This window comes from Magallana gigas, chromosome 10, assembly GCF_963853765.1.
Source record: "Magallana gigas chromosome 10, xbMagGiga1.1, whole genome shotgun sequence".
Taxonomy (NCBI): domain Eukaryota; kingdom Metazoa; phylum Mollusca; class Bivalvia; order Ostreida; family Ostreidae; genus Magallana; species Magallana gigas.
This window is the reverse complement of record NC_088862.1, coordinates 3,128,147-3,362,617: the sequence shown is the minus strand read 5'-3', so window position 1 is coordinate 3,362,617 and position 234,471 is coordinate 3,128,147. Positions and strand designations below refer to the sequence as shown.

The following is a 234,471-nucleotide window of genomic DNA, read 5'->3' as shown; positions in this document are numbered from 1 at the left end:
CTGAGCTGAAAGCTCAAGTGAGCTATTCTGATCACATTTTGTCCGTCGTCCGTCTGTCCGTCCGTCTGTCTGTCCGTCTGTAAACTTTTCACATTTTGAACTTCTTCTCTAAAACCACTTAACCAAATCCAACCAAATTTGGTTCAAAGCATTCTTATGGAAAGGTGAATATAAATTGCAGAAATGAAAGAAAAAATTTCATTGAAAGCGGAGAAAACCTCAAAACTGTAAAAAAGGGGGACGCATTTTAAAAAATCTTCATCTCAAGAACTACTGAGGCAAATTCAACGTGATTTAGCATGAATGATCCTTATGGGAAGGAAAATATAAATTGCAAAAATTATTGGCTAATTCTGTTTCAAATCTGAGTTATTACGAAAATAATAAGAAAGAAAAGGCGTGTTTCAAGCAATTTATAGCATTGATTTATGAGTCTTGGTAAAAAGGGGTAGGCATGACCGGGCCAGGGCAAAACAAAAGATTGACAGTTATTAATCTGCCAATCTCATTAAAATTTCAAGATATTTACTGACCAGTATATTTGTATTCGCTGTAAATATTGCTGCAAAATAATGCGTAATTTGAATTGACGATTGCCGATCTGCCCCGGCTTTTATTTTGCCCCGGCCCGGGTTTGCTTACCCATTTTACCAAGACTCGTATTCCATAATTCTAAAACGAGGTTCTTTGTTTAAAGCAGCCATGACACTATATGATAAAGGGGGCGATCTGACAATGATAAATTTGTTTATTGTGCAACAGTTCGTGTACGAAGGGAATCTTTGAAACATGCAAAATACATTGGTGCCGATTTTGTGAAGTAAATTGAGGCTAAATATTTCAATGCGTTGACAGTTTTCACACATGACGTTGGTGTTACATGTTGCTTGTTCTGATTGCTAGCGCTCTCGAGCGCTAGCAACTACGTTAGTATTTTTCACTGGAATACGCATGCTCGACTCCATAGTAGGGGATTCTGGGACTACTACTGTAGATAAACTGTACCATTTGAATTTCGTTTTATCATCTTCACATAAAGTTTTTTGTTTATTGTAAATGACAAAAAGTAACAGTATCTTAGGTATTATAATGCAAAGTAATTCTAAATATATTATAATAAATAGCTAGTTTTATCTTAAATTTCCGGCAGGCTCGGAAAACAACCTCGGATATATGATTTCCGAGCATACCGGAAAGGCCCGAGAAGATACGATTGTTATAAAACAGCACCAATGGTTCTTGAAAATTTTCACCTTGAAATTGAAATTACAGTAGATACATAATGATTAAGGCACAGTCAATGAGTTATGCCATTGCCGATGTGAAGCCCACTCTAGATTCAGAACCCCACTCCAGCCCGGCACAATTCTAATACACCACTGTGCCTTCCTATTGTTAACAGGTTAAAATAGATTCAGAAATTTAAACTTATGTTTTAGAAATCTGCTTCTAAGTTTTATGATTGCTACAGCGCTAGCTCACCAAACTTTTTTAAAAGATAAGCTTGTTTTCTTTTCGTTTTCATTTATGCTTTGCGTTAACCTGGGAACTGTCGCTTGTATTTCCTGATTTTTAAGTATCAAATCAAACACACACTTCGGTAAATCAAACAGTTTACTGTTTACCAAATTAAGCAACATCTGATGTATTATTAGAAAGAAGTAAAATGCAATTCAATCAGGCTATCGGTAATTCGGTATCATCTTTTGCGTAATGGTATAATAATGCAATATGTTTTGTTGAGATGCTCGGCATTTTTCGAGTTTATTCAGTTTAAATAGAGTTTAATATCGCTGACGGAAATATGTAGGTATATACATGTATATGATTCATTTTGAAAAATAAATTGTGTTCTTTATTTGTTATAGTGCATGTTTCTTGTGTTTAATTGTTTACAATTTCTATTTAGGTAGCAAGGGACAGTTTCGAATAAAGTACCCGTCAATATTTTTGTAAAATTGAGAGTTGCTGTACTTGAAGGCTTATGAGTGTTGCTAAAATTCATGAAATTATTTTTAATGATTATCATTAGTTAGAGGGGGGTCTGTTGTTGAAATTGATATGCAATATGTAGGCCCCTTATGTTAGGTACATGAGAATCAGAAGTAAAATGCAAAACATGCGGCTATGACTGTTGTGCTGACTTTGCACAGTGAAATTGCAAGTTACAGACGGGAGGTAAAATAACACGAAAAGTAGGTGGATGGGACATTGTAAACTATACACCGGTAAGTTTCTGACATGTGATAGTGCAACATGCACGCGGTACGGAAGGTCAACCCTCTGCAGGGAATTAGCTGGGGGAGGTCTAAAAAGCTGAAAAATCATGAAAAATGAGCAAAATATGAAAGGGTCAAAATCTCATAAAAACCAGTATGTAGAGAATTTTACAGGTTTTGACTAATAATTTTCTTCAGAAATTGGTGATTGGCCTTATAAAGAGTGAATTAAAGGTATTTGTGCTGAATGGGAACTGAGGAAATTCTAGTTACAGAGTTCCGAAGACATGCATCCCTTGGCTACAATGAATTGTATCAAAAAAACTGTCCCCTGCCACCTTACTTACCATATTACAGTGTTAAGCTTCGAATTATAAGTAAGATACAGAGATTTGCTCACAATTCTATGTTTGTACACAGATCTGAGGCCATTCATTTTTTTCCCATTTTAAATGCCGAATAGGAAATACCGAGTTAAAAATCTTAAACTGAATGTTATAAACTCATGTGAACAAATATGACTCGAACCTAGCAAAATTTTGAGCTCATCTTGCTTATAATTCTACAATTGACGCTGAAATTTTGGTTGATCATTAGAAATTCTATATGAATTAGAGTATGTTAAATACTTGTACAGAAAAAAAAATTAAAGAATGATATGCTGTATATAACTACTCTCTGGGGCCCCCTCTTTATACAATGAATATTATAATGTGAAATGTGAGTAAATAAAAAAGACATCGTTAAAACAGTTTCCATAGTTCTGACACATTTCTGTTGCGGGGATAAAAGAATCATCGCTATTCCTAAGAAAATATTACAGCGGAAAATTATCCTGGTTTGTAGCCATTTGTTATTTTTGAATAAAAATGAAAATAATAGGTGGGCCATAGTAAATTAGAGTGATGTGCCTGTCAATACGGTAACATTGATTTTTATTAACCGGGTTTTCCAACGGAAAAATCCGGTTATTAAAATGGTACAAAATGGCGGGCGGGCGGGCGGCTGCCAAAAGGGTACCCTCATTGTACGGACAACTCCTCCTACAATTCTCAAAATAGGAAGTTGTTCTTTTGCAGATCAATTGTACATATTTCAGAAATGTGCATATTGCTAGGATTTTGATTTCTGATTATTTATGAAAAAAATACTAGCTTTTGAACTTAGTCATTGTTTGGAAAAAATATTGCATATAGGGTACCCTCATTGTACGGATAACTCCTCCTACAGTTCTCAAGATAGGAAGTTGTTCTTTTGCAGATCAATTGTACATATATCAGAGGTGTGCATATTGCTAGGATTTTTATAACTGATAATTGATGAAAAAAATACCAGCTTTTGAATTTAGTCATTTTTTGGCAAAATATTGCATATAAGGTACTCCACTCGATACGGGTTGACATGGATTATGGATACAGTTCACATTAAAGAAAACCCGGTTTGCTGTCACATTGACAGTTTTTCACTTGTAGCTCTTTAACATGTCACGTGACAACATTTTTCATTCCAGTATTCATCAATCAAATGTGAGTAAAGTTATAAAAGTCACGAGTTTACGCGAGGTAAACAACAATCATTTAATTATAGTGGAGAAGACAAATTAAATTTTTGAATATTTTTAATTTGAGAAATTGAGCGCATTGAGGTGCAATTTTCTTCTTCACATATATACATGTAGGATTTTTTTGATAAAATACAATAACTATTATATTTAAAAAAAAATACAATAACTAGTAAGTAGTAGATGAAAAAAAATGTACCTATATGCTCTCATATATTTTGATCGCTTTACAAAGTCGGGGGGGGGGGGCAGAACGAAAATACAGGGAATTAGAAGTTATATAACAGTGTACCCCTACCAAATATTTAGTTCTATATATTGCGTAGGATTTTCTTATTCTGTGTAAAAACAGTATTTCATGAATGTACAATGTCAAAGATTACGTGTATACAAAAATAAGTGTAAAATTGGAATACTTTACAATATTTATTTTTTTGTTATTCTACCGTATGGAACAATATCCTCTGAACGCCCGTTGTTGCTCAGGTGAGCGATGTGGCCCCATGGGCCTCTTGTTGTCATTGGTATACTGCAGTAATGAAATTGAATTATAGAATAAGGAATTATTCGTTCAGTGTTTAAGGTGATAATTTTGGTTGGGTCATGATCTTATGGCTTTTTTGGCCGCGATCGAAACTATAACCTTACAAACTTCAAAAAATGATTCATAATTACTCAATACCGATCATTTTCGATTAAATATTAGAATATTAATTATGCAAACCCCCTTGTACGTTAAGAATGCTTTATTTGAATTTATTTGACTGTATAGTATAAACTCGATTTTTAGTGTTATCACAGACAAAGACACTGAAAAATGTTATTGCAACATAATAATTATCTTTTTAATAGATTATTTTATCCTATGACGTTATTTCTCCACCGCTGAAAGTGAAAGTATGAAAATCAACAAATAAAATAATCACATCTCTTTATATATTTATCAAATATTCTTTTATGCTTAAATACGCAGTGATTAAAAACTTCTTACTCGTAGCATACGACTGAGATTCGTATCTCAGATAAACGTGTTCTCTAAATACCCGAACTCGTGATTTAGCCGATAATCAGTCGATAAATGGTCCAGAACCAGTATAAATAAATATGTTCATATAAATACCTCTATAAATAATGTGACCTACCCACCATTTTTGTTGTCCTGATCAATAGTCTGCATCGTTGACGTCTGTTGTGTTGTTCTACCATAAGGATCGCCATATGATGGGTCGTCCATTGCTAGCGGCAGACGACAACTGGATAAACACTTTGTATCAACAAAATCACTGCAGTTGACAAGTGATACAATAAAAGAATAGTTCTGTCATAAATATCTTTTGTTTTGAGCTTCAATTCGCCACTTGAGAAAATCCAAATAACAATGGCTGAGCGATTTCAAAATATTTAAATCCAATTTATACTTTGCCTGTCAACCAATATTTATAGAATTAGTATCTGCATTCCAATGAATATCGAGAAGTCGAGTTATCGGTCGTTGTTAAAGGGACCTACACGCGATGTGATATCAATTTTTAAAGTTTTTTTAAAATAACGTTTATATAGTTACATAATTTGAATAAATTACTTGTATATTTTGAGTAATTGACCAAAACATTTAGGAGCGATATACAGAGAAACGAACATAATGCTCGAGTCTTGTTAATTTTATCAAATGAGTAAAAAAAATGTCTTGTGTCAAACAAAATATATTGATCAAACGTGTTCATATGTAATGTTATCAAGAAAAAAAAATTAAAGATACGCGTACGGTTACTATATTAATATTATACAACGTACAAGTAAACAGTAACAAGTCTACAAAATAATTCTAAACTCTGTATGTTGTTGTAACTCGATAATTGCTATTTAAGGTGGCTCTATACACCCACAGTTTATTCCAAATCTCAATAGAAGACCACAAAAAATTTACTTATCAAATATTAAAATGATAATAGGGATACTATAGGTATTTTTAAAGAATTTTTAAATGTTTTTTCGTGTTATTGTAAAATATTTTTTAAAAAGACAGCTATTAACAAATTGAGAGAAATTTGTTTGTCATATAATGGATATTTCCTTCGGACACATAAAAAAATTTATTACACTTCTTTACATTCAAAAATGTTATTATTGCAATTTTTTTAGTATTTCCTCAAAACATAATTTTTCATCTTTTCTTACTCTGTTGACAAATCATCCGAAAAAGTTGCTTGATGTTATAAGAAAATGTATTTTAATAAATGTGACGTAAAAAATTGAATGAAAACCATTGCAAATAAACACAAAAAATATTTTAAATTTTATTTGGTATGAAAGTTCCTCAGGTAAGGGTTATCGTTCCTAAGTCCCAAGGCCCAAACACCTTGGGGACTTTTCATTTCTTAGTTGAAGAAAATTTCCTAAATATAATGTTGGAATGGTAAATATATACATATTTCATTATAGACTTTGCCCTGTATAAGTGAATATATTCGCTTTAATGCAAAACTAAGTCAAATAAATAAAGGGGAACATTCACTAGGCTAATAGGATTTATGTATCCCAATCTGAGAGAAATTCAAAGCAACCCTCTCATCCCCGTTAGGTATCGATATTAATGTGCATTAAAGTATATTATAATTGAAATATCTTCACCGGTTTAGAATTTTCTTTCACGGTATTAAATCAAAAAATACGTTTTAGAAATTTTTGGAAAGTAAAAAAGTCACTGTTCTCAGCGGGAATCGAACTCATGATCTACTGGTTTGTAGTGATCCCACAAACCCACTGCGCTACGGTGAAACATATTTATGATGGTAAAGAAACTCTAAAAAATTAAACTTGATTTTATTGTTTATTTCGATAAATAATACCACACAACGTGAAGGTGTCACATACCACATCACTTGTAAGTAATGAATTTTCGAATTATCAAATTAAATCTATTCATTTAACAAATTTTTCAAAAGAGCGGTTCCCATACAATTCGCCTCAGTTTAAATCAGCCAGTACCGGAATTGCATGCTTCCAGATTTACTTTTTTGCGTACTGCGTCATCAAAAAGTGGTGTATAGAGCCACCTTAGCATACTATTTCTGGGTGTCAGTATTTACGACCGCCAGTGTATGTTGTTTTCACATGTGGCGTGTGTTTGTTTGTAACGCTAGATTTCAGAAGAAATCGTTTTGCAGTCCAACCGTAATGTGGTATATGGTTTATTCGTTTTCAGTGCCTCTCCTGCTCACCGTTATCACTATAGGATTTCATGTTATTTTATCGCCTTCTCATCTATCTGGACTTGGGGGATACGCTTGCTTCACACTTGACAGAGATACTCAACTGTTCGCTTTTATTATTCCTATAACTGTTATTTGTTTTATAAATTTCATTTTATCTCAGTAACTTTTTATAAAATCCATGATGCCCCGACAATGGAAACGGCTAATTCCCATTGTAGAAACGATCTCTTCATCTACTTCAAATTGTTTCTGTTGACAGGAACAGCGTGGCTGCTTCAGGTTATCGACGGTCTGTTTGCCTTGTCTCCATTTTCCTATCTTGTAACAATATTTAATGCTCTTCAGGGTTTGTACATCATGATTTCTTTCGTCTTGAACGATCGCGTGAAAAATATGTTTCGTGAACTTGGGATGAATGAGAGGTTTAGATTCCTGCATGTTACTTTTAAGTCTTCACACACTACGGGAAGTACACAACTCACACAGAGAATCACTGCTTCCTCAAACCATGAAAGCCACGTATAAATTTACGTACAGTACCGATTAGACCCAACCAAACAGAAAGTAAGTCCCAACTAAGCCCTGGGTTTACTTTCTGGGTTCACTTTGGGTTTACTCTTGGTTAACTAGAGTGGACCAAGACTTAACGCAATAGAAAACCCAGAATGGACACAGAGGGTCAACCCCGATCAGTTAACCTCTGAAAGCAGACACTACATGCGTAATCTCAATATACAAAGGGCAGGAATAACAGGCAGTTGGGCTGTAAGATAAAAGATGGGTCTGCTACAAACCTCAGTGTATACAGTTGACCCAAAAAGCAATTCCCCAGTAAACCCAAAGTAAACCCTAAGTAAATCTAACCTTGTGTTGACCCGAATTTTCAAAAAAAACCAGACCCAGAGTAAACCAAAGTAAACCCCAAAAGTAAACCCAGAGTTAAGATGAGGTTTATTAGGTATAAGGTTGGGTCTAATAGGTACTGAATAGAATAGATCGGAAAAGATTTGAAGTTCCCGATACCTTACTTCTTACAAGTGCTTTTTTCGATTTTGATTGGAATTTATTGCATCAAGACTTAATTTCTGAATTTGATGAAACAACAATAATGTCAGTTACATTATTAATATCATTATGTTTTTCTTTTTCTCGTTATCTCTCTCCACCCTTTTCATAGAGCATATAACTCCAAAGTGAAAATCGATTAAAGTATTTTTTTTTTGGCCCTTACCAAAACTCACATGTGTTTCAATTTCACTTTCTGTATTCTATGTCCTCAAATTGATCATACTAGTACGTATAGCTACACGACGCACAATATTTTTGCTTTGTTTTGTTTTCTTTTACTTGAATGCAATGAGTTCGAATCACTCTAAGAAATCTATAATCCATTGTTATCAGAATTCAATTCATTATTTTTATCAAACGTATTGCATATAAGATTTGTAAAATACTGTCAAAAACATGTATTATGAACAGTGATTCCGATTTAGCTTAAAATGTTCACATGCGTGTATGTACTATACAGTAAATGATTTATTTATCATCTTCGAGTAATCGAGTATTTAATCGCATTTATTTACATAGGGCTTATTTTTTCTTAATCTCAGAGTCGGAAACTCGTAAACAAAACACGTGCACAAGAAGGATATTAATCTATGTTATAACTATCAATTGCAAAAAATATATATATAGGAAAATAGTGATTCTGGAAATTGTCCCTATTTCCGTCCAGAAAGGAACCATCTGAATTGCAAGGCAAGGGAATAGGTTTGAAAAAAGAGTGCCCCTAATGATCTGTAATGGAGTCATTTGACCTTACATTACCACTACCGATAGTCTTTTTTAAAACGATTTAATCCCCGAAACAAAAAAAGCATGTTTTTGATTTGTTGGCACCAGTATGAAGAAAAACCATTTTAATGTTTTAAGATTTCCAATTTAAGGTTTTATTCACAAGTGGTTTGTCAGGTTAATGTGTAATAGGGTTTATAAATGACAAAATTATTTATTATAATTTGTAACATCTGTAATATATTATGTTTCAGTCTTTTCATTTTGTGATTGGAAAATAATTAGTTTACTCTGAACTACGGAAAGTTGCATTCACATATGTTAGTAATTTCATCTTGACATCTCCCTTCCCTGAATCTTGGTATCTATGTCATTATTTTTTAATTATTGTCAAATGAACGGCCAGATCTGAGAAATAAGTTTCTTTGCTGAATTCATTACAGGATAAAGAGGGCACATATTTTATCTATAATCATTTTATATTACATCATTTCAATTGTGCAATGTATTGTGACAATAAAATGTCGCTGCACTTGAAACAGAACGAAATACAATGAGTTTTGATTAATGTCAAATTGGATTAAACTTTTCAGTAGATTTAGAGGAAATACTTGATTTGTTTTAAAGTTTTTAGTAACAGACAATGAAAACCATAAAAAAAATAAGGATATATAAAGCTTTGAAAGTGATGGATCAGGATAGCGTCACTCCCAATGGTCGGGTCCTTGTTGCTAAAACAATAACATTTTTGAAGGTTGCAGTTTCCATTACTTATTGTTGATTTTTTAAAAATTAATACATATAAATGTTAGTGAAAAATAATTTATATTAAATCAATCAATATCTGGCAAATACTCCAAGGTGTTTTCCTATCCCTGTTTCCCTTTTATCTGTTTTTTGTTAACAAAAATCATTCATCACATGATGTTTTCATTGTTTCTTTGATATTTTCTATAAGTATATGATGTAAAATGTAAAAATCATAACATGGCAATGGTCATGTAATAATATATATTATAGCATAATGTTATAATACTAACAATATAATTTAATACAACATCGTATCATATCATATTATACAATATCATAAGATACAATAATATATTATATAAAACAGTATCATATTATATACAATATCGAAACATATTATACAGTATTATAAATTGGAAGATTTGTCTATCAAAGGGGCACCTGATCTAAAAACTTTTACCTGGTCAAAACCTATATGTACATCTTTATAATGGGAAATATTTATATTTTTTCTCCATTCGGAACACACTCTAAATACCTCGCACAATATTTCAACGTTATCATCCGGGTCCGTTGCAATTAAAAATAATCCCCGTACACATCACATTTTCAGCCTTATTTAAGGTGGCTCTATACACCACTTTTTGATGACGCAGTACGCAAAAAAGTAAATCTGGAAGCATGCAATTCCGGTACTGGCTGATTTAAACTAAGGCGAATTGTATGGGAACCGCTCTTTTGAAAAATTTGTTAAATAAATAGATTTAATTTGATAATTCGAAAATTCATTACTTACAAGTGATGTGGTATGTGACACCTTCACGTTGTGTGGTATTATTTATCGAAATAAACAATAAAATCAAGTTTAATTTTTTAGAGTTTCTTTACCATCATAAATATGTTTCACCGTAGCGCAGTGGGTTTGTGGGATCACTACAAACCAGTAGATCATGAGTTCGATTCCCGCTGAGAACAGTGACTTTTTTACTTTCCAAAAATTTCTAAAACGTATTTTTTGATTTAATACCGTGAAAGAAAATTCTAAACCGGTGAAGATATTTCAATTATAATATACTTTAATGCACATTAATATCGATACCTAACGGGGATGAGAGGGTTGCTTTGAATTTCTCTCAGATTGGGATACATAAATCCTATTAGCCTAGTGAATGTTCCCCTTTATTTATTTGACTTAGTTTTGCATTAAAGCGAATATATTCACTTATACAGGGCAAAGTCTATAATGAAATATGTATATATTTACCATTCCAACATTATATTTAGGAAATTTTCTTCAACTAAGAAATGAAAAGTCCCCAAGGTGTTTGGGCCTTGGGACTTAGGAACGATAACCCTTACCTGAGGAACTTTCATACCAAATAAAATTTAAAATATTTTTTGTGTTTATTTGCAATGGTTTTCATTCAATTTTTTACGTCACATTTATTAAAATACATTTTCTTATAACATCAAGCAACTTTTTCAGATGATTTGTCAACAGAGTAAGAAAAGATGAAAAATTATGTTTTGAGGAAATACTAAAAAAATTGCAATAATAACATTTTTGAATGTAAAGAAGTGTAATAAATTTTTTTATGTGTCCGAAGGAAATATCCATTATATGACAAACAAATTTCTCTCAATTTGTTAATAGCTGTCTTTTTAAAAAAATATTTTACAATAACACGAAAAAACATTAAAAAATTCTTTAAAAATACCTATAGTATCCCTATTATCATTTTAATATTTGATAAGTAAATTTTTTGTGGTCTTCTATTGAGATTTGGAATAAACTGTGGGTGTATAGAGCCACCTTAAAATGCCCACTCCTACACACACCACGGTATTCACAGTAAAACAATCTTTCAACAGTGAGAAAAGTTGAGCAAAGAACAGGGATCCTACGAAACACATCAAATTCTGTCCCGGAATGGTTCGTAATTTTTCAAGAACGCAGTACACAATGAATGTAATACACAGAGCAATCAAAGAGATACATGTAGAAAAGATTGATACAACTTGGAGAGCAAGTGGAAACTTTGTTCGTTTTGATTGTCTTTCAAGGTTTGTTAACGCCATAACACTAGAGGAGAGATCACTAGCACAAATGTGGAGAGTATTGTTGACCCCCCGAAAAAATTCATTGTGATAAAATGTTCGATTCAGGTATTTGACAAACGCTTGCAAGCCGTCCGAAGAAATCGTATATTTATCGGGATCAATCAACACTTGTGGACAGAACAGCAATTTCGTTATATCCGTGCCGGGATCGATTCTATCATAAGAGGAAGAGCGATGTACCAGGAGACCATTACAGAATGGAGTCGAGTACATTTCAGTCTTAGAAATTGGAAGGAACCAAGCATGAATACTTTTATGAATGTTTATTGATATGTTTCCCCACGACCGAGTTTTCGAAGTCGCATTGAATAGGGAGTGTTCGATCATATCGGAATCCAAAAATTTAGAACCAGATTTTCTGCGGAGGTATATCCTTAGGAATGCTTCAATCGAAAGAGGGTTAAGTTTGGATACTTCAATCATCCTCTCACATGTCCTGTTAACTCGATGGTAGTATTTGAAATCAAGAATTTCCAAATCTGAATCATTGGAGAGATCTTCTATAACAATCGATTTTATATTTTGAATGACATAATATTTATTAATCTCCATTATGATCTCTGAATAAATGACCGCCTGAAATGCAACATTATAGGTATTTGATTCATAGGATAGTTTCAAATTCGCTTTTCACTCCATCTGAATATACTTGTATGATATAAACAAATCGTCTGCTTTGCAAGTCGAAAATAATTCCATTGTTTGAAAAGTTCCGCTAAGTTGAACAATAACCGCAAATCGTTTGAGCAAAGTTTACGATACAATTAGTGAAACGATTGTATACGTGCATGTTTGGAAATCGAGGGGGTAATCTGAAGTTTACGATCAACGAATTTTAAGTGAAACGGTCGTCAGGTTTTTTTCAGCGTTGCCTTACGGCTTGTTTTGTACATTGCAGTGGTGTTTTAAGGTAAAATTGATGAAACCTTATATGTTTGGCTCACAAGTGATCACAAGATATATCGACAAAAAATATAGATTCAAGGCTACATGGAGGCAATTGCTTTAGTTAACTAAAAACAGCTGATTTTGAAAACCCGTTCGTGATTGTTTGATGGGAGTTTTCTACACTATGTGCAAAAAATTATGCTACATCAATGGCTCGGGAATAACTTACTGGACATTTGTACTAAAGATTTTTTTTTATTATAGTAATTTTCTTTTTATATTTGCAAATGGCAATATTTCCCCCATAATAAAATTATGTATAGCAAATAAAAGTTTTGTTTGATATTTTTTTAAATATTACATTCATGATTAATTGAATAAACACATTACTGTGAATTTCATGCTCGCATCCATATCATTCCGCTAATCGTTCAAATCATTTTGTTTTCGGGTTTTCTTTTGCAGATCTTTACAAAGAGGCTTAATTTTATAAAATTTAAAAATGTAGTTATGAAAATATAATTGTGTAAAACAATGTAAAACAGTATTTAATGACTAGTCTTGAATTTAATCATTAATGTAAACTGGTGTAGAATTCAAATTTTGTTTAACGTATTTAAATAATTAAGAAGTAGTTAATTTCCCAAGAGAACATTAGAATGCAGATCTAAGTATGTCTTTTCATTATTTTCGATATGCACGAATTTGTGAACATTTTTATAAAAAAGGTTATAAATTATTTATCAAATTGTAAAAATGTTTTAAACATCCTTTCCATTTTATTAGAATAATTGCATGATTTGATCATCAGTTAGTCACATGTTCCCCTTAATGCTGACTTGCATTATAGATTCAAGGCCACCTGCCAATTTCCAGTCTTCAGCAATTGTTTTCTTGATTGTACAAACCAACGTTTTTGCAATTATGTAGATATATAACAAATGAAATATATTTCGTTTGGTTTGACCACATTTTTATTTCATTTTTCATTTACACATTGCTAAATGAATAAAAAAAAATAATTACATCAATAGTATTTCAAATTTCAGTGTACAAATGTGTCCACCAATTCTCTATCTTAATATCTCTATAAAAAATTACGTTTGCTTTTTAATAATTGTCAAATGTTTTTGGTTTAACATTAAAATATCATCCTACTTGTCAAATTACTACTAGATATTCTTGGTGGCTCAATGTACCTGGATTTAGTGAGTACTGCATACTAACAAATTGACATTTTGAACAAATTTTTTAAACATGTTTTGGTCAAAAATATTATTATGATATTTGGAAACTCTTAATTGATAAAGTGTGATAATAATATACTTTTATCCACTTTGACAGTAATTAATTTCACTACACTCTGCTTAGTTAGAATAATCTCGGAACAGGCCTTCACCACAGCCGGTTAAGATGCCTCCCATGTACCCGTAATGTCGCAAAAAAATGCAGAATCGCTCCGTAACGATTTTGGAGAAAATTAATGAGGCTGCATTGAAAATAACAGTCAAAGTATCATCTAAAAATTCAATTCATTTTAATGAAGAATTCAACACTTTTTCACCAAAGTTTTTACTCGCTTCGAATTTACACACGATGTTGACATTCGGAACTCTCGGGATATTTCATATTAAATGCACTGAGTTAGAGTTCTATCCGGTATTCCTTTGATGAACAGAATATAAGACAAAATTTACACGTACTTGTAATATCGTTTCTGAGTTTATCCATGCAAATGTGATATTGTGGAAACTTAAACTAAACAGCCTTCCGTGATTTAGCGTGAATGTATTGCGCATGTGCAAGATTGTAAAATCCAAAAAATCCAGATGATTTCCGGATTTTTTAAAGGAATTTTCGTTGATTATTAATTGGCGAAGCTTGATTGAGAAAAAATAAAAACAAATGGGTAATCTTCAAGTACCAACGATTTTTTAACTTTATGACACAAAAGACAAAACTCTTCCGATTTCTCGGTATTAAAGCCCAAAAATACGAGTCTATTATTTTAATATAGTAGTATAGATGGTGATTTATAATGTGTCGTATTGTTCTTGACGTGGAACAAAGATTTTTAAGAATAGGCTCTGTAAACTATGATTTCATCAAATCTTCACTGATTTTTATTCATTATGCAGGTTCGTGTAATGTGAAAAAGCCTGTTTAATTTATCAATATAATGCATCGAATAAAACATTTTAAATTCATTCTCTTTCAAACTTCTTTTCAAATTTATAGACATATCCTTCTTATTTTTAATTCTTCAATAAATACATGTATTCAAACCTGCTGGACGGAATTACTGTGCTTACATAAGTTTGTACTGGAATATGAATAACTATTTAATGTTGAGACACATTAGCAAGTTTTTAACAATCAAACTGCTGATGTATGGGGTAATTTATTCAGAAACACCCTGATCAGTCAATCAGCGGTCTGCGTGCGACGATCTGAGGGGCATCTGTCTAAAAATTATTTTAATATAAAATGAATTACATCGCCGTCTTTTATGTTCTGTTTTACTTTGCAAAGCTATATACCTTCACTGGCGATCATATTTGTGGTAAGCATACGTTTGTTTTTCATTTTGTATCTTTGGGTTATATTTCATGTTTCATTATTCACTAAAATGTCCGAAACAATACAGCTTTAGCAAACTCTACTATCAAGTTACAATGGTTAGAAATAAATTTTAATTTTTTTTTCGACTCATGATTTACAAGCATAGCATAAACGTTTTTCCTTTAGGACAATTGGATTACAATATCTACCTGTTTCAATAAATAGCGAATGTGCACTTATTCTTAATCTTGTTATCTGGGATCTTTCATACCTTTTCGATGGAAATTTTAGGTAATCTTGCAATTTAGACTCGGTATTTTACTGTAGAAATAAAGTGTTCCTGAGATGGAAGAAAATATTTTGTTAAGATCATACCAATAAAACTTAAACCTCAAAACGTCATTGGAAAAAACTCTAAATGTCAAGTTTCGTTTTTGTTAAAGATAAAAAATCTTGCTTTGCCATTAAGTTTAACTCTTTTTGAAAGCTAACTCTTTGTCTTCTTGAAAGCTGACAATAAGGGTGTATTATTAAATGTGGTATTTCATACCATATTTCTAGGTCGGATATAGTATTGAAAAATGTTTCCATCACATGAAGCTTTAAGTGGATTAGAACCTAGTTTAACATTGAATGCTAAATGCGATGCTTTTCAATGTAAACCTATAATATTTTTGAAAATATGATTTGAATTTTTTTTTCAAATGGAAGATATTCTGAGAATGTTATTTTTTCATGACACAATGTGGACTAATAAGATCAATGCAAAAATGTTGTTTATCTCACCATTTTTCATCGTCATGCAAGGTGTTCTACCTTTATTCAATGTTTAGTTGAACCAATGCTGATTGTACAGTGGATGGTGCCAGATTATTAAAATGAAGCAGAACGATCGGGAAACTGTTCATAAACAATGCAAAAAGTTTCAAGTAAAAGCTCTTTTACATTTTGTTTACGAGCAATTTACGATCATAAAAACCTATTGATAGGCAATGAAAAGATAAAATGATTAAAGTGAAAACCTTTACACAATTGACTCACCAGCACTTTACAATACTCTACGATCAAAATGGTTTAGCTTTGCACCAGCTGTCTCATTCATTGCACAATGTCTTGCATTGGTTGCTAGCGTTTTAGTCGTCGCATTAAGTCTCCTAAAATATTGAATGTGCACCCCAATCAGACGCGACCAAATGCAATACAAATTACCGCAATGCAACGCACAAACATTCTTCCGATCGTATAACAACGTTTTTGTTATCGCAATAGGAATGTAGGATTTATAATGGGGATGCATGATTTATTAGATTCAAATTACTATGATCTGCCTTCAATATATAGACTAGTCAAATTTTCTTACTACATAAGCAAATGTTTGTATTTTACTGTTCGTAATTCTAATCATTTTGACAATGACAATCAACATAGAATAAAGATCGAATAAGAAAGCTTTTTATTAGAAATTAAATCAGAATTTATTTCAGGGCTTTATGAAAAAATCAAAAAGGTACAGGTACTGTACCATGAGATATAAAATTCACAACTTTAATACCTCCTGTGTTCCTCGTTCGCACTAATAAGAGCCTCTCCTAGAGATGCTCTATTGAGCGTGCACGACGGTAAAACAATATATGTCTTCTTGAAAGCAAAGTTTGAATTATAATTCTAATAACTTTTTGTAAAAAATGATAAATTTGCATAACAATATCTTTTTTAAATTTTAAAAATCCCACTCCTATGATACTATTTAATTTACTAAGATGAAAATAAATTTGGTCTTTCTCCACGAAATCAATGTGAACAAATTTTTTCACAATCTAAACACGAATGGTGATAGCTTCAATTAAGAATAAAATAAATATTGATTTAAAGTTTTGTCAATAAAGATAAAAGCGATTTAAGCACTATAAAGTTTTATTTTCATTTCTTTGAGCATAGCATGCAAAAATGAATAATATCCACAACCAACCCCCGAAAGAAGATAATAAGGAAGGCCGAAAGAGAAATTCATTGTAAGTCATTGCTTTCAAAGATATGTTTATATGCTAATATGATAAAAGTTTGTAATAAATACGTTATTTCCAAACCAACCTACCTTTTCATGTTTTAAAGGATACCATTAACCAATGAACATACAATTTAATTTATTTGATATCTGTCTGTTATTACATTGTAATTATTATTTAACCAAATCTTACATATTGCACTGAAAAATTGTGAAAAAAATTTCAGATTCAAATTATTTATATTTTTCTTATTTGAATAATGAAAAAGACAAATGATAGAAGGCAAAAAATACAAGAATTTATTTCATTGTTAGGTGTGAAAGCTGTTTATCAATTCGCTTTCATCTAACTTTGTTTAAAAGAGAAAATCAGTTAACGTTCATCAAGTAGAAGACTACAAATTGAAAAAAATGGAATGAACAGAAAGTAAATACTTCATAGCTTTAATAATTCATTTGCAATCAAAAAAGATAACCTGTATTTTTCTATCTATATTAAAAAGGACTAGAATTTTTGTGCATCGAATCAGCACTTTCTTTTCTTCCATTGTTTTCTTTCTTTATAATTCACTGAGCAGAATGAATTCACCGGAAGAAATAATTGAATGGATACTTCGACAAATAGAAGAAAACAGAGAAAAAAATGCCACACGTATGTCAGAGATAGAGAACAGAGAGAAACGAATACGTTTTATCTACGAATTCATTAATCAGAAGATGTTGGTAAGTATTATGTTATATTTATGCGGTCGTTACTATAGTTATTTATGCATATTCATTTCAAAATTGTGGTAAATTGAAGAATGTAAACTGTGCTTCATAAAAAATTATTTTAAAAAAGAGAGATTTAATTCTTGAGATAAAAATATTTTTGTTGTATTGTTAACAAAAATAAAATTATACACTATTTGGACTGTCATTAAAACTATTCATACATGTTTAAGTGTGTTGTGATTAATCAAGAGTTCAGAAACATTTTTTAACAAATTGCAATTAGGTATTCATTCAGTAAATTCTTTATTGTAAAGAATGGGTCAACGACATAAAATGCCTTCAGAATGATCTAAGTATCAAAACAATTTAAAACGTTGAGTAGTTTTAACCCCATTCCCCTTTTGATAGTGAACATGAACATGCATAAATATCCGTTTGTTTCATATATTTAACATTTGCAAAACTCTTTAGTTCGCTGTTCTGTTTAAAAAAAAAACTAAAATAGTATTTTCTAAAAGTAATGGCAATGCATTTCTTTAACGATCTCATGGTAATGTAATTCATTACCTCAAGAAAATTAGATAATTATGCAAATGGTAATTAATGCCGAAATTCATGAAGTAATGATAATATTATGCATTACTTTAAATGCAATTTGCTCAAGAGCCTACAACCCAATTTTACTCTTCATTCTATGCAATTTTTGATCAATAAACTACTAAACACTTTACAGGAATGAGATAGATGATTAAGACTTTTTTCAATTTTAAAAAATTATTTTATTACTTTAGGATTTAGAAGACAACATCGAAGACATTATTAATGATCTCTACTACGCAGAACAGGAACGCTATTAATCATCTTTAATCCAGCTTATTTCAGTTTTAACATCAAGATTTAAAATATTACGGGCTGACTGACTTCCACAGTTTAGTTATCTTTAACTGTTAAATAGTTTCTTGTTTCTTCGTTGTATTACAATCTTTCTTTTAATGTTAGAAAAAAAATATTGAGGTTGAATAAAATTTTAAGATTGATAATCAAATGCATTTTGACCGTCTGATCGTTCATGTGGTTCAATATTGTCTGTTCATATGTAAACTTTGCATTGAATGTATCACTTGATTAAATATTGATGGTGGATCTCAAAGAAGACATAACATTATCTATGTTTAAATCGAATGAGCCAAATACCTGAATTACATGCGTTTTATCCTTTACATTTTTAAATAACTTTTCTAAGTATGCCTAGTTAATTTGAAAAATAAGGATTCATCTTAGAGCATTATGAGGTGATCAAATAATATTCAAAGAAAGATGACATATTTATATAATTTTTGCAATACGATTAAATATAAAAATAGGTATTGATAAAATGTATTTGACATTACCAAATCGATTCGTAGTGTTATCACAGACCAGGGCACTGGAAAATGTAAATATCTTAAAATGTAGCTAAATATAAATGTTATGGATATCAGGAGTTGTTTAATGTTTGTACTGCGTCGGTGATTCATTTGCATTGTGTCGGTTCAATCAAGATTCCTGGCCATTTTAATTGCCTTAACATAAGTAACATTGAGTGCAATTCAGAAAAGCGTGCATAATTATTTATCAATAAAACGCATTCAGCTTTTGGAGTATGGTTTTTTTTCATCTTAGGTATTGACAAAACATATTTTCCTTTCCTTTTCTGGTAATGAATACTTTACATTTTATATTTGAAAAACTGATGATTGTTATGGCGCATGAAAAAATGTCTATTCACTTTACGCCAATGTGCCAAAGATAATAATAATTGTCTTTATTGTCTTAAAAATGTCTTCGGAAAGTAAAAACAACTCTTGAAATACCTCATATCTGAGGACTTTTTAATTATGATAATGTATCAGATAGATTTAAATCCTTTTGTCGAGATGTGGTGAAAACGAACAGTGGTCAAAATCAAAAGTCCAAAGGAAAAGTACAAAATAGAAGCAGGACAAACACAAACCTTTAAAAAAAACTTAGAGGTAGGATCAGGTGACAAGTAGAGAGCATCCTCTGCTGACAAGTCACATCCGCCGTGTCTCCTTGTCATCAACGGGAAAATCTGTGGACACCCGCCATGTGCTCTTTAGCGATATATATTGCCGAATAAAAATAGAGTCGACTGTATTCAGTTTCATTTAAACTTTGAGTTGGGAATTTTTAAATTGAACGTCGTAATTTTCAGTGCGCTTTATTTTCTGTGTTTTCAGAACGATTCATCATTGCATATCAAAGCAAAAATTATTCTCATTAACGTGATATTTAAATGTATTTTTTCAAACACAGATTCCCGTTGGATCAAATCTTATTTGATCATAAACTAGCATTCAATAGGCGGGGGCACAAGCGCCTTGGCAAGTTCTGGCATTAAGCTTCCGACCAGCTAAGGGCGATCCGCTCTAAAGACAGTGTCATGCATGGCTGTACATGATGTCATTCCTTTGTTACAGCAGTCTACAATTCAATGGCAGTGATTTAAGTACGATAAATGCCAAAAACAGTTCTGTATGGAAAAAATATCAGTTTTAACGTGCCTCGAAACTGTCTGAAATGTTTTTCATACAAAACTGTTTTGGGTATATATGCATTACATATCAGTGATCAAATATCGAATTGTGTCAAGAAGAGACAGTTACAATAAAAACAAAGCGGTACAATTTGTATACGTTTGTATTTTGTTTATGCCATTATCTGCACCGCGTTGATAAACATGAATTTTTTAAAAGACATTTGTCTGAAAATGAAAAACTACTCGGAATACATGTTCATGTATCATTTATAAAAATTTTAAAATCAAAGCTGAAAACTTCTACTTTGACAATAGAAATTCCGAATTGAAAATATCAACTTTAAAGAAAATCGTAGACGAAAGTTTGAATTTCCAACATTAAAGTTAGACATTCTAACTTGAAAATTGGAAAATAACATGTGTACATATATACATAAAACATCATTTTAAGTATTGTTAGATGTTATGTTATATATCATGTTAGAATAACTTCCTACGTTAGTTACATAATACCTTACATTTTGATTTAAGATGAAAGTCATCGCCAATTTGTTAATATTACATTAGTTACAATAACGTGTTGTTCATAAAATGCTTCTGACTACATCTCGATCTCTTTTATCAAGAGATTTGACTTTGGGCAGTTCGTGACAAACTCCGTTCAGTAAAGTCGGGGTATACTCACGGTTAATATTAAAGTCAGTATTGATGAAAAAGTTTTTGGGCCAATTTTTTTCTTTGATACGTCGATCAGTAGAAATATTATTATCTTCATTTATTATCATTTAATAAAACATTTTCAAAACATAGAATGTGAAGTGTCATTGATCAAAAATGTAAATAACTTAAATGAAGCGGCGCGTATGAATACAAAACAACAAAATCAACAATATTCAAAATGGATGCACCTTCAGCTGATGCAGAGCTATTAAGCTGAATTTAACGGATTAAACACAAATAGCGAGTTAAAATCTGAACTGGGTGGATTAAAAACGAAAGGAAAATACGTGCAATATCTTGTGATGTTGTTCAATTTGCTGAAAGATCGTTAAATTTGGTTTTTTTATTAGATCGCTATATAATGCAACTGGGCATATCCATGTAAGTAGAGGCGATCGTGGTCGAAATGTCGACAAAGAATAGTCTGTATAAGTTACTTTTGTGAACGTTGTGGTAACTAGATAGCCTGTGATGAACTTAAAAAGATATCTGCCGCTCGGAATGCGCCGATGGAGTTGATGCACTACTCATACAGAAGCTTTGCTTTACGATGCTTATTCTGATGACCGATCATGTATATGTGTAAATTTAAAACTCATCGTTACCAAATTTGAACACCAGTGTTACCGTAAAAATGAATAGGCCAATATGTTCGTTATAATTATTCCTGGAAAAAGAACAGCCAGCCTCGCAGTAAATGTTGATTGATCTCAAGCAGACGAAATCGTGAGAAGACCCTTAATTTCTATTTTGGAATTTAATAAAATGTATTGTTTATATTTAAAGGTGAAACTTTTAATTTTTCATACCTATATATTTGTATTTGGTTTGCTGACAATTAAACAGACACAACTTTACACTTTGTTGACAGTGTTTGTTTTGGAAATTCCCGTTCTATAAAAAGTGTTTAATAACAGATGAAAAAAGTAAATCCGGTCAAAATTTTACTGATGCAGGTATCAAAGAAATTTTCGACCAGTCAGAAGCACCGATATCTCATCAAACGAATTAATATTAAATGATACAAAATTCCAACCTTTTTTCACTAAAAATGACATATGAAAAAATGTCACACTGTAATCATGTAAATCAAAGTGTTTCCTCAATTGTTGACAGTCAGTCTTGTCAGTCATTCATTCGTTAAAAATTTTTCTCAAGCAATGTGGGTTGATTCTCATGACAAAATATTTGGTTCACTTTCTTTGTAAAATCAAAATATGGAAATGTTATTCATGATTTGTAAGATATGCTGTTGATTGCATTTTAAAAGACTCTAAAGCTATCCTTTTTTAAGAACTTTGAAAGAGGCTTCTCCGAACTAATTTTACAGGATGTTTTCAAAGTATGTTTCAACAGATACTACTATATACAGTGGCTACAATATAGAACTCTACATAGAATTCTTCCTGTAAAATCGTATCTAAAAAAGATAAAAATAGTTGATAATGATACATGTTCTTTTTGTAATTATGAAGTTGAAACTATTAAACATATTTTCATATCCTGTTCCTTTGCTTTAGATTTATGGAGTAGTTTAAGTATGCATATACATGTATATCATGCTGTTTCAAAAAGAGTTGGCTTTAATGAGAATAACATATTATTTGGAAAGACTCCTCCTTCAAATTCTAACTTAGTCATCAACACTTTGATCCTCTATACAAAACAATATATTTTTTCAATGTCTGTACAACAAAAAAGTTCCAATATTTGCAGGTCTTCTATGTCACTTAGACATTAGATACAAAATTGAAAAATGTGTTGCTATCAGAAACTCTTCTTATGATTAACATAATGATACTAGATGGTTTGAATGGAAAAGCTTTATTCATTTCAGCAAAATTGTATCAACTTGAATAGTTTTCTAGATTTATAAGATCATGACTTGTATGTATGCGTGTATGAATGTGTTATATGTATTATAAATTGAAAAACTGTATATTAAAAAAAAAAATTACAATTTACAATGCAGGTGGTTTTCAGCAATTTGCATGTTTTTTAATGAAGAGAGCAGATATCTTTAAACAAACTATGTATCAGGTAACACTACAAGATGTTCGGCGGGGAAAGAAGGGGGTAAAGGGGACGCTCCTTATTTATTTTATAGATTACACGGTATATTCTGCTGTCTTCGGACTTAGGTTAATAACAAGGCCGAGTGCAGTTCAAGAAGCTTAAGGGAAATTTTTATTTTCGTAGGTGCAAAATATACCCTTCTTCTTGTGTTTTTATTCTTAATTAACATGATCAATAACGTTTATGGTCTAAAAATTAATTGTTATATACGAGAATACCGCTTATGACTGCATTGTTTTTCAGAAAAAAAAAGTTTTGAAAGGGCATAAAAAAGAAACATTTCAACTTCTGTGATTATACTAATGAATTATATATAGAATGCATACAGTCTCTTTCAAACACTTTGTATTGATGTTACTTTAAATACAGATATAGATCTTTTTTTCTTATCAAATATTTTAAAGGTGTAAATTACGAACAAAGATTCATTAAATCAATTATGACGTCATAATGGTTCCAGAACAAATATTCAAGAAGACTCTATTATACTGGATAGGGTAAAAACCTCATCTTTAACGTGGACGGATATAATTATGAGATTTAGTAGATTTGTGGTGTTCGAATGAGATTGATTTTTTAAAACTTTTATCTCATCCATTTTTCTCTTGAAATGGTATCATAATTGTAGTATGAATTTTAAAAACGAGGACAATATTGCTCATGCACAAAAAATATGCTGCCTTGTAGTCTTAAGTGAGAAATTCGTAAACGATGTTATAACTGAGTTCAGATGAGTTGATGTACATCAGTTTTTTTTATACTTATTAATTTGACGTCAATTAATTTTATTTTTGTTATAATTTACATTTTTATGGCAAAACTTAGTCAGGTTCATGTATTTTCCGATTCTCGAAGCGATATAACTATAACTAAGCATAACCTGTCAACAGGGATCAATTCCCGTACCCCCTCCCCCCTACACACACAGGTGATTGTGGTGTAAACACGCCTCTTTGTACATCTACCAAGAATGTGTGCAATATATCAAGTTCCGGTTCGGCCCTTTAACTTGCCTCACCTGGCTAAAAGCAAAAGCTGAGGATTTCACCCCAAAGTAGACTCCCCAAATGGTAGATTACACAGAGTTTTGAACTGACACGAAAAAAAAATTCGCATTAGTGGTAATTACCTAGTTCCGCAGCCCCTGACCCAGATTGTGACGCTGAAAATTTTCCATAATCCCAAACCCATGATGGATACAAAGGAATAAATATACAGCTGAGATAAAAAAAAAATTACAAAAATGTTGTATTGGTGCATCGTTAGCTCGAACCCTTTACCTGTAAAATATGTAGAAAGTTCTCCGTGGAACCACTGTTGAATAACTGATCGAAATATCAGCACTAAGACTCATTACATTTGTCTCTATTTAAGGCAGATTTATGGTACGTAGAAATTATATGTATGGTTCCCAAGTAACTTGCTTGTAATACAACATCTATAATTAATAAAATATTACCGAACACAAACTTTTGCCTGTAATATTTGAAAAACCAATACTACACATTCATGAAATAAAAACTTCATTGTTACCGAAAAATATCTGATTCACATTGAGTATTTACACATCCGAAATGAACACCATTTACAATGAAAACACATGGATATCCCCCACTTCCTACCTTACGCACAAACAGTTCAAACTCCAGTAAGTACGTTAAAGTCGCATGATTGCAATTTGTGTTTGCTAAACAAGATTCAAACAGTTTGAATAAAGTTCTGCCTACAAACATTCTCCATTTCAATTTAAAACACAAGTCACTGAAATATAGATGGTATCTGTCCTGCTGGTTTATTTTTGCAGATTAACTAAGAATCAATTTCACTTAACGGCTTGTTATTATGCAAAATGCAAATCAATTTTATGGTCTCAAAACACTTGACTGAGAACAAACATGCCCGACTTGTCTCTCCTGCACTGAAATCAAAAGGTCAATAAAAGGTTGAAAATTTTCTGTATGAATTAATTATTGTTTTGCTTCTTAATAACATCTATATATATTTGCCAATTCAGAGAAATTTGTTATTAAATCAATTAATGACTTTTTAAATAAAGAAAAAAATATTTAATAAGCACGTTTAAATTAAGTACTTGTATAATACTGATAATAACTGAAATGATACTCAAAAGCAAGTTTAGTATCATTAATTGATAAATAAATAAGCTATTAAAACAGACTTTTGTTTTTTCTATAGTAAGGATCGCTGTATAATGGGTGCTCCATTGTCAGTGGCAGACGACAACTGGATCCTTCTTGTACCTTTTTGTATTGATTACCTGAGTCACAGCAGTTGACAATCGGTACAATATAAAATAACACATTCCTTATTTTTTCAAGGAAATTATGTTAATATTTTCATGTGTTCAAAAGAATAAAATAAAATTTAGGCAAACAACCGTGCTACGCGAGACCTTCGGTAGTTGCAATTATATCTCTGGTTGTAAATAATTGGAAAAGTACATGTATCGGATTATAGACAGAAAACTGAAAATAAAATTAAAAGAGAAAAAAGTACTGTTCTGTTACGTTTGGTTTTTTTTTACAGGTTATTAATGTAACCGGAAGTAGTTTAAAAGTGTTCTATTATATCTTTTACGGGTATTTAGTGTAACCGGATATAGTCTTAAACGAAATCAAAACCGCATGGCTTGTGCAGCTAGTTTTCATCTTTGGCTTATAAATAGAGGCCCACAGGGTAAATACATTTGTGAATTACTATTTGGTGAATTTATCTTTGAATATCTTAAAACCAAAACTTTCTAGTACGAATGTGTTTTTGTGAATGTATAAGTAAACATTTGTGTTTTGTTTTTCTCTAGAATTTACTCTGTCATTCGACAGTGATGCTGCGTTAATAAAATTTACAGACAAAGCATAGTCTTTTTCTTTCGCTGGGGACAGCACAAGTACTAAAAAGCGTCCATTAAGAGTTTCTGTGTATCACTTAAAATCAAGAAATGCAACGGAAATCAATATGCTTTTTGTAAAGCCAGAAACCGATACAGGCCCTATAGGTCAATTCAGGTGATCCTTTAGGAGTGGATCCAAAGGTTATGAAAACAATACTCGAGTCTTCTAAATATTAACAAATAATGTTAAGGAAAGAAATTACGATCGCTGTGTATCATATGATGAATTAAATATTGCATAGATGACACAATACAATATCGTATCATGATCCTGTATGATAGTATACAAATATATTGTATTATGATATTGTATGATATTAAACACACTGATATTGTATTATATGATACATTTACAAAACAAATAATTTTAAACTCTGTTCGATTCTTTGCTTGTAACTTGATATTTGCTATCTAACTTTTCATAAAGCATTAGATTTACCAATATAAACTATTATATACATTCAAAATAAAAAAAAATGGAAGGTTAAAGCTCAAATTGTGTCTAGGTCCTTTTAAGGAATGTTACATCAGCATTTTATTTTACTGCTCGTTAAAGTATCTTTTATGAAACTTTATTTCGTTGTTCAAAAACGAATTTCACGATTGTTTGTGCATTTTTGAGGAGACAGGGGAATATCTGTTTTAGTTGCTATTAACACAATGTAGAAATTAAAATTTGATGTGAATAAATGCATGGCATTGATATACATTAAGTCATATCAAAGAATGTCAAATAGGTGTTTTGTTTTTATTACATAAAATATCATTAAAATATATTATATTCATATGTTTTTAAACTATTGATGTTTGCCTTATCGTCACTTTTGTCGCTACCTCATTGCCTTGATATGCTAAAAATTAAGCATTCAAAACGTCTATCCTTACTGTGTCACTTTTTGAGGTCCTACCAAAAAATAGTTGAAATGACTAAGTTTCTCTTTTCAGATAATGACTGTGAAATTAAAAGATGATAAAACTTAAAATAAAGTACTAAACTTTATATTGCTACTGCTTCCACAATGACTTTGCTCAAATATTTCGATAATTATGCAAAACTTTCGTGTTGCAGTTACATTCATTAACTAGAATCAAAAAAGGCCAGTTTTTTCTGTTTTAAAATATTTCCTTAATTGCTTCAGGTTTCAATAAACGACCAAAAAAGGTCTATTGGGGATCTACATTGTAAATGACATGAAGCGTAGTCAGGTAAAAATATTGAAAATTGCGCCCGTCCCGAGAATTTTCGAATGGTTAAAAGATGTCAGAATCAATCAATCCAGTTTAAGGTTCTTTAATTTCTGTGTTATTCTTCGGTTATAAAAAATGGAAAGTGCGAAAGGCAGACATTCTAGAGTAATTGCCATTTATTAATCAAATATTAATCGTTTTTACTGACATTTGTGTGTATTTATTTGAAACATCAAAAAATAATTACGGAAACAGTAAATTTGGTAAAACGAAAGTATTGGTTTAGCAGCAAAAATAACCCTACAAAAGGGAGTGAGTATTACCCTGATCCTTAACCGTTTCATAGTTGCCATTATTTGTATCTTAACACTTTAATACCGATCAAATAGTTTCTTTAAATCTATAAAACTGTCCATTCAAAGAAGGTGTTGCAGTTCCTATGCTAATTTTTCCTAAAGGAGTTGCAGATAAAATAGAAAAAATAAAAGTTAAAGATTTCGATGTAAATCTTTTTTCATGCAACGTTGTACATAAAGCAGTGTAGAATGTTATTTGGAAAGTTAGTACTAACTTATTTAAGACCATGAAATAAATTTGAAAATGGTTACACAGACAAATGTGGCAGAATGCACGCTATATAAAAGGGGAATCCTCATCATTGTGGAAAAAATGCCTCCTTGAAACAAAATTAATTTAATCTTAACGTTTATAGTAAGACAATTTCTTGAAAACTGCCATTTCCGATTTTTGTTTCAAAGAGGCATATTTTTAAAAAACCTGACTTTTGGAAAAAATCATTAATACCTTTGAAATCTAAAAACGATGTATTTAATTTCCCCTCGGTAATTGATGTCTAGAGTAGTCGAGTGGTTACGCAGTTAGAATAAGTTAAAACCCTGTCTTACATTTTTGACTGGGTTCGAATCCAGAAAAAGTTGGATTTTTTTAATTTTAATTTTATTTCTTTTAATCGCATGGAAAGGTAATGTATAGATATAATTTAAGAATGTCTGAATAAAATTATTTAAACCCTTGTTAATGTAATATTTTGCATGTCTGCTTTTTTTTTCAACATTACTGTGTGGGGTCCTCTTTATAAACTTGAAAAATATTTTCTTCTGAACAAGAGATTTCAAAACAATGTACTTAGTATGCATCAATGTAGAAAGTTGATTTTTCACCCTTTTTATGAAATAAACGGGTATGTTGATTTCAAAGATACATGTACAGGTTGTTAAAAGCAAACAAAATCATTTGAGAAAGTATGAATCGGTGATGAAACAATAGGTTACTGCAAATATGTACGGAAACATTTGTACTTTTTGACTAAACTTAGCGTTTATTTAGATACTATAGAAACATAGAATGATTATAATTACAACTCTGACGGTTTTAAAGAGCCAGAATCAGATTTATTCATGTATCTCAAGAATGATATTTTAAACAAGCCGGACAGTAGATATCAAATTGAGATATGTTATAACATTCAAATATACAGAAATCATGTATAATTATAGTTATCTTTCTAACTGTAACCAAATACATGTACTAGTATTTGGTGGCTGCCGTGTGTGATAGAATTGCACGTAAAATGTTTGTTTATTTTGCCTCATACGGAACATACCCGCTATGTAAATATAGTCGTCTACGTAATGTGTCTATAGTTAGATGTGGCTCTCAAGCGATACGGATATTTAAAGGTCTTTTCTACGTTAGGGAATAGTCCCACTGTTTTGCAACACCTTCTTTGCTTTAATCGATGCTGATTAAATTCATTTTGTTTCAAGTGCAGCTTAATTTGTTTTATTGCCACATATATTGTAAAATGAAATCAAATATCAAGCTCTAGTTTTACTTCAATAAATGGAGCTAATAACTCCAATCTTAATACAATCATAATGCTGAAGCAGTTTACACGTTCGCTAAATGAATACATACAAAATATCAGCCGTAAAGCAATTCATTACATGTCTAAACGGTTTAAACCCAGTTTATATGAGTTTGAATAAGGCAGCTTTTATATTATCTTCTTAAATCAAATTTTACCTATAGAAAATGAATGATAATATAAGAAGTCAAAACTTTGTATATAAAATAAAATGATTAAAGATAATATCTTTGCTCTCTTTATCCACGTATGAATTATACTTTTAACATAGATAAATAATTTTCCTTATTGAAATTTTTTATGTATTTCATGCGAGTGATCGACTTTGAGATTAATAAAAAAAAAGAAGCTCTTTTTTTAAAAACTAAAACCGAATTGATTACTCGAAGATGATAAATAAATAATTTACTGTTTAGGACATACATACATAAACGTGAACCTTTATAGCCAAAGCGGAATCACGATTCATAATACATATATATATATATATATATATATATATATATATATATATATATATATATATATATATATATATATATATATATATATATGTCTTGAAAAGTATTTCACAAGTATGATATACAATACAATTAAAACAATATTGAGTTGAATTCCTACAACAATGGAATATGGAGAAATAGAACTCATTGCATTTTTAAGGACATGCAAAAGAAAATAAAAGAAAGAAAATATGTTGTGCGTCGTGTAGCTGGTCATATCATTTACTAAGGTAGATTTGAGGGCAAAGGATACACGAAGTGAAATTGACACAGATGTTATGTTTGGTAAGGGCCAAACAAAAAAGACTTTAATTTTGACTTTGAGGTTTTATACTCTAAGAAAAGGGTGGAGAGAGAGAGAGAGAGAGAGAGAGAGAGAGAGAGAGAGAGAGAGAGAGAAGTAACGAGAAAAAGAAAAACATAATGATAAATAATGATGTAGCTGGAGAAATTGGTGCTTTATCAAATTCAGAAATAAAGTCTTGATGCAGTAAATTCCAATCGAAATCAAACCAAAAAAGAATAAAAGGACTTAACGTATGAATTGAGGTATCGGGAAGTTCAAACCTTTCTTGGGGCCAAGAATCCCTATTTCTATACAGAACCGATCAGACCCAAGCTAATACCAAAGTAAACCTCAACTACACCCTGGGTTTACTTTTGGATTTACTTGGGTTTACCCTGGGTCTGTTTTTTGAAAATGTGGGTCCACTCGGGGTTTACTTTGGGTTTACTCGGGAATTGCTTTTAAGGTCAACTGTACACACTGAGTTGTGAAGCAGACCCATCTTTTATCTTACCACCCTACTGCCTGTAATTCCTGCCCTGTGTATATTCAGATTACACATGTATTGTCTGCTTTCAAAGGTATACTGATCGGGGTTGACCCTCTGTGTCCATTCTGGGTTTTCTATAGCATTAAGTCTTGGTCCTCTCTAGTTAACCAAGAGTAAACCCAAAGTGAACCCAGAAAGTTAACCCAGGGCTTAGTTGGGACTTACTTTCTGTTTGGTTGGGTCTAATAATCGGTACTGTACGAAATTTATACGTGGCTTTCATGGTTTGAGGAAGCAGTGATTCTCTGTGTGAGTTGTGTACTTCCCGTAGTGTGTGAAGACTTAAAAGTAACATGCAGGAATCTAAACCTCTCATTCATCCCAAGTTCACGAAACATATTTTTCACGCGATCGTTCAAGACAAAAGAAATCATGATGTACAAACCCTGAAGAGCATTAAATATTGTTACAAGATAGGAAAATGGAGACAAGGCAAACAGACCGTCGATAACCTGTAGCAACCACGCTGTTCCTGTCAAAAGAAACAATTTGAAGTAAATGAAGAGATCGTTTCTACAATGGGAATTAGCCGTTTCCATTGTCGGGGCATCATGGATTTTATAAAAAGTAACTGAGAATAAAATGAAATTTACGAAACAAATAACAGTTATAGGAATAATAAAAGCGAACAGTTGAGTATCTCTGTCAAGTGTGAAGCAAGCGTATCCCCCAAAACCAGATAGACGAGAAGGCGATAAAATAACATGACATCCTATAGTGATAACGGTGAGAAGGAGAGGCACTGAAAACGAATATATCATATACCACACTACGGTTTGAGTGCAAAACGATTTGTTCTGAAATCTGGCGTTACAAACAAACACACGACACATGTGAAAACAACATACACTGGCGGTCGTAAATACCGACACCCAGAAATAGTATGTTAAAATGCCCACTCCTTCACACACCACGGTATTCACAGTAAAAAAGTCTTTCAATAGTGAGAAAAGTTGAGCAAAGAATAGGGATCCTACGAAACACATCAAATTCTGCCCCGGAATGGATCGCAATTTTTCAAGAACGCAGTACACAATGAATGTAATACACAGAGCAATCAAAGAGATACATGTAGAAAAGATTGATATAACTTGAAGAGCAAGTGGAAACTCTGATCGTTTTGATTGTCTTTCAAGGGTTGTTAACGCCATAACACCAGAGGAGAGATCACTAGCACAAATGTGGAGAGTATTGTTGACCCCCCGAAAAAATTCATTGTGATAAAACGTTCGATTCAGGTATTTGACAAACGCTTGCAAGCCGTCCGAAGAAATCGTATATTTATCGGGATTAAGCAACACTTTTGGACAGAACAGCAATTCCGTTATATCCGTGCCGGGATCGCTTCTATCATAAGAGGAAAAGCGATATTCCAGGAGACCATTACAGAATGGAGTCGAGTACATTTCAGTCTTAGAAATTGGAAGGAACCAAGCATGAATACTTTTATGAATGTTTATTGATATGTTTCCCCAGGACCGAGTTTTCGAAGTCGCATTGAATAGGGAGTGTTCGATCATATCGGAATCCAAAAATTTAGAACCAGATTTTCTGCGGAAGTATATCCTTACGAATGCTTCAATCGAAAGAGGGTTAAGTTTGGATACTTCGATCATCCTCTCACATGTCCTGTTAACTCGATGGTAGTATTTAAAATCAAGAATTTCCAAATCTGAATCATTGGAGAGATCTTCTATAACAATCGATTTTATCTTTTGAATGACATCATATTTGTAAATCTCCATTATGATCTCTGAATAAATGACCGCCTGAAATGCAACATTATAGGTTTTTGATTTGTAGGATGAAATCATTGTTTTGCAAGTTCCATTCACTAGAGTTTTCCTTGGATTGCAGACAAGCTTTCTACATTCGTCCTACAAAAAAAAGCAAATTGGAATGAAAACTATAGAATATTTTAATATTCAAATTGGTGATATGTGAAATAATAACCTTTATGTCACATGCTCAAACCGTTTTGACGGTTGCAGTTAGAGGAATCATTCTCAAAGGCAAAATAAGGATAAAGGAACTTTGGAAAACCAAAAAAGAGCATGTGACAACAAAACTTTACAAGCAAAGTAATTGAAATAATGGAAATACAGCGCAGAATCAATAGCTTACGATATCAATTCTTATTATTCGAATTTGTCGATTTCAATTTCCAAGAAAAAGCAGTCTACATTTCTCGTAAGGTAACAAAATTTATATCAGGGATCAACATTTTTGATGTACTTTTGTTTAAAACATTATGTTAACCTTAAATTTCTAAACAGTTTTCAATTAAAAGAGGGAAAATTCATTAATTAAACTGCTCAAAATCTTACCTGATCAAAGACTTCATCATTTGAGCACTTTTCATCATTGTTGTTTTTAACTGTTTCCTCTGAGTAATCAAACAGTGAAAATATTGAACGGTATCCCCGACTAACGTAGATATTGTCGCTTACAGATGTTTTATATTGATAACAGACTGAACAGTATAGACTTCGTCCACCCCAACCATCACAACTGTCTGGGATATAATCATCAGAGCTTGGGACAAGATTGAAAGTACACTGCCGTGATAACCCATGATTGATAACTGATTCAAGGCTTTCTTCATTCTTAAAGTTAAATATTACAGGACATATCATGGAGAATGTCCATGGGACAATTAATTTCCTGGGAGTGTTCGGAAAAACACATAGTAAACAAAAGTAATTTTTGTAAGTCAATAATGATTGAATATCAGTCAAAGGTATAAAACTAAGATAGTTTTCCTCATCGTCCGACTCGCAGAGACGTTTTATGAGTTCGTTGTTGTAGCTATCTTGACATTTACTGATCATAAAGTAGTGATTATCTGAAGATGATGTACGCGGAATTGTTGAATTGACACAACCCCATGTTTTCAAAAGTCTTTTAGTCCATGCCTCATCAGGGTCGTTGCAGCAACTGTTTGTTTGATTGCAATCTGCTTTACAGGAGCATGACTGCTGTAATCCATTATCTCCTGCAGCATAGACATTTTCTCTCTCTCTACACCATTTATTTCTGTTGTTCCAGTTGATAAATTTCACATTTATTTGATCTTGTGACCTTTGCTGCATTTCAATACTTTCACTCAAAGTGGAATTCAACGAAAAATTAAAAGAACGTATGGAATATTTAGACAAATACACAAGTTTTGAAACGTTATTGATATCAGTCAAAGTATGAAATTTGTTGTAAACCTGAATAGTCAGATCAACGTCTGCATACTTGAAGTCACCTTCATCAGTTTTAGGTAAATTGCAATCTTCGCAAAATTTATTCTTGTATGGATAAGTCAGTAAATCCACGCTTTTATTAAGACATCCGTTTGCGATTCTTTCTTCTATATATTTCAGTTTTCCTGTAACATTGCAAGTTGAGATTGGCGGGTCGAATGATTCTTCCTGAATATTACACAATAAACAAAACGGATTCTTAAACGCGCCAATGGGCAGGTTGGTCGATTTACACGCTTCTTCCATGTGTTCATCGAAATCTGACACAGTTCCTGTTGCATTGCATTCGGCGATCAGATGGACATTTTTGTCACATATTCTTGGAAGAATTTCTTTTAATTCTTCAGTTGGTTCGTACGTTATGTTACACTGCAAGGTATTGAGTGATTTCCAAAGGTCATCAACACTGGAAAAGGACATTTTTTCAACATTACAATCTGTCTGAATTAGCCACGGGACAATGGAAAGGTCCTTGCTACACCTTGCACATTTGACGTTGCTGTACGTTATGTTGGTGGCTGTAGAAGTTACTGGGTATCGCCTTAAGACATTCTCATCAGTGTTTGTCTCTTGACATCGTCTTACTAAATTTTCATCAGCATCTTGTGGACAATCATTTTTCATGAAGTACTCTACCACATCGTGTCCTTTATCTGGTTTAAATGAAGTTTGTACACACGTGTTCGATGCAAAATCGGGACAACAGTCTCCGTGTATTCGACATATATCCTCACAGCTACACACAGGGCAGCTTATGTTGATTCGTCCGCTTTCTTCATAGCCTGGTGTTGTTAACAAGTCTTCATTACAGATTGAATCCCGACCACATAGATATACATACTGGTTCATTATATGCTTCAAATTAATATTCAGGTCAACGGCGGTAGTTATTTTAAGGAGAGTAAACAGACCCAGTAATGTAGAGATAGAAGGCGACAATCGGCCATTGTAGTCTGAAAAAGTTAACACAAATTACACAGAAGTTTGCAGGAAGTTAGAGTGAATATCTTAAAATCTGAACAACATAAGTTAATTGTACTTCTTTGTACATGTATTTTAATTAGCTGTATGTAGATGGTGAATACATTAACATTACCAGAATCGGTTACACGGTAAACATCGAAAAGGAACGTTCTTTACCCTGCGATTCACTATTTATACGAATTTATAGGTTCCATAATTAAAAATGATTAAATTTGGCCAAGATATTGCGCAGCTATTGAAGTTCTTTTAAGAAATCAAAACATAAAATGTAAAATGAACATATTTTAGACACGTGTTAGAATCGTAATATATGCGAGATTGACAGTTGCCCTGTGGGGGAATAGGTCACATACGGCCATGACAAATTTCTAATCGGTGATTAATGTTCCATAATTCATATTGATAACAAAATTTATGTCTGTAAACCAATTTTCCACATAATCAAAATGAAAGCCAAATAGATTAGCTTACTAGATTGTAAAAATTTGCTTAATTAAAGAAGACTTTAGTTTTATATATAATATTTCCACATATTCAAATTTCGATGTACCTTTTGTTCTTGCTTAATTGCTTTTGAGTTGTTGAAAATGCTGATTTTTAAGCTTGATTGCTTTGTTTAAATTCGACTTTTACTTATTTCATAGCTAGTTATTTGATAAAGGTTTATTGCTAATAATGCATGTTTTATAAAACAGTAAATGAAATTTTTATTAACCCGACAAAAGGAAATTAAAAAAAAAGTAACTAGAAACTCAAAAACAATATTAACCTGAAATACTTTGATAAACATAAATAAACAAATACTCACGCATGATAAATCGTTTCTGGTGTCGTTGGTAGCTGGACACTTAGGAAATGATTACTGAGACCTCACTAGTAAAAAGACTAAATCATTGTACTATATGTAGGATCAACCCCGATAAAGAATGAACTAATTAATATAATGCACACGGCACTATTTACTTCCACAAATGTTGTCATCCTGAGAGTTCGATAACGTGTCCCCGACATTAAAATACTCATTAAGCATTTTACGCTGCTTAAGTTTTGTCGAGAAATTGCATGCAAAGGGTTAATTTTTACCCTGATTTAACATTTGCTAATTTGAAAATCGTTTGAAAGATAATGACACCATGCACGTATCCGCACCAATCCATGCGCTTTTTTTCTTTTGAAATGCAAAGTTAAGCTTAATCATGCATCCACTTGCGCTACTTGTTGAGAAGAGAGATGAAGAACTGGTTACTGAAAATAACGGGGTTGTGGTGTGTGTAAATGTACAGGAGCTTGTCTACAAATAAAGTGTAGGCATCATGTGACTTAAAATGTTACATTATACATGTGCCTTTTTGTATCAAAGTTTGTATTAAAAGCCTTAAATCAGCAAATTCATGGTTTTTTATTTTGATTTCCGACGATGACCTTTACTTTATCACAACATATAATCACTCGCTAACTAGAATATTCCAGATACATTACACATGTGCCCTTTGTATCAAAGTTTGTAAAAAAAGCATTCATGGCATTTTATTCTCATTTTCGACGATGACCCTTACATATGTACGTTATCACAAAATATAATCCCTCGCTAACTAGAAAGTTCCAGTTCCCTACCATTTCAGTAGATATTACTGTTATATTCCTATTTGAATGTTCGTATTTCGATATTAAGGGAAATTTAAAACCAGCTTTAATTGCGGTATTTAGTCTGAATCACCGTCATAAATGAATGTGATCATTTGGCAGCTGCGACAGTGGCAGAACAGCTTCACATGAAAGGTAATATAAATCTAATTACACTGTTATTAAATTATTGCAGTGTATATGCGAATTAGGAATACAATACCTCCAGGGACATTTACTCCGGTCGCGGTTTAATAATTCTGAGCACTTTGGCAACGCACAATGAAAAAGTTACGCATTTTGAGAATTTTAGGAGAGATATCCAAGGTATTAGTACATGTAACTCAATCTGGAGGAGGCTCGGCCTATATCCATAAATTACCCATCAAATCTATATTAAATTTTTTTACACCCGATTATTTTTTTATCTTAGCTGAGAACCATCTTTTTTTTAAACCATGAAATCAAAAAGTCAAATAAATTTGTTATGTACAACAGATAAATGCAACAACTTTTAAACCTATATAAATTTAAAGGATTGTTTTTTGCTGATTGCTTAAAACAATATTAAATATTCAAATGTTTTAGCAGAAAATCTTCATTTTTCAATAATCTTTATTTACCTTTATGCAGAGTTATTCTTCTCAAGGAGATTAATGCAGTCTAAAAATGGCTCGAACCATCCAGAGCCCATGCTGATGGCGATGAGGTACCCCCTCCTCTCCAATGGTATACTGGGGACTAGTCTCTCTATCACCCGGGTCAGCATACTTCATATACCTACATGTACATGTACTAGGAGGTCCAATGCTATGTTAGAGTTCACGGTTCCAATAATGCCGTGAGCAATGTCGTTTAATTAAATATAGTCCCAGTCTGAGAGATGCATGACAATAAATGCAGCATTGGTTATTCCGTAGCCCTCGGTGGCAAATGGTTTGGGTCGGGGTCAGGGATGTCGTAATTTGCGAATTTCCTTTTTTTTTTATTGTAAAGATTTTGTTTGATGAGCCTTCCCCACCCACTTTAAAATCGATGCTACGTGCCTTGTATTCGCCAGGTGGACCCCTGTAGGAGATGTCGAGGTACGAAAATGATGATGAAAGGGATGCTCTTGTTTTAACGTTAACCAGTGGAATGATGAAAATAATGCGGTGAACGATTCCTTTGGGTGTTTTGTGTTTCGGTTTGCGTCTTAGCGAGTTGGTTTTTCTTTCCTTCAATGTTGCTACCCTCATCATGTTCTGGATTATATTAATAACTTGTTGAAATAAGTACGTCTAGCTATGGAGTACATTAACAACTGCAGCAGAGTTACTATTGCTGCACATCGCAAAATATTATTTCGACGCAATTACTTGCAGTAGACACACGCATCTGCATCTCTCTCTCTCTCTCTCTCTCTCTCTCTCTCTCTCTCTGTAATGGTTAAATGCTCTTTATATATTGTCTTGTTTCTCCAGTGGGCTTCCGTACCTGCGGTTACAATAGGCAATAAAAATGCACAAGACGTTTTGTTAAGACAACGGCGCGACAGACGAGGAATAGACGATCTTATTGCTCAACAGGTTTGCTTTCTACGCAATTCTTTCAAAACAAGGGGGATATAGTCTTGCAGAAAAATTAGACCAGTATTATTTTTGCAGATTATTTATTTATTATATCTTATTCATATTTATTGTTTTATCTTATTTCGTTGATAATACGCATGTTTTGTTACATCATGAATTGAGAGATAAATTGATGACGTGCCCCCGAGGCTTATTTTTTGACATCGTGACAATTAATAATAGTAAACAAAAAGAATTCTGTCTTTGCAAATGAATGTATTTGATTGGTATTTGTTTTCTTCCTTGCGCACTATAAGGACTAAAAGGACCATCAAATTGAACTTATTAAAATCAATGAAGTCCACACATTTACGCATTTTAATTAATCTCCACCATTTTATTTTTCTTATGATATGTAAATGATATGTTAATGCAACACTAAATTTGGAACCGGTCGAGTGGTATTAATAATTCCTAAACACAGGGTCGTAAACATGCATTCATTTTTAATTACAAAATTTAAAAAGTAGATAGATAGATAGATAGATAGATAGATAGATAGATAGATAGATAGATAGATAGATAGATAGATAGATAGATAGATAGATAGACTTCGAAAGCATGATTTAATGAAATCTGATTTCTTCTTCTTCAGCCAGACTGCTTTTAATGGCTTCAAGATACAGCCTAGGAGGGTCACTCCTGATTATAGCCTGTATCCTACCAGCATTGATCCTAGGATGTCCAAAACAATGCGTCTGTAGAGGTAACAATGTCAAATGTCCCGCGGCAGTTCATTTTCCTGAATCGTTTCCAACAAATACTGAAAAAATTGTTTTTGATGAGTACACTGTGACAGAACTACCCCCGAAAGCTTTCGAAAACCTTCCTAATTTGACCACGCTGTCATTTAGTCGCTGCAATTTCGGACAAATCAGTGCATGCGCAATACCAAGTAATCATAAAAATTTGAAAACAATTTTGTTCGATCTGACTGTGATTGGTGAAATCAAGCAAGGGGCTTTTACACATCTTAGTCCGGTGTCCATCACGTTCAGAAAGTCGACCATAACAACAATGAAAAGTTACGCGTTTTGGAATATCAAGACAAAGCTACAACTCACTTTCACGGACACAACAGTGCACAAAATGGAACCATTTGCGTTTAACAATGTTACTTCTGACCTGGGTATAAAATATGAAAATGGTCGGCTGAAACATCTAAGAAGTGCTGCGTTTGCCGATACTCAATTCAACACTGTTGAGTTCAAACAAGTCGCTTTTGATAATTTGGAGTGCAATGTCTATCCGAGACTAGGTCTCACCAAATCGCTGATCATTTCTGGATGTCAATTTCAGTGCACTTGCGATATTGTGTACATGAAAAATATATATGCCTCTGAGGTAGGGCTAAAGGATTTGGTTGAAACGGGGACATGTACCGGCCCAGAGGCGCTACAAGGCGCGAGCGTCAAAGACGTCCTGGATAATGATAAAATACAAAACTGTCCCGCGAGCAAACAGGTGCCCGACAACTGTCAACCTATCCAAGAAATCCCGGAACACGTTTGTACAGACAGAATCATAATGGGGGATGAAGAATCAAACGGATCGGGATCGAAGTCCAACACAAATAAAAAGGGTGGAAACGCTGCTGAATGTAGAAGGTCGTCCTGGACACTGTTCTCATTAGTCAGCATCATCCTTCTGGTTTTATAAATACAAACGACGCGAATTCTTCAATTTGTCCTGTAGATTAATATAATTAGGTAAAATATTTTTTAGATCGAGTGGTATCGATACACATGTATACACATGTATTATCAAATTAGCTGAATGCAGTTCTGTAGCTCCCGGTCAGGAATCGAAAAAATTGAATGGACGACCTGGTCGAGTTTTTTATAAACCGGGAGCTATAGACTTCCAACTGTTATCAAATATTTTTAAAAACATATTAAAGTCTTGGAGCTAAAATACTGCAAAAAGTAAGCCGATTTATGAAAAGCTCGGCATTTGTGCTGCATGTTAGCTTGATTATAAAAGATGTGTATATACATACATAATTTAATGTAAAACTACAGCCTCGTGTCTTCACAAAATATAGTCTGGACCAAACAAAAACTTGAAAACTGCTATTCCATCAGCCCTCAACAAAAGAGATTTTCAAAGAGTTGGTACGTTCAAAGTATTACATGAACTCATCAGACATATGTAATCTATATGCAATGTTTCACAAATAAATTTTAAGTTTATTCTATATGTGTATTTTGTCTGTTTCTTTTATGGTGGTTTAATGATGCTGGGTACACGTTGTCAACAAATCATCCATCAGATCCATGTCAGCTGTAGATTTGTACACATGCTTTTTTGCCATAGACTAATACTTAGTCAAGTAAAAATCAAAGCATTTTGACTTTGAAATTTGAACATTTTCCCATGTCTTATACAGAACTCTTTGTGTAAAGGAGGTAAATATAGCCTAATAATGGCCACCGCCATCCAGCTCAAATTAAGCTTTGCAAAAGCCTGGCTGTATGCAGAAATGTACATGGTTACTTTTAAATAGCACAACTGCACAGAAATAAATGTAGATAGTTGTCTCATCAAAAAATCATTAGTGAATTTAAAGTATTTCAAAACAGAATTAAACTACAATAATCCGGCCGTCAGTACTTTCATTACTTTAATTTCATTGTCAGAGTTGTTATAAAGTTATTAGTTACAAACCCTACCGATAAATGCATGCGGCGAAATACATCCTTAGTCACTCAGTTAAACATGTAGGAATTGCGCTTAAGGGAAGACCCACAGAAGCACTGTAAAGCATGTCCGCATGGGTTTACGATTCGCTCGATTCTCTCACATACACCCATGTACCAATTTCATGTACCGTCTCCATAATAACACAGTAGAGCGGAGCAGTTTACAAATACAATGTACTTGACTTTGGAAGATGCATGCTCCCATTCAAAAAGGAGACTACAAAAAACCTTACCTTTACTTACTAGCGAAGATGGCTTACCCGTGGTGCTGGAAACAAAATTCAGCTGATGCCAAAAAAAAAATGTAAAAAAAAAAAAAGTACCATACTCACACGTGCTTCCGTATCTAGTTTATATTTTTAGTTTAAACAATATTTATTGATATTTTACAATAGCAGGTACATGTATTTGACATAAAGTACAATAAGATCATACAAATCCCTCTCTTAGATAAAAAAATATATGAGAAGTGCAAATTACATGTATGTATGATGGAATAAAGAATCAGAAAGCTTATATAAAAGAGGACAAAAGAGGTATCTCAACGCATGCACCACTAACCACCTGAATAAATAAGAGACCGTTGAACATTAAGGTGGAATAAAACATCATCACAAAATGGCTGACATCTGATCGAAACGAAATTTCGTTTTATAGAGAGAATTTTATTGAAGGCAACACGTAACTTACTACACAGCCAAATGGATAAAAGTGTCCGGCTTGTGATCTGTACATCCCGAATTCGAATCCTGCAGGGACTTTTGTTGTTACTTACCTAAGTGTTCATTTTTTATCCTTAAAATGCAAAATTTTTCGCTTTTATTTCACATATGTACATTTTATCTATCATTATATCTTTCAAAATCAAATAATTAACTATTAGTTTGAGTGACTTTTTCAGGGCGTGGTGTTCCATGCACCTTAATTTATATCATACTATACATCGTTCAGGATAGAATTAGAGTTATCATTCTTTAGGCTTACAATGCTATATTTTCACAGTAAAGGAGAAACTTGATAATAATAAACAGCCCGCTTAAATTAACTATTTACAAACTGTAAATGGTATTGCATTACATGTATATATTTGTATTTAACATCATTTATACTGTTTCAAAAAACCTTTGTATTAATTTTTCACAATATGACAGGGGGTATAAATTTCTAAACAATTGTGGAGCAATTGATGTGTGTGTGTGGGGGGGGGGGGGGTGTTTAGTCAACCATTCTTTATCCACTTACCACGCATAGAATATAGTTTTTTAAAAATAAACAACGACCTGGCCCCTCGATCAACTTCTTCGAAAGTCAGTAAGAGAAAATTAGAAAGTACAGTCATACTCTGTTACACAGTCATATAAATATAGATCCTATATTTTAAGATAAAAGACAGATTATTTCTCTATATGTAACGTTATCAATAAAGTATCATGCATATAAAAACATAAACAATGGATATAAAGCGTGAGTTGGCCTTGGATTTTTATTTTCAATAAAGGAGGAAAGGTACAAACGCCCCAAATACAATGTACCTGTGAATGTATCTACATGTATCTAATAATATTTACTGTGGTTTATAATCAAAACCACAGTAAACCAATATATAATATATGATATTTAATATTTAATATATATTAAGGTGGCATGGGACACATCCAGATCTTGTGACGTATTGGTATTTCCTATCGAAATGAAACATTTAAGTCAAGCAGAATTTTATCTTTTATTTTCTTTCCCAAAAGTGTTACCTAACAGCGTAGCACAATGGGTTTTAAACGTAAACTACGAATCTGTAAGTCGTATGTTCGAATCCTGCATGGGCTTATATATTTTTTACCTCTTCAAAAATTGTAATGCACATTTTTGTACAAATATTGTAAAATTTGAAAATTCTAAACCGGTGAAAGTATTCTGATTATAACATGTCCTGTATATCCACATTAATATGGACAGGTGTCGGTGTCCCATGCCAGCAATCTCAAGGTTAAGCAGAACCAGTTTTTGTGACGTAAAATAAGCAAAGATTTAAAGAGGGGGGTTAGAATTTTCGAATGCCATTAAAAAAATCTAACAATTTTATTCATTTTCTGTCTGATGAAAAATACCTGAAGTTTTTTTTAAAGAGAAGTTGTGGCCCTACAATTTTGGACCAATGCATGTAAAATAAATCGTTAGAGAAGTGTATGTAGTTAATATATTGTACATTTTGTATATTTGGTACTTACAACCACCCAGTAACTGGTAGAAAAATGGTATAAAACACAAATAGTAGACACGGTATACATTTTTTCTGATTGAGACCGACAATTTGTAGAGCAGAACGGACCAGATACTCTTGACTTCCGTTGGGTTCCGATGCTTAATTTTCCATTGATAACTTTACTTTGTTTATTAAAGACTAGTTTAAATTTTCCTGAGGAGAAGGGGTGGGCGGAACTCTTGACCTCCCGACCGTCTAGACTCAACCTAAGTTTGGTAAAAAGTCATATTGTTTGTTTATTTTGCTTGTCAATGTTTGGGTAGGTCCCTTCTCAATGACCATTGCTAAACGCGCCTGTATTACATGTAATAATGTATACATGTGTATACCCCCCCTTCCCTCGTAATATCACACACTTAATAGGCCTATTGCATTTCAGTACAAATTCCTCGTACATTTAACAAGAATGATTCAGTAATTTTGAACACCTGTTGAGAAAAACAAAGACCTCAAGGACACAGAGTCTACGAGTCCGTCACATGACTATTTACAGTCGGGGCGAAATGCTCTGGAGTCGATCACTGATAGAACCGTATATATCAAGCAGTCATCAGTTGTCACTGATGTGTTGTGATCGATGTTCTCTCCTTTTCGCTGTTTTTTTGGAGAACCGGACAAATCTGCCTAGAAGAACAGAAGACTGGCTACCTATGTTCTGAGCGACCAATGTGCACCTGAATATTATCCAGGTACATGTAAAAGCTGTCACCTGTTTACCTGTCACCTGTTTACCTGGTGTTTTTTTTTCATTTGGATTTTTTTTAGCTGTAACAGGTGAAAAGATACAGGTACGTTATCACTGTTATATAATATAAGTATCTGAATTTAAGTGAATAGGTTCTATTGACAAAAAATTGGTGATTTTTTAAAAGGATAACTTGCGAATGTTTTTGTTTTTTGTTTTTTTTTTTTGGGGGGGGGGGTGAAAATTGTGATTAACTTACAAATTTAATTGATCTGTATGAATAGGGTTTATCACTGTTTTTATATAATAGATAACATTTATGCAGAATAAAAGTTAATGTAAAGAGAAATTAAAATAATCGGGGATTATAATTTTAAAGTGTCTGTGTGTTGACATAAATATTTTACTGATGTTATTTGCACAATTTAAAGTTCAACACATTTAAATTGACATTACCACATAAATGTTATTAATTTACTGAAAATTTAAACTGTGAATTGTAGGGTTACAATTTATTTACCTAAAATTATTATATAAATACTGATGTAATTTCATTTTTGATTTGATTGACAGTTCCAGTTAAAAAATATTGAAATGACAAATATATAATTACGGTTAATGTAAAATCACTTACATGTGCGGATCCAGAATTTTTTTTCTAGAGGAGTCCATTTAATTGGATAAGTTGAACTTTTAAGGGGGGTCTGGACCTCTGCCCCCCCCCCCCCCCCAGTTTGTGGATGAATAAGCATTAGAAAAATAAACATACATGTATGTTAAACATTATGGAAAATAATATTGAACACCTGGGCATCATTATGTGCCACAATATTCAATATCCAATGACAGTTGATATATAACCGTGTCCTGAAATCATGCCAAATGTTATTAACCTGTAAGCTGTTGACTAAAAAAAGACCTTCAAAGAGAGAGAGAGAGAGAGAGAGAGAGAGAGAGAGAGAGAGGATTGGAGGTCCCTATGGGCTTCATAGGAATCTGTCGGCTGACTCTCACAAAATCAATACCCTGCAACACGCTACAGGCCTCCATCTTTTTATGATTTGGTTTGGATCTATATGCTGTGATGAGACGCTAGCTGTGTTTCATTCACAGCACCATAGTCCCAATTATTGTTCTCAGAAACTGCCATATGTTCACATTTTGTGGTCCATACTACAGCGGGTTCTGATATATTCATTAATTGTTTTCCCTGGGCTTGTATATATTGGAAGAGCAGATGGGAGGTATGTCTTAATTATACATTTTGACATGTTAAAAAATCTCCTGTGACTATTTTATAGGCCTAAGCTATTTTCTTGAATTCATTGATTATGCAGGCAGGAAGCTAACTAGATTTAATATACAATAAACTCATTATTGACGTGGACACTTGATAGTTGTGTTAGCTAGCTTCTAGTACATCACCCAATATTTGTGCTTTTTGCTCTCTTTTTTTCACTGTCATTTTTCTGCTGTGAAATTGATTAAATGCTGATATTGATCTCTTTTAAGGTAAAGGGTGATAAGTGAAATTGTATCGTTACTTTAATATAATGATTGTCGTTTTTCCTTGAATATCAATAATGCATTTGATGCCATTGAAATTATTGCTTTTTTCATGTTAGCTATTCACATTTCATTATTTTTAAATGGGGGGGGGGGGGGGGGGTTAAAGAGGGTGGGGACAGATGAGAGAGAGAGAGAGAGAGAGAAAGAGAGAGAGAGAGAGAGAGAGAGAGGGGGGGGGGTTGGTCAGATGGATGGACAGACATACAGATGGAGAGAGAGAAAGCAATGGAGAGATCAAGAGAGAAAGATAAGCCATTTAAAGTTTCGAATTTTCAGTTATAAACTATATGACATGCAAGAACTGCGTGCCTCATCAGGTGTTGATATTTAACTATTTGTATAGTTAGATGTACTGATTAATTTAGTTTACTATAATGTTTGAAAAGGTTTTGTGATTAGAAAATTAATAATTTATAATCTTATTTCATTGTTTTGATAATGAGCTGGCATTTACCTGGGGTATTTGATTCATCAGATTTAATTTTTCTGTCCTTTCATTCCAGTATGACCCTACAGAAATCAGAAATCTAAGGAAAAATATAAAATAAATAGACCAGAGAACAGGAGAGCTTGCTGATCAAAATGGAAGAAAACAGCTCTGGTGCGGGAACCCAAAAGGGAGAGAACTCTTTCATACTGGGAAGAAGTCAGGTAGACATGACCTTCAAGTTTCTGCACTTGATATTATTCAAGTTTAAAATGGGCAGGCAGTCTGCTATATACTCATGATAATATATAATTTTCAAATTTAGGGGAAAACTATTTTCCCACAATTGTGAATATCCAGCCCTGATTACTGTTTTATCTGCTGCTGTTGTAGCCTTGCCTATAAGGCTGTCTTAAGTTAATTCTGCGTTTAACGTAACATGTTCGCTTAGGTTTTGGAGAAATTTGGTTTTGAAAAAAACAAACAAACCCCTATTTTAATTTGATCAGTTCAATTATACTAAAATACTGCAATCTGTAGAAATTCGAAATGTTTAGAGCACATTATGGCCTATAGATCAGATAGTCAATAGGATTTTTAGGGAAGACAACTATTAAAGAAGTAGCCTACATGTAGCTTGAATACTCACTGCATTTGTTTTATTGTAAATAAAATAGCATTGAAATGACGTTAAATGTATGGAATTAACTTTGTGCGACCTAAAATGCAGATTCGTTTTACATGTAACATTGCTTCCAACTGTGTTATTATATCCATTGGTAGATATGTCCCATGATAAAAAATAAATAATTCTTTTGTCAATTACAATAATTACATGTAATAATGCTTTAATGCAAAGAGCTGTCAATTTTTTTTTACACTAATTTCTTAAACCTCAGACTTCAAATGATCGATCCATGGAAATGTAAACGATATTTTTTAAAAGAAAAATTATTTATTCCGCAAAGCATTATTGATAATTTAAGATAGCCAGACTAATACTGGTCTGATGTGTTTTAGCAGACGTTAATGGTGTGTAAAACTGTTTGAGTGCAGGAAACACTAACTTAAGATGATGTAACGGGGATTGTTATTGATTGGTGGGGGCGTATATACACAGTCGGCCATTAATCACCCGATCCTTTGTCATTGATTGGACCTAATGAAGCCTAATCATCGATGCTCTAAGATAATTTCAAAGTTTTCTTTTGTTTGCTGTTAGGTTTTAGAAAAAGTTGAATATTTTTTGGGGGGCTTATTTATAGTTATTCTTGTTTTACTGAAGTAAATCAATCAATTCAGTATACAAATGTATATATAAATTTACATGTATCATGTGTATCTTTAATGGACTTAAATGTTTGCCTTGAATGCCATATTTATTTTTTTTTGTCAAATGAAAGGTACAAAAATTTACTATCTAAAGCAATCCCAGCATCCATTGAAAGTTTAGTGGTTTAATTATTTTATTTAACATGCGTCCTACAGTGGATGACTGATGTTACATGGACATATATAGTGGCTATAGTCATCTTGTCCATGTAAATATAGATCAGGAAATGTCATCTCTCTTAACACATACGGTCGGCCTGTATCAGCTGTAATAAATCTACAGTTACAATTAAATCCTTCACATAACTCATGTTATGTGCAGCAGATTTGCAATTCAATTTTATGGATATCTTGAACATCTTATTCTTTATGCTTGGAGAAATTATCGATCTTTGTTAGATCTGAAACCAGAATACATTCTATAGTGTCATGTGCTCTGAGTGTCTTAGACATTTGTGATCTTTACCCGTATTATTTGTAATGTCGCAGGCAGATAATTCTACCCAGAATTCACTGGGAGGAGCTGAAACGGTCAGTCAGGTTGGTATCGGTAGTTTGCGGTGAACTACAAAATGCTAATGCTGGTAGTGTTTTCAATAGTTTGTTAGAAACATAGCTCGCTTAAGGGTACTGCAGATTCCTATAATTAAATGTAAGGAATATTTGTGTAAAATTGTGAGAAGTACACCTTGCAAATTTTTGAATATTGCTTTTATTTTTTTGACAGTTAATTGCAATCATTATAAAATTAAGAGAAATGATTGGTGCTTGCAATGTTATGTTTGCCATGTACATTATACAACTTGGTCTTCCATATATCACATAACATTTACATTTTCCAGTGTATTTGCCTGTGATAACACTACGTATCGTTTTTGTACTATATAACGCATAATACAAAGACACCAAATTGAGGAGCCAGCAGCGTTTGCTTATTTATATTTAAAAACTTAATCGTGCGATGGCTGAAAATTATATAAATATAAGTAATAAGGAATCATTCTTTGAATATTATGAGGTGATAATTTCGGTCAGGGCGTGATCAAATCTATCATAAAGCCCTATTGGATTTGATTCACGCCCCGACTGAAATTATCACCTCATAATACACAAAGAATGATTTCTTATTCCTTATTTAGTTCGAATTCTAAATCTAGTTGATGAGCAGCTATATATAGCTAGAATCCTGCTTAATATGTATAATGAAATTGCTGCTAGGCAGGTGAACACTATATTTGAATGATTAATTACTAACATAAAAGAGAATTTTCTGCAGGTTTTCTTTGTTTAATGTATGAATGGATTTCTTTTGTTATAGTAAAAATACAACTACCAACCACACATGAGTAACCTTGACATGACGTAGATTAAAACCTAATGTGATACTTTTGCTGACCAACTTGTATAAGTACCCCATTGAGCTATGAAATACATAAAGCTATGAAAACACTACTAGTAATTTTTAATATACTGTAAACACTGGCTGGTAAATGGTGTGCATGGGCCTCTTCATCCTGGACTTGAATTCTTTTTTAGTTTTATAGTGAATAAGTGTTAAGGACCCTAACATTAAGAGAGCTTGATAGTTGTAGCAATTTTAGACAATATTTATCTCCTTGAGATGAAGAGCCCTTAATGAAGATCTATTGTAAAATATTCAAAGTGTATGAGCCGGTCCTATGGTATCGCGGTAGTTATATCATTTAGTCGAAAAATCTATCAATACGGAAATATTTCCAGAAACAAATGTTATTGTGAGTTTCCTCTATTTTATACCTCAGTGATGTTCAGTGTGCCTTTGTTTACTAATAATGTCTAAAAAAAATCCTGACGTCAAATGTCAATGGCTACTATTCGTAAACAGAAATACTGCGATATCATAGAACCTGCGATATGATAGGAAACAAGTATAAACGTTGGATTTTTTTTTATAACTAAAGAAAAATGTATGGATAAAGACCAAAATTATTGTACAGGCAAACTTCAGTATCTTGAACTAGATGGGACTGTTTAAAAACGTCGAGATATCCAAGTATTTGAGATATCGAGGGTAGAAAAGTTAAAAAATACGTGGCTGGGACTTACAAATCACTTTGACATATCCATTGTAATAGATGAGCCTCCAGCCTTCTTGGCCTACTATAGATAATAAAGTCTCCATAAAGATAACAATTTTTAATTGACATTCATATGGTGATTTTGTTCTTAATGTGTTCTCTTGAGTTCTGTCTTATACCTCTTGTTGGGTGCATGAGTTATTTTATTTTTATTGGCCGGGGCCTTTATGTTTGTTATAATTTGGTGATATTGATAAGTTCTTTTTGATCATGTGACAAGCAGATCAGGAACACTTAGAGGGATTTACGGTGGTATGGGACACTTCAAATAAACAATTAAATCCAAGTGTATAATTATATAAGTAGTTTCTTTCCCAATTTTGTCACCTATCTGTCAACTAACAGAGTAGCGCAGTGGTTTAGAGGGTATACTACTATGTAAGTCATGAGTTCGAATCCCGCTGGGGTTTTTTACAAATTTTATCTCTCCAAATATTTTTAAAAGCTATTATTTGGTTAAATATTGTGATTACATTTGAAAGTTCTAAACTGGTGGAAGTTTTTCATCAGTTCACAAGGATCTGAAGTCACCCAATAAAAGGTCACCACCAAATGACCCTTAATTTACTCATCCAATCAGATATCTGCTCCTGGCAGGGATTTGCCTGCAGTCTTTATGAACTCTTGTTATTCTTTTGTGTAATTAGGATGATACTGTAAATTCCTTATACTTATTTCCAGGATCCTACTGTTTTGTATCAAATCGCGAGAATATAAAATCGCAAACGCTGATCATTCATCCACATTTCTTATAGTTCCAAACTCTCAGAAAATAATGGCGAGATTTAAAAATCCGTGAGGGGTGCTTCTCGCGATTTTACGTGGATATAAATTCCTCGCGTTTAATTAGGAATTTACAGTTAAATCAGTCAGCTGAAATAAGAAAAAGTTTGAGGCTACAATTATATTTTTGCAAAAAAAATTCAGTCCTTTCCTCCGAAGGGAAAGGATGCCTTGTGAAGTTAATTTTAACCTATGCAAGCATTAATGTCAAAGCTTAATTAATTTTTCACAGCAAGTATAAAAAAAACTTCTATTGATTGTTGAACCCAGGAAACACGAAAGGTGACACAATAGGGTGTCCACATTTTTATGCAGATTATATATAGAAATCTCCTTGGCAGTAGAATAAATGTCTCAAAGTGAGTAGTGTTCTTTGCTAATGGACTTTTTTCTACTTCAGAGTAACAATCTGGATATATATACTCTTCCATTTTCATCTGTACAATACTAAAACTTTGCCTGCTATTGATTTTATGTGTAATATGAACACTTGAGTAGGGCTTCCTCTGTTATAAATCATTGCAATCCATGATTCAATTTAAATATCATATTGCATTGGCATATGGTGACTGAGCCTGTAAGCAAAGTCAATTGGAGAGAGAGAGACAGAGAGACAGAGAGAAAGAGAGAGAGAAAATGAGAAAGAGACTGAGGGAGGGATGCAAACTGTTCAATTGATTGTTCTATATGACTGTTTTGAATATTGGAAGCTAAGCACAATTTCTTTTTACAATTCCTTCATAATTTATAGTTATTACTTCATTAAAATATGCATCTAATACTGTGGAATCATTAAAATTCATGGAGGCTCAATTTTCGTGGTATTCGTGGGTAGCCTTCCCCCACAAATTTACATCCTCCACGAAAACATGTTTTGAAAGAGTTCGTTTTCTTACCAACATATCCACGAATTAACATCCCAACAAATAAGCAAAAAACCAACAATCCACGTAAATTGGTCCCCATGAATTTAAATGATTCCAGTGACAGTATAATAATCATATTTCTTACAGAGTACATTAATTTAATGATGCTATGTGAATTTTTTCCCCAAAAGTGTTCGAGCATGAATTTCAAGGAACCTTTTCTACAACTTTATGCCTGATCTGTACCTTTACCTTACAGTCTGAGGCGTCCGAGATGAGCTACGCCAGCGACACGAAGCAGCTAGTGGAACTAGAGCGTAGGGACAGCGTGCTACGCGGCGGTATTCCTATGACGGCATTTAACTTCATCAACTCCATTATAGGATCGGGAATTATTGGTATAACTTATAAATTATCTCTCCTGTCATGTTGACTGTGCATGCATGTTCTTTAGCAGGGCAAACTAATCTAGTTTGGTGCAGTTTTAGATCATAGTAGAAAATAATTGACATTTATTTAACTATTGCTGTTTTGTCGCAATTCACTAAATTTTATCAAAATGCCCTGCAATAAAGCAGTTTCTGCAATTATCTTGAAACACTTTATTTATATGCCAGATAATTGATGTGTGAAGTGGGTTGTTTGATGGATTTTAAGCAAATAGGAAACATGCATATTCACCTTCCTTGTCTGTATACACGTCTGCTTGCATTCGCCCCTCTTCTTGAATGATAATTAGTACTGCGCTTATCATGTGATTACGCTGAGGGTATAATGCATTTCCCCCAAAAGATGATTAACTATGAATGTATACCGTTATTGCAATTAATTCATTCACAAAGAAAATTAATTTTTTTATCTTAACATTTTGGATATTATGAAACTTTTGATAGAAAATTCAATCTGAACAATATCTATGTGTCAATAAATGTTCATGCAGCTCATTTACATCGAGTTTAATAGGAGAAAAAGAACACTGATGGGACTCCTTGGGAGCTAACTCAATAAAAGTTGTATTTAATTTTATGATAAAGCCTAGATTACCACTATAAATGTTCCATGCAAAGTTTCAATTCTAATCAAATAAAGTTTAACATTTGAAATTAGAGTCTCCCTTTAGACTACACCACTAGGACTCCCTTTAGACTACACCACTAGGACTCCCTTTAGCCTCATGCACATTTACTGAACAGGTCCATTTCAATGGTAATTTTGTGACATAAATGAAATGAAATTCAAAATAGACTGTGACAAGTAATTACATGTAATTTTAACCATTGACAAGTAATTACATGTAATTGTAACCAGTGACAAGTAATTTCATGTAATGGCAACCAATGACAAGTAATTACATGTAATTGTAACCAATGACAAAAATTTTAAACCCTTATCTGAGCTAAAGTACTTGTTAATGAATACTTAATATTTTATAATTTATTTGCATCTACATGTATTAAGATTATAGTAAAAATGATTTCTGTTCATCTTTAGATAAAAAAGATGTTCTCTTTTGCACTACATAATTTATATACTATTTTCTCAAAGGCCTAAATACTTTTTTCAGTAGTGTTTAATTTGATTGTGTTTAATATTACACGTATTTCACTCTTGGATCTCTCCGCACAAGGAACATCTATGGGCAACCCAAATTTCAATTGCCTGGTAGGATGGGGAAAGAAGTTGCATATATTGAAAATGATTTTGGTTTTTTCTTCTATGGAATAGGTATACCTTTTGCCCTAAAACAAGCTGGATTTGGAATGGGAATTTTTCTGCTGATTTTCACCGCAGTAGTTAATGGTAAGATATTCGATTACAATCTTCGAAGATTTTTCTTCCTTCATTTTAAGAAGCTGGGACATTTTCTTTTTGTTGATTTTGATAATGGGATCTAATACATTACATTTCGTGTATAGCTGGTACATATTACTTCTATACAAGAATCATTAAGTATGTAATTACATGGACATTAACAATGCAGAAATTCAATATAAAGTTTTCACCTATTGACTTGCTGTGGGAGTTTTATTGATTTATAATGCTTATTTATAAATAATTAATATTTAACAATGAAGATGGAGAATTGAAAACCTAAAAAATCATGAATTTTAACTTTTGTTTCTAATTTCAGACTATTCAATCATTCTCCTTGTGGAGGCAGGAAAATTATCAAACACAGATAGCTACCAAGTAATTATCATTTTAACTACTGATATTTAGTATATTTTTGTTGTTGAATACTTTGAAAATAAAATTCATAGAAGACATTCGGAATCTAACTTAAGTTATAAGGATTTTCTTTTCCCTTTTACTGTAAACCAACTTTTATTGGTGAAGACTTTATTTCGCGTTAAATTACTTCCGATAAAGTGTTTCGCAGCAATCACGACGAAGTCTTATCCAGGCCTGTCTTGTAATGACAACAGTACAACAACGACAGTATGGCGCTGACAAAATTTGGTTTACAGTGTGACCAAAAGTTATAAATTAATTCACAAATAATGATGACTTTGTTAGTGTTTGACAATGAACTCGTGTTTTTGTAGGATATGATAATGGTGGCCTGTGGGCGGCCCGGGTTTTATCTTTTGACACTGTTACAGTTCCTGTATCCCCTTATAGGTGAGTGGAATAATTCTCTATGGGCAAAACTCTGTGATGTACTGTACATGTATTACATTTAACTGTGTACTTTATTTTAGCGTTTTTGGCAGAAAACAGGTTTCACTTAATTTAGTTCATAGCTGATTGTCTTGCATATGTGTATATTAATGATAGGTGCATTTAGAAATACCTTATTAATTCAAATTCATGCTAATAGGGTGAACAATAATTTTTTGTCAAATATTGAACATGCCAAATATAATTATTTGTCCAGACGTACTTTAGATTCCTAACTAAATGCGAGGAATTAATATCTGCGTAAAATTGTGAGATTAGCTTATTATCTAGCAAATTTTGAAATCTTGCTTTTTTAGAAACAGATGTAACCTAAATGAAACAATGAAAAAAAAAATAACATTGCTGTTTTATATTCTTGTGATTTGACGTAAAACGATTGAATCATGGAATTATTAAGTATTTATCTCTATTAATGAATTTTATTTTGTTGTCCTATCATCTCTGTCTAAATCCTTACTATGCCATTGTTCTTTTTTCTATCTATTCATTCTTTCTTCATTACATGGAATATGTCCAATAATCACTACAATTCTATTCAGTGAATAAACTTGAGGAAATTCAACAAATATCATAAAAACCTTGTTGTTGAACATATATATCAGTAAATTAGACCTTTAATGTCTTTTTTATTGAATAAAAATGGGAAATGCAAGTTTGGTTGCAAAAATTAATTGCTGCAGACCAGATTGCTAAATTTTAAAGTTAAATTGTTAGGAATTACAGTGGTTTACAGTACACACACACACACACACACACACACATATATATATATATATAGGACTTATGATTGCCATATGTTTGATATTTTGAACCCTCTTCGTTTCAGCCATGATAAGTTACAACGTCATCATAGGAGACACGATCACAAAGATTATTGTCAGGATTGGCAAAACAGGTTAGGTTTACATAGATCTCTAAATACAGAATCAATTTTATAGGTTCTTTATTTTTATCATTAAGTAGGTTGTTTATAATGCTTTGAAAAACTCAGAATAAAATATAAACTGTTCCTTAAACTAAGTTATACTAGTATATCTACTGAATTGTTATGAAGCTGTTAAACTTAATTTTTTATCATTAGAAGCAGAGAAATTAAGACTTTTTTTCTCATGATAATTAATTTTACAACATTTAGAAGTCTGGCAAATTAAAACATTTTAATGCAGGTCACATTGTATTCTATTAATTATTCTTCATCTTAAATACTGAAATCTGATTGGGTTAGATGCTGTTGGTAATCCGTTCTATTACCCTCAGTATTAGCAACACACTTGGCAACAGGTAACACGACCAATTGTTTTATGCGCTTTGCTTCAGTTGACAATGGTTTTCCATGCAGGAATGCCAATTTGAACTGTTACCTTCACAAACATGCTTTTTTTTAATAGAAGCACACCAGTTTGCACAAACAAATAATATTTATGCTTTTTTGTCCACAAACTTTTTTGTGACAGCCAAATAAATCCATCAGATCGGCTTGACCATTTCCTTTAAAATTTGTTAACTGTACGAATTTTCCTTAAATTTGTTACTAATCAGAATTTTAAAGAAATTTCAAATTGACATCACATTAGTCTTGCTTGATCATTATTATGAGGGAGAAGTATAAATTTATTATTTGCTTTGTTTATTTATATGGTAACTAAATATACATTTTGAGAGTTCCATAAAAGAACATGTAAATATACATGTAGTGGTGAATCATTAGTCTAAATATGAATTTCTAATTCTAAAACAAATCTCTAAGACATGTAGCATATTGGTTAGTACTATATAAATATTGCCTGTGTGGGAGGGTAACAGTGAAAATTGAAATGCCCAAGAAAACCATTGTCAACCGAATCAAACTGAGGTTGACAATGGTTTTCCAGGGGTGTCTGAATTTCAACTGTTACCTTTCTAAACAGGCCCTATTTATTTTATTATACTGAATGCCTTAATTCCAAAAAAAAATTAACTTCTTTTAATTATTAGGAATGACATGAATTCTACGGTGAACAGTAAGCGCATAGTTCAAGCACATATGTCACAATTTGTTTTGTTATACTTTGAATTCATGTTAAATACTGAAATCTGATTGGTTAAGATACCGTTCATAATCCGTTCTATTACCCTCAGCGTTAGCAACGCACTTAGCAATGGGTATCATTACAAATTGTTACATGCGCGAAAATTATGCGCGTACGGTTCGCTGTCGAATTCATGTTATTCCTATATAAAAGCAGTAAAATTTTCTTAAAAATTAAGACATTCAGTATAACAAAATAAATAGTGCCTGTTTGGGAGGATAACAGTTGAAATTGACACCCCTCGAAAACCATTGTCAACCTCCGCTTCGCGTCGGTTGACAATGTTTTTCTCTGTTACCCTCCCAAACAGGCACTATTTATATAGTGTTACCTGTTGCCAAGTGTGGTGCAAACGCTGAAGGCAATAGAACGAATTATAAACTGTCTAAACCAATCAGATTTCAATATTTAACATGAAAGTATAATAAATGTAGATATATAAATTATTTGGTAATTAATGCTCAATGATTGAATTCTCTTAATGACACTCTTACATGGATATGATTACCAGTATTAATTTAGAGTGCAATATTGCCCAGATAATGTTTGCAAGAACTGATTAAGTGTGATATCCTTTTTCCAGCTAATCTCGGTGGGACTGTGTTAGGTAACAGACAGTTCATCATATTCCTGTCCACGCTAATGGTCACACTGCCTTTATCGCTGTACAGGAATATAGCCCAGCTCAGTAAGGTAGGTACTGAGAGAGAGAGAGAGAGAGAGAGAGAGAGAGAGAGAGATATGGAGAGAGAGAGAGAGAGATGTTGCTTCCTACCAATTTGATTAACAAAAAAACTAAAGACAATTTATTTTCATTGCTGTGATTACTTCGGCATGTTTATTGAAAAATTGTCACCAGCAATTAATGCAAAACAAATATCAACCAGACATAATGACTGTCTTTATCTTATAAACTGTAAGGAACTTAATATTAAGCACCTGTTGCACCTATTGCGGGTTTTAGAATCACACTTTTATTTTTCATGGAGTTATGAAGTTTGATTTAATACAGTCATGTATATCAAAATTTCATGATATAGCATAATTTATCTCGTGATTTGACCCAAATTGACAGAATTAAGTACTTGCTTAAAATAAAGGAATGTAGAGTATCAGTATATAATGATAGCTACATATGTATTGTACTGTATTGTAAGTGTTACAGTTACTGTAAAAGAGTTTAATATACTGTAAATGAACTTTTATTTGCGTGCAAGAAATTTTCGCGATGTTCGCAAGGGCCTTATTATCTCGAATATTTCTTGCCGCGAACCAGTATTTGCCATATAGTTGTTATAAAAAAAAACCAGGTGTAGATAAGGCTTGGTCGCGGAAATTAGTTGTCGCGAACCAGTTCATCTCGGGTAAATCGCGAAATAAAGTTGTTGCGAATAATAGTTTGTTTACAGTATTTGGTTTTCTATTTCAGTGGGCCTTCCTCTCCATCATCTTTGTCTTCTTTATATTGGTCACAATTTGTATAAGGACAGGAGAATATGTCAAAGAAATGTAAGTGTTTTCAATCATTATTGCTGAACTATAAGTTAAAACATCTAGCACTCTATGGTTCCTTAGATATCCATTCATGGGCATCAAGTTTCGTGGATCTTGTGAAAATCACAGTTTCAAGAATATGTAAAAATTGGGTCAGTGATCTTAGCATTAAAAATATGCTTTTAGAAATTGTATTTCAATGAACATTTGGTTTCTCTGATGAACTCAAAAATTAAATCCATTATTCAATAAATATTGATGAAACCACAGTTTCTTTAGCAGACCCAATGGAATTAAAGAAAAACTTATGCATACTTCTCATTTGAAACTTTATGACTCAAATTAAACTTCATGTATATTATATTATTCCTAAAAGGACCATTTAAGATTCTTGTTTTAAAAAAAAATTATGACCAGATCAGTTAAACTGAGTATTGTAAGTACTGACTTTGTCCCTTCCTTTACATTTATAACAAATTATATGTAATATATTATATGCATGCTGGTATGAAAACGAAGGTTTAAATAAGGTTCCGTGCTCCTTTAGGGTATGTCTTAAAATCTCAAAAAGGAGATACTGTATATGGTGAAAAAAAAGAGCTGTGAAAAGCAGGTCTGGAGTAATCATTTTTGCAAACTTAAGAAGCAGATGGCTAATATGTTTTTTTCCCCAGTGATCTATAACTATTACATTTGGTATTGATTTTACATTATTAACCTGGAAGGTCTAGACAGGCTTAAAAGCTTGAATCTGTGAGTGAGTCACTTCTTTTGTAGGCAGACCAAAAATGAGATGATGTAACTGGTGTTTAAAAGATCCTTATAGTACTCAACGTTCAAAACAATAAACTAAAATTCATACATGGATATACCAGAAAAGTGATGGTGTAACTGTTGTCTATAAGACCCTTTGAGTACTCTAGAGTATTTTTTTAATTAAAGCATAGTGCTTACAAATACTTTGGAATCATTTTTATTTGTGGGGTCCATTTTCATAAATTGTGGGTTTTTTACTTATTCATGGGAATTCCAGGATGTGTTGGTTTTCATTTTCAATAAGAAAACTAACCTTTCAAAATTTTTTTTTGTCGAGGATGTAAGTTTGTTGGGGTGGGCTTACCCATGAATACCACAAAAATTTAGCCACCATGAATTCTAATGATTCCACAGTATACTCTGTGGTTTTATGCAAATACACTTAACTGATGACTACTGTCTTATGATTTAGAATTATCATTTTTTGTGATGTTGCAGACCACCTACAGAAGATGCTTGGTATGTGGCTAATTATAATATAGCCCAAGCTGTTGGTATTATGGCTTTTGGTGAGTTTTAAAAAAATAAATTCTTGACTATTTTGTAACAAGTTTTATGTTGTGAATATGTTGCCTCAGTTTTGTGAATTTAGTTTGAAGTAGTCTGTCTCATTTGTTTAACACCTCAGCTTTTTTTTTCAAATATTTCTGTTTTCTTGATTAATGATAGTGTGTATTGTTGTAGGATGTATTTATCCCTTAATCAACATGAATATACATCTTATTTGACAAATGATTGATTTGCAAAATCTAAATTTACTTTTTTATTTTCAACATCACTGTGTTGCATACTTACACACAGCAGTAGTAAAAGAGTAAAGTTGTTTGATAAAATATTTAGAAATATTACCGCTGTGCAGTTGCTGGAGAATATCTCTATTCTCTAGATATTCTGTTGTTAAATTAGAACTGGATTGAATTGGATAATTATAGTAATGTTTTATTTTACAGAATATGGGTTCAAAAAAGGAAGTAATTTTCCCCAATCTTATACATGTGCAGCAAACATGTGTCAATTTAACCTACTTTTGTACATGTTCATAAATATGTCACTATAACCTACTTTTGTACTTTTGCAGCATAAATGTGTCACAATAACCTACTTTTGTACCAATGCAGCATACATGTGTCACCACAACACATTCCTGATTCATGGGTCTCTGGAGAACCCCACCCACCAGCGCTGGAGTTTGGTCACCCACCTCAGCATTGGATTCTCCATGACGCTCATGCTGATCCTGGGAATTCTGGGATACGTGTCCTTTACTGGACATACACAGGGTAAGACAGTCCAGTCGTTATCACTGGTTACAGTGTATTCATCAAAATATTTTATTCATCAAGTTTTAAGTCAGACTCTTCTAATAATTAATTTTAAATTTTGGAGGATGTAATGTGCTTATTCAGTTAAAAATTCCTTCTGATTGTAGAAAAACGATCTCTTGTAATGAACAACTCTTCTAAACTCCTCTAATATAGTGCCTAATGGATTTAGTTACAGTATATTTTTTTTCTTAACAGGTGACCTTTTAGAAAACTATTGCCATGACGATGACCTGATGAATGTCTCTAGATTTGTCTTTGCTCTCAGCATCATGCTGACCTACCCAATAGAATGCTTTGTCACAAGAGAGGTCTGGACTTTTACCTTTATAAACCAATCTACAATATATAAGCTAGCAAAAATTATAAGGATTTACAATTTATCTAATTTTCAATGCTAAATTCAAAACTTGGCTACAGTTGATACTATATAAATAGTGCCTGTTTGGGAGGGTAACAGTTGAAATTGACACCCCGAGAAAACCATTGTCAACCGACGCGAAGCGGAGGTTGACAATGGTTTTCGAGGGGTGTCAATTTCAACTGTTATCCTCCCAAACAGGCACTATTTATTTTGTTATACTGAATGTCTTTTTTTAAATTTTTAAGAAAATTTTACTGCTTTTATATAGGAATAACGTGAATTCTACAGCGAACCGTACGCGCATAATTTTCGCGCATGTAACATTTTTTAATGTTACCCGTTGCTAAGTGCGTTGCTAACGCTGAGGGTAATATAAAATATTATTAACTGCGTCTTAACCAATCAGATTTCAGTATTTAACATGAAAGTATAACAAAAGAAAATATGCCCCCTTTCATATTATTCTCGAGCCCCTTTTTCCCTCACTGTCAACGAGCTAATAGAATACTGGGCAAACTCAAATGGCTCAGAGTATCTCTCTTAAAACACAAGTTTGACTTGGTGAATTAAGAGAAACTGTTTGCAAGTGGAGAAAGGCGAAAAATAACAGGGGATGAAAATAACATGGGGCGATGATAACCCTATATACACTATTATTTGTAGCTCTTCAGTAAGCTTTAATATTTATTTTTTCTAAGGAGGTAAAGTGTGTGTAAAGTTCAATGATTATTTTGAAAGGAAGGATGGGAGAGGAGCTAAAATATAACATGCTTATTCTAGTGATATATTTATGACACTCAATTTTAACCTTGCAATTGAAAATAAACAAATAATTTGTCTATCTCTTTTAAAGTTAAAAGTTATAATGCCATATCATGTATAATCATAACATTATAAATGATAATGTTTTATTCAACAGGTCATAGAAAATGCATTTTTCCCTTCCCAAGATCCCTCACCAACATGGCGGCATCTTGGCGTCACTATAGGTGTTGTCATTCTAACTGTTGTTATATCCTTGACAACAGATTGTCTAGGCATTGTGCTAACCTTTAATGTAAGTTTAAACTTTCTGATTGATTTTAATTCAACATTCTTATTGCAAATTCATGTATACAGTGAGGTCAGTTTGGTCAAAAAGTGTATTTATAAGGACCGAATTAAAATTGTTTGTCCTCAAAACTTACTGTAAGCCTGTTGCTCTGTATAAATAAAGGTTCTTGCAAATATTAAAATGGATATGCTAAATGTTGCTGAATGCTTCTCATAATTGTAATCCATTAAAATAATTTAATTAATTTATCCATACATCATGTTCATTATAATTACTGTAGGTTCATTACTTAACGCAAAGAATTAATATCCGCGGAAAATCTTGAGAAGCACCCCTTGCAAATTTTAAATTCTTGCTTTAATTTTAAGAGAGTTGAGAACTATAAGAAATTAGGATAAAAATTCACTATTTCATATTCTCATGATGTGATACAAAGTGATGGGATCGCAGAATTAATAACTCTTGTAAAATAAGGATTCTACAGTAATTCATTAAGTATTAATTATTAATTGATTATTAATTTTCAGGGTGTTCTGATTGCTTCACCTTTGGCTTTCATCATCCCTCCAGTCTGTGTTATGAAATTGCGACAGGAGCCCATTCTCTCCAAGACCAATATTATTCCCATTATCATTGCTGTGTTCGGAACTCTTGTAATGGTTTTTGGTACTGTAGTGGCTCTTGTCGATCTCTCCGAGGGGTTTTCTTGTAGTCATGGTAATGAGATGCCCTACTGTAAGAATGACCAGCCCTCGGCCAATGGAACTACTGCTTTTCCTTTCTCCACAACAACACTTGGTACTACACCTATTGGCTGAAATAGGAGTTAATCTGCTGAAAGAATGAATTCCATTGGATAAATAGCTTTTCCAGTGTTAGTAATCACTAATATGAGAGAGAGAGAGAGAGAGAGAGAGAGAGAGAGAGAGAGAGAGAGAGAGAGAGAGAGAGAGAGAGAGAGAAATGATTTATATGACTAATTTTGTGAATTAACAGTTATGTAGGAATGGTTAAAATTGTTTGTGTAAACCGAAGTCTAAAAACATGAAAAATTTGTGACTCTGAGCATGTTTTGGTTGTGATTGTTTAACAACAATAGCTTGTTAAAAATGCTACTGCATAAATGTTCAATGAAATTAACATTTAAAATTCAAAGTCAAAATGAAAACTTACATCAGTCTTTAGAATAGATTTTCCCTAATCCCTGTGATGTTTTAGGTACAATAAAATATAAAGTTATAAATAACACTATTTGAAATAAAATGGTTAATCAGTATTTAAAGTAAAGTGGTACGTAGGGATGTTTGCTGATTTAAGGTACATTGCTCATTCTGATCAACAACACATAGATCTCTCTTTGATAAACTACAGTTAAACTTCGATATCTCGAACACAAATATCTCGAATACAATGGATATGTCGAAGTGATTTGTAAGTCCCAACCACTTATTTTTTTAGTATTTCACCCTCGATATCTCGAATACTCGGATATTTCGAACTAATTAAATAGTCCCATCTAGTTCGAGATAACGAAGTTTGACTATACTTTTATTCTAATATAAAACAAGTTTGTAAATATATATTTTACAAATTACTGATTTTGCATGTATTTAACGTTTTGAATTTAGATTCATTTTCACTGAAGGGTTATATAAATAAAAGGGTTGGAATTAATGAACCATAATATTTTAAAGAAAAACATGCAATATTGAATATCAACCATCCAGGGCAATCACAAACGGTGGTGAATGTTTGAAGGACAGGAAGATTATTGTATTTGATATCTGTCTCTGTGTTATATGTTTCAATGATATTTTTATATGTGGTGGTGTTCAATTATCATTTAATTTTTTATAACCAGTGTACTTGTAGATCTGACTTCATATATTTATTTATGACAGGGTTCATATATTTTAAGTTTATGAATGTATTAAGTGTAAGTTTAGTTTCAATCATAAAGGACTATATATGATATGGGCCTAAAATGCCCCCCCCCCCCTGTAAAATCAACATCATCATCTTACTAATTCTTTGCTTTCTTTGTACAAATATATATACGTGATATTTTTTTCATAATTTCATTTTGATTCAAGGGCCCACAATTTAGAATTATGACATGGTAAAGATAACCTTTTCCTGCCTTTTTTGAATTTGTAGCATAAAATGGCTTGTTTTTAAGCAGATTTTCTTCAGAAAACGTAGAGCGCATGCTTGAACAAACAAAATAATTTAATCAGAGATGTTTCTAGCTAAGACTAATATGTGTCCAAAAAAATTCCCTGTTCAAAGCGTCGCTCTTAATTTCCCATTCGTAAAAAGAAAAGAAAAATGTCAATTTTTGACTGATTTTGATTGAATTATAAAAATAGCGTCACTTTTGACGTCCTATACTGCAAGTGAGTGCAAATGAATCTAATGAATAGGTGAAAAATATATTTTATTACAACTCTTCTAAAAAATAACATAATTTATTGTACCCGAAACACTTAAAAAAATGGCGAATTTTTTATGGCCAAATTTGAATCATATCATGTATAGTTCTTTGCTTTGTTATGTTTTTAGGAATCTGTTAACCTAAGGGCTCATGATTGCTCTAACCAGAATTTTTGTTTTTGTCGTTGACCATTGTTGTTAACCTATTATTTTTTTTACCTTCTTTCCTGGAACCACTTGGCCGATTAAATTTAAAATATACGAATGTTTACAAAATTAAATTCCTAACATTTTAGCTTTCTCGGTTGATTTAATTTCATTTTAGATTGTTCATCTGCACATGCCTTCTGAGGAGTAAAATTGTGAACTAGGGACAGATACAAAAGAATCCCTTGATGTTGACATTGCATTGAAAACCAAGGAAGCAATTTTTATTTTGAAAAAAAGTAAGAAGGCACTGATTGACTTTCTTCGGATTTTGTCTTCAAATTTCAAGTTTTTGTTGAATATTTACATTTGGTCCTCTTATTGTTATTTGGTGACTTATCAAAACTAGATACTGCTTTATTGTTCGTTGTTCATTACAAGTATACGTGTAGATCTGATGAGCGATGAAACCCATTGACTTTTTGTTTCTTTTCCAACCACGGTGTTTATTATGTTTGTATATTGATTTTTTTTATTATTATTAACTTTAAAGTTTATATATGTGATAATGAATTTTGCAAAAAAATTATCTATTTAATGTTTAATATATACATACATTTATCAAGAAAATTGTATACAATATGTTTTATTTTTTCTGTAAGAAATAATAGCTTGACGCTTAGATACTTGGACATTATTGATTTTTTTTTTCAATCTTTTTCTAAACATTTTCATCTTGACCTTTTTGTCAACGATCATATTTTCTTTGTTCTACGTCTGTTATCATATGTTATATTTATTTATGAAAAGATTAAATCTACAGTATTTCATTTAAATCGTTTTCAATTTTATTTATTTCTATAATGCGTATAAGAGAAGCTTCAAGTTGCCAATGCAGAGAAAGATTACCATTGTCTAAATAACGCTAGAAGTTATTTGGGAAAAAATAATTTAGTTGCTACCCGAAATTTTCATTTTGTTGTGTGCATGAAGATTTGTGCGTATAAATATTTATGACATATTTTATATATCATGGGTTAATTTCTATATACAACCAAACTCATATGGAAGTAAAATCATTTCCCGCGGTAAAACAATGTCATTTAAAAAAAAAAATCATAAAAATATTGTTTACCGGATTCAAAAAATATTTCTAAATAAAAATAGGCCTATATGTATGCTTTATAAGTGAAATTTGATTTGTAAACCCTATTACAGTTAATCGACCATTACAAGGAGGAACTTAAATTGTATTGGTCGGTTGTACTTCAGTGTGTGTTAAAAACAAAGAAAGTGGCAAAACAGATTAGATATTCAAGTGAACACTCAATAAGAAATTGTTATTCGCCATTTCTATTCAGAAAATCGTGACATGTACAAGTAAACTTTTATTCGGTATATGCGATTGGAATCTTTTATTACAAAAAGCTAGGTTCCTTTTTTTTAGCGTCATAAAATGGCCGGAAACATTCCTATTCAGTGTCTATAACTTCCGCAACTTAAAGTAACAAAGCATAAATATGATACATGCGGAACGTTTTTTAACACTATATTGTGCATGAATTTAAAATAAATTAGCTTTTTCGATAGAACATACAAGTACCTGGACGCTGGGTGATGACCTTCCTGTTGAAAACCATGGAAATAAGCTCACGAATATGTTTTGTTTTATTAGGATCTTTTTTGTCTTCTCCCATCTTTGAGTGTGTAAGTATGTACAGTTAACTTGATTAAGTATATGCAGTATGTTTTGAATAATAACAGTCACAGAAAAACCACATGGCAGCTCTTTCTGCATATTTAAATTTAATGGGTTTTTTAATTATTATAATGGTAAAATAAGTATGACATACACAAATGTTGCAGGTTTTAAAATAAGCGTTTCATAGTAAATGTTTTTACTTCTTGTCTTTGTTTTCTCTATGTTGAATTTATGTTGCGCACACCTTTTAAATGCACTTATCACACGTAAAGCTTATCAGTATTATTTATATTTTTATCAATATTTCTATACAATTTTGGACTAGTTTCGTCCCGTTTTTCTTCTTAGGTTTAAAAGTAAATAACTTTATTTCTAAGAATTATTAATATTTTCGTCAATATTTATCAAAAAGGGGTCTATTTCCATACCAATATGAATTTAGATTATCAAGTTTCTTAATTTCAATCCTTAAAGTGGCACGGTGACTTAAAATAGATTTTTTATTATGACAACGAGAATAAAAAGAGATTTCATCATACGGAAGGTTTTTCGCATCATAAGTCATCACCTATTCATTTACAGATCATTTAACTCATCTGGAAATTGCACATGTACACAAATGGGTTGTTTTGGACATTGGTTTAGTGTCACGTGATTGCGATTTCAGTCTAAATATAGTTACAATAGGATTGACACACTGAAAGAAGAATTTGAATTTGAAGCTATTCGATGTACACCACGCTGTAGTATTTACTTTCCCCTGCGCCTGCGTGGCTGTGAAGCGGAAGAAAAACTCAATATGTTCGTATTGGCCCAACGCGTAATTCTATTTTTCTCTTTTTAATTTGATTTATTAACTTTTGAACACCGTAATTTTTCAAAAGTTCATCTTATCATATGATATATAAAATATGAGGAAATCTTGTAAACTCGATATTTGCTGAATCATGGGTTTGTGTGTCACCATGTCCCATCAATAGTTTCATTTTCCTCTTCCTGCTTTATTGTTCAGCGCTTTTTTCTGGTCTGGTGCGCCGTGTCCATTGTATTTAATAATTATTAAAAAAAGATATGATGCAAATAACAATATTATGTTCCAATAACTATGCATGTTATCGTAAAACGTTATGAAATGCCGGAAATAAATAAAATTTGTGCATCAATTCATTGCTATTTAGAAAATGGGTAACGTTGACATATGCGTAGCAAAACAATCTGCTTTAAGGGTTAAAAACGGGCGAAAACTGTGGCATAAACAAGATAGAAACGACAGTATTTTTATACTTTCTTAAAAAATGGACTAGCTTTTAGATATAAACAATGTCATTGTCAGAAAAATATATCCAATATCTGAAGTAACTGTAACTTCCATACGGTACTTCCTTTTTGCACTCGCCAATTCTAACAAAACCAAACATTGTGCCAAATACCATACCCCTATTCCCCTATGGAGTAATTTAACCCCTTTACTTTAGCGTTTCCATGTCACAGGTGAGCCAATTATCGAAAATGTAATTTAATATCATTAGAAAACGATTTCTTAAGGAAAAACATTTTCTAGCATGACATATAGAATTTCCTACCGTAATGTTTTCTTTTAGATACCCGCATGGTATATATAATGTAATCTTATTCTATAAGAAATATAAAAATATAAGAAAACTCACATCATATTCCCATTGGATAAACATTATTCAAAGTAAAATTTTCTCGCCCAACAGGCAGGAGACACAAAAAACAAAAGTAGTTATATGCTTCAAACTGGTATTACTATCCGGTACAAGCATTAAATAATCGACATGGAAACAGATATAATTATACAATTTTGTTCTAACTAGAGACTAACAGTTCCTGAAACAAAGCATTCCGCTTCTTTGTTTTAACAGATTTAGCGTCCGAAAAGTTCCAGGCGTTAATTAAAAAATAAGCTTTGTGTAACTTGATATTAAGAAAAAAAACATAGGGTTCAAATTAATTCCATGATCAATCAGTGAATTCCGCACTGCCATACACGTTTACTAATTGAAAGATCTGTGAAAAATTCTTTCTCTTTAAAAAGTTCAATATTTTCCAAATTGTTTTGATTAATTTGATTTGATAGGAGATAATATATATAATACCTAATTAAATGTAAATTCACTGTATTTCACCACAATGCTCAATTTGCTTCAAGTATTAAATTCTTATATATAAGTATATATAAAAATTAATATGCATAACAATTAGAGTAATAATAAATTTCCCTGTCTAGTTTCGCTGCCCTTTTTAACATCATAAGAATAAATAAATTATCTCAGAGAAATAAAAGATAATTCACAAAGTGTTATGTAAAATAACTTTTTTTTTATATAAAATTTTCAGAAAAAGCTGGATGGTTATGAGTTTCCAGTTTACTCAACAGAATTCTGTCCTAGAAATCAAACAGAATGGAACGAAAGATCGTCTGCAATCAGTTGTAACGAGTCTAATGGATACTTATGTTTACCGAACGAAAATATCACAGAACTTCTTGAGTTCTGTTATATACATCCTTTCATATGGATACAGGAAGGTAGAGAAGCCACCATTATTTTGAATCAATTATCATTTGCATTTATCAAATGCTAAAATAATTCAGCCGAAAACTATATAACACCAACTTTGCAATTGTAGGCCTACAACGTACAGAAGTTTGTAATTATTGCAAAAACTAGCTTGGTTTAGAACAACCTTTACTTTTTGTAGCGTAGAATTGACAAGAGACAACTTTTATATTCATCCAATATTATTCAGCTTGGTTAAAACAAAATATAACTAAAGGTAATTAGTGTGAAGATTATTGACAAAAAAAAGTGTGTTGCCATTTATCAGAATAAATTTTGATTTTGCTCAATAAAAAAATATATAAATAAGTTTACCCACACACACACACACACACACACACACACTAATAATAATACTATATGTTTAAATGAACGATGTATCAGAATTTCATTGAAATATACAAACAAATTTAAAGTGAATTCATCGAATGATATCATTCGGTTTTATTTTAGGTCTTTGTTTGTATTTGAACAAACGATTCTCAAGGGTGAATTCTAAGGCGTGCCAACATTTTCAATCTGGATGTCCAAATTCCTCGCATCAATCTTTAAGGAATTTTCAATGTAAGTTTTTGGTTTATGAACCCGTAACGTGTCAATAATAATATCCTATTTTCTGAGTAAACAGTGCGCAATTCTTTCAAGGAAACCAATAACAATATAGATTTATTGCACGAATGTTCAGGAAATATGATAATTTATTCCCAAAAGAAAAATTTCCTGAGGGCTTCACCATCATGCAATAAAAGTTTTATTATACCGAGCAACATTTGATTATACAAAATACGTCGAATTCTAATAATTTTTTACTTGTCGAAGGCATTAACGTCGTGATTGTTTGTTTTTTGGGTTTTTTTTAATCTTATTGTCTCTTTTTTCTTTCATAAATTCGAATCACTTGTAGTGAAATTGTATTTTGTGTTTTAAAGAGAATTTAAATGATTTATTATATTTGACAACATCGTATGCTCATAGTGACTTTTTCATACCTTTGGAGACACGATATTTATTTCCTGTGAGACATGATGTTTTGTTCGCCCTGGCAAGTGACGCGTTATATAGAATAATCATTCTGATGTATAATAATGTTACATGTTTACGTTGTGTGATAAACTACCAAAATCTTTTAAGTTTATAAATGATTGTTAAGAATATGATATATAATATATTTTGGCTTATCATTTCATTTAATACAATCAGAGTAGTCGGAGTATCGCACTATTCCGAATTGTACTAATATCAATTTATCAATTTATCAATTTGACCCTCAGATAGCATTTTAGATATCCAGTATTGGTTTTGCTCTACGTCACTCTTGTCAACAACGATAAGCAATAAAGGTGTTTTATGTATTGAATTAGATATAAACGTTCAAATTAAAAAAAAAAAAACTCGACTACGCAAACAGAAAAATGAAAAAACAACATTTTTCTGGATAAAAATGCTCTGATTAGTTATGATCTCAGGTATGCTTCTTTACACAACCAATTTGAGACCTACATGTAGAGTTGTTAGCAATCAAACTTAATTACGATCAGGCTCATTATAACATCGTCTTTGTTTTGATTGAGAGGTGGGTGCCTCTCCCGTTTTCATTTTTTCCTTTAATTAAACCAATTAAATTTTGAAAACAAATGCCATTTGGTATTTATAAAATTGATCGTTTATTAACTAGAGTTTAGAAGATTCCAACATTATTGAAAGACATGAGAAGAAAACTATTAATTAAACGGAATGTTTTCTACTTGGTCTACTTGGTTTCGAGATTATAGCTGGAAAAGTAATCCGTCAACATATAATTTATTTATCTATTCTTTTTTGTGCGATGGCATTCTTTAGACAACAGTACTGATAATAAAGATCTGATTCCATAAAATAGTTAAAAATTAACAAAATTAGCAAGTGTATCTATTTTTTTCGTAATGTATTCTAATATGACAGGCCCACAAATCGTACAATTTGTGCAATAATATTAAGTTGATATGGTTTAAACATATTCATACATCCAATTCTTATTTACCAATAGTTGATAATTATATTCTCATCATTGTAAATAATTTTGCAAGGACTATTACACACCTTCCGGGAGATAATAATAAAAAAAACTAGCATGTACTTCAACACATACATTTTCTTACTTATATGTGTTAGAATGCATATATATGATTAAAAACTAGGCTATAAATGACTGAGCCCATTAAATGCCATGTATAGGATTATCTTTGTTTTCAACAGATCCAAGTTGTTTAGCAATTGGAAATGGATGTTTTGTTGCCGAACCATCTTGTAATAGGTAGGTAATAGGTAATAATAGGTAGGTAGTTTTAAAATTTTAAACAGTTTTGAGCTATGTATTCTGTCAATATTCACACCATTTTGAAGTATATTGTTGTTCATATTGGTTTTCATATCGTAGTAAAATAGTGTAGGAGCAAACATGCGCTCGGTGTTTCCTTTTTCAAATAACTGATAGAAAATGCCCAATGTCGTATGTACTAATGTGAAACTATATTATCTTTAACATAACATATCCTCACAAAATCATTGATTCCAGAACTCATCTTTTTTACTCTTGAATTGCATCTGATTTAATATACAGTGTTGGCAAAAATCGAAAGCTCTATTTATACAAGTTGAGCAAAAATTCTGATACCATTGTATCTTTGTTTTTGTGGTATAGAAGTACTTTTTGATAAACCCATTTATTGTCCGTTGTCGTGTATAAATTGATAATTTAATTTTTAAAGATTTAAAAGTGTCAAAGCGACTTTTTTTTTAAAGAATGAATCATTTTTAAAAATTAAAAAAAAAATAAAACCAAAAAAAAACATCTCTTTAATATTTTTTTAAACTTAAAAATGATAAATTCTTCATAATAATTGTTCTTTTAAAAGTTTGTTAGACAACAACAAAAAATAATCAGTACTTTTGCTGAGAGAAATGTTAAAAGAAAAAACTTTATTAATTTAAATACAATTATCTCTGTAAATCACCGCCAAAAAATAATGTGCAAGAATGACAGGCAATTGTTATAACAATATATTTTATGCTTAACAGAACAACAAATAATTTCCAAGATGCTACAGAAGCTACCCAGACAGAGAATTACACCTTTAACCATAAAGACAGCGAATCAACAAATCACAATAACAGGATTGACAGTGTGTTAGTTCTACTATCATCACTTTCAGGAGTAGTTCTTATGGCCTATGTCGTCTGCAATCTGTTTTTTTGCATTAGAAGAAGTAAGATTCAGTTCTGTTTAAATCATTTTTTGATGTTCAAGGTAACACTATGGTGTAGATACATGTAATTGTATATACAATGTATATACATAAATGTTAATACCTTTCTTAGTAATGCCATTGAAATATATCAATAAAAATATGTCTATTATAATACATTACTAAAACTTTTTTTTTCAAATTATTCAAGAGATTTTTAAAAATTCCATAATTATAGTAATTTGTTGAACTGTGGGTGGACTCAGTTTCTGTGGATGCAAACGAATTCAACATCAACACCCAGTAATTGCTTAATAACATTGGGTATCATTGTGGCCAAGTCCTCTTGTTGGTTATATGGGTAGTTGTGAATCAATATATTGTCTTTCATCGATCTCGAGCGAAGATTAGTTATGTCATCATCCATGTGTGACAGTTTTCTGTTCATTCTAATAACAACCGACCGCGGGAGATTAATTTCACGCCTATGTTGAGCATTTTCGTAGCGCAAGATTACAATTTCGTTGTAATTACACTCGGCCTGGTCCGATACGGGTTTTAGTTTGTCACATCACGGACCCTGGTCACACTCTGCCGAATTTTTGGTTTACTTGGCTTAGGGTGAATTGTTGTCAGAAATTTTTGACAGTCCTTTGTTTCGTGTTTTCATGTTTCAAACAAATCCAAATGGAAATTCCTCTTTTTTTCCAGTATACATGTATTTCAATACAGAACAATATTTGACACACAATAAGTCAAAATAAAATCCCACTTTGTATTAAAAGAACACCTCAATAGACCAAAATCACCAGCACTGAAAATTTACGTGGTCATGGCCTCTGGTGTCACTGTTATATTTCTACAGAATTTCAAAATTATAGTAGTTTGCGGGGAAAAAAATTATCCATGTTAACAATCTAAAAAAGTGCACAAGGTGTTCAGAAAGTTGTTGATATTTAAATTGCCCTCACATACTTTAAGCTATGTTAGTCAGTTAAGGCGAAATGCAATAGCAATTTTTTTTATGAATATTTATCATTTCTGAAGCAAGATTGCTTTGTTTCAAGAAGGATATAATTATGCCCTTAATCTTTTATACGAATTTTTTTGCATTTTTAACGAAAAAGTAGAAAATCTATTTTTGTTGCAAGTAACGCACTGTAGAGTTCAAAATTTAATGTGAATAAATGCATAATATAAATATCTAATAAACCATGACCAGTAATGTCAACAAGATGGTTTAAATTGTTTAATAAAAAATTATTTATGTAAATAAAAATTATTTTTTTTTCAAACCTATGGATAAAATCTTTTAAAGAGACGTGTCTTATGGGGAAGAAATATAAGGCAATCACTTTTTTTTATAAAACTGAATCAAATTGACAAAATTCTAGAAGTATTGCTAATCTTCAAAATTTGGCCGATCCCGATCAAAACCCTGATCCCGATCTAAATTGCCAAAAATTTAAAATCAACAATATTTGTTCATGTGCAGACAAAAAATCAATTTAATTTGTAATTGTTCTCCTAATTTACAAACCATATTACAACCAAACATCCTAGTTTTGGGGTGAAATTGCTATATATTTAAATTTTCTATTATTCAACTCGGGACCAGTTTACTTTCGATCGGGTGTGCTTCAATTTTGAAAATTTGCCATATCTCTAAAATTTCGCCAATTTGATTATCTATTTCTTTTTTTAAAATGATTTCCTTACTTTTCCTTACTATGGAACACGTTTCTTTAGAAAATTTTATCCATAGGTTAGAAAAATATTATCAAATGAAGTTTTTTATTATCATAAATATTTTTTTATTAAAAAAATAAAACGTCTTATTGACATCACTGGACATGATCTATTAGATATTTATATTATGCATTTATTCACATTAAAATTTTAACTCTACAGTGCGTTACTTGAAACCAAAATAGATTTTCTACTTTTTCGTAAAAAATACAAAAAATGGTATTAAAAAATTAAGGACGTATATCCTTTTTAGAACAACGCAATCTTGCTACAGAAATAATACTCTAACGATCCATAAAATAAATTTTTGGTGTAGCATTCCACCTTAATTACCATTAAGGGAAAAGTTGATTTCGGTTAAATTTGTTACTAACAAACGAATGCTTCGGAGAGCCTTGTTTACATTTGCATGATTAACAGACCACAAGTAAAATTGCAAATTATAAAGATAACTCTTGAAAAATTAATTTAAAAAAGTTATCAACAATTTTTTGGAGTTTTGTAATGCAGTTGTTATCTAATCTATGTTTAATTATTCAGAGCTTCATTTAAAGAAGATTGAGAGAAATGATAGCACTGAGCTACATTTACTGAGTCAGGTAGAAGACAATTATTCATGTATGGAAAGCGGAGTCAGTCTCCTCCTAACAGCTTGTAAAAACGGGCAAAATAGCATTGTGCAGCAATTACTGAAAAGTGGAGCGAACGTTAATTTATGCACCGGAAACTGTGCAACCCCACTTCATTTTGCTTGTGAAAACAGGCATGATAGCACTGCACAACTTTTACTGAATAATGGGGCAGACACAAATTCACGAACCGAAAACGGTGCAACTCCACTTCATTTTGCTTGTAAAAACGGGCACGATAGCACTGCACTTCTTTTATTGAATAATGCAGCAGACATAAATTCACGCACCAAAAACGGCGCAACTCCACTTCATTTAGCGTGTGAAAGCGGGCATGATAGCACTGCACAACTTTTACTGAATAATGGAGCAGACATTAATTCACGCACCGAAAACAAAGCCACACCACTTCATTTAGCGTGTGAAAGCGGGCATGATAGCACTGCACAACTTTTACTGAATAATGGGACAGACATTAATTCACGAACCGAAAACGAAGCCACGCCGCTTCATTTTGCTTGTGAAAAGGGGCATGATAGCACTGCACAACGTTTACTGAATAATGGAGCAGATATAAATTCACGCACCGAAAACGATGCAACTCCACTTCATTTTGCTTGTGAAAACGGGCATGATAGCACTGCACAACGTTTACTGAATAATGGAGCAGACATTAATTCACGCACCGAAAACGAAGCCACATCGCTTCATATTGCTTGTGAAAACGGTCATGATAGCACTGCACAACTTTTACTGAATAATGGAGCAGACATTAATTCACGCACCGAAAACAAAGCCACATCGCTTCATTTTGCTTGTGAAAACGGGCATGATAGCACTGCACAACATTTACTGAATAATGGAGCAGACATTAATTCACGAACCAAAAACGAAGCCACATCGCTTCATTTTGCTTGTGAAAACGGGCATGATAGCACTGCACAACTTTTACTGAATAATGGAGCAGACATTAATTCACGAACCGAAAACGGTGCAACTCCACTTCATTTTGCTTGTGAAAGCGGGCATGATAGCACTGCACAACTTTTACTGAGTAATGGAGCAGACATTAATTCACGAACCGAAAACGAAGCCACATCCCTTCATTTTGCTTGTATAAACGGGCATGATAGCACTGCACAACTCTTACTGAATAATGGAGCAGACATTAATTCACGCATCAAAAACGGTGCAACTCCACTTCATTTTGCCTGTGAAAACGGGAATTATAGCATTGCACAACTTTTACTGAATAATGGAGCAGACATTAATTCACGAACCGAAAACGAAGCCACCCCGCTTCATTTTGCTTGTGAAAACGGGAATTATAGCACTACACAACGTTTACTGAACAATGGGGCAGACATTAATTCACGAACCGAAAGCAAAGCCACATCGCTTCATTTTGCTTGTGAAAACGGGCATGATAGCACTGCACAACTTTTACTGAGTAATGGAGCAGACATTAATTCACGAACCATAAACGAAGCCACACCGCTACATTTTGCTTGTGAAAAGGGGCATGATAGCACTGCACAACTTTTACTGAGGAATGGAGCAGACATTAATGCATGCACTAAAAATGGAGCAACTCCACTTCATTTTGCGTGTGAAAGTGGACATGATAGCACTGCACAACTTTTACTGAGGAATGGAGCAAACATTAAGATACGTACCAAAAACGGAGATACTCCACTTCATTTTGCTTGTGAACACGGACATGATAGCATTGTACAACTTTTATTAGATAATAAAGCTTCTATTAATTCATTCAATATAAACGCAACGAGTCCTCTCTATAGAGCGAGTCAAAATGGTCATGAGAGCACTGTACAACTTCTAGTTAATAATGGAGCAGACATTAACCTTGGTGGGCAATGCGGACCAACTCCTCTCCATATAGCCTGCCAGAAAGGACATTATAGTATTGTTATCTTTTTACTAGATAATGGAGCAGATTCAAATTTAGGGAACAATGAAAATATAGGTCCTCTCTTCTCAGCTTGTCAAAACGGAGACTTTAAAATTGTACAACTTCTACTAAACAAAGGAGCGTACGTTGATTCTTGTGACCAATACGGAGTCAGTTCTCTTTGTATAGCGAGTCAAAATGGACACGACACCATCGTGCAATTATTGCTGGAAAAAGGTGCAAATATCAATTTACGTTGTGACGATGATTCCACTGCTCTCCATGCAGCGTGTCGTAATAAGCGTGAAAGCACTGTGAACATTTTACTAAATAATGGAGCGGCTGTTAATTTTTTACGTTCTTCAGACCATGCCAGTCCTCTCTATCTAGCTTGTAAAAATGGGCACGAGAGTATTGCAAAACTTTTACTTGATAATGGAGCAGATAGAAACTTAAAAACAACAAACGGATTATCTCCTCTCGCTATAGCTTACCAAAACGGAAATAATGGCATCCAAAAACTTTTCCAAAATATTTGAGTAAATATTAATTTTCCATTTGAAAGAAACTGGTGTAATATTTTTACTTCAGATATTTGGCAGTATGTTGTCTTCGGTTGATAAAAAAAATCAAAGTTAATAATAATAAATTACTTTTATTTGACCATTGAGCAGACAGGGGCAACGTCAATGAATCTGAAATAAGTGATTTTCTTTTGAATTCATAGAAATGCGGGATTTACTAGGCAATGGAAACAGTATTGATAATATTCATGAACTTATTTTAACATAGAAAATTAATTCATTTACATCATTAAGTAACGCTCTATTAAAATATATTGCAATGGTGGACAAAGTGGGTTGACATATCAACAACGAAGAGTATGTATATGCGACTTTGGCTAATGTTGTACTAATATGGTGCTTACACGGTCTATATTTCTCATATTCGATAATATACATGTATGTGTGCGAGTCAGCCTAAAAGTTTTCGTCGTTCATTTTGAATTGTAAGCTTATCAAGACAGTGTATTAATATTTAATCATTCGTTACTTTTGAATAGCCAACAGTTTAAAAAATGTTGATAGTATGTGTGGCAGACAAAACTTGAGAAGACACGTCAGTTTCGTGAAATAATACAAGTTTATTTTTCTTTGTTCGTGTAAATGACTAATAAGTGACAAAAAATTTGTCCTGGTTCAAGCATGGGCTCTATATTTCCCATTCGTAAAAAGATGAGGAAAATGTCAATTTCGACTGATTTTAATTGAATTATAGAAATAGCGTGACTTCTGACATACTGCAAGTGAGTGCAAATAAATCAAACAAATATGTGAAAAATATATTTTATATCAACTCTTCTAAATTATAACATAACATTTTATTGTACCCGAAACACTTAAAAAATGAATTATGGGGGCCAAATTTAACTCTTATCATATATAGTTCTTTATATACTTTGGTTGCTTTCAATTAAATAGCAGAACCTTATTTTACATGTATTGTTAACAGTGTTTGTAGTTGGAAGTTTTAAGTGCTAGATCAAAACAAAGGAAAACACAGATACGGGAAAAAAAACTTTTGATGCAGGTATAAAAATATTTTAGACCATTCAGTAGAGATGCTACAACAAAAGATATTGACCCGTGTTGAAAAACTGGAGTTCATTTTTCAACATTAAATATTGAAATTTGGTTCCCTTTCTCCATGAAAATTCTCTGGATCAGTTAATATTTGCAACAACCTAATATCTTTTTCCTAAATCTCTGATTTACATTTAACGTCAACGTGTTGAAATGCTCAACGCATTTTCCCCCAAAAGATTCATTATTGTTCAATTTTATTATATAATTGATACGATAGCTCAGTGATATCAAATATCTAAACAGTATAGTTATGTATATGTATTTCATATACAAATATGGAAAACTGAAAGCCTTAACTTTGAGGTTCGATGCATAGTGGACGCAATTTTACGATGATTACTGTCAAATGTTATGAATTTGTAAGTTGTTTAGTGCTATCTTTAAACAAATCGTTATTTTAATAAGCAGATTGTCTTTTATTTAATCCGTTTAAAAAATGTAATCAAGAAGAAGATCAGAAGATATGGGACACAGACTGTTAACTGTATGGTAAATAGATATAAATATATAAAATTATGTTAATCTTGTTTACATTCTCCGTATAAAGTTTTGATAAAAAGGACATCAATTTGATGTGAGGTGAGCAATGCACTGTTAAAACTGCTAGAGTCCTTTAAAGGGTTATCAAACTTCTCGCGATAAGTGATTTCTCGGAACGAACGTCCAACGGCCGCCATAGATAAAGTTGCCTAAAAATTTATATCGTCTAATTGCGGACGTATTCTCCTTTATAAGTCTTAGTACACAATTATGGCTCACTCAGAGCAGCAGGTACAATCTATATCAGCTTCTGTCACTGCTCTGTCAGACAGGGGTTTTGTGCATCAGAGTTATTCCGCCTCTCTGAGCGATATAAATGTTGCCGCCAGCACCAGTACCGCTATATCTGTTCCCAGGGGTGCAGGCACCAGAAACATTGCTGCAGCTGCTAGCGGTGACAATTTGGTAACGTTAGAAACAACATCCACCGTGCAAGCAACGGGGAGATCAGTAAAAGTAAGCAAGGATCCACGTGCCAGGCTAATGTTTTATCTTAACTGCATATCGATCGTATTTGATGATTTTTACACAATGTGCAAGGAAATCTTAAAAGAAAACACGCTATCCAACATTGAATGTCTGCTCAAGTACCATGATTTCGGTGCTTTAACTGTAAAACAATGTGATAAAGTGCTGATTCTTTGCGATATTCTGCGACCAGATTTGTTTAACAATAAGTGCATGTTTGGAGATGCAAAAATGTGTGGAAATCTCACAAACGAATTTTATAAAGTAGAGGAGGTTGAAAAATCAGTGGCCATTCAGAACGAGATAATCGTAAAGGGAGAGAAACGTCACGTGAAGAAGATAATGTATTACGATACATCGTATTTAGAAGAAAATTATTTCGAGCCTATGAGACTTCTGGAACATCGCTTGAGAGTCATCAGAAAAGGGAAACATTTGTAAGAAAATCGTAAATATCTTGTATTTAGTAAGTTAACCTTATCTCGTTGCAAAAATGATATATACATTTTCACAACAAAATGCATTTTTTAAAAAATTTTGTTTCAGGGATTACGAAACTTTCACTGAAAACTACAAGGTCCATCTCCTGTTGACTCTTATATTTCCGTTTTGGGTCGTGGTTTGGGTCGCCATGGTAATGTATTTTTATTTTGGTTGACTTTTTGTTTTATTTATAAGTATCGAATTTCACTGTTGATTGTTGTTTTAAGAAATGAAGAAAAAAATACCGAAATTAGGGGAACCAGCAGCAATGATAAACATATATGTATAAAACATCTATATTCTTTCCATACTGAGTTAATAACTAAACTAAGTCAATACATTTAATGCATTTATCTCTGATGTATTATATTTTAATTTTTTGTTAGTGTTTTCACGAGGGCGATCAAAGCAACATGAATGAAGAGCAAACAGAACCATAAAAAAACACAAACCAAACAGCTGACCGGGGGGGGGGATACTTAATGTTTGGACAGCCAAAAGCACTTCTTTATATTGACATTTTGATAGACTTTATGAACACCGTTTCAATGCTGATGCTAGCAACGAATCTACTATTCACATTTCATAGACTGTTCATCGTTGTGAAAATGATCAGAGCTTAATCCAATCAGAGTGTTTGAATGCATTTTTACGTGTTAGCAATAAAGTAATATTCTATCAATTTTGATTTGTTTTTGGAGATATTTTCATTACTTTGTCTGCTTATCAAGTTCTTTCAGTAATTCTGTAAATAATTTTAATAGAGGTAATCAAATAAATGCCTATCAGTATAACATATACACACATATTTACACTGTGTATAAATCTAATTCTACGTTTTAATTAATTGCTTAGTTGTGTTCAGAATTTTTTTCTGTCCAGGTGCGAGTGTTCAATTAATACACGATATACAAACAACAAAAGGAATAAAATTATATAGACGTAATGTTAAACATGGTATACACGTCAAGAATGTCACCAGATAATTATTAATTGATAAAATAAACCTCCTTATAAATTGTATAAAGAAATTATTTGCTCTCTCTCTTACTCTCTCTCTCTCTCTCTCTCTCTCTCTCTCTCTCTCTCTCTCTCTCTCTCTCTCTCTCTCTCTCTCTCTCTCTCTCTCTTAAAGAAAACAAATCTTAAAAATCAGAAATATGGTCACCTGCATATGTTGTACAAAGATGGCATATGCATTTTTCCCCGCTTTTGTGTATGATAGGGGTTGTAAGGCGCACACAATAAATTAAAAATTATCTCATTTCTATGTGTTAACTCTTTCAGCCTATCGATATCTCAATTGGTTATTTCTGATAACTTGTTTTTAATGCAACTAATGTAATATTAGCATTCATTGATACATTTTGGAGTCAAGAAAACTTCTAAATACAATAATATTTTCTGAATTTGTCTTTACTACATGTGTTGTTTTTTTTTTTGTATATTTGTAAATTACCTAATAATTACCCATAATCCTTAAAACACGATTATTGCACCTATCGTTCACTTCCTAGACGACATTTTGAAGACATAAAAAATTTGGCTAAACTATTTTTTAAAAGTATATCAACAGCAAAAACGGCTGAAGAATCTTCGACGACCCCTCATACAATGTAGTTTATATAATAGAAATCAAGGTAACCAAATGCCAGAATCTACGGTGAAGCACCTTAGGTTTCCTCAAATCAGTCAAGGGCACAATTTTAACATTGGCGAAAATAGTCCCTATTAACATCAACATAAAAATAATAGGTTTTGCAAAACTTTCTTCCCTAAGATAGAAAAAGTAGCTGCTGTTTTTTAAAGACGATGTACATGTAAATATTATTGGATAATTTATTAATAGCTATTCTGTGACCGTGTCCTTTTAAATCTTTTACCAACAATATGTTAGTAGGTGCAATTAAGTGCTTTCTTGGAACAGAAGTCTTCCGCTTTCCTGATTAGCTGTTAAGTTTCCGTTTTTATTCTTCTGAAACCGTTCTGAGCGTTTATTAACTCTCAATCCTAAAATGTCTGACTCCCACCAGCCAGTGACTACGGTATCTTCCATTGTGGCTCCTTTTCAAGGTGGAGGAAGTGTGCAACAAAGCCACTCAGCAGCTGCTAACAAAACAGATGTGGCCGCCACAACAAGTACTGCTATAGCTGTTCCCGGTGGGTCGGGCACCAGGAGCACCGCTGCGGCGGCTAGCGGTGGGAATGTGGTGGCAATACATACAACCGCAACAGAAAAAGATACAACAACAAGAGCCACCATTGACGAGGATCCACGTGCTAAACTAATGTTTTATCTTGACTGTATTTAATTGCGTGTTTGGCGATTTTTACACATTGTGTATGGAAATTTTAAACGAACAGTCAATTTCAAATATTGAGTGTCTACTTGAATACAAAAATCACCGCGCATTAACTGTAAAACAATGTGATGAAATTTTAATTCTCTGTGATGTTCTGCGTCCCAGTTTGTTTAACAACAAATGCATATTTGCAAATGCACAAAAGTGTGGAAATCTCACCAATAGATTTTTCAAAATGGAAGAAGTTGAAAAGTCACTGGCCATTCAGAACGAAATAATCGTGAGAGGGGAAAAACGCCAAGTGAAGAAGATCATGTATTACGATACATCATATTTGGAAAAGAATTATTTCAAGCCTATGCGATGTTTGGAATATCGCTTGAAAGCCATTAGAAAAGGACGAGATTTGTAAGATAATAAAAAGTTATCGTATCATATATTATTTTCAATGCCAATTATTACAAAATATTGTATATAAACAATGTGCTTGAATACCTAATTCTTATTTGGCATTTGTTTCAGAGATTCCGAAACGTTTACAGAAAACTACAAGGTTCACCTGTTGTTAACTATTATTTTTCCGTTATGGGTCGTTGTTTGGGTCGCCATGGTAAATTTATTTTTATTTGTATTACCTATATGTTGTATACATAAGTTTTCATCGCTGAATTGTGTTCAGAAATGAAAACTAATTGACATCAACAGCATTGGTAATTAGATGTTTAAAAATCATTCGTTTTATTTACATGCTGAGTGAAATTACTTAAAATTATTCTATTTTTAATTCAATACATTTAACTCTGAAGAAGGGCTTTATTTTAGTGTTTACAAGAGGGTGATCCAAGCGAAATGCCTGAAGAGCAAACAGAACCATAAAAGACGACAAAAACTACAGGCTGATAAAGGGGTGTAACCGAACAAAAGCTTAAAGCTAAGAAGGAGCATCCCATAGCAACTGTCATTTTATGTTCGAACTTTTAAAGACTTTGATAAACACCTTGTTAATTTTTATGATAGCACAAATATCTAATAATCATTTTTTTAAATTCCGAAATGTTGTTTTGCAATTAACCATGTAGAAATTTTGATTGATTTTAGTATTTATAATTTGATTTTTAAGTGTCAATCATATATTGCAACCAGCGAGTATATTTACACTGTATTTACTTTTGGTTGTTCAAAGTTTTTTTCTGGTTTTATTAAACATTTGGTTTTGTGTTTACTATCTATGTCTTGTCTGTGAGGTAATGAATTGGTGACTCTCCTTTTGTCGAAGTGTATTGGCTTTTACATGATAGACAGTGGATTCAGTCTTGAACATTGAAACCACAACAAGAGATAACCTTGAACGTTTTAACAGTTTTATTAAAGATTAACTATCTGATACAACAGTTATAGTATATCTAAACATTCAGATACATTTAATGGTTTATTTCTGACGTTAAATATACATATACTTTTTCCAGAAAAGCCAATAAATAAAAACTTGCGGCTTTGGATATAAACAAATAAGGTGACATGAATCGTACATGGAAAAATGAGATTCTAAAAGATTATAGATATTCACTATTAAAACAATAAATTAATCTGTTCTGAACGATATATATGCACATATGTTCGAATGGGTCAGATAGCGCGAATTTTCTCTGTATTTTGCAGTCTAAAAATGACGTGACTGGAAAGAGTTCGTTTTAGATGGCCTTAAAACTGATCGCTGTTATCTCCTCTCCGCCAAAAATTTGATATCACAGTCAAACAATGAAAATATTTTTTTACAAAAGGAGCTAGGATTTACTACCAGTCGTACTCAGGGGTTTCGGGATACGGTTGAATTTCTGTTTTGAAGATATTAACCTTCCGCGGGCTCTCGAACACTGGGACATGTTTGGGGTTAGGGTTATCGGCCGTGAACCGTCGCTTGATTTCCTTGACACTCAGTGTAGACAGAGGGATCCGACTACTGCCTATGTACTGAGCCACGATACCTTCGTTGTCCTCAACCGGGTATGCTTTCTCGCGTAGGCGATCCCGAATTTCCTCTGTATCATGCGCAATAGGGATAAGTGCGGCTTGAATGGTCCTTTTCTCCTTTTTCTCATTTTCAAGCATTTTCTCGAGTTCCTCACATTGGTCTTGTACGTCATTCGTGAAATGAATGATGTTTGCTTTCACCTCTAGCTCCACTTGCATGTCATTGTCTACGATACTCTTGTGGAAGTTCAGGGTACCCATTTGACGCTCCATAGCATAGATCTGCAGTTTATTTCTCTCTAGCATGGTCTGAAGGGATTTATATTCCCCCGTCCTCTTTTCTTTTATCGCGTTGTTTAACTTATTGGTGAGTTCCTGCTTTTCGTTTTCTAGTTTCTGCATGTACTCTTTGAGGTCCCTCTCCCTATTCTGGTATCCATGCAGTGTCATTTCGAGTTCGTTAGTCCTTTCTTCGCGTTTTAAGAGCTTCTGTAACTCATTAGTTTCTTTCTCCAGCTTTTTCTCGTGTTTCTGGATGTCGACAGAGAGCATTTTTAACCTCCTAGACAGCTGATCCTCAAGAGACACAAGTTTGGTCAGCCTCTCTTTAAGGTCCTTCGTTTTCTTGTCGTCAATCTCCAGCCACTTTCTCGCCAACCAAGCGCAGATCTGGCACTTGACCAGAATGTCTGGGATAAGCCGCATCAGGAAGTAGGTCCGGGAATTCTTGACCTTCAGATGACTGACCACTCGCTCGCTGTCTTGGCTGAAAAGAGCGTGGTTTATGTTGTCTTCGTTGTCGATGAGGTAATCCAGCTGTTCTTTTACCAAGGCCAGTCTTTGGGCAGTTTTTTCTAGCTCTGCTGTGTCATATAGTGACCTGACGTCACGTAATTCTCGACCTAACAGTTGCAGGGCGGCTTTTGAAATCATGTGTTTTCTGGCGGCATGGATATCGTCATCCCCAGAGGCTTGACTTTCTGTGTCCGAGAAGCGAAATGAACTCCAACCGGATATACCCGTAATGCCACTGTCGATGGAACGATGGGAAGCCACGCTCAAGTTTGACATGGACATGGCCGAGTCAGTAGAACGCTCACGATCGGGAGCATTGTGTGAAACATTATAAAAATATTTGAACAGGGGGTTAAAAATGCGGCTTACGAAGTTGTTTCTCAGTTCCCTTAAGTAAGACAAATTTTTGAAAAACCAATTAAAATATTCCATCATCTCGTCGGCTTCGTTTCCAATATCTTCGGAGACCGGAAGTCGCTTGTTTCTTTTGCGCATGCGCAGTTTTCGAATTTCCTGGTTGATGGCCTGTCGAATTCCTCCTATTGTGTAGATATCGCGTGCTCCTTTACATCTCCTGGCCAGTTCTCGAAACATTTTGAGCATCATGTCAACATTGAAATTGTCCGAGGACGTGTATACCTTCTCCTCGAAGGCTTTGATTTGTTGGTGCAATAAATGGCTCCTATATTTTTCATCAAGTGTGACCAAACGAACCTGTGATAAAGACAGAAAAAAATCCTATGTATATCACTTTAAAAATAATATAAAATGATATTTTCTGAAAAAAGTTTATTTGTTTGACAGATGGAAAGACAGACAGACAGCTAGATTGACAGATGAATAGACAGTTAGACCGACCTGAAGTTTTTCTCCTGCATATTGACTGTGAGCATGCGGATCAAACGGGTTACCTCCGGAGGCTCTGTAACAAAATAGAGAAATCCATTACATTTTAATTAAATGCAGACATTAAGCACAGCAATAATATTAATCGTGTATACCATCTAAGTTAACATGGAAATTTAACAGTTTCGGTCGAAAGGTAGATATCGGTGCAATCTACGCAAAAGCAATGCAACTGCCAAGTCAATAAAAACAATTAAAATGGAAAGTGTGGATAAACACAGATTTTCGTCCTAGTTAGTTGAAAATGCAATAGAAGTTACATGTAATAGAAAAAAAAGTTTTCGAATCGAAACAAATATCTTGTCCAACTGCCATCAACCAGCAAACGGTGAGTGTGCACATCATTACCTCTATATGATATGTCAACATTTAAATGCAAAGGGAATTATCAAAAATGTGTTGTACTAGTGTTTTGATCGATTTTCACCAATTATATCCATGGTTGAGTCAATCAAAATTAAAAAAAAAAACTATTAATTTATCAAAACTATTAAGCATGCGACAGGCATTTATTGTCGCAATATGATCTCAAACAAAAACATAACAATGCGATATAAATCTTAATGTGTTACAATCAAATCTTTAATTTTTGAAAGTCGCAAGCGTAAAATTTAATCAGAAAAAAACTCATGAAAATTTAACCCGGTTTAACTTAGCGAGTGCACAAGTACATATATTAATCGTAATAAATACAGCTGTATAAATATATATTTTATTAACTTTACCTATATATACAAATCGAAATATTCGAGGAAGAAAATTAAATGTTACCTTGAAATAACAATTTTAGGTAAAGATCCAGAATTGGTTAAAGACGAGGATTTCTCCCCCAAAACACTCATCTTGTCTGACTGGCGAAATCAAACAACTGGTGAAATGCCAGAATTTTATAGTCACTAAAATCCGTTCTTTTTCAGCGTGTGTATATATTTCGAGCTCAGTTAAAGCATGATTTGAATTCTAGCGTGATGCTTTTGATATATCTTTCCCTTTCTGCTTATCTCAAGTCATGCGAATAATTGTCTTTTCCATGTGTTTACCAATTAAAAAGAAGTCGCACAATATTTAAATATTTCTAAAAGGCCTCTTTTAAGACGCAATCACAAAAACTATTACTCTTGAGCTGATAGAGCCATACAATTTATTATCTTCCTCATAAATACTGATCAATTACACAATGTAAACAACTCTTTCAAATCATTTTCCACCTTTAAAAGAAGTGAAAATCTAATGCAAGTTTTATAACTCCGGAATTTCTATTGCTGTTTTATCGTTTCCTTTTGAGCTATATATGTTCTTAAGAGACTTAATTTGTTTAGTTTTGAGTTTCAAGTGCTCGAGAGAAAAATATATGTCATCTAGCTTTAGAATCCGTGAATTCATCATTCAAAATGGACAATACTCTCCGTTTCTTTAATTCAAAATGTGGAACGTTCTACATTTATCTATACTTGAAAACATTTTTTTCACAAGAGAATGAGAAAGAGTTCCGTACATTCGTGCAAGTCTCCCAGCGTACCAATAGATTACAATACATTTTTATCTTTTAAAAAAAAACTAATTTCATGTACACAATGAAGCAACAGGTTATTAACGCTATTTAATCCCTAAAGAACATCCAATATTTGCTCACAGTCAATAGAATGATTTTAAAGAAAAAAATATATTAAGGCATGATGGGAATATTTAGAAATGTCGACTTGCTACTATTCAAAATAGAGAAAACCATCGTGATTACAGTATTATCTCCCTTTGAGATGCCCCCCTGGGGGGTGAATTGTGTCAACACGACTCTCTCCTCCCCCTATTCTCACAATTTTCTTACTGCAATCGGCGCAAGCCATTGGAGAAGAATTCGCACACACATTGCTTGCAAGTACCATCGGGAATTTGTTTGTTATATCAAATTCAAAGTTCTTAAAATGATTAAAAACACGCGCTTGCATATAGATCATTTAAAATAGTTTGCCTTTTTTTATTGTTGTGTAACTTTTTCAATTTTGATCAATTTAGTTAAAAAAAAGAAAAGAAGGAAAACCACGGACACATTATCAAAAGTACAAAGTGTACCAAACAAAAACAAATTACTTTCTGCAAAATATTATTTTCCACCGGTTTGAAAGACTGAATGGAGTTTACCCGGATATTTTGACAAGTAAGACAGAACCACAGATATTGTTCAGGATTTTTAGTCAACATGTTTTTGTTCACTACATTTTGTATAAGGGTGACTTGTTTATAAATAAGAGCTTGGCTTGCCATCTTGGAAATATGTAGCGTACTTTTACGACATAGATTACATCAGTCTATGTACCTGTACGAAAATAATGTCCGAAACTATGTATTGATGATTCACCTTTCTCAGTCTCTGATATGAGTACGTCTGATTGTGTTTTTATTAGGTGATCTTTGATATATAATGATGTTTTAGAAATATTGACATAGTTATAAGCGACGTACGTAAGAAGTAGGTAACATGAAACAGAAACCTGACACATGGAATTCAATAACTAATCCAAGATATACATGTATACAGCCAAATCTTTTATAGGCGGGGATTGGTGTACCCTTTGGTACGCAAGCGTCTCTTTAACTTGTTCTATTAAATTTATCCCCACTTTGTCGGCAACCCCATAAAAGCTGCACATTTAACGCTATCAGTTAATGGCAATAATCAATAAAGTCTAACATTTGAAAGCTTGCAGGATATGGAAAAATTAATTAATTTCCTTTTAAGTCGTCTATAGACATTCATTCAGCATGTAGATAGCTATTGATCATAATGCTCGAGCGATACATACCAGGATGAAAGAAGGCAGCATAACCGACATATTTAATCAATGTATGTCAGTTACGTCAACTTTCTTCACATAAAATAGCGATAAATCAACATATCTAGATGCCAGATATGAGGTCTATAGCGAAATGAGCGTCAATTTATAGGGAAGTCGGGCATTTATATTGAAAACTGAAAACCGCGAAAGGAGCGTCACTTACATAAGTAATAAATAAGAGAGAGGTTGAACATTTATATTAAAACCTGAAGACTCTTCACATGAGCTCAAAGACATTCTGCCGAAATAAATGCTGATAATGTTTTAATTTATATGAAGAAATTTACCTAGAAAGGCTCTTGCTGCCATGTACATGAATTAACAAGATTAAAAAAAATTCAATCGACATTTAATATTGAGGAGGCTGGATGGTCAACAAAATTACCACTCAGATATACCTTAAATTTTTAGACATGTTTTGTTCGGCTATAAATTTTAGCTTTTAAATGTGAGAAGTTCCCTATATTTTTATAAAGAGCTCTTCTTCTAAAGGAGGTCAAAACAGACCACGACTATCGAGCTCTCTTAACACATGACATCATTTGACATCAATCAATCACAGAGTGTATATCTGATATAAAACACAGACAAAAAGAGCCGATATCTGACCAAAAAAAACATAGACAAATAGAGCCGATATCTGACATAAAACACAGACAAATAGAGCTGATATCTGACATAAACCACAAATATAGCCAATATCTGACATTAAACTAGGGTCGATATCTGACATAAAACACAGACAAATAGAGCCGATATCTGACATAAAACACAGACAAATAGGGGCGATATCTGGCATAAAACAGACAAATATGGCTTATATCTGACATAAAATACCAACAAATAAAGCTGATATCTGACATAAACCAGACAAAAAGAGCCGATATCTGACATAAAACATGGACAAAAAGAGCCAATATCTTACATAAAACAGACAAATGGGGCCGATATCTGACATATAAAAGACAAATAGAGCCGATATCTGACATAAAATACAGACAAAAAGAGCCAATGCCTGACATAATACACAGACAAATAGAGACGATATCTGACATAAAACATAGACAAATAGAGCCAATATCTCACATAAAACACAGACAAATAGGGCCGATATCTGGCATAAAATATCAACAAATAGAGCCGATATCTGATATAAAACACAGACTAATAAACATATATCTGACATAAAATACCAACAAATAGAGCCGATATCTGACATAAAACACAGACTAATAGAGCTGATATCTGACATAAAACAGACAAAAAGAGCCGATATCTGACATAAAACATGGACAAAAAGAACCAATATCTGACATTAAACAGACAAATGGGGCCGATATCTGACATATAAAAGACAAATAGAGCCGATATCTGACATCAAACACAGACAAAAAGAGCCAATGCCTGACATAATACACAGACAAATAGAGACAATATCTGACATAAAACACAGACAAATAGAGCCGATATCTGACCCAATACAGACAAATAGAGCCGATATCTGACAAAAAACACAGACAAATAGAGCTGATATCTGACATCAATTAATCACAAAAAGAATTGAAATCCGACTTAAAACACTGAAAGATTGTTGACATTTGATCATTTGCCATAGGACACTGATATCTGACATAAAACACAGACAAAAAGAATCGACAACATTTAAAGTATTTGTTACACTTTAAGTTTTAAAATCAAAGATTTCTAAACTTAACTTCAACATTGTTAAAGTTAAGTTTAGAAATCTTCGATTTTAAACTTTTAACATAACACACTGACAAATAACGTCGACTTATTACTGTAACATTGACTACAGACAGATAAAGGCAACATCTAACATTTAACAGTGACGAAAGAGTTGACACCTGACATTGACCACAGATCAGCTGTGCCGACATTTACCCGTCACATGACACGTGTCTGCACTACATTGAGACGCACCCCTTTTAAAACATTGAAATAATTTACTAACGTCATCGTAAAAAAAGCAAGGTTTCTCTTTTCTTGAAACATTTCAGTGATTTATTTAAATCTGTACACGTTTGTAAAAGGATAAATAAAGAGGTAAAAGCAAATCACGTATCTGCGGTTTAAATGACTTTCAGCTATCATACTGGCGAAGGACCAATTTTTTCGGTTGTTTAAAATTCTATATGTTGGTTTCATACTTTCAACGAGTTCTCGTGTACTTGACTATCGCTCGATCACATCGATCACCGACTCGCAAAAATCTTTCTTAATGGGCTACTTCTTATGAAGTTATTGAAATTGGAAACATCTTTAGCTATCTATTTTTGGGGTTGTGTAAGTAAAAGCATCATCATTTCAAGACTGAACAGGTTCATTGTCATGATTGTTCAGAAATTTTTAAAATTATGAGCATTTGCTTAAAATTGTCGAATTTGGGTCGTCATTAACCAAAATGTAGGCGAATCCTGAGCTGCATTTCCTGACTTGCGCACGTGAATTAAAGAGGCTGGATGGTCAACAAATTAACAATCAGATCCACCCCCCCCCCCCCCCACCTCACGAAAAAAAAAATCAGAGAAAAAAAGAGAAAAAAATCCAGAGCATTTGGTGTAACTGTTATTCAGATCTGATGTAAAAACAACTAAAATCAAAAACATTTGACACAAGTTTAAGTCATCGATCATTAATTGACTTAACGATATGTTCACATTCGCATTATTTTGTTAAAAAGTGTGCTTAGTTTCATACATAAAGATTATTCGACTATCGATCGACTTAATCCGCTGAAAATAAACAATTTAAAAAGTTATCTGACAGTGAATGATTTTTAAAAGGTGCAGAAGTGCGGTATTCAGTTTGTCTGCACCGCCTTGGTGTGACCGACGACATTCAAAAATAAGCATTCAATGGTTAACTGACATTGTCAGCTAAAAAAATGACCAAAGGTTTCTTAATTCATATTTTTAAAATACTTTGATAAAAAAAAAAAACACCCCAAAAATGCTATTTTCGGGACAGCGTCTTAATCTATGAAAGATATAAAAATTATGTAGACAATTTCTCGTTGAAGTAAAATGAATATTTCACCATTAACAGTGGCATCGGTATTGAGCGACTTTATTGTCAAAAGTAATTAACGGGGTGTTGTTACTTTTTCATTTTGGATTGAATCATATACTAGTTACTCAAAGCATTATACCGCTGAAATTTTTATAAAATATTCATATTTAAGAGAATGTGATCATAAATTAGCATTTCATAATATATACCCCCCCCCCCCCCCCACATTGTCTTTAAATCTACACCCACCTCCCTTTCTTTTCTATAAAAATATCGTGCAAATTCAATCTATACTATGAAACTATGTGGATTTGAAAGTAACAAATTTTTTGTACAATAAATAATTGATTAATTTTAAATCTGCCCACATTCATGTAGAAGTCATATTTGTTATAAAAAAAAATATCGCAAAAATGTCATGCAAACAACATGAACGTACCTCAGCCTTCTGAACGTTTGCAGATAGCCCGGATGTGCCATCAGAAGCCTCAGTATTCTCAGCCTTAAACGCTATACAAATGTCTTTGAGGTCCAATTATTACAGAGATTGGGCAGGGTTCGTCAGTGACCAATGGATACGGTAATGAGCCCCCAACAGTGGACAGGGACCACGGATTAAGTCTCTTATCAAACCCCCGACAAGTACAAATAACATATTGGCTATCCGTTGAATGTGTCACTGAACGAACCCAGGATTTGTGTATCTAGGGGGGCAATAAAATTGATATGACTACTTTTGATCCCAGTTCCCTGCCCCGCTGTTTAAATCAATGCCAATTTATCGAAAGCCTTACGTCGAAGTTGTGTAGATAAAACGTTTGTAAGGTGACAGTTGTTTTAAGTTCTATTTACAATGTACATGGTACAAGTTAATGCCAATTTTAAAAATCAATAAACAGGGACGGGTATTGTTGCTCCTGGGCCATGCCATAAAATAGCAATAAAATAAAAAAAAAAATGATGCATTCATTTCTTGTGTCTTGCATATCGAGATAAGCCAGCTCACATTTAGTTTGTTGTTGTTTTTTTTGTATTTTGTTTTGAATGTTCATAAAACAACGAAAATCGACGGAAACCAAATTGATGAACGAAAATCAACTAAATATATAAATTTTCAAGTAGGTTTAGTAAATTCACTACAGATCGCACTATGGTGTCAATACAATCTGCAAATGCCAAAAGGGTTTGAAAAGTACATTAAATCGACTTAGTAAGTATCTTGCAGGGAGTATTTGCAGCCTATTTAAAACACCCTACATTCTTTCTCTTTTCAAACAAATAAAAATAAACCTAGGTTATTAAATTTATAATGAATACTGGGGAGGTTTACTCGTTAGTGCTAATTATATTACACACAAAACAATACTGTTGTACACCTCAAGACTGTATCATAAACACAGATTATAAATAACTACAGCTTTTATCATAAACATTTATAGTTTAACTTTTAAATTATTTCTTAAGCTAGTTACAGCATCTAAACAGATTACCGAAATCAGAAAAAACAGCTTATCTCACACTCATACTTCAGCTCTAAACAACTATCTCACACTCATAGTACAGCCCTCACCAACTTATCTCACACTCATACTACAGCTCTCAACAACTTATCTCACACTCATACTACAGCTCTCAACAACTTAATTATCTCACACGCATACTGTATCTCTCAACAACTTATCTCACACTCATAGTACAGCCCTCAACAACTTATCTCACACTCATACTACAGCTCTCAACAACTTATCTCACACTCATAATACAGCCCTCAACAACTTATCTCACACTCATAATACAGCCCTCAACAACTTATCTCACACTCATACTACAGCTCTCAACATCTTATCTCGCACTCATACTGTAGCTCTCAACATCTTATCTCACACTCATACTGTAGCTCTCAACAACTTATCTCACACTCATACTACAGCTCTCAACAACTTAAATATCTCACACTCAAACTGTAGCTCTCAACAACTTATCTCACACTCATACTGTAGCTCTCAACAACTTAATTATCTTACACTTATACTGTAGGTCTCAACAGCTTATCTCACACTCATACTACAGCTCTCAACAACTTATCTCACACTCATATTATAGCTCTCAACATCTTATCTCACACTCATTCTGTAGCTCTCAACAACTTAATTATCTCACACTCATACTACAGCTCTCAACAACTTATCTCACACATATGTTAAAGTTCACAACAACTTATCTCATACATTTGTTGCAGCTCACAACAATTTATCCCATACATATGTTGCACCTCAAAACTACTTATATCATACATATGTTGCAGCTCACAACAACTTATCTCACACATATGTTGCAGCTCACAACAACTTATCTCACACGTTTCTTGCAGCTCTTAAAATCTTGTTGATACATTTGTTGCAGCTTTGAACAGCTTATCTCTCAAACATAATAAAGCTCTCAGTATTTTATCTCACGCACATGCTGTGCTCATCTCACACGTGTTGCCATTCTCCTCAGCTTATCTCAGACATATGCTGCTGCTCTCAACATTTATCTCACAAACATGTTGCAGCTTTCAACAGCTTATCTCTCAAACATATTAAAGCTCTCGGTATTTTATCTCACGCACATGTTGTGCTTATCTCACACATGTTGCAATTATCTTCAGTTTATCTCAGACATATGTTGCAGCTCTCACCAGCTGAAATTATCTCACATGCAAATATGTATTGCAGCTATCAACAGCTTATCTAACACACATGTTGCATCATGTATTAGTTCAATGCAGATTAACACAGCTTAACCCACGAACATACAGCATCTTGTCGTCTGGCAGCTTAAGCTTTTTTCGATCACTGAGGGACTACTACAACTAATATCTTAAACACTATTTCCGACTGCATGCTGAGTACGTTCATTTGATTCAGGTCCATACAGAAAACCCCACGCATTATTGACTACTAGTACCCCCGCGTTAAATTAAAGTAACTTCAACATATATCTATGCGTTCGTTTTGCACTTCCGGAGTCTTTGCCAGACAGGTAGTGTAGAAGTAGAATGTGTACTTACATGTACCCTCTGCGAGTCATGGCCCTGTCCTGATTTTATATACGCTCATCCCCTATGTAACAAGACTTCGGGAGACCCGCATACATTTCATGTGTCGTATATAAAATGTTCTTTTGGAGCTTTGGAAGTTCGACAAAGGAATTAAAACCCATTATTGATGTTCCACTGTCAAATCGAACTTTCTGAAATAATGTAAATTGTAATGGTGAGATGTTGATTTGATCTCAGTATTAGCGACCAGCAGAGATAAAGAAATCGATAGCCTTCCATACAGTACATAGGACGGAGCCGGTAATTGCACATTTATCCACCCTCTTTTACCCTGCAGCATCCGAACTAAATAGAAAAGGAGAGTTTCCATGCCTACATGCAAAGAATGTCCGCATTTTCTGTATTCCAGTAATTTGATCTACTTTGTAAAACAAACTACCGTTTGTGTTGGTGTAAAATAAGTATACTAATGAGGGAGTCAGCGAGATTCCAGTTCCCCGATAGGAAGACTTTTATCCGACGCTTATAAACTGTAAAAAAAATTAGTAGAGTTACCTAGTATAATAAATATCATTACCCAGTATCCAACTGTTTGTGCATTTTACAAGGTAAAAAGCAACTTTAATACACGTTTCATTTTTTTTTATTCGTGTTTGTGTTTTATAAAAGTGTTCAACTTAGGGTTCTAAATAACTTGCATAAATATATTAAACTTTTCAGGCTAATGTAGTCGGCATGCACCGTGTATTAATCATTTCTACCCTCTCCCGCAAGCATATTAGGGTCGTGTCCACACTTCGCATCATTTGAAGTGACATAAACAACTATTCAATTTCGAGCATTTTTAGTCAATATATCTTCAATTGCCCGCGAATCGTGTGTGAAAAGAAATACTTTTTGAAGATCGATTGTTTGAGCGAAACTGGTTGCTCGGATCTATAGGTATGTTCGAGACTATTACTAGTGTCATATATTATGGTTTTCATTATTAATTATTATTCCAAATTATTAATTTAATAGTTACTTTTTGAGCATTTGACATATATTGCATTACTTATTACACAAATACAATTACATGTAGTTACAAATGTGAGTATTAAATACAACTCTATTTGGCATACTTTGAAATCATTTTACCCGTAACTCTAAATTTAGTCAGAATCAAAATGAAATAATTTCTAGCATGTAAAATTCAGTACTGCGAGGCATTATGGGAAACAGACAGCGATGTACATCAACGATAGAAACACACTTACATGTACATTTTGTACATATAAATAAAACACAACATGCGCGGATCCAGCAATCTTTTTTCGGGAGAGGATCGAAGAAATAATATTTTTTTGCCATTGTTGGGGGGGGGGGGGAGATACCCCTGATTCTACATACAATGGAACTATAAACATACATGTATAAATGTATAAGAAGGCACGTATCATCGTTTTTGAAAGGGGGCAGACTCATCCAAAAAAATTTGACAAGCAACAGAAAAAAATATTTCACAAAGTTTCATTTCTATTTTTTACATACTCCCCAAAAAGTGAGGGAGGGGAACACTTCAGGAAAATTCAATTTTTAAAATGTAAATTTTAAAAAATGGTTGAAAAAAAAAGGGGAGCCCCCCCCCCCCCCCCCCCCCTTGTTACGTGCCTGATGCCTGATAAATACGTAAGTTAGTACAAGTTCAAGAATATTTGGAGGATCAAACATATTGATCATATTACATCATTTCTGAAACTTGAAGTGGTGAAACCTAGTGTAAATAGAGGCAGCTAAGACATCAAAGGCTATATATACACACACACTACAATGGACGTACCATTAAGTGGAGTTAGTGAGTCTACCATAGAACACAAGTCTGACTTTCCATTCATTATAATTACATGAGACAATATTTACAATGTAAACAACACAGTGTTAATAAGAGATTCTTAAATCCATCTATAAGTCTTGTAAGAGAATTTTTGATAATTTGGTTTAATAAAAGGCACGTACATGTAAAATCTTTTTTTTTAAATCGGGGTGGGGGTTAATACATGTATGCTCTCAAAAAAGTGGGGGGGGGGGGGTCGAGGAAAAAGTAAGTGGGTGGTCTCTCCCACCTTAACAGTGCCTAATAGAAGACATGCTCAATTTCAAAAATTATTTGTTTCATGGTAAACAGCGCGGAACTTGTCCGTAATCATGTTCTTGTGTGTATTCGTTGTGCCTATGAAGAAAGGTAGGGGTGGATCTTTGAATGCGCGAGGGGAAAAGCAGCAAGATGTTCCGATTGAAAACCAACAACCAATCGTAACTACTCGGCCATTTCTGCTGGCGAAGTTATTTTTCGCCATTGGAAATGGCCGAGTAGTTACGATTGACTAACAACAAATCATTCGGTATGCCTCGGTTGATTCCCTTGCCTTCATGGTGGAAATTCGGCCGAGAGGTGCCGAGTGAACATCCTCTTGGTTTTTCGTGCATTACAATACAGAGAACTTTGCCCCCATGTCCATCATGGGGAACCCTCTGTCGAAGGCGGCCGCCGTTGATTTTGGCATACAGTGGAGTTGCTGGGCAGTGGCAGCTGCACTAAAGACCGAAAAGTTCTATGACCTGGCCGGTAAATTCAGTTAACATTGTTAAATTACAAATATATCATTGCAATTTTAAGCTCAAGTAGAGAAGGCCGAATTTCCTCGTTAAGTTTCGGTTTATCGAACCAGTGCGTGATAAAGAGATTTTCTGCAACTTACTTATGTTTAAGTGGATTTTATTGAAATACCCACTTCACCCGTTTTCTGTTGAGCTTGCAATCAATAACTGCTTTCATTTGTTGTAGCGACAAGACTGTTCATAAAGTTCATTAGAAGTTATAAAAGATTTGAATTTGAATATGAATTTCAAACATACAATTACATCATATTTATAGTAATTAAAGTCTGACTGTAAACTTGTTTTATATATTCCAATTAATTGTTAATGATGCATGAATTGGTATAAAAAGTTTGTCTTTCTGATAAACTGTATACAGGGTTATTTGCGCCCCATATAATTTTCGCCTCTACAGTAGCAAAACAGATTTGCCCCGACTTTCATTCACCAAAACAACATTGTTTTTCATCCAGAACTAGGCTTGAACTCCGAACTCATAAGTTTAGGGTTAACCAGAACTAGCTATATTGCTTGTAGACATAAAAGTGTGGCAGTACTGTGCCTATTAGCTATATACAATCACACTTCATATACTACATAGTACTGTGCCTATTAGCTATACACTATCACACTTCATATATTTTGTATTAGGTTGACAACAGCATGATCTATATGGCATGGTCTGTTGTCAGTATTTTATGTGACAAAACATTAGTCAGACTGATACTTGTTGCAAAGGAGAATCTTCATGGTTTTTCAGACATAGTGGCATTTTTTATGATGAGCTGTTATTAACCAACCACTTTAAAAATTATAATTTTGTTGCAGGTTCAGGAACATTTCTGTTTCTAGCGTTACAGAGCTTGAAATGGGGCGGTCGCTATCACCTCAGGCAAAAGGTCAACACAGGAATGGTGGCTCTCTGGGCCTTCAGGTTTGATACAATTTGATACATGCAAATGACTCTTTACAATGTAAAACGATAGGATGAAAATTGTCCTGTTTCACTTCTTCCAAAGACACTGAACACAAAAAACCTAGCTTCTATGCAAATTCATTCAAAAGGCATACTGAGGGTCTCATCGAATGGAGTGACTTATTATACTTACTTAAAGATGTAAAAAGTAGTTTGACTTGATAAATAACACAATGTCTGTTGCTGCCACAGTTGCAGAATTTTCTTGGATACTTTCTCTGTTAAGGTACGTAGAATTTTGGCTGACAAATAATGCAAAAAACCTTATACCCTTTACCTGCAATAAACAAAGCCATTGTTTAAATGGCATTACTGTATATGTTTATATTAGAACTTGGATGTCTATATTGTAGTTAGCTACTTTGAAAATAATTACTGTAAATTCCTTATTTTATGCAAATAATTAATTATGTGATCCTGTTGTTTGGTATCAAATTGAGAGGATATTAAACGGTGAACATTGAACTTTTACGGTAATTTATTATGCTAGTTCTAAATTCTTTGAAAACAATAGCGAGATTTTAAAATATCTGCAAGGTGGGATTCTCAGGATTTTAAGTGGATATTATATCCTTACGATTAATTAGGAATCTACAGTATTTATTTCCAAGGTTGGGTTTGTTTGTGTTTACAAGAATCCTGGTGTGCTTCTCGCGATTTTACGCGGCTATTACTTCCTTGCATTTAATTAGGAATCTACTGACAGTACTTGTTTATGATATTGTACATGTAGTTTACTACTATAATGAATATAATTGTATTCGTTTTATTTGCTAGGTTGGGATTGTTTCTGTTCACAAGAATTCTGAAGGAAGGACAGGACCGTCGCTTCAATAAGGTCCGAGACAGACCTGGAACATTCTTTGTGTACTGGACCATTCAAGGTGGATAATACGATCAACTGTTGTCAAATTATTCCACTCGCTGCTGTTTTTAACAAGTTTTGATCTTGCAGTTAAGATAGAAATGTTTTGAATATTTATAAATGAAAATGTATTTCAAGGAACAGTTAGAAATGGCTTTCATACACAAGAATGTTTATTCTTTGATAGTGAATTAGAACGTGTGACAGTCAATAAATTCTCAATTTCTATGAATATGAAAATTACCCCCTACGTTATTTGGAAAGAAAAATATCAAGTCTTGTGCCAGTGTTTTGGTACATGTTTTAGACTAGTATCTCTGATTGAATGTGTGTAGACGAGGTATTTCGGAGTGACCATGTTGTACAATGTCTGCAGGTGTGTGGGTGTTTTTGACCATCCTTCCCACGCTGATCTTGAACTCAAAGAGGGAAGATCGACCAATCACGACGCAGGATTACGTCGGATGGTCAATGTGGGTCACTGGCTTCCTCCTGGAGACCATCGCAGACTCACAGAAATCCTCTTTCAGGGCAAACCCAGAAAACCAGGTAGGAATCACAGAGTCTATCAATTGTATAAGATTTGAACTGTTCATGACAAATTATGTTTGCGACCCAGCCTTATTCAGACTTGTCTTGTTAAAACAACCATACGACAAGGACTGGTTTGCGCGAGAAATATTAGTACTGATGTGGCTCTCGCAAACCTTGAGTAAAATTTTGCACGCAAATAAAAGTTGGTTTATAGTATACTAACTTTGTATTGACCTGCTTATGGTTTGCTTGTCCTTGACCTGTTTATTGTTGTATTGACCTGTATATGGTCTGTTTGTTTGTTCTTGACCTATTTAATTTTGTATTGACCTGTTTGTGACCTGTGTTTGTCTTTGACCTGTTTATTTTTGTATTGACCTGTTTATGGTCTGTTTGTTTGTTCTTGACCTATTTAATTTTGTATTGACCTGTTTGTGACCTGTGGTTGTCCTTGACCTGTTTTTTTTTTTGCATTGACCTGTTTATGGTCTGTTTGCTTTTCCTTGATTTGTTTATTTTTGTATCGACCTCTTTGTGGTCTGTTTAGTTTTGTGTTGACCTTTTTGTGGTCTGTATAGTTTTGTGTTGACCTTTTAGTGGTCTGTATAGTTTTGTGTTGACCTTTTTGTGGTCTGTTTGTTAGTCCTTGACCTGTTTATTTTTATTGTTATATAAATATATTATATAATATTATATTATTTTTACTATATATTATTATTGACCTGTAGGGGAAGTTTATCCGGCACGGCCTATGGAGTGTGGTTCAGTACCCTAACTACCTGGGGGAGATCATGATGTGGTCTGGCCTCTACCTGTCCTCGACCTCCGTTCTCCGGGGATGGGAACACGTCAGTGTCATCTCTCCGCTCTTCCTAATCTTCTTGTTGACCAAGGTCAGCGGAATTCCCCTGCAGGAAAAGTCCGCACTCAAACGCTACGGAGGAGATCCAGCATTCCATGAACATATCCGGAAAACTCCGAAACTTATTCCATTTATCTGGTAGATAATGAAGATGCCTTGTACATATTAAGTGATGATTTTACAAGTATATGTACAGTGTAGTAAAATTCCAAAACACATACCATTTTTCTGGTAGATAGTGAGTCTTACGCTATGCATTATGATAGTTGATTATTTATCAAGTACAGTGTAAAAATGATCAATTCAGTAAACATCAAAACTCACTCCATTTTTTCCTGGTGAACTTGCAAGTGCCAGATGCCCATTGTTTGACCATTTATCTTAAACAATACAGTGTTGCAATATAATATCACAGTAATGTTAAACTTTGTGCAATTATCTGAAAAATAGTGATAGTTAAATACAGTGTAGACAATGATATACAAATCTTTTCTACCTCATCACTGTGAAACATCTTATTAAAAGGAGAGAGATTAATGTCCAAAGATTAACTTCTGTTAGTCTTTCCTTTATTGTTAGAATTACAACTTAAGCTGATGGAAAGAAAAACTATTACATTTCTGTATTCATAAAGCAATTTCTTATTGAGACTGTTACATATTCTACTGTAAAGTTTGAAATGTATATATGGACAATTGTGCATCATGAATTTCTCATGAAAGAACATCCTCATATGTTTCATGGGAAACCTTCCAGATAGTTTTACTTTCCAAAAATATTTTGGAAAATTCTCTAATCTTGTGAAAATTATTTTTTGACAAATTTTACAAAATCATATTATGTGCCACTTTACATGAATTTCACATGAATTTTTTTTTAAAATGTAAGTCCTTGCAAGTGATATAAGGCTCAATTACCTGTGGATGTAATACTTGTTGCTCAGGTGAGCACTGTGGTTCGTGAACCTCTGGTTACAATGTAGTCAGTTATTCAAATAAAATGTTTGCACACTTGCACATGTGTTATTATTTTACTGGTAATTCAACTAAGCATGTACTTAGTACATAACAGTGATTTATAATTATACATAAAAATTTACTACATACATGTGTATATTCATAGCTTTACATGCATAAATCACTTTGTGTTGTTCCATTCTTCATTAAGACACTGTCTTCTAATACAATGGTTTTCTCAGTGTACATTTAGATATTTATTATCTGTCGAGACTGTTCCACATTTATGTCTATACACATTCAGTTGGAATTTCTCATTCATGCAGTTTCTCTTTCTGTTTCTTGTTAGAAGTTTTCCATGTGAAATCAAACAGGCTAAACCTCACTGGCTGTAAACAGTAGAAAATAGCATTACTTTAATTACATTTTAAGCAGTACAGTAATTAAGCATTGAGTGTAACCAATTATGTACATACATGTACATACACAGTAGTAGGACTTAATTCACTCTATCTAAGGAAGACAACTCTCAAGTGGATGAATATAACTAATTGGTAAAAAAAAAATACCCTTCTTAAATAGTGAGTTTCAAATGATTCTTAAGAAAATCAAGATTTAATTAACACATGTTCAGTTTACAGAATATTACCGAGCATTGTCTTATACCTCTAAACTTTATTACAGCTTCCCCACACCCCACCCCAACCCATAATCAATTGCAAGAGGGCTGGGTATTCGTGGCCAATTTTAAACTAAAATAATATTCTTGAGAAGAAAAATTCAATTTTAAAATAAACGAAAATATTCAGTGTTTCAGTAAGCTACATAATGTAGAATATCTGTCCATCTGACCTGTGATCTTGTCGTCTGCTCCCCGCTCCTTGCCCGGATCTCGGTCTGGCCAGGACTTGGCTTTCTTCCGGTTCTTGTCCGACTTGTCGCGCTTTTTGTCGAGAGGCGGAAGGGATTTCTTGTGCCGCCTGGACTTGCCTCGCTTTTCTGAATGTATCTCTTCAGACGATCCAAAGTTTTCACGCGCTGACAAGATCTCGTCCGCGAGATGTTTGGTGTGACCTCGGGGTGGGATGCTGGCTTCACTGAATTTGTCTGGACTCTCCGATGACAAGTGTCTGTTGGGTTTTATTTTAAAATTCGTTTTGCGATTAAGTGTTTCCCAGTCCTCTTGAGTTTTGTCTTAAAAAGAAAGTATAATCTTTAAGTTCTTTTAAAGTTCCTGTGGCAAAATTAAGATTCAATGCGAAGAGATAAATAAATATTGCCTCCGATGATCAAATCCTCGCTGAACTACTTGGCTACCATCATTATTGTGAACTTAAATTACTTTAACAAATGTGTTTTTGAAAAACAAGAACAGTCGCTTCAAGTAAGAAAAATAATCATTACATGTGTCCTCTAGAAAAAAAAACATACCCTTGTAATAGAAATATAACAACACTTGAAATATTGCAATATACCCTGCATAGTTAGATTTTAGGAGACGGTTTGTTCGCTACCTTGACTATCTTGGTCAGTGCCTGAATTCCCAAAGTCCTTCCAGAACTTGTCTACGTCCTCCTGAGTCTTTAGCACGCCCTTCCTTTGTAGGTCATCAGAAAGTCGTACAACCTTAAGAAAGGTTACAGTTTACTCACAGTATGGAGGAGTTTACAAACCATGACTAAATTTCATGAAATATGTTATGATATGACGGTATTAACCATTTATGTAATAGTGCATGGTGTTTGCCTGCATACTAATGCGCCAGCTTTAATAAATTTGTTTTTTCAACCAATCCCATATCCAATGTTAAAGTTTGGGGAAGTTGTAAGAAAAACATGAAGCATTATCCTACAAGTAATGCAAACAATTGAATTTGAAACTATGTTTGATTAAATAGAAAAAAATGACGACTACCAACCTCTCCCCCCGATAAAAAGAATTCCCAGAACATTAAAAAAAATATGGAGTTGGATAGTTTTCGTAATTCAGTTGTAAGAGGGCAAACAAATTTAAAATGTCTGATATATAAGAATTTATTTTAACATTTGTTGGTGTGACAATCTGACTTGTACGGTATAATCGCCTATAGAGGTGTACCCACCTTTCTCATCTTAGACTTGGGGAGCTTCTTGACGTACGGCAGGTCATTTACCAACCCCTGCTTTGGACGTTTTCGTATGCTTTGTTTGAATCGTTCCTTCAATCATAAAAACAAACAATGCCCATGTATAGGTAAAATTCAATATATCAACATGTACATCTATCGAGTATGATTCCCTCTATTTCTTACGAAAACTTATGGTCAATTCATAGATATATATATAGAAACAACCAGACTGAAATCTACACGTCCCGTTTATCGATTGGTCAAAACCTACAGGGACCTAAGAAATACATAATATAGTCATGGAGATGGCAGACTCAAAGTCTCACAGGAGACGATTTGGCTGTTTCTTTTAGCAAACATATCTCCTACTGCAGCTTTATCCATCTTAGGAACTCCTCGTCGCTTATCTTCCTGTTACCTACCTCCTCCTGTGCTTTTTATCCTCCTGAGGAACTCCTCGTCACTTATCTTCCTGTTACCTACCTCCTCCTGTGCCTTTATCCTCTTGAGGAACTCCTCGCCACTTATCTTCCTGTTACCTACCTCTTCCTGGGCCTTTATCCTCCTGAGGAACTCCTCGCCACTTATCTTCCTGTTACCTACGTCTTCCTGCGCCTTTATCCTCCTGAGGAACTCCTCGCCCCTTATCTTCCTGTTACCTACCTCCTCCTGCGCCTTTATCCTTCTGAGGAACTCCTCGTCACTTATCTTCCTGTTACCTACCTCCTCCTGCGCATTTATCCTCCTGAGGAACTCATCTTCCGGTTACCTACCTCCTCCTGTGCCTTTATCCTCCTGAGGAACTCATTTTCCTGTTACCTACCTCCTCCTGCGCCTTTATCCTCCTGAGGAACTCCTCGTCACTTATCTTCCTGTCCTCCCTCTGTTTCTCCACTTTGGCCTGTAGCTTCTGGATGTATTTCTCATAGCGTTCCATCTGTTCCCTGGCCACCGCCTCTATTCTGATCGCACGGTTCTGTAGAAATATAATATATAGGACTTAAATGACCACTGGAATGTACTATATAGAGGTAACAGAAGGAAACAATTACCATATCTAATTATACTGTGTCAGATTATGATTTTCAGTATATAGAAATCTGTAACTAGTTTTGTACGTATATACGAAGCAAGTTTCATACTATACTCTGCCTATAAGACATTTTACATCTTCAAAAACTTAATGCGGAAACGTTATCGATTTAAGATGCGCTTTGTATGCAAATTGGTATACTAATTCAAAATATGAGCAAAAGCTACGTCATTTTCCATGCCATGGCAACATCTCCGAAATTAATCTTTACTCTGATAACGAAAAATCGACCTCTTCTTCATCTTCGCTGCCTCTTCTTGTCTTAATGCATTTTCATACCATATCCTCACGTGATTTACCCCATTCTCTCACGACCTCTGGTGAGAGAATGGATTTACTGTGGAATCATTTAATTTCGTGGGGGCCAATTTTCGTGGATTGTGGGTTTTTTGCTTGTTCGTGGGGATCTAATTTCATGGATGAGTCAGTTTTCAGTTTCAGTAGGTAAGCAAAACCTTTTATAATTAGTTTTCGTTGAGGATGTAATTTCATGGGCGAGGGCTACCCACGAATACCACGAAAATTGAGCCACCACGAATTTTAATGAATCCACAGTACCCCTTCCCAGTATCACACCTCTGTCCAATATCGATACTTTCTAAAGAATCTTCTTTCGTCTGATATCTTCATTAGATTACACATTTTTTTTCTCTAGTATTGAGTATGCATGGCTTAAATCTGATACATTACTTCAATCATTGATGTATAGGGAGAGAGCGAACGGCCCAGTCTAACTCATCGTAAAAATAAATTGCAGTACATTATGAACAAATCAAAAATCTAAACGCCTTGCCCTATACACTTGATCTTTTGTCTTTGATAACTGTCTGTCTAGTGTCTAGACTTGCAAATTTATTGTTGTCTAATGTATCTATTCCTACTTACCATATATTCCCTTCTATCACTTGACTGTGTGAAATTTTCTGGGATACACACATAACCCCGCTTGTGTGGAACCATATACATAAGCATAGCTGCTACTTAAATTCTCCTGCAGATCACCCAGATAGAATACTTCACATGAACACTTCCCTAAACACTTTCCAACCCAATAAATCAAGTTTCTGTTCAATTTAGTCTATATTATTGTCATCTTATTCCGGAATGTCAGGAGACAAACGTACAGCTTCCTAACTTAATGATATAATGACAAGAACAAAAAAAATCGATAAGTGTTATTCATTTTGATCGCTTTAATAACTTTATACATGTATGTATATAGCTTTTGTTCACTGATTTACAAGCTCAGTGTAAGTGAAAGGCGACTAGTTGTATATGGAGATAAGACAGATCCCGAGAGCTTGTTTCAATGTAGTTTATTTGATGGTTCGGAATGTATATCACCCACACTCTTCCATTCTGTGTGTAACTAGGATTTTACATTTCTATTTGGAAATTCCACAGTGAATTAGTAAAAACCACGCAGTTGATTTGTGTTTGGGGCCACTTATTGAACTTCACAGTGTTCATTTCTTATATATCATTTATTCATCTAGGATTAATAATCAATGTAAAAGGCCTATCTGAGGATCAATAATTTTGAAATAAGTTGCAATAAATAATGCAATATGCACTATCATGAAGTATCATTTTTACGGATATAGTTGTCAAGTAACAAAAATCGATACCCTGTATTTTTAAACTAACTATCCGAAAAATGCATTTCTAAATTTGACACTACTCAAACTATCATATTGCTTGGATACATTGATTTGACAGAATTAAGGTTTTCATATTGTTTAAAAATATTCAGTATATGACATTTTTTAAAAATTCTCGTTGTTGCTTTTTACATGAACCAAACAGAGATAATGTTTCCTGCATTACGCAATATCTATTTTTAGAAAGCCCGCACCTCTGTGGTTTTCCGGGACTCTGTGCTCAGTATGTCCGGCTGGGTACTTCTAGTCCTTCTTAAACTGTCGGAATACCGGATCTTGGTTTTCTTTTTCTTCTTTTCCTTTCTTGGCTAAAGCAAATTCAATATGTAAAACTTAAAGTTTACAAACCAAATACACACACTGTTGTATTTTTCTCTGGGAATGATATTTTAACGTACTAGTAATTAAAATGCAGACAATTTGGGTTTGCGGATATAATTGATCATTCAATGACAAAAAATGATTTCCTATTGACGCTGTTAATAGGGAATATATTGAAAGTCATTTGTCAAGCTAAGGGTTATTTCTCTTAAATGAGGGTCAGTACCTTACAACTTGGGACATACATTATGAAGGATTAAGGGATCTACCGTCTTCGCTGTATAAATTGGGGATACCGAGGAAGGAGGAGTTATCTCTCTTACAGGAATGCCTATTGTACCTTAAAACATAGGACAGAAAGAAAGTCATGTGATAACAAAGCCAAGTGTAACCTACCGTCTCCTCGCTGATTGGTTCGCTGTACAGATTGAGGATACTGGGGAAGCTGGAGGAGGACCTCATCTTGAAGCCGTAGCGGCTGAGGCGGGACATGGGCGTGTCTGTGTTGGCGGTGTAGTTAGAGAACGTGTCTAGCTGTGTGGAGGACGTGCTCAGGTTGTCCTCATGGTACTGGTCCCCGGACTCCGTGTACAGGTGACTGGACGGACCAGAGACCATCTGAAACCAAAAATAAAGGGGGTTCTATAGTCTATACACAGGTGACTGGAGGGCCCAGAGACCATCTGTAAACGCGCACAGAAATTAAGGGGGCTCTATAGTCTATACACAGGTGACTGGAGGGCCCAGATATCATCTGTAAACAAAAACAGAAAATAAGGGGGTTCTATGGTCTATACACGGGTGACTGGAGGGCCCAGAGACCATCTAGATCCAGAAACAGAAATTAAGGGGTCACTTGAACCGGAAACGGAATTTATACTACACACTGGAACCAGAAAGAAAAATTAAGGACGCTCTATATACACTAAAGACATGTACAGGAACTAGACACATAAAACAAAGGGCGCTCTATACAGGTGACTGGATGGAGCATAGACAAACTTGAACCACAAACAAGTTGTGCTTCCCTGGAATCAGAAACAAGTGAAATTAGACCATGGTATAGTGAACCATATATTTGCACGTATATTCCTCGCCAAGGTAAACACGGGTTATTTCTGTTGATAAAATTATTATATTGTTGTCATTCAACATTTTCATGGGATATAATGTAATGTGAAAATGTAGTATTGTTGTAATTGATTCTTTACTCTTTGTTAGATATTAGTTTTATGGCATCAACAGAAACACGGGGTAAAGTCAAACGTTGTTCTTTTTCATCCAGTTGAATGAACATTTACCTAGATTTAAAAATGTGGTTAATGTATGTTTCAGTAACATGTTACAAACCTCAATTTTCAGCTGCCAATCTTTCATTTGGGACAAATGTTCATTAATATTTTATGAAAAAATATCAAAATTTGGAGTTGACGACTTTTTCAATTATTATATTACAAAAAATGTATATTATATTTTCAAAACAAAATAAATTGTATTAATATTAAATATTACATCATCTGTAATTCAAGATAATATTGTATAATATTTACATTTTACAGTATCTTCTATTGAAATTTACAGTGCGCACGTTCAGATCTTTGTTTCAAGTAACTAAGATTAGTTAAAAAACAGAATGGACAACATCGTCTCATTCTGTTGTCCCGACCCAAAGTGAACATACACAGCACAATCATATATATAACAAGTCATGTGTTATAAAACTATATTTACATTTTCAAATTCCAGTATCTTTGTCTGTGATAACACTACGAATCAAATTTGTAACGTATATGTAGTCAATTTGGGAAAATTATATAACATAACTGATAAGAATCATTCTTTGAATATAATGATGTGATCCATTGCAGTCGGGCGTGATCAAATCAATCCTAAAAACATTTGGACTTTATTGGATTTGATCACCTCCCGACCGTAATTGATCACCTCATAATACTTTAAGCAGGCTAATTTACGCTTGGATTAACAAATACTTAGTAAGTTAATATAGGACTGATCCAAATGTAAACGGATGCTGCGTGTCTTGAGAGAAATTCAGTGTTACGTCCTATCAGTTTAAGTAACACTAGAAGATCTGTGCGGCCTGTGTGAGGGAAGGGTAAACATTGTAGAGTGCCGGGGTTTAACTTTTTAAAATCTTCTATAACCGTATAAGTCTAAGCTCTGAGGTCTTTAAACCTTTAATACTCCCATACATAAACTGAATGCGTTCATTTAACTTCTGGTAAAGTAGCAATTTGTACAGTGCTACTAGTATTTCGTTTTGGGAATGGCGGTGGCAACATTAAAACATAATCGTCAGGGACCAAAACATTGTACAACAAAGCTTTATAAAGTTACGAGAAAATATCAACTGAAATGTATGAAAAGCCCCAAGATGGACTGTTCAAAATCATATTCAATTGGATAATACAATCTACAACAGACATCAACATTGTCGGAATGTATTTTAAATTAAAAATGTAATTTTAACGGGTTTTTTGTGAATTATTAATATTCAATGACTAGTATTTGCACCATATCAATACGTTATTATTAAATGAATTATTGGGCTACATAGAAACAAATTTTTTTCTTTATAAAGAAGCTAGTAACAACTGTCTTCAAACTCATTTAATTCTTATTTTATATTAAAATTGACATTCAGTTTGGCAGATTAAAAATACTGTTGATATCTTTATGTAAAATCATAAAAACTCTTTTAGTTTAGAAGGTCGAAATACTATAAAAATGGCAAAATCCCTCAGGTTTTTGTGTACTCTATGAAAATTATTTTGCAATGGTAAGAGTTAATGCAGATATCTTGATTAGTAATGTCATTAAAACCTGGATTTTTAAGACATCTGCAAGATTGGAGGTCCTAAGATTAAAACCGGCCCAGTGTTCTACATCAGCTTTCTTAAAATTTAAATTAATTACAGCTAAGTTTCCGGAGTCGGTGCCCGTTGTCCGATGGAATAAGGAAAGAGGACCGGCCAATTCTAATGTCCCCTTATAAAATTGAAATACGTATATCTTTTTACCGTTTTTGAAGTAGGAGGTATTGATCAATATGCAGTCTTAATGGTAACCATTAGAATCAATATAATTCTTACCGTGCTGGCCACTGTAGTAGACATTTCCTTAGAGTTTTACTGAGGAGATGTTAACCTTACATACTGTTTACCGTACACAGACCCGCCATTACATTTATTCAGCAGCGTTGAACGGATTAAGACAAAGAAGTAACAATGAATTCATAGGCTTTACTTAATTCTCGTTGTAATCATATTGAAGGCTGTTACTTAATAACCAAATTAAAAGGTCGGGCAGTGATTTAGGTTCTAATACACACGCACGCGTTGCTGATTGGCAACTTTGTTGAAAATTTATCCGAAATTCGTTTTATGCAGACTATGTACCATTTCTGAGTCTTTTAAAACAGCACATTGCGTTGTGAAATAAATATTGCATGTGCAAACACAACTTACTTTCTGTAAAATTGTTTTAAGGGTTAAAAAAAAAGCAGCGATTTTTACAGCATTTTTAAAAAGGGGTTCTTTAAACTTTTCTTCACGACACGAAAAATAGTTAATTGTATAGCTTCAGTTCATCAACAGGTTTTGCGTTCTAAGTCGCAATTAATTAGTACGTGTAATGGTAAGCGAATTATGAGATTTTTAGCAAGAAAATTTTATGTCCAACCAATGATCCAAAGTTTTGTAATTTATTGTCAAATTCCACTCTGTATTTAAGAAAAAAACTGAAAATTTTCATAACTAAATTTTGTGAGAAAGTCTGTTATCCCCGAGCAAAATATTCCAGCTCTGCTCATAGATCCATATTGTTTCTATATAAGTATGTAGATATATGACTTGTTCCTTTTGTACCATTAATTTTAATTCTTTTATGTTTAAAATTGGGAAACTGTACAGCAGCTTCTTATTAACCTCACAAACCTATGTCAAACAAAGCATCTATATATTGAACTGAATCAAGGTACATTCCTGTTTGGAGAATACAAAACTAGAGAAAATATTAGACAGAGCAATATTATATTTATGACAATTAAGCAATACACATAAAGAAGTAGATGATTTGAAAGTAACTTATCGGTCTTATGAAAAATATAATTCTGAGAAATATTTGATAAAGTTGAAGTTTTGATATATTTAGCTTCATATTGTTCGTAAGACGCTTCACCAAGTTAATTTGTATTATTGTATCAAATAATATTTCATATGATTGGAGTCCTTGAAAAACTATGGTGTTCCGATGGGCCACTTCGACCTTCGCACTTTCGCCTTTAGGGGATGCGAGAATGCGAAGTTGCGAAGGCGAAAGCGCGAAAGTGCAACGGCGAAGGAGCGAAAGAGCGAAGATGCGACGGTGAAGCGCGAAGATGCGACATTATCGCCAAGGTTTTTCGATTAATCCTTATATTATCGGAACGCATGCGCTAGGCCATCGTGCTTACTATGAATGTTTATAAATATTTTAATGTTTACATATGACATGTATGTTTACAAGTGCTGGTTATGCCTAACCATTATATACTCCACATAAAATGTAATGTCCGCCATAATGTGTACATATGCTCATCTAGACTCCTGTCACTAACCAGCTCCCTGTTTACCGTGGATCAAACACAGTAACATTCTAATATTATTGTGCGACACTCCTTGTTCATGCATGGATATAGAGGGAGAGAGAGGATCCCCTCGGAAAATTTAATATTAATAATTTCACACAGTAAAGGGGGAGATGGGGTCCAGAAAATTTAATTTTATTAATTTTGTATAATAAAATTTCCAAAATATGCCTCGGACCCCCCCCCCCCCCCCGCCAAAACAATTATCCCTCGACACCCGCTCCCCCTCCCCCTAAAAACAGATCTGCGCGGGTTTTTGAAAATAAATTCAAAAAAGTTCGTTTTCTGCCTCACGTGTCATTATACAGGTAAAATTGTCTTTAAACGATATAGAGAGTCTCATAGTTATAAAAATGCAAAAACGCGAAGATGCGAAGGCGAGAGTGCGAAGTTGCGAAGGCGAAGGAGCGATAGTAGTATCGCTTCTTCGCCTTTGCAACTTCGCACTTTCGTTTTCACATCTTCGCGCTTCGCCGTCGCATCTTTGCACACTCGCTCCTTCGCCGTCGCACTTTCGCCTTCGCATCTTCGCACTCTCGCATCTTCGCCTTATAGGCGAAAGTGCGACGGTCGAAGTGGCCCCATCGGAATACCATAAAAAAGCAGCTCATTGGAGTTTGTTCTATGCCGATACTGACTGAACGTTACTCATTTTTTTACCAAGGTTAATAATGTAGATGGTACAAGTGATCAGAAAATTCTCTTTTAAATTTCTATTCCATCCTTACAAGCTAAGTCCCTAAAACCGTTATCTTGTGTTTATGTATTCTAGAATTAGAAGTTTACAAGTTCTCTGGTTTTGCTCGGAGTGTATATAAGTTGTGTATATCTCTGATCTTTGATCAGTCTGTCTGAAGGCAGCTGAACCTTTCCCCTGCGTATGTGTTGTAACCCTTTTTATCTGGGACAGACATTTTAGCATTTGTCTTTTTCATGTATCCACGTCCATCAATAGATTGTTCCTTGGAGAAGTACTGTAGAATCATTAGAATTCGTGGTGGCTCAATTTTTGTGGTATTCGTGGGTAGCCCTCCCCCACGAATTTATATCCTCAACGAAAACAATTTTCATAGTGTTTGTTTTCTTGCTAAAACTGGAAATCTAAGCATCTACGAAATTACATCTCCACGAATAAGCAAAAAACCCACAATCCTCGAAAACTGGCCCCTACGAATTTTAATGGCTCCACAGTATTCAAAGAAGAGAACTCTTATTATTGTTTTGTATTGTGAATTTGGTTGATACCCAATGGAAATTCAGATAAAACACGTATAATTTTTTATAGGTCGAGAATATTGACCGAAAAAGATGAAACAAAAATCTTACATCAAAAATATTTTGATTAGAATATATTCAGTCTAATATTTAAATTGATTATACTAAAATGGCTGAAAGTAAAAGTAAAACTTATACATATACATTGATACATAAAGCATTGAATTATTAAATTCACAAGGACGAATCAAATTTTGATAATGTTTTGATACACTATCTAAAAAGATACAATTACTTTTTTGTAGATTTCAAACATGAAATCACCACGTACCAATCGAAAGTGGACGTTTGACCGTGACATGAAAGAACCAGTGCTCATTGCAATCGACACGAAATAAGAGATGAATTCCATTACATACTTAGCTGTAATTCATTGCAACAAGAACGCATTCAATGTTTATTAGCAAAAAAGGCGTGAAAGGAAAGGGCACCCCTTTAAATCCACCACTGCTATGTCAAACTATCACGTGAAGATCACGCCAGTATGGAACGCCAAATTAACATATATTCAAATATTTGTACCTTTCTTCAAATAATTGTACCTATCTTCAATTAATTGTACCTATCTTCAAATCATTTGAAGATAGGTACAATTGAATTAAAGATAGGTACAATTATTTGAAGATAGGTACAATTGAATTGAAGATAGGTGTAAATAATTATACCTATCTCTAAATAATTATACCTAGGTACAAATGAATTATACCTAGGTACAAATAAATTATACCTATCTTCAATTCAATTAAAGATAGGTTCAATTGAATTATACCTATCTCTGATTCATTTGAAGATAGGTAAAATTCATTTAAAGATAGGTACAATTGATTTGAAGATAGGTTCAATTCAGACATATCTACAAAGGATTTGAAGATAGGTACAATTCAATTACACCTAGGTTCAATTCGTTTTGTGTATTGTTGAAAATAATGAACGCTCCCTTGAAGACATTTCAACATGGAGGGAAACGAGGGAAGAAATTTTTGAAAATAAAGATAAAAAATATTAAAATCATGCATTCTGACTGTATTTCGATCTAAACGTTCTACATAAAACAATTAATATAAAAAATTAATGTTAAAAAGAATTGTAAAATATGTGATTAATATTGAAGATAGGTTCAATTCAATTGTACCTATCTTTAATTCAATTGTACCTATCTTCAATTCATTGCATTTGTACCTATCTTCAAATCAATTGTACCTATCTTCAAATGAATTTAAGATAGGTATAATTTAATTGTACCTATCTCTAATTCAATTTGAAGATAGGTACAATTGAATTGAAGATAGGTACAATTGAATTGAAGATAGGTACAATTGAATTGAAGATAGGTTCAATTATTTGAAGATAGGTACAAATATTTGAATATATGTTAATTTGGCGTTCCATAGACCAGGAAGTGTAAATACCTACATAGATCGCCATGTTCAACTCATAGATGGGTGTGATTTGTTTATGAAGTTGTAACAGGTGCGCAAAGGATAATATGTGGTAAGTAACTGTATAGTCTATCACAGAAATAGTTCCCAAGATCTATAAGGAACAAATGAAGTCAAAATAAGCAGACACGTACAAACGTAATTCTTGCCAATCATGGAAAGGTCAATATCAAGAACGTTAACATAGACTTCACCTTTTTTTACTTGGTAAGAAGTAAAATATATAAATATCAAAATCTTTTAAACAAAAACTAAGGCCAGAAAAACTTCAGATACTTCGGCCTAACCGAAAAGAAAAATTGAGCGCCCCCCCCCCCCCCCCCCCCGAAAAAAAACATTATGCCTGAATCTTTTCACTCTCCTGGAAAAAAAATTTCGGATTTACGCTGTTTCAAGGATTTGTTGCTTTTGGTTGTTTGTTAGCCATCTAGACTGAACATTATCATTACTTGATTATACTAACGAAATAACAAATTAATTAATTGTTTTTTTTTATTTCTTACAGAATTCTCCTGAAACACGTCAAGGTGTCTGACCATGGACCCCAGGGGTAATTGGGCCCAGGATGTGTTACGGTGTGATCTGTGTGAGACACCGGTCCTCCCCACAGAGTGTATGTACTGTGACATTTGTGACAACTATCTGTGTAGCCCATGTGTGGGGAAACATCTCTCAGACGAATCCACAGAACACAAAGTGGTGCCATTCAAAAAGCGTGGATCAACCACGAAATGTCAAAAACACTTCTCAAAAATATGTGAACTTTACTGTGAACAATGCGACATTCCTATTTGTGTGCAGTGTGCTTCAAAAGAACACAAAGGCCATGATTTCGTTGACATGGTGGAAACATTAGATAACCAAAGAAAAATTATGTTGAGAGATTTACAGGAACTAGAGAAATCTATTTATCCTAAGTATCAGGAGATTGCATCTATCATCCCAGTTCAGAGAGCTGATCTGAATGAAAATTCCTTGAAAATTTCAAAAACTATTGACAAACATGGAGAAGACTTGCACAGAGAAATAGACACCATGATCAAGAAACTGAAATCAGATCTTGGTGAAATGGATTCCAAATATCTGGCTGTCCTAAATAAAAAAGAGAAGGAAATCGTGGTCATGATTTCTGAAATCAAACAGAGCATTGCTGATCTGAAGAAATTACTGAAGTCCAATGATGTCAGTCTTGTCTCTGCCTACAAATCCAGAAATGTTGAATTCAGAAGATTGCCTCCTAAACTCACAGTGTCCTTACCAAGTTTTACCCCTCAGAAGATAAACAAAGAACAGCTTTATCAACAGTTTGGTTCTCTGTCAGCGTTATCCATCAAAACAGAAGAACATGGCCACACAATTGATTTCCCTGGTGCTGAGTCCTCACCCTCAGGAAGATCACTCATTGATATACCACGGATCATCAGAGAGATAAACACTGAGTATGGAGTCCTTTCTTTATTACGCAGTGTTTCCTATCTCAGTAATGATGAAATCTGGATGAGTGGTAGTAGCAATATGATGAAATTGTATGATCTGGAGGGGAAACTAGTGAAGTCGGTCCAAACGAAGTCAGGGAAATGTCCATTTGATATAGCAGTGACAGGAAGTGGGGATCTAGTTTATACTGATGAGAGTGATAAAACTGTGAACATAGTGAAGAATACAGAGATACAGTCAATGATCACAATACAGGAGTGGATGCCTCACAGTGTCTGTAGTACCTCCTCTGATGACATTCTGGTTGTCATGGACAGTGTTGATGGTAAACAATCAAAAGTTGTGCGTTACTCCGGCGCCACAGAGAAACAAAGCATTCAGTTAAATGACAAAGGACAACCTCTCTATTCAGCAGGTTTCTTTAAATATGTTACCGAGAACAGAAACTTAGATATCTGTGTAGTTGATAATCAAGCTATGGCAGTAGTGGTGGTGAATCAAGCTGGAAGACTTCGTTTTATCTACACTGGTAACCATACAACTAAAGCGTCATTCTTTCCACGCGGCATCACAACAGACAGCCAGAGTCGCATCCTGATATCAGACAATGCCCTACACCGTATCTACATCCTGGATCAGGACGGACAGTTTATTCGCAACATTGACAACTGTCATTTACAGGGTCCATGGGGTTTATGTGTGGACACCAGAGACAACCTCCTTGTGGCCGAGAACAAAACACGTAAAGTGAAGAAAATCCAGTATCTAACATAAACAAATTGTGTTATTATCTCAATGACATGACTGCATGAATGTATGAATTTATCAAACATGATATACTGGATCTTTTACATGGGGAAATGTTAAAAAAAATCACTGTGTATATTGTTTGTTTAAACAGAGTCTTTCAGATAAGGAATGTATTAAAATTCGTCTTACATAAAAATGTATTTTAAATATTTCATGTATTTTTAAATATCTGTAGTTTGAAATAATGAAATTTGAAAAGAACTTTATCTCCTGAATATATCAAGAGATTAATTGATTAAATGTGTATATGTATAAACTGTAATTAACGTGTGTTTTAATTTGTTGTGTACTATATATATAACTAGATTGTTTTTATTTCAAACATTAAGAATTTTAGTGTAAATAAATTACGAAATTTGGTTTGTTACTTTACTGCATTAGTTTTAACATATTACACATGTGTTTTCTTTAGACTGAGGTACTGTTTGTATTTATCCTAACTTCAATGTCAACTACTTCATTATGGTGGCATTGATCTGCCACCTACGGAAACGTTTAACCGCCTCTCATTGTTGCGTTAGACCGCGATATATTCACATAAGTATGTTGTCATATATTATTGTTTCAAAGTTTAGCAATTTAATTATGACAACAAACTTTATTGAGTGACACCATTTCGACATGTGTTTGACGTCTTAAGCACTTTAAGGAAGGAGTCTTTTCTGGTTTTCGACTTGTCAAACGTAAATTTGATTAATTGTTCATTAAATCAAGATGAAAGGATATTAAAATAGTATATTTTTCTTTCTTTTTTACTATCATAAAACTTGGCATAGAAAAATGTAATCAATGTTTCGAATCGAACAAGGACTATATTTTTGGCGTAATATTGGCGTAGGAAAATATCACATGTTGTGCAATTCAGAATTGCTGCAGATTAATGAGTCTGTTTTAGCATTTTAAAAACAATAACAATTCAATGTTGGATTTTTTTACTAATGTGAACTAATCATATGATACTTGGGTTTCAGAATATGTTTTTAAAATATGATTTGCCTATCAAATTACATTTTAAAAAGCCTTTTAAGCGCCCATTCTTTACATTGATTTTTGTGAAAAAAATCACTAAAATCAGTTTTTCTCTCTTATAAAATGGTCAATATATTAGCTTTTCTGTCAATTTATATCTTTATATAATGTCTTCATAATACATAAAAATCAGAAATATTTTATTATTGGAAGCATAAAAAAATAATCAAAATTTCTTCAAAATATAAGAAAATTAGAGGAAATGCGGGCTAAGCAATATCAATTTTAGTATAAATATTTATTCCAATTTAGTAGTATAAGCTGATAACCACTCTGATGGTCTATGATTTCATTGAAGATTAGAATCTTCAAATCTTAAACAAATGTCTACAGAACTACAAAGAGCTACACTTATTTTCATCATCCTGTACGTTGAGGAAAAAGGAAGTGACCTTGACCTGACCTTTATGCGAAATCAAAAAGGTCAAATTTGATTAAACTGATAGAATCATTTTGTATTGTTATACTTTCATGTTAAATACTGAAATCTGATTGGTTAAGACGCAGTTAATAATATTTACTATTACCCTCAGCGTTAGCAACGCACTTGGCAACGGGTAACATTAAAAAATGTTACATGCGCGAAAATTATGCGCGTACGGTTCGCTGTAGAATTCACGTTATTCCTATATAGAATTATAAAAGCAGTAAATTTTTCTTAAAAATTAAGACATTCAGTATAACAAAATAAATAGTGCCTGTTTGGGAGGATAACAGTTGAAATTGACACCCCTCGAAAACCATTGTCAACCTCCGCTTCGCGTCGGTTGACAATGGTTTTCTCGGGGTGTCAATTTCAACTGTTACCCTCCCAAACAGGCACTATTTATATAATATGATCCGTTTGACTGTGTCAAAATTCCATGAATTTCTTATTATAAGAAGTATGTTTGATAATGAAAAGACTCCTTCCTTAATCAGTTAATGTCGAATTCTGCAATGTCGCGCTAAAATAATGCGTATAAACTATGCCGCCAAAATTAAATGTCGCAGAATTTATTGCAACATAATTTTGTTTGGCGAACTCACCTAGGCGACTTATTTAAGTCAGAGAGGAATTTTCACTAAAATTTGAACGACTGGAATAATTAGTTTCCGTATAGAATACTATGATATGGAGAAGAGATGGTAAACTCCTTAGATGTCTTGAGGTTAAACAGCTGTTAAAGCTCTGCTTAAAACCATACATACAGACTGAAATTAAGTTATATTCTTTTTCGTTACCATTAAATAATCTAAGTTATCGTGGTTCCCAACCCAAAGGGTTAGTCTTTCTTTTTTTACTTTTAAATTGAAGTTTAAGAAATATATAGAGCATTCGGAAATGCATATTTCTCTCAGTTATTTTATATTCAATTTTTCAAAAGCAATTCGAATTATGTAGAATCATCATTATTCCGCGGCATAGATAAAACTCTCCATGTATACATTTATACATGTATTATTGCATACATAAAATCGACATTGACATTAATTGGGTTAAATTGTTTCTCAAACTTAAGACGACAAACTTAAGTTGACATTCCTTGTAAACAGGCAAGAAGTCATCAAAATATGGACGCAAAAGCTTCACAAATTGTACAGTTTCAACATAATTAATTATCAATATTAGAGATAGCGAGAAAATTTCTACGCATTTATATAAATGCGACAAATTTATGACGTAAAATAATATTATGACTTAATCAAAGTCAACAAAGCTTGAAATGAGCGTTTAAATCATCCAAAATATATCGACTTGTATGTTTTCCTTTGTACAAGTCGACATAATTTTGACAATACATACATTTTATAGGAAGATGACACAAATTTTAATTTGCCATTGAGAGATTTAACACAACATCAAGAGGCGGTTATACGTTTTCGTAGCCTCCACATGTTAGAAAATTATGTCAACTTGTCGGTTGATTATTTCGACTTGTCAGATGATTATGTCGACTTGTCAGATGATTATGTCGACTTGTTGGATGAAAAGGTCAACTTATCAGATGATTATGTCGACTTGTCAGATGATTATGTCAACTTGTCAGATCTTTAGGTTGACTTGTCAGAAAATTATTATATTAACTAGAAACTAAATATTTTGTTGTCAAAGGGTGTTTGTGCCACTAACTGCCATTACTTTGTAATCATAATATCTGAAAAGTCGACATCAAGATCTTAACATAATTATCTGACAAGTCGACATTGAGATCTGACAAGTTAACAAAATTATTTGAAAGAAAAAATAAAATGAAGAATATTGTCATTCATGTTATAAGTCGACTTGTCAGATAATGATGTTCACTTGTAAGGTATTGTGTCGTCTTGCCAAATAATATTATTATACTTTCATGTTAAATACTGAAATCTGATTGGTTTAGACGCAGTTGATAATCCGTTCTATTACCCTCAGCGTTAGCAACACACTTGGCAACTGGTAACACAACGAATTGTTACATGCGCGTAAATTATGCGCGTACGGTTTGCCTCAGAATTCACTTCATTTCTACATAAAAGCAATAAATTTTCTTTAAAGATAAAACAGTCAGTATTATAAAAAAATAGTGCCTGTTTGGGAGGGTAACTGTTGAAATTGACACCCCTCGAAACCATTGTCAACCTCCGCTTCGCGTCGGTTGACAATGGTTTTCTCGGGGTGTCAATTTCAACAGTTACCCTCTCAAACAGGCAATATTTATATAATGTCGACTTGTCAGGTAATTATGTCAACTTGTCAGATCCTTATGTCGACTTGTCAGAAAATATTATGTCGACTGGATGGCACAAATTGGGCGTGGAAACGTTTTAGTATTTATTTTTTTCAATACGTGAATAAGTGACAAGTCGACATAAAGATCTGACAAGTCAACATAATTATCTGACAAGTCGACATTGAGATCAGACAAGTTGACATGATTATCTGACAAGTGGTGTCAGAACTATGCCACCATATTTTCATAGATAAGAAAACAGTGTATTATTAAAAAGGTTTTAATACTCTAAGTGACCTTTTACTATCAGTTATAAGGATTGTCAAGAATATTATATTTTGTTCTGCAGTCAAAAACTCAAACTGTATTGAGAATGGTGAAATTGTTAATGGATCAAAGTTACTCGATGTTATTTTGCAATAAAATTCGTGGACTTTTTAGCTCACGGAGACAAAGTCGGGGAGGGGGGCTTATGCTACACCCCTGCGTCGGCGTCTGCGTCCGGAAGTGGCTAAAGTTTTTGTTGCAGGTCCTGTATCTAAGTTACTACTTGTCCTATTAAACTTCACAAAACTTGCATGAATGATGCATCTGGACCTTCTTATGGACTTGAAAGAGTTGGATGCTGAATCTCGGCCATGAATTTCAAATGCTTGAGGGGGTTAAGGTTTTTGGAGCAGGTTAAAGTTTTTGGTGCAGGTGCCCTTTGATAGCAATTTTTTAGTTACTACTGGTCCTAGCTTCACCATTTATGATACTGATGCACCAGAGAGGCTTGAATACTGAATCTGGGTCATAGGTTTCGGATGCTGGAGGAGGTTAAGGTTTTTAGAGCTGGTTAAAGTGTTTGAAGCAGGTGCCCTCTGATGATTATAACTTAGTTATTACTGGTTCTAATGTCATCAAACTTGCATGGATGATGCGTCTAATGATGCTGATGCACCTGACAGGCTTGAATGCTGAATCTGAACCATAGGTTTTGGATGCTGGAGGAGGTTAAGGTTTTTAGAGCTGGTTAAAGTTTTTGGAGCAGGTGCCCTCTGATGACAATATCTTAGTTATCACTGGTCCTTACATCACCAAACTTGCATGGATGGTGCATGTTATGACACTGATGCACCTGATAGACTTGAATGTTAAATATGAGTAATAGATTTCGGATACTGGATGAGGTTATGTTTTTTTGGAACAGGTCACATGTTTAATAGATACTAGTACTATTTTAAACTTACATAGTAGATTTTACTATAATATAAATGAATCGTAGAGGTAGCTTCAGACGCAGAACCTGATCTCCTTATCAAGGATGCTTAAAATATAGTTATTACTGGTCCTTACATCACCAAACTTGCATGGATGGTGTATCTTCTGATAATGATGCATTTGACAGGCTTGAATGCTGGATCTGAACCAAAGGTTTCGGATGATGGATGAGGTTTAGTTTTTTTTTTTGGATTAGATCACATGTTTAATAGATAATAGACCGCATAGTTGATTAAACTATAATATAAATGAATTGAAGAGGTAGCTTCAGAAGCAGAGCCTGATCTCCATTATCAAGAATGCTAAAAATATCTACCTCACTCAAGCCTGCTTGATAGATGTGTTTGTTGTTAAATAATATAACATGAATTTTATGATATAGTATTGTATGATTTGATACACTTTTGTTTTATATGATACAATATTATATCATATATTACATTGTAAAAAGTTATATGATAATTTTTTTAAGATATGATATTTTATGAATTTTTTGAATTTTTTACGTAGAGCATCGCTATTTGTGAATAAATATGTCGCTTGATAGTCCTCGGGAAAGCAAAACACTTATTAGGTTAGTTACTGACTCACTACGGAAATGTATTGGGTTGATCAATCTCATAGACTTCGCCATCTATGAGATTGATCAACCCAATATATTTCCGGAGTGAGTCAGTAAGTAATCTAATAAGTAATAATATATTATATTTTATGATATTGCATTATGTGTAAAATACAATTATGTATAACACAATACACTGTCATATCATATGTTACAATGTCATATTGCATCATTATTTATTACAGTATTTTGTTGTATTATATCATATATATTGTTAGTATCATAGGATGCAATATCGTATTTTATAATTGTATTGATAAATGTTGTATCTTATAATGCGGTATACAATGAACATGTGATTATCATACAATTTTTAACATATGATAAAGTAGTACGATATTGTGTCAAAACAGTATCCATGTGTTACAAAATTTGGTCGAACGGTTTTATATATTAATTCACCGTATCACTTACAGCTCCCATGATTATTCATCAATCGTTGTTATTTATTATCATGCTTGAACGTGTTATTCTTTCATCCCATATCAATTGTTCATATGCATACTTTGTGTCATTTGAAAGCATGTTTTAACATCGGGTCTTAATGGCCTCGATCCTCTATTGTCTGTTTGCAATCATTTATTACGTTTTATCATTGCATGAACATACGTATGTCTTCGCTTGTATCATCGTTATAGTATAAAAGCTACTAGTACTTGTCGCATTTTGTAGATTAGACCCCATCTATCTATCTATAGTACTATATTAAAATAAAAGACTCGAATTTTTTGTCTTTAATACCGAGAAATCAGAAGAATACTGTCTTTTGTTTTATATATTTTAAACATCATTAGTACTTGAAGATTACCAATTTGTTTTTATTTTTTCTCAGTTAAGCTTCGTTAATTAATAATCAACGAAAACTCCTAAAAAATCCCGGAAATTACCTGGATTTTTTTAATTTTACAATCTTGCGCAATACATTCACGATAACGGGATCTTTAGTTTATGTTTCCACAATATCACATCTGCTTGAATAAACTCAGAAATGATGTTACAAATACGGGTAAATTTTCATTGGACTTTTGCTTTATATTCTGTTCATAAATAATAATGATTTCTTATGAGAGAGAGAGAGAGTATAAAATAACAAATATATATTTCAACAATGTATTTACTTTTGTCTTCGTAACGACAAAACAGATTTGATTACATGCAAAAAAGTTACATTATATTTGTTAGGAGAGTGAAGATAGAACATGTTTTATCGTAAAAATGAATAATGTCCTACGGACCCAGTTTTACAAAGAAAATACGTGCACGTTGGTGAAAAGGTGTTGAATTCTTCCATTCTATGGAATAAAACTTTTAGTTGAAAGGTATTTGCAGTCTCAAAATGGTTTGTTGTGATGAATTTGACTTAATTTCAAGGCAACTTCATTAACTTTCTCGAAAATCGTTCCGGAGCTATTCTGAAATTTTCTGCTACATTACGGGTATAAGGGAGGCATTCTAACTGTGGTGAGGGCCTTTCCCGAGACACAATTAGATTATTCAAACTAAGGGAGTGTAGTGAAACTAATAGCATTATTGTAGGCTTATAGCTTTGTTATGTAAATGTCAATAATAAGGTGTGTCGATGTACCTATTTCGTAAATGCACGCACGGGTCAAAGTCTAGTATCTTACTTTAATTATAGTAGATATAACTCATATTCTATTCAAGAAATTTACTGCGTGCACTTTCCCGTGTCTGTTTATTCCTGAGTGGCGTAGGGTCGTTTCGTTTCAGCTTTTGGCTAATTGAGGTTACCTAGGGGTACGTAAGGGTATATATATCCCCCCCCCTCCCCCATAGTCTGCTAATTAGCCAGACGCATAATTTTAAATCTCAGGGCAACATCGTATCTCCGTGAAAGCCTATATACACACTTCTGATGTGTCTCAGGCCCGTTTTGTAATTATTGTTATTTAAGATAGTATATTATAAAGCTGAGATACCCTTGTGGGATACCCAATATCTTATTGGTACGTGAAGTTGGAATTATGATTATTATATAATTATAGGAAACTCGAGGCCCATTATTGGGAAAATGGGAAGAGAATATTTGTAGAGTTTAAATAAGTACAAGTAGCTACTTTAATTATTTGTATTGGTAGGATTTTTATTCATGGGATGTGGGAGGGTTTTTGACTATGGGAGTTTGTGTGATTTTTCAATCATTATATCATGTGACAATTTTATTGTTCCATCTGAATAAATTATTGTTATAATATTAATCCTGACTTGTTCATTTATTTATTTTCAAATAAGGTTAACTTACAGGAGTGGAAAACTCACAAGTTTGCTTACTCCCACCCGGGAGTAGAATGCAACACAGCCTCGGTGAGCTTTGTAATCCGTGATTACTTATGATTAATTAATTTTGTTATACCGGTTATAATTATTTATTCAATAACCTTCAGAATAATCAAATGCAGGCAGGTTTTTAACATTTTATTTTAAGTTTATAAAATTTTAATTCTAAATTTGCATTAATCCTTTCAGACGCTGTACTTTGGTGATTGTGACACAATTACATAGTTCCTCGTTTGTATTATGCACAATTTATAATTACATTCATAATGTAAATTTGTTTGAAGCCAGAAATCATTTTTCTCCAAAAGTAATATGAATTTTAATTACTTTATTACATGTTTAGCTTATTATGCAATGGAAATAACTCGTGTAATAATTTTTTAATATTTCACTACGATGTCACAAAAGAATTTTATGTAAGTATATTGAAATACGAGTTTTGCATTTAAAATCCTATAAAACATGAATCAAAACTAAAATGATCATGATTGAAACACGTGTTAAAAATAATTTCTCTTGTATGATTTTATTAAACTCGTTGGATGATTTGTATCCCTTGCCAAGGCCCGGGGATAGAAAACACAGAACTTATCGGATAAAAATCATATACCATCACAAATGATTAGAGAGATCCTATACATACACAATGTAATACAAGTGTTCACCTTACTCAACCTTTATTCTCAATTCATGAACAAAATTTTTAATGCTTCTATGTTCTGCTAGATTCTGCTACATTTTGTGCTTCTTTAAACCTTAAAATTAAACAAGTTAGAAAAATAGCTGTGAATCAGTGTTAATGTTTGATATATCATAGAATTTTCAATTGACAGAGGTCTTATTAATTTGATAAACTATGGTAAAACTTCACGTCCCATTTTTACTCTTACACTGATCGATGGCTGGTTTCCTCAATATCTTTGACAATCAGCTGGTAATATTTTTTTCTTGAATTATCTTTTCTCAACAATAATAAAAATCACCAACACAAAATGACTGTTTGCATGATTGTTTTATTTACAAATGTTGACTTGATTGTTTTATGTACAAATAGACTAGGTTTGATCTTAACTAGAAGTAATAAATACCGAGTTATGTTACAGTGGAGGGGAAGGTTAGTACATCCACACTGGAGATCTGAGTCAGGGTTAGAAAATAAATATATTGCACAACATTGCTGTAAAAAGTCTCACAATAGAGTATGTGTGTGAGTAAACCTGAGACATTACAATCCATCAAGGCAAGGGGGTGACAAATACTGGGGCTGAGAGATACTGAGTAATAATAATAGAGAGTACAAATAAACAGGGGCTACAACACTACAAAATAAACATACCTAAACTATACAACTATCTGCCTATACTACTTCATCAAATGAAACCTGTCATGAATAAAAAATTGACTTTCTAATAACTCCACATATTCACACAGCTTACAAAGGTTTCCTCTGTATTAAAATTGACAAACTTATTCCAATTTCTCAATTTTCACACACAACTGACACAATTCATGATCATTAAAAGCAATGTGCATTCAACAAAAACAACAAAAATAAAACACAAATGTTCACCATACATTAAATAAAATTGTGCAACACATTGCAAACATACAGATATAAATGGATAAAAAATAAAAACAAGCAAAAACCATATAACAAAGTCATTTCTTGGAGCATTTTATTTCACACGTCCAGTCCTTTCGCAATTTCATTTTCTTCTTGGAGAGTACACGATAAACGAAAACAAACATTTCCCGAGCCATAAAAGGCGGTCACTGAATTGGCACAAATTAATACCCTGGTAGTGAAATGTCCTCTGAATTCCTTAGATTTCACCAAATATTTATCAACACTGTTGGCGAGATTCCTATACTAGCGACAATAAAGTCTCTCTCTGATGGCTTCCACACCCTGAGTAGCTTGTTACCATGGCCACTCCTTTGAAGTCCGAGACATGGACTTGCTCCTCCTGACTCTGGTGATGACAATTGGGGAGGGCTTGTCCTCAACGAAAGGAAAGGTGAAGTCCTCAGGTCTCTGTAAAACAAAACATACACCATTAAAACATGTATAAAGGAAATCTGTTTAAGAGATACACTTTTAATTATAATATCTTGAACTGGTACATAAAAACCATATATTTATTTGAGTTACTGTGACACATTCAAAGAGTTTACAGTATTTATATGTACACATCGCATATCAGTACAAAATAGAGATTCTTTAGAACTATCTATTTTTTCCTCATACTTTTCGAGAATGATGATTTGATTTTTTACTTCTTAAATCAATATGTATAAATGTATATGAGTAGCTGTGTCCTCTGCATACAGTTTTACACTATATAGCTATATGGTCAATATGGAGGTGGTTACCTGTCTGAGCACGGAGCGGGGCTTGGTGGGGGTGTGGCGGGGGGAGTGGGGGTTCAGGGAGTCGTCCTCCAGATCCGGGTTCCAGATGATCCGACTGGCGCGCTTTGGAGCTGAAATAATCACAAACATACACAGGTTAACTCTTTGTTCACGTTGTATTTACATGTTCAATGCATAAATTGATCTTGACATGTAGATATTCATTACTTCTCAGAATGATTTCTACATTTTCAGTGACTACAATACTTATAGTTATTATTATAATTTATATTCATGTTGTTTTAGAATACATATATTTTTGTATTGTGTGTGTATACTTACGAGGAAAGTGGACCATGGGAGACTCTGCCATGTTAAGGTACTGCACCACTCGCTGTCCGTTACAGATGGTGTGTAGCTTTGTAATGGTGTCCACCTCATGCTCAGACTATAAGGAAAAAAAGAGAAAAATTAAAGATATGCTTAAGATAAAATATCAAACACAAGGCCATCTATTATTTTGGAGTGAATTAATAAATTACTCATTTGAAGACACTCTTTAGAATAATTCCCAATTCTTTTCTTGGTTTTTATAATTATATCATAAATTGTAGAGGCGAGGGTTGCGCATTGAAGAGACATTTAATTACTTCTAGTCTCTTCTTATTGCAAGCCTAGTAGTCAGACGCCAAATACTTTCTACACATGTCTTGTTTGTATGCCCCTCGATGACTTACCAGTTTGGGGACGGGTTTATCCTTACAGCACAGTCCGCCCCCCTTCTGACTGTTGGCCATGGCCACTCTGTGGGGGTCAGATCTGTTTTTTACAGTGGATACTGTCTTGGTCACCTTAGCTGTAAACAAAAAAACATACTTATTATCATATTGAAATAACCATATCAAAATAGAAATTAATTAAGCAACCATCCCTAGGATTTTTCGGAATGAGGCTCAGGTCCTTACAATTGGGAATTATAGGATGGTTTATCAAAAATTGAAAACATTTTATGAGCTGTTGTATTATGTATAAATTTATACAAAATTTCAAAAGTTTAACACTGTTGGTGAGGCAGAAAATCCCTGAATCCAAATTCTGAATTTTGTATCACCTGCTGAATTCTACAATTTTACAAATGTATTTAGCATCACAGTGTTTCTAGTTTACACTACAGTATAACTTACCACTGCTGATTTTGCGGGTGTGGGCCTCTGAAGCTTTGGCAGGGATGTAAACAGCCGTAGAGAAGTCGTCCAGATTCGTCTCCAGTGTGCGTGGAAGACACGTTGAATCCCCAGAGCTGGAAGAGGAGGAAGTGGAATCTTCGCCATCCAGAGAGTTCTCCATACAGGAGGAGGAGGAGAGAGAGCTGTCGCTGTCCATCTCGCTGAAGTAGATCCCAATGATCTCCTTACACAGTTCCCGCTAACTGATGTCCGGCTTGTCCTTGATGAGGGTTGCGCTGTCATCTGGCTGGCTGCTGTAGCGACTGTTGCTGACCCAGTAAGCCGTGTTCTGCATGGACTGCTGTACATCTTCCAGGGACTTAGTGGAGTCGGGTGGAAGATCTGGAACCATCTTCACTGTTGCATCTTCCAGCACCTCTCGGTTTAGGCTCTTGTTGTGCACCTGGAGGATGGGACTGCGAAGTTTCTGTCGGTGTCTCCTCTCACTCTCGCTGCGATGAAGTCTGGTTCAACTCTTGGGAATAACGTCTGGTTCACAGTACGAGATCCGGTTCCTCTGGATGGATCCACATAATGTCACAGTACCACTGGAACTCACAGAGTCCACCAATGAGTCGTTGGAAGAGTTGAAGGATTTGAAAGCATCAAAGAAAGTATTTTATTTCTTATATTTATATCGTTAATTCTTTTAACAAATTAATAAATTGATTGTAAAAAGTAAGTAAAAATTTAATCAATTACTGTTAATGTACATCGGTACGTTAGCCAAAAGAAACAGCCAAATCGTGTTCTATGGGAATTTGAGTCGGACATTATCATGATTATTTCGTGCAGTCCGTGATTTTTCTTAGGTCGCTGTAGGTTTCGACCAATCGATAAACAGGGCGTGTCAATTTCAGTCTTGTCCGTTTCTTGTCAGTTTCAGCTGCTTTAGATTTCGACCAATCGATAAACGTGGCGTGTAGATTTCAGTCTGACTGTTTGTATAGAAGTATGAATTACTTATAAGTTTCGTTAAGAAATAGAGGGAATCCTACCCGGTACGATTACTGTGGAATCATTTTTATTCGCGGGGGTCAATGTTGTTCAGTGGTGTTGAGATTGAAATAAATAGATAGAAGTACCAGGGACATTCAGAGTTTGAAGAGGTTATTTACTTTAGGACAAAGACAAGCAATTTTTAAAAACGGACGTACAGAGAAAACATAACATTTCACAATCAGTTTCTACCTTTATTCAAAATATACATGTATCTTACTGCCAATTATTAAACAATTTCAGAAAACACTGATTTAATTATTTTAATGTATACTTTCCTCAACATTGATTTTCAAGTGACCCATATCACCTTAAATTTAAAAAATATCGGAACGAATTTAGGACTGACAGGGGCCTTTTATGAAGACCAGAGCGCCCCCCCCCCCCCCAGATAGCAAGCTTATATTGGCCCAGCGTTGGCCCGATGTTATCATTTAGGTGGGCCCGATGTTGGAAAATAACATCGGCCCAATGTAATTTTGCTCATCGGCGCAGCATTGCACCAACACGCTGACGTGACGTTGGCCCATTGTCAGTAGATTGACAGTTTTAATGTTGGCCCAATGTTTGGGCAACGATTTAATCCAACCAATATTCCCCAAACTTTGTCCTTATAAAACAATCTCACAAAGATTAACAGTAAGTCTAATCTTTATTGTTTTCTCACAGAAATATAATCAATATTCAAATTTTCAAATGGTTTTTTATAGTCGATCTATATATTTCCACATCCCTTCAATCTTCTTCATTTGTTTTCTTTACTCCTATTTTCATCCCCTTTCCCAATCAGATGAATAACGAATCACAGTAAATGCGTTTGGTCACTATGTTTAGTTCAGTTCCAGTTTAGTTCTCTAGTTCTGACCTTGTTGATAACTTCAAAAGCCCGTTTCCGCAAAATGCTGCTGTAAATTTAAAAAATAATCATATAAAATGGAAAAAAATAAATTGATATAAATAGAATTGCATTTACATTATAAAAATAATAAACCAGAAAAAATCCTCAATATATAACGATTTAAAACAAATAAATTTGTTTGCGGGAAGGGGGTCTATTTTACCGTGCACAGTTTTAATATGTGTATCAGAATTTTTTTCTCAACATTACTGCTTTTTTACTGTGAATAAGTCAATTTGAATTTTCCGGGGAGGAGGCCAGGGGCGCGGGGGTGTGTCTGGACATATCCGACCTTCTTTAGATCCGCCCAAGACCCATAGCTTCTGATCTAATATTATCAGCATATCATGCCGATGATTTATCATACAAACATACGAGAGAAGTATTTAATAAAGCTGCATTGAGGATAATTATATCATTTTGCCATGACATATTCTGATCATCTCACATCATCGATAAAAAATTATGCCTTTAATTCCTACCCTAAATATTGAATATTATCATAATATTAAATTCAGTTACCTTAGATGTTCCTTAACTTGAGCCGATAAACTGCATGGTTCTATTCATCTTCACAAATAATATAGGAGAAAGCCATGTCACCGAGTTTGAACATCAGCAGGAGGATGTCTGTACAAAAAAATTGCCTTTAATTTGCTTTCAAATTTTCATTTAAAAGTATTGAGGACATTATTGTATAATAATCACCCATATATAATAAAAATCTGTAAAAGAACATCTGCATACTTACATTATTCCTACAGGCAGCCATGATGATAGCATAAGATCAAGTTACTCTGATGGATTTGTCAAAAATGACATCACAGTTCTTTTGGCGGTAATGTTTCATTCACGAGTGCAGAAAAGTTACTATGCATTGATGCTGCATTTCATTCAAAGTGTAGACAAGTAAAATGCTTCATGATGGACACACATAATATAGTCATGTACATTATAAAAAAAATTAACTAAAATTCTAAGTCTGAAATTAATTTGAATACATTTATATTTATAGTAACCGTTATATTTTACACATGTCACACATTTTAGTCCGTTGGCCCGACATTGGTGCAGTGTATTCGCGCCCACCGAGATCAATTTGATATTGGCCCAACGTTGGTACAATGTTTATGTTCCAACATTGGATGAACTACGTAAATCCAATATTGGAACGATACCAACAGTGATAAATACAAGGTTGGTCCAATGTTGGTCCAACGTCGTTCTACCAACAGCGATATGTAGCCAACCTTACAACCATAAGCCAACGTTGGGCCAACGTAAGCTTGCTATCTGGGGGCCTTTGAATCCACCACAGCTATGTAAATCAATCACGTGATGATCAAGCCAGACCAGGAAGTATATTTACCACCAAAGATCGCCATATTCAATTAATAGATGGGTGTGTTTTGTTTATGAAGTTGAAACAGGTGTACAACAGATAGATATGTGGTAAGTACATGTAAAGCCTATCACAGAGATCGTCTGTTTGATCTATAAGGAACGAATAAAGTGAATATAAGCAAAGATGTTGAATTCTTGCCATCTCGGAAAGGTCAAAATTAGGAACGTGAACTTGTAAAGTTTAATGGGAATTTTTTTCAAGAACTCACAAACATTTCACAAGCGAGGGATAGAAGGTACGGATTCTCTCTTTCATAACGCTTAATGAATTTTCATGGTTAATTAAGCTGCCGAAAATAAGTTCCCCCCTTCAACAAAATTATACCTCGAACCCCCCCCCCTTCCAGATTCGCGCATGTTTCAAACAAAATTGTTTTTATTTTTAATTACCTGGTAACCATTGGGACTTCTATCAATATAATTTGATTTCTATTGACATGATCACTAAATTTATAGATTTTACCTTTCTTACAGAATTTTCCTAACAACCCGTCAAGGTGTCTGAGCATGGACCCCAAGCGTAGTGCCCAGGATGTGTTACGGTGTGATCTGTGTGAGACCCCGGTCCCCCCTATAGAGTGTATGTGTTGTGATATTTGTGACAACTATTTGTGTAGCCTATGTGTGGGGAAACATCTCTCAGACGAATCCACAGAACACAAAGTAGTGCCATTCAAAAAGCGTGGATCAACTACTAAATGTCAAAAACATTATTCCAAAATATGTGAACTTTATTGTAAACAATGCGACGTTCCTATTTGTGTGCTGTGTGTTTCAAAGGAACACAAAGGTCATGATTTTAATGACATAGTGGAAACACTAGAAAATCAAAGAGGAATCTTACTTAGAGATTTACAAGAACTAGAGAAATCCATTTATCCCAAATATCAGGGAATTGCATCCATCATCCAAGTTCAGAGAGCTGATCTGAATGAAAACTCCCAAAAATTGACAGCTGCTATTGACAAACATGGAGAAGACTTGCGCAGAGAAATAGACACTATGGTCAAGAAACTGAAAACAGATATTGGTGAAATGGCCTCCAAATATCAAGTTATCCTAAATAAACAGGAAGATGAAGTCAAGCACACAATTTCTGAAATCAAAAAGAGCATTGCTCAGCTGAAGAAGTTACGGAACTCTAATGATGTCAGCCTTGTCTCTGCCTACAAATCAAGAAATGTTGAATTTAAAAAATTGCCTCCTAAACTCACAGCTACCTTGCCAAGTTTTACCCCTCGGGAGACCAACATAGAACAGCTTAATCAACAGTTTGGTTCTTTGTCAGAGTTATCTATCAAAACAGAAGAACATGGCTACACAATGGATTTTCCAGATGCTATGTCCTCACCCCCGGACAGACCGCTCATTGATTTACCAAGGATCACCACAGAGATAAACACTATGTATGGAAACGGTGAACTTTGTCTTTTACGCAGTGTCTCTTGTCTCAGTGATGATGATATCTGGATGTGTGGTAGTGGCAACACAGTGAGACTGTACAACCTGCAAGGGGAACTAGTCCAAACTAAGTCTGGGATAGTTCCATGGGACATAGCAGTGACAAGGAGTCAGGATCTAGTTTATACTGATTACAGCAATAGAACTGTGAATACAGTGAAGAATACACAGATACAGACAGTGATCAGACTACAGGGGTGGAAACCTAGCAGTGTCTGTTGTACTTCCTCTGATGACCTCCTGGTTGTCATGGACAGTGATGATAAACAAGCAAAAGTTGTGCGTTACACGGGCTTCACAGAGAAGCAAAATATTCAGTTTAATGTCACAGGACAACCTCTCTATTCATCTGGTATATTTAAATATATTAGTGAGAACAGGAACCTAGACATCTGTGTGTCTGACACTGACGCTTGTGCAGTAGTTGTGGTCAATCAGTTCGGGAAACCTCGGTTTACCTACAAAGGTCTTTCATCTACTACCAAGGGATCATTTTTCCCACGCGGCATCACTACAGATAGCCAGAGTCGGATCCTGACGGCAGCCAACTATCCGAACTGTATCCACATTCTGGATCAGGACGGACAGTTCCTCTGCTACATCAACAACTGTGATTTAAAGACGCCATGGGGTTTATGCGTGGACACCAAAGACAACCTCTTTGTGGCCGAGAACAGCACGTGTAAAGTAAAAAAAATCCAGTATCTAATGTAAACACACTCTGTTATCATCTCGACATCAAAAAGACCATGGAAAGTTAATGTGCTTACATATCAAACATGATATACTGGATCACGGTGGATCATGTTAATAATGATTGTACCGGTATATTGTTTGTGTTAATTTAACAGATTGTTTCAAATAATGAATGTAAATAAAATCTGTCCTATGCAAAGAAGATGTATACTGTACATTGTATACTTTTTTAAATATCTGTAAAATTTTATTTATTATGTAGATACAATTAAATAAATGAAAGTTTTAAATGATCAAATGTGCATTATACATATATATGATTATAACAGTAACTTGATCCAAAGGGTCGGGTCACATCGAGTTGCCAGACGCAGATTATCAGATCAAATGAGACGCAAAGTGCCGAGTTTGATCTAATGATCTGCACCTGGCAACAAAACGTGATCCGGCTCTTTTGATCAAGTTACTGTTATAATGATAAATTTATAATCGACTTTAAATTTCTCAAAGTCACACTTTGATTAACTTTGCAATATTCATTTCTAGTATTAGGACAAATGCGGCTTTCCTTGGCTTCAGGTAATTTTCCTTGATAGATATTTCTCCTTTATTTACATTTCAAACTGTTACTTGGGGTGTATTACCAGACTTTTCTGGAGTTTGAACATTTTGAATTTTCATTTTACTTGCATTCAAATTGTAGTTCAATACTTACTGATAAGTCATGGAATATATTTTCCATTGAAACTATTTCTCCAAATAGAAAAAAAATCATATAACTGAAACAAAAAAATTTAAATATTTTATGTGACTTTGCCACTTTAACCACCCTTTATCTCTATTAACTTATGAAATTTCAATGACCCCAAATTCTGTTGTATTTTGTGTGTCAATCAAACAATCAAACAGGGTAAAAAACAGTCTGTGGAATGAGTGGTAGAGTCACATATCTAACTCGAACTATTAACTGATAAAAGTCTTTAAAATTTGATAACATATTGTAACACTGTACATCTTATTTTTACTCTTTCACTGATTGTTGAATATCCTTGACAATCTGGTGATAATTCCTCTTGAACATTCTTCTGTCAATTAAAACAAAATCACAAACATAAAATGGTTGTTGGCATGATTGGTCTATTTACAAATGTTGACTTGATTGTTTTATGTACAAATAGACTAAGTTTGATCTTAACTAGAAGTAATAAAAACCGAGTTATGTTACAGTGGAGGGGGAGGTTAGTACGTCCACACAGAAGATCTGAGTCAGGGTTAGAAAATAAATATGTTGCACAACATTGCTGTAAAAAGTCTCACAATAGAGAGTGTGTGAGATAAACCTGAGACATTACAATCCATCAAGGCAAGGGGGTGACAAAATACTGGGGCTGAGAGATACCGGGTTATAATAATAGAGAGTACAAATAAACAGGGGCTACAACACTACAAAATATACACACCTACACTATACAACTATCTGTCTATACTACATTAAATGAGATCTGTCATGAATAAAAAATTGACCTTCTCAGAACATCACATATACACACAGCTTACAAAGTCTTCATTTGTATCAAAAACGACAAACTTATTCCAATTTCTCAGTTTTCTCACAAAATTGACACAATTCGTGATCATTAAAAGCAATGTGCGTTCAATAAAAACAACAAAAATAAAACAAAAAATGTTCACCATACATTGGATAAAATTGTGCAACATATTGCAAACATACAGATATAAATGGATAAAAAATAAAAACAAGCAAAAACCATATAACAAAGTCTTTTCTTGGAGCATTTTATTTCACAAATGTCCAATCCTTTCGCGATTTCATTTTCTTCTCGGAGAGTACACGATAAACGAAAACAAACATTTCCCGAGCCATAAAAGGCGGTCACTGAATTGGCACAAATTAATACCCTGGTAGTAAAATGTCCTCTTAAGTCTTCAGACTTAACCAAATATTTATCAATACAGTTGGTGAGATTCCTATACTAGCGACAATAAAGTCTCTCTCTGATGGCTTCCACACCCTGGGTAGCTTGTTACCATGGCCACTCCTTTGAGGCCCGGGACATGGACTTACTCCTCCTGACTCTGGTGATGACAATGGGGGAGGGCTTGTCCTCAACGAAAGGAAAGGTGAAGTCCTCGGGTCTCTGTAACACAAAACACATACACCATTAAATACTTGCTTCTATATTTAATCTTACTGGAGGGTATATTTTGATTACTATTAACATCTTGGACTGATAGATATAAACAAATGCATTTGAGTGGATGTGCCATTATTACATGTACATTATATATATGTGTATACAAGATAGAGGTCATTTGCATCTATGAACACTTTTAAAAAATTGTATATTTGATTCTTAACGTCTTTAAGGGATATACAGTGTTTATTAAACACAAATGTATAGGAGTGAATGAGACCAACACTCCTGTGTCCAATGCACACAGTGTTACACTATATAACTATATGGTCAGTATGGAGGTGGTTACCTGTCTGAGCACAGAGCGGAGCTTGGTGGGGGTGTGACGGGGGTAGTGGTGGTTCAGGGAGTCGTCCTCCAGATCCGGGTTCCAGATGATCCGACTGGCGCGCTTTGGAGCTGAAATAATCACAAACATACACAGGTTAACTCTTTGTTTACACTGTTTATACACGAACAATGTGTCAATTGTTCTTGACATGTAGATATTCATTACTTCTCAGATTGATGATTTCTACTTTATCATTGACTACAATACTTATAGTTATTATTATACTGATAGATGTATTTTGTAATATTTGTATTGTGTGTGTATACTTACGAGGAAAGTGGACCATGGGAGACTCTGGCATGTTAAGGTTCTGCACCACTCGCTGCTCGTTGCAGATGGTGTGTAGCTTTGTAATGGTGTCCACTTCGTGCTCAGACTAAAAGGAAAAAGAGAGAAATATTAAAAATATGCTCACTATAATAAAATATCAAACACCAGGCCATATATTTTTTGGAGTGAATTAATAAATTAGTTGTTTGAAAAGACTCTTAAAATAATTCCAAACAGTTTTGGGGGGTTTTTTTTGCCGTTATATATCATTTGTAGTGGTGAAGGTTGCACATTGAATTATTTTTAGTTTCTTATTGCAAGCCTAGTAGTCAGACGCCAAATACGTTTTACACATGTCTTGCTTGTAAGCCCCTGGGTGACTTACCAGTTTGGGGACGGGTTTATCCTTACAGCACAGTCCGCCTTCCCTCTGACTGTTGGTCATGGCCGCTCTGTGGGGGTCGGATCTGCTCTTTACAGTGGATACAGTCTTGGTCACCTTAGGTGTAAACAGAAAAAAATACTTAAAATCATATTGAAATAATCATAGCAAAATAGAAATGTTTTAAGCAACCATCCCTGGATTTTTGGAATGAGGCTCAGGTCCTTACAATTGGATATTATAGGATGGTTTATCAAAAATTGAAAAAAAAATGTATGAGCTGTTGTATAAATAAATTTCAAAAGTTTAACACTGTTGGTGAGTCAGAAAATCCCTGCATCCAAATTCTGAATTTTGAATCGCCTGCTGAATTCTACAATTTTACAAATGTTTTTAGCATCACAGTGTTTTTAGTTTACACTACAGTATAACTTACCACTGCTGATTTTGCGGGTGTGGGCCTCTGAAGCTTTTGGCAGCCGTAGAGAAGTTGTCTAGATTCGTCTCCAGTGTGCGTGGAAGACATGTTGAATCCCCAGAGCTGGAAGAGGAGGAAGTGGAATCTTCGCCATCCAGAGAGTTCTCCAGACAAGGGAAGGAGAGAGAGAGCTGTCGCTTTCCATCTCGCTGAAGTAGATCTCAATGATCTCCTTACACAGTTCCCGTTCACTGATGTCTGGCTTGTCCTTGATGAGAGTTGCGCTGTCATCTGGCTGGCTGCTATAGCGACTGTTGCTGACCCAGTAAGCCGTGTCTGCATGGACCGCTGCACATCTTCCAGGGACTTGGAGGAGTCGGGTGGAAGATCCGGAACCATCTTCACTGTAGCTTGTTCCTGCACCCCTTTATATTCATTTTTGTTGCACTCATGCAGAATTACATCAAAAATATTATCTCTGGTTTATCGAAATTTTGGATTGATTAAACTAAAACGACTGAAAGTAAATGTTTAATTTTCTTTTTAATTATATATTTTATTCAGAAATATGCAACCCTTTACAATATCTGATTGCCCCAGGTCAGGACAAGCAGTTAAATCTTAACTAATAAACAGATTATAACAATCGAATAAGTTCTAATATTTTACCTCTATATATTTTTGTTTTTGAAAAATCAAAATCAAGTCCATTTCTTTGGAGAGAGACCTTTTGAAAAAATTCAAAAGCGTGTTACATGATTGAAAATTTTCTTTCATTCTACATGTCATTTTATATTTATAAATCACATATGATACATATGATATAATTGTATTTAAAAATACAGTTTTTGAATTTTTTTCTAAATAAAATCCTATAGTGATGTGTTTCCAGCATACATCAAGATTCAAAATCCTATTCAATTTTTGCCACAATCTTTGTACAGATAGACAATCAAATAAAAGGTGCTTAATGTCCTCCTTTTCACACGGACAGAATTCACATTTTGCATTAGACCTTGATTTACATTTGTATTGAAAGGAATTACAATTCAAAATATTATTTAAAAACTTATAATTAGATTCACAAAGTCTTTTGTCATACATGTTCTTAACCCTTCTTTCATAAATATCTTTCCAATTTTCTCTACCAATATTAAATAAATTGTTAAATGTACAACTTATACATTGATAACTTAACTTAACTTAACTTCAAGCAAATTCTTCAATCGTCACACAAAGCCTTGGATTAGGCCAAAATAAAATGATTGTTTGCTTGGAATCGCCTCTCGCCATATTGAGAGTCATATTAATATATCATCAGAAAAGATGCAATTACGTTTCTTGAAGATTCCAAACAAGCAATCACCATCTACCAATCGAAAGTTGCAACGAGAACGCATTCGATGTTTATTATTAGAATAATAACCAAAGACACGCAGACTGACATACAGAAAAAACATAACATTTCAAAACCAGTTTCTACCTTTATTCAAAATGTACATGTGTGTACCTTACTGCCAATTATTATACAATTTCAAAAAACATCGATGCAATAATTATAATCTATACTTTCCTCAACATTGATTTTCAAAGTGGCCCATACCACCTTAAATTCAAAATGTTTGAATACATATAAAATATTGGAATGAGTTTAGGGTTGAGAGGGGCCTTTTATGAAGGCCAGAGCGCCCCTTTTAAATCCACCACAGCTATGTAAATCAATCACGTGATGCTCAAGCCAGACCAGGAAGTATAATTATCTGCAAAGATCGCCATGTTCAATTAATAAATGGATGTGTTTTGTTTATGAAGTTTAAACAGGTGCACAACAGATAAATATGTGGTAAGTACATGTAAAGCCTATCACAGAGATCGTCTGATTGATCTGTAAGGGAAGAATGAAGTTAAAATAAGCAAAGATGTTCAAATCTTGCCATCTTGCAAAGTTCAAATCAAGAACGTGAACTTGTAAAGTTTATTGCGAAATTTTTTCAAGAATTCACAAACATTTCACAAGCACTTATCTAAAAGAATAGAAGGTTTGGATCCCCTCTTTAAGCACTAACGTTTAATGAATTCACATGGTTAAGTTACCGAAAATAAGTTCGACACATCCCTCCTCCCAAACAACATTATATCTCGACAACCCCCAACCCCCCTCCCGAATTCGCGCAATTTTCATAACATTATAAACTTCTAATATTTATCATTATAAACATTGAAAAAGGAAATATAAAATTTGAAAATGTTTAGTCAAATCGTGTCTAAGTCCCTTTAATCATTAAGACAATGCATTAACATAATTTATTTCTAAAGAATAAACATATAAATTGTTTCTTCCTTAACAGAATTCTCCTGAAATCCGTCAAGGTGTTTTAGCATGGACCCCGGCCACGGGTAATTGGGCCCAGGATGTGTTACGGTGTGATCTCTGTGAGACCCCGGTCCCCCTACAGAGTGTATGTACTGTGATATTTGTAATAACTATCTGTGTAGTCTATGTGTGGGGAAACATCTCTCAGATCTATCCATAGAACACAAAGTGGTGCCAATAGAAAAGCGTGGATCAACTACTAAATGTCAAAAACATTCTCCAAAAATATGTGAGCTCTATTGTGAACAATGCGACATACCTATTTGTATGCAGTGTGTTTCTTCTAAAGAACACAGAGGTCATGATTTTATTGACAGAGTGGAAACCCTGGAGAACCGGAAAAAAATCATGCGGAGAGATTTGCAGGAACTAGAAAAATCAATTTATCCAAAATATCAAGAGATTGCATCTATCATCCCAGTTCAGAAAGCTGATCTGAAAGAAAACTCGAAAAATATTACAACAGCTATTGACAAACATGAAGAAGATTTACACAGAGAAATAGACACCATTATCAAGAAACTGAAATCAGACCTTGCTGAAATGGACTCCAAACACCTGATCGTCTTAAATAAACAGGAAAATGAAGTCAAATGCACAATTTCCGAAATCAAACAGTGCATTGCTGACCTGAAGAAATTACTGGATTCTAATAATGTCAGCCTCGTCTCTGCCTACAAATCCAGAAATGTTAAATTCAGAAGACTGCCTCCTAAAATAACTGCTACCTTACCAAATTTCAACCCTCCGAAGATTAACAAAGAACAGCTTCAACAACAGTTTGGTTCTCTGTCAAGATTATCTATTAAAACGGAAAAAAGCGGCTACACAGTGGATTCTCCAGGTGCGGAGTCCTTTCCCACGGACAGACGGCTCATTGATGTACCAAGGGTCATCGGAGATATAAGGACTGTGTATGGAGGATCTAATCGATTACACAGTGTCTCATGTGCGGGTGATGATATCTGGACGTGTGGACTTGACAATATGATGAGACTCTACAACCTGCAGGGGGAAATAGAGAAGTCAGTCGTAACCAAGTCAAGAAAACGGCCATGGGACATAGCAGTGACAAAAAGTGGGGATCTCGTTTATACTGATCACAATGATAGAACTGTGAACTTAGTGAAGAATACACAGATACAGACAGTGATCAGACTACAGGGGTGGAAACCTCGCGGTGTCTGTTGTACCTCCTCTGGTGACCTCCTGGTTGTCATGGTCAGTGATGATAAACCAACAAAAGTTGTGCGTTACTCCGGCTCTACAGAGAAACAAATTATTCAGAACAATGACAAAGGGCAACTTCTCTATTCGTATGGTGAAAAAAAATTTATCAGTGAGAACAGGAACCTAGATATCTGTGTGTCAGACTATGGAGCCCGTGCAGTAGTGGTCGTCAATCAGGCCGGAAAACTCCGGTTTACCTACACTGGTCCTCCAATTACTACCAAGGAATCATTTAGTCCATACGGCATCACAACAGACAGCCAGGGTTGTATCCTGACAGCAGACCATGACAACGACTGTATCCACATCCTGGATCAGGACGGACAGTTCCTCCGCTACATTGACAACTGTCATTTACAAAATCCATGGGGTTTATGTGTGGACACCAGGAACAACCTCTTTGTAGCCGAATTATGCACGGGTAAAGTGAAGAAAATCCAGTATCTATTGTAAACAACTTGTGTTAGTATTTCAACATCAAAATGACTGAAATGACTCTGTTCATGTATATTAAATATGATAAACTGAATTTTTTTCATGAATACATGTTAACAAACTATGTACCGGTATTCATGCTGTCTGTGTAATAAAAAGGCTGTTTTATATGATAAATGAACAGAAACTGTAATTTAGTTTCAACAAATCATGTGTATATCTTTAGATAGGAATTTTGAATAATTTGAAAAGAAGTTTATTTTTTACGTGCTTTGAAAGTGTTAACGTATTTGAAATTGTTACCGGGTGACGTTGCGGTTCCAAAATATTAACTCTTAGTACATTTACAAGATTTCTATTCATGTTATTTGACAATATGATTTCCACATTTGCTATAGACTTCAAGAAAATGTACAAAAAAGTCTGAAATATAAATGAAATGATAAATACACATATAACATTATTTTACCCATACTTGCATTTCACTGCACATTACTTTACTCAATAGATTTTCCTGTATTTATACTTATATCTGCACATTTTGCTGTACCTTACTTTACTTTATACTTCACTACTTTTCATTAAACAATCATTAGACTCGATCTTACATTAAACAACAAACACACAGGAAGATGATGTGCAATGTATAGACATATTTGTCAAAATTTGAGTCCAAACTTACAAAAGTAAATACTGACCAGAGTCAAACTGTTTATTACAGGTACCCAACAGTTTATATAGAAATAAATGTAAATTAGTTATGAAATGTGACTTTTTATTCACTGCACAAGGTCATGACATCACATTCTTTTATTGTCAGTAGTATATATATTTCCTCAAGTCAATTATTTCATAAGGAGGAATATTTTTCATTATTAAGTTATGAAGCATAAATATTCTATGTGACCATCCATCAGCATAAAGAATCGCTATGAATTTTATTATTTAATGGCAATATTTTCCTTCTTGAATTCTCTTTGGTAATCAACCACAAAATCAAACACAAGATGACTGTTTGCATGATTGGTTTATTTACAAATGTTGACTTGATTGTTTTATGTACAAATAGACTAGGTTTGATCTTAATTAGAAGTAATAAAAACCGAGTTATGTTACAGTGGAGGGGGAGGTTAGTACGTCCACACAGAAGATCTGAGTCAGGGTTAGAAAATAAATATTTTGCACAACATTGCTGTAAAAAGTCTCACAATAGAGAATGTGTGAGTAAACCTGAGACATTACAATCCATCAAGGCAAGGGGATGACAAAATACTGGGGCTGAGAGATACCGAGTAATTATAATAGAGAGTACAAATAAACAGGGGCTACAACACTACGAAATAAACACACCTAAACTATACAACTGTCTATACTACTTCCATCAAATGAAACCTTTCATGTCAGAATAAAAAATTGACCTTCACATAACATCACCTAAACACACAGCTTACAAAGGCTTCATCTGTATTAAAATTGACAAGCTTATTCCAATTTCTCAATTTTCACACACAACTGACACAATTCATGATCATTAAAAGCAATGTGCATTCACTAAAAACAACAAAAATATGGATAAAATTTTGCAACATATTGCAAACATACAGATATAAAATGGATAAAAAATAAAACAAGCAAAAACCATATAACAAAATCATTTCTTGGAGCATTTTATTTCACACATGTCCAGTCCTTTCGCGATTTCATTTCCTTCTCGAAGAGTACACGATAAACGAAAACAAACATTTCCCGAGCCATAAAAGGCGGTCACTGAATTGGCACAAATTAATACCCTGGTAGTGAAATGTCCTCTGAATTCTTCAGATTTCACCAAATATTTATCAATACAGTTGGCGAGATTCCTACACTAGCGACGATAAAGTATCTCTCTGATGAGTCCACACCCTGGGTAGCTTGTTACCATGGCCACTCCTTTGAGGCGCGGGACATGGACTTGCTCCTCCTGACTCGGGTGATGACAATGGGGGAGGGCTTGTCCTCAACGAAAGGAAAGGTGAAGTCCTCAGGTCTCTGTAAAACAAAACATACACCATTAAAACATGTATAAAGGAAATCTGTTTTGAAGATACACAATCTTAAACTGGTACATAAAAACCATATATTTATTTGAGTTACTGTGACCCATTCAAAGAGTTTACAGTATTTATATGTACACATCGCCTATCAGAACAAAATAGAGATTGTTTAGAACTATCTATTTTTTCCTCATACTTTTTGAGAATGATGATTTTATTTTTTACTTCTTAAATCAATATGTATAAATGTATATGAGTAGCTGTGTCCTCTGCATACAGTTTTACACTATATAGCTATATGGTCAATATGGAGGTGGTTACCTGTCTGAGCACGGAGCGGGGCTTGGTGGGGTGTGGCGGGGGGAGTGGGGGTTCAGGGAGTCGTCCTCCAGATCCGGGTTCCAGATGATCCGACTGGCGCGCTTTGGAGCTGAAATAAGCACAAACATACACAGGTTAACTCTTTGTTCACATTGTATTTACATGTTCAATGCATAAATTGATCTTGACATGTAGATATTCATTACTTCTCAGAATGATTTCTACATTTTCAGTAACTACAATACTTATAGTTATTATCATAATTTATATTCATATTGTTTTAGAATAAATATATTTCTAACTTTACTTATTTGTATTGTGTGTGTATACTTACGAGGAAAGTGGACCATGGGAGACTCTGCCATATTAAGGTACTGCACCACTCGCTGTCCGTTACAGATGGTGTGTAGCTTTGTAATGGTGTCCACCTCATGCTCAGACTATACGGAAAAAAAGAGAAAAATTAAAGATATGCTTAAGATAAAACATCAAACACAAGGCCATCTATTTTTTTGGAGTGAATTAATAAATTACTCATTTGAAGACACTCTTTAGAATAATTCCCAATTCTTTTCTTGGTTTTTATAATTATATCATAAATTGTAGAGGCGAGGGTTGCGCATTGAAGAGACATTTAATTACTTCTAGTCTCTTCTAGAGAGAAATATTAAAGATATGTTCATGATAATAAAATATCAAACACCAGGCCATATATTTTTTGGAGTGAATTACTATAATAAATTAGTTGTTTAAAAAGACTCTTAAAATAATTCCAAACAGTTTTGGGTTTTTTTGCCATTATTGGTGAGGGTTGCGCATTGAATTACTTTTAGTTTCTTATTGCAAGCCTAGTAGTCAGACGCCATATACTTTCTACACATATGTCTTGTTTGTAAGCCCCTGGGTTACTTACCAGTTTGGGGACGGGTTTGTCCTTACAGCACAGTACGCCTCCCTTCTGACTGTTGGTCATGGCCGCTCTGCGGGGGTCAGATCTGCTCTTTACAGTGGATACAGTCTTGGTCACCTTAGCTGTAAACAAAAAAACATACTTATCATCATATTGAAATAACCATATCAAAATAGAAATGTTTTGAGCAACCATTTAAGGGATTTTCCACATTTTGGAAATGAGCCCAGGACCTTAGAATTGGGAATTTCATGATGATTTATAAAAAAATTTCAAAATTGAGATGTCCTATTAAAAATTTTTTTTAAAAGTTTATCACTGTTCGTGAGTCAGAATATCCCTGCATCCACATTCTAAATTTTGTAGTGCCTGCTGAAATCTATATACCTGTATGTTTTGAGCATTACAGTGTTTCAAGTTTTCATTACAGTATAACTTACCACTGCTGATTTTGCGGGTGTGGGCCTCTGAAGCTTTGGCAGGGATGTAAACAGCCATAGAGAAGTCGTCCAGATTTGTCTCCAGTGTGCGTGGAAGACACGTTGAATCCCCAGAGCTGGATGAGGAGGAAGTGGAATCTTCGCCATCCAGGGAGTTTTCCAGGCAGGAGGAGGAGAGAGAGCTGTCGCTGTCCATCTCGCTGAAGTATATCCCAATGATCTCCTTACACAGTTCCCGTTCACTGATGTCTGGCTTGTCCTTGATGAGGGTCGCACTGTCATCTGGCTGGCTGCTGTAGCGACTGTTGCTGACCCAGTAGGCGGTGTTCTGCATGGACTGCTGTACATCTTCCAGGGACTTGGAGGAGTCGGGTGGAAGATCCGGAACCATCTTCGAGCACTGTTGCGTCTTCCAGCACCTCTCGGTTTAGGCTCTTGTTGCGCACCTGGAGGATGGGACTGCGAAGTTTCTGTCGGTGTATCCTCTCACTCTCGCTGCGATGAAGTCTGGTCTCACTCTTGGGAATAACGTCTGGTTCACAGTATGAAATCCGGTTCCTCTGGATGGATCCACATGATGTCACAGTACCACTGGAACTCACAGAGTCCACCAATGAGTCGTTGGAAGAGTTGAAGGATTTGAAAGCATCAAAGAAAGCATTTTATTTCTTATATTCATATCGTTAATTTTTTTAACAAATTAATAAATTGATTGTAAAAAGTAAGTAAAAATTTAATTAATTACTGTTAATGTACATCGGTACGTTAGCCAAAAGAAACAGCCAAATCGTGTTCTATGGGAATTTGAGTCGGACATCATCATGATTATTTCGTGCAGCCCGTGATTTTTATTAGGTCGCTGTAGGTTTCGACCAATCGATAAACAGGGCGTGTCAATTTCAGTCCTGTCCGTTTCTTGTCAGTTTCAGCTGCTGTAGATTTCGACCAATCGATAAACTGGGGCGTGTAGATTTCAGTCTGACTGTTTGTATAGAACTATGAATTAACAATAAGTTAACTATAAGTTTCGTTAAGAAATAGAGGGAATCCTACCCGGTACGATTACTGTGGAATCATTTTCATTCGCGGGGGTCAATGTTGTTCAGTGGTGTTGAGATTGAAATAAATAGATAGAAGTACTAGGGACATTCAGAGTTTGAAGAGGTTATTTACTTTAGGACAAAGACAAGCAATTTAAACGAACGTACAGAGAAAACACAACATTTCACAATCAGTTTCTACCTTTATTCAAAATATACATGTATCTTACTGCCAATTATTATACAATTTCAGAAAACACTAATTTCATAAATTTTAATGTATACTTTCCTCAACATGGATTTTCAAGTGACCCCTCCCACCTTAAATCTAAAATGTTTGAATACATTTTACAAAATATCGGAACGATATTAGGACTGACAGGGGCCTTTTATAAAGGCCAGAGCGCCCCTTTTAAATCCACCACTGCTATGTAAATCAATCACGTGTAATCAAGCCAGACCAGGAAGTATATTTACCTGCAAAGATCGCAATATTTGATAGATAGATGGGTGTGTTTTGTTTATGAAGCTGTAACAGGTGTACAAGAGATATATTTGTGGTAAGTACATGTGAAGCCTATTGTCTGTTTGATCTGTAAGGGACGAATAAAGTAAAAATTGGCAAAGATGTTGAATTCTTGCCATCTCGGAAAGGTCAAAATTAGGAACGTGAAGTTGTAAAACACAAACATTTCACAAGCGAGGGATAGAAGGTACAGATTCTCTCTTTCTTAACGCTTAATGAATTCTCATGGTTAATTAAGTTGTCGAACATAAGTTTCGCCCCCCCCCTCAACAAAATTATACCTCGACCCCCCCCCCCCCCTTTTCCTCTCAGATTCACGCATGTTTAAAAAAAAATGTTTTTATTTTTAATTACCCGGTAACCATTGGGACTTATTTCAATAAATTTTGATTTCTATTGTAATGACCACTAAATTTAGAGATTTTACCTGTCTTACAGAATTCTCCTAACAACCCGTCAAGGTGTCTTAGCATGGACCCCGAAGGTAATTGGGCCCAGGATGTGTTACGGTGTGCTCTCTGTGAGACCCCGGTCCCCCCTACAGAGTGTATGTACTGTGATATTTGTGACAACTATCTGTGTAGTCCATGTGTGGGGGTACATCTCTCAGACGAATCCACAGAACACAGAGTGGTGCCATTCAAAAAGCGTGGATCTACCACTAAATGTCAAAAACATTCTCCAAAAATATGTGAACTTTTCTGTGAGCAATGCGACATTCCTATTTGTGTGCAATGTGCTTCAAAAGAACACAAAGGTCATGATTTTAATGATATGCTGGAAACATTAGATAACAAAAAGAAAATCATGCTGAGAGATTTGGAGGAACTTGAGAAATTCATTAATCCTAAATATCAGGAAATTGTATCTTTCATCCCAGTTCAGAAAGCTGATCTGAATAAAAATTCCTTGAAAATGACAAAAGCCATTGACAAGCAAGGAGAAAACATGCACAGAGAAATAGACACCATTATCAAGAAACTGAAATCAGATCTTGGTGAAATGAATTCTAAACACCTTTCCGTTCTAAATACACAAGAAAATAAAATCAAGCGCAGCATATCTGAGATCAAAGAGAGCATTGCTGATCTGAAGAAATTACTGAAGTCCAATGATGTCAGGCATGTCTCTGCCTACAAATCCAGAAATGTTGAATTCAGAAGATTTCCTCCAAGAATTGCATCTGCCTTATCAATATTTACCCCTCATAAGATCAACAAAGAACAGATTTATGGACTGTTTGGTTCTCTCTCAGAGTTATCTAGCAAAACAAAAGCATATGGGTACACAATGGATTCCCTAGATGCTGAATCCTCTACTCTGCACAGGACTCTTAAGTACGTACCACAGATCATCACAACGATAAACACAGAGTATGGAAATCTTTGTAGATTACGCCATGTATCTTGTGTGAGTGATGAAGAATTTTGGACATGTGGTAATGACAACATGGTAAGACTCTACAACCTCAAGGGTGAACTTGTGAAGTCTATCAAATCCAGGTTAGGGTACTCGCCACAGGGAATAGCAGTGACAAAGAATGGGAATCTGGTTTATACTGATAAAGGAGATAGAACTGTGAACATAGTAAACAAAACAAAGGTACAGATAGTATTCAGAGTACAGAATTGGAGCCCTCGCGGTGTCTGTATTACCTTTTCTGGGGACCTCCTGGTTGTCATGAACAGTGATGATGATAACCAAACAAAAGTTGTACGTTACTCTGGCTCCACAGAGAAACAAAGTATTCAGTACGATGACAAAGGACAACCTCTCTATTCATCTGATCTCAATAAATATATCAGTGAGAACATGAACTTAGATATCTGTGTAGTTGACAATAAAGCCTGTGCGGTTGTGGTGGTGAATCAGGCCGGGAAACTCCGGTTTACCTACACAGGTGTTCCTTCTACTAACAAGGGATCATTCTATCCAGGTGGCATCGCAACAGACAGGCAGGGTCGGATCCTGACAGTAGACTGCAACAACCAATGTATCCACATCCTGGATCAGGACGGACAGTTCCTCCGCTACATTGACAACTGTCATTTAAAGTATCCGCAGAGTTTATGTGTGGACACCAAAGGCGACCTATTTGTGGCCGAAGCATGCACGGGTAAAGTGAAGAAAATCCAGTATCTATTGTGAACAACTTGTTAGTATTTCGACATCAAAATGACTGAAATGAGTGTGTTCATGAATATTAAATATGATAAACTGAATCTTTTTCATGAATACATGTTAACAAACTATGTACATGTACCGGTATTCATGTTGTCTGTGTAAACAGGCTGTTTAATATGATAAATGTACATAGACTGTGATTTAATTTAAACAAATCATGTGTATATCTTTAGATAGGAATTTTGAATAATTTGTAAAGAAGTTTATTTTCTACGTGTTAAGTGTTAACGTGTATGATATTGTTACCGGGTAGCGTTGCGGCTCCTAAATAATATCTCTTATAACTACATTTACAAGATTTTTAATCAGGTGTTATTAGACAATATGATTTCTACTTTTGCTATAGACTTCAAGAAAATGTACAAAAATTAGGGATCTGAAATAAATACACAGATAACATTATTTTACTCATACTTGCATTTTACAGCACATTACTTTACTCAATACATTTCCTGTATTTATACTTATATTTGCACATTTTGCTGTACCCTACTTTACTATATACTTCACTTCTTTTCTTTAAACAATCATTAGACTCGTACACGTAATTCTCTTTAATTTACTTGCATTACTAGTACTACATAAATACACCTATCTTACAGCAACTACTACGCGCCTTACTCTATAATATCATACAACACATGTTTAAATTGCAAAAATACACATACTTTTACTTTATATAAATTAGTTTGCATATGAGAAAATATTCCTCTGGCTCATCACACTTTTCTTCCAAATTCTTTTAAATTAATCACGACAAATATAAAACAAAGTTATCTGGCCGTTTTAGGAATAAATACGGCATTAAATCGGTCTTAATAAGATAATTAAAACAAACTTACCCCGAATAGTTGGACTCTGGTCAGTATTTACTTTTGTAAGTTTGGACTCAAATGTTGACAAATATGTCTATACATTGCACATCATCTTCACGTGTGTTTGTTGTTTATTACAGGTAACCAAACAGTTTATATAGAAATAAATGTAAATTAATTATGAAATGTGACTTTTTATTTACTTCACAAGGTCATGATATCACATAGGCCTACTTTTATTGTCAGTAGTAGATATATTTCCTCAAGTCATTTATTTCATAAGGAGGAATATTTTGCATTATCAAGTGATAAAGCATAAATATTCTATCAGCATAAAGAATCGCTATGAATTTTATTATTTATTCTGTTAGATTAACCTCCCATTGAAGACAAATGTGTAATATAAATTATAGTTCAGGTTCATGTAAAACCTTCTTTTGATTAACATTCTATATTCAGGCACGTAGCATCGGGGGGGGGGGGGGGGGGGGGGGGGGGCAGGGGGGGCCTGGCCCCCCCCCCCAACTTTTTCTCGCAGCAGCAAATTTTTTAAAATTTACATATAAAAAATTGAATTATCATGGAGTTGGCCCCCCCACTTTTTTGGGAGTGTGAAAAAAATTGATATGAAAATAGGAAATGAGGAGTGAGATTGAAGTTATATACTACGCCAGCCCCCCCCCCCCCCCGGATTAGGATTTTGAAGATTTTGGAAAACTTAACATTTTTTTTTTTTTGCTTGTCAAGATTTTTTGGTTGAGTCTGGCCCCCCCCCCCCACCCCCCCCACTTTCAAAAACGATGCTACGTGCCTGATATTCATGCCCAGGATTACAAAAACAAATGAAATATTGAGAGTGAAAAAAAGATAAATACTTACAATAATTTAAAACATTTATATAAAATGCCGGGTGAAATTTCGAATAGATCAAACGTAGACGAATTTTATTGCTCGTAATTCCTATGAGGAATTCCTTTATTTCTTCTCAATTTTTTCGATTTATATATTAAATAATAAAGCAAAAAAGATTCAACAATGTAATTTATAGAATTTGAATTTGTATTTTGTGCCTTAACAGATCTTACATTAAATAAAACAGGTGAATAGGTTAATAGTCTATGTATCAGTTAATATATCATACCTATCAATTGATAGAGGTCTTTACATTTTGATAACTATTGTAAAACTGCCCAACCTTTTTTATCCTTAAACTGATCACTGCTTTTGTCAATATCATTCACAATCTAATGGCAATATTTTCCTTCTTCAGTTCTCTTTGGTAATCAACCACAAAATCAAACACAAAATGACTGTTTGCATGATTGGTTTATTTACAAATGTTGACTTGATTGTTTTATGTACAAATAGACTAGGTTTGATCTTAACTAGAAGTAATAAATACTGAGTTATGTTACAGTGGAGGGGGAGGTTAGTATGTCCACACAGGAGATCTGAGTCAGGGTTAGAAAATAAATATATTGCACAACATTGCTGTAAAAAGTCTCACAATAGAGAATGTGTGAGTAAACCTGAGACATTACAATCCATCAAGGCAAGGGGATGACAAAATACTGGGGCTGAGAGATACTGAGTCATTATAATAGAGAGTACAAATAAACAGGGGCTACATCACTACAAAATAAACACACCTAAACTATACAACTATCTGCCTATACTACTTCATCAAATGAAACCTGTCATGAATAAAAAATTGACTTTCTAATAACTCCACATATTCACACAGCTTACAAAGACTCAATCTGTATTAAAAATGACAAACTTATTCCGATTTCTCAATTTTCACACAAAACTGACACAATTCGTGATCATTAAAAGCAATGTGCGTTCAATAAAAACAACAAAAATAAAACACAAATGTTCACCATACATTGGATAAAATTTTGCAACACATTGCAAACATACAGATATAAAATGGATAAAAAAATAAAAACAAGCAAAAACCATATAACAAAGTCATTTCTTGGAGCATTTTATTTCACACATGTCCAGTCCTTTCGCGATTTCATTTCCTTCTCGAAGAGTACACGATAAACGAAAACAAACATTTCCCGAGCCATAAAAGGCGGTCACTGAATTGGCACAAATTAATACCCTGGTAGTAAAATGTCCTCTGAATTCTTCAGACTTCACCAAATATTTATCAATACGGTTGGCGAGATTCCTACACTAGCGACAATAAAGTCTCTCTCTGACAACTTCCACACCCTGGGTAGCTTGTTACCATGGCCACTCCTTTGAGGCCCGGGACATGGACTTGCTCCTCCTGACTCGGGTGATGACAATGGGGGAGGGCTTGTCCTCAACGAAAGGAAAGGTAAAGTCCTCGGGTCTCTGTAAAACAAAACATACACCATTAAAACATGTATTATAAAGGAAATCTGTTTAGAAGATACACATTTTTAATTATAATATCTTGAATTGGTACATAAAAATCATATATTTGAGTTACTGTGACCCATTCAAAGAGTTTACAGTATTTATATGTACACATCACCTATCGGTACAAAATAGCGATTGTATCTATTTTTTCTCATACTTTTTGAGAATGATGATTTCAGTAGATGTGTCAGACGCATACAGTTTTACACTATATAGCTATATGGTTAATATGGAGGTGGTTACCTGTCTGAGCACAGAACGGGGCTTGGTGGGGGTGTGGCGGGGGGAGTGGGGGTTCAGGGAGTCGTCCTCCAGATCCGGGTTCCAGATGATCCGACTGGCGCGCTTTGGAGCTGGAAAAATCACAAACACACAAAGGTCAACTCTTTGTTCACACTGTTTATACATGAACAATGTGTTAACTGTTCTTGACATGTAGATATTCATTACTTCTCAGAGTGATTTCTACATTATCAGTGATATAATACTTATAGTTATGATTATATTAATATTGTTTTAGAATACATATATTTCTGACTTTACTTATTTGTATTGTGTATACTTACGAGGAAAGTGGACCATGGGAGACTCTGCCATGTTAAGGTACTGCACCACTCGCTGTCCATTACAGATGGTGTGTAGCTTTGTAATGGTGTCCACCTCATGCTCAGACTATAAGGAAAAAAAGAGAAAACTTAAAAATATGCTCATTATAATTAATATCAAATTATAATAAAATATCAAACACCAGTCCACATATTTTTTTGGAGTTAATTAATAAATTAGTTGTTTGAAAAGACTCTTAAAATAATTCCAAACAATTTTGGTTTTTTTTTGCCATTATATATCTTTGTAGTGGCAAGGGTTGCGCATTGAATTACTTTTAGCTTCTTATTGCAAGCCTAGTGGTCAGATACCAAATACGTTTTATACATGTCTTGTTTGTAAGCCCCTGGGTGACTTACCAGTTTGGGGACGGGTTTGTCCTTACAGCACATTCCGCCTCCCTTCTGACTGTTGGTCATGGCCGCTCTGCGGGGGTCGGATCTGCTCTTTACAGTGGATACAGTCTTGGTCACCTTAGCTGTAAACAAAAAACACAATTATAATCATATTGAAATAATCATATCATAATAGAAATGGATTAAGCAACCATCCCTAGGATTTTTTGGAATGAGGCTCAGGTCCTTACAATTGGGAATTATAGGATGGTTGATCAAAACTTGAAAAAAATTTATGAGCTGTTGTATAAATAAATCTCAAAAGTTTAACACTGTTGGTGAGACAGAAAATCCCTGCATCCAAATTCTGAATATTGTATCACCTGCTGAATTCTACCATTTTACAAACGTTTTGAGCATTACAGTGCTCCTAGTTTACACTACAGTATAACTTACCACTGCTGATTTTGCGGGTGTGGGCCTCTGAAGCTTTGGCAGGGATGTAAACAGCCGTAGAGAAGTCGTCCAGATTCGTCTCCAGTGTACGAGGAAGACACGTTGAATCCCCAGAGCTGGATGAGGAGGAAGTGGAATCTTCGCCATCCAGGGAGTTTTCCAGGCAGGAGGAGGAGAGAGAGCTGTCGCTGTCCATCTCGCTGAAGTAGATCCCAATGATCTCCTTACACAGTTCCTGCTCACTGATGTCTGGCTTGTCCTTGATGAAGGCCGCGCTGTCATCTGGTTGGCTGCTGTAGCGACTGTTGCTGACCCAGTAGGCGGTGTTCTGCATGGACTGCTGTACATCTTCCAGGGACTTGGAGGAGTCTGGTGGAAGATCCGGGACCATCTTCACTGTTGCGTCTTCCAGCACCTCTCGGTTTAGGCTCTTGTTGCGCACCTGGAGGATGGGACTGCGAAGTTTCTGTCGGTGTCTCCTATCACTCTCGCTGCGATGAAGTCTGGTCTCACTCTTGGGAATAATGTCTGGTTCACAGTACGAAATCCGGTTCCTCTGGATGGATCCACATGATGTCACAGTACCACTGGAACTCACAGAGTCCACCAATGAGTCGTTGGAAGAGTTGAAGGATTTGAAAGCACTGCTGGTGTTGGATACGATCTTGGACGAGTTGTGAACTGTTGGCAAGAACTTGGCATGATGGCTGCGGGCGTAGGTTGGGAGGGGGGTCACCAGTTGCTGCCGAGAGTCCTTCTTGATTACACTACCGTTTGTCTTGATACGATTTCCTCTATTTACAGAATTTGTATGTACAATTGAGTTCCTGGACTTCAAAGAAGCTGGGGGAAGGAAGCACTTGTCCTGCCTTAAGAAACTAGAGCACTCATCAATGTCACTGTCTGAGTCCGTGGAAGAACTGCGCTGGGAGATGGGAGTGATGGTCCGGATGGTGGATCCAAGGTCAGAGTCAGAGTCCGAAGAATCGTCCGCATGCACACTGTCGTCCGAATCACTGCACGAATCATCACACGAGTCACAGCTGCAGGAGTCACTCAAAGTATGGAAAGAAGACGCAGAGTTATCCTCCCTGGAAATCTCACCATTTGTCACATCTGTAGGACTGTCCACTCGAGAGTCACGGCTCGGATCTTCTAGCATGGAGTCGTCTTCCGGTGAAGCGATTGGTGCACGGCCCCTGGACTCCTCACAGATGACATCTGGAATGTCGGTCAGAGCGCGAGACATCAGACTGGAGGAGGAGTTAGACGTTGACCCGATTCCACTGTCCAGCGACGACAGGCTGCTACGGATGGATAAACTGTCCGTTTTGGAGTCCCCACTGATCACCGAATCACTGTCACGCCCAGAGTCCGAGTCCTTGGGAAGTTTACTGGTATCGGGCTGTGCACTGTCCTCGCGGAACAACTTGATCGACTTCTTCCGGAAGCTTGGAATGAAGAGCAGGGTCCGGCGCTTGGAGAGCTTCTTCATCTTGCGGACCTCTGTCGCGGAGAGGGCTTCTGGGTCATCAGACTTCATTGGCTTGCACTCCTCGGTTCTAAAATCAAAAGTCAACAGGTTAACTACTTAGGTTATTTAGGACACAACTTACCATGTACCGAATCCTTCAAGGAATAAAAATCACATCAATTTTTTTGTTGAATTTATCACAACAAATTTTTTGTTAAATATATTGAGGACTATTTCCAAACCTTATAAAAATCATCCAAACCAGGGACAGAGAAATACCCAGGACTTAATAAATGCTGTAAATAGTGATACTCTAAGTATCTAAAAGACTACATGTATTAGTACACTCCACTTTCATCACTAACACGTAGGGCTTTGACATAAATTTGTTTACATTTCGACTGAGGCCCTTTGTAGTTAATGCCGGTGTTGTTGTTACATTTTATCATGTCTTAATCAGATAATGGAGAGAGAGATGGTCCCACTGATAGCCGGATAGCTCCAGGCTGGTTTTATACTGACCAGCCAAGATTTCCTACTGAACAGAATGGATCTAATAATCACAGACTACTCCACATACAAAGCCCTGTCTACACACAGTCACACCCTCCATTATACACTCTTCCTGTCCCATTGTCTTCATCCCCTTTCATTGCTTATTGTTTTTTTTGGTAATCTAATAATCTGTTTTCTTTTCTAACATCTGTTAGTCTCTCAACTGTAAATCCCTAATGCCAATATTTTTTTAAAGAACATATAATTTGTTCGCTGATTTCTATAAAATTGATTACTTCTCCCTACTAAGGAATACATGTACCTATTCAATGATAAATCTCTTTCTCATCAATGAAAATATCAAACTCCATTTTTGTAAGATATATAGTTTTTTGTTTTAACTTACAGTCACTGTTCATTTTTCCACAATTTCTTTTGTCATTCAAAACATAGCAGGTGATTCAAACAACTTTAAACGCTTTCTGACAAAATTACATGTTTAGCCTGGGGAAACATGCATGGATGTAGATTTGAGTTTGAGGCTCTAATTTACGTGACACCCATACAAATCACCTGTTTGTTTGGAACAGGACGGAATGCCCTCCAGTATTTATGATTTGGTTACTGCTATTTCAATTATTCTAAATCTTGATTTAAAATTTTCTTTACAAAATAGTATATAAGTATATGAATATCAGTTGATTACAAGCAACATTCTCAATAAGGTCACGTTCTGAGCTTACTCCATTTTGAAATTGGATTTATGAAAACTATAAGTTAAATTGCATAAAATTGTACTTTTACTTTGATCATATTACTAAAACCTATTTTGAAATTCAGTTTACATTATTGGGAAGATCTAGTATGTTTAAGTAAAGAGCTATTGAAACACACAAATCAATCACTGTTCTGAATACCAGCATACTGAGAATGTTTTTATATAATTGTTGATCAAAATTTTGTTGTTATTTCTATTGTTTTGAGTTATTTACACGAGAAAAATTCTCCGCTTATTCATCCATTGTTTAATTGATGTTAAAAAAAATGTTCGCTTGCTTGATATAGGTTTTAAAAAGTGACAATTATTGCAGTAGTGAACATATTCTAAATATTACATTAATGATCTGCATCTAGCAGAATAAGACAGTGCTGTATGTACAGTATAACAAACAGACACATGTAAGTTATACATATTCTTCAAATATTGTCTGCAAATTGTTGTAATAAACACATACTAATAACATACTTCATGATCATGCATGAAATAGATAAATCCTTTACCTTGATGTGATAAAGTCCTTATCAAAAGTCATAAAAGCAACAGAAGGAGAATGAGAAAGTCCACACATAAATAAATCCAGCACTGATTATAGAGCACTAATTGAGCCATCTGTTGACTAGGACAGAGGGTCCACGCTTATATCTAACAGTCATCAAATCTGACATACAGTGCTCAGGAGCAGATCACTGGCTGTGGGAGACCGGAGACTGAGGGGACTCTGTGGGGGGTCCATCAGCCCCTGTAAGACCCCCTGGGGGAGGGGGTACTATTGGTGTGGGAATCTATATATCTGAACTTATATCATGTACATGATTTTAGTGAGCATTGTCCTTCTATATTAAGTGAGTTGTTTAGTATCCCTTGATCATACTTACATCAATAAATAATACTAAGCGCGTCCCTTGTTGTATTTTGTTTGTATTTTCTTAAGAGCACTTATTGTTTATGATATATTATCGTCATTGAGTACTCATGATGTTTCAACACATATATAAGGGAATTTTCAACATTTCTAAAGAGTTTTATCTACAACTTAATTTGATCACCAGTACAATATCATTTAAATAAACAAAAAGATATAACTAGATCCCTTCATACTTAATGTTCATCAATTATCACAAACATTTTTTTTTGCTTCACCTAGAACTCAAACTAAACAAATATTTTGCACATGTATAAAACTTAATTCTATCAATAAACATGCATATGACAAGAAAATGTCTTAAATATCCACATGAGTATGTCCTTCAGCATACCCCAGCCCTTTCCTCCTTTTCAGTAAACAAGTTACGACCAATTTGAAAGTTAAGTGGGGAAACTCTTACAGTTGGTAGCATATTGTTAATTTTCAAAGGCGGTACATGTAGTAATGTGATAATAACCTTTTAGAAAATTATAAATTGTAATATCTTAAATTAATCAACTTTTCTTTCCCTTCAACTTTTTTTGTCTTTAGCCCCCCCCCCCCTTTTCAACCAAATCAAACTAAATTGGGAGGTAACTCTAACACTTGATGATAATGTGATGACTTTTTTGATAAATAAAATTCTTGTCAATCAAAACATGGTGAAATAACCAAGACTTAGTAGGATGTGTAAATTGAATTGTACTCTTAAATGTATAATGAAATTGTACATTGGGTAAATTTCTTATATACATTAGATTTAAGTGAAACATATCAACACATAAGGATAGACAAAACATGTGATGATGTGCAGAATCAACTGTCTAGTGAAACTTGGTGAAGTAGGGCTCAAATAGGCAGATTGCCTGCTGCCCAATCCTATTATGTGATATTTTTTTACATAATAAAATATTGTTTAAACAAGAAACTTGGTGAAAGGATTACACTACACAGTACACTTTATATTTATATTAACATATATGGTAAGAACTTAGTAGGTTGCAAGAACTTGTGTTCTAACCATTTGTATATATGATTATAAAATATATTGTGTTCAAACTACACCATCTCAAGCAATTAGAAAAATGTTGTTCTATTCATAAATATCAATGTTTCAATGCAGTAGATAATTAACAAATATTGACAGGCATAGTAACAGAATATAGAGACTTGTCTTAGTTTCTCAGTAAAGAAAAACCACAATGTGCTTGTCCTACATCAAGATCAATCCATGGTCAAATTGGAAATAAGAATTTTAGTAAATAAAAATTTCAGATTGAAAAAGATTTGGACTTCTGTGTAAATTATATTATTTTCTTTAGTATTAATTTCCTTTAAAATCATTTTTTTTCTTCTTCATAGACACATTTTTAAATTGAGAGTATAATGCTTTTAAATAGACTAGATTCCTAAAATGTCAAATAAATCAAAATTGAGAGTATAATGCTTTTAAATAGACTAGATTCCTAAAATGTCAAATAAATCAAAATAATGTAATATTATCATGATGGTTATATATGAAGGTTGAAATTAAGATCGATAACCTATGAATCATATGGCTCTTGAAAATGAATACAATAAAATTTTGATGCATGCATTATCATTTCAAACAAATTAAATCTTTATTACCTAACAGAAGTCTTCTTTTTCTCACCCTCTCCCTCAAAAACCTCCAGACTTAACAATTTCTTTTTCTTTTTTGTATGACTATTGCATTTCAGTTGATCATCCATTTTTGCAAATGTTTTGTGTGAACAAATGATGTCAAGATTTCATATATATAATATCTAAACACCATCAGAAGTACTATTCAGTTAGCAGTGCTAAGTTGGTTAGGTCTAAAACTAACAATATAGACTTACATAAACATTGGCAGTCTGTCTTGTAGAAACTTCATAATTAACAGCTAATTAAAACACAATCCCACACTTCTTGACACTTCAGAATAATTAATCAATTAACAGCTCCTAATCACACAGAGCATAGGGTTGACACATGGATAATAAACCCTAATCAAATTGGACCAATCAGAGACAGGCATTTAGCAATTTGACCCTTGTAAGGTTAAATAGGACCAATCAGGCAGTGTATACCCAGAATTAACAGTAAAGAGAAGTGTTGTTTTAGTAATTAGTGTTGTTGGCACCCCAGTTAATCCCCAGATACACCCATTGTGAACTACTGTGGGAAAAAAATGGGGGAAATTCAACACAATACAAAAAATATTTTAATCTCTTTATTTATAACATATTATAAATTTTTGTTAGCATTATAAATACTTTTCTCTTTAAATGTCACACTTTACTCTCTAACGAAATTCAAATGAAATGAAAAATTGTTTTAAAGATTAATACTGACAAAATTTATGTTTTAATTGTAATCCAGTATAACAAATTGTCCTATTTAAAACTTTTTTATTTTTACTTGTAGATTTTGGACCATGATGTTAATGTGATACATAATAAATTATTTTTGGAAATGTTGGAGAAGAGGGATATGTAAAGTCTTTTTGTTTATGAATATTTTTTTTTAATATTTGGTTTCTGTGTTGTGTATTGGTAAATGGGTCATGATAAATGTCTTTTGAAATAATTTGTAGATTTTGGTAATGCATTGTGTTTTTTCATGAATTAAAGCATCTAATTTAGTTTTGATTCATTGGCATTTTATCTTTATTTAGCAAGTCAAATTTTGTTGGTGTTCAATTCTGAGGTAGCTGTCAAAAAGTAAAGAAAATCTATCACACCTTTGTGGGGTACACCCAATAGCTACCCATAGTATACAGCAACTACCTGATGTATACACCCACTACCTGTGGTATACACCCAATACCTAAGGTACGCGATGCACCTGTCACCCTACCAAACCTGTCTCCCAAGAAACACCCCCGTGTATTGTCAACCAACTTACAGACTTAGCTTCTGTTCCTGTAAATAATATCACTTCTATGCGAGGGATATAGTTTTCAAATTAAATCATGCTAAGTACATGTACTTCATTGTGTGGGTAATGACAATTTTTTTTTTGTAGGGAACAAATCCCTTTTATTTTTTATTTGAACATATTATATTGCATAAAAATATGAATGGTTTGAACATATGTTCTTACAATTTATAATGTTTGTTTATGCCATGTATAACAATTTATGACTGGCCATGTATCATTGTTTTGTTTAGAATTGAAAGTACACAGTGCACATCACTATTATTACATGTACTGAAATGGTTAAATGAACTTCGTTGGTCATAATCAAATCGTGTAAAGCTCGAAGGGCTTCCCAGAGGATTTGATCACGTACAAACCATGTCAATATCACTGAACTTTTTTACATTGCTGTTTATTACTTATATTTACATTTGAAGAAGGCAAATTATTCAGAATTGTTACAATTACCTACCTAGAATTTATGTTTATATGATAATTGATAATTGAGGTGTCATGAAAAGTTTACACAGAATTAACATTTTAGCTATTCTGTAGGCTTATATTAGGAAACATATTTACAAATGTAAATATTACATAAAATAGTTTTTATGTCATGGTCGAAATGAATTATTTTTCTAACAAGCATAAAGACAATTCACCAATGTCCATATTCTCTGTGAAATAGAATGGCCGGAGGTCAATGCAAAGTCAAATGGCTTCTCTGTGTGTATAAAACATGTTATTCTCTATATATATTGTTCTAGATTTAGAAAGAATTTGATTATCTACATAAACTAGAAAACTGACCAGTCAGGAAGGGCCCCGCTATGACAATTAATATAGAGAAGTGAAAAAAACGTTGAATTCCATCCTCTTTATATTAACAATGATGAGAAATAAATGCCCAGCATAAGATGTAAAGAACTGCAATACATAGGATCTTGTGATTTGTAGTTGGATATGATTTTCATCCAACAATTAAAGTGTTTTTTTCTTGAGCCTTAGTGAGGGGATAAAACACACAAGTTGGATAAAAATCATATTATACTACAAATCATATGAGATTCTATTTATCCCATGTTTTATACACCACAATCAATGTTTACACTGTTTATTAAACTCCACATTATTTTACTTCATTATGCCTACACAAATCCTGTTGTAAAGTCACAACTGTGGGATATCCAAAAAATATCCAATGAGTCATATCCATGGGATAAAGGAGGTTAACATGGGATGAAATAAAATTTGTTAGAAAAACAAAGAATTGATACCTAGGCTTTGCCTCAACTTCAAACAAACCACTTGCATACATATGTGTACGGTAATACATATAACAGATATAGACAGACCTTAGATTTTCTGAAACAGGCAAGATAATTAATCTCAGGGGATTAATTATCCTGCTCTCATCCATTTATTGAATTTAATCAGGGCTTACAGAAGGAACATTTTCAGGTACTATTCTTAAGTTTCCTTTAATACAAACATATCAACCAAAAACAACGACACCAAAACATCCATTAAAAATAAAAAAAAAAAAAGAATCAAAAAACTGATATCTAATAAAAAAAATTTTTTTTAATTTATTGTAATTCATATATTTTTTTTTATTTTACAGAATATAAGTATTTGGACTAGAATGAAATATATTCTTTATCAAATACCATCCTTTAAACTGAGGGGTAAAAATATTAGGGTGCAGCTCATGGAATGAGAGTTTAATTTGCTTCAAAACAAACATCAGTGCAGAAAAAGGTGTTCATTAATCTCGATATGACAGATAAAGATAAGCCTCTAAATTTTCTGCAGCAGGCAAGATAATTAATCCCAGGGGATTAATTGTTCTGCTCTCTCATCCTTTTCTTCTAAATTTACAATTAAGATTTTTTTTTCAGAAATGACAGAATGGGGTTATTATCTGATTACCTGTAAAAATTAACAGCATTAAGGCAGAAAAAAATAAAATAAATAATTGAAAAATAAAATAGTGTGGAAGGTTAATTAATCCCAAAGGACAAATATTGCACAGCCTTCAATGTATACAATGGTAACATTCTCAGCAGTTATCTCTCTTTGCCCATTCATTCTCAGCAGTTATCTCTCTTTGCCCATTCATTCTTATGCATAGTTAGGAATCTACCCCACCACCCCAGCTCCAAACCAGAAGACATAGAGAACCAAACTTAGCATCAAAATATGTATTTTTGCCTACTGAACTACCATACCAAATTTGAACTTGATTGGGCAACCATAAAAAAAGTTATTAGAAAAAAACACGAAATTTGTGGACGGAAGAGTGACAGACGGACGGACAGAAGGACGGACGGACAGAGTGATTACTATAGGGCACCCGCAAATCCTTGCGGGGCCCTAATTAATAATATAGTTAATAAGTTTGCATTTCATACTGTTTAATGAACAGTGTTTATAAATTTAGAAATGGAACTTGCAGATTCATTTATTCAAAAGGGTACATAATTGTCTTAATAGATGTAGTTATACATGTGATTTTATCATTTTTTGTTTCTAATATGCATGACAAATATAATTCAATTTTTTATATCTTAAGTTTACAGGAGGAAACAATGGGAGAGAGCTACAATATTGCAGCTATACATAGTTCATTATACCGTATAAAAAGAGAAGAACCTATAATTTGCAAGAATGTGCTTCTGATTCTATTGATATCTATACTACTATGTTAAAATAATAGACTCGAATTTTGGGGCTTCAATACCGAGAAATCGGAAGAGTACTGTCTTTTGTATTATATATTAAGCATCATTGGTACTTCAAGATTACCAATTTGTTTTCATTTTTTCTCCATCAAGCTTTGCTAATTAATAATCAACGAAAATTCTGTTAGAAATTTTACAATCATGCGCATTACATTCACGCTAAATCATGGTAGGCTCTTTAGTTTATGTTTACGCAATATCAAATTTGTATAGATAAACTCAGAAACGATATAACAAATACGTGTAAATTTTTATTGAAAATTTGTCATATACTATGTTCATCAAAGGAAATACGGGAGATAACTCTAACTCAGTGCATTTAATATGAAAAATCCTAAAAGTTCCGAATGTTAACATGGTGTGTTAATTTGTAGCCAGTAAAAACATTGGTGAAAAAGTGTTGATTTCTTCCAGTCCCTGATTCTTCATTAATATGAATTAAATTTTGGGGTGAAAGGTATTTACATCAGTAATTTGACTGTTATTTTCATTGCATCTTCATTAATTTTAATGAGAGGCATTTTAACTATGGTGAAGGCCTGTGCCAAGACACAGTTAGATTATTCTAACTATGCAGAGTGTAGTGAAATTAATAGCAAAATAGAAATAGATAGAAATTATAAAGTTTGGTTATAATGTAAATGTCAACATTACATTGTGTTGATGTATCTATTTTGTAAATGTCCTATATCATATGCAATGTCAACCCGTGCACGCATGGGTCAAAGTCTAGTACCGGTATTCAATAAAATTAAAACACCAAAAAAATACAATGTACTTCTTCCAAAGTCTCTGATCTGCTCCCCTCTACGTTATATAATTTCATAGGAAGATGCAGTGTAAATTCAAATCCTAGGTTTTCAACCTAACTATTTCTTGACAGCCAATTTGGTTCACAATGTAATAAAAATATGTCATTTTATCAAAACAAAATACATGTAGTAACGATGCATTGGCAAGAAATTGTCCCTGTGGAGTAAACTAACAGTTCAGTTGAATTTTTACATACAAAACATTTGTAACATTAAACATGTAACCAATTTTATAAATGTTTTTTTTAATTACAATTAGTGTACTATCTCAGAGGCTATTCTCTTTTGAGAAGTGGACAGGCATATCCATTGTAGAAGATCATAATGGCATGTTCTACTGTTTCTGAAGGAAAATTCATCCCCAACCTCACCACAACAAAATGCGCATGAAAATGAGAATAATTTCGCAATATGAATCGAAAATTCACCAATGAACATTTAATAAAACACTTCCTTAATCGTCCAATTATCCAATTAAATCTTAGATTTTGGACAGCATGGACATGTGGTCAGATTAGCATCTTTCTTTGTTTTCGCTTTGTTTACGTTCAAATGAATGAAGTTACGAGCATTTGGTGGCGGTTTCAGATAAAAACTAACACATAAAATAGATATATGACATAAAAATGTTTCTTACCGTATGAATTCATTCTGGAAGACCGCGTTTTTCTTTCGGGAAATGTTTGTTTTCTTTACGAGCCTTTCAAATTTCGCGTCCATACCCACAATGCATTAGCGCTAATCCAGGAGCGGTAACTCTTTGGTGTTATTTGATTGCGCAATCATCAGACTGGACCGCGAACTTCAGTTACGTAAAATAAATTGTTCAGCTTGGTACACCGAAACATTTTTTTATATTTTGATTTCAAGCGCAATTCTAGAGAGAGAGAGAGTTCAAACTGTTTAAATGCACCTACCGGTATAGCATCTAATCATAAAGTATTTTCCGAGTTACATATTGTAATTTCAATTCAATTTATTATCCTTGGGCTTTACAACTCATCGGAATACAAGTTATAATACACATAAAATTATACACAAATGTACAATGTGCAGTAAGTAAGTGGACATATTAAGACAATATAATCATGTACATATCTTAAGATATGAATGAACATAAATGTATAAGTAGCTTAAACTGTAGTATTATTACAACTGTACAACGCTGCGCTCTCATTTTGGAAGCGTTAGATAAATATTTTCCTAAATTATTGAGTTCCTTTGTATTGTTAACACTTAAAAGTTTAGCTAGCTTAAAAACACTGGGTTTTTTTGTAATTCATGTTTTAGACCCCCTTTACCCCATTTAATTTTTAAATTATATATTTGATTTTCTCTATACTTTAAATACTATGAACATATATGTTAATTGCTATAATTACATGGTATCATAGTAGCTTTCCTATAGCATGTATAGTGTTTCGTACACATATCTACATGTATATGAGACTGACATGTTTGGTAATGTATAACAACCTATATGCCATAAAAGATGTATGTCCTGCGCAAATAAAGAATGAAAATGTATGTTTTAATTACTGTATATCATATGGTAAATAGACGCGAACATTTTTTTAATTTAACCTGATCTTATGCATACAAAAATGGACATCTTAACATTCAGCTAGCTAGGGATGTTTTGGAATCTTTGACGTGTTTTTGGCTCATTTTACAAATAATTACTTTGATTAACTGTTCAAACTATATATTAATAGATTCTATATATTATTTTACTATATTTTACTTTATAAATGAAAGAAACGACAATTTAGAAAATAAAATTTAACTGCAACATAAGTTTCCAGGTGCTGTTATTATGGTTTTTATGTCGCTATATAGAATACAAATATTAAAAAGAGAAGCCCGGAAATAAATATAACTATAGCCTACTGAATTGTCAAAAATATCCCAGCTTTCAGAATTAAAAATTATCAATTTCTTCTACAAAAATCAAATCGTGCTCTTCACTTTAAAAATCGATTTTGCCAAGTTTTTTATTACTTTCCAAAGTGTGAACTAAAATAAGTCTATTTCAGATTCTCTATAGCTTGTCTTTAAGTTATTTCTTTCTACCACTTCTCTTTCCTCTCTCCATACAATGACAAAGCAAATGCAAAGTTTTTAAGAGGACTTGATGGTAGTGGCCATATTAAGACTGCATTGATCTCCTTTAAAAGAAGAGTTCTAGATAATAAAAAAAATATCGAAAAAATACCAAAATCTGGGGCCCGTTTCACGAAATAATTTTATGATGACTAAGATCTGTCTTAAGACCAAACTTTGTCAAAAGTTTTCATCATTGCTGTTTCACAAAACTGTCATATCTCATGATTATAAGATCCGTCTAAATCTTAAGACAACCATATATAAAAATCCAAACTTAACATGGCGGCTGCCTTTGAAAGTTTGGATTCAAAACAAAAGACAATTAAGAAGGGAACGGGTGTTTAAAGATAGAAATAAACATATCTTAAGATTTATTACACTTAAGATTGTTTCGTAAAATGCAAGTGATAGATATTATGATTTTCATAAGTCATATCTTATGACAAACTTAAGATCTGACTTTTGACAAATCTTATGATACTTTTGTGAAACCCAGCCCTGATAGATAAAAAATATGAATTTTGTTTCTACTAAATGTTGATTTATAGCTTAACAAATCGTTTCCGAACATTTCAGGTGGATCTGATTTTTAATTTGCTGATCATCCAACCTCCTCAAAATACTAAACAACTTTAGTCGTAAAGAGAAGGAAAGATATCATTAATTACACATGATATCGTATATAGTAATTTAAAAGACAAGTTCGATTGTGAGCGGACTATTCGCATGATACCAGCGAAACTTTTTACATTTAATCTTGACGTATTTTCTAAGAAATATGTTAAGATTTGTTTATTTCAAATGCACCGTTAAAAATATACAGATTAATTATATTGATAAGATATGCTTCACGGAGCACGTCAGTTTTTAATTGTTTTCTATTTTGTACGCATTTTTCCTTATTGAGAAAATTTACAGTTTAAGCGAATAAAAATGAACGATATTTCATATGAGATCACAATAACATATGAAGGTCATTTTGTGACAGTTTTATTTAAACTGAAGAATTTCTTACTGTTTTATCGCCAAATATGGACGATCAACGTTAAAAAAAGGATTAAAAACGTCAACGTAAATGGAAACCTTGGAGCACTGGGCCATCATTAAATTTTGTGTGCAAGCAGAAAAATCTCTTCTTGAGACCAAAAGGTTCTTAGATGCTGCTATTTTTATAGGACAAAGGTTTACAATTAAAACCACAATTGCAATTGGAATCGAAGGTTTGAAAATGAAAATACTGATATCTTGAGCTCTTGCAGCTACCTGACCACCCATACAGCCCGAATCTTGCACCCATGGATTTCCCTTATTTGAAGTCATTATACAAAAAATTGACAAATAATGGTGTGAACATGCGTTTTATAAATGGGTTAATGGCAGGAAAAGAGTGTGAACTAAAAGGTGTTCACATTGAAAAAAGAGTGACCACTATAAAATACCTTTCAGTAGTTTGACGTCACCTGACGTCGTGGAAATATGAAATGGTGCTCCGTAAATCCAATGCATGCAAAATAAAAATCTCTGTATCTTTTGAAAACAACTTTAAAATCATATGATTTTTTGCATACTAATTTTCAATTGGTAGTCATTTGATAAAACATACGTCATCCTACAAAGTACACAGTAATTTTGCCGTAAATCACTCTGTCCGCGAACTTTTCCAACAACCCTCGTACATACATGTAAAATGTGTATTCTCTGCGTACATGTGTTTATCTGCGTGTATGATTTACACATTTTGGACAAATTTTCATATAATCCAAACTGTAACTTGTATACTATTCGTTTTAACAGCTATAGATACAAACTTCTCTCTCGCGCTACTACAACAGATTGCCACCTTCTCACCCTTATGTACAAGAATACAAGTAAAATAGCTGCATGTACACGATGTAGGTAGAAAGAATTATGTTATGGTATCAAGAACGACACACTTCAATCAAAGCACGGTACACTATAGACAATGTTGAATTGAACAGTCCATTGTCTGATGTCATGTATAATAAATGTTACATCACAAATATCTTATTCTTCTACTTTGAAATCCATACGATCGAACAAAACAACAAAAGAAAACAGTTCCCAAAATGCACCACGCACAGATGAGGAAGCTGTCCACAGCCGCCAAACCGCCAGTAACTAAGGCCGCCGTCTTGTTGTCAGGACACGTGACGTTTTTCTTGTAATTGACCCTATTGATTCTGACGTAATAGTGCGAGACTTCCCCGGAACACCAAACGATCCCCACGATAGGTAGAGCAATGAACGCCACAGACAAGATGGCCGTCAGGAGGCTCATCACATAGTGAGCAATAAACTGGCGATACAAAAAAGGGGCATAAAAGTCATGATTCCACTTTAAGAAATTCACAATGATGAATGGCCTAAATAACGGACATATCGATTGTAGGTGCCAAACAACAAATTGAATTTTATTTTATAATCACAAATTACTATTATGAGGTTATTTTTAAGACAATCATAAGTTTTACAAATTGTATGTCGGAGAGGATTTATATAGGCAATGCCTGCTATCCCGTCCATTTATGTGATATATTGCATAATAAATGTTTAAATCAATAAATTAACAAGTTAAGACGAGAGATGAATCTCTATATTAATATCTTGAAAACATAAGTTTATACTATGTGTGCAATATAACTACATGTACAGTACCAAACATTTTGCCTTGAAGACGATCTCTCCGCTTCCTTGATGAGCATTTCCGGTTTGATACAGTTGATACCCAAGTATGGCGCATATACCAATCTGAAAGGATATGGTAGTGTCTGACTAAGGTTTAATTTATCACGTTTTTTGTTGTTGTTGTGGTTTTGTTTGTTTGTTGGTGTTTTTTTATGTTGTTGCATTTTTTGTTATTTTAAAAAGAAAGAGGTAAACATTCTCATGGTCCACGATTGTACATGTACAAATATTATGATCGCATGAAGACTGCAAATCATGATGTTGACTTAATTTATAAGTTTAATATTTGTCGAATAAAATATTAAAACGTGTGCATGTCTTTTTTGGAGACAATGATATATACCAAGGACAAAAATTTCAAATTTAAATAGTGTATTAATTAATATTTACATAATACTAGTATTTTGAAGAAAAAAACCCGGACTATAATCTATATTTGTAAGAAAGTCAAATACATAGTTTAGAAAACTTTAGACAATTTAATTAAAATATAGCAAGCCTTTTTAATCAACCAACTCGATACGCTTTTGATTAAATCTAACAATATCCACTATAAAGTAATTTCAGAGTGACTTTAAATTTCAAGCACGAATAGACATAAAGACTCTATTCTTTCAGATTCAACCTCCCATACTCAAGTCGCATGTTAGTTCATGTTCGACTTATATGTCGATTGTATAACTTATCGTACAGGAGTATACTATAACTAGTATAAGTCTAGTTTTAATTACTAGATTGGAAATTTTCGTACAAGAATTCCCGGAAAGAAGGAACCGCCCGTCAGGTGGAACGGTCCGTTATCTACCCCCACCACGAAGTTAGCGATCCCCACCCCCACCCCAACCACGGCCAGTCCCGCCCCCACCAGCGAGTGCCGGAGGTAGTGAGGCAGGGAGTTGATTCGTCTCTTGCGCATGGCCTCTGGAAAACAAAGGAAAGGGTATAACAATTAATTCTTTGTCAAATAGATTACATCTGGAAAACAAAGGGAAATTCAAGATTTACAACGATATGCTTTCTCAATAGATAACATTATCGCAACATATGAGGAAAACAAGCAAAATGTACAACAATGCTTTGTTGAATAGTTAATATCCATTCAGTCATTTTTGTAAAGATTGAGATTTATTAATCATAGAAGTAATCATATAATTATTATGTAAAAAGCTGTCCAAAACAACCAGAAATGGGGGGGGGGGGGTGGTAATGTATCATATACGTACACGTATAAGCACTTTTCATGCAATAGAACTCAACTAGCTGCGTTTTTCAGGAGTGTTATACTTTTATTTACAAAATGTCTTTAAAAAATTTAGACATCGATCATAAGAAGTTAGCTGCAGGTCTGTAGCTCCCTTTCTGAAAAAAAATTGATGGACGGCCTGGGAGCTACAGTTCCATACAAGTAGTACTAACGGTATTTTTTTAAAGGGTGAAATTTACGATTGCACATGTCAACTAACCTTGTCACACAACTACAGTAACCATACAGTATGTAAACTATGTATACAGTACAAGTTTCCCCATCTCTATGTAGCAGTAATTTTAGGACTTCGATTACTTGGAAATACAGCGTAGCGCATCCGATTAAAACTTTGACTTTGGAAGAAAGTACATGAGGACAATTTAAGAGTACTGCAGACGACTTCTACGCTTTATTGAATCACTGATCTACAGCTAAATGTTTATAATTTGCAAAACTAGGTCGCAGTTAAAAGTAAACAAGGTTTACCTGAAACTTCAGGTGAACATTCCATAGTGTGCATGTTGACAGCTGTGTAGAATACGTAGTTTTCTTTTAAAGAAATCAATATCCTTTTTAGAGGTACATCGCTGGAGGAAAATCCACTGTGGTACATAGACTCATAAAGGTGCAGATGGTTTACCTAGCCGCCGCTGAAACATGGTTCTTTTAATTCACCATGGACGATAACTTTGATTGATAAAAACAGTTTCAATTCTGAGTTGTCTTTCTTTTTCTATTGAATGCTTCAAGTGCGGATCAAGGATGTTATCCTTCGCATATTCCCGCCACATAGCTTTCTTGATTGCTCCGAAATTTTCTTGAGTTTGCGGCTAAGATTACTGTTTGTTTGGAAATGCCTCCCGCCTAATTGAAATACCCCCCCCCCCCCCGATAAAAAGAATTATCAGCAAAATATTAAGATTTTTAAAATTATTTTTGTTGTACAACGTTACTTGTTATTTCGTTCGTCAAAATATTTGTGGTTTTTTTTAATCAGGTTTGATAAAAAAATAAATAAATATAAATAAATAAATATTTCCTCTTCATTGAGATTTTTTTTCTCTAATTTTAAACTTAGCAAACTTTTAATTTGAAAAATGTGATAATTTTGATATTTTGTCACATTAAGGCGTCACGATTCTCATGAAAACATCGATTGAAAATTGGACGCATTTCAGATTTCTAATCGACTCTAGACTTTGCTTTCGACTTCCGACTTAGCTGGTCACACGGTACGATTTTAATTAGTCGTAAGCGATTCGGATGAGAAAATCTGATGGAAAATCGTATCTTAATATTATTTTACAATCAGGCCATCCTTTTAAAAAAAAGTTTGGAATTGCCGCCTTGGGTTTTTCATACCATGGAGGGAGGGTGAGGAATTTTCTTTTAATTTAGAAGTTTGCTTCATTGTAAAATTGATTAAAAAATCTAATGATAAATAAAAAAACAAAACAAAAAAAAAAACAAAACAAAAACAGAGATATATATGTACGAAGGAAAAGAAAAACAATAAAAAAGTTCTTTATTTTTGTTTATATTTTTTTCTTATCAGCGGGGGGGGGGGGGGGGGGGTATTTCAATTAGGCGGGAGGCAATCCCAAACAAACAATAATTTTAGTTTTGCCCCATTGACATATGACGTTATTTTGGGGATAAACCAACAAGGCTAAACCGAAACAATATGCTATATACCTATTAGCTATCCACAAATGATTTATATTACTAAAGGGAGATCAATATACATTAAATATAAAAATATGCAATAATTACGTGTACATCAAACAGAAAATGATTTTTTAATTGATAATGTTTCAGTGTTTGTACAATGTAATTAATTTTTTTTTTAAATAACGAAGTGATTTGTTTGCTTTGAATTTGAGAAGAGGGTTTATGTTTTTATATTCACATCTAATGTGTACGATTCCCTCTGTTTCTTACGGAAACTTATAGTTCATTCATAGCTCTATGGAAATGGAAGTTTACTTACTTTTTACAATCAATTTTATTATTTGTTACAAGAAGATCAATCTGATTAAAATCAGATCTTTGTAACGCTCCGAAATAGACATCAGAATTTGTCGGAGCGGATCAAAGATCTGATTTTAATCAGATTGCAAGAAGATAGATGTAAATATAAACAATTAATTTCTTTCTTTGATGATTCATGCGGGTTACGAAGGTAGCAATAATTGCAGAAAAACTACTTTTAAAACCCACTATTTTTTACTAAAAAAAATTCAAATACCGCATGAATCACTAAAGAAAGCATTTTATTGTTTAATTATTCTTGAAACTGTCACAGCATATCTTTGTACTCTCTATATTTCTGTTCTCATTTCGTGGAAACACGAGAGACTTCAGCCTGCATAGTTAAAGGGGGTAACATTTATATCAAAATTGGCCTATTACGTAGAAATCTTAATATTAGGTCAAAAATTTGTCTTGTTTGTTTAAGATTAGATTAACACAAAATAAACTTTTGTGCAACACAAAATCGTTCATTTCAGTGTTAGCAGTGGCGACTACATATTCAGGTAAGCCATTTTTGTAGTGATGTTTAATTACTTATATTTACATTCTACTGTGGTGTTTTTCCATTAAAATTTGTTTTTTTAAATGCCTCTAAATGCAACACCTAATCACTGCGTATGAATTTAAGTAGTTCTCAAAAAGTGATTTCTTTGTTATCGGTTAAAAAAATATTTCATGAATGTTGTCAAACACCATGTTTTATGATTATTCAACAAAAAAGTTGACTTTATAGTTAAAAGCAAAATTTCAAGAGTTATTTTTCATGGATTATATTTACATGCTCGTCGATCTAAACTCAACAGTCTATGTGATAACCAGTTTAAACCGGTTTTATACAACTGTTCTTGCTGTTATTAATTTACTCCCTCCGTGATCTGCAATTTATATCGATTTATTTAAGTAAATATTTGATTTCATCTGTGAGGGAATGTAAATATAAGCATTAAATGATTTATTTTTTAAGTCGTCGTGTCAATAACTGCCGTCAGGTGAGCAGACAAATTGAATAACGCGTGTTAGCGCGTTATGGTAATTTGTCTGCTCACCTGACGGCAGTTATAAACACGACGACGTCAAAAATAAATAATTCAATGCTATACAAACACACATATAGCAACTTATATAAGCTGGTTATATATTAACAATACCAGTTGTGGATCAACAAATTAATTATCAGATCTACTTAAAAAAAAATTAAAATCTTGAATTTGGGCATTTTCCTATATTTGTATGTAGAACTCTTTTTATAAGGAAGACTAATACAGTCGATAAATGGTCACGACCACCGAGTCTTCTTTAACTATGACAAAATAATGTACTTGAAAAACAACATTAAGATTTTTTAAAATTCAACTTTACCTTTGCTCAGTACTGTTCTACGATAATCTTTTATAAGTTCGATAATTATAATAATGTCGAAATAACATCTAAAGTTTATTCCCATTACTGTAGAAATATTAATAAATACCCTTACTCAATAGCCGCGTTTCGAGTTCATCCGGAACAACGTTTTTATTCGTTGTTTAATCACAGGTCAAAAATGTTCAGCAAGTAAACTATCGGTGCGATAAAAAGCAAATAAAAACGGACGTTCCGGATGAACTCGAAACGCGACTATTGTAATGTGATCGAAGTACATAAATGTTGAAATGATCAATGTGTCGTGGCTCAAAACTCCATATAAACATTGTAAAATTTCCAGTAATTTTAGATACATGTATTTATAAACTACGAAAATAAACTACGATCGAAGAACACAGTATCCTTATGATTAATACAAACGCATAAAAATGTACATGTATAATAGGACTGAGGAACGCGAAGAATTAATCCATAGACACAGACGTTACCCTTCAGATTAAAGTGCTCTAATTATTTTTTTTTCATGCAGGTCATGGATCTTGTTTGGAAATGCTTTTCTGTAATGTTATTTCTAGTGATTATATACATAGTTGTGTGGAGAGATCCGACAACCATATCCAACCGCCACAGCATTAAAATAGACGAAAAGTATTCATATTCTGTCAACAAAACCAACTCGATGCTGGAAAGAAAGAGACGCGATTATAAATACAGGACAGAATCGATTAGGTCTGTAAACGAATCGTTCATTTTGACGAGAAAAAAATGGAAAACAAAAAGAAGATTTAAAGATGAGAATAATCGGTCAAAACCTTTGATTCATCCGGTCCTCAGTACTACACGGAAAACACAAATAAAGACATTTGATGTCAGAAACGGCAAGCGGACTAAAGCTACACAAGAAGCGAATTTATATGGTACATCAAAAGCACCTATGGAAAACAAAACGTCTTGCACGTATTATTTTGATAAAGGCACATTAGCAAAGGCAAGACAAACATTGTCTCTACCTAACAATTTCATGTTATATTATATAAACATAAAAACAGATATTTTCCCAAATTCAGAAGCAAAAACGCTTGATGATTTATTACACTGGCAATATATTCTTAAGGGAGAACAATTCCTTGTGCAGCTACCAGTAGATATTGATCTGATAACATTTGGTTTACTCTTTGCCGACCACGAGGAAACAGTTATTAAGTTAACATTATACAGTAACTCAAACTGCAACGCTACCATTACAGATGCCCAAGACTCCATTCGTAGTTTATTGTGGAATGAACTCTTTGGGAATAACAGCGAATATTATCTTTGTAATAGAAAATATGAAAAAGAAATCTTACGCGAAATTCAGTATGCTCTAACAACTATTTGGGTAGGATACGATTTGAGTTGTTGGTCCAGTAAAGATGATTCAACAAAACTTAAATTCGAAAAAGATCGGCTCCTCTTGTTGCTCCAGTGTTATCTTACCTTCTCTCCTTTCATTTTGTTTGGATCTTTGTTATTTTGGACATAGGCACCAACACACAACATAGTTCAAACACTGCTACAGTGTATTATAAAAGGAACGACAGACCTTTTGGCTTAAAACGGTTCTTTACAAAAGTACTACACGGCAAATTTAGCAGTTGTTGCAAAACCAGTTATTGTACACCCCCAAAAAGATTAATATTTTTATTGTGGTTGTTTATTCTTTTACCTGTTGGATTGTATCGAACACTAGCAAGGAAAACATATAGCAAATATATTTACGAAGACGTTTCATCTGTTCTTCGACTCAGTGAGCCATTCTTTTACGCATGCAGAGACGAAAGTAAAGCAATAATTCTTGATATTGTTTACGCAACATTCGTGCCAATATTTTTCCTTTATTTTGGAAAACTTTTTGAGAAATCTAATGTTTGCACTACTTATGAACCAACTAACACTGTATCAAGTAGAAACCAAGAAAATAACGGCGGGGATATTGATGACAAAAATATTGAATTAGTAGTTGATATATTACTCTCGCCATGTTATCGAACTTATGAAATCAATAACGATTGCATTGGTTTGAAATGTTGCTGTTATTTTTATCACAAGGGCTGCCTTGATTGTGAATGGACCATGAATTGTTGTTGTTTTAAACATGATTGCAAATGTTATAGTTGTACTTGCAAGGAGAAAGATAACGTACAAACAGAATCGGACACGGAAGCAAACGCCCGCGGTAGTAATTGCTGTCAGAAAGACTGCCTTGATCATGAATGCAACTGTCGTCATCCAAAATGTAATTGGAAATGTGGCAAACGTGAATATAGTTGCGGCGAAACAGACAACTCCGTTCAAAACGTAACAGACTCAGAGACAAACAATCCCGTTCAAAACGTGACGGATTCGGAATTAACAACCCCGAAACAAGTAAACAACCCCGCTCATAATGCAACGGATTCGGAGACAAACAACCCAGAAACAGACAACCCCGCTCATAATGCAACGGATTCGGAGACAAACAACCCAGAAACAGACAACCCCGCTCATAATGCAACGGATTCGGAGACAAACAACCCAGAAACAGACAACCCCATCCAAAACTCGGAATCAAACTGTTGTGATAAAATCGTTGCTTTTTGCAAGGGCATCAATAATTTGATAAACTGCTTATTCCCTGTCCACCACTTGGTTTGTGAATTAGCTCATATGTCTGCAGTAAACTTCATGAAATGGAAATGCCTTAATAAATGTTTGTCGTTCTGTTGTAAACTTATTGGTATTTACCTTGTTTTATGCACTGATATATACCGGTTCTTCAAAAGAAATATAATGCCCTCTCAGTCTGGCCAGTACTCTCTACTACATACTACAAATACCAATGAACAAAAACGGTCTGATAAAAAGAGACTTCAAGCATGGACAGATGCACTTTCTCAACTCTTTTCCTTTATTCTGGTGATCGTAACTTCTTTACTGTTTTACATGATTCTGTGGATCGTGTTACGCCCAGTTATCTCAACGTTTACGTTTATAATCCGTTCATTTACATACTTTGTTTTTGTAACTCTGCCAACAAGAGAACACATCATGCGGTACACTTTGATAGCTGTTACTACAGTAACACAATTTAGCAAATATTTACACGAAGTTATCAATATGAATCAAGAAATTTTAGATGATATATTTGATAGGAAAATGCCGGCTATTGTTGAAAAATTACCTGCAAAAAATGACTTCATAATAAAAGAAGAAAAGTTCAATCATATCTACTGGGAACTAAAGTTTGTAAAAAGGACACTATATTTTTTAGTTCTTAAAATGTTTATTGTTTTTATGTACCTTTTCATCTTTCTCGAAACTTTGATAACTTACCCCAAATCTCTAGATGGATCATTCCAAGATATAGTTGGGTTTCTATTATTACTAATTGGTCAGTATGCTATTTTTCTCTTTTTTAAAGCAAATCAAGAAAACTTTCTATCCGATGAAAATAAACGTGAAATTATAAAAGCTTGCGAGAACTGTTGTTACGAACAGTTATGAACAAGTCAAATACTATGAAGTACACCTCATGCATACATTAATAAATAATTGATCACGTGTTTACTATTGTCAAACGTAATTACTAGTATAAAGTATCAAAAAAAATTAAAATATTAAAAAAAAAAACACATACACAAAAATCTTATTATTCAATATATAAACTTTTAAAATTCAAGGAATAGCTGTACGTATTTTCAACCTATGTCGAATAATATTATTACCACATAAAGACACACAAAACGACTTCATCAGCTGGACGTTTCATTTGAATTTGAAAACGCCATTCTAAATTATGAATATTTTCTGTTTTAATTGTCTGTGGTAAAAGCTAGAAATAAATAAATTATATATAGAATAATAAATTCATAAACTTTTAGATTTACATATGTCATACAAATACAACTTAGGTAAGTTAAAGCTTTTAATTGTGCGACTATGAAGATGGAAAAACATATTTATCATAATTTACAAGTTTTGTAAAAGGGGTCTGTAGCAACCTCTAATGATACAACGTCCACTAATGATATAATGTTGCATTAGTGGTCAGGATGTTGACCACTAATGATATAATTTTATCATTAACGAACAACCTAACCGTCCGCTAATGATATAATTTTAGATTTATATCATTAGCGGTCAAAAACCGTAGCCTCTAATGATATGGGAAAAAAATGAGAAATAAGGACTACCTTGACCACTAATGATACACATTTGCACACATTTTTAATTGCATTAGTGGATGGATTTGCAACCTTTAATGATATAATAGGATATAATTTAATATAAAATTGTATATATATATATATATATATATATATATATATATATATATATATATATATATATATATATATATATATATATATATATATATATATTTTTGATTTGATTTTCATACGATACTGCATAAGAATTGGTTAATTTTTTTATTATTATTTTTTTTGGTGGGGGGGGGGGGGCGTTATTTGATCATATACATGTATTTTGTCCGTTATTGTAAAATACACCATTCTGACATTACCCTGATATTTTGCCTTTTTACTTGAACTGAAATAGTCGCATACAGACAAAATACATACCTTTTATGACTTCGTATGTTTACTTGAAGATCCAAATTGATTATCATTAATCAAAAAGGACTTGTGCTAAATATTTTTAGTTGAAGAAAGTTTGAAGAAAAGCAATTTTACGATATTAAAACATTATTGATAAACTTTTAGCGGGATTTTATTAACATGAAAAAGGTCCAATTCATAAGACTTATTCTGCCTGGTGCAGGCAGATAGCTATTCTTGCACAACGCAAACAAAAGTCACACAGGTTTCATATTTTGTGTGGAAACGTTGCCGTCATGAATAATATTGGTAAAAAACTACAACAAATAGAAATAACAAATTACTAAATAGGAATATATAGAATTTAACTTAATACCTTTAACTGTAAATTACTTTAAAGACCATAATGGTGTGCCATACTTTTAAGAATGTTTTATCTGTAAAATAAATTTCCACCTGTAACTATACTTCAAAAATACAATTTAATACTAACAAAGTTGAGCAATTACTTCAATAAAAAAGACTTACTTAGTGGTTCGAGGCACGCATCTAACAAGATTGAAGACGATTGACAAAGTGAGATCGGACTGGTCAGTAAGGCTGACAGGAAGTGAGTGATTGACCAGATATAGTTAACTTGTACCAAAAATGATTACCGGGTATATTAAACTCAAAGTGGTTAGCTTGTAAAAAAATATTTCTGAAGAATTTTAAAATTAAACCATAGACAACACAAGACTATTTGCTATTATGGTCTGTAGCACAATTGAATCACTAATTTATTGTTAAGTTGAATATGTGGGTTTGTTAATTATACCTTAGAACAACAAAGAATATGAAATAATGTTGGTTGAATTAAAACTACTTCAACAATGGTGATTATGTCGGTGTAACAAAAAATGTTAACCCGGGTTAAAAATTGACCCGGGTTTGATAAAATTATATCATTAGTGGTCAACATTCTGTCCACTAATGCAACATTATATCGTTAGTGGTCAGTGTATCATTATATAAATAGTGCCTGTTTGGGAGGTTAACAGTTGAAATTGACACCCCGAGAGAACCATTGTCAACCGACCGCTTCGCGTCGGTTGACAATGGTTTTCGAGGGGTGTCAATTTCAACTGTTATCCTCCCAAATAGGCACTATTTATTTTATTATACTGAATGTCTTAATTTTAAAGAAATTTTTCTGCTTTTGTATAGAAATGACGTGAATTCTACGGCGAACTGTACGCGCATAATTTACGCGCATGTAACAATTCGTTGTGTTACCCGTTGCCAAGTGTGTTGCTAACGCTGAGGGTAATAGAGCAAATTATCAACTGCGTCTAAACCAATCAGATTTCAGTATTTAACATGAAAGTATAATAAAAGAGGTTGCTACATACCACGTTTTCAGTCAAATGAAATATTAAATGATTGAAGTCAGAAAAATCAACCTTTGAAATGTCAAATTACCCAAGACGGCAAATATAGCGGATAGTATGAAAGAGTTAAAGTTTTGAAACCGAAACTTTTAAGTACACACATGTACAATTAAACTGTGAAGAGCAAGTTACACTTCTGTTCAAAGACAGTTCAAAACTTTGAAGTCGGAGTCAATTTTCAACAGGGTCAGTTTTCAACGTGTCGATGTCCTTAGAAGTTTGAAAAATATTTTTCAAGCTGTTGAAAACTGACCCCAGGTATAATTTCACGACTTTTGGTATCAATTTTTCAACGTTGAAAAATGATATCCGGGTCAAATTTCAACCCGGGTCAAGATTCCTCGTTACGCCGGCGAATGCATCATAAATGTCCAATACTCCCTAAACACACCCACGAAAAAGTTTCTGTGTAGTGTTTGTATCTGTATTGAACACAATATTTTTTTCGGTCAAATCAAGATAAGTAGCTTATTAATCATAATTTTGTTAATCTTGCAAGTTTAAGAAAAGTTATTGCTAAGTTGAATTAATTAAATAATCACTGATCGCGACTTGTCTGATAAAAATATGAAAACTGCTCATTATTGTGCTGTCAGTTAATTATCATGACTTCTCAAAATAAATTAAAGTTGAAGCGATTTACCGGAAATATAACATAAACGGCCGGTATTGGTTTGACAATCTTAGCAAACCACGGTCAACATGAACGATCATGGTGGAGAGAGATATATATATAAACGGACACCGGACCATGGCTTGAGACGATGTTGTTTGACATATATTCCTTTTAGCTCTATCTACACATGTACAGTTTAACAACAAGAGACAGAGTTCTTAGTCTTAATAACAAACTGTTGCTATCGGGAAAAAAACCCGAAACAAAAACAAGCAAAAACAAAAATCCATATCAGCATGAATATCGGACAATATTAGGAATTTAAACATGGAGCTGAATTTTTTTATCAGATACAAAATAATTAGGTAGAGCAAGTTCCATTTCAGAGACAGTTCAAAAACCTGTAGTTGGTCAATTTTCAACGTGTGAGGTCATCGGAGATTAGAAAAAAAAACTTTTTTGAGCGTTTGGTCGCAGTTTTAACGTTAGAAAAGCCCCCGCCCCTCCTCCCCCCCCCGCCCCCCAATATCCCAAATCAATAATCAATGTTGAAAAATGAAATCCGGGAATACATTTCACGACTTTTGGTCTCAGTTTTCAACGTTAAAAAAGCCCACCACCCCCACCCCCTCCCCGAATCAATAATCAATGTTGAAAAATGAAACGCGGGCCAATTTTTAACTTGGGCTAATATTCTTTGTTACAACGACATGATCCCTATTGTTTAAGTAGTTTTATTTCAACCAACTTTATTTGATATTCCTTGTTGTTCTAATCTATAATTAACAAACCCACACACACACACACACACACACACACACACACACACACACACACATATATATATATATATATATATATATATATATATATATATATATATATATATATATATATATATATATATATATATATATATATAATTTTTTATCATGTTATATCATTAAAGGTTGCAAATCCATCCACTTATGCAATTGAAAATGTGTGCAAATGTATATCATTAGTGGTCAAGGTAGTACTTATTTCTCAGTTTTTTTCCATATCATTAGAGGTTACGGTTTTTGACCGCTAATGATACAAATCTGAAATTATATCATTAGCGGACGGTTAGGTTGTTCGTTAATGATAAAATTATATCATTAGTGGTCAACATCCTGACCACTAATGAAACATTACATCATTAGTGGACGTTGTATCATTAGAGGTTGCTACAGGGGTCATTATTCAACAAGGATTTGTTTTCTTGACATCGAATACTAGTAGCAAGTTTCCCTGGAAAAAGACTAGAACATCAATTTCTTAATTTTGAAAACTATATAATTTAATTATCATGTATAATTATTTGAGTGCAAATTTAGCGAAGTATGAAGTGAACAAAACACAAGTAAAGGTGTTTTTTAAAACTGAGTATTCAACTCAAACTATCAAGTAAGGAACTTATTTTTTTTCAATCTTTGATAGAAGTAAGCTATTAAAATGAACTTTAACTCGTGTGATAGACGAGGTACCCTTGGCGTCAGTTTTGGCCTGTTATCATCGGTCGGACAGTATCGTTTGGCATATCAAACATGGCAAATATTTGAACTTGATTTGTACTGAACATACTTTTATTTGTATTTTATATGCATGTATTGTCTTCTTGATTTGTATAAAAAATTCATGTGTATCGTATAATTTTTCATTTGTTCTATAAAATTTTTGTTTATGATTCATAGTTGTCATATGATTTGTATTATTTTACCTTTCAGTGCATTGAGTAATTTTGCATTTGTATTGACGAGTGTATTTTCATTTATATCGTTTGATTTTTATTTCCATAGATATTGTCTAAAAAACCTTTCTGAACCATTTTATAAGGATGTTGCGAATGAGAACAATGCCTAATTGTATTCTTTACAAACATGTTGATGTCAATTTAAGTGTTTCGTCTCGTTTATTAACGATACCAGTCATGCTTCAAACTTAATGTTGAGTGTGAACTATTTTTTAAATGCAATAAACGGGTATCTTAATCACGTATCTGAATTAACTTGTCACTACTGTAATTTGTCAAAGTCATGTTTCGGATACTGTCGGTGCTCTCAAAGTTTATTATCTTTATTACAGTCACGACAATCCTAACTGAAAATGTATATACCTATCGAAACAAAACTTACATGCAAAATATCAACTTTTTGAGATCTTAGTACCGATCATTAGTAAATGGGCATGGTCAAGATTTTGGTTACAATTTATTTTTCCTTTCTTGATGGTTACCAGTAAGACATTTCTAATTATCAAACCAAAATTTGAGTGTCAATTGCCGAGTTATTGCATGCCAAAGACAAAAACATGACACGGGCCTTGTTTTATTTATAACAAATAATTGTGAGCTCTGTATCTCGCTTATAACTCGACGATTGACACCCGGCTTTCATCTTAATTTTGCCTGCATACGTTGATGCATCCCATCCCCCAGTGAGTAGCATGGATAATGCAGCATATCGATTCTTTTTAACTAGTACGACTGTAGTCTTCTTTGCCAAAATTGTTTAATGTATCTACAAATAAAATAGTAGTTTTGTTAAAAATATTTCACTCAAAATACACTTATATGAATGACCTTGTTTTTAAAGTTATAGATTGTATCTGATGACTGACTTCAGGTCAGACGACACGTTCCTCGAGAATTTTATTTGTATCTCCTCGTAATAAAGAGTTCCAATAAAAAATATTAATTTTATAATTATTCAAAAAATGATAAAAATTTAATTGGTTGTGGTTATGTGTCTAGATGGCCGAGTGGTTAGAACCGTGACCGCTCACTGCCAGAAGCGTATAGGTTCTAGAGATCGTGAGTTCAAAGCCCCGCCGCTGCCGAGTTAGAGTTCCAATATAGTGAATTTTGTTGTGATGTATATGTATTTATTTTCATATTAGTAATTCAAGTGTATTTTCAAGAAGATTATATAGGAAATTGCATACTCTAGTATTTTGCAGAAATGCCTGGTAATTATAAGGTACCCTAATTTTTTGCAAGAAAGCTTGTCAGAGTAGTAGTAAACCATTAACAAATTCCCGGAAAAAGTTATATAAAATTGAGGAACGTGTCGTCTGACCTTAATTCTAAAACAAGTACTTGTATTATCTTCACAAAATACCTGTTATCATTGCTAGATGGCAGTAAATGAGATAATGCAGTCTTATGAATGAGTGGTCACTGATATAATCTGAATGCCAGAGGGTAGCAATAATTCTGATCACGCAATCTTTTATATTTAAGTAGACAACGAAGTTGTGGTCTTAGTTGTAACCATGGTAACAACGAGGTCGTGGCGGAAGTTGTAACCATGGTAACAACGATGAAATATTGAAATAATGAAAATTTACATACTTTTATGGAGAATTGATTTTTTTTTAAATATGTAGATTCATACAGTTTATTAAGAGTTATACATTTTTTCTGCAATACCCGTAACCCTAGTGGGTTTTTTTATGTGAAAACTAAACGTTCATATTTTTGGATAATTATGTAGGTGTACGATATAGTATTGTCTACATTAAAACACCCTACTACAATTAAACCATTACACATAATTACCATCAAAAGCGTTGCAATTGCAAACTTTGTACTGTATATTCGAATTATCTCTTATACCCGGTAGCTTATATTATGGAATACAGACAATAACTTGTACCAATCTGACAAATCTTACTTACGAGGGCTGTCCCAGATTTAAAATAGCTAAGTCAACAAAGCTTTATTCACTTAATCGAAGACACAGGAAGATGACACTTGTGCAACAAAGGATTCAAGTAATTTGCATTAATTTCATGTTTGAGGTCAGACGACACGTTCCTCAATTTTAGATAACTTTTTCCAGGAATTTGTTAATGGTTTACTACTACTTGACAAGCTTTCTTGCCAAAAATTAGGATACCTTCCCAGGCATTTCTGCAAAATACTACAATATACTATTTCCTATATAATCTTCTTGAAATATTTTCAATGAAAATACACTTGAATTGCTGATTTAAGAAATGAAGATAATAATTTTTCTATTGATCGACGTATCAAAGAAAAAATTGACCGGAAAACTTCATCAATGCGCGTAGCGCATTGATGAAAAAGTTTTCCGGTCAATTTTTTCTTTGATACGTCGATCAATAGAAAAATTATTATCATCATTTCTTATCATTTAATAAAACATTTTCAAATAAAAAAATGTGATGTGTCATTGATCAAAAATGTAAATAATGTAAATGAAGCGGCGCGTATGAATACAAAATAACAACAGCAACAATATTCAAAATTGGTGCGCCTTCAGCTGATGCAGAGCTATTGAGCTGAATTAAAGGATTAAACACAAATAGTGAGTTAAAATGTGAACCGACTGAATTGAAAACGAAAGGAAAATACATGCGATAGCTTGTGATATTATTCACTGTGTAGAAAAACTCGTATTAAAACTAGTTTTCATGTGAGATCGCTGGAATATGCAACTGAAGATAACCATCCAAGGAGAGGCGATCGTGGATGAAAATTGCTGATATGTCGACAGAGAATAGTATGTATAAGCGACTTTTGTAAACGTTGTGGTAACTAGATAGCCAGTGATGCACTTAAATGGTATATCAGCCGCTTGGAATGCGCAGAAGGAGTTGATGCATCACTCATAGCTTTTCTTTACGACGCTTATTTTGATGACCGATCATCTACGTGTGTAAATGTAAAAATTATCGTTACCAAATTTGAACAGCAGTGTTACCGTGAAAGTTTATAGGCCTATATGTTCGTTATAATATTCCTGGAAAAAGGAACAGCCAGCCTCGCTGTAAATGTTGATTGATCTCAAGCAGACGAAATCGTGAGAAGACACCTAATTTTCTATTTCGTGAATCAAACAAAGTGTTTTGTTTATTTTTGAAGGTTAAACTTTCAAGTTTTTATATTTACAAGTTTGCATTTTGTTTGCTGACAATAAAACAGACACAACTTTACATTTTGTAAAAGGTAAATAATGTAAATGAAGCGGCGCGTATGAATACAAAATAACAACAGCAACAATATTCAAAATTGGTGCGCCTTCAGCTGATGCAGAGCTATTGAGCTGAATTAAAGGATTAAACACAAATAGTGAGTTAAAATGTGAACCGACTGAATTGAAAACGAAAGGAAAATACATGCGATAGCTTGTGATATTATTCACTGTGTATATAAAAATCATTTAATATTTATTCGTTTGATGAGATATCGGCGCTTCTGATTGGTTGAAAAATTTCTTTGATACCTGCATCAATAAAATTTTTGCCGGATCTACTTTTCTCAACTGCTCTGCTGTCAACAAAATGTAAAGTTGTGTCTGTTTTATTGTCAGCAAACAAAATGCAAACTTGTAAATATAAAAACTTGAAAGTTTAACCTTCAAAAATAAACAAAACACTTTGTTTGATTCACGAAATAGAAAATTAGGTGTCTTCTCACGATTTCGTCTGCTTGAGATCAATCAACATTTACAGCGAGGCTGGCTGTTCCTTTTCCAGGAATATTATAACGAACATATAGGCCTATAAACTTTCACGGTAACACTGCTGTTCAAATTTGGTAACGATAATTTTTACATTTACACACGTAGATGATCGGTCATCAAAATAAGCGTCGTAAAGAAAAGCTATGAGTGATGCATCAACTCCTTCTGCGCATTCCAAGCGGCTGATATACCATTTAAGTGCATCACTGGCTATCTAGTTACCACAAAGTTTACAAAAGTCGCTTATACATACTATTCTCTGTCGACATATCAGCTATTTTCGTCCACGATCGCTTTTCCTTGGATGGTTATCATGGTTATGTCCAGTTGCATATTCCAGCGATCTCACATGAAAACTAGTTTTAATACGAGTTTTTCTGCTAGTGAATGATATCACAAGCTATCGCATGTATTTTCCTTTCGTTTTCAATTCAGCTGGTTCAGATTTTAACTCACTATTTGTGTTTAATCCATTAAATTCAGCCCAGTAGCTCTGCATCAGCTGAAGGCGAATCCATTTTGAATATTGTTGCTGTTGTTGTTTTGTATTCATACGCGCCGCTTCATTTACATTATTTACATTTTTGATCAATGACACTTCACATTTTTTTATTTGAAAATGTTTTATTAAATGATAAGAAATGAAGATGATAATTTTTCTATTGATCGACGTATCAAAGAAAAAATTGACCGGAAAACTTTTTCATCAATGCGCTACGCGCATTAATGAAGTTTTCCGGTCAATTTTTTCTTTGATACGTCGATCAATAGAAAAAATATTATCTTCATTTCTTAAATAAATACATCTACAGCACAGCGAAAATCAATCGAGTAAACTTAGAGTGTACTCGATCATAAATTAGACATATGGTGCAATCCCGAGGATGTCAACTTTTAGAATAAAAAAAAATCAATTAAAAATGCATTTAAATTTGTTAATTATTCTAGTATTTACCAAATAAATAATTTGACTATAACAAACATGCATACAAAAAGATTTTATAGTGCGTTTTGTGACGCGTAGTACAATGACGAAGTCACCGTTAGAGGCGGCGCAGCAGGACAGAAACCCTCAGCCGGCGAAGATGCAATAACTCACAAAATTTTGTAAAGACGATGAAACAATCCACGATTTTAAAGTAAATAAAATCCACAAAATTGCTTATATATGCATTTTGTGAATAAGTGGTCTAGCAACATCGAAATCTATTTGGACGAGAATGATGACATTAAGTGAAGAAAAAAAAACCAACCCGACCGATAGAAATGGACATCAAAATGCCAAAACACATTTTGAGAAAACAGACTTAAGACAACCAGTAATACGGGGTGTGTTTGGAGTCGGCAAATGGTTTGTTCCTAGGAAAACAATTAGAAAAAAACTATTAAAATGCAAAGTGAATGTGAACTTGGGGTACATGATCAAAGCAAAAATTATTTTCCAAGACATTTTTGGAAATAAAACGTAATTGGTGTCTTGAACGGTGGGAAGATTAACAACGACTAAGTCACACATTGCGCCGCCTGGCAAAACCTGCTGCATGAAATAAATTATTTTGTTTCTCAAAAAATATCTTAATTCGTTTTGCACTTCAGACTGAATGTTGCACCACTTGTGAGTGTTTATATAAAGAGAAAGATAGATCAAAAGGAACCAATGTGTGACTTAGTCGTTGTTAAACCAGGGACGTATATACTAAGTTAGTATATACGTCCCTGGTTAAACTTATTATTGCAATTGCAATTGGTCTTCGTGCGCCGCGTCTGTTAACAATTTTACATTTTTAACATCTTGAAAACTTGAATATCAATTGTTATCATTTTTAAAGTGAAACATCTTTGTGGTAAGAGGAATCAACATTATGAAATTCGTCGCTCTACCACCCCCGGGGCGTCATAAACGGGGCCAAATATGAAAAAGCCAAATTTCCAAAAATCTTTTTCATGTAAGAATGCATGGTTATGATGTTTATTAAGTCTTCTACCTAAATTGTGAAATTCATGGTCCCCGGCTCAAGGATTTAGGCTCTAGAGAGGGGCCAATATGGCCATGGTTATAATGTCCATGAAATCTTAAATACATGTACATAAATTGTAAAATTAATGACCTCGGGACAGGGGTTCAGGCCCTAGGGTTGGGCCAATACAGCCATATAGTGTTAATGTATATAATGTTTAAAAATCTTCTTCTCTACTCCCACACGTCTGTAAGAAAAACTGAATTCATAATTTTATAGACCAGGAGACCCTCTACCAAGATTTTAAATTTTAAGTCTCCCCGGGTTCTGAATCTAGAGTGGGGCCAAATTGGTCTTATAGTGTTAATGCATTTAATGTAAAAAATGTCTTCTTTACTTTTGCTTATACTGAATAAAAACTGAGTGCTTATTAGAAAGTAAATAAAGCCCTCTACCAAACTTGAAAATGAAATTGATTTGCCCTTCATTTTCACATTTTGAGCCTCCTTCCGAAAAGGACGCTTTGTACAAAGTTTGTCTCTAGAGAAGAAGTCAATTATAAGAGTATCAATGACATAATAGCTACAAACATTCAACTCAAATTTGATGATATATGGATATGTCAAAGAAATTAACCGGTCAAAGTTGCAGATACAGGCATTTACCAGAAAATACAAGTAATAATGTTCTTGATTTTTGACAGAGTTATGCCCCTTAAACTTAAAAAAGAAGAAATATTCAGTTTTGCTCTCTTACGTTTGAAGGGATGTACATGTATATATAAAGTTTAAATTACATGTACATATACAGGTATTATACTAGAAAATACAGGTCAAGTTTAAATTTGGTCAAGGGTTGACAATTTTTTACAGAGTTATGCCCCTTAAAGTTAGAGAGAAAAAAAACATCTTCTGTGCAAACAAATGTAAAATTAAATATTTCATGTAGAATTTGGCTGCCTGTGGGGGCATTTGTGGCACTCAGACACATATATAGTTATAAGAAATTAATCAAATTGTAGATGCACTTTATTGCTTGAACTGTTCAAAAACATATACTAGAATAAAATAAAATGTTGATGGTAAACAATATGCTTTTGCTCGTATGAATCAGACCTTTAATAAGAAATTCATTTAACTGTGTATAAAGTTTTCACTTTATTGCTTCAACAGTTCAACAATAGATACAAGTATACAATGATAAGTTGATGGTAAATACATGTATCTACACATAAATATCGGTAAAAAGTTACAAAATGCATGTCAGGGACGTCCATACTTATATACGTTATACATGTCTCTGATGTCTGGTTCGTTCTTTTCTCTGTCAGTGGCTGACCAGTATAGTATTCATTGCCTTCTCTCTTCATCTCCTCAACAAAAATTAACTGCAGCTGATTTTTTCACTTTAATCATCATTCGTATTATATACACATTTCAGACCTTCTCTTCATGGCATTTAGTATTAACATGTATATGGATTTGAACAAATAATTTATATACATATTTTTTATCACAGAATTTAAGATTTCTCAATGACACATAAAAGTAGACAAATTACACAGATCGAGTTACAAATGCCCTTCAAAAACTCAGTTTTTAATTCAGTTTTTATATACAAGTACATGTAGTTTAATTTCAGTGAAAAAAAAAATTAAAACAACAATTTTTAAAATAACAAACATTTGAGTTGTTATAATTCAACTCAAACCCATTTTTATTCAAAACTGGTGCATACAATACATAGAGAATTAATTTCTCTATACTTTATTCGATGTTAATAATACTTGTCCAAAATAAAACTTTAAATATGATTGCCCTCTACACAACTTAAGATGGTATGGGACACCTCCATGTTGTGACATATTGTTTATTGAAATAAACAATAAAATAATGTGAAATTATATATAAGTAGTTTCTTTCCCAGTTTTGTCATCTCACAGCGTAGCGCAGTGGGTTAGAGGATTTACTTTGAATCTGTAGGCCATGAGTTCGAATCCCATTGGGGTTTTACATCTTTCACCTCTCCAAATATTTTTCAAAAGCTATTTTTTGGTTAAATATTGTAAAATTTGAAATTTAAACCGGTAAAAGTATTCTAATTACGGGTATAATGTACTTTAATCAACATTAATAATGACAGATGTCCCATACTACCTTTTGTCTTACATGAATTTCACATATAAGATTTAGATCTTACTAATGCATAAAATATATGACAGCAATAACTTAAAATTCATGTGAGTTTTTAATCTTGCTTTACATATTATACAGTCAGAATACATCTTAAAAATTCTCACATTCAGTGACAAATAAATTATCTTCGAGTGTATCTCACAATGAATATTCCTTTAAATTTAACTTCCACATGAAAAATAATTAAAAGAGACTTAAGTGAGACAGCTAGATGTATCGTTAAATAACAAAACAAATGAAATGAGCACAAACTCATGAAATATCAACAAATCTGCTTTGAAGAATCACACAATTCCCATCAATTAGACAACTGTCCTGGGCAACACTCTGTTGTTCCAACACAGTCAATCTATCGTGTGGGTGCCCTTAACTGATCAATTTTGGTGTTTGTTCGGCTGGCGGGAAACGGTGTTGGAGCATTTGACGCCAAATACGGAGTCATGGACGGCATGGAGGCGGAGAACGAGGAGAAATACTCAGCAGCGAACTGGACGACATCGTCAGGTTTCCTTAGCAACAGGAACTGGAGGAAATCGGCCAACAGGTTCTTCAGCTCCGGATGTGAGCGCATGTACGTTGTGTGGTCACCCTTCAACTCCTCCTGGAAACAACAACGTTGATGTACTTTTACTTACAGTAGTATTTGAACAAGATACTGGCAAAAAAATTTATTCCCCAAGAATCAATGGAAATATTTTGTAATCGTTGGTGAGAAGTCCAGTCTCAACAGGGAGTCAAACCCAGGGCCACTGACATACCGTACCAGTGCTTGAACCACTGAGCTACTGAGACCTGATATATATCCTGAACGACAGACTTACATCCGGTGACATATTTCAAGACCACAAAGCTGAACAAGATCAGGATAACACTTAAAGCAATATGAGCTGCATTTTTCATGTTGAAATTTTTTTTACTAAAATGTTCTTTTCTATTAAAATGACAAAAATATCATGGTTTCTAAATTTCTGTTAGCCATATTTTTGTGGGAAAGGCCGTTAAGAAGCCTTATTTGGGGCAAAATTGAATTATTGTCGTCCTGTACAAAAATTGATTTGCTATATATTCCTTAGAAGAGAAATATTTCCTTTGACAAAAATTAATGATTTTTTTCAATTCTTATTTATCATAAATGTTTAAGTTATATGCAGTCTTATCACACTAGCAGGTTTTTGCAGCAAAATAAAATTCTAAAAAGTATAGCTCATATTGCTTAAAGACCAAACTGTTTTTAACTCTTTATTCAAGACTAGGTTTAAAATAATTTATGCTTCATTAATAAATTGCCAATTGCAAAATAGGATACAGAAATATTTTATTTTCAGGCCATGACTACAGCTGTATTGAAACAGTTACAGTCTAATCTGAAGTCTTATATACTGAAACACAGACCAGGCTATGGGGTCATAATGCTTAATATATGATCTACTCATGCATTTAATCTCAATCTCACTTTTACAAATATATTGTGGGAACTTCAAGGCGAGTCTGAGATTAATCATGAACTTAATATCAACAAAGCCAACAAGCCTGGTCTCTGTGGAATATTTCCTGGCTTACTGGTTTCACCAACCTTTCTGTCCAGAAACTTTGAATACAGCTGCATATCATCCTCCCAACTCAAAGCTTTCTTCTCAAATACGGGTTTAGGGGGTTCCTCATCTGCAATGTTAGGATCAGTTTTTTTTAATCCAGTACAATATATTGATATTCTTTATCAAGTTAGATGGTACAGTAGCTGGTATTATCCAACGCAATGTACATGTTCGTTATTATAAGAGAAAATATTACTTCACTCCAGTCAAAAACTCAAAATCTAAGAACCCATAGATAACATTTCCTTGCACAAGCACAAAATTATTCTAACTGAAGATTCTTATTCAAGAAAGGAAATTTGTTAACTTATTCACAGTGAAACATGTCTTAAATAGATAAGAGATTGGTTAAACAGGCACAGCTGACTTTCCCTAGAAATTCAATGAAGCGTTACCTCTTTCTATTAGCTGTGGCACGGAGGTCAGTTTCATCGTCACAGGTGACCCCACCTGAACTCTGTTGGTCATGTGACTGAAAATAACAAAGAAATACTATAATAATGTTTAGTGTAAATTATCCTTACAAGGAAATTTGCAAGTTTACAGTACATTTCATACTTGTGTTATCTCCATTACTTTCATGATCTTTTGCACAAGGGCTAAAGTGAATCTTAGCATAGTTAAGCTAAAAGCTTAAGAAAGGACTGATTTATTAATGCAAGTAGCTTTGCCTACCAGTCCTGCATGAAGTATGATTGCCAGGTGGTGGGAAGGTCAGAGTAGGAGTTGATGGTCCGCTCCACCCCAAACACGCGGATCTCAGTGCTGCCCACTGTCTGTGTCCGGTCCTCTAACGGTCTCTACAGGTACAGAAAGTTACAGGTGTCAATACAGGTACTGAAAGTTACAGGTGTCAAAACTGATACAAAAAGTTAAAGGTGTTAATACAGGTACAGAAAATTACAAGTGTTTATTCAGGTACAGAAAGTTACAGGTGTCAAAACAGGTACAGAGAGTTGTGATGTTTATTCAGGTACACACATTTATAGGTGTTGATTTATACATGTACAGCCAGTTACAGGTGTCAATTTTAAACAGTTAACCTTACAGACTCTTAAAACCTAGTATGTCATCATTACAGTTTGTGGTGGCTCAAATTTTATAAATTAACATTAACATTCCAATCAAATTATAAATAGTCTTATTAAGATTAAAGTCATTATAATCATTATACAATTAAAAAGGTGTTTCACACTGGTAGACTTACATAAATGACAGAACACAGATTGGTATCGGAATCAAAGGACAGGAACTGTAGGTTGTCTGGAATTCCCTTCTCTATCAGTAGTCGGTGGAGAAGTAAGTTGGACCCTGAGAGAAGTAAAATAGGAAACAGAAGTTAGTTTTAAAAGACATGACCTCACATAGCTGAAATGGGTACCGGAGACTTTGCAACAAATCCTGATGAACTTACCTTCTGAAATAAATCCCTTCATTTTGGCCAGTTCAACTGTTTTTGACGATCTCTGGACATCCTTTTAAAGTACATTAAAATAGATATCAATAGATATATATAGCACATCACTAATCTCAAGAACAACTCGGCTGCATCTAATGATGATCATTTATTACATTATTTACCGTACATTGATCAATTTATTCAACAAAAGAAATATAAACTGAGGTAGAACAGAAGAATGATTTGAGAATTATATTCTACTAGAGCTGCCTTTTTCTTCCATGATAATATACTCTGCAATGCCTCATTTTTGTTTCATAATCTATCCAGGTACCAAAATTGGTTATGTTCATGACTTACCTCCCCTTGAGTGATGACCCTGTTAATAATGAAGTTATCAGGCTGCTTCACAATAAAGGTCTTTCTATCTAATGGACAGTTTTCCAGCTGAAATATGACAAATGTAAATTTTACTATTGTAAGTAATCTGTAATTCAAGACACATTTTTTCACTTAATGTATTTTTAATGTTGGGCCTAGGAAACCAACTGTTGTGGTCACTGGTTTTTATAGAAGTTTTGTGGAATTTCAGGTCCAATTTAACCTTAATACAAATTTTGCACAAGAAACCAGTTGATAAATATTGTTTTAATTTGTCATCCCAATCATAAAAATACCTTAATTTAGCTTCATAAGGCCTTCTGATATTGTTTTGTGATCTACAGTTAAATTTATAAAATAATTTCTCAATTTTTTTTCTTAAAATCTGAGAAAAACATGTGTTGGAAGAAAAATAAAGTATTAAAAAAGATGTATGGACTGCCTCATCAGACAAGTTAATAGCTTCACTTGTTATTAATATTTTGGGGTAATTCATTGCGAGATGATTTGACTCATAGTCCACTCCGAAAACCCGGATAACAATACATGTACCAACCTTCACGTATTCGTGATGCTGCTGTTCTATGGTCTCCAGGTTCTGTGCCACATACGCCGTTATGGATGTTCCGCATGGCACGCCGTCGATTGAGCCATGGCTGTTGGCATGGATAAGGAAGCAGTCAGTCTGCTTGTAGCGAGTGGGCTCGACTGAGATTGTGAACTCGCCGAGTTCTTTGCCGGTGTCTGATACAGTCACCAGGTGGTCATCAAACATCAAATACTTGTAGTCATCCTCAGCCACTGGAATATAACAATATAAACTAATGCAGTAGTTAAGGTGGGACACTTCCATGTTGTGACGTATTGTTTATCAAAATAAACAATAAAATGAAGTGTAATCATATATTTTATTAACTAGTTTCTTTCCCATTCTTGTCAACTAACAGAGTAGCACAGTGGGTTAGAGGGTAAACTACAAATCTGTAAGTCATAAATTTGAATCCCACTCAGACTTTTACAATTTTTACCTCTCAAAATATTTTTAAAAGCCATTTTGGTTAAATACATGTATTCCAAAATTTGAAAATTTGATACCAATGAAATTATTTTAATTATAATGCACTTTAATATCGACAGATGTCTCATACCACCTAAATTCTCTATGAAGTGTACAGGTAAAATATAACATGTGAATGTACATTGTAACATACACATACAAATGGTTAGGACACAAGTTTTAACAACTTAGGAGGTCTTCACCTTAATTTTTTTTAATAAACTGGTTACCCAACTGACTTCTAGACTTCTGCATCCCTGGCTTTATATAGGCAAATCTCTGCCCTTTGTACAGACAACTAGATTCCTTACCTATACTGTCAATAAATCTTAGAGCCTCATCGCTGACCGTTGGGATTTCCTCAGGGACCTGGTCCGGTGGTTGACGTCCAGTTGTTACAGACCCGGGGTCTGAGGTACTCACACTAAGCAAAGAAAATGAGACACTTAGCTGTAATTCATTACTATAACCAAACTGTTAAAGAATTCTTCAACATGTATGCAGCAAATCATACATACTACATGTTTATTCTCTCAGCTTAATTTTCAAAAGCAAAATGTGAACATGAAAACCACATGAAGACCCTTGCATGCCAGATGGATTGCTGGTTCCTTTCAGAGTATATCAAAATTAATTTAATTTTATCAAGAATTTCATTGACAATTGCTGCAATAATGAAGCATTCTGTGGTTTTTTCATGTAACATTTTCTGAACGAATAAAAATGAGAGGGCTCGATACTGAAGGAATAAAAGAAAAGGGCTGCATAAATGCAGCTATAGGTGATCTTTTACACAATGAATATGTATTGGCATAGAAGATAGTTTGCACAATCGATTCAGCAAGTTATCGGTACTTGTCACAACGGCAAAATACACAGTATGTTATCGTTAGTGAATGTAAAATTATCGCGAGTTTAATCATTAATCGCTAAATTGTCTAGAGGTCTCTTAGATGTTTTAGGCCAAGTTGCTTGGCCGGTATTTTTATCAATTTCTTACAACCATAGACGAGTTTTCGTCGCTTTCACGTTCCAGTATTTCCTACCTCGTTGCCGTTGTTACGGCACTCATAACTGCGAGGCTTTAGGAAAATCCTACTGCAGAAAACCGAGCACTAAATTAACAAACAAATTAAAAAATATAGGCAGAGCACTTGTCAAAAATCACTATGGCGATGACTTCCTGTTTTGGAAAATTCTAAATTCCAAACCAAGTTTGTATCAACAATCCGGAATGCAATCGTGCATGCATCAAGAGAAATAGATCTAGTGAACTGATGATTGCCCATCGATAAATATATATTATATAACAGAGTTAATAATTATGAAATTTTTAAACTCAAGTAATATCAACTTCATATATACATATCATGCCCATTTAAGGGGGGGGGGGGGGGGGAGGACTTTATTATAGTGCATCTTCATTCTTGCATGTTGTATGGTGTCAGATACTGGCCAATGCTGGTGTTGGAAAGTTATTTCATCCATATTAACACCAGATTCTGAAAAGGTTTGGTAAATTGTGAAATAATATTAAATTTCTTGTACATTGCCCAGACACTCATTTCTGCATTGATGGTTTCCCCACATGACTGTATAATACATGTATATAGTACATCATTGTATTTATTACCTAATCAAAGGGATGTTGTTGTTTTATTACATATCAAATATTTGCGTCTGTTTTGAACTGCCGGTCAATAGACTGCGATCTATTGGACTGCCGGTCAATAGACTGTGATCTATTGGACCGGCAACATATTTCAGAACGCGGGTATGTTACTTAATGTTACATCCTTTCGATAGTTCTCGTGGAATGTATATTCCTTTACATATACGCTGTTTTTAGTACTTGGTGAAACCAAATTATCAAAATGGAGTATCAAATAATCGATATTTTTTTAAAAGCCTCATATAAGGTAAAAGACTACATGTATTTAAAATCTTATGGGTTGAAGATTCCCCCTTCTCTGTTTAAACTAATATTAAATTGAGATGTTGTAATGCATGCAACAGGTTTTGTGCATGTAAAAGATGAAAAAAAATCTTAGTATTGAAGCGGGCAGCTTATTCATGTATTTTTTTGGTTAGAGTTATTCCCCTTTGATTTATTGATTTTGATGATTCAATTATTGTTTCCAATAATTACCAATTAGTGTGATGATTATTTGTTTTACAATAATAAATATTCTATGTAAATAAGTTGTTTGGCATAAGTAGTTTTAGGTTAGGTTTAGTTAGTTTGTTTATTTTCGATTTCCCGTTTTTAGATACCACGAATTATTTTAGGCCGGCACATATATAGGGACAGTGTGAAATGCGTTACGAGAACGAATGTTTGGGGTTAAACTTGAGCAGGTACGGCTAGATTGAGTGTGCGGACATCCCTGCTCTTTCTAATCTTCGTGTGATTTAACCTACGATACAGAGTGTGCGGTCAGCCCTGCTTTGTATCGCATTAATGCAAGTGTGCGGTCATCCCTGCTTGTATTGGTGGTGGTTGCGGCGGAGCACTAGTGTGTGGTCATCCCTGCTGGTGTTCTGGTCTTTCTAGCGCAAGTGTGCGGCACTCCCTGCTTGCGTTATTGGCGCAAGTGTGCGGTCATCCCTGCTTGCGTTAACGTTGGTACCTGTTCAGTTGCGTAGGTGTGCGGTCATCCCTGCCTGCGTAACGTTGAGTCCCTATATATGTGCAGGAGCGGTGATTAAAGTCTGCACGTGTAAATATTGGCAGCAATCAGGGCTATCCGATTCTATCTCGGGTACGGGCCCGCGGGGATCACAGGCAGTGACCCCCTTGCACGTTACATAAAATTTGGTGGCAGCGGTGGGATACCCTGAAATTGCTGCAGAGAGGTAGAATGGACGATATTGACGAAGAGATTACTTTTCTAAGGGAGAAGATTGGGGAGATGCGGGAACGCAGTGACATGAAGACACCACCCCCATTGCAAGAAAGACGCGCTCTGATAAGAGGTTTTGCAGGGAACACCATGCGCAAAGACGAGGAATACCTATGTGATCATCACTCTGCTAATGAAACATATGCAAACCTGCGCAGCAACGAGATGTTTCCTGACTATTTTGAGCTGTACAATACGCCAAATAGAAAGACGAGTCCTTTGCCAGAAGAATACAACACTTGGTCTTTGCACAGAGCTGATGCGTTTGGGAAGTCTCGGGAAAGGTTCACAAGCCCCGAGATAAGCAGTACATTGGAAGATGCCTACGAAGCGCAAAATTCCATTACACCAGTTACGTATGATGGCAGTGGTCAATGGACCGATTACCATGCGCACTTTGAAGCCTGTTCTGAAATAAATGGTTGGAGTTACGCTACCAAAGGTCTCTACCTGGCGGCTTCCCTCCGAGGCAGTGCACAAGGATGTCTTGGCAATATCCCAAAGGGTGAAAAACCAGACTATGAAACACTTGTGTTAGCTTTGGAAGATAGATTTGCTCCACCAAGTCAAGCAGAGCTCTACAGAGTGCAAATGCGAGAGCGTCGTCAGAGAGCCGGTGAAACTTTTTCAGAGCTGGGACAGGCCATCCAGAGACTTGCAAACATGGCATACCCAACTGCCACTTTTGAATTCAGAGATACGTTAGCCAGAGATCACTTTGTGGACGCGCTGGACAATCCTGAGATGCGCATCCGTATAAAACAGTCCCGACCGAGAAGCTTGAACGATGCAGTGATACTAGCTGTTGAATTGGAGGCGCACCAAAGAGCCGAGATGAAATGCTATGCACGCCATATCAATCTTGAGCCCTCATCTGATAAGCTAGTGGAACTGGTAAAATCACTGTCTGCTAAGATCGAGTCTCTCCAGACGGATTTGAGGGATTTACAACTTCAACGCAGCAAGGATAATGCACAGGATACTGCCTCATCATCTAAACGTAGGTTATGCTATTTCTGCAGAAAACCGGGACACCTGCGGAGAGATTGCGTAGTGAGAAAGCAAAGCAAGATCAAGCAATTAAGAAGGCGGCGTAGAAGTAGAGCAGAAAACCAGACTTGTAAGAGTGATTCCAGTTACAGTGGAAAGAATGCTAGTCAACAAGATGAACCCCTGAACGGAGATGTAGCACAGCAACTTGTTGAAGACTTGTCCAATGGATGCTACCGCGTAGGTATCGTAAAGTCTGTGCCAAACTCCAACGAGAGAAAAATGGTTAAGGACCAAGTTCGTTGCGAGAAGATTATTGCAAACAGCTCCAGTGTTACGGTTGGCAGAACACTCAAGTCAGCTGAAGGCAAAGAAAAGGACCCCGAGTGGCAGTTGGCCAGAAGATGCAAGAATGGTCGCAGGCGCAAAGGCATGAAAAGAGGATCTCCTGGTATTTGCTTTGGAAGAGGCAAGAAAAGTTCGTCCGAACAGTTGAGACCCCACGGTGTCGTGGCAGATGGCAGCAGATTGCAGGCATCGGATAATATGCCTGGTGAAGTCACAATGCTGGGAATTCCTGACTTGAGAGCGAGTCAGATGTTCCACAAGAGGTGGAAGACGTCTAGTGCAAGACGGAAAGTTGAAGTGTAAAGCTTGAGGTGATACAATGCAATTTGTGTCTGTCAGCTGCAGTTGTGCTGTGTGCACGTGGTCCAGGAGAGAAAGGGCCAGCTTTTCTTTTTCCTATTGTTATTTTTTTGGGGGGGTATTTTTTTTTACCTGGGATATCACTTCACCTTTTTGTGAAGTTGGGAGTTTTGATTTTAGTTTTGCGAGGACGCAAAATTCTGAGGTGGGGGTAGTGAAGCGGGCAGCTTATTCATGTATTTTTTTGGTTAGAGTTATTCCCCTTTGATTTATTGATTTTTGATGATTCAATTATTGTTTCCAATAATTACCAATTAGTGTGATGATTATTTGTTTTACAATAATAAATATTCTATGTAAATAAGTTGTTTGGCATAAGTAGTTTTAGGTTAGGTCTAGTTAGTTTGTTTATTTTCGATTTCCCGTTTTTAGATACCACGAATTATTTTAGGCCGGCACATATATAGGGACAGTGTGAAATGCGTTACGAGAACGAATGTTTGGGGTTAAACTTGAACAGGTACGGCTAGATTGAGTGTGCGGACATCCCTGCTCTTTCTAATCTTCGTGTGATTTAACCTACGATACAGAGTGTGCGGTCAGCCCTGCTTTGTATCGCATTAATGCAAGTGTGCGGTCATCCCTGCTTGTATTGGTGGTGGTTGCGGCGGAGCACTAGTGTGTGGTCATCCCTGCTGGTGTTCTGGTCTTTCTAGCGCAAGTGTGCGGCACTCCCTGCTTGCGTTATTGGCGCAAGTGTGCGGTCATCCCTGCTTGCGTTAACGTTGGTACCTGTTCAGTTGCGTAGGTGTGCGGTCATCCCTGCCTGCGTAACGTTGAGTCCCTATATATGTGCAGGAGCGGTGATTAAAGTCTGCACTTGTAAATATTGGCAGCAATCAGGGCTATCCGATTCTATCTCGGGTACGGGCCCGCGGGGATCACAGGCAGTGACCCCCTTGCACGTTACAGTATATTGCATAATGGCACGTAAATCATCTGCAATATGCAAATTGTAAACCCCGAAAACTAAAAAAGGAATTGGGTAATAAAACAATTATTTAACGCTTGAACAGTCAATAGACCTGAATTCTTTCCCTTGGTGCAGGGAACAGCTCAGTATGATCTATTGCCCTCGGCTGTTGGCCTCATACTGAGCTGTTCCCTGCACCTCGGGAAAAATATTCTGGTCTATTGACTGCTAAAGCATTAAATAATGGTATAATAATTACGTACAATATGTGGAGATTTTGTGGTTGTCCTTTTTTATGAGTCACGTCAACATTTTTGACAAATGTATTAAACTAGAAAGGCCCAATACGCCTAGCATAAAAAAACACCATTGAATTCCTTTCGTTATAAATCTGTTGGAGAATCAGTTGAATACTTATCTTTTAACTACCTGTAATATGATGAAATGTTAAATAATTATATTGAACTATCAAAAAATGTATGTGAAAGGGCAGGGGAATCCACATACTTCAAAAAGATTGATCACCACCAAAACAGTTTTTTAAAAGGGGGAGCCTTAAAAAAAATTCAGCATTAAAAAAAAATCAAATTTGAACAAGTCTTTGAAAGAGGTAATTTTCATTGAATTCTTTTTATTTTGGAGGGTTGGTGGGTGGTTCTGGTATTAGCATTACATTTAAGAATATATGTCAATTTTTTTCATCTACTTATTTGGTGAAAATTATGGCCTTACTGCACAATACTGTGGTTTTATCAATATTCGTTGAATATCAATTTTCGTGGATTTCGTTTTTAAGTTGATACACGAAATTAAACACTCATTGAAATGCAATTTCTATTTACATTTTGTATTGATGGGGTCATTGGCCACGAATTTACATCTCCTTGAAACTGTGATTTTCACTTTATCCACGAAAATTGATACCCTTGAAAATTAATGACACCACAATATAGAAATACATGTATTGACTAAATCAACAACAAACCACTGTAACAGTATCATATGTATGTCTGTCAAAGTAGGACTAAATCAACAACAAACCACTGTAACAGTATCATATGTATGTCTGTCAAAGTAAAATCAACAACAAACTACTGTAACAGTATCATATGTATGTCTGTCAAAGTAGGACTAAATCAACAACAAACCACTGTAACAGTATCATGTGTATGTCTGTCAAAGTAGGACACATTTATTTTGAAACATTTTCAAGAGACACAATGTACTATATAACATTGTAACAAATGTACCTTTCAAACAGGAATAGATAATGTATTCAAAAATATTGTTAAATAAATAGATACATAACAAATCTTATGAAAATAAAAAAGACACATTCTAAGAGCAGTTTCATTCTTAAGTAGATAATCATGTGTGATATTCAGTACATGACGCAGTAAACTGAGAGACAAAATACACTGTACATGAAAATCAACTTCAGCATACACCCACATATAATCCATAATTAAGACTGCCAGTTGTCACAATACCAATAAATAATAATCATAAATAATACATGTATATAATTATATGTGTATCCCCCACAAAAAGTTTATGTATCAGTAAAAACTGGATGCCGAAAACCTTCTTCCATGTTAAAACAACCTCTCCCCTTCCTTTTTCTCATGTGATAGTCTGACATACAACTAGATATATGTGGTACCATACATGTACATGCATCAAGCAGGCAGGCAATTTCTGATTGTGTAATTTCCTATGTCTCTTCTAATCAATCTTTCTTTCCAACAAATCATTACATCACTGATATCTTTAATGTATACTACCTGTAGTAGCTGACACACACACAGCCATTCAAACATGAAATTCTTTGGTATGATGAAATAAATTGTTAATTTCAATATTCATATGTACATTCCTACGATACTTAATTAAATCATGATTTAAACAGAAATTTCACAAGCATGAGAGTTTACTATATAAAAAATAATGAATGGGTTGGTACAAAACTGAAATGAAATGTGAAAACCTCAAAAAAGTGGGACATTAAAATATTAAGATTTCAATATACATATATTAACACGATTCTATATTCTCTACACAAACACAGGTTGACTAAATATCCTAGGGCATACTACGAAGAGTGGGGAGACACAAAGGGAAACAACTCCTGTATTTTCAGGAGGGGCACCTGCCTCTTTTTTCACAGTTATCTCTCTTGTTTTTAATGGTAATCATGGTTGTGTTACAGCTGTAACTAGGTTCTGGTGGCTGGGGGGGGGGGGGGGGGAGTAGAGAGACCCCCCTCTGTAATTTTAGTTCACATACATATACACTGCCTTGGTGGGTCGTGCATCACTATATACCGGGTTATCACATATTCCTACCACTATTCATAACAGAAGACAATGAATCATGAAAGACCTCTGTACTGAGCTTAAGCATGATCTTTCTCATACACAATTACTACAGCAACTATTTTAGTCCAATTCTTGATCTCATTTGTTCACTCCATATATAAATCACACATTTCACTTGTATAGGACTCAAAAGCAGCTGGGGTTTTCTAATTAATGATTGTACATTGTTGATATACTTGAGCACTACTAGGTTATACATTTTGGCTTGCAGTTCATATAGCACCAGTTTCAATTTAATCAAATCCAGACAGAGGACTTTTAACTTCTAATTACGTTAGACCATATATTTTGCAATACATATATAATGTGTGTTGAATCACTGTGCATGTAGGTATGGAAAATAATAGCACTTTTGCTGCCTTACCCATATCATAAATAAATACACAAAGAAACATTGTGAACTGAGAAACAATGGAAATGCTTCTTCTGTTTTGCTACTAAGAACAATGATTAAGAAAAATACAGTTGTACCAAAAAAAAAAATACAAAAAATTCAATGACCATCGATTTAATCATGATAGCCACAGATGTAAAATCTACAGTGAACTGTCATGTCTCATTTAATTCTAATGCACATGTATACAATACATCCCAATACACAATGATTAAGCCATAGATGTAATATATACACTCATATCCCATTCACTTACAATGTACATGTTATGCACAATTTTGGGATTTTCTGGTATGTCATAGGACTTCTGTAACATCTACCAGAGTTATCAGCCCTTGAATTTGAAATATGCGACTACTGTATGATAAAAATGTTCTGAAACTTCATTCATCAGACCCTGTGAATGAGGGACTGAATCATAATTTTTTGAACTTCATTTACGTGGAAATATATGCATGAAAATAATATATTTACTTCATACTATATCCATTGAAAAAATCATCATTCAAAATTTTACATAGCTAACACGTAAGTAAATTCAACCTTCTCAAAAATAGAAACTGTTGTAATGTGTATAATATACATTAACAAGAATGACCAGGCAAAAACAATACACAATCAGACAAACAATAAATATGGATCACCTTAAAATACAACAGGCAACACCATTAAATAAGGAACAGTTTGAAGTCTGAGATCATAAAGAATTTCCACCCTTCCTACAGAACGACATAAGAAGCAATCTCTGGTAAATGAACATCCTCCGCACACAGGACACGATCCAACACTGTGAGGGAAGGGATCCATCTTGTCCGGTCCAATTTTTATCATCCTCCAGTAGTATTCACTGGCAGAATTTTTTTAATTCATTGGGGCAATTTTCGTGGTTTGCTAGGATTTTTTTCTTTCAAATATAATTAAAAGGACGTAATTATGTGGGTTCCTTTATCGATATGAATAATGATACAAAAAAGTTATTCTCTGGAAGAGTGTTACCCACTGTAAATAGACCCAACAATAATTGAAACGACTAAACGGTAAATGTCCGAGAACAACAAAAGGGATCGAGTTACAAATTGTACAAGACCGTTTCTTTCCTGTACGGTGGTGGATAACGTCCTATCTGACAAGGAAGCTCATTACATTAATGATTTCACAGTCTCCCTCTCGGTCATCACTCGGCTTTCTCCAGCACGGTGGGGAATTGAATGACCTTCATCTCACTAGCATAATCACACACTATCACAGAATTCTGGACCACATGAATCTGATTCACAAACGCGGACTTGTCCAGTGACCCCACACTCACTGTTCTTAAAATTTCACCTCTGTCAAGGTCAATCAGCTGGATATGACCTTGACCTCCAGTCACTAGCAGGTGAGAGGTCAATAATGACATGCAGTTGTTCCCACAAGGATCCTACAACAATGAAATTAAAGAAGAATCAATTGATGTGAATATGAATAGCACACTAATCTATAAGGAAAATGTCCACTTCACTGAATGTTAGTTATGTTCATAGCGATGATAGAATCAGAAAAAAATTCTATAAAAGGAAGCAAAACATTTAGAATTTCAAGACACAAAAGATCTTAGAATCATTTCAAACTCATTACATGAGTTTACTTCATTGTGAAATGTCATGGTAAGGTTATACCAGGTATCAAAAATTTATAACAAAAGCATAAATTGAGCAAGTTAAAAGATAAATTTATAGACCAATAAACCCCCTTCATAGTTACAGCACTATTGCTCTTGTGCAGTCCAAATAAAACAATATTTTATAAGCACTATTCAAATACATGTACCAACTAAATCTTTGACAAACTATATCAATTTGTCCTGCAAATGAACAGTTTAGGTGCATGCACTGCTGCTATTGTGAAATGGTTAATGTGGAATAACACACCTTGGAAAAGTCACTCAAAAGTAAATTGTCATATTCATGGTTATGAAAGATATACTGATAATTAAACTGTACATATGTACATGTCAAAAGGCGAAAAGGCAAAAAATCTGCAGTTTTGGGATAAAAAAATGAATATCTAAAAATTCAATTCAGTAAGTAACGACAAAATCCCCTGTGGGATTCGAACTCTGGATGTTTCACAAGCCCGACACTTTATCCACCCAGCTATGGAGTAAGTTACATGTTGCCATCGAAAAATTCCTTCTAATAAAACAAAATATTGTTTTGATTGGAAGTCATCAGCCATTTTGTGACGATGTGTTATTCCACCTTAAATGTTCCCCACCAAGACTCCTTGAATGGATTCCTACAGGACAAGTTAATAGTGTATTAAATATCTGTGAACATTACCATGTCCAGTTCGTGGACCAGGGTTCCTCTCTTCCTATCCACTATACACAACCGATCATCCAGTCCCGAGGTGACCATGTATCTGGGAGTGGAGGTCAAGGCCACCACGGTGGCCTCATGAACTTTGACCTTGTGGAGACAGGTGCCCGTGTGGAGGTCCCAGAGTCTTAGGACTCCCTCCGCGTCGCCGCTGACAACATTGAATGGTGGCGACTGTAACAAGCAAAACATGTTAAACATGCAAGCATTCCAAAATTGACGTAAGGATGTGTTTCTAAATTAAGTTACATATTGTATTACACAAGACGCACAAGTGATACGAAAACTGACATATGTGTTGCATACATAATGTGATACAAAGGGAACACAGACAGAATATAAATAGCATTTCGTTTTACTCTAAAACATTGTACATTTATGATGATATGAAACAAAACAAATCCAAACACATGTACCTGTACAAGTAAATTCATAAGCTAGAATACTTTATAAGGATGTTATCATTACTCATGCTTGTAAACTAGAAGAATTGTATGAGGATGTAAATCATCAACCAAAACTAGAAGACCTATACAAGGATCATTACCTTGTCAGCATGCAGTACTGTGATTTTGGTGGTGTGACCGTGGAGAGTGAACAGACAGCGGCTGTCCTCCAGTCTGAACACCTGTAGGGATACACAGATACATGTAATGATAAAATTATTGAATATTGAATATTAAATTATGATCCACAAAATGAAATTTCAAATACCGGGTATGCAAAATTTGATTGCAACATTTAAAGTACATAAATTTTGTAACAATATGCATCAATTTTGAAGGATTAAAAATAAGGTACCAGCTGTATATAAATTGTATTTAAGCCATATATCATAGTCTAGTATTTTATGATTTTTATGATATTTTATTTTGATGGGCAGTGTACAATATTTTCACCTAAATTTTTGAGGCTCCTGTACAGATTTTGGAATTTAACTTATCACCTTTTAATGTAAGTATTGACCTGTGTGATAATATTGGTTTCTATAGTTGTCAGGTTACTTTTGAGATGTTTTCTTCTCTGTGATAAACAAATCAAAGCATCTGACCTTGAGGGAGTGATCCTGACTGGCTGATATGACACGCCCACCTTCACACTTCAGACAGATGATTGGCTGCTGATGAGCTTTGACACTATTTACCAAGGTCACATGTAAAATGGCTTCCCATTTCTTCAAGGAATCCATCACAACAACCTTGTGTTGACTTAGATGTCTTGCATGACCTAATGAGAGAAAACATCAGACAGATGATTCAACATACATTAAAAATTGAAAGTGGAGGAAATATACTCTAGATGATTAAGATTTGCAAATTACTGAAAAGTTTTAAAAGCCATTAAAAGTTGAAGAGATTAATTTTTGCATGTAGGAATACCTGTCTATAAACATTTGTAATAAAATCATTCAAATACATGTTACAAAAAGGATTTCTTTGTGTAATGAGATGTGAACATCACAATACGTGTATTTTGTTCAGGTACACATGTGAGAAATCAAGTATCCCAAACAAATCAAATACAAGTGTACTACAGGTATGACAGAGTTACCTTTGATATACAGGTATGACAGACCTACCTTTGATATACAGGTATGACAGACCTACCTTTGATGAACGGGTATGACACACTTACCTTTGATGAATGGGTATGACAGACTTACCTTTGATATACAGGTATGAAAGACTTACCTTTGATATGGGGAGAATTGGACGGTGTAGATGTAGGTATGATGGGGTTATGGAATGTCTCAATTTCTAAAAAGTCTAGGGTTCCATCCAGTCTGGCAGCAACCACCCTAAAGGAGAGGATTTCAGTGTATATCATTAAAGTATATAAATTTTACTGTCCGTCTCGTAAAGTATATAAATTTTACTGTCCGTCCCGTAAAGTATATAAATTTTACTGTCCGTCTCATAAAGAATATAAATTTTACTGTCCGTCCCGTAAAGTATATAAATGTTACCGTAAAGTATATAAATTTTACTGTCCGTCCCGTATAAAAGTATATAAATTTTACTGTCCGTCTCATAAAGTATATAAATTTTACTGTCCGTCCCGTAAAGTATATAAATTTTACCGTAAAGTATATAAATTTTACTGTCTGTCCCGTTTCTCTTTTTTTATCTACCACCCTCTTTCAAATTCTTATCTTAGGCCCATTCTCTCATCCTAGACCCACATCTTGACCTGATCCCCCATCCTCTTACTGGACCCACTCACTCAATCTATCCCAATACTTAAGGTAATTCATACATGTTCTACAAAATGAGGTACTTTGTACAAGGAAACCCACAGGTATTTTCCATAAGACAGAGTATCGAGATTTATTATGATTAATTCAAGTCTGCTCTAAAGCTATAAACCCAGAACTCTGAAGAAAATAAAACAAAATGGATTATTAAAGATGCTTTATAACAGTGACTTAAATGCTTTTCATTTACCGGTATAAGCCCACCTAAATACTGTGGCATTTGTGTATTATTTTAACTACGGTACTTGTTTACTTCTGGGAGTAAGGTGTACATGTGCTTTGCTTTTTTTCATAATTTTTTAATAATTTTCAATTTACCTTTTATTGACGATACAAAGGGAGGTCACTCCAGTCTGGTTTTCACCATACATGTATTTTAAGTTACCACTTGAACTTTCCCAAAACTGTAATACAAAGAGGCGAAAAATGAAATCTGTGCTTTCACACATTATCTTTAATGCTATAAATATATAAAAACTTCACAATGTTATAAATTTTCCAGCCTTAATGGGCAACTATATGATCTTTTAATCAATTTAGATTTGAGACAAATTCCTTTGGTATATTAATCTATCTAAGCAATCTCAATTTTGCCACTGACAATCCACAGAAATTTAAATCAGCAATCATGTAACGCGTTTACTCTAATGACAGAAACATAATTGTGGTCCAATACAAAACAACTGTGAGGTATTGCATTACATGACAATAGATCTAATAGAAATCATAACATTTTTTTTCCAGGACCCATGAAATTTTATTTCACTTGTTTACAAATGCATTTCTGGTTAATTCATTACACTTATAAAATAAAAAAACCTATTTTTTTTTCTTGAACTTTACTATTGTTCTACATTATCAATGCATTTACTGGTAAATTCATAACCATTTCAACTGATCAAATAAAATTCTTTTATTAGTAGAATAACAACTATTACAGTTGATCAAATATTACCTCGAGCCGGCCGTTTCCACAGCCTGCAACAATAAGCCCCTCATAACAACTGAGGCACCAGATGGAGGGGGCCTGGTTACCCTCGAACCCTGAGTCAAACAGAGCAGCGTCGTGCTCTAGAGTAGACGGTTGATCGCCTGAAGTAATAGAAGTTACAATAAAAAATTCAGTCTCAGGCTTCATTAATTCAACAACCTGGATAGGAATTAAACAAAACATTGGTGGCAATGATTATTAAATAATTTCTGCGGAAATTGCTATGTGTATTTTAAAGAGTAAGCATATTATGTTTAAAAAGTACAATATTTAAAGGAAAACGATTTTTCATGATAGACTAGATTTGATTTAGAATTTGAACATTTTTCAAAGCTCTCCTTGTAAAGGAAAATAATATACTCTAAAAAATGGCAACAACCATCCAGCTGTCCTAAAATCCCTTACCTGCACTCCAGCTCCTAGAGCGGGAGTCGGAGAAAACATTGTCCACCATTGGGTTATCTCTCAGAAACTGAGCATGCTCATCATACAGGGGCTGAAACCAGGACTGGAAATTGAATCCACTCGTGGTATCCCTGTCCATCAAACTGAATCCACTCGTGGAATCCCTGTCCATCAAACTGGAAGAACTGCTACTAAGCAAGGGAGAGGACTCTGATGAAATGACAGAGGGTGGATCCAGGGAGGTGGGGGAGGTGTGATTGACAGGTGAGGGCGGGGTCTGTGAGAAGTTGGTGTGAATTGTTCCCAGTAGATCTGGCTGGTTGTGGAAGAGTTTCTTCCCCTGGAGTGGGGGAGTCTGGCTGCTGATTGGCTGTCTGGGGGCTCGTAGTCGGGGTCTGGGAAGGTCTACCTCTTCCCGGTCGCTGCTGTCACCATTACCATGGTATTCAGCATAGAGGTCAGCATCACTGTCATTGATGTTCCGACCCAAACAAGGTTTCCTCTTGACAGGGGGCGTAGCCCTAATTCATCAGAGATATTTGAATGTATCAACTGCTACAAAATCTCATTTAAATGTTTCTAAATTTCATTAAAAGAAAATTATAAGTATTTACATATTTATCTTTCATTTTTCATATTAAATATTAATTCCCATTTTATAGGGAATTAAATATAAATTACCTTAAATGACATACTATAGTTTTATATTGTATTGAAACCGCACAATTTATAACCAAATGGCATGATTTTGCTAAGTACTTTAGATGAGCTGTCTCACCCTTTGAGTGTACTCACCCTTTCCTGTGGACCACGGTAACACAGTCCCCAGTGACCGAGTCCCACACCCTGAGCTGACCCCCGAGGCACGCGCTGACAATGAACTGACCGTCAGTGGCCACACACTCTATCTCCTACAGAGTCCAACCACAATACATGTATTGGTAAGTACATAACTCATATATAGATAGGTACACAATACATGTAATTATGGTAAGTACAAAACTCATGCTAAATTTTGATTAAAAAGAACTCAGGAATGTACAAAATGAAAAAAACAAGTAAAACTATGTGACCAGTTTCTCTTTTTACCTGGACATGTCCTTTCAGAACCTTGGGTAGGGACTCCTTGATCTGTTTGTAATAACCACCGGATGTTTCCCGTTTCTTGTGCTGCCCTCTATACCACCTTGAGCGCCACCTAGCATAGTTCTTGGGACAAATACAATGATACAGAGTCAGGGCAAAATATGACAGACAGATGGTGCTGAACAACACTAGCAGTATAGTCAAAACCAGCTCCCTTTTAGATTTGGGGTACAGCTTCCGAAGCTCTTCTGGGTCGTACAACTTCCTGAGGTGATCAGAGTCGTAGACGTAATTGGGGAGGGACTCCAGGATTCCTTTAATGCTGTCATCTGGCAGGACGTCGGACTCCACCCGCTTGGCCTCTGATGATTGTTCCTGGGAGATCTGCTCTATCTCCTGTTTGATCTGTTGTGGGGTCTTTCCTGCATTTTCTCTGGGGTGTCGCAGTGAAATAGCCTCATTAGGGTCAACAATAATTGACAGGTGGAGACTGGGTAAGATGGATATGAATCTAAACAAAGAAAACAATGACTTATGACCATAATTATAAATACTAAATACCGGTAATTTTCAGCAAAAAAAAGTATCAAGTTGAACTTAATTCTAAAGTTTAAAATATTCCTTGGCTATTGAAATACTGTAGACGTATTTTTTTTCCATGGGGTCATAATTCCGAGGAATCACAATATCAATTTAATACGCGGGTAAAAATTTACGCTGATTCTTTGATTGAAAAAAAAAATAATTTGAATAATTATTATTAAATTTAGTTCTGAGCGATTTTCATTTCCTAGAATCTGTCCAACTTTGGACATAAACTGCAAGAACTGTTCACAGTGAACAGTAATTATCGGTTGTGCACTGGTCGGTAGTCATTAGTTATTTATTAATTTATTTTATTCATTGACTGTCAATTTATGGGTTCACATGTCGTTTAAATTATGAGTTGATCAGTTTTATCAATTAAAAGTCAGAGCACAAAGGGATCTAAAAATTGCAGTAAAAGCACGGGTCTTAGCGTGTAGTTAATTGAATGGGTCATTGAAAGACAGACCCGCTTGGGGCTATTTGTCGTCTGACACGTGCCGTTATCTCAAGCTGGGAGAAGTTCAAATTTCATGCAAGTAAATTTACAGAAATTTCAAATCTTTAGGAGATTGAATTATTTATCATGTGAATTCTCAAAACAAATTTGTTTGACAGTTTGCATAGATAAAAACGATATACATTGGATACACGTATATGCAAGTGTTATATAATGTAGTAACTTCCGATTATCCTTATTCATGTAATGTAATTTCAATATTTCATTCCAAAATGCACTTTAAGAACACTGGGAAAAAATTCCGCGGAAAATTTATGCCCGCATTCATAGCGTAAATTAATACCACGCGGATAAAAGTACGTCTACAGTATTCTAGAATAAATGAAATGGTAAAATTTTGCATACTGTGGTAGATCAATCCATAAGACTTAGAAGATCTAAGAACTTGTCTTGATTTATTTTATAAAATAAACATTGTCCAACACAGTCTAAAAGATATGATAGGGGTAATAGTGTTTATCAGTAGAACATAGCTATTGAATTCATTCTCTTACATCCCATAGAGACTAATGTTGTATTGAATTCATTCCTATAGCTATTACATGAACTAGAAAACTGACCAGTCAGGAAGGGCCCCGCTATGACAATTAAGATAGAGAAGTGAAAAAAACTTTGAATTCCATCCTCTTTATATTAACAATGATGAAAAATAAATGCCCAGCATAAGATGTAAAGAACTGCAATATATATAAGGTGGTAAAAAAAAAATATGGAAATTATAAGTAACAACTGTATTTCTAAAATTTCAAGGTAATTCCTGAATGTCCGAAAACTCTGAATAGTAACCTTGTATCTGCATAAAACAGGGATAACCTCATGTCTTATAAAAAACTAAATTAAATGTATATTTAAAAAAGATTTAAACAGGTGTTTTATAAAATGCAAGCCTTCAGTGAATGCAAATACATTGTATCACCCAGGGTTGACCTCAACTTCAAAACAAACATCAGTTGCAGACAAAGGTGTTCATTAATCTTCATATGACAGATAGAGATAAGCCTCTAAATTTTCTGCAGCAGGCAAGATAATTCATCCCAGGGGATTAATTGTTCTGCTTTCTCATCCTTTTCTTCTAAATTTACAATAAGATTTTTTTTTCAGAAATGACAGAATGGGGTTATTATCTGATTACCTGTTAAAATTAACAGCATAAAGGCAGAAAAAAATAAAATAATTAAAAAATAAAATAGTGAAAAAGGATATCTTAATATATATCTTGATTTTAGAATTCAATAAAATTATCATAAATCAATGTGTACGGTATTTTAACCAAAATAAAGTATGAATATTATATATTTTAAATCCATATTTCAAAGAATGTACACAATACTACACATCATTCAGAATTGACCTTAACTTCAAAACAAAGTTCATTTGCAGACACAGGCAGTGCAGTAATTAATCTCAATGTGACAAATAAAGATGAAGCTTAGGATTTTCTTCCTGTGGAAGGTTAATTAATCCCAAAGGACAAATATTGCACAGCCTTCCAAGTATACAATGGTAACATTCTCAGCAGTTATCTCTCTTTGCCCATTCATTATTATGCATAGTTAAGGAATCTACCCCACCACCCCAGCTCCAAACCAGAAGACATAGAGAACCAAACTTAGCATCAAAATATGTATTTTTGCCTACTGAACTACCATACCAAATTTGAACTTGATTGGGCAACCATGAAAAAAGTTATTAGAAAAAAACAGAAAATTTGTGGACGGAAGAGTGACAGACGGACGGACAGAAGGACGGACGGACAGAGTGATTACTAAAGGGCACCCGCAAATCCTTGCGAGCCCTAATTACAAAAAGAACATAGCCATTGATTTCATTCTCTTACTTTCCGTATAGCCTGACGTTGTATTGAATTCGTTCCTATTGCATGTATACATCTCAGATAATAGTTTTTATAAGTAGAACATAGCCATTGATTCTCTTACTTTCCGTATAGACTGATGTTGTAGTAGGAGAACAGGGTGGGCCAGTGTTTGTAGGACAGGTGCTGCCACAACTCTACATCTGTGTGTCTGACTGCTCCGTATGGGTCCACCAACTCACCCTGGAACCACCAGGAACCACCTGATTGGTGACTTGATACAGGACTGGCAGCTTTCCTACCTTCATCACTGGAGAGTGCCTCTGATGCAGTGGCATCCTGGGAGATATTTTTGGCTTGGTTGTCTGCAGGAGTGGAGAGATGTTCCAGCACCCCACTCTTGTATACTATCAGAGCAATCCATATCACTGTGCAGAACTGGAAAAGGGTAAAATTCATTCAGAAAATATTTCAGTGGAGTTACAAAAAAGAGACAAAAAAACACTGACATGCCTTCCAAATCACAATTCATTTTGCTTTATACCATGTATACATACATGTACATTTCAGATTTCAAAAAAAACAAATTCAAATTTATTTCTTCAATAGACTGGGAACAATAAATGGCATTTTCACCCAATTTCTATAGTCCTTACCATGATGAACCTCTGAATCACCCTGGTATCGGCCAGAAAGTCGATCAGGCGTAATCGTCGGGACATCTGACTGGTGTCAGCCAGGGAGGAGGGTGGCCCCAAGGTCACATTAGAGGAAGTTCGGCGGTGCTTCTTCACTGCCTTGTCATTGGTGGCCATGTTTGGGGCAGACATGAATCCTCGGACCGGACACAGTAGAATGGGCTCAATGACCTTGGTATCCAAGGAAACACCCAGTTGGCTGTCCGACACCGAAATTCTCAACTTCTTGTCAAGGTCAGACAACTGAAATCAAGGACCATGATGGATATTAATCATTCTATTGAAGATATCACAATTAAATTTTATAGTTTGATAGCTGCTGTTAAGTTTTGTAATTGATTTTATGAGCATTTCATCTCGGTGCATGTGAGCACAAATATATATATACAGTAGTATTATTCACTATATTAAATCCATAGTCACTTTATCTGGTGTGTCCAAATTGTCTATATCTTAAATATTCTACTGCTCAGCATAAATAGTAACAAATCTACTTATCTGTCTTCATCAATGACAATAAAATGCGAGATACAAGAATTGAATAATCAGCTGGATTAATATGCAAGCTATGTTGTGATGTATATGTACCTGACTGTAACTCTAAATATATAAATAATACAGTCAGGTATATAAATACACACTAATCTTTTTATCCCATGAAATAATGTCAGTGTTCAAACCAAGTGCATTATGTCCAATATTTGAGGTGTAACTGGTGTAACAGGTATAAAACAAGATGTTGTTGAGACACATAGAATTTTGGATTTCTCACCTCCATCCGCCGAATATCGATGGATAAAGTGGTGAGGAAGAAGACATGTTGTAGAAAGAAATCCGTCAGAAGTCCCACCATAGCAAACAGGGCAAACTCCTACAAAAAAGTAATGATACAGTTATATTTAAATGTAATGCAGACAGGCAATTTATACCCAACTCCAGTGTACATATATGGGCATTATAAATCAGTAATTGAAGATGACTTCCATGTACTATCAAAGAAGATAATACAAAGGTAAGACATGATAAGGAAGACATCCACCACTCAACAAACCTGAATCGCCGGTACAAATGTGAAGAAGCCCCCTACAACAATGATCAGCTCTGTGGCTAGGTTCTTTGTGATGGACCAGCCCTCGCGACTTATACCTACAAGAATCACAAGCTTTCTAAGATCATGTTTATCAGCATTCAGCAATATTAAACTTTTGGTTTATACATATTTTAACAGTAGATTTGAAGAACTTGTTTTTTTAGATGAAATATGATTCTTTCCCTTTAAAGTTAGATCAAGTATCCAATAGTGATAGAAGCTTGATTTGAGAATTTCTCTCCTTTCACATTAAGTGATAGATCTGATAGATGTTTTCTCTTGACCTTGACCCTGTTGACTGACCTTGAGCGATCCTCAGCCGAACATCCAGGTCGACCGGAGTAGACACGACGGACTTTGTGATGACAAGGACATTCTCCAGGCCAACGAACACCACAAGGTACGGGAATATCTCTCTAAAACATATAAATATGAATAATGTTAACTTTAGATATATATGTCTCACTCTACATAATTATACAGAATACATGGTCACTGTTTTTAAATAAGGACGGTAGGACTTATGATGTTTAACAGTAAAAAAACAAGATATACATGTAGAATGAAACTTGGCAAACCTTTCAACCTGAGTCCAAATATCTCTTATATTTGAAGACTTTTAATATGTATTATTTTTATACTTCAACACAGACTTAGATCAGATAACTGAGCCTACCCGCCGTTGAGTGTGGGGGTGAGTCCAAACAGTGAGCAGAAGCTGACCGACATCAGGAGGGAAGCCACCACTGTCACCACCGCGCTCAGGGCCAGGCCCCACTTAGACTTCACCATCTCAATTTTCCCTGTAACACACACAAAAAAAAACATCAGGGACTGGTCAATGTCACTGAATAACTAGAATTCTACAAGCAAATGACAGTTTTATTGGTGCAGTTAATTAAACTATGATATAGTATTGGAAGTTTACAATGTAAGGCAGTGCTGTTTGAATGAGTAAACATACAGAATTCTGAGCTCAACATAAAGAAAACTAACTAGAGAATCAGAAGTAGTTGAATCTTGCATTTATATGATAAACCAATCTCAAAATTCAGTTTATTCAAAACAAGTCCACATTTGTTATCTAATTATTTTTTTTTTTGGGGGGGGGGGGGGGGGGGGTAGCAGTGTAATGACAATCTTTTAAAAAAAAAAAAGGAGATGGCAATGTGTATACTCACTGACAGAGAAGTAGATGTACATGAGCAGGAACACGTATGTGATGATGAGATAGGTGTGCTCCGTGAACACCTTGCTGTCGGGGTAGTGGATGTGTACGATCGTGTTCACCTGACTGTTGTTCACGTTCTGTGCCGTCTCTGGGTAGATATCCTCCAGGCGCGACTTCAGGGCCAGCAGAAATCTAAAACAAGGAAAAAGAAATGGAAAATCGCCTCATGGAAATCAACAGACAATGAAAGTATGATAAGAAAATAAATTGAAAAAACAACAGCCAATGGAACAATCTTTTGCGAAAGATGGTTCATTCAGTTGACTTTGGATTTATCGAAATTAATCAAAACTGAAAAGTAAATCTGAGAATTAAAATCAAAATTATGATAGTTTTTTCTTCAATTTTAAATTTCAATACAAAAAAGGTTATTGTTAAAAATATACATTTAAAATAAAAAACCTATTTAAAAAAAGAGAAAAATTCATTATTCTTCTATTAGGACTATTGACAAGTTCCCTGAGCTGAAAGTGAAGGTTATAGGGAGGAACTGACCGCTGGTCATAGGTCTTCATGGCGATGGTGATCGCAAAGCTTATGGTTCTTTGTTGATTTCTGATGAAGTAGCGAGCTATCCCAGAATTCTTCCAAGGAATCCCAAACAGAATATCTGTATACAATAGAGTAATAATCCAACAAACAAAATCTCATCATTTTGTAAAAATTTAACAAATAAAATCCCATCATTTTGTAATAATTCAACAAATAAAATCCCATCATTTTGTAATAATTCAACAAATAAAATCCCATCATTTTGTAATAATTCAACAAATAAAATCCCATCATTTTGTAATAATTCAACAAATAAAATCCCATCATTTTGTAATAATTTAACAAATAAAATCCCATCATTTTGTAATAATTTAACAAATAAAATCTCATCATTTTGTAATAATTTAACAAATAAAATCTCATCATTTTGTAATAATTTAACAAATAAAATCCCATCATTTTGTAATAATTTAACAAATAAAATCCCATCATTTTGTAATAATTCAAATAAAATCCCATCATTTTGTAATAATTCAACAAATAAAATCCCATCATTTTGTAATAATTTAACAAATAAAATCCCATCATTTTGTAATAATTTAACAAACACAATCCCATCACTTTGTAATAATTTAACAAATAAAATCCCATCATTTTGTAATAATTTAACAAATAAAATCTCATCATTTTGTAATAATTTAACAAATAAAATCCCATCATTTTGTAATAATTTAACAAATAAAATCCCATCATTTTGTAATAATTCAAATAAAATCCCATCATTTTGTAATAATTCAACAAATAAAATCCCATCATTTTGTAATAATTTAACAAATAAAATCCCATCATTTTGTAATAATTTAACAAATAAAATCCCATCATTTTGTAATAATTTAACAAATAAAATCCCATCATTTTGTAATAATTCAACAAATAACATCTTATCTCTTCTTTAGTTAAGAATCAGTAAGAAATAAAAATGACAATTAGTTGTGTTGGAATACGTATCATAACTATACACTCTGTATTCGGGCGGTTTTATATCTGGTATTGTACGAATATACCAAAAATTGTTGACAAAATTGAAAGAGAACCAAAGTGCAGTACTTTATTGTATTAAAAACTGCAATGCTTTAAGTCAAACAATATTCATTTTAGATATTAGATACATTACATCTAACAATACTGTTTAAGATTTCAACAGACCAGTTGGATTTACCTCTAAGATATGGAGGTGTTTCAAGAGGTTGTCCATGTCTTTTGAATAAGGTTTTGAGAATTTCCCCATCTCCAACATACCTGATAAAGAAAATGAAGTCACTATGCCAAACACAACAAGAGGCCCAGGGGCCACATCGCTCACCTGAGCAACAATTGCCTTAATTCTGATCAAATTAGCATTACAGTATCAAAATATCTTGACAACTAAGTACAGTAGATCTTGCTAAAAAAAATAGAAAATCTGCCAATTTTTATCCACCTCTTTTTTGGGGTAAATACCAAGCCCCTTTTGTTGTTGTACCTGTAAGAAGATTTTTCTCTATTCCAATTTACCCCCCCCCCCCCTCCATTTCGTGGCCCCCCTTTTCTCTAGGGAATCATGGTTTCATCAAACTTAAATCTGCATAACCTGTGCTTTCACACTAAGTACTGAGTTTTGGACCGAAAACTTTCCCAGAATATTTTTAAAGATTATTCTCTATATATTCCTATGTACAAATTCAAACCGCCATCACGGCCCAGCCCTATCACTAGGGACTGTGATTTTGCAAACTTGAATTTACACTATCGGAGGATGCCTCTACACAAGTTTAGCCTTTTCTGGCCAAATAGTCTTTAAAAAGAAGATATTAAAGATTTTCTCTATATATTCCTATGTAAAAATTCATCCCCCATTGTGGCCTCACCATACCCCATGACTATTATTTAAACAAACTTGAATCTTTACGATCTTGGGATGCTTCCACTTAAATTTGGGCTTTCCTGGCCTTATAGTTTTGAGAAGAAGATTTTTAAAGATGTTCTCTATATATAAAAATTTATCGCCCATTGTGGCCCCGCCCTACCCCCAGGGACCATGATTTGAACAAACTTGAATCTACATTATCTGAGGATGGTTACAATTTGAGCTTTCTTGGCCATAAAGTTTTGAAAAGAAATTTTTTTTAAAGATTTTCTCTATATATTCCTGTATAAAAATTTATTCCCTAATTGTGGTCCCACCCTACCCCTGGGGACCATGATTTGAACAAACTTGAATCTACACTATCTGAGGATGCTTCCACTCAAATTTAAGCTTTTCTGGCCTTATAGTTTTTGAGAAGAAGATTTAAAAAAAAAAATTCGATATATTCCTCTGTAAAACATGACCCCCCTCTTGTGGCCCCACCCTACCCCCGGGGGCCATAATTTGAACAAACTTGAATCTACACTACCTGAGGATGCTTCCATTTTAATTTGAGCTTTTCTGGCCCGATATTTTTTAGAAGAAGATTTTTAAAGATTTTGTCTATATATTTCTATGTAAAACTTGATCCCCTAATTGTGGCCCCAGCCTACCCCTGGGGACCATAATTTGAACAAACTTGAATCTACACTATCTGAGGATGCTTTCACTCAAATTTAAGCTTTTCTGACCTTATAGTTTTTGAGAAGAAGATTTTTAATTTTTTTTTCGATATATTCCTATGTAAAACTTGATCCCCCCATTGTGGCCCCACCCTACCCCTGGGGACCATGATTTAAACAAACTTGATTCTACACTACCTGAGGATGCTTCCATTTTAATTTGAGCTTTTCTGGCCTTATAGTTTTTTAGAAGAAGATTTTTAAAGATTTTGTCTATATATTTCTATGTAAAACTTGATCCCCTAATTGTGGCCCCACCCTAGCCCCGGAGACCATGATTTGAAGAAACTTGAATCTACACTACCTGAGGAAGCTTCCACTTTTATTTGAGCTTTTCTGGCCTAATAATTTTTTAGATGAAGATTTTTAAAGATTTTCTCTATATATTCCTATGTAAAACTTGATCCCCCCATTGTGGCCCCACCCTACCCCTGGGGACCATGATTTGAACAAACTTGAATCTACACGACCTGAGGAAGCTTCCACTTTGATTTGAGCTTCTCTGGCCTAATAATTTTTTAGAAGAAGATTTTTAAAGATTTTCTCTATATATTCCTATGTAAAACTTGATCCCCCCATTGTGGCCCCATCCTACCCCCGGGGACCATGATTTGAACAAACTTGAATCTACACTATCTGAGGAGGTTCCCATTTTAATTTGAGCTTTTCTGGCCTGATAGTTTTTTAGAAGAAGATTTTTAAAGATTTTGTCTATATATTTCTATGTAAAACTTGATCCCCCCATTGTGGCCCCTCCCTACCCCTGGGGACCATGATTTGAACAAACTTGAATCTACACTACCTGAGGATGCCTCCACACAAGTTTGAGCTTTTCAGGCCGAATAGTTTTTGAGAAGAAGATTTTTGAAAAATACCAACAAATTTTCAATAATTCTCAATTATCTCCCCTTTAAAGAGGGCGTGGCCCTTCATTTGAACAAACATGAATCCCCTTTACCTAGTGGTGCTTTGTGCCAAATTTGGTTGAAATCTGCCCAGTGGTTCTTGAGAAGAAGATGAAAATGTGAAAAGTTTACAACGCCGACGCCGACGACAACGACAACGACGACAGACAACGGACAAATTGTGATCAGAAAAGCTCACTTGAGCCTTTGGCTCAGGTGAGCTAATAAAAAGATATGTATCAAATCTTAACACAGAATATCATGGGTCTCTGAAATATATGCATATCATTTTTGTCTTTCTGCACAGTTTGGAAATTTTACCAAAGAACCATTTTGAACAATTATCTTTCTTTAAGAACACAGAAAAAATTTAAACATTAACTCCAAACACCGAACATAAAAAACTGGTATATTCTGGTGTAAATATGTATCAATTTCAATTCTTGCACAGTTTGGAAATTTTTTTCAACTAGTTGAAATCAATGCACTGATTTACACTGTAACAGAGTACTAATATGAATACTTACATTTCTTTCCTCCCGAACCAGAAGTTAGCGGGGGACAGGGTCAGACAGGAGTACTTGGGGAGGAACTCCTTGAACTTGATCTGAGGGAGAACTTCCCCCACACGCAGGCAAATGTCAGACAAAGAGTACTCGGTCACACTGAAAATATAAATAAAATATAATGTAGTGTCAGTTTTTTAAGGATTCGTTGGGATGTTATTTCATGAATTTGCTAATAAAGTTTATGTATAAAGATTTAAAAGTATTTTATTGTTTGGGATGTTTAATTGTGGCTTTAGGGATCCCAATGAATTCATGAAAATTGAGTCTCTACAAATATTCATGATTCCACAGTATATCTAAATAATGTATGCAAGTAAGAAAATGTGAAAGGGAGCAAGTTTTGCCAAACCTTCCCTATGTTATTTTTTTTATCAACATTCAGTTCTCATTATCTCCACTTACCCATCTTTGAGTTTGAACTTTTCCAACTCCTCCAAAATTTCAAAAACTTTCAACAAAGGCGATCGAAATGCGTCATCTGGCACCATGTATTCTTGTTTCCATGGTGACACAGTTGCCTTGACAATAATTTGCTGGATGTATCCTACCGGGACTCCTAGATACTGCAAATTAAGAATGGCAGACAGAATTATGTTGAGTAATTCAAAATAAAACATGTTCATTTGCCTCAATAAACCAGGGATGAAAATTTTGGTTAAATTACCACAGTTTCACATTTCACATGATTTTTGAAAGAATTAAAAAATTTATTTCGAATCAACAATAAAAAAAGTTTTTCATTTAAACTTAAAAGTGAAGACACACAAATGCTTTTAACATGGTTTAAGCATGCTCATAACGAAGTACCAAGGGCAGGGAATTTTGCTTCCTAGTAAGCGTAGTTCTTTTTATCCGTCAATTTTACAAGATGTAACAAAGTCATGGGTAATAAAGTTCACTTCGCTATAAGCATCAATTCATTATAATTTAAGCTTGTTCGCTATAACCGTGATTTACTTTACATGATAAATCTAGACAAATCTACCGTGGAAATAGTTACATTCCCATGAACTAATAGCTTTTGTTTCGAAGGCGTAATCTCTCTTACTGTGACAGTATTCTACTACCAAGGTATTTACATCCCCATTAACCAGAAATTAATTGACTACCAACGATGAATTAAAATGATTCCATAACAACAGTATTTGAGAACTGATTCTTTGAATTTCAATTTCATAATTTCACACTTTCAAATTCATAAAACAAGCCTGGATTACCCAGGGAGGTTTGAGTAGATCTGAAGGGTGGCGATTCTTCCCATCCTTTGGGAGGGGAGCTTCTGGAGATTCCTCCGAGGGGACCCGGTAATCCGTCAGTCTTTCCTGGTGCTGGGAGGGAACATTTCCCGGGAGAGGCATGTTCATCAGGGGGGAGCTGGAAAAAAAAACAACGGAGGGTTCAAATTTGACAATTTTAAAAAAATAATGAGGTTTACAGCAATTATTCTTTATCATAGTGTGATCAGAGACAGCTAGACAAATGAATTACTGCTTGGGAGACTCAGAGAAATTGCCAAAGGTACAGCCAATACAATAATACATGTATTATGTTATTTAGCATGAAGCAAAAATAACTGACCAAGAATTTGCATGACTCATATCGTCAAAAGTTTACCAAATTATCAAACCAATTTAATAATGATGTGTTAGTTAACATTGCATGGAATTTTTCTGGGGATGAACTGCTACTCACAAAGACATAAGCATGATGCAGATGACAGCAGTCAGAATGGAGTATGGATGACTGGCACAGAACAAGCCGTGGGTGTAAAACACCCGCGTCACAAACTCCTGAAGGGACCTCATGACTGACCAGTGGGATCCAGAGACAGGCAGTTAAGTTACCCCAGACATTCTCATCTGATGACTCTTGAATCCTGTTATAAGAAAGATCAAAATTCTCATTACTGTACACATAGATTAAGAATGCATTAGGAACTCATAAATGGTTGAGAAATGTTTCAAGGAAGTTTGGTACATGATTCAGATTGGTAAATTCATTTACATGCAGTAAAAAATGTACAAAGAAATATGTGTAAAAATGTCAGTCTTCAATTTTGCAGATTTAAAATTCACTATAAAAGAAGTAGGAGTTGCGAAATTCTGTACCGAGTTAATTTCACTAGCAAGAGTCATCATTAATTTGAGTTAAAAATATCTACACAAGGAACACTTGGTTGTTTTTATTAACAAGCAGATTATAAAGCATGCATTTAAATAGTCAACGCAACGTTGTTACATCACCGACCATGTCAACATGCTCAAGTGCAGAAGACTATCTTTAATCTGTTGAAGTGGCGTGAAGGGGAAGGGGGTTGAAAATGAGAATTGTTTAACAAGTCTTCAAAAAAACTCTCATTCAGACGGCGAAGAAAATAATGTATTCTCAAGACGTATAAAAACAGTGGGCCTATACGCGTCCCTATACAACGCGCAAAACATGCACGCTTGAGTCTATGACAAACTGCAAGCAATTATTTCAGAGGAAATTCGAAATCAATATCAATTTTATTCCAAAGACTAGAGATACGAATATGTTCAGTCATCAAAATTCATATGTTAAGTTACCTGGCGTGTTTTAGATAAATAACACCCTCTTACTTCTCTTGCAAAATAAAAAATCTCAGATCATATGTTACTTCCGGTGTCTTGAAAGTTAGTTTGATTGGTCAAATATTCGTATTTTCAGCAATCGTACGATTAACTATTCTGTTTTATCCCTATGACTCATTTGGAATTTCCAATTTCATTCGGAGGGTCGAGTGCTAATGGCAATTTTTAGACTATTAAACAAAACCTTTGTGTAAAAAAAAATTTATAGCGAAAATATTCCGATTATTTGCTTTACCTTAAAAATAGGTAATAGTCTAGTTTATGGCTAAAATCTAATTGATGTCCGCCCTTTTTAAATAGTTTGCTTGGTATACATATTGATAACTGATATTTGACTGAGATAAACGCATCTACTTCTTTTTTCATCTCATGGAAATGAATAGCTAAACTTTTAACTGTTTAAACTGGCTAGTATGCTTCTGAAAATCCAACTTCACAATCTTTCAAGGTAATTTTAGGAACAATAATCTTTCCTGCGAGAGAAAGTGGGGGGGGGGGGGGGGGGGGTTTAACACCCTCTATTATACTATGTTTCTAATGGTTAGGTATAACTTTGCAAAAAAAAAGTGGGAGGGGGGGGGGCTAAGCCCCCCCCCCCCCCCCCCCCCCCGGTTCCGACGCCTAAGAAATGTATAAAGTTCCAGTCTCTTTGAAGTTGAAGACTTCACCGAATCTGGTTGTGTACTGTATTCCTTGTGTTTTGGTCAAAATAGAATTCTTCTACCATCATGCGATCATTCACGATTTTGTGACGTCATCTTCTGTGGAGGTTTAACGTAAGGACGTGAAATAACAAGATTTTGACATCTTCCAATGAATGAACGGTGGTACGCATAATTCGCTGAAAGTTATGAAATTTCTAAAGGAGCATGTTTACGATTTTGGTCAAATTCTATATTTCTGTTTTTATTATTTACAATGCTTTAGGAATGCATTTCCAGTGACCGAATGAAATTTGAGAGTTAGAGTTATAAGCAAGATACAGGACTCTCAATTCCTTTACATGTAAACAATGCTCGTGCCCTGTTTTTGTTTACATAGGTTCAATTTACAAATAAAATATCTTTTTGAAGCTGATTTGTCTGTCTATCGTTTAACATTTTAGGTCAAAAACTAGAATTTTTACTTCAATGTTCAAAATGTAAACAAAAGATTTCTTTACATAGCAAAGAATTGTAGGCTCTGCAACTCGCTTATAACTTAACGAATTACACTCAAATGTTGGTGGCTTATTTAAAATGCCTTAGTGAAGCATTGTAAACATTAATAATGTAAACAAAAATAATGTTTGACCAAAATCGTGTCAATGCCCCTTTAAAATCAGAAAAAGACACCATAGATCAAGACATTCACGGGAGCGACAGAAACAGAAGTGAAAATTTAAAAACATTTTTTCTGTTAAAACGGCAATAAAATTTAAAGTTTTGATGTGCTTAGCATAAATTGTATTTTCTTTTCTTTCGTTTTAGAATCTTTTCATCAGAGCAAATGTTTAATTAAAAATATGCCATACAGACTTTATAAGATTCAAGCTTTTGTATTTGATAAAGCAAAATAGAGTTTGGAGTAATGAGTTCATGATAAGCCTTTTCATAATATCAATTTTCAATGTCAACATACCAAACAAACTTTGTAAGATTCATGTTTTTTTGTATTTGATAAAGCATTATAGAGTACACCTTTATATATCTTGATAACTTTGTATATATTGAGACTACAATTTTGTAAAGTGAGATAAAGAACATTAAATCATGATATCATTTGCAAAATCATATTATTATCTGTTAAATCGTAGTTCTATCTGTTACTTTTATAATACAGTATATTTTTTTAGTTGTAGCCATAAACATAAGATATATATTTTTTGTGAGAGATTTTTTGTAAAAGAAGAAAAGTATAAGATAAAAAAAGCGGACAATTATTCGAGGTTTTGTTTTTTTTATCTTGAAAATAAACAAACAAATAATTAAATGTGTTTTTCTGAATAGTTTTGTTTTTAACCGTTGGCTGCCAGGTTTTACAACCAGTGAATATGCCGAGCTGCTTCAGGTAAATTGTTTGGCAGTGAGTATGATGGAATGCTGTCACAACAATATATTAAATGCAAATTAAGTTTTGTATGATTTAACACTTCCGACAATACATCAGACAGCCTGCAGTATTCAGGTAAAAAACAACTATTTTTAGATCAATTTTGCCAGGAGATACACTGAAATATCGACAAGGCCACAGAGCAGGACTATTTTTCTTCCGTGAACATGGATAAACAAATAGTCATTTAATTACTAGATGTAAAGTATGTAACCTTGGAATTTGTTTAGACCTAAATTTAAGAAAAAACAAAATTGAATGAAAAATGAAAAACGTCCCGAATATATTTATTATATGCATTATTTAATCATTTTGGAGGCTAATGGTCAACAATCTACCCATGACATCTACTTTGATTCTTTTATACAAGAACTTTAGCCATGATTTATAATTTAGTTCAAGCAAAATCCAAATATTCTGGCTTTCAAATTTGAACATTTACTACATCTTTATACAACGATTTCCACCTAAAAAAAACCCTAATTTATTCTAAAAATGCCATCGATTATCCAGCTCCCTTAAATGTCATTTCATCTTGTAAATATTTTAAAACATCCATAATCAAGAAATGAACTTCATCGTTTGGATGCATTGAAAGCATTGTAAACACTTGCTGAACGATACTCTTTTATAAATTTGCCAAGTCAGCATACTGATAAATTAAATATAGGAATGAATGATCTAAAAAATAAAATAAAACCAAATTGACTAATGACTTTTAATTCCATAGGCATGACACACGACGAAAATAAAATCACCAATCAAGACATTATCTAAGGTGAATACAAAATATTCTACGCCAAAATAAAAACTATAGGTATCAGTATTAAAAGAACACATTGAAAAACATACGTAAATAAATAATATAAAATTTATTTTTGGTAACAAAGAGGCACAAAGATAATTCTAAGTGAGTATTCTCACCCACCTTGCTCGTCATAAGCTACGCCTAACGGCGGAATTTATTGTGATAAGTAACGGCAACTAGAATTGGCAAAATGTTCACAAAACATTTTTAACAAGGTCCAAGTAATAGACTGATCCGAGAGATAGAATAAGATTGCCCTACACGATTTTGTATGCTTTTAAGAGTTGTCTTTCCTCAATAAGGAGCCTTTATAATTGTAGGAAATGAGTTTTTACCGCCTTACTTTATCATAGTACAGTCCCGAAACAAAACCATTTTCAGGTACAAATCAAAATTTGCTAGGCCGACAATGGACCTAAAATGTGAACCTCTACGACTTTGGCGTGGGAAGCATTTTCGGCGGCTTAGATAGAAGATGATGCCACCACATTGTCAAACCCAAGGGACATGGCTAAGTCCGACGTTTCTTGCTTAGAGGAAAGATGGTTACATATTTATCGCGTTCAGAACAAAGTGCCACTTAGAGTTAACTTTTTCTGATGTCAATATGGGGATCAAGAAAAGAAGGGATCTGAAGAAATGGAAGGACTTCGTAGAGGTAGATAATTGGATGTATGGAGATCATTCAGAGTGATAATTAAGAAAATAAATCGAGGGTTTTGTGGTTTTAGTAAGGGATTTTTGAGAAATATTAAAGAGTTTTTCGAGGGATCATAGCATGGAAAGATGGAAGCATTTGAATGTTTCATAGATAAATAAGAAAATATTTCAAGATGAAACATAAATATTTGAAAAGATATATGTTTTGATCACACACAAAGAACTAACAATTTGGAAAGATAATTTAATGCTTTTAGTAATAAATGTGAAGAGAATTAAGGCTTTTGTAGAGGGATCGTAATTTAATGCAAAACACATTGCGATCTTGAAGGTGTTTGGGAATGATCATAAGATTGAGGATCATAAGATTGAAAGTTTTAAAGAGAGATCATAAGCATGAAAAATGAAAGTTTTGATGTAAATAAAACAAACATATAAGGATTTAAAGTCTCAAAGTGAGATCATATTGAGAGATACAAATAAGAGCTAGGGATTGAGGTAAAATCATTTCCAAAGAGTGATTGCAGAATTTGAAGAAGAATCATAAACATAGAGAAATGGAAAATCATCTACATGGTGAATTTTAAATTCCAAGAAGGAATCATAACAAGCAATAAAAGATTGAAGGTCTCTAAGGGAAATCATATAAGGAAAGAAATGGAAAGCAGAGAGAGAGAGAGAGAGAGAGAGAGAGAGAGAGAGAGAGAGAGAGAGAGGGGGGGGGGGTTATTCAAATGAAAAACAACAACAAATAATTAAGACTATAGTGTTTTTCTAAAAAGTGTTTATTTTTAACCGCTGTCTGATAGGTTTTAATGAACAATCAGTGTACATGCCGGGCTGCTTCAGGTAATTTATTGGACAATAAGTACGATGGAATGCTGTCATAACAATATATTGTATGCAAATTAAGTTTTAAATGATTTAACGCCAGGCAGCCTGCAGTATTCAGATGGGAAAAACAACTATTTTTAGCTCAGAAATATTGACAAGGTCACAAAGCAGAACGATGTTTTTTTTTTCTTCTTCCGTAAATCCTAACCTGCATTTGTGTTTGATTAAGACGCCCAGTAAAAAATATCGTATCTTTATTAATAAAGGTTTGAAATTTTGAATAATCCCTTAATCGCGTTACACGAAAAACATATGATACGATTATAAACACTTCTAATTAATAATTAACAAAGCTAGGGTTTTTGAAATGTCCATTTAGTTAACTAATTAAGGTTTAAAGAAACTTCTCTTCAACTCTTTCAAGGATGGTTCAGGTATGTGGCAATGTTGAAATAGTTGCTGATAGCATTATTTAACGCATACTACTGTTGTTCACAACGGCTATAAAAATGTTCTCGATATCTAGATATGAAACATAACAACGTTAAACATATGCCCCCCTTAAATCTCTTGATCATGTAATAATAGATCAACTTGCATTATGTAAAATTTTAAAGATTATTATGAAAACCTTTCTGCTTTATGATAGAGAATTTTATAATCGTATAATATAATAATAATAGAAAATTGTAAATTTAAGAGCTGCAGATTAAAAATGTCAAACCCTTAATTCTTGTGACCATGTTTCAAAGACAGTTCCAAAATTCTTTCTTGATATATGTATTGACATTTGTGACTTTTCACATTTTTTATCACTGCACGAAAAGTCGTGTTTAATTTCACCTTAAATGCAATTTAAACGTTACGATTATTTAAAATTTAAGTATGTAGTATTACATATTGTGTGCCCGAAAACGTTTAAAAATAATTAGCATTTAATATGAGTTTACTGGATTCCGTAAAAGAACAAATTTAATAATGTCGGAAAAATTGTAAACTTACTCATACGTACAGATTTAAGTGTTCCGTAAACTAACATTATACCTCTTGCATATAAAACGTATAATTTTCATTAAACATGCTCAAAAAATTAAGTTTAATGGATATATTAAATTTGTTTGGTTAATAAAATTTAATGTTGAATTTTAATTCATTATTTGTTCTCGTTTAATTTACATTTTACATTATAAAACTGTCAAAAATTAAATTATATACGGATATCTTAAACTTCCTAAAACATTCAAATAAACGCTTTTATCAACTTACATTATACCTATTGTTTATGCGACGATAATATTTTGATTAAACCTGCCAATATAAACTGGAATTGTATATATTTTACATCATTATTATTTTCGTTTAATTAAATTATTATACCACCGCATACATCTTTATATAACTTCAAACATCCAGTTGTTTTCTTTGAAATTGTTTTTGCTATCATTTTTGAAAATTAAAATCACACACAAGTCCACTTAAGATTCGATTTTATTGCATGTTAAAGTCTCAATGATGTAAAAAAATAAATACATGTATTCTTACAGAGCAAAACATTTCAAAGTTTTAAGCATAAAAGTCACAATTTAGAAAATTACAATACGTACGTCATGATCAGATACATATGGAATAGATGCCATTACAATTTCTGATATAGTTCTTAAAAAATACTTAGGTAAAATGTCCAAATTTGGAATTGTGAAATGCACATTTGACTTAAGCAAATGCAGGCTAATACACATTAAATGGAAATAATGGAATCTATATAGACTAGTAGGAAAAAAAACCACAACTGAAACAGACCAATAAAAATTGCTGCATGGTCTGCAAATAACAAATTCTAGCTTAACTTGCGTATTTTCATATACAACATAAATTACAACACAAAGTCATTTTTTCTATATAATGCATGTGGATAAAGAAAAGCAATTGTTGAAAGTTGACAATACTGAAGTAATCAAATTTTTTTTACTTATTTACTGGTCACTAAAATACATACACACGCACACACAAATTCTCTTTCCTAGTACATGTATTTTGAAAATAGCATGTTTTCATAGAAACATACATACTACATACATACTCTATAGTTCATAACTGCAAATAGATAAGAGTTTCCATGAAAACCACTTCAGAGAAGATATATATTAACAATCATATTATATGTAATAGCATTGAAAAAACCCTATATATTTATATATATGATGCATACAAATACCAAATTATACTAAATTGAATAAACAAATTGTTCAATAATAGGATGTACATGTGCATCTCTAATTTTAAACACTTCATGTGATTTTAAAAAAAATTCCCTAGGTTTTACATTATATTAAAAATTTATTATACAGAAAAGAAAAATACATATTCTAATGACCAGACTATTCAGTTAACATTTTGGAACGTATATAAAGTAATTTTAATTTACACACACTTCATATGCAAAAAAGTGAAACTTGTACAAATATGTAGAATAAAATAACTTGAGATAAAATTTGTATTTTTTCCGTAAATTGTCTAGTCTACGCCCAAGTTTCAGGAACAAGCTCTGAAAGATATACATACAAAAAGTCCTGCCTAGATGTCCATAAAAACTACTCTTTACTCAATAAATTATCAAAAATCTAGTCTTTAACTCTTTACTTAAAACAAAAGAAACAAATTATGATAAAATATTCATCAAAATAACCACTTTATATCACTCATATATGTGTTTAGTTTATAATTTGATCTATGATTTTAAACTTATACAAGCCTTTGACAGGGAAGCCTCACTCGCCCACAAGAAAGAGCAAAAGGATCGGTCAGAGACGCCACCTTTCTCTTACTTGGGTATCAAGATCTGCAACTAACTGCCAACAGAGCTCCATTTAAAAATAAATAACTTCCTATTGTCTTCAGTTCTATTATGCTATAGAGATGTATGCACTAATTACTGGAAATAAACTTAAACATATTTGTAAATAAATTGAGATAAAAAAAGTATGACTTGGTTACATGCCAATATGACAAAAATTGAAAATCATAATGGCCAAATTTAATCTATAATTGATCAGCATAAAAAAAATTCAACAATAAAAAAATACACAATGAATATTCTTTTACATAACAGTATGAGTTGAACAAGTAATATCAGATCCTGTATTTAAAAAAATACCCAGCATATTTTTAGGTTCATCATACTACAACAATACATCAAGCTATTTTGCAATGATTTTACAGTCATATCACATATTGAGCTTTGCAGTTCTCAAGAAGTGTTAAACAACTCTTTATACATGGATAATAACCCTACATCAAAATATGAATGAACCTCTTGCGAGGAACAAAAATTGTCCATGGGACGGAGTTAACAATTTTATACAATCAACAATGTATATATCAAAATGCTTGCATATCAGTAAAACCATATAATAACTTTCAGCTCAGGTGAGCTTATTATACGTGACAGTTGCAGAGATCTTTTAAAAATCTCAAATGGCCCATTTCTGTTCATTTGATATATTTTCTGGTTTGTCTCTAGATGATTCATTGTTGGTCCTTATACGTCTTATACTTTGCCTTTTTGAACATTTGGATTTCAGAGCAGAACTTTTGGTGTCCAATTAAACATTCGTCAGAGCGCCACTTTAGAGATGTGATTTCATATATTGTGTCATCTTCCCAATCATTTTCATATTCTGATGACATCATCAAGTACTCGACAAGAAATACAGGTTCTACTTGTTTCTTTTTCTCCTCATCCCAGGAGGTCTTTTGTTTAAATACAGCCTGACAGCCTGTCTATAGTATAACTTCCATTTTCTACAACATATATACACACATAAATACACATGTTTATACACACATATTGTCTTTAAAAAGCCAACATTGTAAAATGTTCTGGCTTTTCTTTTAAATTCCTCAGACAATTTATTTAAGCATTAAATCATTGTTTTTTGAAAGAGGAGTAACAGGCGTTTGTGCATCATGAAAATTTGTCTACACACACTATTGCAGTTATGAGACTATATATTTCAAAAAACAAGAGATATTTGTGAAACACAATTGTCCCTTTCTTCCTTGGAGACCTCTATAAAGAAATGAACGAAAAAGCAAATAATTGGGATTTTCCCATATGCAAGGGGCATAACTCTGTCAAAAATTGCTCAATTAGACTCTAAATCAAACTTGACCAAAATATTATTATGATGAATCTGTGTGTCAAATTTCATATCAATAGGAGCAACCTCTGCGTTAAAGGAAATTGTTGGTGGACCGGCCGATCAACAACAGCAATGTAGTATTCCCTCCCTTGTCTGAAGGGGGCATAATAACAAGTATTTACATTTCTGTTAATTCTTGCCTTATCTGCAAATGCGATTTATACATCAAAACTCCTTATTAATCTTAAAAGGTAAGTTAAATCAATAGAACAGTCACTGTATATAATACAGCATAAATTAGAACTTCAATACAAGTTCATGATTTTGGCAGTTGTAAACAGGGACATTTGAACATATGTATGGTCTAAACTCTCAAAACATGCAGTGCATATAATTGGGCATACCCTTGTTTCCTTTGATACAGATCCATTCCTTTCTTGAAAGAATCAACTCTCTCCTTCCTTTATCTTGCATAGACAGGAAATATCTGTTTATTGCATCTAAAATATAACATTGCAACAAAAATTAGAATATTATTTGCAAAGTTTTATTTAAATACAAGAGCGCGGGATCTGACAAACACAGGGTTCGACACTAACTGTTTGATGCATTAGTCCAGCCGGACTAGTGCCTGTTCATTTTAACTAGTCCGCAGGCAATTTTATGTGGCCGTCAGAAATAAATTAAAAAGCATTACCGTATTTGCCTTATATATAGTATGGAGTTTTTAAATAGCATTTGTAAGAAAGGGGTGCATAATATACACTATAATGTTTTTCTTACAGGTGTTGCACATGTTTAGTTGTATTGTGCTATGCAGTACATAGCAATGAGCTGCGTATTCACTATCTCTGTGTACTAGGTGTATGCCGCCATTACAGATGTTATAAATAGATCTATGCAAATTAGATCCAGGCTATGAGCTACCTTGTTCTTTTCATTGTTTAAGTTCTTTAAAAATCTGTTTAAAATAATAAGCAATTTATCACAAATTATTTAACGTAAAACAATTCATTTAAATTAAACAACTCACAGGAGATTCGTTTCACCTATATTTTTTAAAAACACATAAGCGTCCCTTTCGAAGCTGTTGTTGTGAACACGTGCGCTTGTAACCTATTAATTTTCTCGGACATCCCCTTACGGCAAAGAAATCATCAAGTCACCCATAATGTCCTGCATACCTCTGTTGTTTTGCTCGGTAACTCTATAATCACTGCAATGTATCATATGCTAGATAATAAAAATACAGTCAGGGTTTTCCATTAAAATGTCGACAATCACACATCGTTAATTTACACATTTTTTAAGCAAAACTTTTTATTAGTTTGACCGGACTGACTAGACAGAAATTTTGTTAATCCGTATGAAAATCTATTAGTCTGTGACTAACGGACTAAGGTTAGTGTCGAACCCTGCAAACAAAAATTTTTATTGGTGTGGTCTAAGTTATTAATTCTTTAAAAAGTTTTACTTCAATATTTGGTTTCCATCATCAGATTTCATTTTTCACTACAATCCTAGGGAAATTCCATGGGAGTATCCATCATGCACAGCAATCTGAAAGTATGCATTCACAAAATACCATACCAAGGCCATACAATTATATAGTTGCTGATATTGAGATAACTCCTCTCAATACGCTCCACATGTACATTACAGTATAAGCCTGTATAATACAATTAACAAAAATTTTAGATGTGTACAAATGATTGAATATATATTAATATACAAGCCAGTCACAACATTTATGCTTATCAAATATATGTATGTTATGTCTCAGCAATATTACATTCAAACATGCAAAAAAAAAATCAGTATGGTATACAGAACATCATGAGTTTTAGGTCTGGAAATCAGGTGTACAACAAAAATGAAAGGCTTTATCACCCAATTCTTTTATTTATTTTAGCCAAAGCTTTGTAAAATGTTGTGTTCAGATGAAGCCTACTGTTTTTTGTCAGAGAATGTACCACATAATCCTCTAATTCTTAGCCCCCCCCCCCCCACCCAAACAAGATTCCAGCAAAACCTAATTCAAAAAACATTTAAACAAAAAGCTACAATAGATTAATCACTGAAAAAAAAATCTTCAGCTTCAATTCAGTCATGAATTTTTTCAGGGCTGGGACGATACTTTACTTAGCAGATTTGGTACAAATCACGATACATGAGATGCGATATGATACATATCACGATACATTGCAACTAAATGAAAACATGAATAAGGGCTTAAAATTTATTGAATCTGTCTATGTATTACCACATGTCCAAAGTGATTTCATTATATTTAAAATGAACATTGAACAATTTACAAATTACTTTCGTCTTGTATTCACTACTTTTCATAAACAAGTAATCCGAAAGTTTTCCACACTCCAGATTTAGCTTCGATTTGACAACTTTATGAGGTTTTCTGCCATCTTTGTACTTTCATATTAGGCGCGCAGACTTAAAATAGCTGGTATATGAAGCTTGGATATTTTATGAAAATAAAAAAAAAGTTCGCTACGGTATCGTTGTATTAATGGTAAATGTATCGATCCAAATATCGTCAAAGTATATACCGTGATGCACTGGTGTGTTGTCCCATCCCTATATTTTTTTGCGGTTATTTGTTAAATATAGCAAATCAGACCAATATTTTATTGACATCAAATATACTTACATGTACTTGGCTGGGTACACATATTTTAACTTTCTTATTTCCTTTCTTTTGCGATGGATTACTTTCAGAGAGTATTTAGCGATGATTTCCTTCTGCCCCTCCAAGATTTTTTCCTGCTGAAGCTCAATCTTTCTCAACTTGAAAAGTGGCCACGATGCTGGTCCTATTCATCAAAATAGTGAAAATAAATCAAAATACAGGCATTGAAGAGTTATTCTAGGCCTCTAAGGCGAATCAAGTCAAGTCGTACCCAAACCGACTCGTATAACCAAGCCGACTCTTAATCAATAGGTCACAGATTGTGACTATAATGGGTAGCAATTCTTGGTTAATAGCTACACTCTGTCCCGAGTTTTTTCTTCGTACACTTTTTCTTGATATTTTGATAATCATAAATATCTATGTGCTCAAATTATGTTCATCCTCAAAATAGATATGAAATATCTTCAGATTATCTGTTTTGAAACACCCCTTTGGCTTTTGCCCCTTCAGATCTCAATACACAACTCAAAATAGTCTATGGGGATTTTTCATTGCACCAGCCATGAAATAGCCTGGATAACGAAAAATTGTGCAAGGTATATATTCCAAGTGATTTCCAGATGGCGAAAAGATGCAGACATTTCCTATTATAAATTTCCGTAAGAAATTTATTTACCTTCCTGTGAACTTTTATGAGTGAAAAATGATGTGTCATTGAATGGAGATATCTTGGATATATTTTCCATTTCATCGATTTCAACTGTACTTCTATTTGAGTGTAGCCTAGGTGTATTTTTATAAAAAATCATCAAAAAGTGATGGAAGCAATAACTTGGGACAAATTATAATCAACATTGATTAAATTTGAAACTTGTGTGTTTAATCATTGCTCCCCCCCCCCTCCATTCTCGGGTTATTTTTTTATCATTTATTTTTAACTATATGTTGATTTATGCTACATTTAAAAAACACAATTAACGCAAAAGCTATGCAGAAATAAAATATATACCCCTGGTATAAAAAGCAAAGAAATTGCAATGTCAGCAGACACCATCCTGTAAAATTTGACACCTCGCTAGGAAATCCTTAAATTATTTATACTTGTTTCTATCATATCGCTGGTTCTATGGTATTGCGGTATTTCTGTTTACTTATAGTAGCACGCGCTGAAATTGACATTTGACGTCGGAATATTTATAGACATTGAAAACAGACACGTTAAACATTACTGAGGTATATAAACTCACAAAACATTAGTTTCTGGAAATATTTTCGTATTGATAGATTTTTTAACAAAATAATATAACTACCGCGATATCATAGGACGGGCTCATATTAACTGAAAAAGTACTGACCGGCTGGAAATGATGGTCTCTTTAATTTCATAAGGTGTCAAATGGTGAAAAAATAACTTGTGAATGTGGGGGGGGGGGGGGGGGAGGGGGTGAATATGGGGGTTGGGCGTCCCGTCCCAAAGCATCTGTGAGTACAAATACTTATACCGGTAGATAATATGGTAATTTGATAATATGACATATTTATTTAAATGAATATCAATATTAAACAGTTATGACTGTGGGCATAATCATGTAATTTGAAGTTATTTATAACTCGGACTATCCGACTATTTGATTACAAATCAGTTTGGTTACGAGTTGACTGTACTTCTTACAAGGGAAATAATCATGTTCACAAGGGGAAGTAACTATAAAATTACAAGAGCATGTGTTAATGGGACGCTTGTTTATCGATACTGTAATCACCACCATACCTATTAAACAACTGGTACTACTGGCCGGCGAACCTATCTCCAAGGTGCTGCTACATGTAAGAACAGAAGTTGAGGCAAAGGACTGACGTTGTGGGACTGTTTCGCCATCTTGTTTCTCACGAGCGCTCTACCTGCTTGACATGGTGGTGACTTTTTCTTCCCTTTCGGCACTTGACAATAGTCTTGACAATGGATGTTTTCCTAAAGATTTCGTCGATGTACGAATCTGTTGATTCATCAGTCCAAAAGCACTAAATTCTGATAGATCTACTTCGCTACTTCACTCGAATCCGACATGTTATCTCCATCGCAGCTTGGCGGGTTCAGAATTCTCTCGATTTTTGATTGGCTTAATTTGATTCGCATGCGCGTAGAGGTTAAACTCTCTCTCTCTCTCTCTCTCTCTCTCTCTCTCTCTCTCTCTCTCTCTCTCTCTCTCTCTCTCTCTCTCTCTCATCCTGAATCAATTGTTATAGGCCTAGTCAAATATTTTTTATTTGCTTTGTGAGGTTTTTTTTTTCTACAAATCAAATATTTCCTTGAAGTGATTAATTTAGTGGGTTTTTTTTCGTCCCAAACCCCTTCCACGTACATGTAAGTTCAGAGCTGCAGCATATAATAATATTGGATGCTTTATAATATTTTGTCTGTTTGTATCAGTGTATAAACAATATTTTATTCTAAATGAAAGATGTATTAATGGCACATTAATTATCACGTATATTTAATGCAAATCAAACTTAGTTAAACTTCAAGTATAAGCAAATATACATATAAAGATCACACTAAAATTATCATAGTTATATATTTTTCTATTAAACTTTGTTATTCTTTTTTGTATATTGTATATAATCTACTTATACGTGTCTGAAAAAATAATCATTAGGATGTTTTGTGTTTACCGTCTCGAACCCCTCCCATGATTAAATCAGAACATAATGATCAGATAGTTTGATACATATAGACGATTTTGTGTATTTGCAATAATGAGTACGTAAACAACATTTTATTTTGTATAAAATAACATATTATTGACACATCAATTATCATATATATTTCCTGAATACCAGAAACATTATTAAACTTTATGTATAAATGTATTTACGTATGAATGTCAATTTTCTTAAACGAAACGTATAATTTTTTCTATTAAACTACATTATTCTTGTTGTATATCGCATTAAATCTAATTATACTTTATTATAAAATCCAATCAAGTAAATGACATTATATTTTGCATATAATATAACGTTATACACAAATTATATTAAAAACAAGAAATATAATTTGGTAAACGAATCTATAAAATTATATTAAACGCGACTTTTCGTGCAGTGTATGCTACCAGTCCTCATAAATTCCATATCGTTTTTAAATTTTTAAATAATATTTTTAATAGTAACAGTAATTTGTATGCACTAACTCTTACATATGTCATACATTGTTTGGAGCGTCAAGCCATTCCGCACAACTATAAAGAAGCATAAAAAATTCGGGCAACTAAT

General features: G+C 33.9%; 18 protein-coding genes and 4 long non-coding RNA genes across 41 annotated transcripts in view; 10 read left to right on the top strand and 12 right to left on the bottom strand.

The window, feature by feature from the left end:
* The window catches only part of LOC105342740 (hypothetical protein), a 10,343-nt gene extending 5,114 nt beyond the window's left edge, over nt 1-5,229 (bottom strand). The window contains exon 1 of one of the 3 annotated variants that reach the window (XM_034453948.2): nt 4,923-5,229. In XM_034453948.2, coding sequence (XP_034309839.2) covers nt 4,923-4,998 — 76 coding nt within the window. In that variant the 5' untranslated portion in view covers nt 4,999-5,229. The remainder of the gene's footprint in view (nt 1-4,922) is intronic. The other 2 variants (XM_034453947.2, XM_034453946.2) reach the window with 2 other exon arrangements.
* Nucleotides 5,230-15,070: 9,841 nt separating this feature from the next.
* Nucleotides 15,071-19,732, top strand: LOC117683870 (uncharacterized). Its single transcript, XR_010710449.1, has 4 exons — nt 15,071-15,111; nt 17,049-17,122; nt 17,694-17,838; nt 18,621-19,732. It is a non-coding gene; the product is annotated as an uncharacterized lncRNA (long non-coding RNA).
* A 6,916-nt stretch (nt 19,733-26,648) lies between these two features.
* Nucleotides 26,649-35,669, bottom strand: LOC109620931 (uncharacterized). The gene is made up of 3 exons (XM_034453951.2): nt 35,534-35,669; nt 32,818-34,694; nt 26,649-32,367 (listed from the first exon to the last, which is right to left on the bottom strand). The coding sequence occupies exons 1-3, from the start codon at nt 35,535-35,537 to the stop codon at nt 30,697-30,699; spliced, it is 3,552 nt and encodes a 1,183-aa protein (XP_034309842.2). The 5' UTR covers nt 35,538-35,669; the 3' UTR covers nt 26,649-30,696.
* A 2,129-nt stretch (nt 35,670-37,798) lies between these two features.
* On the top strand, nt 37,799-40,155 carry LOC105320119 (carboxypeptidase N subunit 2). The gene is made up of 2 exons (XM_011417921.4): nt 37,799-37,916; nt 38,554-40,155. The coding sequence occupies exon 2, from the start codon at nt 38,568-38,570 to the stop codon at nt 39,615-39,617; it is 1,050 nt and encodes a 349-aa protein (XP_011416223.3). The 5' UTR covers nt 37,799-37,916; nt 38,554-38,567; the 3' UTR covers nt 39,618-40,155.
* Nucleotides 40,156-43,452: 3,297 nt separating this feature from the next.
* Nucleotides 43,453-63,228, top strand: LOC105320120 (putative sodium-coupled neutral amino acid transporter 11). 6 transcript variants are annotated; one of them, XM_034453956.2, is made up of 16 exons: nt 43,453-43,609; nt 43,686-43,708; nt 45,678-45,825; nt 47,423-47,473; nt 50,959-51,097; nt 52,425-52,499; nt 52,831-52,889; nt 53,246-53,321; nt 54,208-54,276; nt 56,034-56,143; nt 56,880-56,959; nt 58,199-58,269; nt 58,879-59,040; nt 59,281-59,393; nt 60,366-60,503; nt 61,028-63,228. In XM_034453956.2, exons 3-16 carry the CDS (start codon nt 45,757-45,759, stop codon nt 61,316-61,318), a joined length of 1,503 nt encoding a protein of 500 aa, XP_034309847.2. In that variant the 5' UTR covers nt 43,453-43,609; nt 43,686-43,708; nt 45,678-45,756; the 3' UTR covers nt 61,319-63,228. The 6 variants fall into 6 exon arrangements, with proteins under 6 accessions (XP_034309847.2, XP_065928978.1, XP_034309848.2 ...); XM_066072906.1 differs by lacking the exon at nt 43,686-43,708 and having other exon boundaries at nt 47,423-47,464; XM_034453957.2 differs by lacking the exon at nt 43,686-43,708.
* Nucleotides 63,229-64,599: 1,371 nt separating this feature from the next.
* On the top strand, nt 64,600-78,703 carry LOC105339034 (ankyrin-1). Of its 4 annotated transcripts, XM_066072903.1 has the most exons (7): nt 64,600-64,787; nt 67,144-67,333; nt 67,818-67,928; nt 69,600-69,657; nt 72,878-77,969; nt 78,079-78,166; nt 78,402-78,703. In XM_066072903.1, the coding sequence occupies exons 4-5, from the start codon at nt 69,624-69,626 to the stop codon at nt 75,415-75,417; spliced, it is 2,574 nt and encodes an 857-aa protein (XP_065928975.1). In that variant the 5' UTR covers nt 64,600-64,787; nt 67,144-67,333; nt 67,818-67,928; nt 69,600-69,623; the 3' UTR covers nt 75,418-77,969; nt 78,079-78,166; nt 78,402-78,703. The 4 variants fall into 4 exon arrangements, with proteins under 4 accessions (XP_065928975.1, XP_065928976.1, XP_065928977.1 ...); XM_066072904.1 differs by lacking the exon at nt 67,144-67,333; XM_066072905.1 differs by lacking the exons at nt 67,144-67,333; nt 67,818-67,928.
* A 1,161-nt stretch (nt 78,704-79,864) lies between these two features.
* LOC136272141 (uncharacterized) lies at nt 79,865-81,538 on the top strand. Its single transcript, XR_010710081.1, has 3 exons — nt 79,865-80,726; nt 80,841-80,928; nt 81,141-81,538. It is a non-coding gene; the product is annotated as an uncharacterized lncRNA (long non-coding RNA).
* A 124-nt stretch (nt 81,539-81,662) lies between these two features.
* On the bottom strand, nt 81,663-93,069 carry LOC105320292 (uncharacterized protein MCAP_0864). Of its 4 annotated transcripts, none has more exons than XM_034453965.2 (3): nt 92,907-93,069; nt 83,943-84,006; nt 81,663-83,798 (listed from the first exon to the last, which is right to left on the bottom strand). In XM_034453965.2, the coding sequence occupies exons 1-3, from the start codon at nt 92,924-92,926 to the stop codon at nt 82,113-82,115; spliced, it is 1,770 nt and encodes a 589-aa protein (XP_034309856.2). In that variant the 5' UTR covers nt 92,927-93,069; the 3' UTR covers nt 81,663-82,112. The 4 variants fall into 4 exon arrangements, with proteins under 4 accessions (XP_034309856.2, XP_065929294.1, XP_011416470.3 ...); XM_066073222.1 differs by having other exon boundaries at nt 92,913-93,068; XM_011418168.4 differs by lacking the exon at nt 92,907-93,069 and adding an exon at nt 90,294-90,491.
* A 2,269-nt stretch (nt 93,070-95,338) lies between these two features.
* LOC105320290 (uncharacterized) lies at nt 95,339-99,784 on the top strand. The gene is made up of 5 exons (XM_011418163.4): nt 95,339-95,502; nt 96,363-96,468; nt 97,288-97,394; nt 97,752-97,924; nt 98,638-99,784. Exons 1-5 carry the CDS (start codon nt 95,388-95,390, stop codon nt 98,911-98,913), a joined length of 777 nt encoding a protein of 258 aa, XP_011416465.1. The 5' UTR covers nt 95,339-95,387; the 3' UTR covers nt 98,914-99,784.
* Nucleotides 99,785-100,018: 234 nt separating this feature from the next.
* LOC105320291 (uncharacterized) lies at nt 100,019-108,182 on the bottom strand. Its single transcript, XM_011418165.4, has 8 exons — nt 108,023-108,182; nt 105,306-105,527; nt 104,783-104,896; nt 102,658-102,810; nt 101,829-101,924; nt 101,242-101,353; nt 100,580-100,921; nt 100,019-100,116 (listed from the first exon to the last, which is right to left on the bottom strand). Exons 1-8 carry the CDS (start codon nt 108,044-108,046, stop codon nt 100,103-100,105), a joined length of 1,077 nt encoding a protein of 358 aa, XP_011416467.3. The 5' UTR covers nt 108,047-108,182; the 3' UTR covers nt 100,019-100,102.
* A 4,001-nt stretch (nt 108,183-112,183) lies between these two features.
* LOC136272433 (E3 ubiquitin-protein ligase TRIM71-like) lies at nt 112,184-114,794 on the top strand. The gene is made up of 2 exons (XM_066073994.1): nt 112,184-112,323; nt 112,777-114,794. The coding sequence occupies exon 2, from the start codon at nt 112,809-112,811 to the stop codon at nt 114,480-114,482; it is 1,674 nt and encodes a 557-aa protein (XP_065930066.1). The 5' UTR covers nt 112,184-112,323; nt 112,777-112,808; the 3' UTR covers nt 114,483-114,794.
* An 8,622-nt stretch (nt 114,795-123,416) lies between these two features.
* LOC136272432 (uncharacterized) lies at nt 123,417-126,409 on the bottom strand. The gene is made up of 5 exons (XM_066073993.1): nt 125,960-126,409; nt 125,513-125,631; nt 125,118-125,223; nt 124,797-124,906; nt 123,417-124,458 (listed from the first exon to the last, which is right to left on the bottom strand). Exons 1-5 carry the CDS (start codon nt 126,156-126,158, stop codon nt 124,345-124,347), a joined length of 648 nt encoding a protein of 215 aa, XP_065930065.1. The 5' UTR covers nt 126,159-126,409; the 3' UTR covers nt 123,417-124,344.
* Nucleotides 126,410-127,534: 1,125 nt separating this feature from the next.
* On the bottom strand, nt 127,535-128,872 carry LOC117682438 (uncharacterized). The gene is made up of 3 exons (XR_010710436.1): nt 128,650-128,872; nt 128,421-128,528; nt 127,535-127,905 (listed from the first exon to the last, which is right to left on the bottom strand). It is a non-coding gene; the product is annotated as an uncharacterized lncRNA (long non-coding RNA).
* A 384-nt stretch (nt 128,873-129,256) lies between these two features.
* Nucleotides 129,257-131,776, top strand: LOC105320289 (E3 ubiquitin-protein ligase TRIM71-like). Its single transcript, XM_066073991.1, has 2 exons — nt 129,257-129,350; nt 129,777-131,776. Exon 2 carries the CDS (start codon nt 129,810-129,812, stop codon nt 131,475-131,477), a length of 1,668 nt encoding a protein of 555 aa, XP_065930063.1. The 5' UTR covers nt 129,257-129,350; nt 129,777-129,809; the 3' UTR covers nt 131,478-131,776.
* A 3,406-nt stretch (nt 131,777-135,182) lies between these two features.
* LOC136272237 (tripartite motif-containing protein 3-like) lies at nt 135,183-139,133 on the top strand. Its single transcript, XM_066073490.1, has 3 exons — nt 135,183-135,482; nt 137,425-137,535; nt 137,724-139,133. Exons 1-3 carry the CDS (start codon nt 135,183-135,185, stop codon nt 139,131-139,133), a joined length of 1,821 nt encoding a protein of 606 aa, XP_065929562.1.
* A 1,614-nt stretch (nt 139,134-140,747) lies between these two features.
* Nucleotides 140,748-143,466, bottom strand: LOC136272431 (uncharacterized). Its single transcript, XM_066073992.1, has 5 exons — nt 142,820-143,466; nt 142,383-142,501; nt 141,804-141,909; nt 141,470-141,578; nt 140,748-141,143 (listed from the first exon to the last, which is right to left on the bottom strand). Exons 1-5 carry the CDS (start codon nt 143,208-143,210, stop codon nt 140,975-140,977), a joined length of 894 nt encoding a protein of 297 aa, XP_065930064.1. The 5' UTR covers nt 143,211-143,466; the 3' UTR covers nt 140,748-140,974.
* Nucleotides 143,467-143,474: 8 nt separating this feature from the next.
* LOC117683879 (E3 ubiquitin-protein ligase TRIM71) lies at nt 143,475-147,553 on the top strand. The gene is made up of 2 exons (XM_034453966.2): nt 143,475-144,419; nt 144,824-147,553. The coding sequence occupies exon 2, from the start codon at nt 144,857-144,859 to the stop codon at nt 146,531-146,533; it is 1,677 nt and encodes a 558-aa protein (XP_034309857.2). The 5' UTR covers nt 143,475-144,419; nt 144,824-144,856; the 3' UTR covers nt 146,534-147,553.
* A 1,138-nt stretch (nt 147,554-148,691) lies between these two features.
* Nucleotides 148,692-162,094, bottom strand: LOC105320287 (dentin sialophosphoprotein). Of its 5 annotated transcripts, none has more exons than XM_066073987.1 (6): nt 161,951-162,094; nt 151,182-152,743; nt 150,750-150,868; nt 150,351-150,456; nt 150,028-150,137; nt 148,692-149,736 (listed from the first exon to the last, which is right to left on the bottom strand). In XM_066073987.1, the coding sequence occupies exons 1-6, from the start codon at nt 162,031-162,033 to the stop codon at nt 149,623-149,625; spliced, it is 2,094 nt and encodes a 697-aa protein (XP_065930059.1). In that variant the 5' UTR covers nt 162,034-162,094; the 3' UTR covers nt 148,692-149,622. The 5 variants fall into 5 exon arrangements, with proteins under 5 accessions (XP_065930059.1, XP_065930061.1, XP_065930058.1 ...); XM_066073989.1 differs by lacking the exon at nt 161,951-162,094 and adding an exon at nt 156,698-156,747; XM_066073986.1 differs by lacking the exon at nt 161,951-162,094 and adding an exon at nt 156,465-156,583.
* A 2,667-nt stretch (nt 162,095-164,761) lies between these two features.
* On the bottom strand, nt 164,762-168,049 carry LOC105320286 (uncharacterized). The gene is made up of 4 exons (XM_011418158.4): nt 167,858-168,049; nt 166,877-167,046; nt 166,096-166,188; nt 164,762-165,736 (listed from the first exon to the last, which is right to left on the bottom strand). Exons 1-4 carry the CDS (start codon nt 167,982-167,984, stop codon nt 165,434-165,436), a joined length of 693 nt encoding a protein of 230 aa, XP_011416460.3. The 5' UTR covers nt 167,985-168,049; the 3' UTR covers nt 164,762-165,433.
* An 18,474-nt stretch (nt 168,050-186,523) lies between these two features.
* Nucleotides 186,524-192,684, bottom strand: LOC105320285 (ciliogenesis-associated TTC17-interacting protein). The gene is made up of 10 exons (XM_011418157.4): nt 192,532-192,684; nt 191,797-191,909; nt 190,985-191,229; nt 190,408-190,494; nt 190,063-190,123; nt 189,856-189,959; nt 189,324-189,448; nt 189,044-189,120; nt 188,627-188,715; nt 186,524-187,654 (listed from the first exon to the last, which is right to left on the bottom strand). The coding sequence occupies exons 1-10, from the start codon at nt 192,555-192,557 to the stop codon at nt 187,403-187,405; spliced, it is 1,179 nt and encodes a 392-aa protein (XP_011416459.1). The 5' UTR covers nt 192,558-192,684; the 3' UTR covers nt 186,524-187,402.
* Nucleotides 192,685-198,155: 5,471 nt separating this feature from the next.
* On the bottom strand, nt 198,156-220,086 carry LOC105320284 (sterol regulatory element-binding protein cleavage-activating protein). Of its 3 annotated transcripts, XM_066072818.1 has the most exons (25): nt 219,966-220,086; nt 219,091-219,274; nt 218,616-218,772; nt 217,801-217,961; nt 217,357-217,494; nt 214,516-214,595; nt 213,300-213,414; nt 212,755-212,936; nt 212,250-212,376; nt 211,877-211,989; nt 211,535-211,629; nt 211,256-211,354; nt 210,442-210,726; nt 209,910-210,223; nt 206,871-207,378; nt 206,577-206,692; nt 205,941-206,302; nt 205,782-205,907; nt 205,341-205,477; nt 204,704-204,789; nt 203,823-203,929; nt 203,183-203,358; nt 202,679-202,759; nt 202,093-202,305; nt 198,156-201,191 (listed from the first exon to the last, which is right to left on the bottom strand). In XM_066072818.1, the coding sequence occupies exons 2-25, from the start codon at nt 219,201-219,203 to the stop codon at nt 200,946-200,948; spliced, it is 4,137 nt and encodes a 1,378-aa protein (XP_065928890.1). In that variant the 5' UTR covers nt 219,204-219,274; nt 219,966-220,086; the 3' UTR covers nt 198,156-200,945. The 3 variants fall into 3 exon arrangements, with proteins under 3 accessions (XP_065928890.1, XP_011416457.3, XP_019919644.3); XM_011418155.4 differs by having other exon boundaries at nt 205,782-206,302; XM_020064085.3 differs by having other exon boundaries at nt 205,782-206,302; nt 219,999-220,064.
* A 7,425-nt stretch (nt 220,087-227,511) lies between these two features.
* On the bottom strand, nt 227,512-233,167 carry LOC105334371 (uncharacterized). Its single transcript, XR_010710127.1, has 5 exons — nt 232,967-233,167; nt 231,214-231,376; nt 230,020-230,105; nt 228,950-229,045; nt 227,512-228,204 (listed from the first exon to the last, which is right to left on the bottom strand). It is a non-coding gene; the product is annotated as an uncharacterized lncRNA (long non-coding RNA).
* Between the last annotated feature and the right edge of the window lie 1,304 nt (nt 233,168-234,471).

Bases quoted from the DNA above. Each gene is read 5' to 3' on its own strand.
- LOC109620931 (XM_034453951.2), bottom strand. The intron at 32,368-32,817 runs GTAAGATTTTGA...TTTTTTTTGTAG, and splicing joins ATGATGAAGTCTTTGATCAG to GACGAATGTAGAAAGCTTGT.
- LOC105320119 (XM_011417921.4), top strand. From the start codon at position 38,568: ATGGCTTCAAGATACAGCCTAGGAGGGTCACTCCTGATTATAGCCTGT.
- LOC105320120 (XM_034453957.2), top strand. From the start codon at position 45,757: ATGGAAGAAAACAGCTCTGGTGCGGGAACCCAAAAGGGAGAGAACTCT. The intron at 52,500-52,830 runs GTAAGATATTCG...TTCTAATTTCAG, and splicing joins TTTCACCGCAGTAGTTAATG to ACTATTCAATCATTCTCCTT. The intron at 53,322-54,207 runs GTGAGTGGAATA...TCTTCGTTTCAG, and splicing joins GTTCCTGTATCCCCTTATAG to CCATGATAAGTTACAACGTC.
- LOC105339034 (XM_066072902.1), top strand. From the start codon at position 70,567: ATGGCCTATGTCGTCTGCAATCTGTTTTTTTGCATTAGAAGAA. The intron at 70,610-72,877 runs GTAAGATTCAGT...TTAATTATTCAG, and splicing joins GTTTTTTTGCATTAGAAGAA to AGCTTCATTTAAAGAAGATT.
- LOC105320292 (XM_011418167.4), bottom strand. From the start codon at position 84,832: ATGAGTGTTTTGGGGGAGAAATCCTCGTCTTTAACCAATTCTGGATCT. The intron at 84,007-84,761 runs GTAACATTTAAT...ATTTTGTTACAG, and splicing joins CCTAAAATTGTTATTTCAAG to AGCCTCCGGAGGTAACCCGT. The intron at 83,799-83,942 runs GTCGGTCTAACT...TCTTTATCACAG, and splicing joins ATGCAGGAGAAAAACTTCAG to GTTCGTTTGGTCACACTTGA.
- LOC105320290 (XM_011418163.4), top strand. From the start codon at position 95,388: ATGTCCATCATGGGGAACCCTCTGTCGAAGGCGGCCGCCGTTGATTTT. The intron at 95,503-96,362 runs GTAAATTCAGTT...ATTTTGTTGCAG, and splicing joins AAAGTTCTATGACCTGGCCG to GTTCAGGAACATTTCTGTTT. The intron at 96,469-97,287 runs GTTTGATACAAT...TTTATTTGCTAG, and splicing joins GTGGCTCTCTGGGCCTTCAG to GTTGGGATTGTTTCTGTTCA.
- LOC105320291 (XM_011418165.4), bottom strand. From the start codon at position 108,046: ATGTCTACTACAGTGGCCAGCACG. The intron at 102,811-104,782 runs GTGCGGGCTTTC...ATATTTCTACAG, and splicing joins AGTCCCGGAAAACCACAGAG to AACCGTGCGATCAGAATAGA. The intron at 101,354-101,828 runs GTGGGTACACCT...ACCTTTCTTAAG, and splicing joins CCAAGTCTAAGATGAGAAAG to GTTGTACGACTTTCTGATGA.
- LOC136272433 (XM_066073994.1), top strand. From the start codon at position 112,809: ATGGACCCCAGGGGTAATTGGGCCCAGGATGTGTTACGGTGTGATCTG.
- LOC136272432 (XM_066073993.1), bottom strand. From the start codon at position 126,158: ATGGACAGCGACAGCTCTCTCTCCTCCTCCTCCTGTATGGAGAACTCT. The intron at 125,632-125,959 runs GTAAGTTATACT...TTTTGTTTACAG, and splicing joins CACCCGCAAAATCAGCAGTG to CTAAGGTGACCAAGACAGTA. The intron at 124,907-125,117 runs GTAAGTATACAC...TGATTATTTCAG, and splicing joins TCCCATGGTCCACTTTCCTC to CTCCAAAGCGCGCCAGTCGG.
- LOC105320289 (XM_066073991.1), top strand. From the start codon at position 129,810: ATGGACCCCAAGCGTAGTGCCCAGGATGTGTTACGGTGTGATCTGTGT.
- LOC136272237 (XM_066073490.1), top strand. From the start codon at position 135,183: ATGTTGAATCCCCAGAGCTGGAAGAGGAGGAAGTGGAATCTTCGCCAT. The intron at 135,483-137,424 runs GTAGCTTGTTCC...CTTCCTTAACAG, and splicing joins GATCCGGAACCATCTTCACT to AATTCTCCTGAAATCCGTCA. The intron at 137,536-137,723 runs GTATGTACTGTG...ATTTGTATGCAG, and splicing joins CCCCGGTCCCCCTACAGAGT to TGTGTTTCTTCTAAAGAACA.
- LOC136272431 (XM_066073992.1), bottom strand. From the start codon at position 143,210: ATGGTTCCGGATCTTCCACCCGACTCCTCCAAGTCCCTGGAAGATGTA. The intron at 141,579-141,803 runs GTAAGTATACAC...TGCTTATTTCAG, and splicing joins TCCCATGGTCCACTTTCCTC to CTCCAAAGCGCGCCAGTCGG. The intron at 141,144-141,469 runs GTAACCACCTCC...TTTGTTTTACAG, and splicing joins CCCGCTCCGTGCTCAGACAG to AGACCTGAGGACTTCACCTT.
- LOC117683879 (XM_034453966.2), top strand. From the start codon at position 144,857: ATGGACCCCGAAGGTAATTGGGCCCAGGATGTGTTACGGTGTGCTCTC.
- LOC105320287 (XM_066073986.1), bottom strand. From the start codon at position 156,568: ATGGATGATCAACTGAAATGCAATAGTCATACAAAAAAGAAAAAGAAA. The intron at 150,457-150,749 runs GTAAGTCACCCA...TTTTCCTTATAG, and splicing joins ACAAACCCGTCCCCAAACTG to TCTGAGCATGAGGTGGACAC. The intron at 150,138-150,350 runs GTAAGTATACAC...TGATTTTTCCAG, and splicing joins TCCCATGGTCCACTTTCCTC to CTCCAAAGCGCGCCAGTCGG.
- LOC105320286 (XM_011418158.4), bottom strand. From the start codon at position 167,984: ATGTACCACAGTGGATTTTCCTCCAGCGATGTACCTCTAAAAAGGATA. The intron at 167,047-167,857 runs GTAAACCTTGTT...TTTGTTTTCCAG, and splicing joins ATGTTCACCTGAAGTTTCAG to AGGCCATGCGCAAGAGACGA. The intron at 166,189-166,876 runs GTACGAAAATTT...ATATCCTTTCAG, and splicing joins CCTTCTTTCCGGGAATTCTT to ATTGGTATATGCGCCATACT.
- LOC105320285 (XM_011418157.4), bottom strand. From the start codon at position 192,557: ATGAGTGCCGTAACAACGGCAACGAG. The intron at 191,230-191,796 runs GTAAGGAATCTA...GTTATATTCCAG, and splicing joins AAGATTTATTGACAGTATAG to TGGCTGAGGATGACTACAAG. The intron at 189,960-190,062 runs GTAAGTTCATCA...TACTTCTCTCAG, and splicing joins GAAGGGATTTATTTCAGAAG to GGTCCAACTTACTTCTCCAC.
- LOC105320284 (XM_011418155.4), bottom strand. From the start codon at position 219,203: ATGAGGTCCCTTCAGGAGTTTGTGACGCGGGTGTTTTACACCCACGGC. The intron at 206,303-206,576 runs GTGAGTACACTC...CTGATGAATTAG, and splicing joins ACCGTGGTCCACAGGAAAGG to GGCTACGCCCCCTGTCAAGA. The intron at 203,359-203,822 runs GTAAGTCTTTCA...TTCTCTCATTAG, and splicing joins CAATTCTCCCCATATCAAAG to GTCATGCAAGACATCTAAGT.